Source organism: Balaenoptera ricei, chromosome 19 (assembly GCF_028023285.1).
Source record: "Balaenoptera ricei isolate mBalRic1 chromosome 19, mBalRic1.hap2, whole genome shotgun sequence".
Lineage (NCBI taxonomy): Eukaryota > Metazoa > Chordata > Mammalia > Artiodactyla > Balaenopteridae > Balaenoptera > Balaenoptera ricei.
The window spans coordinates 1977998-2221790 of record NC_082657.1 but is presented as its reverse complement, the minus strand read 5'-3'; the positions used below and the strand labels follow the sequence as shown (position 1 = coordinate 2221790).

Sequence of the window (243793 nt, the reverse complement as noted above, 5' to 3'; positions counted from 1 at the left end):
TGGGGGTATATGTATATGTATAGCTGATTCACTTTGTTATAAAGCAGAAACTAACACACCATTGTAAAGCAATTATACTCCAATAAAGATGTTAAAAAAAAAGAGATTATACAGTATATAGCATTTGGTAATCTCGGTTTTTTTTCACTTAACTACACATACCAGGAACTATTTTTTTTTTGTCATTAAGACTTTTTCTGCAACATATTTTTTTAATGGCTGCCAGTATTGAAACAACACTTTCTAAAAATGTTGACTTTATTTGCTGTATTGTTCTATGAGTATTAAGACATGCATAGATTCAATACCGCCAGCACCACCACAATCAGGATGCAGAATGACTCCACCACCTCCAAATCCCCCCTCATTTCCCCTTTTATAGTCACTTCCTGTCTCTTCCCCTAACCCCTGTCAACAACCAATATGGTTGTCATCTCTGTAATTTCACATCTTCCAGAATATCGTACACGTGTATCAAAGACATCTTGAAGAGGATGGAATGTCCTGGTGGCCGTGGTAACCTGCAGGAGGAAGCTTGACTTAGACAAAGGAATTCAGGAATTGAGAGAAAGAACATACACAGTGCTTTGTTGGGGGGGGGGGGGCAGTTAGGTCCATCCCCTCCCCTGCAGCTCATGTTAGGAATTCCTAACCCTTCCCCCGCAGCTGGGGTGAGAGGTTTGAGGTGAACTTCCCAGCAGACATCTCCCCAGTGACCCCAATTCCATGATTCCGGGGGTGGCTGCTGCTACCCGAGGTCCCACAGACCATGCTCTCTTTACACTATCTGTAATCTCCCTGCACAGACATCTGAGGCAGGATTAGAAGCGGCCAATGTTCTTGGTGTTTTCCACCTTCCCCATTACCTCATCCAGGTGTCTCATTCAGGTGTGTCACCTGAATCCCCAAGACCCCCTTCCCTTGTCTCCTGTCTGCTCCAATCCCCTTCAGTCCCATTCAAGTCTCCATTCAGCAGACAAAAGATATGTTCAGAGGAAATGAAGTTAAGGTACAAGTCAGATTAAACCCCACAGGGGCTTCTTTCTTTGCTCAGAATAAAACTCAAATTCTTCTGTGGCCAGCCAGGCCCTGCTGACTTTAATCTCCCCCTTGGTCACTGGGCTCCAGCCACACCGGCTTCTCTGCCTCTTCAAAGAACCAACCTCAGGACCTCTGCACCTGCTGTTCCTCCCGTCCCTCCTCCCCTGAGTCCTTATGTGGTTCTTTCCTGTCTCCATTCAGGGTTCTGGCCAGAGGTCACCTCCTCAGGGAAGTCCACCCTGACTACCATCCCCAGAGGCCCTACGTGCACACCTCTGCCTTGTTTCCATCACAAACCTGATGCTTCTCTTGTCTGCTTATTTCATTACTGCATGTTCCCCCATCGGAATGTAAACTCCTAGGACGATGGCACAAAGAATGGAGCTAAGTTTCTGGGTTTCTGATGGTGCGTATTTCTCACTGGGAATTGAAAAGATCCAAAGAGAAAAGATAACAACTGTTCCTGATTTCCTATGAAATTATTAAAATATTCTCTTCTTGTTGCTACTTTTATCAGGGAAACAGGAATCCAGTGACAATGAAGATGAGAGGGTCGATGTCTGAGGACAGAAAAAGCAGGTGTGTAGCAGGTATTACTGGAGGTGGCCCAGTTTACCTTTCCTTGGATGTTCGGGGGTAGGATGGGGGGCTGATGCGGGAAACAGGGGCTCAGGACCAGACAGCCGGGAACCCTCCCGTCTCTGAGCCCAGCGTTCTCATCTGTCGGGGGCAGATGCTCCGAGGACCTCGCTGACAGTCAGGACTGCTGGGCACGGTGTGCATATTTCACGCTGCCGGTAGGCACCGTCCGAGGAGATGTGGGGATGTGAAACCCAGCCTAACTCCATCCCCAAGCCACGTCCACACCAGGGCTGCAGGAATCCCACAGAATATTGTGCTGTATATCCAAAGCTCTACAGGCTTCCAAGGTCGTGTGCATGATTATCATAATTTGGGGGAAAAGTCATATTAAACAAAAAACCCTTAAAAATACGAAGTAACAAAAGTATCTCGGTTATTTTCTGTTTCAATTTTAGGGAATGCTTTTGAGTTCATGAAGTGCCTGTGAGGTCGCTAGATGGCGCCCTTGAATCGTAAGAAAGTAAACAGGCTTTTTTTTTTTTTTTTTTAATTAAAAAAATGTTTGTGTGTGTGAAAAATAACGCATGTAGAAAAAGTACACAGGACAAGATTTTACAATGCAACGAATAATATTTAACATATAACCGTACCCCTGTCTAGTAAAATCATACACTTTCTTATGTTCAAAGACTTTTTCTTGATTTCTTTCCTCACTACCCTCTTGCTTCCCCCCAGACATGAGTACAATACTGGTGTCTAACAGTATAATTTGTTTTAGCTGCTGTTGAACTTTATATACGTGGCTTCGTACACTATATGTTTCTGGATATCTCGTTCAACACATTTGTGAGATTTAACTATGTTGTTGCAGGTAGGTGTCATTTGGTCATTTTCATTGCTTTTTTTCCCACCATCATTTAGGTCCATCTTTTTACAATGAAATTTTATCTCAAGAATGTGACATTTTTAATTTATTTTATTTTTTCTTTTCTTTTTTTTCTCATTGCGTTTGTTTTTGGTTAAATTTTTCTCATATTTTGGTGTTAATGGACATTTGTGTGGTTTCTGGTTTGATGCTGCTATAAATATTCTCGTACGTGTCTGGGTGCTCAAGTCCATGCATTACTCCTAAATACACATGTAGGAGTGGAACTGCTTTGTCATAAATTTGTGTGTGTTAACCTTTAGTAGACACTGCCAATTTTATTGCCACAGTCAACCGATTTACACCCCCAGCAGTGGTGAATGAGTATTTCCATCTATTTCCCATTCCAAAACTTGGCAGTAAGCACGATTTGGTGTTAGCTGTATATGAGGTTTGTAGTTGTATCTCATTATGTTTTTCTTTTGCATTTTCCTGATTGCTAACGAGTTTGTGTATTTTTTCATCTATTGAATGGCAGTTCAATATTCTTCTTTCTGATGGGCTAGTTTAAGTTTCTTCCCCACTGTTTTCTTCTGAAGTATTTTCCTCTCTTTTAGCTTTTTTTTTTTTTTTTTTTTTTGGCTTCGCCCCACGGCTTGTGGGATCTTAGTTCCCCGAACAGGGATCGAACCTGGGCTCCCAGCAGTGGAAGCACAGGCTCCTAACCACTGGACAACCAGGGAATTCCCTCTTTTTGCTTTATAGACGTTATTTCTGTGTTCAAGTTATGCGCTCTTTTTCAAATATACGTGTTACAAAGAATTTCCCACACTATAGCTTGACTTTTCAGTCCTTTCACTGTGTGTGTGTGATAGAGTGCTTAGTTTTCATATAATTAAACCAGTTGCGCTTGTTTCCAAGTCTAAACAGACCCCAAAGCAATGTGTCTTCTACCATCTTCTAAGAGTTTTATTGATTTTGAATTTACTTTTCCTTCTTCCTTTAGAACATAATTTTTTTTTTTTGGTCTTTTATCTTTTTAAAAAAACTTTACTGGAGTATAGTTGATTTACAACGTTGTGTTAGTTTCGATATATGTATATTTTAGAGGGCACATAGTTTTAAGAAGAGTTTGAGCTTGAAAAAATTTCACATTCTCTCTCTCTTTTTTTTAATTTAAATTTATTTATTTATTTATTTATTTTTTTTTTTTATTTTTGGCTGCGTTGGGTCTTTGTTGCTGCGCGCAGGCTTTTCTCTGGTTGCGGAGAGCAGGGGCTACACTTTGTTGCGGTGCGCGGGCTTCTCATTGCCGTGGCTTCTCTTGTTGCGGAGCACGGGCTCTAGGCACGAGGGCTTCAGTAGTTGTGGCACACGGGCTTAGTTGCTCCGAGGCATGTGGGCTCTTCCCGGACCAGGGCTTGAACCGGTGTCCCTTGCATTGGCAGGTGGATTCTTAACCACTGTGCCACCAGGGAAGTCCCCTCATGTTCTCTTAGTAGTGGTGAATTGGGCTAAGGCCGTTTATTGAAATGCCTTTACTTTCTTCACTTCTCTGCAATGCCATTTTTTCTTATCAATTAAATAAACATTTGTGTGTTGGCTCAGTTCTTTGCTCTCTTTGCTAGCTCACTGGTCAGATTTCCTTATTGTTAATTTCTGTAGCTTTGAGACAAGCATTGTTTTCCACTAGAGTTGGTCCTTTACCTTCGCATATAAATTTTAGGATTCAGTTTGCTTAGTTTCACACATACACACACTTACACATGCACACACATACCCCTGTGGGATTTTGACTGGGATGACAAAAAATCTACAGACTAATATAGGTAAAAATGAAAAGTGAAAATTACTGACTACTCAAGTTTATAACATGTGCCCATTTATGTAGGTCCTCTTTAATTCTTCTTTTTAATGTCATTTAATTTTCAAGTGAAAATTGTATCTATTTAAGGTATACAGCATGATAATTTTTAAAAGTTTTAAACATTGAAGTATAGTTGATTTACATTATTGTGTTAATTTTGGGGTACAGCAAAGTGATTCAGTTATACACATATGTTTTCAGATTATTTTCCATTATAGGTTATTGCAAGATATTGAATGCAGTTCCCTGTGCTATCCAGTAAATCCTTGTTGCTTATCTATTTTATATATAGTTGTGTATATCTTTTAATACCATACTTCTCATCTATCCCTCCCCCACTTTCCCCTTTGATAACCATATGTTTGTTTCCTATGTCTCTGAGTCTGTTTCTGTTTTGTAAATAAATTCACTTGTATCATTTTTAAGTTTCCACATATAAGTGGTATCATATGATATTTGTCTTTCTCTGTCTGACTTGCTTCACTTAGTATGATCATCTCTAGGTCCATTCATGTTGCTGCAAATGGCATTATTTCATTCTTTTTTATGACTAATATTCTATTGTATATATATGCCACATCTACTTTATCCATTCATCATTGATGGACATTTAGGTTACAGCATGATGAATTGATGTACATATACATAGTAAAATGATTACTATAGTCAACCAAATTAACATATCATCTCCTCACAAATTTACCAGTTTTTTTTTTGTGTGTGATGAGAGTTCCTGAAAACTACTCTCTCAGCAAATATCCAGTATTCAATACAGTAGTCTTAACTACAGTCTACATGCTGTATGCGCAATTTCTAGGCTTACTCATCCTACATAACTGCAACTTTTAACCAACATCTTTCCATTTCCCCACCTCACAGCCCCTGATAACCACCATTCTACTATCTGCTTCCATGTATTCGACTTTTTTAGCTTCCACGTACAAGTGAGATCATGCAATTTTTTTCCAGAAAGCTTTGCCTTTTTTTCTTTGGGGCCAAAAAAGAAACCAACCAACCAACCAACCAAAACCACACAAACAAATCAAAACTCCCGACTTTCTGCAAAGAGGGATTTTGAAAACTAGTAACAGAGTCCAGTCTCCTCTATTTCTTTGGATAGAAGAAGTCCCAAGGACAGCATGTGCTGCCTCAAGGTTACAAGCAGGCTGACCAGCCCTCCTGGTTTGCTCAGCACTGTTTCTGGGATGCAGGACTTTCAGTGCTGAAACCAGGGCAGACTTGGGAAAACCAGAATACATTGCTCACCCTTAACATTGGAGAGACCTTGTTTTCTTTGGCTAACACTCGTTTTTGTCTGAGTTCATCCATGATTATAGGTCTTGTTTATGTTTCCCTCCAACACGGTCACAGAATGGCCATGTCTGCTGGCCGTGTGCTATGACATTCTGGCTGCTCCTCAGGAGGACACCAAGGCCTAGCCGTGACTGCCAGGCCACTCGTACGTGTCAAGGGCTGCTTCTCTCTATCTCAGATTAAAGTCACCTGCAGACTTCTCACTCCAGGTCTGTGAGCCCTTTCTGGGCCACGGCGACTGGATTTCTCTGTCCATTTCACACACAAGAAATGTGACTCTCAGAAAGGCCCCCTAACCAATCCAGGATGTAGCTGCCATGACAACCCTGTGAGTTTTCATCTGGAGTCACCTGCACGGCACAACAGCACAGATTCCGGTGGGAGGGAGGAATCCACTCACACAGACCTTTTCCTCTACGACTCTGAGAGATGCAGAAAATTTTCTTTTTTCCAACGTCCCAGCCCAATCTCTGCTAACGAGCACGATTCCCTGGGTGGTGCACAGGAATCTCCAGAGATGCAGGGGGAAGGGTCTTCAATTACTCAATTCTCCATCCATTCCCACAGGACTTTCAGGAGACTGTGTGGGAGACTGAAGGGGAAAATACAGAGAGAGGGAGATGGGATGCCTTTATTCTCAGGGAGACCGCTTCAGAAAGTGCTGGGGTCCAAGATGTTTCACATGGGCTCCTCAGATTTACTTTCTTATTCTCCCCTAGGTTCCAGAGCAGCCTGACTCCTGTTCGTGTGTGGTCTCCTCATGGAGAGAATGGGTGAAGTTCCTGGATTAGACCCTACTGGATCCAGGTGTGTGGTTGGGTAAGGGAGAAGTGTGGGGAGAGGATGTTTTACCTGATGCAGCTTTATCTATCCAAGCCATACTTCCATCCATCCATGCATCCAACCATCCATCTATCCATCCATCCATCCATCTATCCATCCAACATCCATTCATCCATCCATCTATCCATCCATCCATCTATCCATCCATTCATCCATCCATCATCCATCCATCTATCCATCCATCCATCCATCCATCCATCCATCCATCATGTCCTCTCTGCCTGGTATTCTCTTCCCTCTCCCAGCCATGCTAATAGGGTCACCTTTTCCCCTCCCAACACCCTTCCATCACTTCCTCAGGAAGCATTTCTGTCCTCTCAGATTAAGGCAGAGTCCCTTTTGCTCATGTCAGAAACTCAGATTCCTACAAGTGCTAGGCAGGTACTTAGTGTTCCCACTGTGTTTCCATATCCTAGTACAGGCATGTCCTCTCTCATCCCTTTCAAATTACAGCATTCAATTTGGGTGTCAGGTCAAAGGAGGAGATAAAGGTATACGCATATTTCCTCCCTCATGTTAAAAAAATTGTAGCCTACCCACTGTTCTCTCCCTCACTGTGGCATCCTAATGACTGCCCCCACCAAACTCACTCTTCCATCCATTTCATTAACAATGTATTAGAAATCTATTTCTATAAGTATAAAAAGTTTCCTTGTTCTTTTCATTTCTGCATAGTATTCTGTGTTACGGATGGATCCTAGTTTCTTTACCCAGTCCCATATTTATAGATATTGAGATAGTTTTCCATCTTCTGGAATATAACCTAGTACTTACATTAAAAAAAAATGTTTGAAAATAGTCCTGTTACTCTCTCGTTTTGCACGTGTGATCACATCTGTACGAAAACGTCCTAGAAGTTGCAGAACTTGGTAAAGGATGCAGCTATAGATTGTCAGGGAACGGAGCACAGTGGAACAGATCAAGGTCCGTGGATGCTCCAGGAGCAGTGGGAGACCCTGGACTTGTAAAGGGAAGATTAGAAAAGACTTCAGCATCCAGGATGGACCAGACAGTTTTCTGCCTTACTACTCTCTTCTAATTCAACCCCTCAACACTCCTCTCTACGTGGTGGGGGTGATTCTTCCCATCTCCCAGACGAAGAGCTGAGACCATGAACAGCGAAAGGACTTGGTGATGATGACACCAGTTCTGGAGTGCGGTGACTCTTCCTGTGAGGTAGGTGCCATGTACAGCCCCCCTTAGGGACCCTTTGCTGTAAGATGCTCAAATTCCTCACCAAGCCCCCAAAACCCTGCACTGTCTGGTATCCCTTTATCCTCAGTTCCCATGATATTGCACTGCAGGGTCTGAGGGTTTGATTGTTAATTTATTTACATGCTTATTGTCTATATCCTTGTCTCTACCACTGATTGGAATTATTTAAAGTTTGGACCTTTACTTTTTTATTACTGTCTCTGTACCTAGAATAGACTTATAGGAAATGCATAATAAATATTTGTTGGAGTAATGAGTGAGTGAATGATAGATAGGGCTTGGTCTTTTCCTTTTATTTTTCCTTTATATCTCCACTTCGTTCTTAGAATTATTTTAAAATATCCATCCATATCATTTTACTAAGTAATTTCACTTCCTGATCATTATCTTAAGGAAATAATTTTACAAGTGTGTAAAGATGTATGTATAATAATGATTCACAAAAAATTGTTTATTGTAATTTAAAAATGGAAATAATCTAAAATTTCAAAATTAGGGATTAAATGCATAAACCATGACAAACTTATCAATGCTTTGGAATATAAAATGATTTGAAAGAATTATGGAAAAATGATTCATTTGTCTGAAAACATGTCAGTGCTAACTTCATAAGTGAAGAAAAGCAGTTTACAAAACAGAATGAAATATACATTCCCGTTTTGCTTCTGGTGTGCATTTGTGTGTTTCTAGGTTTTTGTGTATGCCAAGAAATACGTTGCAAAAGAGTTATAGTAAAATATTAACAGTGGCTACATTGGTAATGGACTAACGGGTTTTATTTTATTTTAATCTTTGCAATATTTTTTCTATTTCTGAAAAATTTAAACATGATTAATTGAACATTGAGGATAATGAGTAACATAAAGATTTGCCTTCATTTTTTTTTAAAATTTTTTTATTTATTTATTTTTGGCTGTGTTGGGTCCTCGTTTCTGTGCGAGGGCTCTCCCCAGTTGCGGCAAGCGGGGGCCACTCCCCATCGCGGTGCGCGGGCCTCTCACTATCACGGCCCCCCCCCCCCGTTGCGGAGCGCAGGCTCCAGACGCGCAGGCCCAGCAGTTGTGGCTCACGGGCCCAGCTGCTCCGCGGCACGTGGGATCCTCCCAGACCAGGGCTCGAACCCGTGTCCCCTGCACTAGCAGGCAGACTCTCAACCACTGCGCCACCAGGGAAGCCCAGATTTGCCTTCATTTTGCATCTACAATGTTTCAGCCTCTGTGCTTGTTTCTTTTTTTTTTTTTGAATTTTTGAATTTTATTTATTTTTTTATACAGCAGGTTCTTATTAGTTATCTATTTTATACATATTAGTGTATATATGTCAATCCCAATCTCCCAATTCATCCCACCACCACCCCCCTCCCACTTTCCCCCCTTGGTGTCCATACGTTTGTTCTCTACATCTGTGTCTCTATTTCTGCCCTGCAAACCAGTTCATCCGTACCATTTTTCTAGGTTCCACATATATGGGTTAATATACAATATTTTTCTCTTTCTGACTTACTTCACTCTGTATGTGAGTCTCTAGATCCATCCACGTCTCTACAAATGACCCAATTTTGTTCCTTTTTATGTCTGAGTTATATTCCATTGTATATATGTGCCACATCTTCTTTATCCATTCGTCTGTCGATGGGCATTTAGGTTGCTTCCATGACCTGGCTATTCTAAATAGTGCTGCAATGAACATTGGGGTGCATGTGTCTATTTGAATTGTGGTTTTCTCTGGGTATACGCCCAGTAGTGGGACTGCTGGTTCATATGGTAGTTCTATTTTTAGTTTTTTAAGGAACCTCCATACTCTTCTCCACAGCGGCTGTATCAATTTACATTCCCACCAACAGTGCAAGAGGGTTCCCATTTCTCCACACCCTCTCCAGCATTTGTTGTTTGTAGATTTTCTGATGATGCCCATTCTAACTGGTGTGAGGTGATACCTCATTGTAGTTTTGATTTGCATTTCTCTAATAATTAGTGATGTTGAGCAGCTTTTCATGTGCTTCTTGGCCATCTGTATGTCTTCTTTGGACAAATGTCTATTTAAGTCTTCTGCCCATTTTTGGATTGGGCTGTTTGTTTTTATAATATTGAGCTGCATGAGCTGTTTATATATTTTGGAGATTAATCCTTTGTCTGTTGATGCGTTTGCAAATATTTTCTCCCATTCTGAGGGTTGTCTTTTCATCTTGTCTGTAGTTTCCTTTGCTTTGCAAAAGCTTTTAAGTTTCATTAGGTCCCATTTGTTTATTTTTGTTTTTATTTCCATTACTCTAGGAGGTGGATCAAAAAAGATCTTGCTGTGATTTATGTCAAAGAGTGTTCTTCCTATGTTTTCCTCTAAGAGTTTTATAGTATCTGGTCTTACATTTAGGTCTCTAATCATTTTGAGTTTATATTTGTATATGGTGTTAGGGAGTGTTCTAATTTCATTCTTTTACATGTAGCTGTCCAGTTTTCCCAGCACCACTTATTGAAGAGGCTGTCTTTTCTCCATTGTATATCCTTGCTTCCTTTGTCACAGATTAGTTGACCATAGGTGTGTGGGTTTATCTCTGGGCTTTCTGTCCTGTTCCATTGATCTATATTTCTGTTTCTGTGCCAGTACCATATTGTCTTCATTACTGTAGCTTTGTAGTATCGTATGAAGTCAGGGAGTCTGATTCCTCCGGCTCTGTTTTTTTCCCTCAAGACTGCTTTGGCTATTCAGGGTCTTTTGTGTCTCCATACAAATTTTAAGATTTTTTGTTCTAGTTCTGTAAAAAATGTCACTGGTAATTTGATAGGGACTGCATTGAATCTGTAGATTGCTTTGGGTCATATAGTCATTTCCACAATATTGATTCTTCCAATCCAAGAACATGGTATATCTCTCCATCTGTTTGTGTCATCTTTGATTTCTTTCATCAGTGTCTTACAGTTTTCTGAGTACAGGTCTTTTACCTCCTTAGGTAGGTTTATTCCTAGGTATTTTACTCTTTTTGTTGCAATGGTGAATGGGACTTTTTGCTTAATTTCTCTTTCTGATCTTTCGTTGTTAGTGTATAGGAATGCAAGAGATTTCTGTGCATTAATTTTGTATCCTGCAACTTTACCAAATTCATTGATTAGCTCTAGTAGTTTTCTGGTGGCTGTGCTTGTTACTTCTTAACCATAATTGCTTGTAATCGTTCCAACATTGCTGTGAGGGAGATTCTTTAATGATTCCCATTTTACAGATGAGCTCAGTATTCTGAGTGAGCTTTTCCAAGTTTGCACAGCTACTAAAGGACAGAGCTAGGATTTAAACCTGGGCTATAGTGACAGCTGAGGTCTTATACAACACTATCTCCATTCTGGTTGTGGTTACAGGAATCTAAATATGTTAAAACATATAGAAGTGTAGACCAAGAATATCCGTTTTATGTATATTAATTTGAAACCTAAAAAATTTTAGTTGGTTCATTTAAGGAATTAAATGAGTGAAGTAGGAGGGAAGAAAGCCATCTCTATATCCCACACTTGCTGTTAGATGATGACTCATAAATTCCAATATGGACTCCAGGGAGATCTATCCATAGGTGAATCAGTCTGGAAGGAAAAGTTCTACAGCTTTAGGAAGATGATAAATGGCAGCTGTCCTGGAGACTGTGGTGAGCTAGAGAGAATCCTCATCCGAAGAGGGCAGGTCCACATCCCAATCTCTAGATGATTTTAAATGTTTTCACAGCTAAGAAGTGATCCAATTAAAGCATAGATGAGAGCCAGACTGAACATACTAGTGCTACTCTTCAAATTTGTCTTTAGGCTGCCAATTCCTTGAGAGCAGAGCCTATTTTCCTTGCTCACTATTGTAGTTCCATTGCCTGGGATAGAGTCTGGACTGAGTTAGTAGCTGCTCAAAAATATTTGTTGAATGAGTGAATGACTCTACTAAAGGAAGGATGAATGGGGACTTCCTGGCAGTCCAGTGGTTAAGACTTCGCCTTCCAATGCAGGGGGCACTGGTTCCATCCCTGGTCGGGAAGCTAAGATCCCATATGCCTTGCGGCCAAAAAACCAAAACGTAAAACAGAAGCAATACTGTAACAAATTCAATAACGGCTTTAAAAAAAATGGTTCACATAAAAAAAAAAATACCTGTATTTTTTTTTTAAAAAAAGAAACGATGAATGAATCAAACCATAAATGGATTTACGAATAAATGACTCAAGTAGAAATGCATGAATGAAATAATCCACTAGCCAACATGTAAAAGAGTCAATGAATGATTGACCCAATCCATCCAACAATCCACCAATCCATGAATCAATGAATGATTATATGATAGGATGAGTCAATGAGGGATGCTGAATGGTGGATTATATTAAGCAACATTCCCACCAAGGGACATAGCAATGCAGGGTAAAGGAGTAGTGATCTGAGCAGCAGTGCCAAGGAACCCACTAGAGTTTGTGCCTTGAAAGAGTCAAACCGTACTTATATGAAGCTGTCAGTTTCTGAACGACTCACTCAAGATGACCCATATTTTCCCACCCAGCTAAGTTTCAGAAGGAGCATGGACATCCAGAACAGCACAAAGAAGATTTACTTCATTCTGCTTGGGCTGTCCCAGTACCCACTGGTTCAGACCATGTTCTTCTGCCTGCTCCTCATGTCCTATGTTGTCACCCTTCTTGGGAACAGCCTTATCCTGCTACTACGATCCTCGGCTCTCCATGCCCATGTACTTCTTCCTCAGTAAACTGTCCTTCCTGGACATGTGTTACACCACATCTAGTGTGCCCCAGATGCTGGTCAACTGCTTGGCGACCATCCCTATCATCTTGCTAGGACAGTGCTTGGCCCAGATGGCTGCAGGACAGTACCTGGGTGTTGTGGAGTGTCTCCTGCTGGCTGCCATGGCCTATGATCGCTGTGTGGCCATTGGTGACCCCCTGCACTACTCAGTACGCATGGGGCCCCAACTTCGTAGCCTGTTGGCCGGGACCTCATGGACTTCAGGCTTCCTGTTGACTGTAGTCCCTGTGATAACCATGCCCTTGGAGTTCTGTGCTTGTCAGGTAATCAACCACTTCTCGTGTGAGCTCCTGGCCCTGCTCAAGCTTGCCTGCTCTGACCTGCATTCCTATGCAGGTCATTTCTATGAGTCGCTCCTATGTGGCCATTGGTAGCGGAAGCACGGAGTCTTAACCACTGAACTGCCAGGGAAGTCCCCCAACACGAATTTTTATTACTTAAAATAAAAATGAAAAATATGCTAGTATGGTAGTAAGTCATTCTATAGAAGGTCTTTCTTTGAATTTGTTTTCTCTTATAAAATGCATATTTATTCAATTATAAAGGTAATACAAGCTTATTGCCAAATATTCAAATGTATAAAATAGAAAATATGAGTCCCCTGTGGTCTCATGCCTAAAAACATAGCTAATAACTCTTTGATATATATCTTTTCAGATTCCTTTCTAGGTTATTAGTTATTAACATAAATAACTACTGCAATTAGTCTATTATTATTGTTTTACAAATCTTTGACATACTCTTATACTGCTTCTTTCATTTTTAACTAAACAACCTACCGTCTCCCCATGGCAGTATCTGCAAGTCTGGTTTAATGTCTTTAATGAATGCCTGTTATTTCACACTATGTATATAATGTAACATTTAAATAATTTCATGTTGGTGGACATTTGAGTTATTTGCAAAAATTTCCAATAAAATAATGTTTATTCCAAATCTCACAGTGTTGCAATAAAAATTCTTGTACTTAAATTTTGTATTATACATTTTTTTTACAGTGGGCAAGGAGTAAATTTCCATTTCTTGTATTACTAGAGGGCGTGCACATCTTTTTTGTAGGTTATCAGCCACTTACATGTTTCCTTCAATAGCCTTCCTGTTCATGACCATTTTCCTTTTGGTTTTTCTCTCGGTGGAGGTCTTTATATTTTTCTCCTTTATTTAAAGAAGTCTTTATACGTTATGTTGCAAATATTTTCCTCCGGATTTCTATTTGCCTTTGAAAGCTGTGCACGTGTTTTGGCCACGAAAGTGTTAAAAATCAGGAGCAGGAAATGTCAGTTCTCGCTGAAGAGACTCGGCGCTGGGGGAGGGTTTTCCGCAGCGCTGCGCGGACCTCCTTGTTCCGCAGGCAGTAGACTAGATCAGGCAGCACATGGGCGTGGCCACCGTGTAGATGACGGACAGCAACTTGTTGAGGTCAGTGGGTTCGACACGGCTGGGGCGGTAATACGTGAAGAGAACCACTGAGCAGAAGATGTCCACCACAATCAGGTGGGAGGCGCAGGTGGAGGGTTTTGCTGCCGGCAGCAGCCGAAGGCATTTGGAGCACAGCCCTCCTGATGGCCGCATACGAGGCCAGAGCAACTAGCAGGGTCCCGCAGATGACGATGGCAGAGATGAAGTCGACCAGCTCCGTCAGGGTCACGTGGGTGCAGGACAGGTTGAGCAGAGGGGAGACATCACAGAAAAATTGGTTGAGGACATTGGGGCCACAGTAGGACAGGCTGGCGATGCATGATATCTTGACCACCGAGACCAGCAGCCCACCAAGCCATGAGGACAAAGCTAAACCCAGGCAGATCTGGGGCCTCAGGAGCAGCAGGTAGTGTAGTGGGCGGCAGACGGCCACATAGTGGTCGTAGGTCATGGAGGCCAGGAGGGTGCACTTGGTGCCAGTGAGAGAGATGAATAAAAAAAGCTGTATTATGCAGGCTGTGAAGGGCACAGGGCATGCACTGGACCTCAGCCCCACGAGCAAGCTGGGCATGGTCACTGACATGTAGCACGTCTCCAGGCAGCTCAGGTTGCCCAGGAAGAAGTACATGGGCTTTCAGAGGTCACCAGGACTGCAGACAAGGGAAATGATGAGTGTGTTCTCCAGGAGGGTCAACAGGTAGAGAGTCAGGAAGACGGCAAACAGCACAATGCTTATGCCTTGCCTGGCAGGTAAACCCAGTAGGATAAACTTTTGCACTCTGGACATATTGCCCAAGTCCAGAGAACTCTCCATCTATGTAAGAAAGAAACAGGTTTGTAGAGACCATGATCCATGCAGAAATAAATTGATCAAAGGGGGAGAGCATATACAGTTAGGGCCCCTAGAGCCAATGCTACTTTGCTGTAGGTTGACTCTTGTTCTGAGCGCCAGCAAGGAGCAATTGGGAAATTGCAAAACTGGAAACAGAAAATTTAACACTACTTACTACATCTCTGATCATTGACAAGATACTCAACCTTTATAAGCCTCCATTATCTTATCTGTAAAATGGAGGTGAAATCTATCCCCAGGAGGTCCTTAGTCCTTATGGATATTAAACATGGCAACAGACGAGAAAGTGCTTTATAAAGAGAGTCATGAGTATTCCTTTACTTTTTTTTTTAAATGAATTTATTTATTTTAGGCTGTGTTGGGTCTTCGTTGCGGTGCATGGGCTTCTCTTTGCGGTGGTTTCTCTTTGCGGTGGCTTCTCTTGTTGTGGAGCACCGGCTGTAGGTGCGTGGGCTTCAGTAGTTGTGGCGCATGGGCTCAGTAGTTGTGGAGCACGGGCTTCACTGCTCTGCGGCATGTGGGATCTTCCCGGACCAGGGCTCAAACCCGTGTCCCCTGCATTGGCAGGCTGATTCTTAACCACTGCGCCACCAGGGAAGCCCCATGCACTGCTTTTTGAGCATCCCCTGCCATTCACGAGCTTTTCCGAAGACACAACATGACCAATCTCAAGGCAGTGCCTGTTTTCTTCCTCTGGGTTTCTCAGAGGTCCCTGAGATACAGCTGCTCAGCGCTGCTGCCTTCCTTCTGGTTTAGCTGGCCGCGTTTCTGGGGAGCATCTCCACTGTGGCCGCCGTGACGCTGGACGCCCGCCTGCACACGCCCATGTACTTCTTCCTCAAACACCTCTCCTTGGTGGATATCTGATCCGTGTCCACCACCCTGCCCCAGGCCCTGGTGGCCACCCTGCTGGGCTCGGGGCAGATTTCCCTCCATGCGTGCACGTCCCAACTCTTTGCCTTTGTCTGCCTGGAGTCCACAGAGTGTTTTCTCATCACCTCCATGGCTTATGACCATTGTCTGGCCACCTACAGGCCCCTGGTGTATGGGGCAGCCATGAGGCCCCGGACCTGCGTCTCCGTGGCAGCGGCCTGGGGCAGCGGGCTCCTCTTCTCTGCCTTCCCCTAACCAACACCTTCTCCCTGCTCTTCTGCAGCCTCAATGTGATTGACCACTTCTGTGACATTCCGCCACTCATGAGCCTAGCCTGTGCCAACACAGGTGTCCACAACATCCCGCTGGCTGCGGGATTTGCAGCCAGCGGTTGCGTCATCATCAGCTGCTTCAGCCTCACTGTCCTGTCCTATGTGCGCATCTTGGCCACGGTGGTTCAGATCCGCTCAGCAGCCAGCCCCTGGAAGGCCTTCTCCACGTGTTCCTCCCACCTGGCCACCGTCCTCCTGTTTTACGGTACTGGCAGCTCTGCCTACATGCAGCCCACCGTGCACTATTCCCCGTGGCAAGGGTGCCTGGCTGCCGTCTTCTGCTGCATCCTCATGCCCACCCTAAATCCGCTTATCTACAGCCTGAGGAACAAGGACATGAAGGGGTCCCTGCGGAAGCTGTATCTTCAGGTGCCACCTTAGGACATGGAGTGACCCAGAAATCCAGCCTCACAGGATTTTCCTTGTGGTCATAGTGGAGGTGTTAATGTCTCCAGAGACCACCAGGAACACACTGGGTGGCCCAAAAAGTTGACAACAACGTTGATGACGATTCATGCAGGAAGCCCCAATAGGCAGCTGGATAAAATGGAGACGTGTCCAAGGTGCATTTAATTTAGGCAAATGGTACTGTACATACACAGGGGAAGGTAGAAAGAGGGAGAGAATAATTTAAAATACAGTTGACTTTCGGTATTCACGGGTTCCGCATTTGCGGATTCAACCAACCGTGGATCGTGTACTCTGTTTACAATCCCTGGTTGGCCGAACCCATGAATGCAGAACCTGTGGGTATGGAGGGTGGACTATGGGACTTGAGCATCCATTCTGGTATCCTGGTGGGTACTGAACGACAACTGTAGTGAGGGCTCATTTCATCCCAAAGCCCACCAATGACCCTGTATCCTGGAGTATGAGTCCACTAGGGGACTTTCTGCTCAGCTCATCCATTTCCATGGACCTCCCACAAGTGACCACACCTAGGCCTGCTCAAAATGATTCTAATGCTTAGTGGTACACATTTTCCATCTAATATTTGTCTGAAATGCAAGTCAGTGAGTTCATCAGAAGAAGCAACTATTCTGGAAGAAAAATAGTCCATATCGTACTTGCAGAGATATGGTCTTCATGTGGCTCTTTCCTAAGAGAACATCAGGGATACTTTTTTCTTTCTGTAATGTTTAACTGATAGCACTGTATTGGTTGGGTTTTGGGTTCAGCTGCTTTAACAGACCAAACAACAGTGGCTTAAATAATACAGAAGGGTTTTTTTTTCTCTTTCCTGTAAACGTGGGTGTCTCTACACCACAAAGTCATCCTGAGACCAGGTTCCTCCCGTCTCATTGCTGTACCGTCCCATACAGTCTCCTTATCCATGTGGTAGGAGAAGGCTCACTAGCAACTCATCCACAGCCCAGCTGCAGGAAGGAAGACAGAGGAAGCAGAGGGCAAGGAGAGTGCTTTTCAGATGTGACCTGGAAGTTGCACCCATCACTTCTGCTGACTTCCCATTGGCCAGTGCTTAGTCACATGGCCACTCTGACCTGCAAGGGACGCTGGGAAATGTTGTCTCCAGCTGGGTTGCCATGTGCTCAGATAAAGCTCCAGAAAAAAATGGAGAGAACAATATTTACTATTTTTTAATCACTCCTCCACATCTGATCTCTTGATGAGCCACCATTTAAAAAAATAAATTTGTTTATTTTATTTTTGGCTGCATTGGGTCTTCGTTGCGGCGAGCGGGGGCTGCTCTTCGTTGCCGTGCGCAGGCTTCTCATTGCGGTGGCCTCTCTTGTTGCGGAGCATGGGCTCTAGGTGCACGGGCTTCAGTAGCTGTGGCTCGCAGGCTCTAGAGCGCAGGCTCAGTCATTGTGGCACACGGGCTTAGTTGCTCCGTGGCATGTGGGATCTTCCCGGACCAGGGCTCGAACCCTGTCCCCTGCATTGGCAGGCGGATTCTTAACCACTGCGCCACCAGGGAAGTCCCCAAGCCGCTATTTTTTATTCCACCTATTGTCATGCTTCCAATTCTTCCCTTTTTCCCAGGCCACCTGTACTAGTCACTTTTATACATTATCTCTATCACTCTTTATAAAATTCTCTTCATTTTACACGTGGAAGATGAAATTCAGATAGGATAGGCAATCTACCCAAAGTTCAGAGGGTTGAGAAAGGATCCAATATTTTTGCTCCAGAACCATTTGGGGTTCTACTTTTTTTGGGGGGGGGGGTTCTGCTTTTTAATGATAGAGATTGGATTGTATTTCTCTAGGACTTGAAAAAATCTTACCTTGTTGAGACATTTCTTTGGGAGTTTTTAGGAGAGGGTTGCAGTGCTACCAACATATCCTTGAGGGTTGAAGAGCTCTCCTTTACTTGAGAACATCAACCTCTTGATCAAATGCATAATCCCTGGGAGAGACATAAATTGGCATGTGACCAGCCAGCCACATCAGGCAAGTCTTTGGTGATTCCTGGGGTTGGCAGGCACACACCAGTGAGTCCCATCCTGGTATAACCCCTTCCCCTTGTGTGGGAGGAAACTGTGATTTAACGTTAGCAAATAGAATACAGCAAAGGTGATGGGTGTCACTCCCACGATTACCTGAGATATACTGTCTGAGGCAGAAAACATGTAGGCGCTTGGTGTAACCCCCAGACCCTTGAGTGGCCAACTCCCTATCAGCTCCAAGGTCACCTCATCCGAACGACCTTCTGTGGCCCTGCCATCCAAAGCAGATCCCCTCCGGGTGACTCACCATGCCTGCATCCTGTTTTGTTACCTCCATTGCATTTATCATCCTTCTGAAATTACCTAAGTTATTCAGTTTGTTTGTTCTGCCCCGAATCCCCATCCCCTTCCTTCAGATATAGTCCCCATGAGGGCAGCGCTCTGGTCTCCTCAGTACTGTATCCCCTGTGTGCCGTAGTGTCTGGCACACACTAGGTGTTCAATGTGTATTTTTCTGAACGAATATGAAGCAGAACAGCAAAACACAAAAATCAGAGCTTCTCTGGTGTGAGCTGGAGTCCGGGGGCTGGGATCCCTGAGCCTTGGTGGTTTCCTATCTCCATGGTCATTTCTGCAGCACCAGCCTGGAATCTTTGGGCTCCACAAACCCAGTTCAGACACCCCTTCCTGAATCAGATTAATACCTGCTAGTGAATCTAAACCACCATTCATTGAAAGATACTCCATTATTTTATGTTCCACTAAAGAAGAAAAAGATACTGCCAATCAAACCATGACACCTCATCAATAGAACACATCCTGATCTCCTGTGTTAAAACGTGTTCAGCCTTCAGATCACAGTTCAAGCATCACTTCCTTATCACCCCCTGCTGGCCAACTTAGACCATTTTTCCTTCTATACTCTCATTTCTTCAAAATATGCATTGCAATTTTAATTATTGTGTAATCACTTGTTTAAAATTTGTCCCCGACACTAGAATGAAAGCTGCATGAAGGTAGATATTACTTTGGCTTGTTTACTGTGGTGCTGATAAATCAACTCTCTGGAAAATAAAAATAGCATTTGCCAATTTCCATGGTGTAAACAATCTCACCACAGCTAATGCCAAGCTACTGATAGCTTAATGACTGATTTGCAACATTCTTGAATGTTTAACAATTAGCTCTTGTGAGCTGGTACTAGCATGCTCCAGCACACAGTTGACCCAGACCAGATTCTCCCTGTACATAATAGAAGCTCAATAAACAATTGGTAAGTGAATGGGTAGACTGTCGTTGAATCACATTGAATGGACGTGTAGCAAGTACTTCAGACTTCACACATCTACACAGAGCTCTTCATTAATCCTCCACACCTGCATCTTCCCCAGTTTTCACCCCACTTAGTGGCATTGTCATCCATGAATCAGGACAGAATCCTAGAAGGCATACTGTATGGTCAGGCCACTCAAGGTGGCTGTTTTCTTGCTCTCTCTACATCCCTGCTGGACCAGTGCCTGCATCACCTACACTCACACACATGACTGACTTTCCTACACTTGCCCCAAGCCCCAGCTGGTGATTGTTCTTATCAAAGGGGCCGTGAGGGGCGTGCGGCTCTGCTGGTTTCCCTGGTAACCAATGAGCCCACCTGATGTTAATTCCCCCATAACTGGCAATCTCCCCTTCCTTGCCAGGGAGTGAAGATGCCATATCCTGCCTGCGGTCTGCCACAGACGGTGGGGTGTTGCTTCAGACGTGTTAAGCGCCCCAACCCATTAAACCATTGATGTCTCTGTTGCTGACTTCGGGCTTTCTTCGGTCTTGAGGCCGGGCAAGTCCAGGCCTTGTAGGCCTGTGGGGTGCAGCCCAACAACTGGCAGAGCCAGCCAGCAGACCGAGGAAACTCCTGTGAGCACCAAGATGTCGGGAAATACAGGATGGGAAATGGAAAGTTGTGGCGGCTGTACGCTCGCATGTGGGGCCCAAAGGTTCCAGGGGTGATCCCGAATGTTGCAGGGGAGATCCCGGGGTGGCTGTCCACTAGTATGCGGGACCCTGTGGTGGCTGTTGATAAAAGAAATGTTCACACATTGAGATACAGGGAAGTCATTCAGGCTTATACCTGAGTTAACTTGAATGTTATGCTACTTAAAATAGCCTGTTTGTGGCCTGTCATATATACGTTGTACATCTGCTTTAATTATTTAAGGGCACACTGACCAGAAGTAAAGAATGTCCATGTTAAAAATGAAGATTAAGTGCCTCTCTTCCTTGTCCTCCTTTGATGATAAAAGACTCCCTTCCCAGGTGCCAAGGCCATACTGACTCGGTGTATGTGCTGATCTGTTTTTTTTTCCCTGAAACACTGAAGAAATATAACCCTGACTTGTTTAATGTTCTTTGTTCTGACAATATATAAAACTGTGCTGAAAACTGGAGCAGCTTCTCAAGAGTAATCTTGGAAGATGGCTTTCAGGTTAGCCCTCAGTTTGGCTTATAAAAATAACTCTTTTCTATAATAAATAAAACTTTTCTATTCTTTTATAGATTTTTATTTTCATTAACATTGCTTTGGTGTAGTCAGCAGGATATCAGAAGAACCCACCTGAGGTCACCTGGAGTCTCCTTTAGACCACGCTTGTAACAAGCATGGGCCCCTTGAGCCCCTCTGGCTTCACAGCACCCTTCAGGTGATTTGGTGAGTTTTTCCGGATACCTGGATCTCCTTATTATTAAGTGATGGTCCACGACTTTTATTTGAGCTGTTATCTGAAGACTTGGAGTCTTAAGAGGGTGCCGGTACGTTTCCTAGGCAGAGGACCTGGGGGAAGTCCCAGGCAGGAAGGCCTGGAAGGAATTTTGGAGTGAAATGGGTTGGCTGACTTTTTAAATGTGGCTTAAAATTGGAAATTTAAATTTAGATGTGCACCTTAGAGTAAAATGAAACTAAAAGAAAGCAGGAGATTGTGCTTCTGAAGCCTCCCAGCTCCTGGACAGGCGGCAGCCACCCACTGGAGCTCCGGCTGGCTTCTACAACTGGTATGGGGCCAATACTTAGATACTCACCTAACCCTAAATTGGCCAAGATGAAAATTTTTTTGACATTCCAAAACTGATTTTTGCATGCACAGTTAAACACAGCTGGCTTGATAAAACATCTTTTCAAAATTCTGACCCTCAGAGAGAAAAGTACTCCTAGGAGAAGGCTTGAAGTTGTAACTCTCATCATGTCCTTGAAATGCAAACACAGCCCACGCTGCCTGAGACTACAGCCTTGGCTCAATTAGTAGAAACTAAAACCTTAAAAAAAATGGACTTTTAAAACTCAAGCAGGAAAACTATGAGATCTCTGTGTCTATCTGGATGTATGTATGTTTGTGTATGTTATAAATGTGATCTGTTTCTACCTACAGATGATATTATCAATATGAATTTGTAGAAGAGCTCTACTGACTTAAAAGTAAGCACTTACGAATTAGATATTTTTAAATGTAACAAAAAAGTAATCCAAATGTTTAAAGGATCATGTGATACAGAATTACTCTTTAATAAATGAAAACAAGCCTAAGTTGTTGCTTTGATTAATACAGACATGTCTTTAGGGTCATCAGCATTAATACTTTAATTGTTCCTAGGTTTACTAAAAGTCAGTAAGTTCATGTTATCTTTGTTACAAAATTTGTCGGCAAGAAAATTAACTTGGTATGATGATATTTTCATAGGTAATGAAATAGAGATCAATGGGATTAAAATTTTTACATGAATTCTTTAAAAATGATTGTTTTATGGTATGTCTACCTAAAATTAATTTCTCCAGATGTTTGATAACTTTAAACTTTAGAGTTTTCCTAAACTAAATTAAATGATGGGAATTCATTGAATATCCAGATCATTTCCAGTTAAGATAAAAATACTGAAACATTCATTGCTAAACGTGTCTAAATTTACCTACTTTGTCGTCTTTAGAGAAACACTAAAGATTTTGGATTTATTAAACACACATCTTATACCATATTAAAAAGAGAATGTATATGTATAACTGATTCACTTTGTTATAAAGCAGAAACTCACACACCATTGTAAAGCAATTATACTCCAATAAAGATGTTAAAAAAAAAAAAAGAGAGAAATTATGGGTCGGGGTTGGGGGGGGACTTTCCTGGCAGTCCTTCAGGGGGAGTGGATTCGATCCCTAGTCGGGGAACTAAGATCCTGCAAGCTGCGTGGTGCAGCCAAAAAACAAACAAACAACAACCAAAAAAAAACCCCCACAAAAAACCAACAAAAAATACGCAAACCAAAACAAAACACAAAAAAACAAAACCCACACACCTATAGTCAATGAATCCAAATGGGTCTCTTCACCTGAAAGGCTGAAGTGGGTTGGGTACCATGGCAATGTACCTGTACTTCATGCCTCCTTCAGGGTCCCACCTGGAGGAGACCTGACTATCAGATGGTCTGGGCACCAGCCCTAGACCCAGAGTGGTAGGAGATTCAAAGCTGGGGCCCAGGTGGGCATTTGGCTGACCCTTCTGAGGTGGTGGTATTCATAAGTGTGTGTGTGTGTGTGTGTGTGTGTGTGTGTATGTGTGTGTGTGTGTGTGTGTGTGTGTGTGCACATACTGCTATGCTTCTCTGCATTTTCCTTCAAGAGCATCTGCGGCCCCCAACTGCTGGAAGTGTAGGGTTTGGCTAGCTTGAATGCATGTAGTGGGGCAACACTGAAGTAACCCCATTTCTGGGATGCTGGCTTTTTGAGAATTATAACAAAAAAGAAAAACCCTACACAAAGAAACCTACAACTGCAACAGTATGTAGGAATAACTAAGGGGAACTTACTTTGCTGGCTGATAAAAACGCTTGAGTACATAAAAGAACAATATCATATTCCCGGATGCTAAGTTTAAGTGTAACAATGTTAATTCTTCCTAATTCATTTATAAATTCACTTCAATAATCATCAAAAGGCTGTTTTTAATTGTTAAATTTTCATCTGGAAGAGTAACAAAATTCATTTTTCTCATATAAATATCACACACATAAATAAACTTCTTAAAGGCACAGTGATAGAAAACTCATACGAGGCTATAAAAGTTAAAAAGAATACAGATCTATGATATAACAGGGTGACAAAACAATGAAACAAAGTGGATGATCCAGATACAGAACTGTATTATAAAATAAAATATTATGACTATGTATCATTTACTAAAATTGATGTTGGGGCAATTAACAATGGGGGATAATTTTTATCTTCACATAATACATCAAAGTAAATTCAATAATAGTTAAAGTATATTTTACAAATAATAAAAACTGCAGAAAAAAATACTAATGTTTAGAGAAGGTTAGATTTTTTAGGTTTAAAAAAGATATCAGAATTGAGCTATATAAAAATTGAAACCTTGTCAAAAAAATAATTCAAAGAAAAGGCCAAACTGGGGAAAACATTTATGGCCAAAATGAAGACAAATAATATCTTTATTACATAAAGAGACTTCAAATTGATAGGAAGATATTAAAGCCACATAGACAATGCAAAGAGAAGAAATATAATTGCTTAACAAGCTTAGAGGAAAATGTTCAATGTCCTTAAAAACTAAATAAATGCAATTAAAATTAGATGCCCTTTCCCTTATTAAATTAGCAAAAGTGAAAAGTGATCTTAATACACAATGTTAGCGAGAATGTGTGGAACACACACCATCCATCATGTGTTAATTGCAGCAGTGCAAACTGGTGCTCTTTCAAAGGAATACTTAGACGTGTGTATCAGGAACCTTAAAACAATTATTCCCCTTCTGACACAGTAATCCCCCATTGGCGAAATCTTAAAGAATCCTAAATTTAGAAAAAATATTTTAAGTACCAAAATGTTCATTACAGTATCATTTACAATTATGGAAAATCAGAACTAAATTAAACATTCAAACAACAGAGGGTGTGGGAGGCATGCAGTCTTAGCCAGAGGTAACTCCTGGAGGAGACAGTATGTCTCTCACAAAAAGCAAAGCCCTTACCCTTGACTTGGAACACACTCTTTGTCCCAGGCCTGAGGAATGTAAAAGAGATTAGCAAAGCTATCTCAGGCCAGGAGACCTCAGGGAGCTGAGAGTCCTGGTTGTTCCTTATGGCTGGGGGCTGTGTGTGAGCCTGGTTAAGGGAAGATAATGTTCAAGGATGGTCTTTGTAAACTTGTTGACGTCCATGGTGGTGACTGAACTGAGATGATAAGCAATTCTATGGGTTCACTGTCTAATAATGAGTTCCTCTTCTGTCTATATAAGATTCAGTAGATTCTAAATAAAGCGCCTTGCAACCATCAGTTGTCTTGGTCCTTCTGACCCCATACTCTCGGTGCTATTCAGTCCCTTACCCCTCTCTGTCGGGACCTGGAAGACCCCCTGCGGTGGCTGGACCCTCGCAAGAGGGAGGGCCACACAGATAAAGCTCTGGGTATACTGTGCAGCTATTAACAAAGTGAAAACGACTGACAAGGGGGTGATAGAGCAGTCTGTAAGGTGTACAACAGGGTGGAAAAAATATGCTACTGCACACATGGAATGATCACATCTATTTGAAAACTATGAACACCTTACAGCCACATGCATAAATAGGTGAAAAAGAACAGAGGTACCGTGAGAACTAGACCTCTTCCCCACCACTCCCTAGAGGCAAGCACTTTCATAAATCTGGCAATTATTTTTAAATTATAAGAAAACAAACCAAAACGTTAATGGTGTTCATGGTGTATTGGGGGCACGAGTGGCAGCAAGGCAGAAGGAGTAGGAGATCTACCTTTTTGTAAAATAGAAATTGTTTTTAATGAGCTAAGTATTGCTTTAAAATGAAAAACATGAATCTTTCAGAAATGCATACTTTAAGAAAAGGAGAGAGTTCAGGCAAATCAGAAAGAACAAGCACAAAGACACAATAGCTAAAATGGGCACAAGGCCTAGATTACACACAAAGAACTTTAAAAGCATATGGGCGGGGTGGGGGGCTTCCCTGGTGGCGCAGTGGTTAACAATCCGCCTGCCAAGGCACGGGACACGGGTTTGAGCCCTGGTCCGGGAAGGTCCCACATGCTGCGGTGCAACTAAGCCTGTGCGCCACAACTACTGAGGCTGCGCTCTAAAGCCCGCGACCCACATCTACTGAGCCCATGTGCCACAACTGCTGAAGCCCACATGCCTAGAGCCCGTGCTCTGCAACAAGAGAAGCCACTGCAATGAGAAGCCCACGCACCGCAATGAAGAGCAGCCCCTGCTCGCCGCAACTAGAGAAAGCCCGCGTGCAGCAACGAAGACCCAACGCGGCCAAAATAAAATATAGATAAATAAATTTATATTAAAAAAAATATGGGGGAAGAATTCATTAGTAAGCAAGAAGCACTTTTTTGGCTTATCAAATAGGCAAACTTTTTCATTGGTTTGTTTTAAGTAATAAATATCCAATGCTGGTAAAATTGTTCAAATGCTTATTTATACCAGGCGTAGCAAAGACATTTCTTTGCACGTACAAACTGCTCAGTTTGTTTTACCTGGGTGGTATGCCGAGAACCATTACAAGCCTGTCTTCAGGTTCAGTGGACCCAGAGAGAGCGTGATTGATTAGCAACACCTGTCACTGACTTAGGAGGGAGACGTTTGCCACACCCCTGGGCCCCCCCTAGCTGGGGGATGCGAATGCCCCTCCACAAACAAATTCAGCACCATCTTTCGAGAACCACAGAGATGTTTTTTACGTCTCATCTAGTGATATCACTTTTTGGAAATCTATCTTAAGAAAGCAACTATAAATACAATGCTTTATGCTCTGTTAATCAAACCTTTATATAATTGTCATTTTAAAATTGTCATTACAAAATAGGTGAGAAAAAAAGAACTTCAAATTTGCAATTATATGAAAAACCTTACAGAAAAGCTTGTAAGTACAGAGACTACTGAAACATGATAAAATGTGGTTGTGTCTGATGTGCGGCTGTGGTTTTACAATCCTGTAGTTTACTAATTGTCACTAAGAAAACTCTTAGAACAGCCAATGGTTGCTGAGCGCCTCCTATGTACCAGGCAGTGTTAGGCTCTGTTACATGGGTGAGCTCCCAGCCTTTCAACAGTTCCAGGGGGAGGCACTGTTACCTCAGTTCCTAAGAAAATGAGGTTTAATCAGCTTCTAAGGAAGGGTCTGGATTTGGCTTCAGGTCAGCCTGGCTCTAAAGCCCACCCTCTCCCTTCCCTGCCAAGGGGCTCTTCTACCAGTGAACACAACTACCATCCTGGGCTTGTAGTGACTGAGAGCATCCTTGGGAAGTTTATTAGCCTTCTTTGCTTTCTGAAATTTTATTTAATATGCTAAATACTGCTTATTTAATGAGGAAAATAAACCTAATAGAACTGTTAAAATGAGGGTTTGAACAAACTATTTCATCTGTGGCTCTTTCCAGGCCTGATGTCAGTCCTGTTTTTCCCTAAGATGGGTTCAGAGTGCAAATTCTTCACGGAGAAAGCGAGTGTAGGGGAGAGTTGAATAGTTTAATTGTTCCCAAGAGAAAAAAATCAGCACAACTTTTAGACCTTGAGGGGAGGAGGCCAGGAGTGTTTCCAAAGTCTTCAAGATACACATACCGTTTGGCCTAGAAATTCTACTGCTGGGAATTTCCCCTTGGGAAACAAAACCATATGCAAAGACATCAGAGCAAATTGCTAAGGGAAATTCCAAGACCCAAGAGATAAAGGGAAAGGGTAACTACAGCAGCAATGCACGCATAAGAGATAAATTACAGGTGTACAACATAGTGATTCAATATTCTTATACATTATGAAGTGATCACAATACACCCAGTTACCATCTGCCACCATACAAAGTTGTCATTATATTACTGACTATATTCCCTATTCGTACATTACAATCCTCTGACTTATTTTATTTTTTTGTTTTTTTAAAACATCTTTATTGGAGTATAATTGCTTTACAATGTTGTGTTAGTTTCTGCTGTATAACAAAGTGAATCAGGTATATGTATACCTATATCCCCATATCTCCTCCCTCTTGCATCTCTCTCCCACCCTCCCTATCCCATCCCTCTAGGTGGTCACAAAGCTGATCTCCCTGTGCCATGCGGCTGCTTCCCACTAGCTATCTGTTTTACATTTGGTAGTATATATATGTCAGTGCCACTCTCTCACTTCGTCCCAGCTTACCCTTCCCCCTCTCCGTGTCCTCAAATCCATTCTCTATGTCTGTGTCTTTATTATATGAGGCGATGGGGGCACAGACCAAATAGGTGAAAGAGATTAAGAGGTACAAACTTCCAGCTATAAAATAAGTAAGTCAGGACAGGAATAAAGATGCTGACTTACTTATTTTATAGCTGGAAGTTTGTACCTCTTAATTCCCTTCACCTATTTGGTCTGTCCCCCCATCTCCTCATATAATATAGTATGTTAATTATAACTAAATAAAAATAAATAAATTTTAAAAAGGTTTTCAATGGAATAAAAAAAGAGATAAATTACCGTAACCCCCGTTTCCAACCCTAGAAGTCTAGTGAAATCAATTAGGCCACATCTATGCAACCAAGTACCAGGCAGTCCTAAAAGATGAAACTGAGAGATATATTTATGAATATGGGCAGATGTTCATGATATATTAGTATGAAAACTGCAGCCTTTAAAACAATGTTAGGGAGGGAGACGCAAGAGGGAAGAGATATGGGGATATATGTATATGTATAACTGATTCACTTTTTTATACAGCAGAAACTAACACACCATTGTAAAGCAATTATACTCCAATAAAGATGTTAAAAATAAAATCATTTGAGTAAAAGTACTTAAGCAAGTGAAAAAAAAACAATGTTAATGGTATGACTCTATTTCATAAAAATATATTTTATTTAAAAATCTATATAAACCTATACATAGGAAAAAACATCTGGACAATGTCTACCCCTTTTAGCAGCAAGTCTATTTGAGCTGAGACACAGAAATACAAATATTCCAACAACAACAAAAAAAAACCCCAGAGATGTATTTTCTAATTTTCTTTAACAGATATGTACTACTTGCATAATCATCAAAGCTTAAAACATGAGTGTTTTTTTTTTTTTAACATGAGTGTTTTTAATTAAAAAAAAATTAACCTGAATATAAGAGCAGTGCCCAAATTGTCTGATATATTGCAAATTGGTTGGGAAAAGCAGGGAAGAAGAAAAGCATTATCCTTGGGGGCCCACTAGGACAGCATCAAGAAAAGCAGCAAGGTGAAAGTCAAAGTAACAGGCTGAGACACCTGCCATTGCAGTCAGCTCAAGTTTAGCTTGTAAAATGTGGAGGCAGTGGCTTATGCATATTCTATATGTTCCAAATACTCCAGGGGTGACAGGCAGAGTTAGCTCTCCATATTGTCACCACTGCCCTTTGTGGTATGAAAGAAGCATTAGAACAAAGTCAAGTCTGATGTTCCCTGACTTTCTTGAGAATCCCTGGCTCAGGGACTTCCCTGGTGGTCCAGTGGTTGACTCCTCGCTCCCAATGCAGGGGGCCCAGGTTCCATCCCTGGTTGAACTAGATCCCGCATGCTGCAACTAAGACCTGGTGCAGCTAAATAAATGAATAAATGAATGAATGAATAAATATCAAAAAAAAAAGAATCCCTGGCCCAGGGTCCTCAACAAATGGCCCACACCAGACCCCTCAAGGAGTCTCCACCACCTCTTAATTCAAGTACCTAAAGACCAAGGTGGAGTAATGGAGGGAGGCACATTGAGAAAAGTCTAGAAGAGGTAATGAAGAAGGAACTAAAGCAGCTGGACCATGAGTGATGGTGAAAACTTTGAAACCTCATTGCGTGTGAATGGTGCAGTGGCTTGGAGAATGACTTTAAAAGGCTGGACCTTTGGGAAGAGCCAAAAGCCTGATGGGATATGATATAAAGTACACAAAACCACCTATGAGGTGTTCTTGCCAAAGAAGTTGCAGATGAATCTAATTAAGCCTCCAGAGTTTAGAGCTAACTTCCATTTACAGAAAATATAGAGAGAGGAACAAGCTTAAGGATACTACAGGAAGCAAACAGACACATTTAGAAGGGGGGACATTCCACAGGACAACCAACCCAGTTTCTTCCAGTATTACTTGCATAATCACACAATGCTTTAAAGGAAAAAAAACAAGAGTGCTAGAATGATGGTTGCCAGGGCTGTAAGGAGGGGGAAAGGGGGAGTTACTGTTTAATGGATACAGAGTTTGAGTTTTGCAAGATGAAAAAGTCCTGGGGATCTATTGCACAACAATGTGACTCTACTTAACAGTACTGAACTGGACACTTTAAAATGTTTGAGATGGTTAATTTTAAGTTATGTGTTTCTTACCACAATTAAAAATTTAAGAATTTAAAAATGAGTGCTCCTAAATTAAAAAAAAATTAAACCTGAATATAAGGAGTACCAAGACTGTTAGATATATTAGGAATTGGGTGGAGAGAGGAGGGAAATACATTTCTACATTATTCTTGGGGTGACACAAGGCATTAAAAAAGTGAGAGGAGATTGCTTTAGATTGAGAGAGAATCAAGAGGTCAGACAACCAAATGCATGTTTGGATCCAGATTCAAACAAGCCAACTGTTAAAGGACATCTTGAAAATGATTGGGAAAATCTGATTATGGTCTGGGTAAAATCCTTTGAGTTGATTTAAAATTTTCCTTTTTAGGTAGATGTATTGAAGTTTTTAAAAAAAATAGAGATGACACAATTGAAAGAAAGTGTTAAGCAAATAACAAACCAGGTAGAATATAGATTTAGCAAAAATGGTGAAGGAAGAAATGAAATGACATATTGAGAAGGGTGTGAGTAAACCTATGACTCTGGGGAAAGCAGCAGATTTCACAAGACAGTGATGAGGTAGAAGCTATCATAAAGGCATGGCGTTTTCCTGGAGGTGAAGGGAGAGAAATTAAGCAGGGCGCAAAAGAAGTGTTCAGAAAAGGATGAGAGGAGCCAACTTGAAAGGACTCCCAGTGGCCAGAGCTGGAACAATCTGAACAAAATAAGTAATGGTAGTGTTGAATTACAGCCCATAGAATAAAATAAACACCCATGAATCCATACTGATATATATAAATTACTGAATAAATAAATAGGGAGGACAATTCTTCCTCAAAGGAGAATTCTAATTACTAAATGTAGAAGGAATGAGGAAAATTAAAAATCACCATTACAATACTACACAGTAAAAATGGCTGTAGGTAACATCCACTTGCTAGATGCTAGAATTTAGTAGGTAAAAGTGTGAGGAGAAACTAGATACTTGCATGATCTCAAAGCTTCTCCTGCAAGATATTTATTAATTACAAAGAGAAACAAATAAAGGTTAATTAACATCGTCAACAATAAGACATCTTGACATTATGTCCCTTTGCAGTAGTGGTGGCGGAATCGGAAACCAATTTATAGTGGGTTGGAGGGTGGACTGTGGTGAGAAAACAGGACCAGCCAGTGAGGACTGTTTCATCAAGAACTTGGGAAATGAAGAAGAGGGGATGTGTAGCTCGCACTCATTTGGCTGGTATAGGTTCATGTTTGTTTTTAATTTCATGACTTTGGAGCCACACATCATAGATCAACCTCAAAAATGGCAGGATGAGAAAAAGCAGGGCAGTGAATGACAATAGCAGCAACCCACCCTTCCAGGCAAGGAGTCAAGTTCTGAGACACCGGATCCAACTGGTTCTCATGTGTCTTTGTATCTGACCACCATCCAAGTCAGTGATGGAAAACTTTTACATTATAGCAATATGGTATAAAAGAAATTTTTAGTGCAATTCAGGGCTCATACTTTTAAACAGTGAAGTGTGCCCAGCAAAGAATTAGGATTTTAGGTGAAGCTGGTCGTGCTGATGATGCCAGTGCCCAAGAAAAGCAGAAATACTGTTTTCAAACAGGATTTTTTAAAAGGAAGGAGAGGGGAAAAAAAGAAAAATACGAAACCTCAAACCTCCAAACAACTACAGAAAACTACAAAAATTCTACTTAATTAGTAGCAGATTTACGATCTCCAAGACCAATTATAAGAAAGTGGTTAGCAAAAATATCCTTCCTTGATCAGTGTCTCAAAAATTCATCTAACCCTAAATTGTAAGAGAAATGGCTATCAGAACTTCACCTTAAAAAAGCTTTCTGAACCCCTTATACTACAAGTGTCCCCATCTGATTTAATGTGAAATAGTGTTGGGATTACTAAAAAGGAAGGCGGCTGCAGTCAGTATAGTACTGTACCTTTTCTTCAGAGGGGATATGGCAAGAATAAAACAAACCTGGGTTGAGCATCAAGATATAAAATAAATATCTCATGGAATCTCAAAAGCCAAACTTAACCAAACCACACTGGGGTTCAGTTCTTGCCCCATCACTTACAACCCAGGTCAAATCAAATGACAACTTGGAGTTTCAAGTTTGCTATACCTGTAAAAATGAAATAAATATCCTCATACTAGGTACAATGCAGCATTCCTTAAAAGATCAAATAATACATTTGGCAATGTTTTGTAAATTACCAAGTACTGTGTAAGCATATTACCAATTACTTCAGCTTTGTGGATGAATCAACATAGGTACACCTCAAAAATCTTTTTACCATGCCCTCTGCTGATACATCCCATGTGGTAAAGATACTGTATGTAAACACTTCTGTAGAAATTTAGGCAACAGAGTTCCTGTCTGGAGCCCAACTGCCAGTCGCAAGTTTTTTGTCAGGATGTCAAAATCAAGGTTCTCCATTCTATGGATAACACCAAAGAAGGGCAAAATCTATTAGCTTCTTTCGTATGCAACAAAAATATTCTTTGTAAGGCTTTTTGCCTGGGTGACTGACACATGTGCTGACTCTTCCTTTGCAAAAAGATTGTTCTAACCTCTTGCAACCATTCTGTTTTCTGACCACACCACGATGAATTTTCAAGTCGTTAACAAGGTGTGAGGGCTGGTCGAAGGCCTTCTTATATTCAGAGCACTCAAAGGGTCTCACTCCAGGGGAAAGTCAAAAGTGTTGAGAATGTTCTGAGTGAAGGTTTTTCAACAGTAACTGCGCTCAACCGGTTTCTCTTGAGAATGGAGTTGATAATGTTGAGTGAGGTAGGAGGGTCGGCTGAAACACTTCCCACACAGCTGACACTGGTAAGGCCTCTCTTGAGCATGAATTCTGTAGTGCTGAATGAGATGTGAAGTATGAATGAAGACTCTGCCACAGTCACAACACTGACAGGCTCTCTCTCCGACATAGTCATGTTTCCGCTGATATCGAATTAAATGTGTCTTGTTTCGGGGCAACGCGGGTGGAAGGGCTTTTGCTGCCTCGTGGGCCTTGAGATGTTGAAAAAGATGCACATCCTGGATAAAAGCTTTGCCACACTGGAAACATTCATAGTAGTCCTCCTGACTATGAATTCTTACGCAGCCATTGATATTTGCACGCTGAGTGAAAGACTTTCCACCTTCATTGCATCCAGGGGACTTCTCACATGAATGAGTCTTCTGATGTCTGGTAAGGTGTGACATGAAGAAGAAGGCTTCTCCACACTGTTTACATTCAAAGGGTTTCTTCCCTGTATGGATCTGCTCGTGTCTCTCACGGGCCAACTGGGTACTAAAGCTTCTTTCACAAAATTCACTTCTGTTGTGTTTGTTCTCTTGGACGAAAGGCCTGCTGTCCACCGGCTGGGGACTGGTGCAAATTCCAGGAGGAGTGCGTTCCTGGGGATCCTTCCCTAGAAGACCCTCTGACTGTTTAGTGAGATCTGAGCATCTCTCAAATTGATCACTGTCATGGCTTCTTTCCTGAGCAAGGGTCTTTGGGTCATTCATTTTTACCGGACTCAAAAGTTTCTCCTGGTTGACCTGGTGCAAACCCAATGCATCATCAGGAGAAGACTCTCTTACATAGACACACCAGAAGTTACCTACCTCCAGATCCTGTCTTCCTGCCCCTGAGGATGATTTTTCTATAGGCAGGCTTTGCTCTGGAGTTAGATCTTTGGTTTCAGGTTTTTTCTCCCAATCTAAAAGCAATGTAAAAGTTCCTCTACTATTTTTACTCAGAGAGACACATCATTACAGTAGAAAGAGAAGAAAGAGACCAAACATAGCAGAACAGTTCTTAAAGAGGTTTGAGAGTTTTCTGGGAACCTAAGGAGAGAATGGGAGGATGCAAAGGACAGTAAGCAAGGAAGGGTGAGGATGAGGCAGAAAAGAGACCATCCAGGAGGACGGAATGTTGACAAAGATGCCAGAGACACAGACAGGAGAACAAGGAGGAAACCAGAGAAAGAGCTGGGACTGGGGTTTGTCTGCATCCAGACCATGCTTGGCAAATTACTACTATTCCGAGAAACTAATAGCTGTGGCAATAAAGGGATTCCACTGTCAAGTCAATTTGGGAGATACCATAGGATGCAAGTCAAGCAGCTTTCAATCCTGTAGGACTCTTCAGAACCTTTGATCAGCATCTCAAATTCCAAAGAGGGGAAATATAGTAGGCAGCATTTCTCTAACTGATCTCGTCATGGAACACTTTTTTTTTTTTTTTTTTAGAGAACGCCTATTACCATAGTTCTACAGGACCATTAGGGAAACGCTGGAGTAAACAGGTCAACAACCTCTTGCTCAGAATAAAGCAAAAGGATTCTAACTCTTTTCTTGGCTCCCAATCTCTAATCTTACCCCATTCCCTTCAATTCACCATTTATTAAATGCCTATTTTGAGCAAAGCATTATCCAACCAGATGGTCATAATAAGTCTGTAAAAAGGACCCCAATCAGGCAATAAATGACTACAGGAGAAGAGATGGGGGTGGGGGTTGATTCCATTTAGGAACAGGAAAAACTCAACGGAGGGGATGGCATCAGGGCTCAGTAAGCAGTGAAGGGGGTGGCAAGCTTATGAAACATCCTGAGCAAAGACACTGAACTGTGAAAGTACACAGTCCTGGGGAGCCAGCAACACAGGTTTCTACTTGGAATATCTGTGAGAGATGAGGCTGGGATGTGAATTTTAGGCCAGAGTGGGACGGATTTAAATGTTTTGCTAAAAGTTTGGATTTTCTTTTGAGGGTGGTAAGAAGCTGGTCAAAAGTCTGTGCTTTATAAAGGCAACTCTCTGAGTGGGGCTGGAAAGAGGAGTGGTATCACGCCAAAGTTTTTTGCTTGTCTCAGTTAAAGAGGAAAGACCTCTGATTTCTAGCTGCCAGGGGAAAGGCATGAATGAATGCAGGAGTTGGAACACTAGAGAAAAGGGAAACTGGCCTCCCTGGAGCTGCGCAGGAGAGGAACTCATGCTGCAGGAAGAGATGAGCTTCAGAGAGGAGATGAAAGAAGTACCGAGTGCACGTGATGTGGGGAAGCGGCATGAACCCCTGAGGTGAGAGCACTTACCAACCTTCTCCCTGAGCTGAGAGGGCTTTGGGGAACAGCTCCCAGGCCCCTCCTGGCTGACCAGGGTTGTCTTCCCACGATTCCTGTCTCACTACTCACCCTGACATATCATTGTACTGCTGTCTTCCTCCACTGCACGTGACTCCTCTGCTTCCAGCCCTGAGATAATGTCAGGTTTAGGGAACTGGTACCCTGTTGAAGAAGGAGACTCATAACTTGGGGGTTCTGTCCTGTACCCACAGGAACTCCTAGCCTGGGTTATAAAGACGGTGAGATAATAAGGAAGATGCAAATTTAAACAGAAGAAAAATAAAGGCTGTTTCCAATGATTTTGCCACCAGGGACATATGGCAATGTCTGGAGACAATTTTGGTCATCACAGCTTACCTAGGGAGACCAGGTTCCTATAATTTTCCAGCATCACTTCCCGGTAGAGTTTCCTCTGAGCAGCACTAAGGTAGGTTAATTCCTCTGGACTGAAGTCCACAGCCACATCCTTGAAAGTCACCAGCTCCTAAAATACCAGACACACTCCTAAATGATCGAAATCCAGGAATTATCCCAAGGAGGGGGAAAGGTGCCTGATGAGAGGGGGACTGACCATGAAGCAGATGTTCAGACCAGCAGAAAGCTTCTAATCCAAGTGTTATAATCCACTTAGATTATTTCTAGGGACTTAGAAAGATACCTTTTTTTGTCTTATAGTCTGAGAGAAGTGAGAACATTTCTGAGATAGTTCCTGCTGCTAATTTTGAAAGATTTGGGTTGCAGGAGAAAAATCCTTTTAAATCACTTTATAAAGAAAGAAAAAATGCAAATAATTAAAAGCTAAGCAGTATACCTCAACCTCAGGAATCAGAGACAGTTGGGTTTAGGTTCTGGATCTGGTTCTTTCTAACAAGCTTTATGAGAATGGATAGGTTAAGCCTCAGTGACTCATCCATAAAACACAAAGAGCTCATAAATATGAAGAGATATTCGATCTTATTAATAAATAAGAAAATACATTTCAAAATGACAAAGTATGATTTTATACCCATTCAACTGACAAAAATTAAGAAGTCTGACAATACGAAATATTGTCTAAAATGTGGACCTTTGGGGCCTCTTATAAGATGCTAAGGGAAATGTAAATTAGTAAACCACTTTGGACTCAGAAATTCTGTTCCTAGGTATATTTGCTCATGTGTACTTGGAGATAGATATGTTCATAACATCTGTCTTATAACATCCAAAATATGGAAAAGACCCAAACATTCATTTATAGTAGAAGAAATAAATATATTATGGTATAGTCATACCATGGAATAGTATTCCAGCAATACAAACTAATTAACTACAGTTACATGCAACAATTTTGGTAACCGAAGGGCAAATTTAAAAAGCAGATATTAGAAGACTACATAAGACTATGATACCCATTTTACTGATATACATCTTTTGTGTTTTTATGGAAACATTATGCAGATCAATGAACATATGACTTAAACTAGAGGGCATATACTGGCTGTCCAGCTCCTACAGAGGGATTTATTTGGCTCACATGTGTTTTTTTTAATTCTTTCTTCAAAATTCATATTAGCTGCCAACACCAAAAAATTTGTATATTTCAAATTATTAACTGGATTTTTGGCTTCTCTTTAAAAAAAATCAGAAGATCTGGGGATCTGGACCCACATTCTCACACGGTGCCATCAGCTGAAGCTGAGTCATAGCTGCCCCTTAGGTGGGGCAGGTGCCCCCCCAGTTTGTCATAATACACCCACTTACATATGGTATTCGTTTATATTACCTCAGTAGTCCCTGTGGGCATCTTCACTTGGGATCCTTGACACGGACACTGTTAAGGACAGAGGGCTACTCTCAGGAACAGATCATCTAGGACAGTGTTTCTCAACTTTTTCCCCCCATCTCTCCCTCAAGGAGCATTTTTAGACAATTTTTTTCCTAATCGTCACCCCCTCCCATGAATTTTTTTCTGTTTCTAAAGGAAGTGCAGCATATTAATTTCTTCTAGGTTTCAAAATGTGATTTAAAAAGAACATTAAGGAGCAAATTTAAAAAAAAAACACCTCACAACAGTATCATGTCCCTGTAATAGCTGCCATTTATTTCATATATAAAAAGGAGCATAATAATAGTACAAACCACATGAGGGTGGTTTTGACTAAGCCAAAAGTGGAGATAAAATGGAATATAAAACAACGAAAAATTAATTCAAAAGACAGGAAAAGAGTGACAACGTTGAAGATATAGTATGTGGGGTGGTGATAAGTGTGACACAGAAAAATAAAGCAGGGAAGGGGAATACGAAGAGTCAGAAGAACATTTTTTATACAAAAGCCAGGCAAAGGCTCAGTTAGGTAATGTTTATATAAAGACTTTGAGGAAATGAGGATGTGGTTTAATTAGACGGGGAAGGTCTGGAAATCAGGAAGGTGAGGTCCCCATATTGGAGAACTAAATCAGAAGAAAGCTCGACTCACCTGAGATCTAGCAGATGGCATACTGTCAAACATCGTTGTGTCCTTCTTTTGGTGTTCTTCGGTGTTTCTCTTTTCTGTAAGGACAGAGTCCCGAGCAGGGAAACCTAGAAGGGAGCAGAAATGACCATGGGCTTGAGTCCAGTCTGGCAGCACCCACAGGTGCAGAGAGTAGCCTGCCACCCCCACGCCACCCTGTCCTGCCAAGGGAGGGAGCAGCAGTCCTGGACTTCCTATGACAAGAAAAAGACCACAGAAGTCATTTCTCAGCTCAATATGGCAAGTTCCAGAAAAGAGTTCTGGTTATCTCCCACCTCTAAACCCTTCCATTGCTTCTCAGTGCCTTCCAAATAAAGCAGAAGTTCCTCTTTATTTATATCAGTGGTCCTAGCCTCATCGTCCATTCAGTCACCAGGGAACCTCAGTTTCCCAGTTGTAACATGCAAATGATAAGACCTCTACTTCTAAGGGCTCCTGTAAGGATTAAACGTTACATATGTAAAGCACACAGCATGCATTTTTTAAAAATGGCAACTCTTGGGGCTTCCCTGGTGGCGCAGTGGTTGAGAGTCTGCCTGCCAATGCAGGGGATGCGGGTTCGGGCCCTGGTCTGGGAGGATCCCGCGTGCCGTGGAGCGGCTGGGCCCGTGAGCCACAACTACTGAGCCTGCGCATCTGGAGCCTGTGCTCCGCAACAAGAGAGGCCGCGATAGTGAGAGGCCCGTGCACCGCGATGAAGAGTGGCCCCCACTTGCCGCAACTAGAGAAAAGCCCTCGCACAGAAACGAAGACCCAACACAGCCAAAAATAATCAATAAAAAAAAAAAAAAAAAATGGCAACTCTTATTACTAAGCTTTCCCTACATCTTTTTCACTCACTGATCTAGAATACAACCACCACCTTCCCTAAAGAAACTTGAACCTTGAAGGCCTTCCTTGCCTGCAGTCTCTAAGTGTACCTTTCATTAATGTGTAATTTCTTTCTCATATCCTAGAGAGCGCTTTCCTTTCCCCTGAATTCCAGCTCCATCAAAGGCTGTGCCTTTGGCCAAGTTTAAAACCAACGTGGGACAATATCCCCCATGTCCACTGGAGGCAGTGTAACACCATGATTAAGAGCAGACGCTGGTGCCAGCCTCCCAGCTGAATCCTGACTGCCAATTACTAACCGTGGGACCAGGGACCAGTCAGTCAACGTTTTTGTGCCTCTGTCTCCTCATTTATGGAAGGAGGGTAATACCTCTTTCAAGGGCTATTAAGAGAAGTAAGTGAATATTATAAAATACCTAGAATGTAGTACATTTTAAGTGTCCAACATGTTCACTATTAACATCTTCAAAATTCTTTTAAGGAATTCAGGTGCACAGGACTGATCAGAATCCTTAATTCATGACACATCAGTATTCAGCCATGCATGACCCTCATGTTTATTTCAGATTTATTTGTTTATACTTTTAAATGTAATTAACCCATCCCACTGGTCCACACCCAAGTCTTGTTCCCTTGCCTTTCTCTCCTTGTCTTTCTCTATATACACCCAAACAATACTTTGTTTTTAGTATCAATTTTATTCAAAGGACTATTAGGAGTGAACAGCTTTCTTCTCTCATTATTGAAATGCCCTTAGTTCCAATCTAGTAACTTGAGTTGCTAAGCGACAAGTCAAATTTTAACAGAAGTTAAATTTCCAGGCCTCGTATCTCCCACATTTTATGCCTTTTTTTTTGGTTGTGTGGTCTTTTGTGTTGATACTAAAGTTTAGGCTTAATAAGAAATGTGGAAGGGAGGGGGAACAAAGCTGGAGAGAAGGGGTACTCCTAGAGAAATAATAAATAAGCAAAAGCCAAACCCCTAATTTCTTCCATTTCACACAAGATTAGGCAGATGAGACTGGATTATAAAATTCATTTGTTCAGTCATTCAACAAATCTTTATTAAGCTCCCTATTACATGCCAAGCATACAGCAAATGTTCAATAAATACAGCCAGTTGCATCTTTCCTCTCTCACCTCTCTCCTCACACGCTTGGATCAAGTTTGCCACCAGGTTTCCTGCTTCCTTGCTGCTCTTGGGCTGTTTTGATCTCACCCATGTCTGAACCTCCTCTGGCAGACCATTCAGAAACTGCTCCAGCACCAGTTGCTCCATCACCTGCTCCTTGGTGCGGGTCTCTGGCTGCAGCCATTGCCAGCAGAGCTCCTGGATCTGGCTCACAGCTTGGTGAGGCTCAGTCACTGACAGGTATTGAAAATGCCTAAACTTTTGGTGAGAAACTTTCAGAGCCCCTGGGTTTCTTATGCGGATGGTTTCTGGATTTTTTTCTTGATCACGTAGATGAATGAGCTGGGGATTCCTCAAGATATCCAAAACCTCTGTCATATGCAGCATCTTTACAGCTTGGCCCTTCAAAGGATGAAAATACTCTAAAAGGCAGGCTGCTTCAGAAGACACTGCTGTGGAAGATGGTGTGCAGAGTTGTACCAGATGAAGAAAGGATTCAGAAACCTCAGGACCTGCAGAAATTACATAGAGAGACTCACAAATGGCTTCCACAGTTAGGACTGGACAGTAAAGGTTATTTGAAGCAAAGGAAGTTAGCTCTTTTCACACAAATGTCTAAATGAACATTCACATAGATTTGCACATCTACAGACAGGATGATGCCTCAGTCACAGTACCAGGTCTAGAAGATCCACAGGCACAGGCTAGTAAAATTTCAGAAATGGCAGTGAAGGGAAAAGAGGCTTGAACCCCAAACCACAATGAACTGAACTAACTGATGAATCACAGAAGAATGTCACTTAAAAAAGTGAATTTAAATGAGTTAATACAGAATGAGGAAAGATCCTTACAAAACATATGTCCTACAAAGAACTGGATTCATATGCAAAATATATAAAGAAATCATACAAATCAGTAAGAAAAAGGCAAACAAAACAAGAGCAAAAAAGTTAAAAGATCTGAGCAGGTACTGCATAAAAGAAGACAGCTAAATGGCCGTAAATATACGAAACAGGGCTCAACTTCATTAGTTATCAGAGAAATTTGAATTAAAACCACGATGAGATATCACTACACACCCTCCAGAATATTCAAAATGAAAAAATCAGATGATAGTTAAGTGTTCGAGAGGAGACAGAGCCACAGTAGAATGGTATATTCGTAACAGTGGAATTCTAAACAGAATTGAGAATATGGAGGCATCTTGCTGTTGAGTAAAAGAAACCAGGCTCAAAAAAAGGTCCACATTATATGAGTCCATTTGTACACAGGTCAAGAAGAAGCAAAACAAGTCTAAGGTGTTAGAAGTCAGAATGGTGGTAAAAGTTGGGACTGAGATTCGGGGGGCAGTGGTAATGACTGGGAGGGGACAACATAAGAGGTTTCCGGAAAGCTGGTAATGTTCTATTTTCTTAATCCAGGAGCTCATGACATGGACACAGTGTGTTCGTTTTGTGAAAATTGAGCTATATACTAATGGTTTGTGCCTTTTTCTGTATTATATTTGACTAAAAAAATTTTTAGCTTTGTTATAGTTGTGGGGAAATATCTAGGTTGTAATATTAAGTGAAAAAGCAGGAAACAAACTTGAATATAGAATGTATACTCAACCATATAAAGCACAGGAAAAAAAACTGGAAAGTAAACCAAAATACCACACCAAGGGGGTTATCTATGAGCAGTGAGACTACAAATTATTTTTACTGGTGATTTTATACTTTCTCCCTCAAAACTACTTCCTAATTTCAAGTGTCCTACAATGAACCTTCTATCTTCTATGATCAGGAAAATAAAAAATACTTTTCTTCTATAAAATGTGCACTCTATGAAATCACGAACAAAACTGTCACTTGGGGGAAACATTTCCTTTTTTCTTTTCTCCTCTCCACTAAAAAACATGCATCTGTGATTTATATGACAAGCAGTTTTTCTGTTTGAAGACATTTTGTTTTTCATTATTATAAATCATAATGCATGAACACCACTGAAACTAAGTATTTGTCCACATCTCTGATATTTCCCTTCTAGGACAGATTCCTAAAAGCGAAATTAACTGGACAAAGGGTATGAACTTTTTAAAAAGTTCTTAACACAATCTGCCAAATTTTCCTCCCAAAGGCTTCCACCAATTTCTTCTTCCAATCTCCATATATAAGATTACATACCCACCTTGCAAGTCAATAGGCCAGCTTCATGGGCATGTAACCAGTGCAGTCACACAGAGCCTCAGAAGGGCTCAAGCTTAATTTAATGCTCTCTTGTTGCTGTCTTGAGACTTTCCATATTTTAAACAAGGGGCCCCACTTTTTCATTTTGCACTCCACCCTGCAAATTATGTAACTAGTTCTGCCAGCCAAGAACATTATCATTTCTCAAAATCTGTTGCCAATAAGACAAATGAAAGATATATTTTATCCTTTAATTTTGCATTTCCGTTGATTAATAATAGAGCTTACTACTTTTTTCAGATGTATTGGCCAATTATACATTGCTCCTACCCTTTGCCCTTTTTCCACCAGGGTGTTCCTATTGCTGATTGGTAAAGGCTCCATATAAATAAAGGATATTCACTCGTTGACCTATTTGCTTAAAAAAAAATTCCAACCATGCCACACTTTCTCTTTAGTCTTCATAGAACTTTAATATTTCAAAGTCCAATTTATCACTACCCATTCAGAGATCAGTTAAATATTTAAATATATTTTATTTCTTTATTTAAACATTTCATTTTAATTCTTTAGCTGGAATTTAGTCTGGGATAAGGTATGAGAAGAGTATAATTTTTTTCTAAAAACTTTCCCACCTACCACCAATTATTAAATTTGCTATCGCTTCCTTCTTGGGATGTGTGAGGCCCCCCTGCATTGAATTTCTAGGTCTGCAGCCTCCAGGGAAGGATCCTGAGAAAGGAGTAGTGGAAATGACTGTGAAATCCTGCCAGCCTGCCTCCCAAGACTAGCCAGGTCCAAAGCTAGAACAGAGTCACAATTCTTTCTCCTGGCCCAAAGAGAGAAAGCAAGACCTTGAACAGTCAAGGCTCTCCAGGCTCATGGCTCTGTCTCCTCAGAGGGCACCCTCAGCATCCATCCTTTTCTCTCTTTTACATAAATTCTTGATTCTGCTTCCCTTAAATATTTATCTTTTGGAGCTCAGTCTTATCCTAATCCTACATCCCTTATCATCCAACTTTTAACCACATACCTCAGTAGTTCTTGGCACATTGTTTTTCTTCCTAACAATTTTTTACTCAAACTTTATTTTTTAACTCTTGATACCACTAAAACCATCTGGGCAAAAGGCTCTCTGATGTCAACCAATTAATGACTTTGTTCGGTGCTTTGTAATGCTCATTGGTCTGCTCAAGTTTTCTATTTCTTGAACCCAATTTTTAAAAAATACTTTTCCTGGAAAATCATCCATTTTCTTGAAGTTGAAATATATTAACACATGATTGAGAATATGAAATCTCCTAAGTACACAACTTTATCCTGTCTCTAATCAATGTTGCTTTATTCCTAGTTTGTCTTTTTTGTTAATTACTGCTATTGTTTTTTTCATTATTGCCACTCATCCCAAGTACCAGCTGCTAGTCCCAATGCCATTATTTTTGTTTTCTCATGTATTAGTTTCACTTATCTTTATTATTTTCTCACTCCTGGTTCCTTTAGAGTTTTATCAGTTTGTTTGTGGGACTTTGGGAATCTCCTGAAACAAATGCCTAATTTATTTCATTCTTTCTTGACTACTGAAAGCTGTTAATTTTGGTTATATATCAAAATTTAGGGGATGTCACCACTCCTATTTCAATTATTTTGAAAATAATTCATAATTGCACTTCTGATTTCTCCATTCACCAAAAAGTTCCTTAGAAGAATATAATTTCATTTCCACTTTAAACATTCATTATTAAATATTTACTTGACATATGGGAAGTAAATGGTTTCTTTATTTTGGAACATTAGCCATCTACACAAAATGATGTGGAAACGTGGGTAATTAGTAGCACCTTTCTAAATTTAGCTTTTCTCGGGACTTCCCTGGTGGTGCAGTGATTAAAAATCCACCTGACAGTACAAGGGACATGGATTCCAGCCCTGGTCCGGGAAGATCCCACATGCTGCGGAGCAACTAAGCCTGTGCACCACAACTACTGAGGCTGCGCTCTAGAGCCAACGAGCCACAACTGCTGAGCCTGTGTGCCACAACTACTGAAGCCCGCGCACCTAGAGCCCGTGCTCCGCAAGAAGAGAAGCCACCGCAATGAGAAGCCCGCACACCGCAACCAAGAGTAGCCCCTGCTCGCCACAACTAGAGAAAGCCCACGTGCAGCAAAAAAGACCCAACGCAGCCAAAAATTAATTAATTATAAATAAATAACTAAATAAATAAATTTAGCTTCTCTCATCTGTGAAAATAAGGAAAAAGAAGAAAGACCTTTTTTCTCATGTTGCTGTAAGGTTTAAATAAGGTGGGAGCTGATAATCACGAGGCATACCATCCTGAAGAATCAATTTTTAAGTCTACTATTAAGAAACATGTTTTATAGTAAGACGAAAATAGATGTATTATGTAATTTAATGCAAAAATATTATGAATTTTGAAACGAAACAGGGCAGCAAGTAAATTTCCTGAAAGGAGAAAGGTAATATTTATACTTCCTATCCTTTCTACCCGATTAGCCCCTTCTATCTCACCCCCGCCCCCCCACCCCGTTCTCCAGGGAAGCATGCTAGACAGTAGTGACAAAAGTAGCCAATACGTTAAACACTAAAAAAAAAGCTCAAGAGTTCCTAAAAAAAATGTATGAGAGGTGGTAGGTTGTTTGATTTCTGAGTAGGAAAGAACTTCCAGAGAAACGGGGATGAGAGTGTAGGGAGAAGGGGGCGGAGACGGAGAGATCCCAGGTGGGCAGAGGCTGTGGTGCGAGGAGGAAGCAGGGGCTGAAGGGAGCAAACACAAGAGAGGTGCGAGGCAAGAGAAAGGGAGCAAAGCAAGGCACCGCAGAGCGCAGGGGCAGAGCAGAGCAGGAGTGGGGCAGGCTAAGGAGGAAGCGCAGAAGAGAGCTGCCAGTCTGGGAAAGGAGGGGTGTGCCGGGGCAGGGGCCAGGCGCACAGAAAGAAGGGGCAGGACTCAGGTAAAGGAGCAGCAGAGAAGAGAGGCAGGACTGCGGAGAGCCAGCACAGAGGGGAAGGATACGGAGAGGAGGGTTGGGACACAAGTGGAGGAGAAGGGGGAACAGGGCTGAGGGAGACGGAGACATGGGGCAAGGGGAAGGAACACAGACAGGAGGGGTGGGACTGAGATGGGGGGGGCCGGGGCCAAGGCAGAGGGGACAGACGCAGAGTGGGACTGAGGCAGTGCCGCAGGAGTGGGGCAGTGCTGAGGCAGAGGGAAGGTAAGGGACTGGGAGAGGAGAGGTGGAACCAGAGCATGGGGGAGAAACGCAGAGAGGAAGGGCGGGACAGAGTGGGGGGGCGCAGAATGAAGGAGCTGAGCTGCGGTAGAGAAAGCGGGCGGAGCTGGGAGACAGTCAGGGACAGGGCAGAGGGGCGGGACCAAGGCACGGCCAAGTACGAGAGCTGGGCCTTGAGGGGAGAGGTGGGGGCTTAAGGGGGCGTGGGGTCTGAATGCGGAGCGGAGGGGGCCTACGGGGGGGAGGGAAAGTGATTGGGGGGGTCCTCAAAAGGGAAGGCGGTCCTTTAGGAGGGGGGTCCTCAAGGGGAAGGAGGGTGTTCTGGCCAGGGAAGGGCCGGGGTGGGGTCCTTGAGGAGGAAGGCAGGGGTCCTGGAGGGGGAGGGCTGGGGGGTACTCGAAGGGGAGGGTGGGGGTCCTCAAGAGGGAAGGAGGGGTTCTGGGGGGAGGGCGGGGGAGGGTCCTCAAGGGGGAAGGAGGGTGTTCTGGGGGGGAGACTCGGGGTGGCGTCCTTGAGGAGGAGGGCGGGGGTCCTCAAGGGGGAAGGAGCGTGTTCTGAGGGGAAGGGGGGGGTCCTCGAAGGCGAGGGGTGTCCTGGAGGGGATGCGCGAAGGTCCTCAAGGGGAAAGGAGGGTGTTCCGGGGGGAAGGGCCGGGGTGGGGTCCTTGAGGAGGAGGGCGGGGGTCCTCAAGGGGGAAGGAGCGTGTTCTGAGGGGAAGGGGGGGGTCCTCGAAGGGGAGGGGTGCCCTGGAGGGGATGCGCGAAGGTCCTCAGGGGGAAAGGAGGGTGTTTGGTGGGGGAGGGCGGGGGCGGGCGGATCCGTCCGGCCCGGAAAGCCTTATGGCTGAGGAGGGCGTTAGCAGGAGGCCGAGGTATGAGGGGCAGGGAGGCCGCCGCGTCCTCCTCAGAGCCGACAACCGCCCGCGCGGCCTCCCGCCTCTTCCCCTCAGGGCCGCTACTTAGCGCCTCCTTTCCCGTCGACTTCCCAGTGAAGGGGCCCGGCCGCCCCAGCGTCGCCTCAGGTAGGCCCGCGCCTCCATTGCCCGCGAGCCCTCTCCGCGCCCCCACGTGCCTCCCGCCGTGTCCGGGCCCGGGACACCACGCGCTCACCGTACTCGCCCGACGCCGCCGACGCCTGACTGAATCGCTCCGCCTCGGACTTGGCGCCCAAACCCGTGGCGCATGCGCTGTGTGCGGTCTGCGCGTGCGCCCTGTGGGGCGGCCGGAGGGCTGCGCGGGAAACGCAGGCCGCTTCCGGCAGGTTCCGCTGGGGGGCGCGCGAGAACCAGGCTGGATTGGAGGGGACGGAAGACCTGCTTCCTGTAAATGCTTTAGTAATGTTTTCAATACTTAACACATGGTTTAAGTTTTTTTTTAATTAAATAAGCAGTATGCAGTGGAAAGTCTGCTCACCGTTTGTGTGTGTGTGTGTGTGCACGTGCCACCCACCAATTTTTTTTTAACATCTTTATTGGAGTATAATTGCTTTACAATGGTGTGTTAGTTTCTGCTGTATAACATAGTGAATCAGCTATGCATATACATATATCCCCATATCTCCTCCCTCTTGCGTCTTCCTCCCACCCTCCCTACCCCACCCCTCTAGGTGGTCACAAAGCACCGAGCTGATCTCCCCGTACTATGTGGCTGCTTCCCACTAGCTATCTCTTTTACATGTGGTACCGTATATAAGTCCGTGCCACTCTCTCACTTCGTCCCAGCTTACCCTTCACCCTCCCCGTGTCCTCAAGTCCATTCTCTATGTCTGCATCTTTATTCCTGTCCTGCCCCTAGGTTCTTCAGAACCTTTTTTTTAGATTCCATATATATGTGTTAGCATACGGTATTTGTTTTTCTCTTTCTGACTTACTTCACTATGTAGGACAGACTCTAGGTCCGTCCACCTCACTGCAAATAACTCAATTTCGTTTCTTTTTATGGCTGAGTAATAGTCCATTGTATATATGTGCCACATCTTCTTTATCCATTCATCTGTCAATGGACACTTAGGTTGCTTCCATGTCCTGGCTGTGGTAAATAGACCTTCAATGAACATTGCAGTACATGACTCTTTTTGAGTTATGGTTTTCTCAGGGTATATGCCAAGTAGTGGGATTGCTGGGTCTATGGTAGTTCTATTGTTAGTTTTTTAAGGAACCTCCATACTGTTCTCCATAGTGGCTGTATCAATTTACATTCCCACCAACAGTGCAAGAGTGTTCCCTTTTCTCCACACCCTCTCCAGCATTTATTGTTTGTAGATTTTTTCATGATAGCCATTCTGACTGGTGTGAGGTGATACCTCATTGTAGTTTTGATTTGCATTTCTCTAATGATTAGTGATGTTGAGCATTCTTTCATGTGTTTGCTGGCAATCTGTATAGCTTCTTTGGAAAAATGTCTGTTTAGGTCTTCTGCCCATTTTTGGATTGAGTTGTTTGTTGTTTTGATATTGAGCTGCATGAGCTGCTTGTAAATTTTGGAGATTAATCCTTTGTCAGTTGCTTCATTTGCAAATATTTTCTCCCATTCTGAGGGTTGTCTTTTCGTCTTGTTTATGGTTTCCTTTGCTGTGCAAAAGCTTTTAAGTTTCATTAGGTCCCATTTGTTTATTTTTGTTTTTATTTCCATTACTCTCATAGAGTGTTCTGCCTATGTTTTCCTCTAAGAGTTTTATAGTGTCTGGCCTTACATTTAGGTCTTTAATCCATTTTGAGTTTATTTTTGTGTGTGGTGTTCACCCACCAAATCTTTAATGCCATAAACCACATACACCCAGATAACCAGTGCAATTATTTAAATATTTATGAATAATTATATTGAATAATTATGAAAGCATGCATGTTTTCAGCGTCCTTCCACAATTTCTTTATGTATATATAAGTAGATATATATGTGTATGTATTTGTGCATTATACACACAGATGCGTCTGGTTATCATTGATATATATTATAAACGTGTATCTGTACTATAATATAGGTTCTGTACATATATATCTGTAATACAAATAAATATATTTTAAAATATAAAATATTTTTAAAATATAAATATAATATATATCTTATAAATAAATTTAAAATGTAAAGATATAATACAATGTATAATATGACACTTGCACAATATGATATATACTGTAACATAAAATGTGTACTTAAGTAATATATAATACATCTATCATTATGATACATAGATTCACTATTACGTATAATTATATATTTGTCCAAAAATAATACATATATTTTTATGTTTGCAAAAATACTCATGGTCTTATTTCCTCCCTTTTTTATACAAAAGGTGGCAGACTTTGCACACTATTCTGTGCCTTCATTTTTTACATACCAGTATACCTTGGAGAGCTTTTCATATCAGTACAAAGAGAATTTGCTCACTGTTCTTGAACAGCTGTTTGGATTCTGTTGTATAGTTGTGACTTGATTTATTTAACCCATTCCTGACTACTGGGTGGTTGAGTTGTTTTCAGCCCTTTGCTACCAGTATTCAGTGCATAACTTTGACCTTCAGTGATTCCGCGGTGTGTAAATCTGCTAGGAAGATAAATCCCCTGGAGTGGAATCGCTGAGGCAGAGTGCACATGTGTGTGTCATTTTGATAGAGATTTCTAAATTGCGTTCCATAGACACTGTTGCAGCTTAGACCCCCCCACCAGCCTGTGTGAGCAAGCCTGCATTCTCAGTATTATATGATGCTTTTTCATATTTTCCAAAACCAAGGTTGAGAAACCCAAGGCAGTTCTAGTGTATGTTTCTTTTTTCATGAGCAAGGTAGAACATGTTTTCCTGTGTTTAGGAGCCATTTGTATTTAACTAAAGAATATTTATCGGGCAGGGGCTCAAGGTATGTGGGAAAAGCATACTGAAACGGGCAATAATTATTTTATGCATAATGATGTTCATGGTAGTGATGATAATGATGACATAATGGTTAATATTTCTTGACACAGACCTTGTACCCATCACAAAAATGAACTCAAAATGGATCACACACCTAAACGTAAAACCAAAACTTGAAAACTCCTGGAAGAAAACATAAGAGAAAAACCTATGACCTGAGATTTGGTGATGACTTTTTAGGTATACACGTGCAGACTCTTGCAGAGTCAAGCCTAGTCTCACAAAGTCGGAACACACAAACTCCTGGTGGGGGGATTCCCCAGAGGTGCCCTCCTGTGTATTTTATCTGGAAATCTACAATTCAGAGGTCATTTAAACTCTCTGAGCCTCAGTTTGTCTCTCCAGAGTGAAAGGACAGTAACTTATTAAATATAAGAATCAAATATGATTAAATACATGCGTAGTGGAGGAAAATTTTTTCCTCTACCCTCTTATGGTCCCTGGGTGGGTCTGAAAATTAACTAACAAAGACGATTAACAGGAGAAAAGCTTACAAGTTGTTTTAATATAACTTTTACATGACACAAGAGCCTTCCTAAGGAAATGAAGACCCAAAGAAACAGACCTGAGTATTTTATGCTAGGTTTGATAGGGCGTGGACAGTTGTGGAAGACTATAATAGGTTAAGGAATAGGAGGTCAGTGTAATAACTTGGTGGAAACTTAGCAAGGCCTGTGTGTTAGGATTCTTCTTGGAAGCGTTCCTTTTTCTTTGGAGGTAAGGATACTCCTTTCCTCCTGGTATAGGGAGGGAACGTCTCCCATGAGGGATTTATGACCTGTTTCAGGGAAGAAGGGGAAAGGCGAGCTGAGAGTTAATTTCCTGCTTTGGCTGTTTTCTCAAACCCCTTCGGCTTCAATATGCCAGGTGCCACATTTGGGGGTAGGGTATCCTGAACCAGATCACATGTCAAGTGATTGAAATAGTGTATGAGACCTGTACAGGCAATTTATGGGTTGGCTACAATTTTATTGTTATTAGGGGGTGAGTATCAGGAGACGGCTTCCTTCACCTCCTCGCCGGGGCTTCAGATTCCCTGCATCACTGTCGCTGTCGCTGTCCCCATACCCCCTGGACCCGTGCTCCTCACCAGTCAGGAAGACAGAGCCCTCGCTGTCCCCTCCCTGCTGGACCCTGCGTCCTGCCTTGTCCCTCCGGTCTTCTCTCCTCTAGGTGGCAGGAGGAATCCACGGGAATCAGAGTCGCCTGTGCGCTCAACTGGACCAAGAACTGCTGGCCGTCCTGGGGTGACTCCCTGGTCCTCCACGTGACTACCCGGCGCGCCCGCCACACGGGTCCCGGGTTCCTAGGCAGCGCCCCTTGAGCCCCCCCAGACCCTGAACGCACTTGGCGCGCGCTCTCAGGGAGCCTCCTCCCCTTCCCTCTGCAGCTCCTCAGCGCAATCCCACTGCCGCCCCGACCCGCATCAGCCCTCCAGCCCCGAGCACACGCAGACCCTTCAGAGCTGCGGCGGCGGGACTGCCCTCCCCTGCCGGGTTGTGACTTGGCGCGGGCTTCCCGGGGAACAGGGGCGGGGCGGGCTAGCTCAGTGCTGGTCCCTGGCATCCTGCAGGAGGTCCAGAAAACGTGCCCGGGGACCGCGCAGGACAAAGGCGCGAAAGGAGCCTCTCACGACCACCGCCTCTCCCCTGTCCACATAGATACTCAGGTCGAGTGACTGAAACAGCGCCTGAAACAAAGTATACAAAGTTGTCCTGCTGGCTACAACTTATTGTTACTAGGGTTTGGAAATCTTGGTCCTGCACCTCCTCTTTGACCCCAGCGTCCCTGACTCACTGTCTCTGTTTCTGGGCGTTCCAGCTGGGCCTCAAATAGCCATCCTCCCCAGAGCGCCCCTCTCCCTCGCCCCACCTGGACCCTGCCCTGGACCAGGTCTTCCAGGAGAACGGAAGTGCGAGTTGACAGGGAAGAGCCGCAGGTTATGCTTCCGAGCAGCAGAGACACAACAGCCTGGATGCCCGTGTCACGGGGGGGCGGGGGGGGGGGGTAGGGGGCTGCAGAATCATCAGACACACAGTGACCCCCAGCCACACTGTGGAGTTATTGGGATCGGAGCATGTATAGGTGCAGTTCTCCTAGATGCCGGCCACCAGTTTTCTCTTCTGAAGCGCTGCACCAATTTACCCTTCCACAACAATGCATGAGAGTTCCAGGGGTTCCACAGCCGCACCAACTCTCATATTTCCCCTCTAGTCATTCTGATGGATGTGTACTCGTACCACTGCAATCTGGTTTTGGAAAGCAAAACTTTAAAGGAATTTCTCAAGCTGGATAGGTTATAAATATCAACAAAATTAGAACTTCAGAAGTAGAAGCTGGAGTGAGAAAGAGGTTGTTTGTTTGTTTTTATAATGAATACACCTTGTTACTATTGGGGATTCTTATGAAATGTGTGTATTATCTGAAAGAGAAAACTCTCTATATGTCCTCCTATATTCTTGAGGTGAAGAAGCTGAAGGGTGATAATTTTACTACTCAGAAATGGGTGGATGCTTTCCTAAGTAACAGAGGGCTGTAAACTGGTGATAATCTTAAAAACAGCCAGCACGAAAGAACTGCCATAAATATCTTTTAAACTATGAAGGCACCAATACATGCATACAAGGAGGAAAATGAAAAGATGCTGGCTGAAGCAGCAACAGAAAAACCCTGGAGGAGGGGCACTGCAGATGGAGGAAACAGCCAGTGCCAAGGCCCTGAGTCAGGGTTTCTGTCGCTTGCCGCCCAAGGAGTCTGACACAGAGGATGCAGGACAAGGAAGAAGGGTGGGGATGAGAACGTGAGAGTGGAAGAATCTCTCGGGCTGGAGGAATGGAAAAGCATTTCTGGAAGGAAACTTGTCCTGCAGACTAGTCCCACCTCCCCGGGGGCGTATAGGGAGGGTTTCCCACGGAGATTGCGGTGCTATCTCTCCGGCTCACATGTGGAGGTGTGTCTCACGTTGATTCCACATCACCTCGCTGGGGGGCTCCAGGGACATCTCTCTCCCTGACACCAGGATCATCTCCTTGCTCCAACCTGGTGGTCAACTTTGGTTTGAAAACCTGATGCCCTGCTCCAAAGAAGGAAAGAAGGGTGAGATACCTCCCATCATGCAACCCAGACCAAATGTTTGCAAAGAAAGAAGACCAACCATGTGATTAAAAAAGGACCTCCAGAGAGAACGTGGGGAAACTCCCTCTCCAGCCTCCACATCCACCTTGACCTACCCCCACCTTCCACCCCACCAGCTCAAATTTCTAAGGATGGAGATCCAAGTAGTTCCCAGGCAGCAGAGCCCACCCCATTGAGTACATCAGCCAATCAGCTCATACCTCGTCTCTTTGGCCACTGTAACTGGTTAGCTGTGGTCATGTGATGAAGCCAGGTCCAATCAGATCAGGTCAGACTCCTGGGGGGAATACAAGCACCAAAATAGTCTACCATTCCTGTTGCAAGTGAATTAGAACACTGGTGCTCTTGGGGCTCCTGGAAGCTGTCTTGAGACCAGGAGCAGAGCCAACACCATCAAAACCCCAGTGCTAGAGGCCATTCTGGGCTGGAGCTCATCCGTGTCTTCTGGAAACTTTATAGCCTTTTGGAATCACCAGACCACCAAGCTCTGGCTAGCCCTGTCTGAACTGGGGGAGGCCGTCCTTACCCAGGGAGCTCAGGTTCCCATAGTTGTCGAGTAACACGTCCTTGTACAGGTCCTTCTGAGCCAGCTCCAGTAGGACCTGGGTGAAGGACATGGCCACGTCCTTGAAGATCACTGGTTCCTGTACCGCCAGACAGCATCCTTGTTCACCAAGGGACTGGTCCCCCACGCGGCCCAGGAGAGGACATGGAAATCCACTTGAAGTGGGAATGTGTTCAGAATTGCATTGTGGTAGATTGCAAAAATGGCCAGAGTTTTCCACCCTGCCCCATGTCCATACCATTTGACATTTAAGTGTGCAGTGCCCTCCTGTTCTGAATCTGTGCTTGGCCATGAAAATTGCTTTGGCCAATAGGATCCTGGCAAAATGTGACTTAAGGAGAAGTTTGAAAAGTGCTTGAGAAACTGTTATTGGTTTCTCTCTTGTGCCCTGAACACTGCGTGGGGACGAACATGCCTAGGCAAGCCTGCTGGAGGATGAAAGATACCTAGAGCAGGGCCAGGTCTCCCCAGTCCCCCAAGAGAAGCCAGCCTAGGTGAGCTGAGGACCAGCACCCACCAGGCATCTGGAGGAGCCCAGAAACCTCAGCAGAGCCACCTCCACGACCCCTGTGGCTGTTGCTTCTAAAATTTACCAACTAAAGGATGCTCCCCACTCTCCAGTCCTACCTACAGTTCACCCTGAAAGGAATTCAGAGTGAAGATCCGGGTGAGGCATTCTATGCTCTGGGAAAAGGGGCGGAAATGGCCCTCAGATAGTTAGATATTTTCAGGAGAAAATATTATGAACCAAGATTCTTGCATCTTCCCATACTTAGAAAAGCACTAAAATCATTGACTGAGATGTCTGTTCTTCATGACCAACAGGAACCTTGTGCTGAGGTGTGTGCTTGATTGCATGGACCCCTTCTCCAAAATCACACAGAAACTGACCTCCTACCTACCGTTTGGAACAGTTCCTCAGAGCTCTCTGAGAGGCTATCTCCTGGTTCTAATCCTCAGTAAGTCCCCAAATAAAATTGAAATCCACCCCTCTCATGTTGTGCATTTTTACTTCAGTCGACAACTTCGACTTTGTGGTTGTTGGCATAGACTCTGGAGCCAGCCTCTTTGGGTTTGAATCTTGGCTTGGCTACTTATAATCTGTGTGACCTGAAGCAAGTGACATGAACTCTCTGTGCCTCTGTTCTCTTATCTTGGAAAGATGGATAATAACAGAACCAGCCATATGGTTGTGAGAATTAAGTGGATCAAAATGTGTAAAGACATTAGCTCAGTGCCTACCACATGGTCAGTGCTCGAAGGTTCATCATTCTAAATATTTGTGTAAAAATGGAGGCGATCCCAGTCAATGGGAGGGAGATACAGAATTGAAGAGTACATTTATTCACTCGTGTATTCATCACAGCCTGATGCCAGGGCTAAATTAACATAACAGACCTGGTCAGTGGTGGACATATTATCCATTCTCCTCTGCTGTAATAATAGAAGCTATTAGGTGAGCACAGGACTGCACTTCCCAGCATCTCTTGCAGCTAGATGTGGTCATGTGACTATGTTCTGGCCAATGAGGTTTAAGGAAAAGTGATCTGGGCATCTTGTAGGAGTTGCCCTTTGAAGCCCTAAAGTGTGTCTTCCCCTTCCCTCATCCTCCTCCCCTTCCCCTGAGCCACAATGTGGACGGGATGTGGGGGGTAAGCCCTCTCCAGCCACGTGGCACAGAGCACCAAGGTCAAAGGACCTTGGCTGCCCAACTCCACGGGGATGCAACACCCCAACCCTGGGAGTTTTACACACAGACCACAATCATGAGAGAGACATCAAGTTCGGTTTATTTAAGCAGCTGTATTTCGGGATTTTACATCACAGTAGCCCAGCATGCATGATTCCAGGGTGCTGAGTTAAGAGCAGGAAGCAGAGGGAGCTCAGGTATTAGGAAGCAGTGACAAAGCTGAGACAGCACAGGGGACATTCACACACCTTGATTTCACGAAACTCTAACACAGGCAGAGGCACAAAGGTGCAATTTGGGTCAGGTTTCGAAGGTTCAGGAGGAAACTGGGAATCAGAGTCAGAGTCATCCGGTTCCAAGTAATAGGTGAAGCAAACACTTGGCTGGAAGGAAAGAGAACAGAGAAGAAAGAAGAGAACGTTAGTGTCACACTAGTGACATTTTGGGGTCAGATCATTCTTTCGGGGAAGGGGGCATCCTGTACATTGCAGGATGTTGAGCACCATCAACATCATATATTATATATATTCATATTAGAGAAAAAATGCAAATAGAAAATGTGTTAACAATCGGTGGATTTGGATGACCTTTGTAGTGTTTTTATAAAGTCTTTGATTCTCACATTTCCTAATAAGAAAACCTCTTCAAAAGTCCTCCCCGGGACTGCTGCAGGCACTAACAGGAAAGGTGTTCTTACGATCAGCCTGACCCTGTGCCTCCCCTGACCTCTCCCCGCGGCACCCCTGGTTCCCCATCAGGGCCGCTCCAAACTCCCCTCCCACCTGTTAAGAATCCCAGAGACGGAGCAGACTCCTCATTGGCTAAGGTTGAGTCACGTGCCCAGCCCGGAACCAATCACAGGGAACCCTGGCATTGCCGGCTCTGATTGGTCAGGGGCATACCTGGAGCTGGTCTGAGGATGGGATCAGATCCATCCAAAGGGCATGGAGACAGGTGGTCCCCCCCAAAATCAAGTGTTTTAGCAAAAGAACGAGGAATGGTATCCAGGTGGACAAAGCCACAGCTGCCTGCCTCAGCAGGGACCGTTCCCTAATTCATTCCTTCATTTAATCAGCCCACATGTGTACAGTGCCTACCGCTGGTTACATCTGTTCTAGCCAGGGGGGATATGTCATTGAACAACAGAACATGTTCCTACCCCTTCAGAATGAACAAGCAAATACAAGGTATGCTCTCGGGTAGCAATAATTATCTGACAAATATTCAGCAAGGCAGGGGGTTGGGGCAAAAGTGAGCAAGGGAGGCTTCATGGAGGAGGTGACATTGGAGCAGAGGCAGGAATTAGGAAAGAGAAGGAAGCAGGAAAGAGGGCAGTATCTTCAAGGAAAACCATCCCTCACAGGTTGGGGCCACATCCTCGGGGGGACAAGGGGCACCCAGCCACCCAAGGGTCTCTGCTGGGCAGAGAGGGTGGTGGAAGTATCTGACCTCTCAGAACCCAGGAGCCTCTGGTCAAAGGGAGGAAACAAGCAGGCTTACCATGGGACAGAATGGCAGGACTTTGAATGACAGTCTTCCCTTCATTCCAGTGGACTTCTTCCGCGGCTCACCAGGGTTCTCAGGAAGCAGGGCTGAGAGAGGAGGAAAGAGTCATGAGGCCATCTTGCCCTCTGAGGCTTGAGAAACTCAATAATAATAAGATCTTCATCATGGAACCATTGACAAGAACTAACATGTGTTGAGTACTTGCTATGTGCCAGGTACGCATTTAAGTATTTTACACATCATAGCTAAATTGAGATGGCTGCTATCATCATCCCACTTTAGAGATGAGGAAACCAAGGCACAAAGGTTAGGACACTTGCTGGAGGTTTCACACAGAGCCTGCAGACATGCATTAAATTGCATCCCGAAGGCCCACAGGAAACAGAGAGGGCATGTCAGCAAGTGAAGGGGCTGGGGTAAGACAACAGGGGGCTCTGGAGATGGTGGCAGCCTGGGGAGCCCATGTCCAGGAGGAAGGGACAGCTGATATGCAGCTGTCTGTGGGGCTGCCTCTCCAGAAAGTTGCCTAGTTTCCCCATAGAAGACAGATGTCTTGATTTAGAGTGAAATCTCCTGATATTTCAAAGCTACCAACAAATCCAGATATTTTCTTAGAAACTCCTACAGTCCTGCTGGGAACAGAAATCGGTCTCTCTATGGAGGACCATTCAGTCAACCTGTCAAAATTACAAAATACACCCCTTTGATGCATCCATTTCAATTTTTAAACACATTATCATGGTTATACTCCTCTGTGTGCCATATGGCCCAACTATAATCCTACCTCTACTTGCATATATTGTCATCCTCAAAGATCGGGAATAACCCAAATGGCCACCTGTATGAACCAGGTTAAATAAACTAGAACACAGGACAGACAGACCATGGAATGTCAGGCAGCTGGAACACAAACTGGGCATGTTGTGGAGAAGGTTCCCCAAGATGGACAAGGGACATAGGGCTTAAGGTCAAAGACCCCGAGGTCAGACGCTTCAAGTCCCAGCATGGGCTAATCATCCATCCTTGTCACCCCTCAGATTTCCCATCTGCAAAATGGGGTAATCACTGTCCTTACCTCACAGAGTTGTGAAGCACGAGTGATTGGGTGCTTGGAAAGCATTGGGACGGTGACTGGAAGATACTAAGTGCCAGATCAGAATTAAATGAAACAAGACAAAATGGGAACTGGCAGTGGCATATACAGTACACACAGTACATCAGACATAAATACATAGTAACAGGTACATACACATCCTTGTCTGTATGAGTGAGCATAGAACATTCTGGAAGATTGGACAAGAAGCTGGAAAGTAGCCACCTCTCGTAAGGGAGTAGGTAGCTAAAAAAGTGGCCTGTATCTTGTTTTGTATGATGGTTACACACAGCTATAGATGTGATGAAATACAAGTAAAAACACACATGGATTGTGCCAATATCCATGGGCTAGTTTTGATGTTGTACTATCATCATATAAAATAAAAATACTGGGGGAAATGGGATGAAGTGTCCATGGAACTTCTATGTACTATTACGGCAACTTCTTGTGAATATAAAATTATTGCAAAGTAAGATGTTTCAGAAAGGAAGCATCACAACAAAACCAACAACCCTCACTCATGTGTCCAAGCTACCCGCAGGATCCACAGGCTTCACAGGAATCACCCCACTCCTGCCAACCCTCTCTGCCAACTCCTTGGGTCAGGCCTCCTTCATCTTCCACCTGAATGACCCTGCAGTTCCTGACTTGGCGACTGGATGCAGGGCCAGTCCAGGCAGGTATCTGGGCCACAAAATGGAGCCCAGATTGATTCCAGCTCCCAAGAGACACCGCTGAAGACTCTGAGCAGGGGAGAGACAGGACCCACTGACATGAGGGGATGTCAGGGAGGTTCCATCCTGGGTGCTGCTCAGGGCCCTCCCTTCCCAGGAAGAGCAACTAGGAGATATTTGGGGTTGGGATCAGTCTTCAGGGTCAACCTTTCCTCATCAGCCCTACCCTGGAGACCCTCCCCACTGCCACCTGCACACAGATTTCCACCCCATGTGTGTCTCACCTCCTTTCTCGGGCGGCTTGGTCTGCACCTCCTCCGTTTCCTGGCCCTCGATGGTGCTGAGAGGTAGCATCGTGACACCACAGCTGCTCCCTATGGACAGGAGACCAGAGCAGTCAGTGCCTGGGCTGGGGACCCAGATGGCCCGGGTGTGAACCCCAGCACTGCTCTCAGATGTTGGATGGACTCAGACAGCTCCATCCCCTCCCCAAGTCTCCAGGTCCCCAACATCCAAGGGGAGTGTTGGCAATGCCTGCCTCCTAGAGCTGCTTCCAAGGCCCAGTGTGTGATTTGGGGAGAGCGATTGCCATGGTGCTCCTTTAAGGAAAAGAAGAAATATTATGACACAGAGTGCTGGGAATCATAGGTGAAGGTCAGTCAACTGGGTATCAAAAGGGCCTCTGGAGTCTGGCATACAGCAGGCACTCAATAAGTGCACCTCATGGTCAGCATTCCCAGTGCTGTATTTCAGGGCTGTCCTAAGGCTGTAAGTGATTAACTTGGCAGCTTAACCAAGTGATTCAGACCAGGACATCATTTCCCTGTCCTCGGGGGCCTCTTCTGGTACAGAATGCTTAAGTGACTGACTCTCAGGACTGCTGTGAAGACGAGGGGGCCGGTCCACAGACCCCTCACCACAGCCCCCGGGGAGCGGCCAGCACTGCTGCAACGGTGCCTAGCAGCAGGCTCAGCTGTGGGGTCCTGGGGCCCCGCCTGCACCCCAGCTTTACCCTGGGCGGGACTTGGGCCAGTGTGTCTGGAGGGTGCACTGGGGGTATTCCAACCTGCCAGTCACTAGCTGAGAGATCTCAAGGATCAAGTTTGCCAGATTTAACAACAATATTACAACAAATACACAGCAAACTGAGATTTGAATTTGAGACAGGCAAATCATATTTTAGCATGATAGGTCCCAAACACCTCATGGTAAATGTCTACATAAAAGTCATTTATTTAATATACGAAGTTATGTTTAAGAATACCCAAGTGTCATGAAATATTTGGGACATAATTATACCTAAAGGTAATTCATTATTTGTCTGAAATTCAAATTTAAGTAAGCATCCTGTATTTTACCTGGCAAGCCCCATTTCAGAGGTTCTTTAACCTCTTGTGCTGTCAGCTTTCCTCTCCAGAAAAATGAGTAAACTTAATTATTAAACATGAGGATTAATGAACACACACACATACATACACACTGACAACACACTATCTAGAAAATTAGAGTCAACATCTCTTCCTGTAAACCTTTTTAAGAATCGTAAGATGCAATCACAGACTCTCACTCGTAATCATGCAAATACAAGATGCATCAATTTGTGGGAACACCCAGCCAGACAGACACACACACAATTGTTGGAAACACACATTTTCAGATGAACACTGAGGAAACCAGGGCATGACGACACAAGCACACCTGCAGACACACTCCAGGGAAACTCTGAGACCCCCGCCACTCAGGCGGGCAGGCCTGTTAGTTAGTACTGAATGCCCTCCTCACACAAAGTCCTGGACATACGTGCGCGCGTGCGCGCACACACACACACACACACACACACACACACACCCTCCGGCCACCCACAAACGCAGACCCACAGGCTGAAATCACACATCACCCTCTCCAACATAATTTCCCTCTGCCTACACCCGGGGCCCAAGCTCATTCTCCCCCAGGGCCCATCCGCAGAGGCCGCCGCTCTACGATAAGCGCGCCCAGCCCACCCCCGGCCCCCACCCGCAGCACGCAGGCGCACAGAAGCGCTGGAGACTCAAAACCTGTTTTCCAAGCGCCCTTTTCATCTGCTAACCTGCTTATGCGTCCTTCGTGAACCCCCAACCCATCTGGAGGGACTCCCCGCCCCTCCCGACCGCCCAAACTACCCTCTGGACTCTCCCCCAAATCATTTTCCTATGTTCCATTAAGCGAATTCGTTACCGGACCCCCTGATACCCGAGCGGCCTCTGCGGTGTGCAGAGCAAACCTGTTCCTCCCGCCTCCTCCATCCAACTACAAAGTCCCCCGTCCGCCCCTCCTGCCCCCTAAACCTCAGGACCAGGACCCGGGCGCCTCCCCCACCTGTCCTGGACGGAGTCCCCGCCACCCCTACTACTGACACCCCAGCCTCCTGTGTCCCCTCCACTCTTCCCTCCTCCCAGTGGCCAGAGAAATCCTCGGACCAGGAGTCGCCCCGCGGCTCACGAGGACCTGAGCGTCCCGACCGCCCTCAGGGGAGACGCGGGCTCCTCAAGGGGCCCCACCGCGCGCACCGTCGGGTCTCAGGGGCTCCTAGGCAGCAGCTCCTGCGCCCCACTCCCCAGAATTCACCCGCGCGTCCTCCCTGGGCGCGCCGTCCTCCCCGCGGAGACCCCGCAGCGCCGTCCCGCCGCCCCCCGCCCCGCGCTGCGCCCCCGCCCCATGGCGCAGACCCTTCGGAGCTGCGGCCGCGGGACTGACCTCCGGACCCGGGTTCCGGCGGCGCCGCTGGGCAGGAGCGGGCGGGCTTGCTCAGTGCTTGTCCTTGGCGCCCGCGCAGCGCTGGCTCCGAAGATGTCCAGGGAATCTGTGGACAAACTCGGAGGAATGAACAGAGCTGAGTCGCTAAGCGTCACGCAAAGCACCCCCCGCCATCCCCGGCCCCAAACACAAGTCAGGTGGTTAAAACAGTCTCTGACACCAGCACAGGTTTCAGAGTGTTCCCTTCAGTTTCATTATTGGGGGAGGTCAGGGGCCTCCTCATCCTCATTGGTTAGAGAAACCGATATAAAAGGTCGCCAATGGCACGTTTTAGGTGGAAGAGAATCAGTTGTTCAGGTAATAAGGGTAAGTAGTGTTTCTTAAACTTCTTACTGAAATATGAAGAAACGCACGCCACACACATAGACACACATGTATGTAGCATGTGTGCTGGACCCAAACACAAAATATCTTTTACACTGCATCACAGTCACAGCAGTTTGTTTCCCTCCTTCTTCTAACTATTCTCACACTTTCACCCATATTGATTTCAGTCTGGCATCTATTCAAAGCAAGATCAGTCACCTTTGTTGTCAAGGATGTCATGGCGAATAGTTTAGCCTTTGTGCACCATCAGGTCTGTGTCACAGCTACTGGACTTTGCAGGAAAGCAGCCCAGACTCTGCCTAAGGATGGACGTGGCTGTGCTAATGAGCCCTTATTCACACTACAGGCTGTGGGCTGCATGGCCAGAGTCTGCCCACTCCTGACCCAGAGAATTTTCTGTGCCAGCTCCTGCAGTAGAGGAAGCCAAGCTGCTCTCTGGCAAAAGAGCAGTTTGGGCAGAAATGTGAATAGATACACTTTGTTGTTTTTCTTTTAAAAAAGAAATACTTTATGAAGATATAGATCCTGAGAATCAAAAGAGTGTAATATAAAAATAGCCATTGAGTCTTGATTATGTACAAAATTTGAAATAACAACCTTAAAATAAAAAAGCTCTCACCAAGCCCATATCCTCACTTTCTGGTGGCTACACTGTGTGATAATTCTGATAATATAAGATATCTAACCCAGTCCTGAGACAGAACCTTCTGTGACCATGGCAATGTTCTGTATCTGCAGTGTCCAGTACGGTAGCCACTGGTCACATTTGGCCACTGAAACCTGCCCTGAGTGGCTGAGAAACCGTGTTTTGAATTTTTTTTAAGATTGATTCATTTACATTGAAGTAGCCTCAGGCAGTTAGTTAGTGATTACTGTGTTGCAGAGCAAGAAAATTATACCTGAATTCCTTCTCACATGCAAAACCTCATGTGCATCTAGATGTGATGTCCTGAGAAGGACAGGGCATCACTTAGGTGGTATTGAAGAGATCATAGCTTACCCTGAATCTCATTGGGGGAAAAGGTAAAAAATAACCACATACAACAACGACAAAAAACATTAGTATGAGGCAGGATGTGACTCTGGTCTTCAAAACCACACTATATAAGAGAATATTCTATTTCTAAGGTGATACACACTGAGGAATATATACATATATATATAACACACATATTATATACAAAAAATATACATATTATATTTACAAGAGAAAACATACCAACAGAAAAATATTAACAATTGGTGAATTTGGATGATCTTTGTACTGCTTTGCAAAATCTGTGACTCTTACATTCTTTTGTAATAACATTTCTAGAGAGTCCTCCCTTGGACTGCTGCAGGCACTAATAGGAAACGTGTTCTTGAGAGCATCCTGACCCTGTGCCTCCCCTGACCTCTCCCCGCGGCACCCCTGGTTCCCCATCTGGGCCGCTCCAAACTCCCCTCCCACCTGTTAAGAATCCCAGAGACAGAGCAGCCGCCTCATTGGCCAAGGTTGAGTCACGTGCCCAGCCTGGAACCAATCATAGGGAACCTTGGCATTGCTGGCTCTGATTGGTCAGGGGCATACCTGGAGCTGGTCTGAGGATGGGATCAGATCCATCTGAAGGGCATGGAGACAGGTGGTCCCCCAAGAAAAATAAAGGGTGTTAGTAGGAGAAGGAGGAATGGTGTCCAGGTGGACAAAGCCACAGCTGCCTACGCAGGAGGGACCTTTACGTAATTCATTCCCTCACTTAATCAGCCCATGTGTATACAGTGCCTAAGGCTGGATACATCTGTTCTAGGCCATTGAACAACAGAGGAGGTTGCTGCTCCCCAAGAACCGCTCTAGTAGGGAACACAGATGATGAACACACAGATACAGGTACGCTCTCAGGTAGCAATAATAACGCTGAAGAGATTGACCAAAGCAAGGGGTTAGAGAGAAATGAGGCAAAAGTGAGCAAGAGAGGCTTCATGGAGGAGGTGACATTGGAGCAGAGGCAGGAATTAGGAAAGAAAAGAAGGCAGGAAAGCAGGCAGCATCTTCAAGGAAAACTGTCCCCCACAGGATGGGTCCACATCTGGCATGAGGGAGGGACAAGGGGCACCGAGCCACCCAAGGGTCTCTGCTGGGCGAAGGAAGTTCCTGATCTCTCAGAACTCAGGAGTCTGGTCAAAGGGAGGAAACAAACAGGCTTACCACAGGACAGAACGGCAGGACTCTGAATAACATTGTTCCCTTCATTCTGATGGGCTTCTTTGGTGGATCATCAGGGTTCTCAGAAAGCAGGACTGAGGGAGGAGGAAAGAGGCATGAGGCCATCTTGCCCTCTGAGGCTTGAGAAACTCAATAATAATAAAATCTTCATTATGAAACCATTGGCAAGAGCTAATATGTGTGGAGTAGTTTCCTTGTGCCAGGCACGCATTTAAATATTTTACACATCATAGCTTATTTGGTTGTTCATAATATCTCTCTGAGATGGCTACTCTCATCATCCCACTTTAGAGATGAGGAAACCAAAGCACAGAGAAGTTAGGACACTTGCTGGAGGTTGCACAGCAGTGCCTGCAGACATGCATTAAATTGCAGCCCAAAGGTCCACAGGGAACAGACAGGGAATGCCAGTGAGTGAAGGGGCTGGGGGAAGACAACAGGGGTGTCCAGGCCACAAAAAGGAGCCCAAATTCATTCAGCTCCCAGGAGATCCCTGCAGCCTCTGAGCAGGGCAGTGACAGGATGCACTGACATCAGGTGATGTCAGGGAGTTCCATCCTGGGTTTCCTTCAAGGCACCCCCTCCCCAGGAAGAGCCAGTGGGAGATACTTGGGGTTGGGATCAGTCAGTCTTCAGGGTCAATACTTCCCCATCAGCCTTACCCTGGAGGCTCTCCCCATTCCCACCTGCCCACAGTTTTCCACCCCATGTGTGTCTCACCTCCTTTCTCCGGCGGCTTGGTCTGCACCTCCTCCGTTTCCTGGCCCTCGATGGTGCTGAGAGGTAGCATCGTGACACCACAGGTGCTCCCTATGGACAGGAGACCAGAGCAGTCAGTGCCTGAGCTGGGGACCCAGATGGCCCGGGTGTGAACCCCAGCACTGCTCTCAGGTGTCGGAGGGACTCAGACGGCTCCCCAAGTCTTGAGATCCCCAACATCCAAGGGGAGTGTTGGCAATGCCTCCCTCTAGTGTTCTTCCAAGGCCCAGAGCATGATCTGGGGAGAGCATTTGGCATGGCACCTGGCAAGGGCAAGGGCAGGAGTCATGGGTCTGGTGTTTATGCCCCTTTAAGAAAAACAAGAAATATTATGACACGAAGTGCTGGGACCCTGAAGGTGAATGTCAGTTAACTGGATATCAAAAGGGCCTCTGGTGTCTGGCATATACAGCAGGCACTGGGCCTCTGGTGTCTGGCATATACAGCAGGCACTGGGCCTCTGGTGTCTGGCATACAGTAGGCACTAAATAAGCACACTCATGGCCAGCATTCCCAGTGCTGTATTTCAGCCCGGTCCTAAGGCTACACTGCAGCTTGACCAAATGGTTCAGACCAGGACCTCTCTTCCCTGTCCTCGGGGGCCTCTTCTGGTACAGGATGCTCAAGTGATTGCCCCTCAGGACTGCTGTGAAGACGAGGGGGCCGGTCCACAGACCCCTCACCACAGCCCCCGGGGAGCGGCCAGCACTGCTGCAACGGTGCCTAGCAGCAGGCTCAGCTGTGGGGTCCTGGAGCCCCGCCTGCACCCCAGCTTTACCCTGGGCGGGACTTGGGCCAGTGTGTCTGGAGGGTGCACTGAGCGGTTCCAGCCTGCCGGTCACTAGCCGAGAGATCTCAAGGATCAAGCTCGCCAGATTTAACAACAACAAGATTACAAGAAATACACAGCAAACTGAGATTTGAATTTCAGATACACAAAACATTTTTTAGTATAAGTATGTTCAAACACTGCATGGGTCATGTCTACATAAAAATCATTTTTTATTTAGTTTTCTAAATTATGTTTAAGTATAGGCAAGTCCCATGAAATATTTGGGACATGCTTATACCCAAAGGTAATTCATTATTTGTCTAAAGTTCAAATTTAAGAAACCATCCTGTATTTTACCTGGCAAGCCCCGATTCTGGGGTTATTTAACCTCTTGTGCTGTCAGTTTTCCCCTCCATGAAAATGAAGACTATAAATGATTAAACATGAGGATTAAATATGATTAAATACGCACATACACTCAGAACATATTATCTGGTAACTTAGAGTCAACACCTCTCCCTCTAAGCCTTTTTAAGAAGCATGAGACCCATCACAGACCCTCACACATAATCGTGCAAATACAAGGTGCGTCAAAGAGCGGGAACACCTGGCCTGATAAACACACACACAATTGTTAGAGACACACATTTTCAGATGAGCGCTGGGGAAACCAGGGCATGACCACGCAAGCACACCTGCAGACACGCTCCAGGGCAACTCAGAGACCCCCGCCTCCTCCGTGGGCAGGCGTGCTTGTCAGTACTGAATGCCCTCCTCACAGGCAGTCCTGGACATGCACACACACACACACACACACACACACTCGGGGCACACACAACTGCAGACGCAGAAGCTGAAAATACACGTCACCCTCTCCAACACAATTTCCCTCTGGCTGACACCCAGGGCCCACCCCCAGTTTCACCCAGGGTCCATCCCCCCGAGGCTGCCCCTCAAAGATGCGCGCCCCAAACAGGCTCCCTGCCCCCACCCGCAGCACGCAGGCGCACAGAAGCGCTGGCGGCTCAAAAGCTGTTTTCCAAAGGCCCTTCTCATCTGCAAACCTCTTATGCGTCTCAGCGAACCCCCCAACACAACCGGAGGGGCTCCCCCCGCTCCTCATCCCTCAAACTACCCTCTGGACCCCCTGCAGTCTCATTTTCCGATTCTCTACTTGGCCGGTTCGCTACCTGACCCCCCGATACCCGAGCGGCCTCTCCGGTGTGCAGAGCAAACCTGTTCCTCCCGCCTCCTCCATCCAACTACAAAGTCCCCCGTCCGCCCCTCCTGCCCCCTAAACCTCAGGACCAGGACCCGGGCGCCTCCCCCACCTGTCCTGGACGGAGTCCCCGCCACCCCTACTACTGACACCCCAGCCTCCTGTGTCCCCTCCACTCTTCCCTCCTCCCAGTGGCCAGAGAAATCCTCGGACCAGGAGTCGCCCCGCGGCTCACGAGGACCTGAGCGTCCCGACCGCCCTCAGGGGAGACGCGGGCTCCTCAAGGGGCCCCACCGCGCGCACCGTCGGGTCTCAGGGGCTCCTAGGCAGCAGCTCCTGCGCCCCACTCCCCAGAATTCACCCGCGCGTCCTCCCTGGGCGCGCCGTCCTCCCCGCGGAGACCCCGCAGCGCCGTCCCGCCGCCCCCCGCCCCGCGCTGCGCCCCCGCCCCATGGCGCAGACCCTTCGGAGCTGCGGCCGCGGGACTGACCTCCGGACCCGGGTTCCGGCGGCGCCGCTGGGCAGGAGCGGGCGGGCTTGCTCAGTGCTTGTCCTTGGCGCCCGCGCAGCGCTGGCTCCGGAGATGCCCGGGGACGCGGTGGACAAACTCGCGCGAATGAACAGGGCTGAGCTGCTCGGCGACACGCACACCCCCCAACCCCCGCCCGCGAACACAAGTCAGGTGGTTAAAACTGTCTCTGACACCAGCACAGGCGTCAGAGTGTTCGCTGCGATTCCGTTGTTAGTGGGGAGGGTCGGGGGCCTCTTCGCCTCGTTCGTTAGGGAAAGCAATTTAGGAGGTCGCCCTGGGCAGGTTTTCAGTGGTTGAGAATTACTTGTGCAGGTAATAAGAGTACGTAGTATTTCTAAACTTGTTCTTCGAATATGAGCAAACACACGCCACACACGGAGGAACACAGGTATGTAGCATGTGCCCTGGACTCAGACACAAAATATCTTTTACACTGTGCATCACAGTTGCAATAGTTCACGATTTTCCCTCCTTTTTCTAACCATTCTCACACCTTCACCCGTATTGATTTCAGTTTGGCATCTATTCGAAGCAAGGTCAGTCACCTTTCTTGTCAAGGATGTCATGGCAAATACTTTAGAATTCTGGGCCATCGGGTCTGTGTAGCAGCTACTCCGCTTTGCATGAAAGCAGCCCAGACGTTAGGTAAAGAATGGGTGTACTTGCGGCAATGAGCCCTTATTTACACAACAGGCTGTGGGCTGGATGACCAGAGTCTGCCCATCCCTGACCTAGAGAATTTTTTTGTGCCAGACCCTGGAGTAGATAAAGCCAAGAAGTTCCTGTAAAAAGTGTTGTTTGGACAGAAATGTGAACATATATACTTTTAAAAAAAAAGAAATATTTTATGAAAATTTGAATCCTGTGAATTGAAAGAGTGTAATATAAAAATAAGAATAGATTCTTGATGTATGTGCAAAATTTGAAATAACAACCTTTAAAAACACCTCTCATAAGCCTCGGGTTTCTCTCCTACAAATTGGGGATCATATTAGTTCCTATTTCATAGGACTCTGGTGTAGGTTACATAAGATCTTCTATGCTCAGCACCATACCTGACAGGTGGAAAGTGCCCAGGAAATGTTAGCATTTATCTACATTATCAGTAACCGACTGGTTAATCTGCCCCAGGCAGAGGGGTTGTCCTGCGGGCAGGGCACTGGCCACGCTGAGACTCAAACTGCCCAGAAGACCGTGCATGGAGCCAGGAGTCTCCAAGAGCCATTGATAAGATGTTCCATCTGGCTGTGCTTCTTCAGTGTCTCACAGCACCAAGCCCACATCCTCACCTTCTGGGGGCTACGCTTTGTGATAATTCTGATAGCCTACGAGATTTAAAGCAGTCCTGAGACAGACCATTCTATGACTTTGGAAATTTTCTGCATCTGCACTGTCCAGTGCAGTAGCCACTGGCCACGTTTGGCCACGGAAGCGTTCGTGGAGCAGCCGAGAAACTCTGTTTTGAATGTTATACAAGATTGATTCGTTTACACTGAAGTAGCCTCATGCAGCTAGTTAGTGATTACTGTGTTGGAGAGCAAGAAAATTATACCTGAATTCCTTCTCAAATGCAATTCTCTGTAATGATACTATTGACATTGACATTTGGGGCCGGAACATTCTCTGTGCAGGGGGTTTCCTGGTGCATTGCACCATGTTTAGAGGATCCTTGGTCTCTATCGATTACAACCTAGTAGCAACACCAATTTTGGACAACCAGAAATATCCCCAAACTTGCAGGGAAATTCCAGGAGGGGGCGGTGGAGTATCACCCCAAATGAGAACGTCTGGTCTACCAGAAAACTTCTGAGGAGAAGTGAAGGAAATCTCCACCCACATAGGTTCCCTCATTTTACCTGCACTGGGGGTTGTGCGTGCATTCCAGCTAAAGGTCTTTTCACACCGGGAGAGTTTACAGTCTTTTCCAACATGAATTTTCTGGTGGGGCGTCAGGGAGGAGACCTGCCCGAAGGACCCCACCTTTGGTGCATGCACACGGCTTCCCTGCGGTGTGGAATTTCCCGTGATTATTAAGAGTCGAGCCTTCAGTGAAAGCTTTCCCACACTCAGGACACCTGTAGGCTTTCTATCTGGGAAGCATGCTCTGATGTCTCTGAACACTTGACTCACACAGGAAGTCTTTCCTCATCCCTCACACTGATAACATATCCTCCCAGAGACTTTTCTGACTCTTGAGAAGGGCCACCTGGCAGGTGGAGGCTCTCCCACATTCCTGGCTTCCTTCCCAGGTGCCTGGCTGGTGAATCCTCTTGTGTTCTGACAGGTGGGAGTTGATGCAACTTGCGGATATGATCACAATCCTGCCTTGTGTTAGGTTGCAAACATGGCCCCAGTTTTTTACCCTCCCCCATGTCCAAACCTGTTGCCCCCTAAGTGTGTAGTGCCCTCCTCTTCTGAATTTGCACTTGGCCATGGAATTGCTTTGGCCAAAGGGATGCTGGCAAAATGTGATTCAAGCAGAAGCTTGAAAAGTATTTGTGAAACTGGTATTTGTTTCTCTCTTGTGCCTCTACCACCGCCATGAAGATGAACATGCCCAGGCAAGCCTGCTGGAGCATGAAGGATACCTGGAGTAGGGCCAGGTCTCCCCAGTGCCCCAAGAGAAGCCAGCCTAGGTGAGCTGAAGACCAGCGTCCACCAGGCATCTGGAGGAGCCCAGAAACCTCAGCAGAGCCACCTCCACGACCCCTTGTGGCTGTTGCTCCTGAAGTTTGCCAACTAAAGGATGTTGCCCACCATTCCGTACCACCTACAGTTCACCCTGAAAGGAATTTCAGGGTTAAGACCCGGGTGAGGCACTCTGAGTGGCAGAAAGTTCCCTCTGAATGCAGCTTTTTTGGCCCTTTCCTGTTTGTCCATTTCTGTTCCCCTCTAACCTTAAAAGAACCTAATTATAGGAATGAGATCACTAAGCAATTGAAACCAACTCCTGACTTATGCTCTCCTGAATGCACATCATGCCTTGTCTAACCTGTCGATTCTTTTCCTAGATGAAAAGAAGTATGACTAGCTCTCTACCCCCAATAGTGCCCCTAAGCAATCCTGCAGGCAGATCACGTGGGCAAGATAACATCTGAAGAGAGACTCAGCTAGTTCTGCATGCAATGGAGAATGATGCAGAACCCAACCTCCTGCCTCGATGATTCACTGAGATTCCTCCATTTTTTCCTTTTAAAGCTGTCAAGGCTGAACAGAATCTTTGGAGTTGGTCCCTGGACATGAGTCCACCATCTCCCCAGATTGTCGGCTTTCCTGATTAAAGCACCTTTCCTTTCTATTGACACTTGCCTCTTTAATTATTAGCTTATGAGCGGCAAGTGGCCAAACCTGGGTTTGGTTACACCTCAGACATTAGATATGTTCAGGAGAAAATAATATAACCCAAGATTCTTTGATTCTCCCATACTTAGAAAAGCACTAAACACATTAACTGATATGTCCGTTCGTCCCAACCAACAGTAGCCGTGTAATGAGGTGTGTACTTGACTGCAAGGACCCCTTCTCCAAAATCACACAGAAACTGACCTCCTACCTACCTTTTGGAGCAGTTCCTCAGAGCTCTCTGAGAGGCTGCTTCCTGGGCTATAGTCCTCAGTAAGTCCCCAAATAAACTGAAACTCACAGCTCTCACATTGTGCATTTTTACTTCAATCGACAATTTCTGTGGATTTTGTTGTTGTTGTAGTTAAGTGGCATTACTGTGTCTAAACATAAGTGCTACATGCATATCCCAAGTATTTATGCAATATCTGAAGAGGTAAGTGAATGGATGCTATGAATCTTGGAAGGTATGAATGTTGGAAGATGCTCTTCCACTCACACTTGTGTGACCATCTGGGAAAGTCCCAGTGTCCACATGTGTGAGGTTATTACCATGATGGTTAAGGGCATAGACTCTGGAGCCAGCCTGCCTGGGTTTGAATCCTGGCTTGGCTACTTATGATCTGTGTGACCCGAAGCAAGTGACATGAACTCTCTGTGCCTCTGTTCTCTTATCTTGGAAAGATGGATAATAACAGAACCAGCCATATGGTTGTGAGAATTAAGTGGATCAAAATGTGTAAAGACATTAGCTCAGTGCCTACCACATGGTCAGTGCTCGAAGGTTCATCATTCTAAATATTTGTGTAAAAATGGAGGCGATCCTAGTCAATGGGAGAGAGATACAGAATTGAAGAATACATTTATTCACTCATGTATTCATCACAGCCTGGTGCCGGGGCTAAATTAACATAACAGACCTGGTCAGTGGTGGACACAATATCCATTCTCCTCTGCTGTAATAATAGAAGCTATTAGGTGAGCACAGGACTACACTTTCCAGCATCTCTTGCAGCTAGATGTGGTCATGTGACTATGTTCTGGCCAATGAGGTTTAAGGAAAAGTGATCTGGGCATCTTGTAGGAGTTGCCCTTTGAAGGACTAAAGTGTGTCTTCCCCTTCCCTCATCCTCCTCCCCTTCCCCTGAGCCACAATGTGGACGGGATGTGGGGGGTGAGCACTCTCCAGCCACGTGGCACAGAGCACCAAGGTCAAAGGACCTTGGCTGCCCAACTCGACCGGTGGGGTTTTACACACAGACCACAGCTATGAGAGAGACATCAAGTTCGGTTTATTTAAGCAGCTGTATTTGGGGATTTTACATCACAGTAGCCCAGCATGCATGATTCCAGGGTGCTGAGTCAACAGCAGGAAGCAGAGGGAGCTCAGGTATTAGGAAGCAGTGACAAAGCTGAGACAGCACAGGGGACATTCACACACCTTGATTTCACGAAATTCTAACACAGGCAGAGGCACAAAGGTGCAATTTGGGTCAGGTTTCGAAGGTTCAGGAGGAAACTGGGAATCAGAGTCAGAGTCATCCGGTTCCAAGTAATAGGTGAAGCAAACACTTGGCTGGAAGGACAGAGAACAGAGAAGAAAGAAGAGAACGTTAGTGTCACACTAGTGACATTTTGGGGTCAGATCATTCTTTCGGGGAAGGGGGGCATCCTGTACATTGCAGGATGTTAAGCATCTTCTCTGGCCTCTACCCACCAGGTGCCAGCAGCACCATCCCTTTAGCTGTGACAAAGAAAAATTTTCCAGACACTGAAGGTGTCCCATGGGGGATAAACTGCCTGTGGTTGAGAATAGCTGCTTCACCCCATACTTCTGTTCTTGTGGTTGGGGACAGGTAGGGAACTTCTACCGCCCATGGGCATGTGGCCCAGGTTGAGAGTTTTAGGGTTCTCATCTCCTAAGCTGATGATTGGTTCATTGGTGAGCACAGGACCCGAAATGAACCAATCAGAATGCTCTCTGTTTCTAGATTATTTGGTTCATCTACAGTGTCTCCCCACTGATATCTCATTAGTTAGTTGCATGGGGAAAACAAAAATCAGAAAGTATTCAGTGGAGAAAAGGGACAAGCATCTCAGCTGAGTGGATCAAAATTCGTATCACCAACGATGGCAGACAGACCTAGGGTGCATCTAGATGTGATGTCCTGAGAAGGACAGGGCATCACTTAGGTGATATTCCAGAGATCATAGCTTATCCTGAATGTCATTAGGGGGACAGAGTAAAAGACAAACAAGCAAAGAAATGAAACGAAACAGAACCAAAAAAGCAATCAACATTGTACGAGGTGTGACTTTGACCTTCAGACTCATCAGTGTCATAAGAGGCAAAGAAAGACGGAGGGGATTTTCCAGCTTAAAGAGGCTAAAGATACATTACTAAGCACTATACCTGTCCTTACACAGGACCTTGCGTAGGAGGAAAAAGAACACCAAGCAGACAGTATGTAGTAAATTAACAAACCTGGAATATGGACAGCAGATGTGACAAAAGTGTGTATCAGGGTTAAAAGCCCAGAGGTGAAAACATGCCAACAGTTGGATAAGAGAATATTCTATTTCTAAGGTGATACACAGGGGAGAAGAGTTTTATATATATATATTCCTATAGGAATATATATGAATATATATAATATGAGAAAACATGATAACAATCGGTGAATTTGGATGATCTTTGTACTGTTTTTTTTTTAAATCTTTGATTGTCATATTCTTTTCTAATAAGAAGATTTTTTAAAGAGTCCTCCCTGGCACTGCTGCAGGCTCTAATAGGAAAGGCGTTCTTGCGAGCATCCTGACCCTGTGCTTCCCCTGACCTCTCCCCGTGGCACCCCTGGTTCCCCATCAGGGCCGCTCCAAGCTCCGCTCCTGCCTGTTAAGAATCCCAGAGACAGAGCACATGCCTTATTGGCCAAGGTTGAGTCAACGTGCCCAGCCGGGAACCAATCATGGGGAACCTTGGCATTGCCGGCTCTGATTGGTCAGGGGCGTACCTGGAGCCGGTCTGAGGATGGGATCAAATCCATCCAAGATGCACAGAGACAGGCGGTCCCTCAAGAAAAATCAAGGGTGTTAGCAGAAGGAGGAGGAATGGTATCCAGGTGGACAAAGCCACAGCTGCCTGCCTCAGCAGGGACCGTTCCCTAATTCATTCCTCCATTTAATCAGCCCACCTGCGTACAGTGCCTACCGCTGGTCACATCTGTTCTATGCACAGGGATATGTCATTGAACAACAGAGCAGGTTCCTGCCCCCGCCCCCCCCCCCCCACAGAACTACTCTAGTAGGGAAGACAGATGATGAACACACAGATAGAAGGTATGCTCTCAGGTAGCAATAATTACTCTGAAAAAAATTCAGCAAGGCAGGGGGTTAGATCCAGATGGGGAGGAAGTGTCCAAGGGAGGCTTCATGGAGGAGGTGACATTGGAGCAGAGGCAGGGATTAGGAAAGAGAAGGAGGCAGGAAAGAGGGCAGCATCCTCAAGGAAAACCATCCCCCAGAGGATGGGGCCACATCCTTGGGGGAACAGGGGCACCCAGCCACCCAAGCGTCTCTGCTGGGCAGAGAGGCTGGCAGATGTGCCTGAGCTCTCAGAATCCAGGGGCTTCTGGTTGGAGGGAGGAAACAGGAAGGCTTACCATGGGACAGATCGGCAGGACTCTGAATGACAGTCTTCCCTTCATTCCAGTGGACTTCTTTCGTGGCTCATCAGGGTTCTCAGAAAGCAGGGCTGAGAGAGGAGGAAAGAGTCATGAGGCCATTTTGCCCTCTGAGGCTTGAGAAACTCAATAATAATAAGATCTTCATCATAAAATCATTGACAAGAACTAACATATGTTAAGTACTTGCTATGTGTCAGGCACTCTTTTACGTATTTTACACATCATAGCTTAATTGATTGTTCATAATAACTCTCTGAGATGGGTACTATATTAATCCAACATTAGAGAGGAAATGAAGGCACAGAGAGGTTAGGACACTTGCTGGAGGTTGCACAGCAGTGCCTGCAGACATGCATTAAATTGCATCCCGAAGGCCCACAGGGAACAGAGAGGGAATGTCAGTGAGTGAAGGGGCTGGGGTAAGACAACAGGGGGCTCTGGAGATGGTGGCAGCCTGGGGAGCCCGTGTCCAGGAGGAAGGGATAGCTGATATGCTGCTGCCTGTGGGGATGCCTCTCCAGAAAGTTGTCTAGTTTCCCCACAGAAGACAGATGTCTTGATTTAGAGTGAAATCTCCTGATATTTCAAAGCAACCAACAAATCCAGATATTTTCTTAGTAACTCCTACACTCCTGCTGGGGATGGAAATCCGCCTCTCTATGGAGGACCATTCAGTCAAAGTCACCAAATTACAAATGCACATCCTCCTCTGATGCAGCCATTCCCCCTTTTAGACATATTGTCCTGGATATACTCCCCTGTGTGCAATATGACCCAACTATAAGCTTATTTCTACTTGCATTTATTGTTTTCCTCAAAGACTGGGAATAACCCGAACGGCCACCTGCAGGAACCAGGTTAAATAAACTACAGTACAGGACAGATAGACCATGGAATGCCAGGCAGCTGGAACACAAACTTGTCATCTTGTGGGGAAGAGTCCCCAAGATGGACAGGGGACACAGGGCTTAAGGTCAAAGACCCCGAGGCCAGACGCTTCAAATCCCAGCATGAGCTAATCATTCATCCTTGTCACCCCTCAGATTTCCCATCTGCAAAATGGGGCAATCACTGTCCTTACCTCACAGAGTTGTGAAGCACGAGTGATTGGGTGCTTGGAAAGCATTGGGATGGTGACTGGAAGATACTAAGTGCCAGATCAGAATTAAATGAAACAAGACAAAATGGGAACTGGCAGTGGCGTATACAGTACACACAGTACATCAGACATAAGTACATAGTAACAGGTACATACACATCCTTGTCTGTATGCGTGAGCATAGAACATTCTGAAAGATTGGACAAGAAGCTGGAAAGTAGCCACCTCTCGTAAGGGAGTAGGTAGCTAAAAAAGTGGCCTGTATCTTGTTTTGTATGATGGTTACACACAGCTATAGATGTGATGAAATACAAGTAAAAACACACATGGATTGTGCCAATATCCATGGGCTAGTTTTGATGCTGTAGTATCATCATATAAAATAAAAATACTGGGGGAAATGGGATGAAGTGTCCATGGAACTTCTATGTACTATTATGGCAACTTCTTGTGAATATAAAATTATTGCAAAGTAAGATGTTTCAGAAAGGAAACGTGACAACAGACCCAGCATCCCTCACTCATGAGGCCAAGCCACCAGCAGGCTCCACAACCTACCCCACTCCTGCCCATCCCCTCAGCTAAATCCTTGGGTCAGGCCTCCATCATATCCCAAACAAATGACCTGGTAGTCCCTAGACCTGGCAACTGGATGCAGGGCCAGTCCAGGCAGGTGACCAGATCACAGAGAGGAGCCTAGATTGATTCCAGCTCCCAGGAGACCCAGGAGACACCCCTGCAGGCTCTGAGCAGGGGAGAGACAGGACCCACTGACATGAGGGGATGTCGGGGATGTTCCATCCTGGGTGCCCCTCAGGGCCCTCCCTTCCCAGGAAGAGCCAGTGGGAGATATTTGGGGTTGGGATCAGGCTTCAGGGTCAACCCTTCCTCATCAGCCGTGCCCTGCAGACCCTCCCCACTGCCACCTGCACACAGTTTTCCACTCCGTGTGTGTCTCACCTCCTTTCTCCGGCGGCTTGGTCTGCACCTCCTCCGTTTCCTGGCCCTCGATGGTGCTGAGAGGTAGCATCGTGACACCACAGCTGCTCCCTATGGACAGGAGACCAGAGCAGTCAGTGCCTGGGCTGGGGACCCAGATGGCCCGGGTGTGAACCCCAGCACTGCTCTCAGATGTTGGATGGACTCAGACAGCTCCATCCCCTCCCCAAGTCTCCAGGTCCCCAACATCCAAGGGGAGTGTTGGCAATGCCTGCCTCCTAGAGCTGCTTCCAAGGCCCAGTGTGTGATTTGGGGAGAGCGATTGCCATGGTGCTCCTTTAAGGAAAAGAAGAAATATTATGACACAGAGTGCTGGGAATCATAGGTGAAGGTCAGTCAACTGGGTATCAAAAGGGCCTCTGGAGTCTGGCATACAGCAGGCACTCAATAAGTGCACCTCATGGTCAGCATTCCCAGTGCTGTATTTCAGGGCTGTCCTAAGGCTACATTGCAGCTTGACCAAGTGGTTCAGACCAGGACCTCACTTCCCTGGCCTTGGGACCCATTCTGGTACAGGATGCTTAAGTGATTGCCTCTCAGGACTGCTGTGAAGACGAGGGGGCCGGTCCACAGACCCCTCACCACAGCCCCCGGGGAGCGGCCAGCACTGCTGCAACGGTGCCTAGCAGCAGGCTCAGCTGTGGGGTCCTGGGGCCCCGCCTGCACCCCAGCTTTACCCTGGGCGGGACTTGGGCCAGTGTGTCTGGAAGGGGTGGGCTGTGGGGGGTTCCAGGCTGCCAGTCACTAGTTAAGAGATTTCAAGGATTAGCTTTGCCAGATTTAACAAAACGACTTTACAACAAATACACAGCAAACTGAGATTTGAATTTCAGATACACAAATCATTTTTTAGTATAAGCATATCCGAACACTGCCTGGGGCATGTCTACATAAAAAGTCATTTTTTACTTAGTTTTCTAAATTATGTTTAAGTATAGGCAAGTCCCATGAAATATTTGGAACATACTTATACTAAAAGGTAATTCATTATTTGTCTTAAATTCAAATTGAAGTAAGCATCCTGTATTTTACCTGGCAAGCCCCGATTCAGGGGTTTTTTAACCTCGTGTGCTGTCAGCTTTCCCGTCCATGAAAATGAGGAAAATAAATGATTAAACATGAGGATTAAATATGATTAAATACACACACACACACTCAGGACACACTATCTGGTAACTTAGAGTCAAACCTCTTCTTCGAAGCCTTTTTAAGATGCTTAAGAACCATCACAGACTGTCACCCATAATCGTGCAAATATAAGGGGCATCATATAGTGGGACCAGCCGGCCAGGTACACACACACAGAAACGCACATTTTCAGATGAACACTGAGGAAACCAGGGCATAACGACACACCGACATCTGCAGACACATCCAGGGAAATCTGAGACCCTCACTACTCAAGCAGGCAGACCTGCTCGTCAGTACTGAACGCCCCATTCACAGGCAATCCTGCACATGCACACACACACACACACACACACACACACACACTCGGGAGACACAAAACTGCAGATGCACCAGCTGAAATTACACATCACCCTCCCACACAATTTCCCTCTGGCTGACAATCAGGGCCCAACCCCCCGAGGCTGCCCCTCAAAGATGCGCGCCCCAAACAGGTTTCCTGCCCCGACCCGCAGCACGCAGGCGCACAGAGGCGCTGGAGGCTCAAAAGCTGTTCTCCAAGCGCCCTTCTCATCTGCAAATCTTCTTATTCGTTCTTAGTGAACCCCCAAACCTTTCCGGAGGGGCTCCCCGCTCCTCCTCACCCCTAAAAGGCATGCTCTATGGACTCCCCCCAAAGTCATGTTCCTATGTTTTTATTCGGCCAGTGAGATAACCGAACCCCTGACACCTAACTGGCCTCTCAGGTGTGCAGACCAACCCCCATACCTCCCGCCTCCTCCATCCAACTACAAAGTCCCCCGTCCGCCCCTCCTGCCCCCTAAACCTCAGGACCAGGACCCGGGCGCCTCCCCCACCTGTCCTGGACGGAGTCCCCGCCACCCCTACTACTGACACCCCAGCCTCCTGTGTCCCCTCCACTCTTCCCTCCTCCCAGTGGCCAGAGAAATCCTCGGACCAGGAGTCGCCCCGCGGCTCACGAGGACCTGAGCGTCCCGACCGCCCTCAGGGGAGACGCGGGCTCCTCAAGGGGCCCCACCGCGCGCACCGTCGGGTCTCAGGGGCTCCTAGACAGCAGCTCCTGCGCCCCACTCCCCAGAATTCACCCGCGCGTCCTCCCTGGGCGCGCCGCTCTCCCCGCGGAGACCCCGCAGCGCCGTCCCGCCGCCCCCCGCCCCGCGCTGCGCCCCCGCCCCATGGCGCAGACCCTTCGGAGCTGCGGCCGCGGGACTGACCTCCGGACCCGGGTTCCGGCGGCGCCGCTGGGCAGGAGCGGGCGGGCTTGCTCAGTGCTTGTCCTTGGCGCCCGGGTAGCGCTGGCTCCGAAGATGTCCAGGGAATCTGTGGACAGACTCGGAGGAATGAACAGAGCTGAGTCGCTAAGCGTCACGCAAAGCACCCCCCGCCATCCCCGGCCCCAAACACAAGTCAGGTGGTTAAAACAGTCTCTGACACCAGCACAGGTATCTGAGTGTTGGCTGTAATTTTAGTTTTAGGGGGGACGGTCGGGGGCCTCATTCATTAGAGGAACCAATTTAGGAGGTCGCCATGGGCAGGTTTTGACAGAATGAGAATCAGTTATGCAGGTAATAAGGGTAAGTACTGTTTCTAAACGTCTTATTTGAATATGAGGAAATATATGCCGCACACACCTAGAAAGACATGTATGTAGCATGTACACTGGACCCAAACACGAAATATCTTTTATATACTGTATCACACTCACAGTAGTTCAAGAGTTTCCCTCCTTTTTCTAAACATTCTCACACTTTCACCCGTATTGATTTCAGCCTGGCATCTATTCAAAGCAAGATCAGTTACCTTTGTCGTCAAGGATGTCATGGCGAATAGTTTACCCTATCTGGACCATACAGGCTGTGTCACAGCTACTGGACTTTGCAGGAAAGCAGCCCAGACTCTACCTAAGGATGGACGTGGCTGTGCTAATGAGCCCTTATTCACACTACAGGCTGTGGGCTGCATGGCCAGAGTCTGCCCACTCCTGACCCAGAGAATTTTCTGTGCCAGCTCCTGCAGTAGAGGAAGCCAAGCTGCTCTCTGGCAAAAGGGCAGTTTGGGCAGAAATGTGAACAGATACACTTTGTTGTTTTTCTTTTAAAAAAGAAATACTTTATGAAGATATGGATCCTGAGAGTCGAAAGAGTGTAATATAAAAATAGCCATTGAGTCTTGATTATGTACAAAATTTGAAATAACAACCTTATAAAAGCTCTCATGAGCCTTGGGTTTCTCTCCTATACATTGGGGATCATATTAGTTCCTATTTCTTGGACTCTGGTGAAGGTTACACGAGATCATCTATATAAAGTGTTCAGCTCCATACCTGACAGGTGCAAAGTGCCCAGGAAATGTTAGCATTTATCCAACATTATCAGTAACCGACTGGTTAATCTGCCCCAGGCAGAGGGGGTTGTCCTGCGGGCAGGGCACTGGCCACCCTGAGACTCAAACTGCCCAGAGGACCGTGCATGGAGCCAAGAGTCTCCAAGAGCCATTGACAAGATGCTCCATCTGGCTGTGCTTCTTCAGTGTCTCACAGCACCAAGCCCACATCCTCACTTTCTGGGGGCTATGCTCTGTGATAATTCTGATAACTTAAGAGATCTAACCCAGTCCTGAGACAGACCCTTCTGTGACCATGGAAATATTCTGTATCTGCACTGTCCAGTGAGGTAGGCACTGGCCACATCTGGCCACTTAAACCTGCCCTGAGCGGCTGAGAAACCGTGTTTTGAATTTTTTTTAAGATTGATTCATTTACATTGAAGTAGCCTCATACAGTTAGTTAGTGATTACTGTGTTGCAGAGCAAGAAAATTATACCTGAATTCCTTCTCACATGCAAAACCTCATGTGCATCTAGATGTGATGTCCTGAGAAGGACAGGGCATCACTTAGGTGGTATTGAAGACATCATAGCTTACCCTGAATCTCATTAGGGGGAAAGGGTCAAAACAACAACAGAAACAACAAAGTAAAAAGCCATCAATATGGGGGCAGGGTGTGACTCTGGTCTTCAAAATCGTCAGTGTTATAAGAGGCAAAGAAGGGCTGAGGGGATTTTCCAGCTTAAAGAGACTAAAGACATTACTAAGAAACCTAGAGGAGACCTTTTGTTAAGAGGAAAAAGAACGTCAAAAAGACATTAGGTATTAAACTAACAAACCAGGAATATGGACATTAGATTAGATGAAAGTGCATGTAAGAGTTAAAAGCCCAAAGGTTACAGCAGTCTCACACTTACCAAAGAGAATATTCTATTTCTAAGGCCATGCATACTGAGGAATACATATGTATATTATATATAATGTATATTATATATATATGAGAAAACATGCAAATAGAAAAAGTGTTAACAACTGGTGAATTTGGATGATCTTTGTACTGCTTTGTAAAATCTGTGACTCTTAAATTTTTTTTCTAATAAGATTTCTAGAGAGTCCTCCCTGGGACTGCTGCAGGCTCTAATAGGAAAGGCGTTCTTGAGAGCATCCTGACCCTGTGCCTCCCCTGACCTCTCCCCGCGGCACCCCTGGTTCCCCATCAGGGCCGCTCCAAAAACTCCCCTCCCACCTGTTAAGAATCCCAGAGACAGAGCAGATGCCTCAGTGGCTAAGGTTGAGTCACCTGCCCAGCCTGGAACCAATCATAGGGAACCTTGGCATTGCTGCCTCTGATTGGTCAGGGGCATACCTGGAGCTGGTCTGAGGATGGGATCAGATCCATCCGAAGGGCATGGAGACAGGTGGTCCCCCAAGAAAAACCAAGGGTGTTAGTAGGAGAAGGAGGAATGGTATCCAGGTGGACAAAGCCACAGCTGCCTGCCTCAGCAGGGACCGTTCCCTAATTCATTCCTCCATTTAATCAGCTCATGTGTATACAGTGCTTACCGCTGGTTACATCTGTTCTACACACAGGGGTATGTCATTGAAGAACAGAGGAGTTTCCTGCCCCCAAGAACTACTCTAGTAGGGGAGACAGATGATGAACACACAGATACAGGTACGCTCTCAGGTAGCAATAATTACTCTGGAAAAACTTCAGCAAGGCAAGGGGGTTGGAGAGAAATGGAGAAAAAGCGAGCAAGGGAAGCTTCATGGAGGAGGTGACATTGGAGCAGAGGCAGGAAGTAGGAAAGAAAAGAAGGCAGGAAAGAGGGCAGCATCTTCAAGGAAAACTATCCCCCACAAGATGGGGCCACATCCGGGATGAAAGATGGACAAAGGGGCACCCAGCCACCCAAGGGTCTCTGCTGGGCAGAGATGGTGGTGGATGTACCTGACTTCTCAGAACCCAGGGGCCTCTGGCCAAAGGGAGGAAACAAGCAGACTTACCACAGGACAGAACGGCAGGACTCTGAATAACATTGTTCCCTTCATTCTGATGGGCTTCTTTGGTGGATCATCAGGGTTCTCTGAAAGCAGGGCTGAGGGAGGAGGAAAGAGGCATGAGGCCATCTTGCCCTCTGAGGCTTGAGAAACTCAATAATAATAAAATCTTCATCATGGAACCACTGACAAGAGCTAATATATGTGGAGTACTTGCTTTGTGCCAGGCATGCATTTAAGTATTTTACACGTATTATCTTTCTTGATTCTTCATAATAACTCTCTGAAATGGCTACTCTCATCATCCCACTTTAGAGATGAGGAAACCAAGGCACAGAGAGGTTAGGACACTTGCTGGAGGTTGCACAGCAGCACCTGCAGACATGCCTTAAATTGCATCCTGAAGACCCACAGGGAACAGACTGGGAATGTCAGTGAGTGAAGGGGCTGGGGGAAGACAACAGGGGTGTCCAGGCCACAGAAAGGAGCCTAAATTCATTCAGCTCTCAGGAGATCTCTGACGGGTCTGAGCAGGGCAGTGACAGGACCTACTGACATGAGGTGATGTCTCGGGGTTCCATCCTGGGAGCCCTTCAGGGCACTCCCTTCCCAGGAAGAGCCAGTGGGAGATACTTGGGGTTGGGATCAGTCTTCAGGGTCAATACTTCCCCATTAGCCTTACCCTGGAGACCCTCCCCACTCCCAACTGCCCAGTTTTCCACCCCATGTGTGTCTCACCTCCTTTCTCCGGCGGCTTGGTCTGCACCTCCTCCGTTTCCTGGCCCTCGATGGTGCTGAGAGGTAGCATCGTGACACCACAGCTGCTCCCTATGGACAGGAGACCAGAGCAGTCAGTGCCTGGGCTGGGGACCCAGATGGCCCGGGTGTGAACCCCAGCACTGCTCTCAGGTGTCGGATGGACTCAGACAGCTCTATCTCCTCCCCAAGTCTCCAGGCTCCCAACATCCAAGGGGAGTGTTGGCAATGCCTGCCTCCTAGAGTGGCTTCCAAGGCCCAGTGCGTGATTTGGGGAGAGCGAGTGCCATGGCACCTGGCAAGGGCAAGGGCAGGGGTCATGGGTCTGGGGTTTATGACCATTTAAACAATGAAGAAATATTACCTTTTTTAAAAAAACTTTTTATTTTATATTGGAGTATAGCTGATTAACAATGCGATAGTTTCAGGTGCACGGCAAAGGGACTCAGCCATACATATACATGTATCCATTCTCCCCCAAGCTCCCCTCCCATCCAGGCTGCCACACAACATTGAGCAGAGTTCCCTGTGCTATACAGTAGGTCTTTGTTGGTTATCCATTTTAAATATGGCAGTGTGTACATGTCAATTCCAAACCCACCAACTATCCCTTCCCCATTGGTAACCATAAGTTCGTTCTCTAAGTCTGTGAATCTGTTTCTGTTTTGTAGATAAGTAAAACTGAAGAAATATTATGCCACAAAAAGCTGGGACCCTGAAGGTGAATGTCAGTTAACTGAGTATCAAAAGGGCCTCTGGTGTCTGGCATACAGCAGACACTCAGTAGGTGCACCTCATGGCCATCATTCCTAGTGCGATATTTCAGCCCTGTCCTAAGGCTACAAGGCAGCTTGACCAAATGGTTCAGACCAGGACCTTGCTTCCCTGGCCTCAGGGGCCCCATTCTGGTACAAGATGCTTAAGTCTTAAGTCTTAAGACTGACTCTCAGGACTGCTGTGAAGACGAGGGGGCCGGTCCACAGACCCCTCACCACAGTCCCCGGGGAGGGGCCAGCACTGCTGCAACGGTGCCTAGCAGCAGGCTCAGCTGTGGGGTCCTGGGGCCCCGCCTGCACCCCAGCTTTACCCTGGGCAGGACTTGGGCCAGTGTGCCTGGAGGGTGCACTGAGGGGTTCCAGCCTGCCGGTCACTGGCCGAGAGATCTCAAGGATCAGATTTGCCAGATTTAATAGCAACAAGATTACAAGAAATACACAGAAAACTGAGATTTGAATTTGAGATAGACAAATCATTTTTTACCATAAGTATGTTCAAACACTGCATGGGTCATGTCTACATAAAAATCATTTTTTATTTATTTTGATAAACTATGTTTAAGTATAGGTAAGTCCCATGAAATATTCAGGACATACTTATACTAAAAGGTAATTCATTATTTATCTGAAATTCAAATTTAAGCAGGTGTCCTGTATTTTACCTGCAATCCCTGATTCAGGGGTTATTTAACCTCTTGTGCTGTCAGCTTTCCCCTCATGAAAATGAGGACTATAAATACTAAACCTGAGGATTAAATATGATTAAATACACAGCCACACTCAGAACACACTGTCTGGTAACTTAGATTCAAACCTCTCCCTCTAAGCCTTTTTAAAGAATAAGACCCATCACAGACTCTCACACATAATCGTGCAAATACAAGGTGCGTCAAAGGGCGGGAACACTCGGTCAGATAGACACACACACAATTGTAAGAGACACACATTTTCAGATGAACACTGTGGAAACCAGGGCATAATGACACAAACACATCTGCAGACACACTCCAGGGAAACTCAGAGACCCCCGCCTCCCCCGTGGGCAGGCGTGCTTGTCAGTACTGAATGCCCTCCTCACAGGCAGTCCTGGACATGCACACACACACACACACACACACACACACACTCGGGGCACACACAACTGCAGACGCAGAAGCTGAAAATACACGTCACCCTCTCCAACACAGTTTCCCTCTGGCTGACACCCAGGGCCCACCCCCAGTTTCACCCAGGGCCCACCCCCCCCGAGGCCGCCCCTCAAAGATGCGCGCCCCAAACAGGCTCCCTGCCCCCACCCGCAGCACGCAGGCGCACAGAAGCGCTGGCGGCTCAAAAGCTGTTTTCCAAAGGCCCTTCTCATCTGCAAACCTCTTATGCGTCTCAGCGAACCCCCCAACACAACCGGAGGGGCTCCCCCCGCTCCTCATCCCTCAAACTACCCTCTGGACCCCCTGCAGTCTCATTTTCCGATTCTCTACTTGGCCGGTTCGCTACCTGACCCCCCGATACCCGAGCGGCCTCTCCGGTGTGCAGAGCAAACCTGTTCCTCCCGCCTCCTCCATCCAACTACAAAGTCCCCCGTCCGCCCCTCCTGCCCCCTAAACCTCAGGACCAGGACCCGGGCGCCTCCCCCACCTGTCCTGGACGGAGTCCCCGCCACCCCTACTACTGACACCCCAGCCTCCTGTGTCCCCTCCACTCTTCCCTCCTCCCAGTGGCCAGAGAAATCCTCGGACCAGGAGTCGCCCCGCGGCTCACGAGGACCTGAGCGTCCCGACCGCCCTCAGGGGAGACGCGGGCTCCTCAAGGGGCCCCACCGCGCGCACCGTCGGGTCTCAGGGGCTCCTAGGCAGCAGCTCCTGCGCCCCACTCCCCAGAATTCACCCGCGCGTCCTCCCTGGGCGCGCCGTCCTCCCCGCGGAGACCCCGCAGCGCCGTCCCGCCGCCCCCCGCCCCGCGCTGCGCCCCCGCCCCATGGCGCAGACCCTTCGGAGCTGCGGCCGCGGGACTGACCTCCGGACCCGGGTTCCGGCGGCGCCGCTGGGCAGGAGCGGGCGGGCTTGCTCAGTGCTTGTCCTTGGCGCCCGCGCAGCGCTGGCTCCGGAGATGCCCGGGGACGCGGTGGACAAACTCGCGCGAATGAACAGGGCTGAGCTGCTCGGCGACACGCACACCCCCCAACCCCCGCCCGCGAACACAAGTCAGGTGGTTAAAACTGTCTCTGACACTAGCACAGGCGTCAGAGTGTTCGCTGCGATTCCGTTGTTAGTGGGGAGGGTCGGGGGCCTCTTCGCCTCGTTCGTTAGGGAAAGCAATTTAGGAGGTCGCCCTGGGCAGGTTTTCAGTGGTTGAGAATTACTTGTGCAGGTAATAAGAGTACGTAGTATTTCTAAACTTGTTCTTCGAATATGAGCAAACACACGCCACACACGGAGGAACACAGGTATGTAGCATGTGCCCTGGACTCAGACACAAAATATCTTTTACACTGTGCATCACAGTTGCAATAGTTCACGATTTTCCCTCCTTTTTCTAACCATTCTCACACCTTCACCCGTATTGATTTCAGTTTGGCATCTATTCGAAGCAAGGTCAGTCACCTTTCTTGTCAAGGATGTCATGGCAAATACTTTAGAATTCTGGGCCATCGGGTCTGTGTAGCAGCTACTCTGCTTTGCATGAAAGCAGCCCAGACGTTAGGTAAGGAATGGGTGTACTTGTGGCAACGAGCCCTTATTTACACAACAGGCTGTGGGCTGGATGACCAGAGTCTGCCCACCCCTGACCTAGAGAATTTTCTGTACCAGACCCTGGAGTAGATAAAGCCAAGCTGCTCTCTGGCAAAAGAGCAGTTTGGGCAGAAAACTGAACGGGCATGACTTTAAAGAAAAGAAATATTTTATGAAAATAATATTGAAAAAATATTGAATCCTGTGGATTGAAAGAGCATAGTATACAAATAGGCACATAGTCTTGAATTTGGTAGAAAATTTTAAATGATAATGCTTTGAAAAAGCTCATGAGAGCCTCGCTTTTATCTCCTATAAAATGAGGATCATATTAGTTCCTATTTCCTAGGACTCTGGTGAAGAGTAAGTGAGATCATCTATGTAAAGTGCTCAGCTCCATACCTGACAGGTGGAAAGTGCCCAGGAAATGTTAGCATTTATCTACATTATCAGTAACCGACTGGTTAATCTGCCCCAGGCAGAGGGGTTGTCCTGCGGGCAGGGCACTGGCCACCCTGAGACTCAAACTGCCCAGAGGACCGTGCATGGAGCCAAGAGTCTCCAAGAGCCATTGATAAGATGTTCCATCTGGCTGTGCTTCTTCAGTCTCTCACAGCACCAAGCCCACATCCTCACCTCCTGGGGGATACACTTTGTGATAATTCTGATAGCCTACGAGATCTAAAGCAGTCCTAAGACAGACCCTTCTGTGCCCATGGAAATGTTCTGTATCTGCAGTATCCAGTATGGTAGCCCCTGGCCACATGTGGCCACTGAAACTTGCCTGGAGCAGCTGAGAAACTCTGTTCTGAATTTTATTTATGTTTGACTCCTTTATGTTGAAGTAGCCATATGAAGTTCATGGTTACTTTGCTGGGGGCAAGAAAATTAAACTGAATTCCTTCTCAAATGCAGTTTCCCATAGTATCGCTATTGACATTTGGGGCCAGAACATTCCTTGTGCAGGGGGTGTGCCTGTGCATTGGAGGAGGTGTAGAGGATCCTTGGCCCCTGCCCATTAGAGCCTAGTAGCACCACCAAGTTGGACCAACCATAATATCCCTACATTGTGGAGAAGGTTCAGGAGGGGCAGTGGAGTATCACCCCAAATGAGAACGTCTGGTCTACCAGAAAACTTCTGAGCAGAACTGAAGGAAATCTCCACTCACATAGGTTCCCTCATTTTACCTGCACTGGGGGATTTTGCGTGCATTCCAGCTAAAGGCCCTTTCACACTGGAAGAGTTTACAGTCTTTTCCAACATGAATTTTCTGGTGGGGCGTCAGGGAGGAGACCTGCCCGAAGGACCCCACCTTTGGTGCATGCACACGGCTTCCCTGCAGTGTGGAATTTCCCGTGATTATTAACAGTTGGGCCTTCGGTGAAAGCTTTCCCACACTCAGGACACCTGTAGGCTTTCTATCTGGGAAGCATGCTCTGATGTCTCTGAACACTTGACTTACACAGGAAGTCTTTCCTCATCCCTCACACTGATAACATATCCTCCCAGAGACTTTTCTGACTCTTGAGAAGGGCCACCTGGCAGGTGGAGGCTCTCCCACATTCCTGGCTTCCCTCCCAGGTGCCTGGCTGGTGAATCCTCTTGTGTTCTGACAGGTGAGAGTCGACGCATGTTGCGGATATGATCACAATCCTGCCTTGTGTTAGGTTGCAAACATGGCCCCAGTTTTCCACCCTCCCCCATGTTCATACCCTTAGTCCTAAGTGTGCAGTGCCCTCTTCTTCTGAATCTGTGTACTTGGCCATGGAACTTGCTTTGGCCAAAGGAATGCTGGTAAAATGTGATTTAACCAGAAGCTTGAAAAGTGCTTATGAAACTGGCATTTGTTTCTCTCTTGTGTCTTTACCCCTGCCATGAGGATGAACATGACCAAGCAAGCCTGCTGGAGGATGAAAGATACTTGGAGTAGGGCCAGGTCTCCCCAGTGCCCCAAGAGAAGCCAGCCTAGGTGAGCTGAAGACCAGCGTCCACCAGGCATCTGGAGGAGCCCAGAAACCTCAGCAGAGCCACCTCCACGACCCCTTGTGGCTGTTGCTCCTGAAGTTTGCCAACTAAAGGATGTTGCCCACCATTCTGTACCACCTACAGTTCACCCTGAAAGGAAGTCAGGGTTAAGACCCGGGTGAGGCACTCTATGCTCTGGGGAAAGTGGCAGAAATGGCCCTCAGATAATTAGGTATTTTCAGAAAAAAAATTACTATGAACCAAGATTCTTGCATCTTCCCATACTTAGAGAAGCACTAAAATCATTGACTGAGACATCTGTTCTTCATGACCAACAGGAACCTTGTGCTGAGGTGTGTGCTTGACTGCAAGGACCCCTTCTCCAAAATCACACAGAAACTGACCTCCTACCTACCGTTTGGAGCAGTTCCTCAGAGCTCCCTGAGAGGCTCTCTCCTGGGCTATAGTCCTTAGTAAGTCCCCAAATACTGAAACTCACAGCTCTCACATTGTGCATTTTTACTTCAATCGACAATTTCTGTGGATTTTGTTGTTGTTGTAGTTAAGTGGCATTACTGTGTCTAAAGATAAGTGTTACATGCATATTCCAAGTATTTACGCAATATCTGAAGAGGTAAGTGAATGGATGCTATGAATCTTGGAAGGTATGAATGTTGGAAGATGCTCTTCCACTCACAGTTGTGTGACCATCTGGGAAAGTCCCAGTGTCCACATGTGTGAGGTTATTACCATGATGGTTAAGGGCATAGACTCTGGAGCCAGCCTGTCTGGGTTTGAATCTTGGCTTGGCTACTTATGATCTGTGTGACCTGAAGCAAATGACATGAACTCTCTGTGCCTCTGTTCTCTTATCTTGGAAAGATGGATAATAACAGAACCAGCCATATGGCTGTGAAAATTAAGTGGACCAAAATGTGTAAAGACACTAGCTCAGTGCTTACCACATGGTCAGTGCTCAAGAAATGTTCATCATTCTAAATATTTGTGTAAAAATGGAGGAGATCCTAGTCAATGGGAGAGAGATACAGAATTGAAGAATACATGTATTCACTCATGTACTCATTACAGCCTGATTCTGGGGCTAAATTAACATAACAGACCTGGTCAGTGGGGACACAATAGCCATTCCCCTTTGCTATAATACTAGAAGCTATTAGGTGAGCACAGGATTGCCCAGCTAAGGACTGCACTTCCCAGCATCTCTTGCAGCTAGATGTGGTCATGTGACTATGCTCTGGCCAATGAGGTTTGAGGAAAAGTGATCTGGGCATCTTGTAGGAGTTGCCCTTTGAAGGACTAAAGTGTGTCTTCCCCTTCCCTCTCCCCTTCCCCCTTCCCCTGAGCCAGAATGTGGCCTGGGTGTGGGGGGGTGAGCCTTCTCCAGCCAGGTGGCACAGAGCACCAAAGTCAAAGGACCCTGGCTGCCCAAATCCACCAGTTTGTAACACTTCCCCCTGGAAGTTTACACACGATCACCAACAGAGAGAAATCAACTTTGGCATATTTAAGCAGCTGTATTTTGGAGTTTTACACCAGAGTAGCCCAGGAAGTGTGTTTTGGGAGCACGGGGTCTAGGGCGGGAAGCAGAGGGACCTCAGGTATTAGGAAAGGTAGAGAATGCTGAGGCAGCACAGGGGACATTCCCACGCCTGGATCTCCTGATACTTTGCACGAGGCTTCGAAGGGGAGGTGCACTTTGAGCCAGGTTTCGAAGTTTCAGGAGAAGATTGGGATTCAAAGTCAGAGTCATTCGATTCCATGTAAAAGGTGAAGCAAACACTTGGCTGGAAGGACAGAGAACAGAGACGAAGGAAGAGAATGTTAGTGCCTAGGTAGTGTCCAGTCACCTTTAGTTTGGGGGCTGAGCACGTGCACTCAGGGGCAGCCCACCTGGGGTTGAATTCCTACTTGGCCACGTACAGCCGGGGATCCTGGGGCAAGCGACCTGACCTTCCCTGGACTCAGTTTACATTTCTGTATAATGGAATATAAATAACTGCTCTCTCATAGGGGAGTGTGAGGTATGAACAAGGTAATCCTAGAAAAGGATCTTTAAATTTAACAATGTTTGCCACTTACTGAGAGCTGGAAACCCGTTAGCTGTGACAACGTTTGCTTTGCTGCTTTCTTAAAACCATCTGCTTTGCTAAAAAAATTAAACACTTCCTTTCAATATAAAGCATCTCCCACGGTGCTGGCAGTATGTAGCTGCAGTAATTTCTGAGAGGACTATTATTTCTACCCAGTGGTTATTGAGTATTTACTCTGCTGCATGAATGACATGTCAGGTCCCATTTAATCCTCATGAGGTGGCTTTTGTTCTTATTTCTCCATCCTACAGATGAGGTAACGGAGGTGGGGAGGGACCAGTAAGTTTTCTCACTCTTTATGATCAGACATAGAGGTGGGGGATATGAGGCAGTCAGGATTAGAAGTGAGTATATAACCTCCTCAGGGGACAGAAATCTCCCATCATTTATGTGACAGATACTTATATCCCAGGCACTGTTGTACGCACAGCACAAATGTGAACTCACTTAATCCTCGTAGTAACCCTGTGAGGGGGGTGTTCCTACTGCCCTATTTCACAGATGAGGAAACCGAGGCTCAGAGAAGTTCAGGAACTGGTCCCGGGTCCCACAGCTGGTAGTGGCTGAGGCCTGATTTGAACCCAGCACTGAGACTCTGGAGTCTGGGCTCTCAGCTTCACCAGGCTGGCATTCCCAGCTGGGAGGCTTCGGGTGCACAGGAAGGCTTTCCCTCCACTCAGTGTCCTCACCTGTGCAGAATCGTCCTTTCCCCTATTTCCGGGTTACCTACCCTCCATACTAGTGACGCTATGGGTCCAGATCCTTCTTGCAGGGGTCGGGGGGGGGGGACGTCCTGGACATTGCAGGATGTTGAGCAGTATCCCTGGTCTCTACCCACTAGATGCCATCAGCATCACCCCTTCAAATTGTGACAAACAAAAATGTTTCCAGACACTGAAGGTGTCCCCTGGGGAACACATTGCCTCTGGTTGAGAATCACTGCTGCATCCCATACTTCTGTTCTCGGGGTTGGCGAAAGGTAGGGACCTTCTACCCCTCACACTCCCATGGGCATGTGACCCAGGCTGGGGCAATTGGGGTCCTGCATCTCCTCAGCTGATGCTTGGTTCAGTGGTGAGCACAGGACCCGAAAGGACCAATCAGAATGGTCTCTTCTTCTAGGTTATTTGATTCATCTACAAGTGTCTCTCCAATGATTTCTTATTAGTTAGTTACCTGGAGAAATAAGAAAATCAGAAATTATTCAGTGGAGAAATGGGACAAGCATCTTGGCTGAATGGATCAAAATTCATATCACCAGTGATGGCAGACAGACCTAGGGTGCATCTAGATGTGATGTCATGAGAATGATGCGGCATCACTTAGGTGGTATTCCAGAGATCATAGCTACCCTGAATCTCATTCATGGGGAAATGGTAAAAAATAAACCCAATAAACCATGAATATGGAGCTGGGTGTGACTCTGGACTTCAAAATCTTCAGTGTCATAAGAGGCAAAGAAAGGCTGAGGAGATTTTCTAGCTTAAAGAGTAGTAAAGATACATTACTAAGCACAATACCTGGCCCTAGACCAGACCTTGTGTAGGAGGAAGAAGAACACCAAGCAGACAGCATGTAGCAAATTATCAAAACTGGAATATGCACAGGGATAAGATGAAAGTGTGTATCAGGGTTGAATGCGCGAAAATAGAAAATAGAAAAAGTGCTAAAAATTGGTGAATTTGGATGATCTTTGTACTGCTTTGCAAAATCTGTGACTCTTACATTCTTTTCTAATAACATTTCTAGAGAGTCCTCCCTGGGACTGCTGCAGGCACTAATAGGAAACGTGTTCTTGCAAGCATCCTGACCCTGTGCCTCCCCTGACCTCTCCCCGGGGCCCCCCTGGTTCCCCATCAGGGCCGCTCCAAGCTCCGCTCCTGCCTGATAAGAATCCCAGAGACAGAGCAGCTGCCTCATTGGCTAAGGTTGAGTCACGTGGCCTGCCCGGAACCCATCACGGGGAACCTTGGCATTGCTGGCTCTGATTGGTCAGGGGCATACCTGGAGCTGGTCTGAGGATGGGATCAGATCCATCCGAAGGGCATGGAGACAGGTGGTCCCCCAAGAAAAACCAAGGGTGTTAGTAGGAGAAGGAGGAATGGTATCCAGGTGGACAAAGCCACAGCTGCCTATGCAGGAGGGACCCTTACGTAATTCATTCCCTCACTTAATCAGCCCATGTGTATACAGTGCCTAAGGCTGGTTACATCTGTTCTAGGCAGGGGGATATGCCACTGAACAACAGAGGAGGTTCCTGCCCCCAAGAACCACTTTAGTAGGGAACACAGATGATGAACACACAGATACAGGTACGCTCTCAGGTAGCAATAATAATGCTGAAGAAATTGAGCAAAGCAAGGGGTTAGAGAGAAATGAGGCAAAAGTGAGCAAGGGAGGCTTCATGGAGGAGGTGACATTGGAGCAGAGGCAGGAATTAGGAAAGAAAAGAAGGCAGGAAAGAGGGCAGCATCTCCAAGAAAACCATCCCCCAGAGCTGGGGCTACATCCTCAAGGGTACAAGGGGCACCGAGCCATCCAAGGGTCTCTGCTGGGCAGAGAGGGTGGCAGATGTGCCTGAGCTCAGACCCAAGGGCCTCTGGTCAAAGGGAGGAAACAAGCAGGCTTACCATGGGACAGATCGGCACCCGTCTGGCTGACACTCTTGCATTCTTTCTGGGGGGCTTCCTTGGCGCCTCACCAGGGTTCTCAGAAGGCAGGGCTGAGGGAGGAGGAAAGACTCATGAGGCCATCTTGCCCTCTGTGGCTTGAGAAATGCAGTAATAATAAGATCTTCGTCGTGAAACCATTGACAAGAGCTAATAAGTGTGGCGTACTCGCTATGTGTGAAGCATGCTTTTAAGTATTTTACACGGATTATCTTATTTGGTTCTTCATAATAAGTCTCTGAGATGGGTACTATATTAATCCAACATTAGAGAGGAAACGAAGGCACAGAGAGGTTAGGACACTTGCTGGAGGTTGCACAGCAGTGCCTGCAGACATGCATTAAATTGCATCCCGAAGGCCCACAGGGAACAGAGAGGGCATGTCAGTGAGTGAAGGGGCTGGGGTAAGACAACAGGGGGCTCTGGAGATAGTGGCACCCTGGGGAGCCCGTGTCCAGGAGGAAGGGACAGCTGATATACAGCTGCCTGTGGGGATGCCTCTGCAGGAAATAGTCAGGTATTTTCTGTCTCCTGTATGATTGTTACAGGCCACTACACATGTGAAAAAATACATGGAAAAATACACTTGGATTGTACCAATATCCATGGGCTAGTTTTGATGTTGTACTATCATCATGTAAGATAGAACTACTGGGGGTAGTTCAGGGCCCTCCCTCCCCAAGAGGAGCCAGTGGGAGATATTTGGGGTTGGGATCAGTCTTCAGGGTCAACCCTTCCTCATCAGCCGTGCCCTGGAGGCCCTCCCCACTGCCACCTGCACACAGTTTTCCACCCCATGTGTGTCTCACCTCCTTTCTCCGGCGGCTTGGTCTGCACCTCTTCCGTTTCCTGGCCCTCGATGGTGCTGAGAGGTAGCATCGTGACACCACAGCTGCTCCCTATGGACAGGAGACCAGAGCAGTCAGTGCCTGGGCTGGGGACCCAGATGGCCCGGGTGTGAACCCCAGCACTGCTCTCAGGTGTCGGATGGACTCAGGCAGCTCCATCCCCTCCCCAAGTCTCCAGGTCCCCAACATCCAAGGGGAGTGTTGGCAATGCCTCCCTCCTAGAGTGGCTTCCAAGGCCCAGTGTGTGATTTGGGGAGAGCATTTGGCATGGCACCTGGCAAGGGCAAGGGCAGGGATCATGGTTGTGGGGTTTATGCCCCTTTAAGAATAGAAAAATTATGACACGAAGTGCTGGGACCCTGGAGGTGAATGTCAGTTAACTGAGTATCAAAAGGGCCTCTGGAGTCTGGCATACAGCAAGCACTAAATAAGTGTGCTCATGGCCAGCATTCCCAGTGCTGTATTTCAGCCCGGTCCTAAGGCTACACTGCAGCTTGACCAAATGGTTCAGACCAGGACCTCTCTTCCCTGTCCTCGGGGGCCTCTTCTGGTACAGGATGCTTAAGTGATTGCCCCTCAGGACTGCTGTGAAGACGAGGGGGCCGGTCCACAGACCCCTCACCACAGCCCCCGGGGAGCGGCCAGCACTGCTGCAACGGTGCCTAGCAGCAGGCTCAGCTGTGGGGTCCTGGGGCCCCGCCTGCACCCCAGCTTTACCCTGGGCGGGACTTGGGCCAGTGTGTCTGGAGGGTGCACTGAGGGGTTCCAGCCTGCCGGTCACTAGCCGAGAGATCTCAAGGATCAAGCTCGCCAGATTTAACAACAACAAGATTACAAGAAATACACAGCAAACTGAGATTTGAATTTCAGATACACAAATCGTTTTTTAGTATAAGTAGCTCCCAAACACTGCATGGGACGTGTCTACATAAAAAATCACCCTTTATTTATTTTGCCAAGTTATGTTTAAGTATAGGCAAGAAATATCTGGGACATAGTTACACTGAAAGGTAATTCTTTGTCTGAAATTCAAATTTAAGTATGCGCTCTGTATTTTACCTAACAAGCCCCGATTCAGCGGGTATTTAACCTCTTGTGCTGTCAGGTTTCCCCTCCGTAAAAATAAGGACAATGAATGATTAAACATGAGGGTTGAATATGATTAAGCACATGTCAGGTATTGAGAACACAGCCTGACACAGAGTCAGGCAGTTTATGTGTTGGATCCAACTCTCTTGTTATTGGTGGGGGGGCGGGCGGTTAGGAGGCCTCTTCCTCCACCTCCTCTGCCGCCCCCACCTTCCCTGCCTCACTGTCCCTGCTGCCAGGACCTTCCAACCTGGCCTCTGACCTCTGATCTCCCGCAGCGCCCCTCCCCCACCCGTGCAGGCCCTGGTTCTGGGCCAGGTCTTCCAGGGAAGACAGAACCTCATGGAAGAAGATCCCCATGTCACAGAGCTTCATGCTTCAGAGCAGCTGAGGCACAAGGGCCTGGCTGCCCGTTCAAGTGTGGCTGGGGAGTTAGGGCTGGCCCGGCAGGACCATCAGACACACGATGACCCCCCCCAGGAACTTCGTGATCCCCCATCAGGGACTCACAAGCACACTCCAACACCCCGTGATGTTCTTTGAAAACCTCTGAGACACCCTTTGAGCCCACAGACCTATTTGTAAAAATTGAGACCCACCAGTAGATACACACATACACACACACATGCTTGGGACACACACAACGGCAGATGCACAACCTGAAAATACAAGTCACCCTCTCCAACACAATTCCCCTCTGGCTGACACCCTGGGCCCACGCTACTCTCACGCAGATGCCCCTCTAAGCCACCAGGACGCTCCCAGCCCACACCTGCAGCCAGACATGAGCCCCCAGAATCACTGGAAGCTCAAAAACCCTTCTGCAATCACCTTATTCATCAACGAATCATCATATGTGTCCTCAGTGGACCCCCAAACGCCTCCACAATGCTCCCTGCCCCAAGTTGTCCCCAAAACTCCCCTCTGGATTCCCCCCAGATAATTTTCCTATGTTCTCTTCGGCCAATTCTGTACCTGGCCCCCCTGACCCCCCCGACTTTTCCAGTGTCCTTACAGCACCCCCCCCCATACCTCCCACCTCCTCCAACCAACTGCGAAGTCCCCCGTCCGCCCCTCCTGCCTCCTAACACCTCAGGACCAGGACCCGGGCGCCTCCTCCACCTGTCCTGGACGGAGTCCCCGCCACCCCTACTACTGACACCCCAGCCTCCTCTGTCCCCTCCAGCTAGTGGCCAGAGAAATCATAGGACCCTGACTTCCCCCGAGGCTCAAAGGGGGTGAGGACTCGGGTTGCCCTCAGGGGAGACGCCGGTTCCTGAAGGGGCCCCACCGTGGGCACCATCGGGCCTCAGGGGCTCCTAGAAAGCAGCTCCTGCGCCCCATTTCCCTGAACGCACCCGCACATCCTGGCCTGGTGCCCCGCCCTCCCCGCGGAGACCCCGCAGCGCCATCTCGCCGCCCACCGCCACCGCACCCCGCCCCTCGCTGCGCCCCCACCCTGATGGGGCCGACCCTTCAGAGCTGCGGCCGTGGGACTGACCTCCGGACCCGGGTCTATCTGCGCCCCTTGGCAGGAGCGGGAGGGCTTGCTCAGTGCTTGTCCTTGGCGCCCGAGCAGGGCTGGCTCCGGAGATGCCCGGGGAATCTGTGGACAAACTCACGTGAATGAACGGGGCCGAGTTGCTCAGCGACACGCACAAACCCCCCACCCCCGCCCCCGAACACAAGTCAGGTGGTTAAAACAGTCTCCGACACCAGCACAGGCGTCAGAGTGTTGGCTGCAATTGTATTTTTAGGGGGGAGGGTCAGGGGGCCTCTTCCTCCACGAAGGCCCCCCAGCCTGCCAGCATCACTATCCTTGTTACTGAGGGGTTCCTGCTGGGCCTCAGAATCCGTCCCCTCCCCCAGCGCTCCTCCCCCACTGCCCAGCCCAGGCCTTCCTAGGAAAGGCACAGAGGCTCATGCTTCAGAGGCACTGGGGCCTGGGGACCCCTTGGGGGTGTTTGGGGGACACGGTGGGTCCTGCAGGATCATCAGGTACACAATGAATCCCTCCCACGAGGTGACCTCCTGCCCAGGACTCACACTCCTACTTACTCACAGTGGGATACTTTCAGAATCTCAGAGACACCACTTTGGCCTCAGTGTCCTGCTTGTACAATCTAAGACCCACTTGTAGATCCTCAAATACACGCAAATGGGCAGTAACACATCCTGAGGTTCAGTAACACTCAGGCATGTGCACGCACACACACACACACACACACACACAAATGTGCAGATACACACAGCTTCAAATACTGGGCACACCAGGCACACACACACGGCAGGACACACACATCTGCACACTTAAAACTCAAAGGGCACCCTATGGGATATTCATACCACCTCTGCCTGACACCCCAGGGTCCACCCTCAGTCTCACCTGGGGACCCATCCTCCAGAGGCCTCCCCCTCTCAGATGCCCCCTATCACTCCGCTTTGGACGCCCCCCAGCTCCTACTCATAATGGCTCACATTAAACCTCAGAATCACTCCTTCAGCCTTGTAAGCTTGAAAACATTGAGACCTACCAGCAGATCAGACAAATATGCAGAAATCCATCCGAAAGCTCAGCAACACCCAGTCGTGCACACACACAGACACACACACACACACACACACTGCAGACACACACCCACACTGCAGTCACAGACATTCCTAGAAAATCAGAGACACCCCCTCAGCTTGCAGGCCTTTTAGAAACAATACGACCCACTGTGCACAGATCCACACACACAAACGTGCAGATTCAGATTCACAGAGCTCGAGACAGCAGACACCCCAGGCAGACATAGACATACAGACACACAGACACACACACACACACACACACACACACACACACTAACTTGTGGAAACACATATTTTCAAACAAATACTTTGGAAAGCAGGGCATAAAGACACAAACACATCTGCAGACACATCTGAAAACTCAAAATCACCCTCCAGACACATGATCCCCTCTGGCTGACACCCAGGACCGAGCCTAGGTCTCACCCAGGGCCCATACCCCAGAGGCTGCCCCTCCAAGATGCACGCCCCCGGCAAGCTCCCGGCCACCACCCTCAGGCAGGCACGGGCGCGCAAAATCGCTGGAGGCTCGAAAACCCTTTTCCAAGCGCCCCTCTCACAAGCTTCCTCTGGCTCCCCCAAAAGCCTCCGGAGGGGCTTCACGACCCTCCCCACTCCCCAAATGCCCTCTGGACTCCCCCCACCCAAGTCATTTTCCTACGTTCTATTCGGTCAATTCGGTAACTAGCCCCCGATCCCCAACTGATCTCTCCAGTGTCCCACCCCCATACCTGCCGCCTCCTCCATCAAACTACGAAGTCCCCAGATCTGACCCTCCTACCTCCTAAAATCTCGGGACCGGGACCCCGTTCCTCCTCCACCTGACCTGGAAGGAGACCCAGCCATCCCCTGACCCGGACAGCCCAGTCTTCCTCGGTCCCCTCCAGTCTTCTCTCCTCTCAGTGGCCCGAGAAATCCTCGGACCAGGAGTCGCCCCGAGGCTCAGAAGGGAGTGAGGACTCTGGCCGCCCTCAGGGGAGACGCGGGCTCCTCAAGGGGCTCCACAGCGCGCACACCATCCGGTCTCAGGGGCTCCTAGGCAGCAGCTCCTGCGCCCCATTGCCCAGAACGCACCCGCGCATCCTGGCTGGGCGCCCCCGCCCTCCCCGCGGAGACCCCGCAGCGCCGTCCCGCCGCCCGCCGCCCCCCGCCCCCTACTGCGCACTCGCACTGATGGCGCAGACCCTTCAGGGCTGCGGCGGCGGGACTGCCCTCCCCTCCCGGGTTGTGACTTGGCGCGGGCTTCCCGGGGGGCAGGGGCGGGGCGGGCTAGCTCAGTGCTGGTCCCTGGCATCCTGCAGGGGGTCCAGAAAACGTGCCCGGGGACGCGCAAGACAAAAGCGCGAAAGGAGCCGCTCACGACCACCGCCCCTCTCCTGTCCACATAGATACTCAGGTCGAGTGACTGAAACAGTGCCTGAAACAAAGTATAATGTTGTCAGGGTTTAAGGACTGGAAATCCCCGTCCTGCACCTCCTCTCTGACCCAAGCTTCCCTCCATCACTGTCTCTGTTGCTGGGCTTTCCAACTGGGCCTCAGATAGCCGTCCTCCCCCCAGCGCCCCTCCCCCACGAGTCTAGCCCTCTGTCCTGGACCAGGTCTTCCAGGAGAAGGGAGGTGCGGGTTGACAGGGAAGAGCCGCAAGTTATGCTTCTGAGCAGCAGAGACGCAAGGGCCTGGATGCTTGGGTCGGGGGAAGCGGTTACTGGGGGCTGGGGGCTGGTCCTGCAGAACCATCAGAAGCACAGTGACCCCCAGGCAAGCGGTGACCCCTCTCCCAGACGCCCACACACTCACTGCTACTCACAATGGCATACCTTCAAAACCCCCGAGATATCGCCTCAGCCTCCCAGGCCTGCTGGTAACAACTGAGACCCACTTGCGGATGGGCACACAGGTGCAGAAACACAGCCCACCTGGGCTGTCTGGTAAGGATGGTCCTTACCCTTATGCCTCACTGGCCAGGCCTTAATCAAACAGAATACCAGCACAATAGGTGAGAAATGCTGTCCTTCGTTCAGGTAGCAATATCCCAGCTGAGATTCAGGGTTCTAATGTCCTGGAAGAAAGGGGAAATGGATGTAGGGGAACTTTGGTTTCTGCAAGGGTGGTGAAAACTTCCAACAGGATAAAATATATGAAAAGAGTATGTCTCCTTCCCCTCCAGCTCTCCCCACCGTGTTCCCTCCTTAGACTAATCCCCACTGGCATTAATGGATTTCTTATCTATGCTTTCAGAGATAAATATTTATTCATTTATTTGTATGCTTAATTATATGTTAATTTATAGGTTTAATTATACATGTATATGCATGTGTGTATATAAACAAATATATTTCATCTGCCACTAGCCACCTGTTTCTTTTTTTACATAAACGACATCCTACTATACACACTCTTGCTTTTGTTTTCTTTTTTTAGCTAACGAATATATTTTGGAAATCTTGCCATATCAGTCCATACAGAACTGCCTCATTCTTTTTTTTTTTTTTAAATTATTGAGCACCCCAAATCACTTTTTTAAAATTTATTTTTATTTATTTATGGCTGTGTTGGGTCTTCGTTTCCGCACGAGGGCTTTCTCTAGTTGTGGCAAGCGGGGGCCACTCCTCATCGCGGTGCGCGGGCCTCTCACTATCGCGGCCTCTCTTGTTGTGGAGCACAGGCTCCAGACGCGCAGGCTCAGTAATTGTGGCTCACGGGTCCAGTTGCTCCGCGGCATGTGGGATCCTCCCAGACCAGGGCTCGAACCTGTGTCCCCTGCATCGGTAGGCAGACTCTCAACCACTGCGCCACCAGGGAAGCCCTGCCTCATTCTTTCTGATGGTGGTAGACTATTCCCCTGAATGACTTGACCATGATTTGTTTAACCAAGTCTCCTAATACTGGATAGTTGGGTGGCTTCTGTTTTTTTCTTACTACTAACATTACTGGAATGACCTTCCTTGAAAATGTGTCATTGCACACAATTGGAAGCTTCTCAGGACAGGTTTTAGAACTGAAAGAATTGCATCAGAGCATATGTGCATTTCAAATTTGGGGACAGCTATTGCCAAAGTGCTCTACGCAAAGAGTGCCAGATGAGAACCCAACTAACAAGGCATTTGGAGAGGCCAAGTCAGTATACGAACACATTTTTTATTATTATTTTTTTGAACACATTTTTTAATCTTTACCAACTGCTGGGTGAAAACATGGTTAGAAGCAGTTTCATTTCTTTACTATGAATTATCTTTTCATATACCTCACCAATTTTTGATTGGGTCATTGGTCTTTTTCTTATCTATTTGTAAGTGTTCTTTACATATTAAGGATATTGATCTTTCCTCTGTAATGTGTACTGAATGTACTTTTGATCCATTTCTTATTCAAATTTTGACTTTATTTATGGTGTCAGTAAAAGAGTTTGGAATAAATGAATGAATAACTTAATTGACTATCAAGTTTCAAGCTTGACCTGCAGATCAGAACGCACTGGGCAGTGGCAGATTCCTGGACAATAGGGAATGGGTGAATATTAAGGTAATTTGAAAAACCAGACAGACACGAAGGTCAATTAAATATTTGTAGATTAAATGCACACTCCCTGCGCTTGCTAAGGCTTATTTGGCTATAATTCAACTTAACACGTCCAAAATTAAATGAACCCTTATCATCCTACTTCTGTCCCTCCCAAGTCATCCTCAACTTGGAACCCAGCACCTCCAGTGGCTCAAGCCAGAATTCATGAAGTCATTCAAGACGCCCCCCAACAAGGACTTCCCTGGTGGTCCAGTGGTTAAGCCTCTGCGCTCCCAATGCAGGGGGCATGGATTCGACCCTGCATGCTGCATAGTGTGGCCAAAAGGAAAATAAAAGGACGCCCACCACTCCTTGGTCTCCACATCCAATCCCTAGCACACCCTTTGGCTCAATCTTATTTATGTATCCTGAAGCTATTCAGAAGCAGCAGTCAGTTACCTTTTTCTGTCAAAGGTCTCATAGCAAATATTTTAGCCTTCCTGAACCAATAAGTCTCTGTCGCAGCTAAAAGACTTTGCATGAAAGCAGCCCAGACTGTAACCAAGGAATGGACATGGCTGTGCCAGCGAGCCCTTCTTTATACAACAGGCTGTGGGCTGGATGGCCAGAGTCTGCCCACCCTTGACCAAGAGAATTTTCTGTGCCAGCTCCTGCAGTAGATAAAGCCAAGCTGCTCCTGGAAAAGGGGCAGTTTGAGCAGAAATGAAAACAGCTATACTTTATTTTTTAAAGATATAGTTTGTGAAATTTTGAATCCCATGAAGTTGGAAAAGTGTAATATAAAAAATAGCCATAGAATCTTGATTTATGTTCAAAAACTGAAATAATAATCTTTTTAAAAAAGCTCTCATGAGCCTTGTTCTTCTCTCCTACAAATTGGGGATCATATTAGTTCCTATTTCATAGAACTCTGGTGAAGGGTAAATGAGATCATCTATGTAAAGTGCTCAGCACCATACCTGACAGGTGGAAAGTGCCCAGGAAATGTTAGCATTTATCCAACATTATCAGTAACCGACTGGTTAATCTGCCCCAGGCAGAGGGGTTGTCCTGCGGGCAGGGCACTGGCCACCCTGAGACTCAAACTGCCCAGAGGAACGTGCATGGAGCCAAGGGTCTCCAAGAGCCATTGACAGGATGCTCTGGCTGTGCTTCTTCAGTCTCTCACAGCACCAAGCCCACATCCTCACTTTCTGGGGGCTACGGTGTGTAATAATTCTGATAATGTAAGAGATCTAAAGCAGTCCTGAGACAGACCGTTCTGTGACCATGGCAATGTTCTGTATCTGCAGTGTCCAGTACAGAAGCCTCTGGCCACATTTGGCCACTGACATGTGCCTGGCGGGGCTGAGAAACTGTTTTGAACTTTATGTTTAATTTGTTTACATTGAAATGTCTTTTTGACAGATACAGATTTCTGATAACTTTCGAATCATACCACTGAACTGGGTAAGAAATTAAAGAATTCAAATGGAAAACCTGATGACTTCATCAATTGTTAACACAAGATTAAGATCAACAAGGATTAGTTCCACAGGACTCAGTGACGGGATGAATATGTTTTTAATTTTTATGGCTTTTTGTCTGAAATATCACTGGCTTTTCATCTTTGTTTTCTAGACATAAGGAAGCATTTCACTTTCAACTAATTATGACAGCAATTTGGTAAATTACACCTTTGTAAGCAGAATTGAAACATTTATATTTTCTCTCTACCTGATCCTTCCAGAATTTGGAAACTCTTAGTGTTCTTATTTTTATGACAACATAGTTATTTGCATAAGTTCAATAAGAATCTATTCTCCTTATAACAGGACATAAATGGAAACACTCGTTTTATTACCATTGCTTTGACTGGCGTGTCATATTTAAGAATATACACAGAATCAGATATGACTAGACAGCTTTAAAGAACCAAGGTGAACTTCATGGAGCCATAAAGCCCCTTGGAAAAATAACCTGGCACCTTGCTTCAGAGTTCCCAGCAACACTACCAGGTCAATAAGGAAGGATACCTCCTGGTGGGCGGAGGAATCTCAAGACACGTTGGAGACCTTGAGAAGAGAGGAAACCACCCAAATCTGTAGATATCGCAGGTGGAATAGGACTCGTCTATGGAGAGGACTGCTGACCTCAATCTCATCTCACAACGATGCTCAAACACAGGAAAAGTTATATTCAGACCAGGACAAAAAGAAGATGGCATCAGAAGTAGACAGTTAACCCAAGATGCCAGACCTGACCCGTATGATTATTTATACTGTTTTTTGATTGTGAGGACTTTTGCATGTGAATGAAATGTTTTGCTATCATTAGCACAATCCTATGCAGAGTTTAAAGATTATTCCAGTTGTTGGGTTTATGGTCAGTTACCTACGTCCAGTACTACTGGGTTATCTTGGTGGATTTCTCCTCTGCAAGACTCTAATTGGATAGCCCTTAAGAAATTTATTCTAGAAGAAAGAAGTTATACTTCTGTTGAGCCCATTATTTTTTTTCTTATTGAAGTATAGTTGATATATATTAGTTTTGGGTGAATAACATAGTGATTTGATATTTTTATAGATTATTCTCCATTTAAAGTTATTACAAAGTAATGGCTATATTTCCCTGTGCTGTACAATACATCCTTGTTGCTTATTTATTTTATATATGGTAATTTGTATCTCTTAACCCCCTACCCTTATCTTGCCCCTCCTCCCCTCCCCAGTGGTAAACACTAGTTTATTTTCTACATCTGTGAGTCTGTTCCTGTTTTGTTATGTTCATTTGTTTGTTTTATTGTTTAGGTGCCACATATAAGTAATAGTATGGAGTATTTGTCTTTCTCTGTCTGACTTATTTCACTAAGGCTAATATCTTCCAGGTCTATCCACGTTGTTGCAAATGGCAGAATTTCATTCTTTTTTATGACTGAGTAGTATTCCATTGTGTGTGTGTGTGTGTGTGTGTGTGTGTGTGTGTAAGATGTTATATGTGTATAATATCTTTATCCATTCATGTGGGGTTGGACACTTAGGTCACTTCCATATCTTGGCAATTGTAAATAATGCTGCAATGAACACTGGGGTACATGTATCTTTTCAAATTAGTGTTTTCTTTTTTTGTATATACATATATATATATATATATATATCCCCATGAGTGGGATTGCAGGATCATATGGTAGCTCTATTCTTAGTTTTTTAAGGAACCTCCATACTGTTTTCCACAGTGGCTGCACCAGTTTACATTCCCACTAAGAGCACAGGAGGGTTCCCTTTTCTCCACACTTATTATTATTTATAATAATAAGCATTTATTATTTATAGAGTTTTTGATGATGGTCATTCTGACTGGTGTGAGGTGATACCTCATTGTAGTTTTGACTTACATTTCTCTAATAATTAGCGATACTGAGCATCTTTTCGTGTGCCTGTTGGCCTTCTGTATGTCTTCTTTGGGGAAATGTCTATTTAGGTCTTTTGCTCTTTTTTTCATTGGGTTGTTTGTTTGTTTTTGATATTGAGTTGTATGAGCTCCTTGTATATTTTAGAAATTAAGCCCTTGTCCATCACATCATTCGCAAATATTTTCTCCCATTCAGTAGGTTGTGTCCTTATTTTGTTGATGGTTTCCTTTGCTGTGCAAAAGTTTTTAAGTTTAATATGGTCCCATTTGTTTATTTTTGCTTTTATTTCTTCTGCTTTGGGAGACTGATCCAAAAAAACTGTTGCTCTGATTTATGTCAAAGAGTGTTCTGCCTTGTCCTCTTGCAGAAGTTTATGGTTTTGGGTCTTACACTTGGGTCCTTAATCCATTTTGAGTTTATTTTTGTATATGGTGTAAGAAAATGTTCTAATTTTACTCTTTCACATGTAGTGTGCAAATTTCCCACCACCAATTATTGAAGAGACTTTCTGTTCCCCATTGCATGTTCTTGCCCTTTTATGGTCATAGATTAATTGACCATACGTGTGTGGGTTTATTTGTGGGCTCTTTATTCTGTCCCATTGATCTATGTGTATGTTTTTGTGCCAGTATTATGCTGTTTTGATTACTGTAGCTTTGTAGTATAGTCTAATGTCAGTGAGCATTATTACTCCAGCTCTATTCTCTTCCCTTAAGCTTGCTTTGGCAATTCAGATCTTTCGTGGTTCCATATGAATTTTAGTATTTGTTTTAGTTCTGTGAAAAAACATCCTTGGTATTTTGATAGGGATTGCATTAAATCTCTAGTTTGCTTTGTTTAGTATGGACATTTAACAATATTAATACTTCCAATGATGAACGTGGGGTATCTTTCCATTTCTTTTTATCATCTTCAATTCCTTTATCGATGTTTTATAGTTTTCAGAGTATAGGTTTTTAAGCTCTTTGGTTAATTTTATTCCAAGGTATTCTATTCTTTTTAATGCCATTTTAAACAGGATTGCTTTCTTGTTTCTCTTTGTGATAGTTCATTACCATTGTATAAAAATCAACAGATTTTTGTATATTAATCTTGTAACCTTCAACTTCACTGAATCCATTTATTGGTTCTAATAGCTTTTTTAATTTATTTTTTTATTGAAGTATAGTTGATTTACAATGTTGTGTTAATTTTTGCTGTACAGTAAAGTGACTCAGTTATACACACACACACACACACACACACACACACACACACACACATATATATATATATATATATGTTCTTTTTAAAATTCTTTTCCATTATGGTTTACCCCAGGATATTGAATATAGTTCCCTGTGCTATAGAGTAGGACCTTGTTGTAATTCTAATAGCTTTGGTGGAGACTTTAGTGTTTTCTGTATATAGTATCACATCATCTGCAAATGGTGACAGCTTTACTTCTTCACTTCTAATTTGGATGCCTTTTATTTCCTTCTCTTGTCTGACTGCTGTGGTTAGGACTTCCAATACTATGTAAAATAGCAGTCATGAGGGTGGGCATTCTTGTCTTCTTCTTGATTTTACAGGAAACGCTTTCAGCTTTCACCGTCTAGTATGATGTTCCCTGTGGGTTTGTCATAAATGTCCTTTTATCAGTTGAGGTATGTTCCCTCTATACCCACTTTCATCAGAGTTTTCATCATGAACAGAGGTTGAACTTTGCCAAACGCTTTTTCGGTGTCTATTAGATGATCACGTGACCTTTAGACTTCCTTTTTTTAATGTGGTGTATCACATTGATTGATTTGCAGATATTGAACTATCCTCGAATCCCTGGAATAAAACCCACTTGATCCTGGTGTATGATACTTTTTATAAATTATCATATTCAATTTGCTAATATTTTGTTGAGGATTTTTACACCTTTATTCATTGGTCTGTAATTTTCTTTTTTGTAGTGTCTTTGCTTTATTTGGGCCACTACTCATATTACAAGATGGGACCCCCTCACTTAGCCAATCAAACTACTTTCTCTGACCATAGCCATAAAAATGAATCATATTTCATACAGATGGCCAACAGGCACATGAAAAGATGCTAAACATTGCTAATTAGTAAAGAAATGCAAATAAAAACTACAATGAGGTACCACCTCTCACTGGTCAGAATGACCATCATTAAAAAGTCTACAAATAACAAATGCTGGAGAGGGTGTGGAGAAAAGGGAACCCTCCTACACTGTTGGTGGGAATGTAAATGGGTGCAGCCACTATGGAGAATAGTATGGAGGTTCCTCAAAAAACTAAAAATAGAGTTGCCATATGATCCTGCAATCCCACTCCTGGGCATATAGCTGGACAAAACTATAATTCAAAAAGATACATGCACCCCAATGTTCATAGCAGCACTATTCACAATAGCCAAGACATGGAAACAATCTAAATGTCCATCGACAGATGAATGGATAAAGAAGATGTGGTACTTGTATGCAATGGAGTACTACTCAGCCATGAAAACGAACGACATAATGCCATTTGCAGCAACATGGGTGGACCTAGAGATTATCAAAGTAAGTGAAGTAAGTCAGAAGAGAAAGACAAATACCATATGATATCACTATATGTGGAGTCTAAAATATGACGCAAATGAACTTATCTATGAAACAGACTCACAGACATAGAGAACAGACTTGTGGTTGCCAAAGGTGGGGGGTTGGGGGAGGGATGGATTGGGAGTTTTGGATTAGAAGATGCAAGTTATTATATATAGGATGAATAAACAACAAGGTCCTACTGTATAGCACAGGAAACTATATTCAATATCCTCTGATAGGGCTTCCCTGGTGGCGTAGTGGTTAAGAATCCTCCTGCCAGTGCAGGGGACATGGGTTCCAGCCCTGGTCGGGGAAGATCCCACATGCCACGGAGCAACTAAGCCCACATGCCTCAACTACTGAAGCCCGCACGCCTAGAGCCCGTGCTCCGCAACAAGAGAAGCCACTGCAATGAGAAGGTCGCGCACTGCAGTGAAGAGTAGCTCCCTCTCGCCACAAGTAAAGAAAGCCCGCGTGCAGCAACGAGGACCCAACGCAGCCAAAAATAAATAAATAAATAAAAATATCCTCTGATAAACCATAATGGAAAAGAATATGAAAAAGTATGTATGTATACGTGTAACTGAATCACTTTGCTGTACAGCAGAAATTAACACATTGTAAATCAACTATACTTTAATAAAATAAATTTTTTAAATGAATCATCTTTAAAAGTTACTCAAGCTCAATCAGAGCAATGAGGGAAATTTCAGTCAAGGAATATAACTTTCTGGTTTTTAGGAGGGACTGTCCCTCAGTTACAGGATGAATTTATATTGCAAATATCAGGGTATGGTCATTGAAATTTAAGGGTTTCCCTTATGTGGAGGAAAATTAAATCATACTAAGGATAATCAGTCTAATGACTACAGGGAATTGGGCTGGGTGCTTTATGAACAATGCTAATATATCATTTCTCTTAAAGTTAGTGATTGGTATGTAATAGACAGGGACAAACGACCTGGGATATACTGGGCTGCACCTAATGAAATTTCTTGTCTTAAACACTTACTTATGACGCTACTAGCTATATTGCTTGTATTCTGCCTATTTACAATATTGTTATTTCTTGCATTAAGAATTGTGTGACTGGGACTTCCCTGGTGGTCCAGTGGGTAAGACTCCACGCTTCCAATGCAGGAGGCCCGGGTTTGATCCCTCGTCGGGGAACTAGATCCCGCATGCATGCCACAACTAAGAAGCCTGCATGCTGCAACAAAGATCCCATGTGCCACAGCTAAGACCTGACGCAGCCAAAATAAATAAATAAATATTTTAAAAAATAAAAAAGAATTGTGTGACTGAGCCTCCAATAAATATAATGATGCCTAGGCGACTTGAAACAACTGATCAAATATATAGTTCTACGTGAGATCAATGATCGTAATAGTGTAATTCTAGATATGGGAAGAAGCAACAAGAGGGAATCATTTCCTGGACCATGAGGGATTAGTAAGATAGGTGGTCCAGAGACATGTAAGGCTACCATTAACAGGGCATAGTCCAACAATAACACATTGAATGGCCTATCAGTTAAATACTCGCCTGAGCTAGCAACAAACCTTACTAGCGCCGAGGGAGAAATTGGCTATAAAATGCCTCCCAAACCTTGGTTGAATTTATGGCCAAGAGGAGGGCACTGCCAACAAAAGAAGTTTCCCCACCACCCACTTCTACAAAAATGAAGTCATTAGCCACTGCATTTGACACCAACAATACATCCGGAAAGTAATTAAGAGTGAAGATCAGGCTGAGGTACTCTATGCTCTGGGAAAACCGGCAGAAAGGCTTTCAGATAGTTAGATATTTTCAGGAGAAAATTTTAAAAACCACTATTCTTGTATCTTCTCATACTTAGACAAGCGCTAAAATCATAAGTGACGTATGTGTTCCTTGTGACTAACAGTACCCTTCTACCAAGCTGTGTGCTTCATTGCACATACACGTTCTCCAAAATCACATAGAACCTGACTTCCTACCTACCTTTTGGATCAGTTCCTCAGAGCTCTCTGAGAGGCTGTCTCCTGGGCTATAGTCCTCAGTAAACCCCAAACAAAATGGAAACTCACAGCCCTCACATTGTACATTTTCACTTCAGTCGACAATTTCTGTGGATTTTGTTGTTGTTGTAGTTAAGTGGCATTATTGTGTCTAAAGATAAGTGTTACATGCATATTCCAAGTATTTATGCAATATCTGAAGAGGTAAGTGAATGGATGCTATGAATCTTGGAAGGTATGAATGTTGGAAGATGCTCTTCCACTCACAGTTGTGTGACCATCTGGGAAAGTCCCAGTGTCCACATGTGTGAGGTTATTACCATGATGGTTAAGGGCATAGACTCTGGAGCCAGCCTGCCTGGGTTTGAATCTTGGCTTGGCTACTTATGATCTGTGTGACCTGAAGCAAGTGACATGAACTCTCTGTGCCTCTGTTCTCTTGTCTTGGAAAGAGAGATAACAGAACCTGTCACGTGGTTGTGAGGATTAAGGGAATCAAAAACTGTAAAGAAATTAGCTCAGTGCTTACCACATGGTCAGTGCTCAAGAAACATTCCTTTTTTTTTTTTTTTGGCCATGCCATGCGGCATGGGGGATCTTAGTTCCCTGACCAGGGGTCAAACCCATTGCATCTATGTTGGGAGCTTGGAGTTTTAATCAGGGAAGTCCCGAAACATTCCTTATTCTAAATATTTGTGTAAAAATGGAGGAGATCCTAGTCAATGGGAGAGAGATACAGAACTGAAGAATACACTTACTCACTCATGTATTCATTACAGTCTCGTGCTGAGGATAAATTAACTTAACAGACCCAGTCAGTAGGGACACAATAGCCATTCCCCTTTGCTATAATAATAGAAGCAATTAGGTGAGCACAGGATTGCCCAGCTAAGGACTACACTTCCCAGCATCTCTCGCAGCTAGATGTGGTCATGTGACTATGCTCTGGCCAATGAGGTTTGAGGAAAAGTGATCTGGGCATCTTGTAGGAGTTGCCCTTTGAAGGACTAAAGTGTGTCTTCCCCTTCCCTCATCCTCCTCCCCTTCCCCTGAGCCACAGTGTGGATGGGATGTGGGGGGGTGAGCCCTCTCCAGCCACGTGGCACAGAGCACCAAGGTCAAAGGACCCTGGCTGCCCAAATCCAAGGAGTGTCTACACCTTCGACCCGAGAGGTTAACACACAGACCACCAACATGGAGGACAAATCAATTTCGGTATATTTAAGCAGCTGTATTTTGGAATTTTACATCACAGTAGCCCAGCATGCATGTTTTGGGAGCGCGGGGTCTAGAGCGGGAAGCAGAGGGTCCTCGGGTATTAGGAAAGGCAGAGGATGCTGAGGCAGCACAGGGGACATTCCCACGCCTGGATCTCCTCGTACTCTGCACCAGGCTTGGAAGGGGAGGTGCAGTTCGAGCCAGGTTTCGAAGGTTCAGGAGGAAATTGGGAATCAGAGTCAGAGTCATCCGTTTCCAAGTAATAGGCGAAGCAAACAGTTGGCTTAAAGGAACGAGAACACAGAAGAAAGAGGAGAACGTTAGTGCCCTGGCTAGCGTCCGCTCTCCCAGGTGTGAGGGCTGAGCACGTACACTCAGGGGTAGCCCACTTGGGGCTGAATTCCAACTTGGCTACAAACAGCTGGGGATCCTGGGGCAAGCGACCTGACCTTCCCTGGCCTCAGTTTACACTTCTGTATAATGAAGTATAAATAAGTGCTTTCTCAAAGGGGGTGGGTGTGAGGATTGAACAGGATAATCCAAGAAAAGGATCTTTAGCAATGTTTGCTGCTTCGTGAGAGGGTTTTTCTTCTACTCAGTGCCCTCATCTTTGCAAAACAGCTCTTCCCCAGAATGTCCTTAGTGTGGGTTTCCCAACATCCACGCTGAGGACATTTCGGGGCAGGATCTTCCTTTGCAGCGTGTGCTGTGCATTGCAGGATGTCGAGCGGCATCCCTGGCCTCTACCTGCTGTACACCAGCAGCATCGCCCCTTCAGCTGTGACAACTAAAGATGTTTCCAGACATTGAAGGTGTCTGCAGGGGGACAAATCGCCTCTGGTTGAGAATCACTTCCTCATCCATACTTCTGTTCTCTGAGTTTGGGGAAAGGTAAGGACCTTCTACCCCATACGCTCCCATGGTCATGTGACCCAGGCTGGGGCAATTAGGGTCCTGCATCCCCTCAGCGGATGATTGGTTCAGTGGTGGGCAAAGTACCCAAAATGGGCCAAACAGAATGCTCTCCACTTCTAAGATTTTTGCTTCATGAAAAATGTGTCCCAACTGATCTCTTATTAGCTAGCTGCATGGAGAAAACAAAATCAGAAAGTATTCAGTAGAGAAATTGGACAAGCATTTCTTCCGAGTACATCAGCAATGATGGCAGACAGACCTCGTGTGCATCTAGATGTGATGTCTAGAAAAGGACAGGGCATCACTTAGGTGGTATTCCAGAGATCATAGCTACCCTGAATCTCATTCACGGGGAAATGGTTAAAAAATAAATAAATAAACAAACAAACAAATAAATAAAACAATATGGGGTGTGGTGACTCTGGTCTTCAAAGTTGTCATAGGCAAAGAAAAGCTGAGGAGATTTTCCAGATTAAAGAGGACTAAAGATACATTACTAAGCACAATACCTGGACCAGAATGGACCTTGTGCTGTGGGGAAAAGAACGAAAAAAAAAAAGGTAGTATGTAGCTAATTCACAAAACAGGAATATGGACATAGATTCGATGAAAGTGTGCATAAGGGTAAAAGCCTGAATGTTACAACAGTCCCACACTTATGTAAGAGTATATTCTATATCTAAGGTGATAGACTGCGGAACGTATATATAAATATATATATTAGAGAGAACATGAAAATAAAAAATATTAACAATTGGTGAATTTGGATGATCTTTGTACTGCTTTGCAAAATCTGTGACTCTTACATTCTTTTCTAATAACATTTCTAGAGAGTCCTCCCTGGGACTGCTGCAGGCACTAATAGGAAGGGTGCTCCTGAGAGCATCCTGACCCTGTGCCTCCCCTGACCTCTCCCCGCGGCACCCCTGGCTCCCCATCAGGGCCGCCCCAAGCGCCGCTCCTGCCTGTTAAGAATCCCAGAGATAGAGCAGACGCCTCATTGGCTAAGGTTGAGTCACCTGCCCAGCCTGGAACCAATCATAGGGAACCTTGGCATTGCTGGCTCTGATTGGTCAGGGGCATACCTGGAGCTGGTCTGAGGATGGGATCAGATCCATCCGAAGGGCACGGAGACAGGTGGTCCCCCAAGAAAAACCAAGGGTGTTAGTAGGAGAAGGAGGAATGGTATCCAGGTGGACAAAGCCACAGCTGCCTACGCAGGAGAGACCCTTACGTAATTCATTCCCTCACTTAATCAGCCCATGTGTATACAGTGTCTAACGCTGGTTACATCTGTTCTAGGCAGGGGGATATGCCATTGAACAACAGAGGAGGTTGCTGCTCCCCAAGAACCGCTCTAGTAGGGAACACAGATGATGAACACACAGATACAGGTATGCTCTCAGGTAGCAATAATAACGCTGAAGAAATTGAGCAAAGCAAGGGGTTAGAGAGAAATGAGGCAAAAGTGAGCAAGGGAGGCTTCATGGAGGAGGTGATATTGGAGCAGAGGCAGGAATTAGGAAAGAAAAGAAGGCAGGAAAGAGGGCAGCATCTCCAAGAAAACCATCCCCCAGAGCTGGGGCTACATCCTCAAGGGTACAAGGGGCACCGAGCCACCCAAGGGTCTCTGCTGGGCAGAGGGGGTGGTGGATGTGCCTTTCCTCTCAGAACCCAGGGGACTCTGGTCAAGCGAGGAAACAAGCAGACTTACCAAGGGACAGATCGGCAGGAGTTTGGCTGACATCCTTCCCTCCTTTTTGGAGGGATTGTTCAGCAGATCATCAGGGTTCTCAGAAGGCAGGGCTGAGGGAGGAGGAAAGAGGCATGAGGCCATCTTGCCCTCTGAGGCTTGAGAAACAATAACAACAAAATCTTCATCATGAACCCTTGACAAGAGCTAATATGTGCGGAGTACTTGCTATGTGCCAGGCATGATTTTAAGCATTTTACAAGTATTAGCTTGTTTGGTTGTTCATTATAACTCCCTGAAATAACTACTATTATCATCTCATTTTACAGATGAGGAAACTGAGGCACAGAAAGGTTAGGGAGGTTGAACAGCAGTGCCTGCAGAAATGCATTAAATTGCATCCTGAAGTCTCACAGGGAACAGACAGCGAATGTCAGTGAGTAAAGGGGCTGGGGTAAGACAACAGGGGTGTCCAGGCCACAAAAAGAAGCTCCAATTCATTCAGCTCCCAGGAGACACCGCTGTAGGCTCTGAACAGAGGAGAGACAGGACGCACTGACATGAGGGCATGTCAGGGAGGTTCTATCCTGGGTGCCCCTCAGGGCCCTCCCTCCCCAAGAGGAGCCAGTGGGAGATATTTGGGGTTGGGATCAGTCTTCAGGGTCAACCCTTCCTCATCAGCCGTGCCCTGGAGGCCCTCCCCACCGCCACCTGCACACAGTTTTCCACCCCATGTGTGTCTCACCTCCTTTCTCCGGCGGCTTGGTCTGCACCTCCTCCGTTTCCTGGCCCTCGATGGTGCTGAGAGGTAGCATCGTGACACCACAGCTGCTCCCTATGGACAGGAGACCAGAGCAGTCAGTGCCTGGGCTGGGGACCCAGATGGCCCGGGTGTGAACCCCAGCACCGCTCTCAGGTGTCAGATGGACTCAGGCAGCTCCATCCCCTCCCCAAGTCTCCAGGCCCCCAACATCCAAGGGGAAGTGTTGGCAATGCCTGCCTCCTAGAGTGGCTTCCAAGGCCCAGTGTGTGATCTGGGGAGAGCATTTGGCACGGCACCTGCGAAGGACAAGACCACGGTTAATGATGCCTGGGTCTCATGTCTCTTTAAGAAAAGAATAGAAATATTATGACACAAAGTGCTGGGGCCTGAAGGTGCAGCTCAGTTAACTTTATATCAAAAGGGCCTGTGGTGTCTGGCATACAGTAGGCACTAAATAAGTGCGCTCATGGCCAGCATTCCCAGTGCTGTATTTCAGCTGGTCCTAAGGCTACACTGCAGCTTGACCAAATGGTTCAGACCAGGACCTCTCTTCCCTGTCCTCGGGGGCCTCTTCTGGTACAGGATGCTTAAGTGATTGCCCCTCAGGACTACTGTGAAGACGAGGGGGCCGGTCCACAGACCCCTCACCACAGCCCCCGGGGAGCGGCCAGCACTGCTGCAACGGTGCCTAGCAGCAGGCTCAGCTGTGGGGTCCTGGGGCCCCGCCTGCACCCCAGCTTTACCCTGGGCGGGACTTGGGCCAGTGTGTCTGGAGGGTGCACTGAGGGGTTCCAGCCTGCCGGTCACTAGCCGAGAGATCTCAAGGATCAAGCTCGCCAGATTTAACAACAACAAGATTACAAGAAATACACAGCAAACTGAGATTTGAATTTCAGATACACAAATCGTTTTTTAGTATAAGTAGCTCCCAAACACTGCATGGGACGTGTCTACATAAAAAATCACCCTTTATTTATTTTGCCAAGTTATGTTTAAGTATAGGCAAGAAATATCTGGGACATAGTTACACTGAAAGGTAATTCTTTGTCTGAAATTCAAATTTAAGTATGCATCCTGTATTTTACCTAACAAGCCCCGATTCAGCGGGTATTTAACCTCTTGTGCTGTCAGGTTTCCCCTCCATAAAAACAAGGACAATGAATGATTAAACATGAGGGTTGAATATGGTTAAACACATGTCAGGTATTGAGAACACAGCCTGACACAGAGTCAGGCAGTTCATGTGTTGGATCCAACTCTCTTGTTATTGGTGGGGGGGCGGGCGGTTAGGAGGCCTCTTCCTCCGCCTCCTCTGCCGCCCCCACCTTCCCTGCCTCACTGTCCCTGCTGCCAGGACCTTCCAACCTGGCCTCTGACCTCTGATCTCCCGTAGCACCCCTCCCCCACCCGTGCAGGCCCTGGTTCTGGGCCAGGTCATCCAGGGAAGACAGAACCTCATGGAAGAAGATCCCCATGTCACAGAGCTTCATGCTTCAGAGCAGCTGAGGCACAAGGGCCTGGCTGCCCGTTCAAGTGTGGCTGGGGAGTTAGGGCTGGCCCGGCAGGACCATCAGACACACGATGACCCCCCAGGAACTTGGTGATCCCCCATCAGGGACTCACACGCACACTCCAACACCCCAAGATGTTCTTTGAAAACCTCTGAGATGCCCTTTGAGCCCACAGACCTATTTGTAAAAATTGAGACCCACCAGTAGATACACACACACACACACACACACACACACACACACACACACACGCTTGGGATACACACAAAGGCAGATGCACAACCTGAAAATACAAGTCACCCTCTCCAACACAATTCCCCTCTGGCGGGCACCAAGGGCCGACCCCCAGTCTCACCCATGGCCCATCCCCCAGAGGCTGCCCCTCTACGATGCACGCCCCTGGCAAGCTCCCAGCCCCCACCCGCAGCCAAGCAAGTGCAGGCGCACAATCACTGGAGCCTGCACAGCCCTTTGCCAAGTGTCCGTCTCTTAAGTAAATCTTCATAAGCTTCCTCAGGCGCCCCCCCAAAGCCTCCAGGAGGGGCTCCACGCCCCCCGAATGGCCCTCTGGATGTTCTTTTAGGCCAATTCCGTACCTGGCCCCCTGATCCCGAAAACACCTCTCCCAAAGTATCCCCTCCCCCCATACCCCGGCCTCCTCCATCCAACTACAAAGTCCCCCGTCGGCCCCTCCTGCCCCCTAACACCTCAGGACCAGGACCCGGGCGCCTCCCCCACCTGTCCTGGACGGAGTCCCCGCCACCCCTACTACTGACACCCCAGCCTCCTCTGTCCCCTCCACTCTTCCCTCCTCCCAGTGGCCAGAGAAATCCTCGGACCTGGAGTCGCCCCGCGGCTCACGAGGACCTGAGCGTCCCGACCGCCCTCAGGGGAGACGCGGGTTCCTCAAGGGGCCCCACCGCGCGCACCATCGGGTCTCAGGGGCTCCTAGACAGCAGCTCCTGCGCCCCATTGCCGCGAACGCACCCGCACATCCCCGAGGAGACTCTGCAGCGCGATCCCGCGCCGCCTTGGCCCCAAACTGTCCCCGCCCTGATGACAGGGACCCTTCAGAGCTGTGGCCTTGGGACTGACCTCCCGACCTCGGTTCCGGCTGGGCCGCTGGGCAGGAGCGGGCGGGCTTGCTCAGTGCTTGTCCTTGGCGTCCGCGCAGCGCTGGCTCCAGAGATGCCCGAGGAGGCGGTGGACAAACTTGCGCGAATGAATGGGAATGAGTTGCTCAGCGACACGCACAAACCCCCCACCCCCGCCCCCGAACACAAGTCAGGTGGTTAAAACAGTCTCCGACACCAGCACAGGCGTCAGAGTGTTGGCTGCAATTGTATTTTTAGGGGGGAGGGTCAGGGGGCCTCTTCCTCCACGAAGGCCCCCCAGCCTGCCAGCATCACTATCCTTGTTACTGAGGGGTTCCTGCTGGGCCTCAGAATCCGTCCCCTCCCCCAGCGCTCCTCCCCCACTGCCCAGCCCAGGCCTTCCTAGGAAAGGCACAGAGGCTCATGCTTCAGAGGCACTGGGGCCTGGGGACCCCTTGGGGGTGTTTGGGGGACACGGTGGGTCCTGCAGGATCATCAGGTACACAATGAATCCCTCCCACGAGGTGACCTCCTGCCCAGGACTCACACTCCTGCTCACAGTGGGATACTTTCAGAATCTCAGAGACACCACTTTGGCCTCAGTGTCCTGCTTGTACAATCTAAGACCCACGTGTAGATTCTCAAATACACACAAATGGGCAGTAACACATCCTGAGTTTCAGTAACACTCAGGCATGTGCACGCACACACACACACACACACAAATGTGCAGATACACACAGCTTCAAATACTGGGCACACCAGGCACACACACACGGCAGGACACACACATCTGCACACTTAAAACTCAAAGGGCACCCTATGGGATACTCAGACCACCTCTGCCTGACACCCCAGGGTCCACCCTCAGTCTCACCTGGGGACCCATCCCCCCAGAGGCCTCCCCCTCTCAGATGCCGCCTATCACTCCGTTTTGGACGCCCCCCAGCTCCTACTCACAATGGCTCACATTAAACCTCAGAATCACTCCTTCAGCCTTGTAAGCTTGAAAACATTGAGACCTCCTAGCAGATCAGACAGACAAATATGCAGAAATCCATCCACAGAAATACAGGCATGCAGACACACAGACACAGACACACACACACCTGGAAAATCGGAGTCACCCCCTCAGCCTTGCAAGCCTTTTAAAAACAATAAAACCCACTTGCTCCCCACTTACAAATGTGCAGATTCAGATCCACACAACTTCAAACCACAGGTAACCCACGCAGACACACCCACACAGACACACTCACAGTTTTCAGATAAACACGTTGGACACTGGGGCATAAAGACACAAACACACCTGCGGCCACATCTCAAAACTCAAAATCACCCTCCAGACACATGATTCCCTCTGGCTGACCCCCAGGACAGACCCAGGTCCCGCTGCCCAGAAGCTGCCCCCTTTCACACGTGCGGGCCAGTCATGCTCCCAGCGCCCCCCGACAGCCGGGCACTTACGCACATAACCACTGTTGGCTCAAAAGCCGTTTTCCAAAAGCCCTTCTCATTCCCAAAACTTCATACGCGTCCTCCGAGAACCCTCTTTCCGCAGCTCCAACGCCCCCCAAACTGCTTCAGGTATTCCCTCCAAATCATTCATCCATGCCCCCAGCCGGCCAAGTTCGTAACTGGCTCCCTTAACTCCCAACTGACCCCTCCAGGGTCCTGGAGGCCCCTGAATAACCGCCTGCCACCGCCATCAGATTAGCATGCCCCTCACATAGTGAAGACATGAGCTCCCCAAATTCAGACACACAATCAGACTCTGCTGCAATCACACACCCGCACAGAGACACACACACACCTAAGTACCCATCGACTCCACCTGTCAGACAAAAATGCACACCCTTGGGCACAACTCCGCAGAGTCAGATGCAGACTCACACAGACGCCTCACAAAGTCAGAATTCGTGCTGTGTGGAATCCCATTAAAATCTCCCGCCCTGGGACGGACAGACAAGGCCACACACTCCCCGGACCCCAGCAGAGCCACACTCCCACCCTGACACAGTCACCTGCTGGCGAGCCAGTCACTCACTCACACCCACGCCCAGACCCTTCACCCTCGGAGACACAACAGGTCAGGAAGGGGCGGCCGAGGACCCTCCCGCTGTCACCCCCATTAGCGCGCAGCCGAGCCACCCCCGCTTCCTCCACTGGCAGATACAGAGCCCTCCCCCCAACACACACACACACACACACACACACACACACACACACACACACACACACTGTCCCTCTCCCAAGCCACCTCCCATCCTCTCCTGCCGAAAACTCACCGCTCGGCGCACTCTCTGCCTTCCCTCCGAGCCGAATGCGGGTGGGCGGAATTCAAACCTGGACCAAAGCGCTCTGAGAGCCGCCCACCGAACTACCTGTCCCAGAAGGCACCGCGCCTCGCCGCGCTAGCCGCTCCGTGTCGGCTAAGGAGCTCGAGCCTGGGTGGCGCTCGAGGACCTCTGGGAAATGTAGTCCCGAGACCGAAGGGGGCGGTCCAGGGACGCCAGAGTGGCGGAGGTGGGAGCAAGAGGTGGTATGCCTCACTCCTTTCATCCCAGCCCTGGGTTCCTGCAGATGGAGGGAGCATGGGGGGCAGGGGGGCTTCACGCTCTGCACCTCATCCCCTTACCAGGAGGCAAAGTATTAAATAGCATAGAGGTCCCTGGAGACCCTGCCTCAAAACTTCCAGCACCCCTCGGCAGCCTTGTGCAGCCAAGAGCTATGTGCATCCAATGAAAAGCAAAAAACAAAAAAACTGCATTCAACAAGATCACAAGTTTATGCTCATTTTATATGAGTAATTTAAAAAATAGATTTAAAATAGTACTTTTAAAATAGATTGTCGTTTCTGATGGAGAAATTTGAACATGGGGTATTTGGAGATATTAAGAAATTATTTTAAGTGTAATAGTGGTATTGGGACTAGTTTTTTTAAAGAGTCATTATCTTTGGTGGATATGTACTGGGATTCAAGGATGGTTTAACATATGCAAATCAATAAATGATACGACACTAATAGACAAGATAAAAACCACATTATCATCTCAATAGATGCAGAAAAACCCTTGGACAAAGTTCGACATCCTTTCATGATGGATAAATAAAAATTCCCAACAAATTGGCTATAGAAGGAATGTACCTCAACTTAATACAGGCCATATATGATAAGCCCACAGCTAACATCATATCAATGGTGAAAGGTTGGAAGCTTTTCCTCTAAGATCAGGAACAAGACATGGATGCTCACTCTCATCAATCCTATTCTACAAAGTACTAGAAGCACTAGCCAGAGCAATTAGACTAGAAAAAGAAATAAAAGGCATTCAAATCAGAAAGGAAGAAGTAAAATTGTCTCTGTTTGTAGATGATATTCAAACAAAAATCCTAAAGACTCCACCCCTACAAAAGACTCCACCAAAAATCAGAACTAATACACAAATTCAATAAAGTTGCAGGATACAAAATCAACACTCAAAAATCAATAGCATTTTCATATACGAACAGCAAACTATCTGAAAAACAAATTATGAAACAATTCTAATACCATCAAAAAGAATAAAATACTAATAAATTTAACCAAAGAGGCGAAAGATCTGTACACTGAAAAATATAAAACATTGATGAAAGGAATCAAAGACACAAATAAATGGGAAGATATACGATGTTCATGGATTGGAAGAATTAATATTGTTTACATTTCTATTCTACCCAAAACAATCTTCAGATTCAATACAATCCCTATCAAAATTCCATGGCATTTTAACAGAAATAGAAAAAAAAAATCCTAAAATTCAGATGGAACTACAAAAGACCTGACTAGCCCATACAATCTTGAGCAAGAAAAACAATGCTGGAAGCATCACATTTCTTGATTTAAAAAATACATTACAAATCTACAGCAATAAAACCAGTATGGTACTGGAATAAGAACAGACATAGAGCAATGGAACAGGATACAGAGCCAGAAATAAATGCATGCATCTTCAGTCAACTGATTTTCAACCAAGGTGCTAAGAACACACAATGGGGCATAGATACTCTCTTCAATTAATTGTGCTGGAATACTCAGTTTTGGATATAATTGCATACCCAAATGCAAAAGAATGAAATTGAACCTTTATTTCACACCATATACAAAAACCAATTCAAAATGGATTAAACACTTAAACATTAGACCTGAAACCATGAAATTACTAGAGGAAAACATATCAGGAAAGCTCCTTGACATTGGTCTTGGCAATTGTTTTATTGGATATGACACCAAAAGCACAGGCAACAAAAGCAAAAGTAGACAAATGGGATTGCATCAAACTAAAAAGCTGTATAGCAAAGGAAACAATCAGGAGAGTGATGAGAACTCACTCTTGGAATGAGTGGAATGGGAGAAAATATTTGCAAACTATACATCTGATAAGGGGTTAATATCAAAAGTGTATAAGGAACTCATACAGCTCAATGGCAAAAAATAAACAACTGAATTAAAAAATGAGCAGAGGATCTGAATATACATTCTCCAAAGAAGACATACAAATAGCCAACAGATATATCAAACAGTGCTCAACATCATTAAATATCAGGTAAATGCAAATCAAAACAAAAATGAGACAGCACTGCATACCTGTTAGGATGGCTATTATCAAAAAGACAAAAGATAACTAGTGTTGGTGAGGATGTGAGAAAAAGGAACTCTTATTCTGTTGGTGGCAATGCAAATTGATACAGCTACTATGGAAAATAATATGGGGATAAATACTACATGATCTCACTTATATGTGGAATCTAAGAAAGTCAAACTCTTAGAAACAGAGAGTAGAATAGTGGTTGCAGTGTCTGGGAGGTGTGGAAAATGAAGGGATGTTGGCCAAACGGTATAAAGTTTTAGTTATGCAGGATGAATAAGTTCTGGAGTGCTAATGTACAGCTTGGTGACTTTAGTTAATAACACTGTATTATATACTTGAAATTTGCTAAGAGAGTAGATATCTTACCAAGAAAAAGGGGGGATAACCATGTGTGGTGAAGGATATATTATTTATCTTGATTGTGATAATCATTTCACAATGTATATGGCTATCAAAACATCATACTGTAAACCTTAAATATATACAATGTTTATTTGTCAATTGTCTCTATTAAGCTGGAAAAAATAAAAACAAACAAACAAAAGAAACTAATTCAGTGGGTATCTGGGGATGTAGCTGTGGTAATAATAGCAAAAATAACTGTCATTTATGGAAGAGTAACCAGGGTAATGCATTTCTCATTTGAATCATGAAAACAACCTCATTTTACAAATGAGAAAACTGAGGTCAGGATGTATAAAATATGTGCCCAAGGCAACATTTGGCCAGTGGGCAAAGCTGGGATCTGATCCCAGGGAATCTAGATCCAGAGCCTAATTAGCTGACTGCTCATTTAACTGACATTTATTGAGTACATACTATGCTAGGCACCAGTCTAGGCGCTGAGGAAACAGCGAATCAAATAGACATAAATCTCTGACCTTGTGGCATTTCCTTCCTAATGGAAAAGAGAGACAATGAAAAATAAGTAGGGTAGGTGGTGAATCAGATAGTGGAAAATAGTGCTATGGAGAAAAATCAAACAGGGGGTGTGTTTGAGAAGTGCTGAAATTTCAGGGTGGCCAAGGAAGGTATCCCCCAAAGATGACATTTGAGCAAAACTCTGAAGGATCCCAAGAAACAAGACTTATTGATATCTGGAGGAGACGTGTTCCAGGCAGAGGGAACAGCCAATGCAAAGAGATGAGATGACGACATGAGTAATGTGTCTAAGAATAGCAAGGAGGACAGTGGCTGGAACCCAGGGCAGAAAACATTTGACCCTAGGAAGTCTTTTGGGGGTTTGGTCTGAGAGGGCTCCTCCACCACTTCTCCAGATCTGGCAGGCTCAGTGGAGGTGGGCAACCCTTCAGGTCCAGGCTAGAGTCACTCAGACCCAGAGAGGTCTGTGCCACTCACCCAGGAGGACTCTGCCCAGAGTAGGGGTGGGGAGCGATTCCTGTTTCCTCTCTCAGGGGTCGATTGGATGGTAGTTGCAGGCCACTGGGACTCCTTGACCCTGGTTGTTTGAGAGGGTGAACAGAAAGGAAAACCTGGGCTCACTGTGTCACCAGCCCTAACCCCCACCATGCCCAGAAAACCCCCTTTCTGGGTGTGGGGGATGTGATTGGAGATGTGTCCCCAGGTAGGTTTAATGCTCTGCTGTGTATGTCTGAAATTCTTCATAATTTCTGAACATGAGATTCCATGTTTTAATTTGGTAGTGGGTCCCCCAAATTATGCAGCTGGTCCAGGATAGATATTATTATTATTTCTGTTTTGCTGGAAATGAAAGTACAGAGCTGGTAAGGAGCAGCTAGAAAATACGAAGCTGGGATATGAACCAAGACTCAGCCTGGCTCAAGTGTGGGTGCTCTTCACCCCTGGTCTAGGTGATATTTGCCCTTAGGAGACCCATTCAGAAGGAGAGCTCCTCCCCTTCTCACTCCAGAAAACAAAGCAGGCAACATCCTGTCCCTTACCTCTTTCCAAATTAAGGAAAGGGGGTGGTTAGGTAGAATAATAGCTCCCCAAAGAGGTCCATATCCTAATCCCCAGAATTTGTGAATATGTTACCTTCCATGGCAAAAAGGACTTTTACTTCTTTCCAATTTGGATTCCTTTATTTCTTTTTCTTGCCTGATTGCTCTATCTAGGACTTCCAGTAGGATGTTGAATAGAGTGGTGAAAGTGGGAATCCTTGTCTTGTTCCTGATTTTAAAGCAAAAACTTTCAGCTTTTCACTGTTGAGTATGGTGTTAATTGTTGACTTGTCATATTTGGCCTTTATTATGTTGAGATTGAACTATCCTTGCAACCTAGGAATAAATCCCACCTGATCATGGTGAATGATTTTTTTTTTTTTTTTTTGGCTGTGCCACGTGGTTTGCAGGATTTCAGCTCCCAGACCAGGGACTGAACCTGGGCCCCAGCAGTGAAAATACCAAGTCTCAACCACTGGATGGTCAGGGAATTCCCTGTATGATCCTTTTAATGTGCTATTGAATTCAGTGTGCTAGCGTTTTGTTGAGAATTTTTGTATCTATATTCATCAGGGATATTGGCCTGTAGTTTTCTTATAGTGTCCTTGTCTGACTTTGGTATTAGGTTAATTCTGACCTTATAAAATGAGTTTGGAAGTGTTCTTTCCAGTTATAATTTTTGGGACAGTTTGAAGATTGATGTTAATTCCTTGCTAAATGTTTCATAGAATTCACCAGTGAAGCCATCTGATTCTGGACTTTCCTTTGTTGGAAGGTTTTTTATTATTGATTTGATCTCCTTATTCATTATTGGACATTTCAGGTTTTCTGTTTCATCGTAATTCAGTCTTGGAAGGTTGTATGTTCCCCTGAACGTATTTGTTTTTTCTAGGTTGTCCAATTTGCTAGCATATAATTGTTCCATGGTGGGTTTTATGATACATATGTTTTTTGCATTTCTGTGGTATCAGTTGTAATGTCACCTATTTTATTTATAATTTTATTTATTTGAGTTTTCTCTTTATTCTTAGTCTAGCTAAAGGTTTGTCAGCTTTTAAAAATCTTAAAAAAAAAAGCTCTTAGTTTCATTGATCTTTTCTATTGTTGTGTATTGTGTTTGGAAAAGATACTTGATATGGTTTCCATCTTCCTAAATTTGTTAAGCCTGTTTTGTGGCCTAACATATGATCTATCCTGGAGAATGTTTTGTGTGTGCTTGAGAAGAAGGTGTATTTTGCTGCTGCTGGATGGCATGTTCTATATGTCTCTAGGCCTATTTGGATAGTGTTGATCCAATCTGCTGTTTATTTTCTATCTGGATGATCTATCCATTATTGAAAATGGGGTATTGAAGTCCCCTACTATTATTGTATTGCTACCCATCTCTCCCTTCAGCTCTGTTAATATTTGCTTTGTGTATTTAGGGACTCTGATGTTGGGTACATATATAATTATTATATCCTCTGTATGATTTGACCCCTTTATCATTATATAATGACTTTCTTGTGACAGTTTTTGACTTAAAGTCTACTTTGTCTGATATAGGAATAGCCACCGCTGTTCTCTTTTGGTTACCATTTCATTTACATGAAATATCATTTTCCAATCCTTCACTCTCAGCATATATGTGTCCTTAAAGCTAAAATGAGTCTCTTGTAGGCAATATGTATTTGGATCATGTTTTGTTTTGTTTTCTACCCATTCAGTCACTCTGTGTCTTTTGAATGAGGAATTTAATCCATTTACATTTAAAGTAATTATTGATAAATTAGGACGTATTATTGCCATTTTGGTAAATGTTTTTTGACTTTTTCAGTAGTTTCTTTGTTTTTCTCTTGCTGTCTTCCTTTGTGATTTGATGATTTTATGGAATGGTCTGTTTTGATTTCCTTTTTCTTTATATTTTGTGTATCTACTAATTTTATTTGTGTTTATCCTGAGGCTCACATAGAAATCCTATAGCTTTGACAATCTATTTTAAACGGATAACTTCAACTGAACACAAAAACTTTATACTTACACTTCCTCCACCACCCCCACACACTTTGTTATTGATATCACCATTTACATCTTTTTATATTGTGTATCCATTAATAATTTATTGTAGTTATAGCTATTTTTAATGCTTTGTCTTTAAACTTTTATACAAGAATTGAAAGTTATTTGTGCACCATCATAACAGTATTAGAGTATTCTGTATTTAACTATATACTCACCTTTACCAGTGAGTTTTATTTTCATATGCTTTCATGCTGCTAATTAGTGTCTTTTCATTTCAGCATGAAGAGCTCTTTTTGGCATTTTTTGTAAGGTAGGTCTAGTGGTGATGAACTCTCAGCTCTTGTTTGTCTGGGAAAACCTTTATCTTCCTTCATCTCTGAAGGAAAACTTTGCCAGGTATAGTATTCTTGGTTGGCAGTTTTCCTCTTTCAGCACTTTTGAATATATCATCCCATTATCTCCTGGCCTGCAAAGTTTCTGCAAAGAAAGCTGCTGACAGTCTTACCAGGGTTATCTTGTTTGTGGTCAGTCTTGCTGCTTTCAAAATTCTCTTTGTCTTTGACTTCTGAGAATTTGATTATTTTGTGTCTTGATGTAGAACTTTTAAAAATCAACCTATTTGGGATTCTTTGACTCCATGAATCTGGATGTTCATTTGTTTCGCCAGAATTGGGAAATTTTCAGCCATTATTTCTTTAAATAGGTTTTCTTCTCTCTCTCTCTCTCTCTCTTCTCCTTCTGAGACTCCCATAATGTGTATATTTCTTTGCTTTATGAAGTCCTATAAGTCCTTTATGATTTCTTCATTCTTTTTCATTCTTTCTGCTTCTCTGACTGGATAATTTTTAAAAACTGAAGTATAGTTGATTTACAGTATTATATTAGCTTCAGGTGTACAACATAGTTATTCAATGTTTTTATAGATTATACTCCACTTAAAGATATTAGAAAATAATGGCTGGGACTTCCCTAGTGGTGCAGTGGTTAAGAATCTGCCTGCTAATGCAGGGGACACTGGCTCCAATGCTGGTCCCAGAAGATCCCACATGCTGTGGAGCAACTAAGCCCATGAGCCACAACTAATGAGCTCATGTGCCACAACTACTGAAGCGCACACAATACCTACCAATAGCCTAGGGCCTGTGCTCCACAACTAGAGAAGCCACCACAATGAGAAGTCCGTGCACCACAATGAAGAGTAGCCCCGGCTCGCCACCATTAGAGAAAGTCCAAACTCAGTAACGAAGACCCAACACAGCCAAAAATAAATAAATAAATAAATAAATAAATTTATATATAAAAAAAGAAAATAATGGCTATATTTCCCCATGCTGTACAATATATCCTTATTGCTTATTTTATACATAGTAGTTTTTATCTCTTAATCCCATACCCACATCTCACCCCCTCCCCCATTCCCCTCCCCACTGGTAACCACTAGTTTGTTCTCTATATCTGTGAATCTGTTTCTTTTGTTATATACGTTCATTTGTTTTATTTTTAAGATTCCACATGTAAGTGATAACATAGAGTATCTGTCTTTTTCTGTCTGACTTATTTCACTAAACATAATACTCTCTAGGTTCATCCACATTGTTGCAAATGGCGGAATTTCATTCTTTTTTTATGGTTGAGTGGTATTCCACTGTATATATATATATCACATCTTCTTCGTCCATTCATCCGTTGATGGGTACTCAGGTCACTTCCATATCTTGGTTATTGTAAATAATGCTGCTATGAACATTGGGGTGCATGTATCTTTTTGAATTAGAGTCTTCGTGTTTTTCCAGATGTATACCCAGGAGTGGAATTGCTGGATCATATGGTTGTTCTATTTTTGATTTTTTGAGGAGTCTCCATACTGTTTTCCATAGTGGCTGCACCAATTTACAATCCCACAAACAGTGTACTAGGGTTTCCTTTTCTTCACATCCTCACCAACATTTGTGATGATAGCCATTTTGACAATTGTGAGGTGATATCTCTTTGTGGCTTTGATTTGCATTTCTTTGATGATTAGTGACGTTAAGGATTTTTTCATGTGCCTGTTGGCCATCTGTATGTATGTCTTCTTTGGAAAAATGTCTATTCAGGTATTTTGCCCATTCTTAAATTGGGTTCTTTGTTTTTTGTTTTTGTTTTTGTTTGATGTTGAGTTGTATGAGCTGTTTATATACACTGGATATTAACCTCTTATCAGTCATATTGTTTGCAAATATTTTCTCCCATTCAGTAGGTTGTCTTTTCATTTTGTCAATGGTTTTCTTTGCTGTGCAAAGTATTTGAAGTTTAATTAGGTCTCATTTGTTTATTTTTGCTTTTGTTTCCTTTGCCTTCGGAGACAGATCCAAAAAAATATTGCCATGATTTATGTCAAAGAGTGTTCTTCTTATGTTTTCTTCTAGGAGTTTTATGGTTTCCAGTTTTACATTTAGGTCTTTAATCCACTTTGAGTTGATTTTTGTATATGGTGTTAGAGAATGTTCTAATTTCATTCTTTTACATGTAGCTGTCCCGTTTTCCCAGCAGCATTTATTGATGCTCCATTGTGTATTCTTGCCTCCTTTATCATGGTTTAATTGACCATAGTGTGTGGGTTTATTTCTGGATTCTCTGTTCTGTTCCATTGATCTCTGTGTCTGTTTCTGTGCCAGTACCATGCTGTTTTGATGACTGTAGCTTTGTTTACTGAAAATTTTGAATCACTTGCCCCTAAGTATGCTAATTCTTTCTTCTCCTTGATTAAGTCTGCTTTTGAACCCCACTAATTAATTTTTCAGTTCAGTTATTGTATTCTTCAGCTCCAGTGTTTCTACTTGGTTCTTTTGCTCGTTTGTTTCTCTTTGTTGATATTCTCATTATGTTCACATATAATTTCCTTGGTTTCATTTGGTTGTCTACCCACGTTCTCTGGTAACTCACTGAGCTTTTTAAAGATGATTATTTTTAATTCTTTGTAAGACAGTTCACAGATTTCCATTTCTACCATGTTGGCTACTGGAGATTTGTTTTCTTACTTTGATTGTGCTGTGTTTTCTTGATTATTCATGTTCCTTGTAGGTTTGCTTTGTTCTGTACATTTGAACAAGCAGCTACCTCTCCCAGTCTTTATGGGCTGGATTTGACTTAGAGAGATCTTCACCAGCTAGCAATTCTCAACTTGAGGCAAGAGAGAAGCCAACTCTTCAGGGAGCCCTAGTTGAGTCTCCAGATATATGACTATAATGCATGAGTGACCATAGACAAGACAGCAGAAGATCCTAGCTGGGTCCAATCCAGTCTGCAGAACTGTGAGCAAATGTATGATTGTTGGTTGTTATTTTAAGTCACTAAGTTTTGGAATTGTTACATGACAAGAGATAATCAAAATAAGCAGTGACCGACCATATTTCTACTTGTTAATTAGGGCCAACCTCAGTTATCATCATAATCTTCTTTTTGCCTATTTGTCTAGTGGTCGGAGAGGGAACCCCAGAAGGCTAGGGGACAGTCTAGCTCCAGTTATATGGAACTACTGTGTCTCCAGCTGTATAAGTTCCCTTGGGTAGTAAGAGTTCTAAATCAACAGACTCCCTGAAACAAGAATTTGGAGAGTGGGTAATGAGATTCAATGGAAGGAAGTGCACCTCTGTTTTCAATTCTTTGTTCCTGGACTTTTGTCTTCCAACTACGGACAGTAGGTTTGGGGCATATATCACATTTGGCAAAACAGCTTTCCAAAGTCAGATGGTGGTTTCTCTCATCAAAGACCATGGCTTAGTTTTCCTTAGGATATACCTAGGATGTTTTTTAGGGATTATACAGGTGTGTGGGATATAAATCATGGGAAGAGAATTCCTTGGTTAACAGCAAGGTATTGAGGTTCCATTAATGTCTCCAATTCTTCACTCCTCTCTGTCATGTGGCTTTAATTCCTTTCCTAAAGGTGGAGTATATTCCCCACCCCAAGTGACTTGCTTTGGCCAACAGAATGAGGTGAAAGTGACAGTATACTAGTTCCAAGTCTAGGCTTCAAGAGGCCTTGGGTATTTTCACCTGTTCTCTTGCATTTTGCCACCACCATAAGGAGGTGGTCCACTAGTCTCAGGAGGATGGGAGTTGTTTGAGTCTCCCAACCCCAGCTATAACTAGCCGACGTCAGCTGACAGCCAGCCAATCCCCAGGCACGTGAACAAGCCCAGCCAAGGTAAGCAGAGCCATCTCACCGATCCTGAGCTGATCCTAAGTGTGTGAGAAATAAACATTTACTGTGTGTCATCGAGGTTTTGTGGTTGCTTGTTCTGAGCATCATTCTGATGGATGACTGCTACATATGGTACCTAAGTGGTGTATGAAACACACAGTAAGCCCACAGATGTTGAGAAGAGGCTGGTGGGGAGGGAAAGGAAAATCTAAATCCAGAACACATCACTGTTCCATTGAGGATGAAACATTGCCCTCTCTGCGATGAAAGGGGCTTGGTGTGGTCAACCTACCCCCAAGATGTCTGGCTGTTTGGAGGGTGGACATAGTACCAGTCCTGGCTTCATCCTCACTCGTGCCTTCCCAGGGGAGGAGTGAGTTAAACCAAGTGAAGAATTAGGAAGGTACAACTAGGAGATGCAGAGCCCAGTTCTCAGGAGCTGGCTTGCCTGCAGACAGCATGTCACATCTTAATTGCTGTTCACCTTGCAATGCTCCCAACCCCAAGGATGAGTGTTTGTTTAGATGCAACATCCACTGGTCCTTGGAAGGTTTGTTTATCAACAAATGGATTATCTCTGTAAGGCACAGGTGTTATGTTTAACAGAGTCCTTCCTCAAGGGTCCCTGGACTCTAGTGACATTGTCTGTCTATAAACAGACTCAAGGACGTTGTGACTCCAGTATGGTGGCCCTAGTCAGCCTCTTTTGGACTTAGACTTTGGCTTATTTTGCTATATAAATCCTTTGCAGGGGCATCACATCCATGAATCTGTGTCAGGACTCCCATCCCCCCCAAGATCTGATTACACCAGCCAGGCTTCCTCTGAGAAGTGGCCCCCTTTTCAGTATTCAGGTTCTTCCCATTGCCAAGAACATCAGAGAGCATTTCAACGGCTGCCCCTCCCTCGGGCAGCCCCCTCGACTTCCTCTGTGTGGGATGGAAGTGGTGAATGAGGAGTGTTTTCAAGGGTTTGGAGCTTCAGGGTGGTCTCACTGTTTCCGAGTCTCCTAGACCCACCATTCCGATTGCCAGGATCGTGTTTCCCTAGGGCTGCCCCACCTTTTCACATTGGGAATAGGGCAAGGCTATGGGTTTAACTGACCAAAGTCAGAGCCCTGCAGGTTAAAGGTGTTTGTAGAAACCCACCTGTACCTCTGATCTCGACACTCTTCATAGTCTTCTTTTTTTTTAATTGGAGTAAAATTGCTTTACAGTATTGTTAGTTTCTGCTGTAGAACAAAGTGAATCAGCTATATGTATACATATATCCCCTCTGTCTTGAGCCTCCCACCACCCTAACCACCCCCCAATCCCACCTCTCTAGGTCACCACAGAACACAGAGCTGAGCTCCCTGACGACATCCTTCATAGTCTTTGGATTTGTCTGTGACAGCTGCTATCAAGCCCTTCACCCCAGGAAGCAGATGACTCCAGATGACCGACCATGGGCAGTACTTAAATATTTTACTGCCACATGCCTTGGTCTTTGAGTTTCCCATTCCAAGGCCCAATACTGAATGTTTCCAAGTATCCCAATTTCCCTCAGGGTTTATTATCTCCAACCCATTCTCTGTATCCATTTCTGTATCAGTTAGGACTCTTTTGGGTTATAAATAACTAACTATGGCCAAGTAAAGCAAGTAAGGAATAGCCTGGAAGGATAATGGGTACTCAGAGAATCAAAGGAAGAACTAAACAATCAGGCCTCAGGAAGGACAGTTACCAGAACAGCTCTTGGCTATCTCTGTAGGAGGAACTCATGTATGGTCAGGGCTGCCATTGGGATGACTTGTGTGTGCACTTCTGCTCAGAGAGCCTGATTGGCACAGGGCTCAGCCTTTGAACAGGGAAGGGGCAGGGCACTGTGGCATTCCCACAAGACTCGGTGGTTCCCAGAAAGGGGAAAGGATTTGGGGCTGCTGAAAACAGCAGAACACTACACCAATAACAAAGCCAGCTCAAGCGCAAGGAGGATTATTGTAATGAGGCAGGAGTTCTTAGGGAACCCAAAGGTAGGCAGTTCAGCCAGGATCCCCAAGGCACTGGGGTGGGTGAAGCACCAGGAACCAAGCTTCCCTCTGGCACGTGGCCTTGTTCACCAGCACACCCAGCCCCAGCCTGTGTGACCACCCAGGTGGCCCTCAGTCCAAGTCTGACTGGACACGGGGAACCCATGGGCACCAATCAGCTGAGGCCAGGGAAGGGTCAAACCTCAGGAAATAAACATGGCAGGGGCATAGTTACCCCTGCAAAGTGAGGTGCGGGTGGAGAAAAGAATTCCCTAAGTGCCCGTCAAGCAACCCCAACGACCCTCACTTCCTTCCCTTCCTAGACTTCCTTTCGTAGTCTTAAAAGAGAATTGACCCTCGCACCCTGACCGACGCTGGTGCCCCTTACCGTAGAAGGATCACTGACACTGTGACCACCCTTGAGTCAGTCAGGCACCACCAGGGGTAACCATCTAACCTCACGGAAGAGTGAGGGACGGACACTTTAAAGAGACTCCAAACCATAACAGCAACATGTTTTCTATGTTACGGGGTCATTCTTGTTTGTGTTTGAGAGAATATTATATTTAAATGAGATTAACATTTTAAACGCAGACTCAAGTAACTGAAACATACTTGTTGCGGTTATTATCAAGTTTAAAACACTATTGGAATATACGTTTTAATTTTATTCATGCAGTTAGAAATGTGCGATCGTGTAGTACTAAAAGATCCCTTAGAAGTAACTCTTGAAATATGCAATAATTAAAACTGGAATAAGATTTGTAAACTAACCCTAAAGGCCTAAGGAGACGCTAAGTTTTTGGATTTTTAACCACCCCAAACACTCAAAATGGACAAAAGAAGAGACTGAGAAGTATCTTATTTTTAACTTTTATTTTTATTGTTGACACTATTACAGATAGATAGAACGACCACAACCATATTAACAAACCAAAAACCTGTGCACAGAAACAAGATGAAGAAAATATATGAAGATGTTAACCACAGTCTTTGGATGATGATAATATGGGCGAGTTTCTCTTCTACACTTCTGTAACTTCCAAGTCTCTGTAATGAACACACACCGTGTTTATAATGGACATACACGTAATAAAGGTAGGTTCCCAAAACACTGTGAGAAAGCCTGTCCCAGGAAACCGAGACAAAATACTTAACTGTAATCCCACAATGACCACACACCATTTCCTCACTGCTTTGTGTGTCTCTTCCCATCTTTGACCCTCTGCATACTCATCACAAACACCGCAGTCATCAGACTGTGCACAGGTCAAGGTGTCAACAGCAATGGTTGTTGGGTGTCGGGAATATGGGTGAATTTCTTTTCTTTTGCTTTGCTGAATCTCCCCGAAGTCTGCCATGAGTATGTACTATATATGTAATGGAAAAATACATACGTAAGATTTAGTACCAAAACACCAAAGATCATTCAAGGAATTTGAGACAAAATGTTTAACCATAATCCCACAACTACAACACTCTTTTAATTATTTTCCATATTTTTTTCATTTTAGACTTTATGCACACATACTCAACACTGTCATGATCACAAGCTTGTGCACTGACATGAGATGGAGAAAATAGATATGGGGATATCTATTTGACATGAGATGGAGAAAACAGATATGGGGATATGGGCGACTTTTCTAATTTATTTTGTATTTTCCAATTATTCCTCTGGGTACGTATTATGCTTGTAATGGAAACAAACATAATAAACTTTGTTATCAGGACACTACTATAGGGAACATCTGAAAACATTAAGATGAAAGTGTTTAACCATAATTCCACAAAGGTAACAGTTATTCTGAGTACACATTTTGACACAGTTATAATCATAAACCTGTGCACAGAAACAAGGATGAACAATATAGTGAGGAGTATATCTGTCTTTGGATGGGGGGTATATGGATTTTTTTTTTTCCTTCACTTTTCTGTATTTTCCAAGTGCCTGATAATGAGTTCAAATTATGTTCACAATGGAAACGTGATTATAAACTTTTTAGTAACACTACGATGAAGAACATTCAAGGAATTTAAGAAAATAATGCTCGACTATAAGCCTACACCACCACCACCACAACAGCTTTTGACTATAAGCATACATTTTTAAACAGTTATAACTGTAGTATAAATATAATTCTGTGTCCTGTTTTTTCCACTTAGTATCCCGTAAATATATTTCCATGTTGCTACATAACTCTCCATGATTATCATCTTTAAACAGCTGCATTAGGAGTCCACCGACAAGTTCCCTTAATTGTCCTCCTATTTTTGGCATTAAGTTGTTCCTAATGTTTTACTAACCAAAGGCCAGAACGGACACCCTGACATTTGGCAAGTCGCTTTCTGAAGGGTTCTACCAGTTAATACTGCCAACACTGATGAACGCGGGTTCACCCCACCCACGCTGACGCCGGCCCCCACCTCAGGGGTCCTCCTCTGAGGCCGTGCCCCACTGTCCCTCAGCTCTCCCAGGTGTCCAACCTCGGGCCTTCTTATGCAGCTGGCCCTCGCCTACACCATGCCGTCGAAACGGCCCCTTCTTCTCAGAGGCCCAGGATATCCTGCTCATTCATTCTGCCCATCCTGGCCTTCCCATCCCTGCTCCTGATGTTGCTTCCGTCTGCTTCCTCATCCTCCTAGGTCTGGTGACGGTATCAGGACTCCCTTCTTTGGCTTACTCCTTTCTGCTTCCTGCTTTCACCCTACCAACCTCCTTCGACTTTGGAATTCCTTCCAGCTGCGATACGCTCTCCCCGAGCCCTAACCGTGCGGACCTAGGAGAGGGAGATTTAGACACATTTCCCCAGCAGGTACTTTAACTTTGCTCGCCCAAATAATCTAGCTCTTATCTTCTGCTCCCTTAATCTACCAGATCCTCTTTTAAACATTTTTTTTAAATTTTAAATTTTTTTTTTTTTCCAGCCAACTCAAAGCCAGAAAGATTTCTTAATAGTCATTATGCGAGGGGCAGGGAAGCAAAGGGAGCACAGGTGGTCCACAGAACAGGACACAGGAAACCTCGAGCTGGGAGGTCGACTTGTGATCACACGGGAAACCGAGGCGACTAGACAGACATGACACTCTGAAGGATAGGTGACAACTGCTTATTTAGGGGGCCACTCTTTAAGAGGAAGGGACAGATGGCAACGAAACAAATTAAGGCTGCTGGGGAACCTGAGTCCATGTTAAGCTTGAGTTGACTGTAAAGAAAGCTTTTTTTTTAAAATGCAAGTTAGACACGGGGTTGAGGGTCAGACAGGTAAAGACGAGAATTAAGTTTCACGCTAGAAAGCTCTAAGGATACTCGCCCCTGGGCGCCCAGGGTGCAAAAACTGAGTTGTAGCGGCACACACGGACGAAGCCCTGTTGCTACTTGTCGCTTAAGGCAGGGAGCGCGCAAAGGGAGTGATGAGGCGGCAGCCCTGTCCTAACTTACATGAGAGCCCCCGCGGTTCTCAACCTCGTCAGGCACGCGCGCGATCTAGGCATGGCTGCAACCACTCTTGAAAGGCAAAGACGCAAGATGCACAGGGAGAAGCCTCAGCTTTTGTGAATTCGCTATCCAACAGACATCAAGTTGGTTTACGAACAAATAACAAAACTTGTAACTATTTTTTGCATGAGAACCACTGCAAAGTACAAGGTGGCAACCAATCAATTTGGGGTTACAAAAGGCCAATCCACGTATCGTAAAGGCTTACACAGCATTAGGTTCCAAAGTGTTAGTGTAGACGAAATGGCTGAAAAGGAAGCTCCAAGTACTTCCCCTTTCAAACAGCAAAGCGGAAAAGACATTTTATCTTTCATGCCTACACCTTTACAGGAATATTTAAGAGTAAGGAACAACACAGTCAATTACTCAAAAAAATATGGATGGGATTCAAATAACGCACAATAAATCTTTCTAAGGATCTAAGATGCTTACAAATATATTCTAATTTGTTGCTCTCTTCCTCCTCCAAAAAAAAAAAGAAAAAAAATCAAAGAGTACCAGGTCAGGAAGGTACCGCTGCAAGTGTACTGTAACTGGATACCGTATTAAGTCCAAATATGAACACTGTTTGCTATGATTCGCTATTTTACATACATCTCAGGAAACACTCATTATATATAGGTTCCAGGAGTGTCATTTACAGATGGAGGCGACTTCTGTAGCCTTGAAAGCCCCTCCAGTTTTCCGTCAACGCAATTACTCGGGTGGAAGGTAAGATGTGCGCTATGGCTTTCCCACATGCATACGCCGATGTCTGATGGGGAAGAGCTACGTCCGAAGGAGTCTCCACCTTCAGTTTCTTTCCAGGCTGAGCTGTCTGATGTTCAAAGTCAGGTGTGTACACGCCCAGGGAAGCCTCCTTCCGACATCATCATGGGTTGGTTCCAATTCTCTGTGGTTTAGTAAGGGTCCAGTCCTAGTGAAGGTTTTCCAACCTTGACACCCGAGTCCTCAGCCGGTGTGGGTGTTCTGGTGCCTGGCCAGGGACAGGCGGTCGGTGAAGACCTGCCCACAGACGTCACACTTGAAGTACTTGTCATCAGCCCTGCCGCTGTCACTGCTGCTGGTGCTGGCGTGCTCGGTGTAGCGGGAGCTCTCCCCGTAGACGCTTCCGGCCTCGAATATTATCACCCTGGCATGCGTTTTCAGGTGCTCACCGTAGGCCGAGTTGGAGGTGAAGGTCTCTCCGCACTCCCTGCAGTCGTAGTAGGGCTCTTCCACTTGGATCTCCTGGTCGTCACCTTCCTCTTCTGGGTCCTCGACCCCCGCCCCGTCCGGCTCATCCGCGTCTCCCTCTGGCTCTTCGGCTCTTTCCTCTGGGTCTTCGATCCCCGCCCCATCCGGTTCATCGGCCTCCCCGCTGGGCTGCTCGGCTTCCCCGCTGGGCTCGGCCGCCTCCCCCTCCGGCCCCTCGGCCTCCCCGCTGGGCTCCGCGGCCTCCACGTTGGGCTCGGCGGCCTCCACCTCTGGCTCGGCGGCCTCCACCTCTGGCTCTGCGGCCTCCACGTTTGATCCCTGGATCCGCAGAACTTCCCGCGGAACGAGGACGTTGGCTTCAACTTCCTGGGCGGCTGCTGCTGCTTCCTCTTCCTCGAGGTGCAGCTTCTGATGCTTCGTGAGGACTGTGTTGTGGATGAAGGACTTCCCACAGTCCTTGCACTCATAGAAGGGTGAATCCCTCTTGGGGGGCTCAGTGAGGAAGGAGGTGTGGACGAAGGTGGCCCCATAGTCATAGGGCTCATCCTTCTCGTGAATTCTCACGTGCTCCCGAAGGTCTGCCTGGCTGAGGAAGGATTCTCCACAGGTCTTACACTCGTAGTGCTTGTCCTTGGCCTGGTCTCTCTGAAGGTCTGTGGGGGCCGAGCCTGGGCTGACCGCACCTGTGCTTCCCTGGCCCTGCTCTAGCAGGTCGTCTCCAGCGTGGACTCTCATGTGTTCGTTAAGGACAGAGCCGTGGATGAAGTCTCGTCCGCACACTTGGCATTGCAGGGCCGTCCCAGCAGGAGGACTCTTCTGTGGGGCCCGAGGCCGCTGTGGGCTAATGACCAAGGGCTGCATAAAGGGCTCATCATACCTCCTGTGGCCGTAAAACTGGTCTTGCTCATGGATTTTCTGATGCTCGAAAAGGAATGAGCTATGAACGAAAGATTCCCCACATGCCGGGCACTCATAAAGCTGCTCTCCAATGTAATCTTTCTGATACTCACTGACAGAATGGGTGTGCATCACAGAATGCGCGTACTCGCGGCTGTCGATGAGGTACTCTCTGCCGTGAACCTTCTGGTGGTCCTTGAGGTCTGCGCGATCCACGAAGCCCAGCCCGCAGTCCTTACACCCATAGATGGTGTCTTCAGGCTCATCCGGCTCGTCTAGCCCTTCCTGCCGAGGCTCTTCCTGTCGAGGTCCATCAAGGCCCACACCCTGAATCACAGAGTCTCCAAACAGCTCCCCACCATGGAATTTCTCTCGGGCATAGATTTTCTGATGTATGCCAAGGCCTTCAACAGTGGCAAAACACTCCCCACACTCCTTACATTCATTGCGGATTGGCTGCTCAGCGTAACTGGTCTGAGCTGGTGGTTCAGCGTAACTGGTCTGAGCTGGTGCTTCAGGGTAACTGGTCTGAGCTGGTGGTTCAGCGTAACTGGTCTGAGCTGGTGGTTCAGCGTAACTGGTCTGAGCTGGTGCTTCAGGGTAACTGGTCTGAGCTGGTGGTTCAGCGTAACTGGTCTGAGCTGGTGGTTCAGCGTAACTGGTCTGAGCTGGTGCTTCAGGGTAACTGGTCTGAGCTGGTGGTTCAGCGTAACCGGTCTGAGCTGGTGCTTCAGCGTAACTGGTCTGAGCTGGTGCTTCAGGGCAACCGGTCTGAGCTGGTGCTTCAGCGTAACTGGTCTGAGCTGGTGCTTCAGGGTTACTGGTCTGAGCTGGTGGTTCAGCGTAACTGGTCTGAGCTGGTGGTTCAGGGTAACTGGTCTGAGCTGGTGGTTCAGCGTAACTGGTCTGAGCTGGTGGTTCAGGGTAACTGGTCTCAGCTGGTGGTCCTGCATAAGCTGTCTGCACTGACTGGTCCGCGTAACTGCTCTGAGCTGGCTCTTCAGCGCGACTCATCTGTGCGGACTGGCCCGCGTAACTGGTCTGAGGATCCGCGGAGGCTAAGCTGCGAATGACAGATCGCATGTAGCTTTCACTTCCAGAGGGCGTCTTTCTATCGTGAACCTTCTGATGCTCAGTGAGGTCGGAGCTATGAACAAAGGACTCTCCACACTCCGGACATTTGTAAAACTTCTCTCTCGGGCGAAACGTTTGAGGTTCCCCAAAACGCAGGGCGTGGATCACAGAGGTCTCGTAAACCCCGCGCTCGATGTTCTTCTTCTTAGCACGGGCCTTCTGATGCTCGCGCACATCGGACTTGGGCACACACGGTTCACCACCCTTCTTCCATCCACTGGGGCCCTCCCCAGCGAGACTGTCCTGAGGCACGGTGGGGGGCGCGCTGTGGACAACAGAGCCCTTGAAGGCGTTGTTCTTGCCCCCTGCGCAGGGGCTCTCTCGGGCGGGGGTCTTCTGCGGCTGGCCACGAGGGTCTGAGCGGTAAGCGGAGCACTCCCGCTGCTCGTCACAGCCAAGGAGCTCACTTCCACCATGACCATGGGGAGGCTTGAAAGCGGCTAGGCTGTGGATGACGGACCTCTCATACCCCTTTCTTTCAGAGCTACTCTCCCCAGCGTGGACTTTCCGATGTTCGGTGGCACCCGAGCTCTGTACGGTCGCCTCTGCGATCACTCTCGGTTTGCTGTGACTTTTCTGAGCCCCAGGGAAGGCTGAGCTGTGAATGAAAGGCCTCTCATAGGGGTTCCTCTCGCAGGACAGGGCTTCCCGGCTGTCATCAGGATTGGAGCTGACAGTGAATGCCTTCTCGTCCTCCTCGTCCTCCGGTGGCCTTGTTATAGTGTGACTCTTCTGAGATTCGGGGAAGGACACACTGTGAATGACAGACTTCTCGTACCCCCGGCCTTCAAAGAGGTTCTTCCGAGAATGAATTTTCTGATGCTCGATGAGGTCTGAGTTTTGCCTAAAGGCATCCCCACCATCTTTGAAGTCGTAGGGCTTCTCTGCTGGGTAGGTTTTCTGGCGTCTTTTAAGGGACTGACCAGGAATGAAGGTTTCCTCACACACTTTGCCCTTGTTTTCAAATGGGTTTCCTCGGGTGTGGACCTTGTGGTGCTCTTTCAGGGATGCGCTGTGATGGAAGGTCTCCCCGCACACCTTGCACTCGTACATTTTCTCTTTCCCATACATCTTCTGAAAGTCGTTAAGTGTTGGGCTGGGTCTGAAGGCTTCCCCACGCTCGTTATCTTTGTCATCTCGGCCATGGGTTTTCTGGTGCTCAATCAGAGCGGAACTATGAAGGAAGGTCTCCTTGCACACCTTGCACTCGTAGAATTTATCTTTCCCGTATATCTTCTGGAGCTCACTGAAGGTTGGGCTGGGCATGAAGGGCTCCTCGCACTCCTCGTCCTTACACCTCGCAAGGCAATCTCTAGCGTGAGCTTTCCGATGCTCGGCCAGGGCGGCGCTCTTACTGAAGGGTTCCCCACACTCCTTACATTCAAAGCGTTTCCCTCCGGTCTGCCTTTTCTGAACCTCACTGACGGCCACACTATGAAGAAAGGACTCGCCGTACTCGTACAGGTTCTCCCTGGTGTGCGTGATCTGATGCTCCACAAACCCTGAAATCACGCTGAAGGACCTCCCGCACTCATCACACACATAGGGCGTCGCCCCAAAGTCGAAGGGCTGCGACTGGGGGACGGGCGGCGCGCTAAGGCTGCTCCCACTCGCGGCCTTCCTCACCTCGCTGCGCTCAAAGGGCCGCTTCCTTGCACCACCTCTCCGACCGTGCGCGGAGCCCTTCCCGTCTGTGTCAAAATGATAGCGCCTTTTTCTCTCAAGAACTCTCTTTCTGGAAACAAGGTTTGAGTTCAGATTAAAGCCTCCCCCCCCCAAGGCATTCCCTTCGTGGCCCCTCTCCTGAATCACCGACTCCCTCTTGTTGAATGGAACTTCCTTCCAGGCACTGTCTGGCCTCCTGGGGAACCTCTGCAGCCGATCGCTAGGTTCCCTTGCCCTTCCCGATTTGGAGTTGCGCGAAACGTCCTTGATGAACTTTTCCATTATCACCCCGTGGGAAGATTCATCTTCACAGATCCCCCGCCGATGGGCTGACTTTTTGGTTTCAGGCATAGTTTTCAGACCTGAAAAGAAATCCCAAATGTAAGTGCTCCCTCGTCCCTGTACTTGTGCAAAGTAACACTGGGACCTCCGTGATGGTGGTGTGAAGACAAACTGTAAAATGCTTGTATTTCTGTGCATCAATTGTGTATCATCATGTAACAGTGTGTACGGACGGCTGCCATCTCACTGGTGCAAGCGCCACTCCGCAGGGCCTCGCGCGCTCACCTCGACTGGTGCTCGGGTAGGCACTTCTCTTGGACCTTGACGAGTGGCCCTGGGTCATGTGCGAGTGGCCGTCGTCCTCGGCAAGCTGAACCCCTGTCCAGAGGAAGAACACAACATCTCACACTCGAGTTGGGGACCAAGACTCATCACTATCAATGATGTCTGTCTTTCTCTCGGCCACGAAGTGTGAATGGGCCCATATCCAAGCCCTGTCATGTCTTCTACTTGCAGTCTCATTTCCTTAGTATTCATTCCTTAGCCTCTGCTGGTCTGAACTTTAGTTAATTCTCCTGACTCCACCTAGAAGTTTGCACAAAGACCTCCGAGTGCCTTCTAAATTCAGTGCGTTCTTTTCAGTCTTCCCCTTCTCGTAACCACCTCCTCAGTCCTGACATCCTTTCACTGGGCTTCCTGGCTCTCCTCCTACTCGTGCCTGTTTTCCCCACTTGTTCTCCAAACACGGGAGCTCCTCAAGGCTCCACTGCCCACACAACACTCCTGCAGAGCCAACCGCCTACTAGGACCTGAGCCAGATGTCTTCCAGGGGAATCCAAACTGGAACTTGGGACCCCATTCGAAATATTTAAGTTTCCAGGGTCAGCACCCTTGGGGGCAAGAGTCGTCTCCTGGGCTCCCTGACCCCACACCATACACTCTTCCCCCAAAGCCAGAGGATTGGTAAAACACAGCCTCATCGTTTACGCCTCTGCTGGCAGCCGCTCAAGGGCCTCCGACCCCCCGAGTCCACACACGCTGCGGACCCCGACTCCCTGCGGCAGCCTGCGGGGCCGGGCCGGGGGCGCAGCGCTCACCCAGCGAGAGCAGCTTCCGGTAGTTCTCCATGTTGTCCTGAACCGGGTTCTGGGGCTTCCGGTCCTCAGTGAGGGCCACCACATCCTGGTACGACACTGCATCCTGCAACAGCAAATGCACACCTCTCCTCAGGGGAGCTCACCCCCGTGGGCGACAAGGACAGGACGACGCTGGCGGCACGGCAGCCACACACGCGCGCGCACACGGTGTGCAGCAAGTGCCCACACCACTCGGGGTTCCGAATGACCCAAGTCAGGTTCTACCAGGGACCTACTTGGCACCTACCTTGGTGCTACACTCTGAGGAAGCTCCCAAAGACGGAGGACACATATTCCTTGCCCTCGTGCAGCTTATCATTTGTTTGGAGAGAAACAATCAGAGAACAGTAAACAATAAAGTGGGGTGCAGAGAGTCAGTGCTAAGCGGCTTTAGCAGGGGGACAGCTCAGGGTGGGCTGGGACGGTGAGCAAAGACCGCAGAGGCCGTGGGTGGGGTGCTAAGTGGTGGTGGGACTCCGGCCCGGATGGGGGTGGGGTGGGAAGCTTCAACAGGCTCAGTGTCAACCGCACACAGCGTTTCCAGACACCTGGTCAGCAGAGTGACCAGCCTCCATCCCCAGGCCCGCTGTGTCCTGTGTCCACCTCCGCCGTACACTGTGGCTACTCCGTGGGCCCTTCTAGGTATGGACAAGTTCCGAAGAACCCGGGGGTGACCTTAAGCACGGAGCACCTTCCTCTCCCAGCTGCCTCCTCTGCTTCGATGCACACTCCCCTGCAAAGCATCTTAGGAGTCCCCACATCACGCGGGAAAGCCTCCCGCACAGGACCTCACAGGACCTCTTCTCACTGCCGCACTAGAACGTCACTAGTTTCGGGGAGTCGTGGTCCCAGGGAGCCTGGAGACAGACTCAAGGAGCAAGGTGGAGCCGTGGGAAGCCCTCAGGCTGTGGGGCCAGAGAAGATTCCAGGGTCAAAGGAGCTTATGCACCGTTTACGACCGAGCAACCCTGGGAGCAGACGTCTTTCCAAACCTCAGGTCCTTCATCTATGAAACGGAGAGAAGGGCATCAGCCTGCCCTGTAGCACTGTGGGAGTGGATGTCCTGCGATGTGATTTGTTGTTTAAGCATGGAGAAAAATGGTGTAAAGGAAATGTAAATTGTTGTCACTACTGAACTATTATGTAAAGATATTTTGATATTAAATTTGCTACAGTTCTGGGAAGTGGCACAGATATCACAGCCATGCGCAAATGCAGCAAAAAAAAAAAAAAAAAAAAGACAATCAGGTGCATCGCCTACTGAAAAAGATAAACAGGCACAGGCACTGGGGTTTAAGAGGAAAGCCTCATTTGTAATACAACTGCCAATGTGCAGTGATTAGAAAGCAAAAAACCACCACCAAAACTAAGCAGAACTTCAAAAATGAAAACTCTTACAAGGCCAGGGCTGACGATTTTTAGGACAACACACTACAAAAGATCAGGAAGCACTCACTGCAAAACCGCCTGGTCCCACCACCGGCCAGAAAGCTAGACTGCACCCTTTCTGGTGGGAGCCCATCTCCTCCCGTCAGTCTCCTCCCGTCAGAGGGCGGCTCCCCAGAGCGGGCACCCCGCTGTGCTCGGGGGCGACAGTGCCTCCATCCTAAGGCCTCAGCCCTGGATTATTGCAACGCAGGAAAAGCCCGCTGGGAGCACAGATGTATTTGCGGTGGGAGAGGGAGGGAACCAGAACTCCTAACTTGGGGGCTGCCAGAGAGCAGATGAGGTCAAGAACCCGGGGGACTGTGGGTGCCAGAAGGACACCATCCCTGGTGCTAACAGACCCCAAAGGGCAATGGCAAAAGGGGAGGGGCATTTTTCATATCTTTCTCTCCGTGTGCCTAATCTGAGTAACATAAATGTAACATATGTTAAATTTTGGACTACGTTGTCGCTAGGAAAGAAAAATGCTGCTTTGACTTAAATTAAGTTGACCTATTCAAGTGGGTAGCCCTAAGCAGTTGTTTTCTTTGCATCTGTGATCAACCACGGATCTAAGGTGGCACAAGCCGCCACCACGCTCCCCGTGACAGATGCTGTCCAGAGAACAGCACCCACACTGCTGCATCCTCACATGACCTACACACACGAACAATGCATGCTGAAGGAAGATGAGAACGTTGTTTGTTATTTCTATGACACCAAGGTAGGAGGAACCAGTGGCTCCCAGACCTCTGGACCACACACAGGGGACCAACGCTTTCCAGTAGCGAGGACGGGCATTTGAAAAGCAAAATAAGACAATCTCACTGCCAATCTGCTATCACCTTCATTTCATAAGAGTACTTTAACACCCCCAAATAAGGACACCCGCAGTTCCTGTTTTCCCTGAAGATGAGTGAACGCTTGGTCCCAGGCTCACAGAGCAGTTAACTGGAAACCACTGACGTTCATCACTTCGTGGGGGCAAATGCACACTAAAAAGGTTTCTTCTTCAAAGTTTCTACAATTTAATGTTTTTATCTGGATTCCTAAAATTCGGTCAATTTGGTTTCTCCAAGTAAGAAACCAAAATTAGTGACAAACTAAGTGTGTCCCACACACAGGGGCCTCTCCCTGGGACAAGGTCATAAGGCACATCTGGAGCACCGGGGTCACCTCCGACCCTGCCCACCCTCCACATCCCCTCCCCCGTCGGTACTGCTGCCGCAGAAGCTCTGCTTTCAGTAACGGGATGCCATCCCTCTCCTTCTCACACACCTGCGCATTCTGGCTTGCCTCCAGGACACAGGACAAATGACAAGGGTTTTCCGGGTAGAATTCAGAGCCCTCTGTCACCTGACCCCACCTTTCAAACCCCACCCCAGGGAGCACCGTTACCGCATCTCGGGGCACTGGGGAGAGACTGCACCTCTGCCCTTGCATTCCACACACTCTGGCTTTCATCTGGTGCCGCTTCGGGGCTTGCGCCGGGCTCTCCTGAACACCTGGGATCCCCCGCCCCAGGCGGCACCTGGCCAGCTGCTTCTGTCCCTGTGACAGTCCGCTACCCTGGCTCCTCCTTAAGAGCGAGCTGGATGCCAGCGTCAGGCACAGCACCTCTCTCTACAGAGACTCCCCGCATGCTTGCTGAACACCCTCCTGTTACGAGACAGGAGGCTCCCAGGACGGGCCCCGCCTGGTCACCCCCGCGCGCCCAGGGCCGCGGGCCCCGCCCCTTCCTCCACGCTGCCATGTCACACGTGACCCTCTCTCTCAAGGCCATTGATGCCCACAGCGCCTCCCTCGTGCCAGGCATCGCGCTGCGCACTCTGTACCTACGTGTGACTCTCACCCATTCCTCACAACAGCCCGCCCACTTCACAGACGAGGAAACCAAGGCTTGGCTTCGCTAATGGTCTGAGGCTGCACAGCTAGCAGGTGACAGGGCCGGGCTCCAGACCCAGCTCTTCCCGGCCCCGGGGCCCTCTGCTCTCCCCCCTAGTCTGCTCCGTGGAGGTGCAACCTTCCTGGCTCCCTACTGAGGACGAGAAACCCCTGCCGGGTCGATGGGCTTCCCTGGCCCAGGAGGAGCAGCCGCTGCGGCCGGCCCACCACATGGCACCAACGCTGCGCGGAGAAGCGCTCCTCTGACCCCGTGGATGAACGAGAAAACAGGCAGCAGTTCCCCAGCCACCAGTCACCCCTGGGAACAGGCCAGGCTCCTGGGGAGTCGCTGGGGCTCTCCCCAACCCAGGCAGGATTCTAGTGGGCAGATAACTCAGCCTCTCGGAAAAGAAAGGCCTCTCTGCCATGAAATGAAGACAGCCTTCCCAGAATGAGAGGAGACCTCAGCCTACCTGCGACCTCGTCTCGTAATCCATCACAGAGCCCCGACGTTTGTGCTCTCTTTCCTTTGCAAAAGCCACTTTCTCCATCAGAGGAAGGGAAAGATCCCGCTGCTGAAACCCTGCAAGACAAGAGGCGTCATGCCGGAACAAGGCACCGTCAACCCGCCACGCGCACGGGGGAGCAGTCGGAGGAGGACCTACTGCTCCTGGGGCTCCGGGCGTACGGCCAGCGGGCGCGGGACTCCAGGTCCCTGCTTCTGCCCCTGCGCTGCTCCCGCTCCCGGGCTCGCTCCCAGTCTCCGTCCCAGTCCTGGGCCCAGTCCCGGCCACCTGAGGAAGCAGACATTTCAGGAGCTGACCACGTGCCCGGACACGTGTGCGCTCACACGCCTTTGGAAGGGATGCTAGGAGACGGATCCCAAACCGGGGTCCCAAGTGCAACCCGACACCCGGGCCCCGGACCACTGTTTCTGGGGGCCTCGCCTAGGTGGGCCTGGTCTCAGTCAGGGCCAACGCTGAGCTGAGGGGCTGGCTCCCCCTTCAGGCTCTCCTGGTCTCCCAGCTCCCACGTGGTCAGGTCCACGTTCGGAAGAACGGACTGCAGGCCCTCCACCGCCTCGCTTACCCCGGTCAGTCTTAACGTGCACGTAACTTTACCCCAAAGAAATGAAACACCCACCTGCCCCAAAAGCAACGCTCCTTCAAAAAGTTCACCGAAGAACCTTTAACAAATAAAACAGCTTTGGAGGCAAAGGGGTGATGAACTCTGCCCCTCCTGGGAGGCTGTGGACACAACCTGAAACAGCCTACTGCAAATTTCACACAGCTTTAAACGTTTTCTCTCATCGTTAAGAGAAACAGTTATATTTCACTCCACACACGTGTCTGCTTTGATGTAAGAACGACTCCTTCCATCCTCACTTGAGTTCCTTCCCCCTCTGACCTCTGAGCAGCAGCCCTGCCCCAGGGCAGTCCTGCGCGGCCTGGACGGCGCAGCGACCGGGCTACTCACCGCAGCAGGCGGCGTGGGGCGGCGGGGACTCTGCTGCCTTCCGGCTCATGCTGCCTTCGCTGTGGGCGTCACTGCTGCTGTCGTCTGAGAGGGCACCACACATGACTTAAGGTCTCAGCCGTGCTCGCCGGTCCCCTCTAAGTAGCCCCCCCCAGGTGGCCCCCGCCCCTTGCTGCAGCGGTCAGACCCTCTCGCCCCTCCCTTCCGCCCCTGCTGGGCAGGAATGAGGCTGTGACCCTCCCGATGGCAGTGGCAAGTACGACCTGCTGGGGTGCCCCCTGCCCCCGCCCCGGTTCCACAGAGGGGAGCCTGGGCCGGGTCGCGGTGTGTGCAGGCTCCCTTCCTATCGGAGGCCCACGGTCTCCTTCCCTCTCGCATCCTAACCAGGAGGGAGTCTGCTCCCCGGGGACACGGGGCACCGGCCCTCATTAGGCTGTCACAGCTGGGGAGGGAGGTCCAACTGGCACGTCGTGGGCAGCAAGGCCGGGAGGCCACCTATGTCCTATGGCAGGGCAGTCCCCCACCCCCCGCGAAGAGGATGATCGGCCTGGAACATCAGGGGCGCTGTGCGGGGCACCCCAGGGAGCTCCGCCTTCCTCTTCCGCTCACCTTCCGGTTCGTACATCTCCTTGTAATCTTCCAGCAGAGTAACGAGCTTCTCGCAGTTGTCCGGCTTTTTTGCACGCACCCAAGGCTTGATCTTTTCTGGAAGGATGGTCAGGTACTGCTCGAGGACCAAGAGCTCGATAATCTCCTCCTTGGTGCGAGTCTCCGGCTGCAACCAATCGAGGCAGAGGTTTCGGAGTTTGAGCAGGGTCTTCCGAGGCCCGACAAATTCCACGTAGAGGAAGTTCCGAAACCTCTGATGAAAGAATTCAGAGTCAGTGGCGGCTTCTCCTATGGCGGCATCCGGCTCCTGAGACAAGTCACTGTCTAGCTCACACAGATTTGGGGCCCAAGACCTCTTGGGTTTGGTGGCAGACAAGTACTTTGGAGGCAGCATCTCTCTAAGGACAATTTTCACTGGAGGAACCCAACATGAGTCAACAGGAAAGACGCGGCAGCCTGGGACAGTCAGTACTCAGGGACCTGCGGATCGTAAGGAGACATACACATGTCCCAGAAGTCGAGGACCAGGCAGCAGTGTGGGGCTGCCCGACAAGGGCACCAACAATGCTTTGTGAACAGGCCAAGGGCAGAAGAGAGGCACCAAACCCCAACACACAGACACATGCACAGGCAGGCGTTCCAAGCACCACGCACACCCGTGTGAGGCGTGAGCTCTGCTACTAACCGGCTCTGACCCCCGGCCACTCGGTCCCTGTCCTGCAGTCTGTCCCCTTATCTCCAAAATGGGACCAACAGAGCTACAGCCCTTCTACAACTGTGAGGCTTTAAGAAGCCAATACCCCTGAAAGGCCTAAGCACCCAGCACACGGCACACGGGGATGCCCCAGGTGCTGGCCATTACTAAAAAGGGAGGTCGATATTTTTTCTTAGCAAAAACGGGAAGGGGGTCGTGAGGGGCTCAATCCTGCCATTTCTGAGCATTTCTTCCCCTAACGTGGCTGTTAAAACAGCATACAACACGTGAAAGGTAGAAGACCACATAAAAATGTTAAAAGTGCTCAGCTCTGGGTAATGCGAATGCAAGTGCTCTTAATAATTTCTCTGAACCCGTGCTGCTGTTAAGTTAAAATTCAATGAAATTAAAAGTTCAGCTCCTCTGTCACACCAGCTACATTCCAAGCGCCAGTGGCTACCCTACGGCACAACACGGAACATCTCCCTCGTGGGGGAAAGTTCTATTGGCCAGAGTGGCTGGACAGCGCCTGAGTTTGCAGGAAAGCTCAGGACTCCTGCGGCAGCAGTGCCCACCCTTCTGAGGAGTGTCTGCCCCACAGCCCAGCCCTGGGCTCGTGCTAACACCACTGCCTCTGGGAGCCTTCCTGAGACTCACTTCCTCTACTAGTGTTCCAAGCACTTGCTGCATTTACTCTTAAATATTTGAGCTCACTTGCCTATGCCCCCACTGTAAACTCTGGTAAAGGGATGAGAGACGAACTTTTCCATCACTGGAAAAGTCAGGTATCGACACTGATAGAGCAGGTTGAAAATAATGTACGCAAACCCATTTTAAAATTGGTTTTAGACACAGGCATGCATTCTTATTACAGGCCTGCAGACGCACAGTGCAGTTTCTGGGTTAAGCTCTGCGGCACTGTTTCCAAAAGAACACCCTGGCATGTCACTTACCCTCACCTGCCCACTCTTCTACCAGCCCCTTGCCGGTATTCCCGACAAACAGGCATGGGGAGCGCTGGGAGGTATCTGCGGAGCTCTCTTACAGGGCTGCCTATCACAGAGGGGGATGGTTAAATGAAGTACCCGTGAGTCCACAGAAACCCTACACAGGTGATGAACACCTAGGATTCACACCAATGGCGAGAATGTGATCAAGCGACCATCAGGCTTCTTCACACCCCTGCACACCCTCCTGCTTTGATCAATCTTGTCAAGTATCTAGCCTGCCTCCACAGAACCAGCTTTCTACTCTGATAATCCTCTGTATCATTTATTTCCTTACTTGTCTGTATTTTAGTATCTGCCCCCTCCCTTCTTAAGAAAACTTTTTAGACCAAGTATAAAAGCTGATTTTCCATCTTCCTTTTGTTCTCACGTGACCAACTAAGGCTATACGTTTCCCTTCACCTGAACCGTTTTAGCTGCATGTGGTTCCTATTAGGTAGCCTTGTTATTAGTGGTCAGCCACAACTGGAGCAAGAAAGTAGGCAATACAGGAAGGAAATTTAGGTTTGGGTGAATTAACTTACCTGACAGTTTTGTACTTCTGGCTTTACTTCCAGAGAAGAACAAAACCACATGCAGCAAAAATTCTTTTTTGTTTTAAAAGGAAAAACCAATAAGTTAAAAAAAATTTTTTTTTTTAATGTCTAAAGAGAAAACAACAGTTGTTTCAATTATTCAGTCTCAAAGTAGCCTTCATCATTTGGGCATGATTCAGTGCAGGGGACTCTCTCCAGGCAATGGTGGGCTCCGCTCCGCCCCGTGGAAACTGCCCTCCCACTCTCTCTGCAGCGTCCCCTGGAGCTTCAGAACCAACCACACAGATGCACCTCCATTCGGAGACCCTGGAGACCCTGCCACTCCCGCCCTGCCTGCCCTGCTCTCCTCGATGACAGACAGGACACTAGGTAACACCCTGCTGGGCAGCGGAAAGAAAGGGCAAGCGTCCGGGCTCTGGAGAGCTGGTGAGACAGCTGGGACGAGAGAACACAGTCGAGTTCACCCAGCAACTGGCGAAGAGGGACTGCCGTGACAAGAGCAGGGCCCTCAAAAGCCAGCAGGCCTGTGCGGGACAGAGGGGCGGGCAGGGAGCCCAAGCCTGCTCTGGGGCATCCACTTCCAGAGAGAACTCCGGTCCCCTAGGTGACAGCAGCCCCACCTCTCAGAGGCCACACGACACCCTCGGGTATGTAAATCACCTGTTTGGGAATAGGATCCTTTCTGGAACTTCAGAACAAGTGTTCTTATCCACAGGAACAGAGTCAAAATGCCAGGGACCTGCAGACATTTTAAAGAAATACATGGACAAATAAACGTGGAAGAAATGTAAAGAGTGTCAGAGAATTCACTCTCCAAACGGCTGTGGACTGAGAGAGCATTGGGGGTGAGGCCTTATATACCATATTCAAGAAAAGGCCCATTCCCATGTCATATAAACCAACCAGAGACAGGAAGCAGAAAGCTTTCAAATTTTCTTTATGAAACCAGAATAATTAAAACATCTAAGACACAGAGAGCACTAGCAAACTGCAGACCAAACTCACTTACAAAAGCAGACATAACAGTCTCAACACTATGACTAACGAACATCATTCTACAGAGTTTCAGCCAATTACAAGAAAATCTGAGGCATGAACAAAGATATAAAATTATCACTCTGTTATGTAAGACCGTCCAACTCAAATACTGCAAATCAGTGGAAACAGACCTTATAATAGGAATAATAATTTAGTAAGAAACCCATTTATACCAGACTCCCTAAATATGTACTGACAATAACCAATTTGAGAAAATGGGAAGAACTCCATTGTAAAAATACAAAAGATTTAATAGAAGAAGACAGCACCCATAGGAACAAACTTATACATGATATAGCAATAGAAAAAGCAATAACCAGAGAGACACAGGATAATCATGGGAGATACATGGATCTAGCATATGAAAGCTCTAAATACCCCCCCAAATTAACCTATACTACCTAGTGGAATTTCAAAGAATATAAATGTTGGGGAACTTGACAATGGTTCTAAAGTTGACCTGGAAGAATTTCACTTGGATCGATATTTTGAAAGTTCATACATCAAAAGGCCAACAAACCACACACAAAAAAGAAGTATCTTAATATAATCTCAGGGTTAAGAAAGTTCTTTTCTAGTATGATGCCTAAAGGCAGAAAGAGGACATAAAAGTAACAAATGATGTTCCTGTCTATACCACCAAAGCCAAAGCAATAATTTAACCACCTAATAAAACACCAAAAAAGACAAAAAGACGGATTCACTTAAGAATTGTAATATAAGTTTACTGTATGTACACAACTGAGTATGTAGAACTCTATGAAAGTGGCACTAAAAAATAGTAAGGAATGTATATAGATTACTTCAATAAATAATAACGGTAATAGGAGATCTAGCCAATCATTCACTTGCGGAAAAAGGTCATAACATATATGAAAATGCTAAAACTAAAATCAAAATAAAATAAATAAAAGATTAATTTTTATAATTCTGTAGCAGGGACGGGATCTTCTAACCTGACAATAAAATTCGAAAACAGGGACAACTTTGACTTTGTATACATACTTCTCTAATCACATTAATTTTTCTTCCCACTAGGCATGTGTTTGAAGCATAAAGCACCAGTAGGTAAAAACTATACTTAAGAACTGTAGGCTTAAAAAGTTTGATAAGGAAGCAACAATTTTGCTAAGAAAATATAAATATTTGGCAAACCTGACTCAGGAAGCAGAGGAAAATCTAGGGAAGAAATTTAAAAAGATGAAATGATCAAAGGAGCAACTTCCCATAAAATTTCCATGAGCGAAGTATTTACCATGTTATAAAAACCCTTTCAGAGCACAGAAAAGAGATGGAGGACTTCCTGCTCATTGATAATATGACCATGTGAACACCCATAAATATCCTGTCACAAGGTAGATGCCAACTTCTATGCTGAAAATTCACCTATTCCTTTTCTCAAGAAATTCAGGACTAGAGTCAACAAATGTGATCTTTGTTAAACGTGCTCAAGATTTTCTGACCAGGCCAACGAAACAGCCCTTGGTCATCAAGGGCGTTGAAAAAGAAAAGATTTTTAATAGAAAAACCTGAAAAACAGTTGGACCTTACCTACTCCTTCCCACAATGGCAGAGGAAATTCATTTGAGAGTAAGAAAGGGCCTTGGGAACAGAATAATCATAAAGATAGATAACATATATGTCGTGTGAAGAAAAAACTGGCATATACATATCCTGCAAATTTTATAAAGGGCAAATCGGTTACTTATCAAAATTAAAAAATGTAATATCCTGTCCTATTAATTCTACTTCTATGAATCTATCCCAGAGATATCTAATGACATATGTGCAAGAATATATTCATTGAAGTACTGTTATGACAATGGACAAAATATGGTATGTTTATATTATGATTATGAAACCTTTTAAAATAATGAGGCAATTGTAAATAAATGGGTATGAGACGACCTCTAAGGTAGTTAAGTGCAAAATGGGACACACCAATGTGCATAGCATTCTAAGGAACTATAAAAACAGATGTCATTTACTTAGACGATTTCTGGAAGGACACAGAAGAGACTATTAATAGTGATTAATAGTGATTGCCCCTGGGGAAGGGAACTGGGGGCCAGGGAAAGAAGGGCGACTTAACTTTTTCGTTGTATATTCCCCTTTTGTTTTTTGTTTTTATTTATTTATTTTTATCATGACATGTATTACCTAGTCAAAAAAATAAATTCACAAAACAAAACAATAAACAAAAGCACTAGTGGAGGCCTTTCGAGACTGTGCTGCCCACTGAGTGGGTGCTGGCAGCACGACCACCTTAACGCTGAGGGGTCTCCCTCGCTCCCTGCCCACCACCCCGCCCCACCCCACCCCCACCCTGGTCTGAGTCCAAGGTCACACCCTAAACTGGCCGTTTGCAGACGATATGATAGGCAATTTAGAAAACCCCAAAGAATCAACTTTGAAACTCCTCAGACCCAAGAAGTACTTAGGGAAACTGCAGCTCCAAGCTGAAATAGCCCTCACAACTCTAGCAACTATTAGTACATAAATGCAATGCCATTCCCTATCCTGGCGATTCCACTTCTGAACTCGAACTGACAGACCTATGTGCCCATGAGCAGAGAGACACAGTTCACAAGGGTGTTCAGAGAAGCACTGCTTACAACAGTAAAGAACAGGGACAGGCAGAAAGCTCGAGCAGATTCAATGGCAGAGACCACTGACTGCTACGCAACAGAGGCGAAAATAAAACCGGTACACATTTCCCACACTATAAAAACCAATCAAAATAAAAGCAAACCAGAAAAGGAGGGGGAAAAATATTTTGCAACATAGATGACAGTTAATAGGTCTTAGAAAGCAGTGAGAAAAAAGTAAGTGGCTCAACATGAAAATAAAGAACATTAATACACAGTTCATAAAATTAGTGATAAGAGCCAATATCTACATCAGAAATCAAAGAAATGTAAAATATCATAGTGAACACTTTTTACGCTTACCAAATGGGAAACTATTTCAAAATAAAGATCAGTGTTGGTGGGAAGCCGGCTGGTACAAGTGTGAATCCTATTTCTGGATATCATTTTGGCATATATCTAAAAAACATTAACAATGCCTATTCCTTTTGAAACAGCAAGTCTCCACTTAAGGACAAAGACAGTCAAGTAGATAAAAATATAAGTTAAAAAAAAAAAAAAGCTACAAAGTCAGCTGCCCACCACCACTAAGTCCTTGTACGTACATCTACTCTCAAATATGTTGTAGCAGTGATGGCAGGTGACATCACGTCACCCAAGGAGCACATCTGGGAACGTGCTATTATGCAATGGCGGTCCTAACACAGGGCAGATCCCTGCACAGCAACCAGAGGCAAAGCAGGGAAAGGAAACACTGGTCAACGTTCTCCTACAGGGTTACCTGACTGCAGGTGGCCCCTCAGGAGGAGCCGAGTGACCCAGCCCTCAGCCCCGACTCACCCTGTCCTCCGCTGGCAGCCCAAAGGGCACCCAGGAGTGAGGCCAGGTGCTGAGTTAGCACCTGCCAGGGCCCCATACTCACCTCACCCTTGGGAAGACCCAGGGGAACTCCTGTGACAGCGACTCTGGCCAATCGAAAGCATAACTGCTCTGCCCACTTCGCCCCCACTTCCCCAGTCCAGCTTCTGCCTCCATGGCAACAGCCATGCCTACCACTGAAGAGGACAGAAGATATGTGTCGGGGGTGGCCGAGAGGAAGAAAGCATCAGGGAAGAGTCATCCACGGGCTTGCCTGGCACGACCAAAGGCAGTGTTGAGGCTGAGGGGGGACGCCTGTCCAAGGACGGCCCAGAAAGGCCATCACAGAATCAAGATGTGCTGGGGGACGCACAGCCCAACAGAGAAAGGGAGCACCTGTACTTACGCCAGGCCGCAAAGTCCCTGAGGCAAGGACTACGTCGCCTTTCTCATCACTGTATTGTTACCTTCACAGGACTGGCACGTAGAGGGTGTTCCAATAAACTGTGTGTTTGGGTTTTTTTCTACTTAGATGCAAAAACATTTAAATCCAATCTAGAAAAGTCTAAATAGTAGCCCTTGACCATGAAAGGCTATTCCAGGAATACAAGGATGATATCCCAATAGGGTAGGCTGTTATATAAGGGATTAGAGGGGGAGGGGATTCCTCGAGCACTGTTGCACGTTACAGAGCATCTGCAAACCTCAACCTTTCCTTGTATGTCCCTCGCAAAGAGTAAGACTAGGAGACCATCCAAACACAATAAAGACTTATCTCAAGTGCAAGCAAGCATTAAACACTAAAGGTAGGGAAGCCCTCCACCATACCCACCATTCAGTACTATTTTGGAAGTCCTAGCTAATGCAACTGATTAAAAAAGAAGTGAAAGGTATAGATGTGGAAAAAGCATTATTTTGAATTCAAAACCTTGTCAGTTAATACAGCAAGAAAAAAAATTCCAGGAATAGCGAAATAAATAAACCAATTCTCATTAATAAATTCAGTGAAGTATTTGCAACTCCAAATAAAATTTTTTTAATGTACAGAAGGACACAGAGCAGGTCCTAAATAAATGAAGACATATGTTTTTGCACAGGACCATGAAAATTGTTGTCAATTCTCCCTTGAGTATAGGTTAAAATCCAACAAAATGTGGGAGCTTTGACAAACTGAGAATCCAGTTTCGCCAGAAGACTAAATGTACAGAAATATCAAGACAATTCTGAACAAGAAGGTATGTGTGCAGCAAGGGTGGGGGATTGTCTGTAAAGTGACCCAAACATATGAGAACATAAAGTATTCTTTCCAACACAAGGATGGGGGTGCCATGACAAATACACTGATGGAACATAATACACTCCAGAATCTGACTCGTGTGAAAGTATATACACATGTGGGAATTTAGTTTATAGTAAAGGAAGACTTTTAAATCAAGAAAAGTTATTAACTGTTTAAATACTAACTAGGAACTTCCTTAGGAGTAAATGATAAAGGGTCATTTTAAGGAAAGTGGCAAGAAGAGACAGCCAACACTTCCATTTCTGACCAGCTATTCGAGTACGGATTTCTAAGAAGGTTGGAGCAGGCCTCTGTCTGACATTAGGAAAGACCAATAACATCAGTGCCGGTGTCTGGCCTCTCCTCCAAGAAATTCGGTATTTCATCTCTAGAAGGCAAAGGCCACTAAGGCCAATGACAAACATACTTTGTTCTCAGAAAAATAAATCATTGCCCTCAAAAGACAGCATTCCTCCAAAATTTCATCATGCAAGAAGAAATGAAAACAGATAAAATCTTTAAGAAAATGTCATGTAACATTAAGTCATGTTGCCAAGAAACTTTGTAGCTTTATTTTCTGATTACAAACATACAAGACAGTACAACATTCAAACATTACAGATTATCCAACGTAGAAACTGCAAGCCACATCCATTGATCACATTTGTTCCTATACTAAACCTTTTAAAGTCTGTACATATAACATCTTTTTACCAAAATGAGATCATACCAGGAGTTCTGTGTGTATTTTTAAACCCAGTAATTTTTGATAGACATCTTTCCAACCAGTACATATAGATTTATATCATTCTTTCTAAAGGCCACAGTCTTCCATTCTACGGATATACCAGTTTATTTACATTTGATGGAAATGACCAATGTAAAAAATGTTTAAAGCATTAAATGAAAATACAAGGGCATAAAATTATACAGCATGTGTGGCATTCTTACTGCAAATATACTCATTTATATGTACACAGAAAACAATGAGGAAGTCCACACAACGGAATAAAATGAAGTTTTAGAAAGCAAAGCTGCAGATGGAGATGTATTTATACAGAAGTTATTGTAGATGTTGTTAAATAGCTGCACAGTATTACGTTCACACACACAGAAACACGCATATAATGGAGACTGTAAACGTGATGGGCACGTGATATGAGCTCGCCAGATGGCACGCCACGCACTCCCCCACAACCAAATATTACTGCCTAACACCCCACATACTTCACTCTGGTAGCCTGAGTTTGAAGTATTAGTGAATTGGGCATGATCTCATTTACGTAAAAAAAAACACACAAAAAACAAAAAACTACATAGGTACTTAAACGTATGGAAGTACATACAAAACCAAACTGGAAGAAAACTTCCATAAAAACTTGTATGAAGACCATGCGTAAAGCGGGGAAAACCGAAAAAATAAATGATTAATAAAAGATACTTCATTTTGCATTTCAACTTAGAATGTCATTTTAAGTTCACCATCAGAAAAAAAAAACTGAATATAAATTTGGAAGTTCAGCTGCTGTCTGTCCGTCCTCTTCTCTGTGCCAGTCACCGCGCATCTGCACCCCCGCCCCTGCGTGGCTCCCCCTCTCCGACCACTCACAGTGCTCCCGTGGAGTCCTCCACTCCCCACACACAGCCTTTGGGCCAGAGCACCACTGCAGGGGCGCCACACCTAGACCCCGACCTCACTGCCAGCTGTCCTCTCGGTCTCACTGTTCACACGCAATTCTGGCCACGTGGCAAACCCATCAGCTTTGTGTCCGGGCCTGGAGGTGGGCTCTCACACACCCTAGTTACTGAAGCTCCCACATCTCCCTCCACACTGTCTCTGCAGCACGAGTCCCAGCGTGAGTCAAGTAGTAGCCAAGGGCAGGATTTTAAAAGTCAAATGTCTGACCACGTTCAGAGGACGGGGACGCACAGGGACCCAGCCTGACTCTGGTCATAGGGGCCAAGGGAGGCCACCAACTCCAAGGAGAGGGAAGGAGAGGAGACAAACAAGGACAGTTGGTCAGAAAAAGGTCTCACCCTCCACACCCGGCAGAGGGGCTTACGGGGTTCCAGCTGTTCTTCAACCTCCAAAGACCTGTTCTTCAATACACGGGACGTCTAAGCATGAAACGTGTGCGTCGTAAGCACTGCATGCAGCTAGTTTCGGGCAAGAGCTAGCCTCCAACCACAGGGCAGTGGTCCCGCCTGCTGGACGAGTGCTGCCACTGTGGTCCGTGTGGAGGTGTTCATGCCATTCTGAGTATTTTACAGCCCTTTACTTCTATTTCATAAAAATGCATAGAAAACAAAAGCACGGTCTCACAATTAATTCATCTGAAACGAAGATGGAAGTCATCAGGCACCCCTGCCACAAGTGGGGGGGGGGTCTTTGGCCTCAATCGAAGGATCAGTGGGTCAAGTGTTCAACTGAACTGGGAGGAACTAGTGGTGGCTGGAAATGTGGCTGGATGTGTGAGGAGAGGTAAAGAAACTCTGTGGCCCCCTGTGTGACCTCAGGTTCCCCAGATCCCACCAGGAGTGAGAGAAGCTCATGGTCTCTTCTCCAAGCCCGTTTCTACTTACTTAATTTGGTGCCTCATCACGGTGCACCTAGATTCAGCCCCTCTCTCATTCTACCTACCTCATTAAAGGGGGCTGGAATTGAGAACTTTAAAGTCACGAACCGAGGAAGTTACTTTCTTCGCTTCTCAGGGACAGCAGGGTGTGCGGTCTCTTCTCTGCTCGTTTGCTCCTTTCTCCTGCCTCTTTCTGCAGACCGACATTCTCTCCTTCAGCACCATGTGGAGGAAAGTGCTGTCCCAGCCTGGGCCCGCCTCACCTCCCGGCTCAGGTACCCAACACTGGCAGCTGGGCCAGCCCGTGCCTCTGCTCACCCCCCACGCCGACATTACGAGTGCACACTACAGCTCGATGCCTTCTAGGGTGTGGTTCTCAAGCCTGGGGTGCCTGGGAGAAATGCACCAGCCTTTCCGGGGTGGGTATTTAGGAGGTCTGTGGCTCCCCAGGAAACAGCCATCCAGGAAGCACGCCAGGAGCCGTACTTTGAGAACCACTGCTCTAGGCTGATGCGTCCAGTCTGGTCCAGTCAACCATGAACAGGTACATGTGGACAACAGAGGCTGTTTGGGTAACAATTTCACAGGGGGATGTGAGCATGAAGTAAACCACCACTACCCCTACCATACCAGCCGTGACTCCACCCTCGGGACTCCCAGGTGGCTCCTCGCAGACAATCGCCACGCCGCCCTGGGCTTGCCTCCATTATATAAACTGAGCACTTACCACTCTGCAGCAAAAGTTCCTTATTGCTGTCCATTCTGGAGGAATTTCCCCAAAAATTTCAAAGAAGAGGAAACAGTAACTAAGAGTTTAGTTTTATGGTCAGCCCCCAAATGATTCAAGAAAAAGAGTTACTTTAAAGAGATAAAACCTCTTCTGTGCCAGTAGGACATATCCGACCAATATTTACATCAGTAACTGGCTGATCAGATTTTTTTTTTTTAAAGGGGTGAGGGCATGAAAAGGCAGACCACAAAGCATGGTTCATTTAACCATCTATAGGAGAGCGCATGCTACTCTGGTCAGACCTAATGTGAATGGAGACTGGGGAGGGCGGGGGCTGCAGCAAAGGGGCTTCTGGTGTCCTGGTGACCCTAGCAAGAGCTTCACTGCAACCAGATGGTATCCCCAGGCGACCTCACAGGCCAGGGCTCCCAGAGCTTTTCCACATCCTCTCATTCTGATTCTATACTCACCAAGTGAGCTCTCACTATGGCTTCCTTTCCCATGTAGGTCTGCCTACAGGGAGAGAATGTGCTGGTCATGCGTACTTTTGAATATCTGGGTTCCGGAGGCAGTGCTCTCCCACCATAAATCTATTACCAAAATTGAGAAAACAGGAACGTCGTATTTGGTCACACTATTTTCTGACATAAACCAATAATTCATTATGGCTTAGCTTCGTTAACGTTGATCTACTGATGTAACATGAGTCCTCAGATGAAGTAGGGCCTCTGAGTCTCCAAAGACTTGAGCGCCAGACACTGGACCGCTGTCTGGAGCATTCACCAAGGCCAGAAAAAACCAACCCACCCCCGGGGGCTCATTGGGACAGCATGTTAGTCTTTCCCTGGGTGGTAATATGCCATCAGCATGGCCACCAATCTTGGTAAGCATGTTTTCCTACTCTCCACTTAATTGGAGTTCTCATTCAATAGAGACTGAGACCAGGGATTATGTCACTCACTTTCGGAGACCCGAAGTCCAGCATGATCATGTCCCAGATTAGGCACAGTATCAATGCTTGCTGACGGAATGAGCAATATTTGGCTATTTTGCTCACTTCCCCCCATGATATGATTCACTGAGTATGGTCTGAATCAGTCGGCAAACCGTGAACAAAGAGTACAAGCCCTACTGAGTCCCTTTCTTCAGTACCTCTCTCAGATCCATCCAATTCATTTATCCCTCTTCTGTGACCCTAACCCAAGCCACCATCTCTCACCCAGATCCGAGGTGGTCTTCCTGGACCCACTGTTTCTACCCTCCCCTTCTGAACCCTGCAACCAGATGATATTTTTAAAACACAAATCTGATTATCATGGTGCTGCCATGGTTAGGTACCTCCGTGGCTTCCCATGGTGCTTCAGATCAAGCCCAATTACCTACCATGGATTGCAAAGTCTTTCACAGTGCAGCCCCACTTTACCTTTTTCTCACCTCAAACACCACTCTTTTCTTTCCTTTGTTCTAGGCTTCTAGCCTAGACTAGATCCTGGACTCCTAGCTCCCTTAAGACTGCTCTTCTCACGACATACTACCATCCACCACGCTTCAGGGCTCAGCCTTAATGTCCCTCGCTTTCTCAGGGAGACCCTACATGGCCTCTCCCAGATTTAGTTAACTGCCTGAAGTGAACGTTCTCTTTCAAAGGCATGAATCACACAATTATTTTTTCAATGTCTTTCATTACCCAAAAGACTATGAGCTCCAGGAAAACACTTCCTTTTCCACTTGGGGCCATGTTTGATAGATGAATCAATGAATTTCTCATGTTTCTTTATTCACCCAATAAGAAAAAAAGGGCACGCCTGAAGGAGTAGCTGAATGTTGCGAAGACCAAGGAGAATTTGGTGAACACATGATCTACCAGAAGAGCCTGTGCATTCTCAGAGCACACAGGGTGCTCGTGTGGCCATACGGAACACGTGTACAGTAGGAAAGTGTCAGGTTGAGGAAGGATGTGCTCACTCCAAGGATGGGTGTGGCACTGTGAGGAGGGAATTCAGCTCACCTGGACACCGCCACCTAGCGTTTGGATCTAGTCCCTCTTCCTCTTGCAAGTCGTCTCAGAGGAGGGTAAAGCTGGGGAAGGAAAAGAAAATGTGAGACACTGAACTTACTTCCCAATTACTGAATTTCCCAGGCTGGAAATGACCCCACACAGCTGCATCTTTACCTCCTACAGTGGTAGAGGTAAAATGAGACCAAGAAGAACAGCTTTTCCTCCCAGGGTGGAAGGACCCTTGGCATTGCTCACTGGGGTGTATGTTGTACCCTGGCTATAATCATAGCTGTTTTCCAGTGAGGTTATGTCAGTCGTGTGCAAGCCAATCTCTGAGTGTCTCAGAAACTTCTCTAATAAGCAGAGCAAAACAGTAAAGACTTGGGATTGAGAAATCCTATTTAAGACCCCAATCTCCCACTTATTAGCTATGCTGCAATGGCCATCCCTCTAAAGGCAAGGGACACACACTGCAAGTACAAATTGGAGGGAAAAAATGGCTAAGAAGGTAGTATTATTTACTGCTAATTACGTGCCTCATACAGTGCTTATTAGCACCTTACTTTTAGCATCTCTGTTAATTCCCACCACAACATTATTTTCTACTTATTTCACACACAAAAAAGCAGAGGCTCAGAGAACTCAACCTCAGAACTCATGGCAATTACAGATCAACTAACGTCATTTTGGAAAACAGTACATCTACAGACATTTTTCATGGAAACCTTGTGGAATAATGATATAGGCACCCCTTAGAAAGGTGAGTAAAACTCCAGTTCTGCCATGCGATAGCCAGTGATGAAATGCCAGAAATTTTACTGTGCTGTACCCCTAAGTAGCATGAAAGACTAGCTTATATTACAATCTTAATGCTATTAGCATCAACATTACCAGTAGATAATGGTATCATTATTTAACCTTACACAATAGTTGAGGTTGTCAACATGATCCCCGTGGACAACACTACGTTTCAAGTCCCACTGTGCCTCAAAGCATACGTTCAATCAATCAGAGGCCCCTAGGGGACGCACCTTCAAGACTATGGCTCTGGTTTATGTTAACGCTATCAGTCATGAGCGGATATATAACTAGGTCCCGCCCACAAACAAGGAATCCAGGGCTGCTCCCTCTCGCCCCGCCCCTCCCCGTTGGGGCCACCCCTCCCAGCCCCGTCCCACCTGCCAGACCCTCCTCCGTCCCATCATTTCTCACGCCACGCCTCCCTCATAACCATCTGCGCTCCGCATTCTCCAGGCTGTCTACGGGCTTGGGGCCTTTTCCTTCACGTCACCTCCCACCGCCCTCACAGCCTGCCACCCTCTCCTCCGCCTTCTCACTTAGATCCCCCCCTTCCCCAAATCTATTAAAATTCCCACTTTCCTATGTGACCCCCGGCCATGCGCAGTTAAAACCCATCCCACAGTTCCAGGGACAAAGCTCTGCACGCCCTCCAAGGAACACGGTGCCGTCGCGCGGCCGCCAAGATGTGCCGCAGCGGCAAGCAGCGGTCCACCTGGAGCCTGTGCAGCAGAGACGGCGGGGTGGGTTCCGTCTCCCAGGACGCCATACACAGCCTGCCCCGCAGTCCTACTGGCACTCAATAGGGTGCATGCGCAGCAAGCAAAGGACGCAGGGCTCCGCAGCCCCGGCCTCAGGCCCGCCCCCTGTAGCCGGCCCAGTGTCAGTCAAGATGGCTCCTGCGCAGTAGGCCTCGGCCACCACCTGTCGGCAGGCAGAGCACTAGGTGGGCAAGGGTCTGCAGCCCCTCCCTCTGGCTGCCCCTGTAGTACCACCGTTATTCAAGATGGCGCCTGCACAGTAAGCTTCAGCTACCACCCCTAGGCCAAAGTACACAGCGCTACATGGGAAATGGTCTGCAGTCCCCCGTTAGTCACACAAAGCATAAAAGCCCCTCCCTTGGGCCCACCCCAGCAGACAGCCCCGCTGTCATTCAAGACGGCGCCTCCACAGTAAGCCTCGCTCGCCACCTGTCAGTCAACAAACAGCACTAGAGCGGACACGGCTCTGCAGCCCACCCTCGGCCCGCCCCCTGCAGCCCACCCTCGGCCCGCCCCCTGCAGCCCCACAGTCGTTCAAGATGGCGCCTGCGCAGTAAGCCTTGGTGCCACCTGACGGCCAACAAACAGCGCTAGAGTGGGCAGGGCTCTGCAGCCCCTCCCCCGGCCCGCCCCCTGCAGCTCCGCCCTCATTCATTACAGCGCCTGCACAATAAGCCTCGGCGCCACCTGTCGGCCAACAAGCACAGGATCAGAGTGGGCAGGACTCTGCAGCGCTGTCGGTCCTCAAAGACGGCCCGCGGCCCCACCCCCTCAGCCCAGTTGACAGGGCACCTGCGAAACACGGCTGCGCGGCACCCCCCGCTCCAGCCCACCCCCCCAGCCAAAAGATGCTGCCAGAAACATCCCAAGGTGAAAGCACTCCAGGAAGGCAACGACAGGGGAAGGGGTGATGCTCTGCAACCCCCAAACCAACCAAAGAGAAACAGCGGGCACAATGACAGCCCGTAGCCCTGTCCCTCAGGACAGACAGCTCTCCAGCAACAACAGTGTCGGCAAACTCTGGGCCACATGGACCCAGCCGATGAAACAGCCCCCCAGTCACCAGCCGTCGCCCAATCTCGTCAGACCTCAAAACCTACGCTAGTCAGGGTGGCACGTCGCGGCAAGCGTCCGCGGCAAGCGTCCGCAGCAAGCATCGGCAGCCAGGCCCGTGACCAGCAAAGAAAGTGTGAGGTAGCTTGACCCCCGCAGCCTTCAATCACGGCAAAGAACAGAGGCACCGCTGCCCTCAGTCCCGCCCCTGCGGCCAGCCAGCCGACACCAGGCCGCGCATGCGCAGCGAGCCTCAGCCGCCCCCATCAAAGATGGCGCCGAGGTAGGCGGGGCTCAACCAGTCGATCTCTTCTGAGACCTGCAGTCAAGACAGCCCTTGGCCCCACCCCAGCCCGCACCAACCAATCAGAACAACGCCTGCGCAGCCACTCTTATCCGACAATCAAACGTGACGCCAGGGTGGGCGGGCCCGCAGTCTGTCACCGCCCAGAGAAAAACATCCCGCAGGCACGACGGCCCTCGGCCCCGCCCCTCAGCTCCTCCCACCGCCACTGCGGCAAGCAAGCCCCGCCCCCAAAGACCGGCAAGGATGCAGGACGGCCGGAGGGGACCTGGCCAATCTGGGACCCTGTAGGATGGGGTGTCCTCTGCAGCCCCCCGACCAAGCCGAGGAAACGGGAGGGCGGGGCGCGGGGGGGGGCGGCGCGCTGAGCCTTCCCTCGCTCGTTAGGGATAGCCTGCCACTTCTCCGGCACCCACCCCAGCGGACTGCGCTGACAGGAGCCCGCGGCCTTCCCGCCCCCTGCCCAGGACGGCCAGCCATCCCTGTCCCCCACTACGCCCAGGAAAGGTGGCACGGGAGCCCCCACCGCAGACTCCGGCCGGCAGCGCGAAATGGCGCTGCTGCGGCAAGCGCGGCAGCCCCCGCCCGCTGATCAGGGTCCCGAACCTGCGGCGTCCCATCCCCGCGCACCGTCCAGATGCGGAGGTGCGGGCTGAGGCGGCCGGACTCACCTCGCTACACCGCACCTCAAGGCACCGCCCCGCCCCAGGCCAACAGGTCGGCCACGGCGCAGCCCGCGCACAGTCTAGTGCCCCCACACGGCCCCGGGCACCCGGCGGCGCCACCAGCCCACGGTGGACATGTCCACTCTTCCGCTCCGGCCTCGTCCTCCCGTGGCTCCCGGCGTCTGCACCGAGCCCCGGCCCGCGACTCCTTGTCAGGCTCTCCGCAGAGGCGGGGCCCCGGCGCGGGCAAATCAGCGGCAGCGCTACGCGCCCTGGGCCCCTCGCCACGCCCCCAAGCCCTGCCAATCAGGCCGCGGTTGCCGTGGCGACGGCTTGGCGCGAAGGCAGGAGGCTGACGTCAACGGAGCCAACGCTAGGGGCCCTGAGGAAGGGTCTGGAAAAGGGGGAGGGGGAGTGGGTGTGCGACCCCCAAACAAAGAAGGGGGGGTGACGCGGAGAAAGGCCCGCTAACGACTCCCAAACGCAAAACCTCTGAAGAAAAAGAAAAAAAAAACCCCCATACATTTGTCTAAGAAAATGAAAATCCGGCGGACAAAAATATGTATGTTGAAGTTAAAGACAAACGAGAAAGTGGGAGACGAGACTTTTCCGCTTGGGACACATGAAAGACACGGGGCTAACTCCCTAATAAACGAAGACCTCTTGGAAATCAATACGGTAAAGACCAAACCAAGCCAGAAAAATGGGCAAAAAGGGAGGAAACTGGCAATTCACAGGAAAATACAAATGGCTGACAGACCTACGGGACAAAACTCACGACCTGACTCCCAAAGAAACGTAAAAGCGAGAGCCCGGACCAGCACAGTTTAGCGGACGCTCTCCTGAGGCGGCCTCGCGCGCCGCCGCCTGGGACAGGCTGGGTCAGTTCCCCCCGTGGTCCACCCAGACCGTCGGCCGTGCGGGGCACACAGACGCGTGAGGAAACCCGTGTGCGGCGGGAAACGACGAGGTAGCGCCGCTCGGGACGAACGAGGGCCGAGGACTCAACAGAGTTATTCAAGCACTCAAGTGGCCGAAGTTTGTAGACACGACCCGGTAAGTGTTTTCATTTGTTCGTTAAGGATGAACACACACGCAGGTAAAACCTCTGGGAAAGCGTACAAGACACTGTTAGCCGGTTACCTCTAGGGAAAAGGGATGAGGGGAAGGAAGATGGAGGAGGGATTTTTCCCGTCTCCAGTCCATGCTGTTGGAATCTCCTGGCCAGAAATATGCATTTCTTTCCCAGTAGTAGAATCAATGAATTACAAAAAGCTCACTGATGCACCCTTTGATCCAACCATTCCACTCTCCAGGAGCTAAGGGAAACGAACTAAGCTAAGAGGTACGAAAGATTATATGCAGGCATATTCACGTAGCATCATTTTTTATTAGAAAAATGTACTCTGTGGAAGAATTAAATTGTATTCTGGCAAAGCCATACACTGCAATTTTATGTGGCCAATTAAAATGTAAGATTTTAATTTTAAAGGAAAAGATTCATAAGATACAGTTATTTACAAAAAGCAGGTTACCTAAGCACAAAGAACATGATACCCAAATTAAAATTTTATACTTAATAAGTATAAATATTTATAAATCAGTGGTTGCTGGGTACATTAAGAACTACTGGCTTTTGGGGTGGGGGATGTTTGAAACTCCCCAAGTCTTCAGCAGCCTCTTCTCACCCAGCAGTGCCACATAAACATAAAATCTGAATGAAAACATCGTGTTTGCTCTGTACCTTTGAAAAGTATTCCCCAGGAGCTTCTATAGAAATTCTAGAGGCACCACTAGAAGTGAATGTGGTACTACCCTTAGGTCAGAGGTTTTCAAATCTGGCCACACATTAGGATCCCCTGGGGGAGCTGTCAAACATTGCAGGTGCCCAGGGTCCCAGAGAGGTGTTTGTTTTGGAGCTCCTCAGGGGATCCTAAAGTCTGGTTATGGTTTAGGAGGTGATTTTAATGCAATCTAGGGACCCCATCCCCTCTCTCCTTCTCAAAGACCTCTATCTGCAACACAGATTTTTCTCTGGATCCCAGGTCGTTCATTCCCATCAGATACCACATGCTCTCAGAGCTTCTCCAGCTACTACCCCTTTTCTCAGCACTCCCTCCCTCTGCCCACCAAAAAAGCCCTCTTGACAGAGTGGTCTTCTGTCACCGACTCAACAGCCTTACCGCACATTCTCTCCCCCTGGCATGCCACACGGGCTTCCATCCTTTCCACACCCCTGAAACTGCTTGGCAATTTCAGCAGTTCTCCATGTGGCTAGGAAACTTGTTCTTAATCTCACTTGATCTTTCAGTAACACTCAACATCCTCATTAAAACAAACAATGATAACAAAAACTATCTTATTTTCAGAGACACTATACTGCCCTGGTTTTCCCCCCATGTCCTCTTAGCTGGCTTCTGCTTTGTTCAACCTCCCAAGGCTCAGAACTCAGTCACTAGCCTTCTCCATCAACGTCTACTCCCTAGGTAGCAGTCTCACCTAGCCGTATGGTTTAAATAGCACCTGCATGCCAACAGCTCCCTCTGCCCCAGAACTCTCCACAGAAGCCCAGTCTCATATATCCAACTATCTGCTTAACAGCCGACTGTTCTACCAGGATGCCTAATAGGCAACTCAAAACATTGAAAACAAATAGTAATTTCCCTTTTCCCCGTTTCCATAAACAGCACCAGTTGCAGTAGCCAAAAATCTCGCAATTGTTCTCGATTCCCCTTTCCCTTACCATCAACATCCAATTCGTCAGCAAGTCCTGCTGACTCTACATCCAAGATACATCCCAAATTTGTCCCGTTTTTCCTCTGCATCATAGTCCTAATTACCATGATTTCCCCTAGATATTAGCCCACTCATTTGACTCCCTGCTTCCATTCCAAACCCTTCCCTCCAATATTCTCTAGACAGCATCCAGGGTGATCTTCTTTAACTGAGAATAAGACATCGTGTTGCAGCTTGAATTACCTCCTGTTCCCTACCCCAGTCACACTTCAATATAAGTCTAAAATCCATATAAGGTTAAAAGGCGTCAATATCTTTTGTCATGGAAGAATGTTAAATATTTGTGCTGTAAAATTTAATAATCTTTTCCTTCAGATTTCTGCTTTTTATACCTTAAGAAATCCCTCTCCACATTGAAGTCATAAAGATATTATAATAGCCTTAAGTTTTAGTTTTTAGGTTTAGTTTTATGTATGTTCTGTGGTATGGATCTAATTTTTCTCCTGACATAATGTCCTGTTTCTGTATAAGTGGACCTGTTCCTAAACTCTCCAGTCTGTCCCACTGGCCCATCTGTTTATCTGTATGCATTTACACATCATATTAATTATTGGAGCTTTACAGTATCTTGATATCTGGAAGGACAATTGCCCCAGCTTGTTTTTCAAAAGTGTCTTTGGCTATTCTTAGCCCTCGACTGACATTTTACTAAATCCATAGAGAAATTTAAAGAGAACCGAAAACGTTTTATCAAGACCTCCCATCTTTGCCTATGGTCTGTGCTACCCATTTATTCATGTCATCTACAGCCATCAACAGTACATTGTAATTTTTTTCCCTTTAAGATCTTATTTGACTTTAGGAGGTCTTTCTTCCTATTACTTACCTAACTGGTTATTTTGGGGTTACAACAGTAGTATAGCTTTTAAAAAATAACTTATTTACAGAAAAGGTGCAAAGATAGTGTAAACATTCCTTACCCAGTTTCTCCTGATGTTAACATCTTACCTAACTTTGGTACGTTGTCAAAATGAAGAAATTACCATTAGTACAAAGCTAGTAATTAAATTACAAACTTTCCATAAATGTCTTCCTTCTGTCCCAGGATCCCATCTAGAACGCCACATTACATTTAGTTGTTATGTCTCCTTAGACAACTCCAGGCTGTGACAGCTCCTCAGTATTTCCTTGTTTTTCATAACTTTAGCAGTTTTGAGGAGTACTAGTCAGGTTTTTGTACGAAATCTCTCAATTTGAGTTTGTCTAATATTTTCTCATGATTTGTCTTGGGTTATGAGTTTCTGAGAATTATCTGCTCTTGCCTTTTATATGCTGATTTTTTTAATCCAGTGAATTTGCTGACCTCTCCTTGTTAGTTCTAATAGTTTCTCTCAGATTTTCCTGGATTTTTTTAAATGTTAAACTGTTTATTAATGACAATTTTTAATTTTTATTGACAATTATATCTCATTTCTATCATAATGCGTTCTGGGGTGATATGGAATAAGTCTTGTTCTAGACTTGAAAGGGGATACTTTTCTTTCAGTATCAAGTAAAAATGTTCACAATAAGCTTTTTTGTAGAGCCTCTTTGTTGGGGGTTAAGGAAATTCCCTTTAGTTCTAGTTTTCTAAAAATTTTATCATGAATAAGTTTAATTTTTATAGAATGACTTTATTATCTATTGGGAAGATTATACTTTATTTTATATAATCTGTTAATGTGGAGAATTAAGGTAAATTTTCTGATGTTGAAACATGTTGCGTTCCTAATCCCTACTTAATCATGATTATGAAGGTCTGATTTATATACACATACAGGAGGATACTACTGGGTTATATTTTACTTTTGTTTTTGCACCTAAGTTCTTACTTTATTATACTTGTTTCGTTTTGGTATCAAGGTTACACTAGCCTTATAAAATTATTTGGATTATTACCTTGCTGCTTATATTCTCTGCAACAGTTCATAAAAAATAGAGATTCTCTGATTTTTGAAAGTTTAATATAACTCACTATAAAGTTGTCTAAATCTGATGTCTTTTTGCATGGAATGTTTTTTACTTAGTTTCCTTAGCTTTGTACTTATATTTCTGCTTTGTCTTGAGTCAATTTTAGTCATTTATATTTTCCAAGAAAATTGTCCACCTCACTTAAACTTACTAGCACATAATTATTCACAGTATTCTTTTGATTTTTAATCTAGTCTTCATTGGTAATTAATAATTTGTCCTCTTTTCTGTTACTAATATCATTTAATCTATTCTTGTTTTTATCATCAGTTTCACTAAAGATTTGACAATTTTATGTCTTTTAAAGTGCTTTTGGTCTTTTGACCATATTCTTTCTTCTTTTCCATTTAATTAATTTCTGTTATTTTATTATTTCCTTCCTTCTACCTATTTGAGTTTCTTTTCCTAGCAACTTAAGTTACATATTTAACTCATTTACCTTTAACCTTTCTTAATTTTTAACAGGTACATTTAAGGCTGTAACATTCCCTTCAAGTTCCACTTGAACTGCATTCCATGTATTTCATTGTTGTTTGGTACTATATTCCATTGTTTCAATTAGATCTCCTCTTAGTCACATTAAGGAATATGTTTAGGTTTTCAAGTTCTTTAAAAATCTTTTGATTACAGATTTCTAACTTAACTGCATTATAGCCAAATGATATGGCCTATATGTTATTACTGGATATTTGTTAAAATTTCCTTTGTGATCTTAGGATGTAATCAATTTTTAATTATTCAGTGTATTAGAAAAGAATAAGCATTCTCTAACTATCAGGTACCAATTTCTATTTATGTTCATAGGAGCAAGCTTTCTTTGTGTTTACATTTTCAGTATTCTTATTAATCTTCTGTCTACTTGATGTATCAGTTCTAAATAATTATAATAAAATCTCCCTTTATGCCTATGGTTTCATCCATTGCTCCTGGTAATTCTTTTAGCTTTTGCTTTATATATTTCAAGGCCATGTTTTTAGGTAGGAACAAGTCCATGATTTCCTCTAAATCAGATATCAAAGAAATTAATCTAGAAGTCTGCCTTTAATAGGGGAGTTAATTGATCACATTTAAAATTTCTGATATATTTGCTTGTTAAATGTGCCTTTTCCTTTGCTTCTTATTTTCTCCTTTCCTGCCTTCTACTAAGTTGATCAAGTTTTCTTTACTTCTCTTTTTTCCCTTTGCTAATTTGCAAGCTTTGAATTATATTTCAGTTGTTTTATTGTCTATCTTTAAATTCCTAATGTATATACAAGTACATATTTTTAAACAGAGTATAAAATAATAAAGGATCCTGGCATATCTTAGCAATTCATTGAATTCCCTATTCCCACTTTCCTGGTTATTGTCTAGAATTTTAGCTATACATTTTTAAAACAACTAAAAGCACAATTTTTACAGTCAATGATTAATTATATTTATTGATATTTTGATAATTTATTCTTGTTTCTTGAATTTTACTCCTTCCCTCTAGGTTCTTTTTTTTCTCATTGTAATAAATCCTTAAATAAGCCTTTCAGGCAGTCTATTTGTATTTCTAACGATGGCTTTAAAAGATATTTTTTGAATGACGGTTTACCTAGGTATGGAATTCTAAAGTGACCCTTATCTTCTCTCTTTATTTTGAAGATATTATTCTATTGTCTTCAACATTTAACATTGCTGATGAGGTGTGCTATAATCTAAATGTTCCTAACATTGGTTATTCCCTCCGTAGCTTTTCAAAAGGTGTTACATATGGATTTATTTTTGTTTACCCTGCTCAGGAGTTGTGTGACCAATGAAGGTCTTTCTTCCATTCTGGAGAATTCTTGGCCAATATATTCTGTCATTCCAACTCCATTCTATTCTTCTCAACCTATTAGAGTATATTGGCCCTTCTTAATCTATCCTCCATTTATCTTCTCTATTTTTCATATTCTTTTCTGGGTTGTTTTCTGAGTAACTCCTCTTTCTAACTGCATCCAATGTACTGTTTCCCTTGATGTGTTTTACAATGGCTATTTTTTTTTCATGTCTAAGATTTTTAATCAGTACTTTTTTATATCCACCTTTCTCAAATGGATGAACATTTTATGAATACTGTTCTTTATCTTTCAAGAATCTTAAAGTCAAACTAAAACTGTTAGAATGGCATTTTGTCAGGAATGAATTCATATCCTGACTGACTTTGTTGTCTTATTTATTATAAGTTTTCCTATGTTTAACTGAGTGCTTTGCAATTTTAATTTCTAAGTGTTTCTCCTATGGGATATCTCCCCCCCACCCCACCCATCTCTTCCCTCCATATCTAGCCTTTTTTTTTTTTTTTTTTTTTTTTGGTAGTGTCTGCTTTGCCCCTGAGAAACCTAGTCGTGAGACAAGTCTTATATCATCAACTGGGGGCTCTGTGCCATGTGATAAAGGGGTAATATTAGTCACTGAGCAAAATTTAAGCTTAGACTGGGTCCACTCTGCATGGCCATGTTTTTATCTCCTGCCACTGCTCATAATATAAGCTGGAGCCCTGAGTAACTATTACTGGCTTTTTGCAGTCTCATTTCATGTCAGGAGAATATCACCCCAGCCCCTTTGACACAATGAGCCTGGGACCTCAATATGCACAGGGTGCTTCTGGACCTCATTAATCCACAGCAGTCAAACTGTTAACTACCTCTGCCTATTTAAAGATCAGAAGTCCAGCAGGTTCATGTCTTTAACCCCACAAATCCTTGTTTTTCTGTTCAGTTTTTGATCCATACAGATGTTGGATATATCTAGATCATTACAAGTTTATATTTAAAAGAGGGTGGTTTGAAGTGTGAATACAGAACTCACAGCACCATCTCAATCAAAAATATTATCTTCTAAATTGTCTATAGCAGTAGTTCTCGCTTCTTTCCCAAGTGTACAATGGAGTTTTCCTGGGGCTATATGACATGTGGTATCATGACAGAGTGAATGCTGAAGCAGTTGAGAATCTAGCTGTTTTCATTTAAGCCAGATGTTAAAGAGATTTGCAAAGATGTAAAACTATGCCACTCTTCTCAGTAATCTTTTGTTTGGGGAATTATGTCTTTTTTTAATTTAAAAAATGTTGCTTCTATTAACATGTAATGGACTACCTACTTTTAAATTAATTAATATACATTTTAAATTCTGTTTTAATTTCTAAAACTGTGTATATTGATAGGTATAATCCACATAAACAAAAGTTCTTTGGAGTCCTCAATCATTTTCAAGAGTGTAAATGGGTCTTGAGACAAAAAAGTTTGAGAACCTCTGGTCTACAATAAATCTGTAATAGATTGGGCTACTATCTGGGTGGTATGATCCCATGGATTAGCACAGAGCTTAATACATGTAAGTCTCTCAGTGAATGCTTATTCATCCATTCTTTCAACAAATATTTGACTACCTACTACATATAAGGACCAGTGCTAGGCCAGGTTCTTGGCTCATTGCAAATAAAATTGAAATAGCCCTTGCCCTAATTCATTTATTTGATATATATGTCTTTGAGCTTCAGTCTAGCTGGGAAGATACATACATTAAGTTGACAAAATACACCTTTAAAAATTGCGGTGTGGACTTTGAAGAAAAAACCAGGATGCTGAAATGAGGTGGGGAGGGGGAGGGTGATATATGGTGGTTAGATAGAGCAGTCAGGGAAGGCTTCTCTGAGGACAAGAAGCTAAAACTAAATTGTGAGAAAGAGCCAGCCCTGGGAAGAGCAAGGGGAAGAACATTCTAGACAGATAAAATAGCAATATACAAAGACCATAAAGGAAAAAAATGGAAAAGACACCAGAATGGCTGGAGGATAGCAAGAATGGGGTAGAAGGGCATAAAATGAGGTTTTACAGGTATGCAAAAACCAGTTCTTTAGGAACTGTAGGCCAAGATAAAGATCTTGAATTTAATCCTAAATGTGATAAGGAGCCATTAAAGACTTTTAAATAAGGTCTGACATAATCCACTGAGAGATGATTCACGTAGCTGTGTGGAAAACTAGAGGACTAGAGATAGGAAAGAGAGGAAGCAGGAGGACCAGTCAGGAGGCAGCTGTCCAGGCAGGATGGCAGTGCTCTGAGCTAGCACGGTGGCAGTGGAGACAAGGAGAAGTGAACAAATACAAGACACAAGAGAGACCAAAACTGCTGATAACTTGTGTATGTGTGGCAAAGGAAAAAAGTATCGCAAATGATTCCTACATTTCTGGTTGAGTGACTGGGTAGATGCAAGTGTTATTTAGTGAGTCTCTGAGTCTCAGGTTTGGGCAGGGGAAGAGCAGAAAACCCAGAGCTCTCTTTTGGATATGTTATATTTGAAATGCTTATGTTCAAGCAAGTGCAGATGTTGAGTGGGTATTCGGGAGAGGTCTGCTAGAGCTCTAACTCTGGAAGTTTTCCGCACAGAGCTGCTTTGTTGCATGAATAGTCAGGTTAAGATAAACACTACTTTACAAAATAAATTAAAAAATCAGTTCTTCAGTATTTAGTACTCTCGCGTACACATTCAGTGCTGGATAGGTAATTACCTTAGTATACAAATTTGTACAGTTCCTCAGTAATGCAAATCTAACCAATTTTTTTAAGAGTAAACTTACTTTTATTTGTTAACCCTCTCAAGGAATTTCAAGATAACAGAAAACCAAACATTCACATTAAAGGCAACCAACTATTTCACAAAAACTGCTTCTAAATTCAAATATTAAACAAACAGTTAATTACACATAAGACTAAAGATAGGCAAAGGAGAACCCTGTCACAAGTCTGATGTTAGAAAAGAAAAATGCTATGTCAAGTCTGGCAGATGGGGTTAAGGTGCAGAACTACAAGAGTTCCTGTATGCCAGGAAGGCTCATCTACACAAAATTCTGCTCACATGTCCCTGTCCAAGAGGACACTAGGCACCTTCTCTCACAGGAAGCAAAATCACTCAGAAGTCAAGTTATCACATGCTAATCAAAATACTTATTTAAAAAATACAGGGTTATTCACACACTTTTTTCTCACATTGGTTTGCCAACCAGAAAGCTCTAATCCTGAACTGGCAAAATGGCAGACACTCATTTATTCAACCATTCAATAAACAGGTATTATCAAATACATCCAGACACTAGGGATAAAATGATAAAGGAGATGCAGTCGCTGCTTTCATGGGGTATATGGTTCATGGATGACACCAAACAATTATAAATAGCCACACAAATGAGTGACAAGCAGTAAATGTGATGAAGATACACTGTGCTAGAAGCATGTATAATGAGGGAATCTGATCTGGACCAGGTGCTGAAGAAGGACATTCCACGCCTCATTAACAGTACGTACAAAGGTTAGGAGGCAGAGAGGAGTATGGAGAACCATGCAGCTAGAATACAGACTGGCTTAAGACAAAGGATGGAGCAAGAAGTCCGACCTTGCAAAGCCCTGTAGGCCATTTAAGGACTGGAGATCCCTGACAATCACAACCTTTGGCATGCCACAGGAATTCCCCGCAGGGGTGACCAGCCAGCACTCAAATCTCACACATGTCTCCTGAAAAGTGGCATGATTTCCACACATACTCACATGTCAACACCTCAGAACGTGATTAGAATGTTATGGAGAGGTGATCTGGCTTCCACAATGCAGATCATCAGGCCAGGAGAGAACATGAACTCTTCTCTGGTTCGTTTTGCCAAAGGCCCCTCAAATATAAATCTAAGGAGAACAGGAAAAAAGACAATCATTGAGATTAAAGTAAAACATGAATCAGAAAGCAGAAAAAGAGCTGGAGATAAGAGATACATATTTTATAAATTATACATATATATACATATATGTAGAATACATATATATTCAATAGCCATAAAAAAGAATGAGAAATATCTTATGGAATGATTTCCAAGATACATTGTTAAGTGAAAGCCAAGGTGCTGAACCTTGAACACAGTATGCTTCATTTGTTAAACAAAAAGGCAAACGCAATATATACATATTTGCTTCCATATGCGTGAAATACCTTTGGAAAGATAATTCACAAAATTAGTGATGCTGGTTATCTGCAGGGAGGGAAACTGGTGGCTGAGAGAAGGGATATGGGAAGCAAATTTTCAGTGTATACCCTTTTCTCCTTTTTGAATTTTGAGCCACACAAATAAATTACCTATTAAAAGTTAAAGCAAACACATTAATATTAACTTGATTAATATTAGTCAAGGTTCTAGACTAACGCATATGAAGATTTTAATGAAAATGAACACTGTCAAGGAAAATAAAAATTACCAAAACCGACTAGCAAAGGAATAGGAAAAAAAAAAGTAGGAAAAACCTTACAAAGAATTCCTATGTACTAAGACTCTCTAGAACATTTTAATAGCCTAGCACAGGGATTTTCAACCCCACAGGCTCTATGAGAGTAAAAACTAATATTTACTGAGCACTTCCTGTATGCAAGATACAGCATCAAGCATTATATGTATTTGCAGCTCCTCATAAAATACCTCTGAGATACGTGACCTCATGACCTGTTTTACATGTAAGGAAACTGAAGGTCCTGGAGTCTCACTCAAACCTGCATACCTAGCAAACGACTCCAGAGTCAGGCTCTTCAACCACTGTGCTAACATAATTTTATGCCAACAAATTGGAAAAACCTTAAAGAAACGTATCACTTTCTAGGGAAGCAGAAATTACTTGAAATCTCAGTTTGACTGGAAATGTCCTTCAGATGCCCAAGGAGCAAATTATTCTTAGTCTGTACAGATTGTTCCAGAGCATTTAAAAAGACAGAAGGCTTGCCAGTTTATTCAACTAAATTAGGAGTGGCCTTCAAGAACAAAGTTCTTACAATGAAATAGCTCTCTTGTATGAGGCATTTGCTCTATGTCAGGCTTTGGGTTAAGTTCTTTAAAAATGATCCGGGTGCTGCCTGGAAAACAGTCTGGCGGTTCCTTAAAAGGTTAAACAGTTACCACAAGACCCAGAAATTCCTTTTCTGGGTGAAATGAAAACGTATGTCCACATAACAACTTGTACGTGAATGTTCACAGCAGCATTATCATAAGAGCCAAAAAGTGGAAACAACTCAAATGCCCATCATTTGATGGACCCATTGTTTGATAAATGGATAAATAAAATGTAGTATATCCATACAACAGATAATTTGGCAATAAAAAAGAATGAAGTACTGATACATGCTACAGCACTGATGAACTTTGAAAACATTACGCTAAGTGAAAGGAGCCAGTAATAAAAGCCCACAATATTGTGTGATTCCATTTATGTGAAATGTCCAGAATAGGCAATGACAAAGTAGATTAATAGTTGCCTAGGACTGGGGCAGAAGGGAATGGAGAGTGAGGGTTTCTTTTTAGGGTAATGAAAATGTTTAAAAATTGATTGTGGTTATGGTTGCACAACTCTGTGAATATATTAAACACCACTGAATTATACACTTCAAAAGGGTGAATTGTATGGTATGTGAATTAATTACACCTAGATAAAATTGTTATTTAAAATTATGCATCTGGGTAAATTCTCCCAATAATCTTAATGAAACTAGAACTAATATACTTGTTTTATGGATGAGAAATCTGCATCTCGGAGAGGATGTCATTTACTCAAGGTCGTAATCTAACTGGTTGAGAAAGCCAAGATTCACACCTAGGTCTTTCTGTCTACAATGCCTACTATTCCCAACACAATCCTAATGCAAATACAGTGAAAATCTTCAAAAAATGGCCCCCTTTTTTGTGAAGACATAAACTGATGGCTAACAGGTTCACAAGGGCAATCTCCTAAGAACAAAAAAAATTCCTATATTATTAAGCATTCCAAACCTACAGTAAGAGAGAAGGCTGCCCATTTAAAAACCTGGCAAATGGTTTTCCATCTCAAATGGATTTTACTTTAAGAGTGCCCTGGAGGACAGTAAAAGTAATAGCTACCATTTATTAAACTTTTACAATGGGCAAGGCCTGGCACCAGGCACTTTATGTGCGTTAGTATGTTTAATCTTTGTAACAACTCTATGAGGTAGATACTATTATTATCCAAGTCTCATAGATCAGAAGTGAGCATTGGGAGGTTAGTATCTTGTCCCAGGTTACATGCTAGTAGTTGGTAGAGTCAGGAATCAAACCCAAATCTGTTAGACGCCTGAGCTCTCACTACCACTGGATACATTTCTAGGCTATTAAATTTGAAAGCCATAATGAAATGGATCATTCTTGAGAGAAAGGCAGATAATAAAAACTTGGCAAATATCAAGGGAGTGCTTTCTTTAAAAAGTGCTCTAAGCCCTTGCCATTTACCGGCAACTTTCTTTTCATTTCCAAGAAACAAATCCTATGCTTTATAAGTTGTACCACTCCAGGGAAGAGAGACAAAAGTCTTTCATTTTAACAACATAGCACAGGAGTTTTAACCCCAAATATGTCTTATTGTGAAATAGTGACAGCTAATTATTAATTGAAAATTTATATGTGCCAGAAATTTTTCTAAGCAGTTTATGAAGTGTTAGCTTACTTAATCTTCAAGACAATTGTGTGAAGTAGGTACTATTATAATCCCTATTTTAGGGATGAGTTAAGGGAGGCATAGAGGTTGGGTGACCAGCCCAAAGTCACATGGCTAATAAATGGCCAGGATTTAAACCCAAGTCATCTAGCTCCACCCTCTAGCACTTATTCTATTTGACTGATTCTCAAAAACGAATGTGAGATAGCTAATATTTGATTCACTAGACACCCAACATTATGCAAGGCCTTTCACATGTATTGTATCAACTTAACAACCTGAGGAGGTAGGTATGTTAGCATAATACCTGTCTGCAAGATGAGGAACACGAGGCTTAGAATGCCGGTTAACTTGCCCAAACACAACCAATTAATACATATCAGAACCAAGTCTTTCTCACTCCGTATCATACCACTAGTCACTGTGTCATGAAATTCTGTGGGGCCAGCAGACTACAGCCTTCAGGCCAGATCTGGCCCCGCTGTTTCTGTACAGTCCACACACAAAATAGTTGAATTAAAAAGCGGTTAAGTGATGGGAAAAAAATCAAAATAATACTTTGTGACACATGAAAATTATATGAAATCCAAATTTCAACGTCCATAAATACAGTTTTATTGGACACAGCCACATCCGTGTTTATATACTGTCTACAGCTGCTTTCACGCTACAGTGGCTCCGCTAAGTAATTCTGAAAAATACCACATATCTCACAAAGCCTAAGTATTTACTGTTTGGCCCTTTACAGAAAAGGTTTACGGACACCCATTCTTTAGTATTAAATTTAAAACTCTTAGTGAAATGGAGGGGGAGTATGTAAAAAGTACTCCCCAAAAGGAAGAAAAAGCATGGCTTTAAAGGGTGACTGGAGTAGGATTGGAAACTTCCAACTTTCAAGGAACAAATTTCTCTGTTCCATAACGTGTTCCAAGGCCTAAAAAACAGTGGAGGGCTTCCCAGTTCCTTTGAATTAACTGGTTCACAGAGGTTTACAATCCCTAAGCTGTTTTAATTGGAAAGAACTTTGCATAATGAAAATAACAACAGCTGATAGTTATAGAACTATCCCTACGATTCCAGGTGCTGTACTAAATAAAAGATTTCCATTTAATCCTCCAACAACCAGGGAAGGTAGGGTGCCATTGTTATCCAATTCTGTGGATGAACTGGAGCCTCAGGAGGTTAAGCACATTGCCCAAGGAACTAAAGCTGATAAGAGCTCAGGCCTCTAACCCTGGCTTCTGCCTTCAGAGACTACACTCTTAACAAGACACCACTTAATTTTAACCTAATAAATCTGCAAATATTGAGGAAATGCACAATTTCCTGAGAAAATATAAAGTACCAAAACTATCAAAATACCATTGGGGGGGTATATATAAACTTCCTACCAACTCCCAGGGAGCAAATAATTATGTGCCACAAATTGATCTGAGGGTGTGGAGAGAAGGGAGCCCTCTTACACTGTTGGTGGGAATGTAAATTGGTACAGCCGCTGTGGAGAACGTATGGAGGTTCCTTAAAAAACTAAAAATAGAGCTACCGTATGATCCTACAACCCCACTTCTGGGCATATATCAGGAGAAAAACATGGCCTGAAAGTATACATGCTCCCCAATGTTCACTGCAGCGCTACTTACAATAGCCAGGACATGGAAGCAACCTGAGTGTCCATCAACAGAGGAATGGATAAAGAAGATGTGGTACATATATACAACAGAATATTACTCAGCCATTAAAAAATAAAATGCCATTTGCAGCAACATGGATGAACCTAGAGATTGTCATACTGAGTGAAGTAAGTCAGAGAAAGACAAATATGTATAATGGAATCTTAAAAAAAAAAAAGATACAAACTGATCTACAAAACAGAAACAGACTCACCGACTTAGAGAACGAATTTACGGTGGAGAGGGAAGAATTGTTACGGAGTTTGGGATTAACATATACACACTACTGTATTTAAAATGGATAACCAACAAGGACCTACTGTATACCACAGGAAACTATGCTCAATATTATGTAACAACCGATTCTTATCGAAGGCCATTTCCTAGACTCAGTGCTACGCGTCTCACAAGCTTCCTCTTATTCAAGTCAATGGTAATCACTGGAAATCCCAAATTCAGAGAAAATACTGCGGTGTAACAGACTTAGGGAGGCGGGCCCCGGACTTCAGCAGCTGCTCGTGTACGGTTTCTCGCTGTTTAAAAGACCCGGGGGCGAGGCTGGAGGTCTTCGTTGGGCCCAGCCGAGAAGCAGCCCCGCAGAACGGAGAGGGTTGACGGAACCGAGGTCGTGCGGTCACCGGGGAGCGCATTTCCGACGGCCTGAGTCCAGCACGAGGCCTGACGGGGACGCCAGGAAAGTTGCCGCAAAAGAGGGGAAGCCCACGTCCCGAGAGGCCCCACGACGCGAGCTCACCGACTTCGCAGGCCCGAACGCCCAGGACGGGGCCCTATCACTTCCCACGGCGGCTCGAGATGGTGCCGAGGGCCCGAGGCCCTCTGCGCCTGCGCCCTGGGCCGGCCTTTCTGTTGGGCCCACGCCAGAGCGTCGGAGTTTCCGGGGTTCTCCTATGGCTGTGGACTAGTTGCCCAGTCCCTCGGTAGAGAACGGTCAGTAGAACTATGACCGCCAGCCACTACTGTCTTAGAGTCGCAGGTCTCTAAGTCGAGCCCTGCTCACGGATGAGGACCGTGCTAGGACCCAGGAACGGGCGTTTTCTTGGTCAATGAGTACGAACTTTGTGCGCAGACGCGCCCGCGCCGTTGGGGCCCCCTACGCAAGGGCGCCTGGGAAACCGTCAGTAAAACGAGATGAGTCTTGCCTTCAAGGAGCTCACGGAGGAAGCGGAAGCAGATAAAAAGCAACGGGCGAATGTAGGGTATCCGTTAGCTATACTCAAGCGTCTGTTATAGAGCTTGGTGAGATGTGTTTTCAGACACATTACTTTCATATCTTGATCTAGGCAGTGGATTAATCTTTTAAAAATAAATTTCAATTTTAGAATTCCATGAGATCATATTTTGAATAGTTTCATTATGTTCTGGGGAAAAGAGAAATTGCATGATAGAATGAAAACTGAGAGGGCAGGCACTTGTCAGTACGAGTATCCACTGCACCTAAACGGTGCCTGGGACAGAATGGATGCTCAGTGAATAGTTCTCAGATCACACAAGTCTTTAAAAGGGCGTGCTGCACCGAAAGTTAGAGTTCCGGGTAAGTGAGCCATCCGCTAGATTGGCTGATAAAACCACGTTTTCATTCGTCACAAAGTAGCCTAGTGTGAGAAGTAGGGTTGCTTGATTTAGCAAATAAAAGTACAGGATAACCCAGTTAAATTTGAATTTCAGATAAACAACATATAATTTTTTAGCCTTAGTATGTCCCATACTGGATTTCCTATATTTTATCTGGCACCCTAGCGAGAAGGCAACGTGTTAAGGTGGGGAGAGAAGATGATTTCATTCCTCTTAGAGAACTGGAGAAGGGGGAAAAAGGCGCATCTGGAATTTATAAACAAATGCCTACAATTATGAAGCACGACTGAAGACCGTGCTTGAGAAACTTTGATATAAAAGTGCCTAGCCCTGTGCTAAAGATTGTATTTACATTATCTTAATTGAAATGTCCCATGCAGTAGGATAATTATTATTTTTATTTTACAAATGAAGAAAGAGGTTGCTTGTCCAAGTTCCCACATTTTCATTCAGTCACCCCAAAAATAGTTATTGAGAATATTTTTGTGTGCTGGTCTGGTATTTTTATTCCACACACAGTCTTTGAAAATTTCAGTCTCTGCTCACTCCTTAGGCTCCCCCGCTTACCCACTCCAGCTGCAGTTTCCATGGTAACAGACTGAACCTGCCTCTATAGCTAACTGGAGATGAGAGCTCTTGAAGGGGAACAAGCCGGAACCACTGACGTCAACCTAACCTGGCTGGGGGTTGCGGAGGACTTCCTGAAGCCCTAAAGCCGCCTCCTTCAGTGGTTTATGAAATATATATGTATGTGTTAAAATCTGTCCTTGGATGGGGTCTCTGCAGAAAAACAAAAAGTTGGCTATGCGAACCTCTGCAGACTCCACAGAGTCATAGGTTTTCAGTTCAGAAGCTGCTGCAAGCAACAGGGAGATTAACATTTCGCATGTTTAACACTTATTAGTTCATTTAGTCTATTGGTTGATCATTTAGTCTGATCAACCAATAACGATCAGAAGGGACCTGGTTTTCTATGTGTCAAACAGTGCTAGATCCTGAAGATACAATCGCTATCAAAACACTTACGGGCTTCCCTGGTGGCGCAGTGGTTGAGAATCTGCCTGCCAATGCAGGGGACACGGGTTCGAGCCCTGGTCCGGGAAGATTCCACATGCCGCAGAGCAACTAAGCCTGTGTGCCACGACTACTGAGCCCACACGCCACAGCTACTGAAACCCACGTGTCTAGAGCCCGAGCTCCACAACAAGAGAAGCCACCGCAATGAGAAGCCCTCACAGTGCAACTAGAGAAAGCCCGCGCGCAGCAACGAAGACACAATGCAGCCAAAAAAAATAAAATTAAAAAAAAAAAAAGAATAAGGCCACATAGTAATTTTGGCCCTTGTGATAAAAAAAAAAAAATTGAAGTATAGTTGATGTACAAAATTATATGTTACAAGTGTACAATATAGTTATTCACAATTTTAAAAGGTTATACTCCATTTATAGTTATTATAAAGCATTGGCTATATTCCCTGTGTTGTACAGTATATCCTGGTAGCTTAGTTTATGTGTAATAGTCTGTACCTCTTAATCCTCTACCCCTATATTTGCCCCTTCCCCCTTCCCTCTCCCCTCTGGTAACCACTAGTTTGTTGTCTATGAGTCTGCTTCTTATTTGCTCTATTCACTAGTTTGTTATACTTTTTAGATTCCACATATAAGTGATATTATACAGTATTTGTCTTTCTCTGTCTGATTTATTTCACTTAGCATAATACCCTGCAAGTCCGTCCATGTTGTTGCAAATGGCAAAATTTCATTCTTTTTTATGGCTGAGAGTATCCTACTGTATGTATGTACCACATCTTCTTTATCCATTCATTTGTTGATGGACACTAAGGTTGTTTCCATATCTTGGTTATTCTAAATAGTGCTGCTGTGGACATTGGGATACATGTATCTTTTCAAATTAGTGTTTTCATTTTTTTCAGATATGTACACCTGAGGAGTGGAATTCCTGGGTCAAATGGTAGTTCTACTTTTAGTTTTTTGAGAAACCTCTGTACTGTTTTCCACAGTAGCTGTACCAATTTACATTTCCACCAACAGTATACAGGGTTCCCTTTTTCCCATATCCTCACCAACCTTTGTTATTTGTGTTCTTTTGTTATTTATTTGTTTCTTTTGTTATTTTATTATTTGTTCATTCATCACTATATTCTGAGAGCCCATTATGTGTGAGACATATTAGAATCTGGGGGATACAGAGTGAATTTAAAAAGCAAAACAAAATGCTGTGCTGCATGGAAACAAACCTGGTAGGATTGAGGTCAGGTATTAAACAGATAATCACAAACATGGCAAATATTTACTAAGTACCTACTATGGTGCCAGGCACTGTTTTAGGCAAAGTGACTATAGCAATGAACAAAATAGACTTGGTATCTGTTCTCATGGAGTTTACATTATGGTAGGAAGAGGGAAATGTATGTAAATGAATCAATTAGTGTTCTTTTTCTTTCAGTTACAACATACAGGATATTCAACTCAAATTGACTTAAATAAAAAGGAGAATTTATTGGCCTAATTAGATGAAAATGCCAGAGGTATAGGTGGTGTCATCTATTTAGAAACATAATTTATATCATTGCAGATTCTATGCTTTTTTTGCCCAATACTCCCTCCCCCAGCTTCTTGCCACAGAAGCCCTCTGTTTCTACGGAGAACTGGTTATTGTTTGACCCAGGCCTGGTCACTCTATTCTATTGCTGTGACCACTGTGATTGGCTCAGGGATGAGCACATGACTCCAGGTGAGCCATTCAGAGACTCACCTGGAACTTTTCCCTGAGGGCTATAATGAATGACATTCTCTTTGCTGGGGTGCTAAACTGGTCTTGTCTGCCTATTAGGGAAAAAAGCAAGAGAGTTAGGGTGCCCCCCCACTCTCTCTTCTGATGCTTAGAGGAGATAATGCCTGTAATGGACTTAGTGCAAAGTAAGCTCTCAATAAATGTCAGTCAGTGTTGTGAGTGAGTTACAAAGAGAGCATGAGAAGAAATTCTTTGTAGGGACTGGAAGATTGTGGGTTTGTTGACCACCTCAAAATAAAGTAAATCAGGAGGTTTCTTGGAGAGCATAGAATGAAACAAATGTAGAGGTGCTGTACAGAGGAATATTTCCTCCAGGCCATGACGAGGTTTTATGAGCCGTCCAGGATTCACTGCAGAACACAGGTGCCTGGAAGCAAAATGCTTGGACCAACCCATTCAAACTTTGACTGATACTGTCTTAGTCCATCAAGGCTGCTATAACAAAAATACCACAAACTGGATGGCTTGTAAACAACAAACCCTTACTTCTCACAGTTCTGGAGGCTGGGAAGTCTAAGATCACGGTGCAAGCAGATTTGGTGTCTACTGAGGGCCCATCTTTTAGCTGTTTCCTCACATGGCCAAAGGGTTAAGGGATCTCTGTGGGGCCTCTTTTATAAGGGCACTAATCCCATTTATGAGGGCTCTGACTCTCATGACCTATCACCTCCAAAAGGTCCCTTCTAATACCGTCACCTTGCGGGTTAGGGTTTCAACATATGAATTTTGTGGGAGACAAACATTCAATCCATAGCAGACATCTTCCCTGGATAAGATTCTACAGAAGAAAAGATACATAAGACTTGATCCCAGCCATTAAAGATTTTACACTGAATAGGGTAACAGAGAAGGCAAGAACCAGTAACAATGCAGGTCCTCTGAGCTTCTACAGCAGCCTCCATTTATAAGGCTGGAGGAAGATGGGGCAAGCCCCATCTGCACATTTATTTACATAAGAAATATTTTTTACCATATGTAATATGCCGGGCATTGTGCTAGGTGCTGGAAATTTTGTTTTGAACTAACTTGATGTCTTTTTCTTATTGGAACCTATAATCTAGTGGTCAGCAAACTTTCAGCGAAAAAAAATACAAATACAAAAAACCCAGATAAATATTTTAGGCTTTGTGGACCATACAGTCTCTGTTTTAACTATACAACTCTGACATTTTGTGCAAAATCTACCACAGACAATGTGTATGTAAATGAACGTGACTGTTTTCCATTTTATTAGGGACACTGAAATTTCAATTCCACATGATTTTCCCATGTCACAAAATATTCTTCTTTTGATTTGTTCTCAACCATTTAAAAATATTAAAACCATTCTTCACTCATGGGCCATACAAAAACAGGCAGTGGGCTGGATTTGACCCATAGGCCATTAGTTTGCTACCTGCTGGCCTCATGGGAAACACAGTTAACAGACAAATAAATCATCAATTAATTACGTTGTTGCAAATTTCTCTTGCCTTTCTGGGTTCACCACTCCCTTCATGAAGTATCTGGTATTTCCTGTATGGAGGGATAAATGGACGGATGGACAGACATTGTGTATAAACTGAGTATTATAAATACTCAGTTTTGAGCACACACAGTCTTATGTCTTACTGGGTTGGTTCCTGCCTTCTGGATGTGCCCCCTTGCTGAATGTCTGCATCACCAGCCTGAGAAATTCATGACCTGAAGAATGTACTATTAGGGAATTCTCTGGTGGTCCAGTGGTTATGACTCTGTGCTCCCACTGCAGGGGGCACGGGTTAGATCCCTGGTCGGGGAACTAAGATCCCGCATGCCACGTGGTGCAGAATAAAAAAAAAAAAAGTACTATTACTGGGCAAGAGTGAAGGAGAAAACAATGAAATAATGAATGATTCAAGAAGGACCTTTGTCTCAGGATGTTAGATAACTTCTGTGGTTTCGATAATGTCTTGTTCATTGAGATTCCTCCTCCCAACTAGATGGTAAAAACCTTAATGTTGAGTTCATCACAGCTCCATCCTGGACCGGCTCTTCTCCATCCACACTAGTTCCCTGGGAAATCTTACATACCCATACGGCTTCAAGGGCCACCTGCCTTTCACATCTCTATCCTCAACCACAAACTCTCTTCTGGGCTCCTAAACTGTATATCCACTTCTGACCTGGGCATTCTTCCGAGGTGGATCTGATATCTCAGACTCAAGAAAAATTCAAAATTGATCTCATCAAGCCCATCCCGCCTACTGCACCCCTCCCCAAATCCACTTTTTCCAATTTTCTCAAGCTCACAAAATGGTGCCACCAGCTGTAAAGACCAGGAATCTGGATGGTATCCTTGACTCTCCTCTCTTCCTCAACTCCAGCATCAAATCCATCCGTCCTGTCTCCAACATGCACCTTCAGCTTCCCCTCCTCCTTCCTAAATCACCCTTGATTCCTGCCACTTCTGTTTCATCCACTCCCACCTCCCTGGTCGATTCCTCATTTCTCTTGCGTAGGCAAGTGTCTTAGTTCTCCAGGGCTGCCATTAAAAAATGTGCCCTAAACTGAGTGGCTTAAACAAAAGAAATTTATTCTCTCTCCGTTCTGGAGGCCAGGAGTCTGAGACCAGGATGTTGGCATTTGGTTTCCTCTGAGGGCTGTAAAGGAGACTGTTCGTGCCAGTCTCCTAACTTCTGGTTCTTTGCTGGAAATTCTTGGCATCCCCTGTAGAACACCAATGCATGCTTGTACGTGCGTCACCCAGATCTCTGTCTTCATGTTCACAAGGCATTCTCTCTGTGTGCAGGTGTCTCTGTGTCCAAATTTCTCCTTTTTATAAGGACATCAGTCATATTGGATTAGGGGCCCACTCTCCTCCAGTGTGACTCAACTTATTACATCTGCAACAACCCTATTTTCAATAAGGTCCTATTTTGAGGTGCTGGGGGTTAGGACTTCAACATAGGAATTGGCGGTGGGGGGCACATAATTCAACCCATAACAGCCAATGTACCAGCCCCTCTGCTGGTCTCCCTTCCTTCCATTCATTCCCCAACCTGGGCAAGAATGAACTTTATAAAATGCAGCAACTTTATAAAAAGGAGCCTGCTGGAGTCTTATTCTTACGTGTCTCCTTTCTCCTCCCCTCCCTCTTCCTTCTCAAGGACCCAGTTCTCCTTTGAGAGGGGGGCGCAGGGGAAGGGGGGAGGATATGGCCCCCATGTACCCCCAACACTTTCTCTCTCAGGCATGGCCAGTGTAGAGAGTCCAGTGGTTACCCCCCAAAGATACATCCTTGTCCAAATCCCTGGAACTTGTGAATGTTAACCTTTTTTGGAAAAAGGGTCATTGCTGATGTAATTAAGTTAAAGATGTTGACACGAGGTCATTCTGGATTGCCTGAGTGGACCCTAAATCCAAAGGCAAAGGTCCTTATGAGAGTGAGACAGAGAGAGATGAGATAGACAGAAGGGGAAGCGATGGGGAGGAGGAGGAAGGGTGCCCTCAGTGGGCAATCGGATGGGGGCAAGACTCTTACCCTCCCCTGATTCAGACCTTTGGAAATGGTCCATCCATCCAGTTATGGATGAGAAGGGGAAATACTTGGTTGGCTTCCCTGCCCTGACCAGGGCGCGATGCTTCACTCTGGCTCAGATGGGAAGAGGAACGTAGCAGCTGGTGGGCTCTGCACACATATCTGAATCACGGAGAGGGCTCCCAGCTGCCTGGGAGGGTCTGCACTCACCCTACAACTATCCCGGTACCCAAGGGGGCAGGGCATCAATTAGCAAAGGGGAAATAGCAGGACGGGTCATGAGCGAGATCATGAAAGGAAGGAAGGAAACATTATATTTTAATACCCTCAATGCATATTTTTTTATGCTTTTCGGACAATTTTCATTTTACACTGGGTCCCACGAACTGTGTAGCCAGCCCTGCTTTCAGGAGGTAACCTCTTTCCTCCCAGAGGGTGGACACAATTGGCTCTACCTCCTTCTAGAATTTCTCTGCCCAGAAAGGCACATTTAGACACGATCTTGGTCCTACAGGGGACCCGCCCTCCACAGACACTGTACGGCAGTTCTCCTCAGGGGCCAAGGCAGGAATGTGGGTGATGTCCTTGTCAGTCTCCCCTCCACACCTGGCATATACCATCACCCGACAGCCCCGCCAGTTCTGCCTCCTGAAATAGCTCTTTCCTCAGACCTGATCTCATTGTTTCCAATACAGTAAAGGCCACCACTGCATTAGCTTGGGTCCCTGAAATCACATCCTATCTCCCTGGCATTTTACCCCCTAGAATCCATTCTCCATAGCCTTTTTAAACAAATCGAAGTATAGTTGATTTATAATATTGTGTTAGTTTCAGGTATACAGCAAAGTGATTCAGTTATATTTTTTTCAGGTCCTTTTCCATTATAGGTTATTACAAGATATTGAATATAGTTCCCTGTGCTATATAGTAGGTCCTTGTTGCTTATCTATTTTATACTAATATATAGTAGTGTGTGTCTGTTAACCCCATACTCCTCATTTACCCCTCCCCTTTCCTCTTTGGTAACCATATGTTTGTTTTCTATGTCTGTGAGACTGTTTCTGTTTTGTAAATAAATTCATTTGTATTGTTGTTTAGATTCCACATAGAAGTTATATAATATTTGTCTTTTCTGACTTACTTCACTCAGTATAGTAATCTCTAGGTTCACCCATGTTGCTGCAAATGGCATTATTTTGTTCTTTTTTATGGTTGAGTAGTATTCCATTGTATATATGTACCACATCTTCTTTATCCACTCCTCTGTCGATGGGCATTTAGGTTGCTTCCATGTCTTGGAAACAGTGCTGCAGTGAACATTGGGGTGCATGTATCTTTTTGCATTAGAGTTTTGTCCAGATGTATGCCCAGAAGTGGGATTGCAGGATCATATGGTAACTCTATTTTTAGTTTTTTAAGGAACCTCCATACTGTTCTCCATAGTGGCTACACCGATTTACATTCCCACCATCAGTGTAGGAGAGGGCCCTTTTCTCCACATCCTCGCCAGCATTTATTATTTGTAGACTTTTTGATGATGGCCATTCTGACTGGTGTGAGGTGATACCTCACTGTAGTTTTGATTTGCATTTCTCTAATAATTAGTGATGTTGAACATCTTTTCATGTGCTTTTTGTTACGTGTTCTTTGGAGAAATCTGTATGTCTTCTTTGGAGAAATGTCTATTTAAGTCTTCCACACATTTTTTGATTGGGTTTTTTGTTTTTTGATAGTGTATATTTTGGAAAGTAAGCCCTTGTCAGTGGCATCATTTGCAAATATTTTCTCCCAGTTTGTAGGTTATTTTTTGTTTTGTTTATGGTTTCCTTTGCTGTGCAAAAGCTTATAAGTTTGATTAGGTCCCATTTGCTTATTTTTGCTTTTATTTCTTTTGCCTTGGGAGACTGATCTAAGAAAATATTGTTACAATTTATGTCAGAGAATGTTTTGCCTAGGTTCTCCATAGCCTTTTTAAAATGAAAATCTGACTGTGTTTTCTTCTACCTAAAATCCTCCAAAAGATTCCTATAGTTCTTGAACTGAAAACTCAACTCCTCACCAAGGCTTGCATGGAGCAGAGACTCCAAGTTCTGTTTGGAAGATCCATGGGGTGGCAACTGGCTTAAAAATAGGTGAACACAGGGTGTGCCTGAATGCTACTGGAAGCTACACTTGCATCCCCTTATGAATGACTACATCTTATTACCATTCCAAAAAATAGACAATGTTCATCAATACGTACTTACGTTTTGGGGTGTGTGTGTGTGTGTGCATGCGTGTGTGACACAGAGAGAGAGAGAGAGAGTATAGACACAGTGAGCTGACAAACAATAACACTGGAAATATTCCCATTCTCTTATGGTTACATTCAGGATATATTTTGGAATTTAGTTCCAAACGGCAATAACCAGGCCCTTCCTCTGTGCTGGTCATGGTCAAAGAGCTGCAGGACACTGAGCTGTTTTATTAGAACATGAAGGGAAAAGACTATCAGCCCCTGAAAATAGGAATAAAACTGGTGAAAAGTAGGATCCAAGGATAACCAGTGAGACACACTGCTCTGGACGATCCAGTGATATGCCTGGGTCCCCTTGCTGGGCTCCTCCCTCTTTCGTTGCACCCCCTCGCCCTCCCCAGGAGAAGTCCTCTCCCTGGGGGCATGCTCTTCAAATACAATCCGGTCAATCCAGGGTCCACACACCCCTAACTGCTCCCTTGTCTGCCTCTCACACCCTGGGCTACCTTCCTCTGCTCTCATCACCCCAGAGCCAGGTACCAGAGGACTGGGGACGTCCCCTGGGGCTCAGAACCCGCTGAAGTCATTCCAACTAGCCACTCCTAAGCTGGCTTCCTCTAGTCGCCCACTACCCCCCCCCACCCCCCCGCCATCCGCCCGCCCTCGGAAACCACAGCAAAGGCTCTTGCTCACGGTCTCCCCTCGCTCCCTCCGCCTCCTGGGCGACCTCGGTGCTTCCCTGTGTGGCCTGCCATGGCCCGGTGTGCCCCCTCCTCTTGGGATCTGTGAGTCACAAACTATCTTTTTTTTTTTTTTGTAATTGAAGTATAGTTGATTTACAATGTTGTATTAGTTTCTGGTGTACAGCAAAGTGATTCAGATATACATATAGATATATTCTTTTATAGATTCTTTTCCATTATAGTTTATTACAAGGTATTGAATATAGTCCCCTTTGCTATACAGTAGGACTTTGTTGTTTATCTGTTTTATACATAGTAGTGTGTACCTGTTAATCCCAAACTCCTAATTTATCCCTCCCCCTGCCCTTTCCCCTTTGGTAACCATACGTTTGTTTTCTATTTCTGTGAGTCTGTTTCTGACAAACTATCTTTTTTTTTTAAATTAATTTTTATTGGGGTATAGTTGCTTTACAATCTTGTGTTAGTTTCTGCTGTACAGCAAAGTGAATCAGCTATATGTATACACATATCCCCTCTTTTTTGGATTTCCTTCCCATTTAGGTCACCACAGAGCACTGAGTAGAGTTCCCTGTGCTCTACAGTAGGTTCTCATTAATGACAAGTCATCTTCTGACCCGTTGGCCTTCACATACCTCAGATTTTCTATTAATACACCATATTTTAGGACACACTCTCTCACCAGTTCCTTCTAAACAGGCTTCCACCCACCCCCACGCCCCTGCAACTGCTCTGCTCAAAATTCACCATTGTAGTCAGATCCAGCTGTCACTGTCTGTCCTCCGTTATGTGGTTTCATCACAGCCGTCAACACCGTCGGCCTCTTCCTCCTCCTTAAAAACACTTTCTTCCCTTGCCTTCTTTGAACCTCTGTTCTCCTGGCTTCCTGGCCCTGCCTTCTCCTTCAAGCTCCTCCTCTTCTGCTTTTAGGTATAGAAACTGAAGATGTGCACTTTTTTTTTTTTTTTTTGGCCACACCTCTCGGCTTGTGGGATCTTAGTTCCCCGACGGGGGATTGAACCACTGGACCGCCAGGGAATTCCCAAGATGTGCACGTCTTCACCAGGCCGCTCTCACTCAAGGAGCCTAGATGCACACCGGAAGACACACTGACCAGGGAATGATCATAATTTCCAACATGTACTGAGTGCCTACTCTTTGCCAGTCACCGGCATGCATTTAGATGAGCAATTCAGATCACATTCCTGTTTTCAGGGAGCTGACGGCCTTGTGGGCCACCGTCATCCAGCAAGCAAGCAGCATGTAAGAAAGTTCCCACAAGCTTCAAAAAAAGACAGACTGGTTCCCCAGCCAGGGAAGAGCAAGCCGCCATCAGAATCCGTTTTAAACCCATTCGACTGATCCATGGCAACTTGCCTCAGCGAACGTGATTTTGTGAGCCAAACAATACGTGTCACCACCGTGCTCTGGAAAGTCAGCCAGGGAAAGAGTCTATCAAGGACGGACTCACTCTGATAAACACGCCTCTGGGTGCCAACCAATCAACATGGGTCTCACTTGAGGGACCACAGTCCTACAGACAACGTGAAGCTGTTTATGCCTCCAAAGGCCCGCCAACCTCCGAACGCCGAACCCTGCATGAAATCAGTCCATTCTGTGCAGAGAGACTGCCTGACTATCACAGCTCTCCCTTATTATGGTGAAAAATAAACTTGGCACTGTCCTTTCATTTCAGATGTTAAGTCGTATTAGTCTGCTAGGGCTGCTGTAACAAAGCAGCACAGACTAGGGGGGCTTAAACAACAGAAGTGTATTGTCTCATGATTCTGGAGACTGGAAGTCCGAGATCAAGGTGTCAGCAGCGTTGGTGTCTCCTGAGGCCTCTCTCCTTGGCGTGTAGACAGCCGCCTTCTCCCTGTGTCCTCACACGGTCTTCCCCCTGTGCGTCCCTATTCACTCTTCTTATAAGGACATTGATCAACGGATTAGGGCCCACCCTAATGACCTCATTTTACCTTAATATCTCTTTAAAGGCCCTAAATCCAAATTCAGTTACCTTCTGAGGTGATGGGGGTTAGAACTTCAGTGCATGAATTTGGGGGGATTAGAATTCAGCCCATAACAGAGTCGTAGTCTCATTGTATTTTGACAGAGTAAACGCACAACTACATACATGGTAACAGGTGATTTCTGCATTTCTAAGCTCTCTGTGCTTTCCGGGGACATGTTTCTTTCCTCCAGTGGGAGATACGAAGTCCTTCTTATCCCTGGTTTTTGGACGCATGCCATGAGTTCTCCATAGGAGCCAAATGCGTTTCCCATAAATTCTCTCTCTCCTGGAATGCGCACTGGTTGCCTGCCTGCCCCTCCCACCTGGGTCAGCTTCAGCTTGGGGAATCTAATGTTCCTTGAGCAAAAGTAGAGTGGAGAATAGTGAAGGTATGGATCCATCACACTCTAGCCTCTGCCTCTAGGTGTTAATTAGCCCCAGAGGGTTGGGGTCACTTCTCCCTACGTGTCCTGTCCTCCCAGTTGGAAAGTAAAGACCCATGCGGCGAATTCCACAGGGCTGGAACCAGCACCCTGCACTTCGCACCAGTTAAGGGCCCAGGCTGGGGTTAGGCGAGTCTCCCGAAGTTTAAGGAGGCACCAAAAAAAAAACCTCAGTAATCAACATGTATAATATTTTAGATTCCACATATAAGCAATATTATAGACTCACAGATGTAGAGAACAAAATTATGGATACCAAGTATCCAAGGGGAGGGGTGGATGGGACAAACTGGGAGATTGGGATTGACATATATAAAATATGTCATATATTTTATATATATATGTCATAAAATATGACATATATAAAATTGATAACTAATGAGAACCTGCTGTATAGCACAGGGAACTCCACTCAATGCTCTGTGGTGACCTAAATGGGAAGGAAACCTAAAAAGGAGGGGATATATGTACACGTATAACTGATTCACTTTGCTGTACAGCAGAAACTAACACAACATTGTAAAGCAACTATATACTCCAATAAAAATTAAAAAAAATTTTTTAAAGATATACAATATTTTAATACAATGTTTTTTTAGATTGCAAAACAATCCATGATGAACGATTCACGCTGGGATTCCCAGGCATTTCAGGCCCGGGTAGGGCAGCAGCAGGAACCCTGGCCTCTCTGTGACCCAGCAAACGGGGAGGCAGCCCAGCCCACACTTACAGGAGAGATTTGTTCTTGCCCATTTCCGATCTTCTGCCCAAATCTGTCTCCTGGGGCCCCAGTCCTTTTTCAAGAGGGGAGCTTAGGAGAATGAGAGAAGCAGAAATGCCCCCCGTGCTGCTCCCAGACTTATCCTAGACAAGCTGGCATTCCTCCCCTGGAAGGAATTGATCTCTTGTTCTCAGGGAGCAAGGCCTTTGGCTGGTCATTAACCTCCAAAGTCTCTGGGAATCCAAGCCCCACCGACACATCTCTTGGGGAAGGGAAATACCTATCACAGGCAGAAGCATGGATGTCAACACAAGCCTCTCCTGGCCACAGTCTCCATATACAGTAAGTCCCCTGCATACGAACCTTCAAGTTGCGAACCTTCAAAGATGCGAACGTGCGTTCGCGTGTCCAATCACGTAAGTTAGTTCACGTGTCTGGCGTACATTGTCATGTGCATGCATCCTCTACAAGTGGTTGCGGTCTTGTGTACTTTACTGTACAGTACTGTATAGAGTACAGTAGTACAGTATCTTTATTTCAAGCCCAGGTTGTTCGAAGCAAGCAGTGGTGATGTAGCTGGTACTGCTAAGAAGAGATTCACAACGCAGGAAATGGCAAGGGGGTTTTCTTTATTTGAGGAGGCAATGTTAGTTTTTGAGGCACAGGACCCAAATGTAGAACAGTACACGAAGGTTGCAGCAGCTGTTCAGAATGCAATCCAGTGCTTCCATGTCATCTATGACAAGAAAAAAAGAACTACTACCTAGACATCACTGGATCGTTTTTTCAAGTGGGTAGATAGAACTGAACCCAGCAAGGAACCAGAACCTGTGCCATCAACGTCAGGCGTGAGTGAAATTGCAGCTTGCCCTCTGTCTCCTATTGCTGACGATCCTTCAGCTCTGCCATCTCCCACCTCCTCTCCCTCCTCCAGTCAGTAACTCTTCTTGCCTATTCACTTGATGCCAGCCCCTGTGTGCCAGCTATTGTACTGGACTACTGTACTTTTCAAGGCACTGTACATTAAAAATGTTTATTTTTTGTGTTTTTTAAAAATTTATTTATTTATTTTTAGCTGCATTGGGTCTTCGTTGCTGCGCATGGGCTTTCTCTAGTTGCAGTGAGCAGGGGCTACTCTTCATTGTGGTGCACGGTGGCTTCTCTTGTTGTAGAGCACAGGCTCTAGGTGCGTGGGCTTCAGTAGTTGTGGCACGTGGGCTCAGTAGTTGTGGCTCGCAGGCTCTAGAGCGCAGGCTCAGTAGTTGTGGCGCATGGGCTTAGTTGCTCCGTGGCATGTGGCATCTTCCTGGACCAGGGCTTGAACCTGTGTCCCCTGCATTGGCAGGTGGATTCTTAACCACTGTGCCACCAGGGAAGTCCTGTGTTTGTTTTTTATGTATTATTTGCATGAAAAGTATTATAAACCTATTACAGTACAGTACTATAGAGCCGATTGTGTTAGCGGGGTACCTAGGCTAACTTCGTAGCTTGGACTCTAGGTGGGCTTTCAGCTCACGAATCAGGGGAAATTCCATGCAAAGCTGTTGGCCTGAAATTTTCACCTGCACACTGGGCCTTGTGTGAGTGTTGTAGTGAGATTTCCAGGCATAAATTTCCCTCCTCACTGCCGTCTTTTTTCTATCCCCACCATCAAAATCTATCCCAAATCTCTCCACTTCTCTCTATCCCCATCGTACTGCTCTGGAGCCGGCTGCCATCTGTCTCTCGACGAGGGCAGTAAATTTCTATCATGGCATCCTCTCTCACTCCCGCACAACCGTTCTCCGAACAGCCATCAGACAAACGTGAAAACACAAGTCGTGTCTCTCCTAGCTTAAAACCCTTCCTCGGCAAACTACCGCCCCAAGCACCTCACACCATCGGGATGGCTACGCTCCGAAAAAGAAAAGGAAAAAGAAAAGGCAATAACAAATGTGGACAAGGATGTGGGGAAATTGGAACCCTTGTAGAGGGTACAGATACTGCACGATTCCACTTATATTAGGTTCATAGAGTCGTCAAATTCTTGGAGACAAAGTAGAATGGGGGTTGCCAGGGGCTGGGGGAGAGGAGGATGGGGAGTTAGTGTTTAATGGGGACAGAGTTTCAGTTTTGCAAGATGAAAACAGCTCTGGAGATGGATGGTAGTGACGGTTGCACATTATGAGTGTATTCAATACCGCTGAACTGTATGCTTAAAAATGATTAACATGGTTAGTTTTACGTTATGTGTATTTTACTACAATTTTCTTCTTTTTTGGCTGTGCTGCGCGGCTTGCGGGATCTTAGTTCCCCGACTAGGGATTGAACCTGCGCCTTCAGCAGTGAAAGTGCAGAATCCTAACCACTGGACCGCCAGGGAAGTCCCAATTTTTTAAAGAAAAAAAAAAAAGATGTCAGGCAAGGCTTCAGTCATCTGAAGGCTTGACTAGTGGAGAGCCACTTCCAGGGTGGAGGCTGGCTTACCACGACCAGTAACGGTGAAGGAAGAGTGTAGAAGTGGATTCTTCCCCAGAGCCTCCAGAGGAGAGCTCAGCCCAGCCCACAGCTTTATTTCAGCCTCGTGAGACCCTAAACAGAGACCCAGTTGAGCCTGCTTGGACTTCTGACCTACAGAATGGTTAGGTGATAAATGGGCACCTTCTCCAGCCACCAAGTTTGCAGTAGTTTGTTACAGAGCAATAAAACACTAACAGTTATTGTCAGAATGGACCGTGGAATTTAAGTTAGACCAGGAGGGGCTGAAGTCGGCTGTAGTGAACTGAATGTGCCAATAAGTCACAGAATTGTGTGGGGGGTGGGAGGAGGGAAGACCTAAAGGGACCGGGGCCAGCGATGAGAGCAAAGATGAGTTAATATGGAGATTTCAGACATGCAGTTTCCGATGATGGCAAAGTCTACGTACATAGGTAGATAAATAGGCAGATAGATAGGCAGATAGACAGACAGACAGACAGACACATAGGCAGGTATGCATAGAAAAACTAATGGAATAAATATCCCCAAACCTTAAGAGTCATTATTATCTCTGTGTTGCCTGATGATGGAGAATTTTTTTAACTTCTGTCAAGAATCTTCAACTATTTTCCCATTGACCAAATATTATAATTCTACTCCTGGGGATTCTCTGTAAGAAAGGAAGTGGCAGGGCACAAAACAATGCATGTACAAGGATTTTCACTCCTTTTTTTTTTTTTTTTTTACATTTATGAAAAAATGGAAATGACTGGAAAGTCCAATTATTTCTGAATGGCAAATGCATTTTAGTATATCCATAGGATGAAGATGTAAGCTGTCATTACAAGTCATGTCTCTAAAAAGTGTTTACTGAGAGGAGGGACAGGGCTTGTGAGATAATCTTAGATGAAAAAAAGCAGAACGTAAACTCCACAAAAGCAGGGAATTTCGTTTGTTTTTTTCGCTTTTGTATCCCTGGTACCTACAACGATGTTTTGCACGTAATAGGCACTCAGCTAAAAACTGTTGGATGAGGGAATGAATGGTACCTCACAATTTCATTAAAAGTAGTTTTCACGAGTATATCTGCATTGAAAAAAACGGGTGAAAATACTCTAAAATGTTTCCAGGGACTTCCCTAGCGGTCCAGTGGTTAAGACTTTGCCTTCCAATGCAGGGGGTGCAGGTTCGATCCCTGGTCGGGGAGCTAAGATACCACATGCCTCGCAGCCGAAAAACCAAAACATAAAACAGAAGCAATATTGTAACGCATTCAAAAAAGACTTTAAAAAAATGGTCCACATCCAAAAAAAAAAATCTGTAAAAACAATAAAATGTTTCTGGGGTTCATCTCTCGTCGGTCTGCTTGTAGGTGATTTTCATTTTTTTCCCTTTAATATATTTTTTCTATAATTTCTTTTCTTTGCATTTTTATTTTATTAGTCTTTTCTCTCTCTCTCTTTTTTTTAACTTAAGTAGCGTTGCTTTACAATGTTGTGTTAGTTTCAGGTGTACAGCAAAGTGATTCAGTAGTACGTATACAAATACATATAGATACATATTCTTTTTCAGATTCCTTTCCCTTATAGATTATTGGAAGGTATTGAGTATGTAATTTCTTAAGTAGCCACAATATCCCTTTCGACGCGAGAAGAACTAAACAATCTTCTCCAAAAGAGAGAACCAGGGGACAGGCCAGGCCAGACGACCGATCCCTTCCACCGCCAGACAGCTGTGTCCGATGAAGTCTGGGCTCCACGGCCCCAGCTCTCCCTGCCCCTTCCTGCCTTCAGCCCTCTCCACCCCCACAGCCTTCATCTGATCCACGGACACACCTGTGGGCCCAGCAAGTGGGGAAACACGCGGCCGGCCCTCCCTGGGGAGATCCCTGCCCAGCACCTGCTATCCTTTTCGGCCTAAGCGTGCTCCCATTTTTAGGGAGGGGGGCTACCGGTCAGCCACACGGTGTGCCAGGCGGGAACCTGGGTGCCTTCAACGGCTTCTCCAGCCCCATGCCTTGCGCGTTAGTTAAGTCGCATCCAGCGGTCCATCTAGATGCCTTTCGAGCCATCCCTCTTCCTCCTGAGTCCCTGGCCACATCTTTGGCCTGGGCAGTCTCCCTATGTCTCCCTGGATTTTGCAAAGAGCTCCGAACCCGTCTTCCCCGCTCTGATGGCTTCGGATGCACTCCGGGCTTGCAGTCAGAGGGGTCTTCGCCAGAGGAAAACCTAACTACAGCACCCTCCCTGCTAAAAACCAGCTGGCGCCCCTTAGGATGAAGACCGCACCCCTTAGCGTTTGTTGGAAGTTCCCGTAGACCCAGCCTCTGCCCCACCAACCTTGCTTTTCTTGCAGCTCTTCCCAGCCAAGGGGTTTCACCGCTCTGGGCCCCTGTGGAATGGGTGTCATAACAGTTCCTACCTCAAAAGAGATCATATATTGGGAGTTCTTGGCAGATGCTGGGTACACAGGGAGAGCCAAGGAAGCAGGACTCTTTCCAAGACCCTTTCTAGGCACAGCTATTACCTCCGAAGACCTTCCTGAGTGCCAGACACTGTGCCGGGGCAAGAGGAACGTGCAAAACAGACTGAGTGTCTATCTAGCATTCCCGCCTCTGGGTCTGCACCCCAAAGAACTGAAAGCAGGATCTCAAAGAGATGGTTTTTTAAAATATTTATTTATTTTTAAAATTTTTAATTTATTTTCCTTATTTTCTTGGCTGTGTCGGGTGTTAGTTGCGGCATGCGAGATCTTTCTGTTGAGGTATGCGGCCTCTCTCGTTGAGGCACACGAACTCAACAGTTGTGGCACGCGGGCTTCATTCCCCGGCAGCATGTGGGATCTTACTTCCCCGACCAGGGGTCGAACCCGCGTCCCCTGCATTGGAAAGCGGATTCTTTACCACTGCACCACCAGGGAAGAGATATCCCTCAAAGAGATATTTGTGCAGTCACGTTCCTAGAAGCGTTATTCACAATAGCCAGGAGGTAGAAGCAACCCAAATGTCCCCTGATGAATGAATAGATAAACAAAATATGGTCCATCCATACAAAGGAATGATTCAGCCTTAAAAAGGAAGAAAATTTGGACACCTGCTGCAACACGGATGAACCTTGAGGACATGATGCTATGCGAAATACGGCAGTCACGAAAAGACAAGGACTGTACGATTCCACTTATATGAGGTGCCTGGAATAGCGACAGAAAGTAAAACAGTGGTTAACAGGAGCTGGGGGAAGGGGGAACGGGAGTTATTGTTTAACTGGTGCAGAATTTCAGATTTTCAAGATGAAATAGTTCTGAAGGGTTGGGGTGGGGGATAGCCTGGGAGTTTGGGATTGACAGGTACACACTGCTATATTTAAAATGGATAACCAGCAAGGACCTACTGTATAGCACAGGGAACTCTGCTCAGTACTCTGTAATAACCTAAGTGTGAAAAGAACTTGAAAAAGAATAGATACATGTCTGTGTATAATTGAATCACTTTGCTGTACACCTGAGACTAACACAATATGGTTAATCAACTGTGCTCCAATATAAAATAAAAAATTTTTTAAAGTTCTTGAGATCTGTTTCACAATGTGAATATACTTAACATTATGGAACTGTACACTTAAAAATGGTTAAGATCAACACAACATTGTAAATCAACTATACTTCAATTTTTTTTAATGTTACAAAATGGTGAAGATGGTTAAGTTTTATGTTGTGTGCTGTTTTTTTTTTCACCACAATAACACAAAATGAATGGAGATCATAGAACAGGGTAACCGTCTGGTTCCTTGGGAATTTCTGCATAGGACAGGCTTCCGATGGGTGGGGAAGAGGGATCTTGAAGCAGGTTTGTGGACGATTTTATAAATAACCTAGAAAAGACATCAGTCATCCCATCAAAGAATGGGTGCTAATTGTGGTGGTGGGGCCACCTATGGGGTAACAGACAACTTTGGAGGGTGTAAGGGGCTCTTCTAGCTGGAATTCTCAGAAAAGGCCCCTCTAAAGAGGTGACATTGAAGCTCAAGCCTCAGTGAGAAGTCAGGTGAAGACCTGTGGGAATAATGTACCCAGAAGAGGAAGAGCAAGTGTGAAGACCCCGGAGAGAACAATGTTGAAGGGATAGAAAGGCTGAATAATACCCCACTGTGTGGATAGACCATATCTGTTTTTGTTGTTTATCCATTCTACATTGATGGACACTTAGGTTGCTTCCACCTCTCGGCTACTGTGAATAGTGCTGCTATGAACACTGGTGTGCAAATATCTCTTTGAGACCCAGCTTTCAATTCTTTTGGATAAACCCAGAAGTGGGATTACTGGATCATATGGGAGTTCTATTTTTAATTTTTTGAGGAATCTCCATACTGTTTTCCACAGCAGTGGCACCATTTTATAATCCCACCAACAGCGTATAAGCCTTCCAATTTCTCCACATCCTTGGCAATATTCGTTACTTTCCCTTTCTTTCTTTCTTTCTTTCTTTCCCTTTGGTAACAGCCATCCTAATGAGTGTGAAATGGTATCTCATTGTGGCTTTGAGTTGCATTTCTCTGATGATTAATGATGTTGAGCATCTTTTTATGTACTTTTTGGCCATTTGTTTATCATCTTTGGAGAAATGTCTATGCAAGTCCTTTGCCCCCATTTTTTTGTTCCTCAAAAGCAACGATTTATTTAGAATAAAACAAAAGCAACTCAGTTGTGAGCGCATGTTTGAGTGACAGCTACTTTAAAGCTGTGTGCGCCATAAAAAGTGTTTTTCTTTTCCTTTGCCCATTTTTAAATCGCGATTATTTGTTTTTTGTTGTTGAGTTTAGGAGTTCTTTATATGTTTTGAATATTAGCCCCTTATATATCATTTGCAAATATTTTCTCCCATTCCATAGGCCGCCCTTTCGCTTTGTTGATGGTTTCCTGTGATGCACAAAAGTTTTTAAGTTACCTATAGTCCTACTTTGTCTACTTTTTGCCTTTGTTGCCTGTGGTTTTGGCGTCGTGTCCAAGAAATTGTCACCCATCTCCATTCATTTAAAAAATTACCTTGACTTTGTTGGAGCCCCCACTCCCTACTCCACCCCCTCCAGGGGAAAAGGAACATCTTCCTGAGCTCCTGTGACTCCCCAGAATTTAGCACAGTGCCTGGGACTTAGGCATGCAGAATACTTGTTGGATGAGTGAATGCTCCATTGTTGGTGTCTGATAGAATTTTATTTATAGTTCACATCTGACTGTCGCAGGCAAGGTCTCAGAATTCCTCTGGTTGGCACCACGGAGGGAGAACAGGGGCTTCCAGAGGGGACCCACCTGTCACTGTCCTGATATCTGGCATCTAAGGGACGGACCCTAGCTCCTGGGGCCCCAGAGGGCTCTGCACCAGGGCTGGAAACTGGAAGCCTTCTTGCCCTTCGGTTTGCAGGGTGAATGGGCTGAGACCCTTCTGCCCCCACCCCCAACTCCCCTCGTCTGGTTTGCAGGAACCCGAGGCCTCGTGGGGGCTTAGGGAAGGCTGAAGCTGAGTGGGGCTGCAAGGGAGGGAGGATGGCCGAAGCTTCCATTGTTGCCTGACTCCTTCTAACGGTCTCTGGAGACAAGCTTTATTGGGTCACCTGCCCCAGAAGGGGATGGGAGTAGAGGCAGGGGCTCTGTCTACCATTCCTGGTCATGCAAACATTTACAGGGCCTGTGCTTACCCCCTTCCTGGATATGGAAACATTAATAGGGTCAAGGCACCCTCCACTCCTGGATATGCAAGGAGTAACACTTTCTTTCCCTTCCTTGCCAGATTGTATTCCCTAGACCTCACTGGTGTAGAAATTCCATCCCTTTTTATGGCTGAGTAATATTCCATTGTATATATGCATTTGCATTGTATACGTGCAACCTAGAGACTGTCATACAGAATGAAGTAAGTCAGAAAGAGAAAAACAAACATCGTACATTCACGCATATATGTGGAATCTGGAAAAATGGTGCAGATGAACCTATTTGCAAAGCAGAAATAGAGACACAGACGTAGAGAACAAAAGTATGGACAGCAAGGGGGGAAGTGGGGTGTGGGATGAACTAGGAGATTGGGATCGACATATAAACACTATTCATACTATGTGTAAAATAGATAACTAATGAGAACCTACCGTATAGCAGAGGGAATTCTACTTGATGCTCTGTGGTGACCTAAATGGGAAGGAAATCCAAAAAAGAGGGGATATATGTGTACGTATAACTGATTCACTTTGCTGTACAGTAGAAACTAACACAACATTGTAAAGCAACTATACTCCAATAAAAATTTTTTAAAAATTGAAATCTGAAAAAAAGAAAGTCTGTACCTCAGGTGTTGGGCTGGGGGCTCAGGCAGCGCCCCTCCGCAGAGGTGGGAGATGGAGGGGAAAAGACAAGACAACAAGCCTTCTGGCCCCTCCAAGGGCCTCCAGACCCAGCCAGAGGGATTAAGGAGAGGAGGCTTCTGGCGCCCCGCGGTCTGGCGCAGCTGCCTGGGAGTGTCCCGGGAAAGACGGAGGGGGCCCAGGGCTGGAGGCTCCCAGAGGAATTGGGGACCTTAAGGTCAGTAGAGCCGTGGCCTTCAAATTAGGTCACTTGTAACCCCAGAGGCATGCACGCCCTCCAAGCGGAGAAGAAAGGCTGAAGAGAGGTGGATTGTTGAAGAGGAGCGGTTTCCACAGTGAATTAGTTAGAGCTCCCTGTGCTATACAGTATGTTCCCATCAGTTGTCTATTTTATACATAGTATCAGTACTGTATATGTGTCAATCCCAGTCTCCCATTTCCTCCCACCCCACCCCTTTCCCCCTTGGTATCCATACATTTGTCCTCTACGTCTGTGTCTCTATGTCTGCTTTGCAAGTAAGATCATCTATACCACTTTTCTAGATTCCACATGTAAACGATATTATACGGTAGCTGCTTTTCTCTTTCTGAATGGGAGGGAAGTCCAAAAGGGAGGGGATATCTGTGTGTATGGCTAATTCATTTTGTTGTGCAGTGGAGGCTAACACAACATTGTAAAGCAACCATACTCCAATAAAAGATTAATTTAAAAAAAAATGAGAGAGAAGCAGTTTCCCAGAGAGGCGCCCCAGGGTTCTCCTTTCACCGTGCCTCTTCTACCACTTTGCACATAAAAGGCTCCCCATCCCAATCTCTCCGAGGCGCTTTGTCCTGGGGCTTAAGAAAACCCTCGGGGTCCCCAGGCCAAGAGACCAGTAGAAATACTGTTTAAGGCAGGAGGGAGTAAAAATGCCAGAATTAAGGTTAATGCATCAAGCCAAAGGCATATATTGGAAATAACGCAGCGTCTTCCATTTTCCCGGGCGTCTAGGAGAAAGCCTTCTGTTAGCTTTTGCTGGAAGATGATTGCATATTGTAGCCCCATCTCCCAGATTCCAAATAAATATCCAAGACCCTGTTAATCATTTCCCCGCCAGTTTATTCCTACCAAGCACTATTCCACAGGGTCAGCTGAAATGAGGACCTTGTTGTGGATTCTACAGCAGGTGATGGGCAGTCTACAATAAGCTCATCATGTATTGTTAGTGTTATTACATAATTATATGTTAATGTCAGGGTATTCATATATAATCATGTATATGATTATTATGTATAACATTGTATTATATATTTAATTCTATGTTATATATAAGATTATTATAATAATAATATCATACAATAGGTGAGGGACATAGTCCTTTTGTAAGCCCTGCACTTTGCCAATACCTCTCTTTCTGAATTTCATTGAATACTGTTTCATTCTAGCAATAAGTAACATTCACCAAAGATAGGTACCAAAGGGGGCTTCCCTGGCGGTCCAGTGGTTAGGACTCCACGCGTCCACTGCAGGGGGCACAGGTTCGATCCCTGGTAGGGGAACTAAGGTCCCACATGCCGAGCAGCATGGCCAAAAAATAAACTAGAAAAAAAAAATGGTTTTTAAAATAAAAATAAAAACGATAAGTACCAAAGTAAGCATTCTCACAATGTGTTTTCACAATAATCCTTGGGAGGGATGCCTTCAGAGATCCCTTTTTTCCATGTAGGGAAAGTGAGTCCTGAAGGGAGGGGGTAGTTTGTCCACTAGCTTGTACACAGCAGGGCCGGGTGGTCTGGGAGGGAGAGCCCTGGTTCCCGGCCCCTGCACAGTGCTTGCTTCCTTGTTCCTGGAAGCCCAGCACTGAAGGTGTGGCAACGGCTCCTTACCCACTGTTTGAGTCAAGAGGGGACTGCACACTCTTCCAACACCGCCTTCGTACCTGCGTCTGGGCCCCGGCAGCCCTCCTTCCACTGGTGCTGTGCTCCTCTCCAGGGCCACCATGTCCCCGTGGACCCCAGCCTCCTCTCTGTTCAAGGGCATCCTTCTCGCACTCTCCCCCTCTCCTGCATCACTGAGACTTCCTCCTCTCCTGGACCATTCCCGTCAGCCCACAGACACGCTGTAATAGTAGACCCCAGCCCACAAAGCCCACCTTGACCCCACACCCCTGTTCAGCTGCTGCGCCGTTGCTCTGCCCTCCCTTTGAGCTAGCTCCGCAGTCCCTCTCTGCCTCCAAATCCCCCTCTCCGCCTTCACCCCATTCCGATCCTTCATCTCTACTGTCCTACCGAAAGGCCTCCCGCAATCTCCATGTTCACAGACCCAACTGTTGAGTCTCACCTCCCATAAGCACCTGACAGTTTATCACTCCTTCCTTCTCGACGGAGTCAAGAGGCAGCACTGAACCAGCCCCACCAGACCTCTGCCCAACTCAAACTAGTTTAGGCAAAGGGGGGAATTTCTTGGCTCCGGTAACCATATCCCGGGGAGAGAAGGTAGGGGTGCAGCTGTCCTCGGGGTGATGGAAAGCAGCCAGCAGCTGTCTCTCTACCACTTGAGTCTGCGTGCTGTCATGCAAGGCTTCCCCATGAGGTCACAACGGTGCTACTCCTTGGTCATCCATCTGCGAGGACCAGCCTTGCTTCCCTGGTCCCCAGAAGAAAGTTTTTAACCCTCCCAAGGCTTGGGCCACACGCTCACCCTGTGTCCAGGGCACACAGAACACTGCAATAGGCCTCCTTTGGTGGGTAGAGGAAGAGCAGTCCCCAGAATAAGAAACAGGGTTAGAACCCCCAATGAGACAGGGAGTGCTACATAGGTCAACCCATTCACACCCACTTCGGACACCGAATCTCATTTGTGGGGGTCTCAGGACCACCTTCCTGGAGGGGTAACGTATGTGATGAGGATTCAAAGCTGAGCAGGAACTTGTTGAAAAGAGGGGAACAGGGGAATGAGCGTCGGGGTTGAAGCCGAATCTGGCCTCTGTACCCTGACACCAAATTGATTCTCGGAGACGGAGTTTTGCGTGAAGTAGAAAAGAATAGCTTTATTGCTTTGCCAGGCAAAGCGGGCAAAATGCGGGCGGGCTCATGCCCTCAAAACTGTGTGTCCTGACCTGGAGGGGGTAATGAGGAGTCTTACAGCAATGGTTCAAGGAGGGCGTGATCAGCTCGTGGGCCTTCTTCTGATTGGTTGGTGGGGAGGTAAGTGGCAGGCAGAGTCATCAACATACAGGTTCCAACTGCTCTGGGGTCTCCGTGCTTGTGGGCAGCATGCCATCATTAATCGTTTAACTTCTCCCACCTGGAGGGGGTTTCAGTATCTGCAACACAGCTCAAAGATATTGTTAGGTGTGTCCCTTGAGGGGGAACCAGGACCCTGCCCCCAAGGCTGCTCCTCCCTTGTCTCACATCAACTCCCTTCCCTTATTAGCGACTGTTTGAACCTGCCTGTTGGAACTCAGGGAAGGTCATGGAGGCTGAATGAAGCCCATTTCCTGTAATCAAGAAATGGGAGACACAGAAAGGCTTTTGTGTCCAGGAGCCCCACAGGGTCCTGCTCGGGTATCAGGGTTGAGAGTGCAGAAGTCTAGGGATGAGAGGGAAGTCGAGGGAAGTAGGGCCGTTTATTCTAACTAGGGTGTGGCAGTGGCAGTGGTGGGGAAGGTGAAACATGACTGCAGAGGAGACTGCAGGAGAGCCTCATGGGGCCTGAACTTGACCTCAGAGATGCTGGTGTGCTCGGCATGGGTGCAGTGAGTATAAGGTTTGCTCACCCAGTACTCACTCTTTTACCAATAAAGCCCTCTTCCTTTAGGAAGCCTTCTCTCCAGCCCCTTCAGCCTACGGGGCTTATGTGGGGCTGGCTTCTCTCCTCCACACCTGTGGCCTCTACCTGGTCAACAGAAACCACTGTAATTGTCCCCAGGATGCTCATGTGACTCCACCTGGGCAAGGAGACACAGCCCTAGGATTTCTGTGGAAGGGTTGGGGATGATTCCTGCTGGGGAAATCAGAGCCTAGAGATGGGGGGGGGATGGATCTCTGACGAACGTTTTTGAGGACCTGCGTCCACCTAGGCATGAAACCAGCTACTCCTGGGCTCTTCAGTAAACAACTCTTATTTTCGTTCCTTTGTCTTTGCGTTAACATTTAGCATTTCTGTCTCCTGTCACTGAAGAAACGTTTCTAAGCAGGAGAGTAGCTGAGTTTCAGGAGGATGTCCTTCTTTTTTTTTTTTTTTTTAAGATTTTTTTTTTTGATGTGCATCTTTTTTTAAAAATTTTAAACAGAGGACACTTTTTCAATTTTTTATTTTAATTAATTTATTTTTGGCTGCATTGGGTCTTCGTTGCTGTGCGCGGGCTTCCTCTAGTTGCGGTCAGTGGGGGGGCTACTCTTCGTTACGACGCGCGGGCTTCTCATTGCGGTGGCTTCTCTTGTTGTGGAGCATGGGCTCTAGGCACACGGGCTCAGTAGTTGTGGCACACGGGCTTAGTTGCTCCGTGGTATGTGGGATCTTCCCCGACCAGGGCTTGAACCCGTGTCCCCTGCATTGGCAGGCAGATTCTTAACCACTGTGCCACCAGGGATGTCCCTGGACCATTTTTAAAGTCTTTATTGAACTTGTTGCAATATTGCTCCTGTTTTATGATTTGGTTTTTTGTCCATGAGGCATGTGGGATCTTAGCTCCCCAACCAGGGATGGAACCTGCACCCCCTGCATTGGAAGGTGAAGTCTTAGCCACTGGACCACCAGGGAAGTCCTGGGATGTCCTTCTTGAGATGGGGGAGTGGATGGAAGGAGCAAGCAGTGGAGAATTAATGGTGGGGTGGACTAGGGTTCTGTAACTCAGGAGGTGTATCAGTGTGAGAGCTGGGAAATGGATGCAGAAGAATGGAAAATATGAGACAGATGGGAGACACAGTTATGGGGTGGACTCCAAGGGACATGGCAACTCTGAATATGGGGGATGGAGAAGAGGGAAGAGTCGGGGTTGACTTTAATGTTTTGAAACTGAGTGGTGACAAGGGCTTGGGATAAGGGTTACCTGTCGCGTGGATTTCAGATGTAAGTGAAGGGAAAATGAACTCAAATTGGCTTAAACAAAATAAGTGGGAATGTACTGGCTAAACATCTGTGAAGCCCAAGGTGCTTTCAGGTACAGTTGGATCCAGCATTTCAAACGATGTCATCAAGATGCAGTCTTTATGTCTTGGTCCATGGGGTCTGCTCTTCCCTGATCCAGCTTCCTTCTGACATAGGCCCTCCCTCTAAGGTGGCAAGGATGGGTACCAGCAGCTCCAGGCATGGGCCTTACCAGCTGAACATCCCCAGTGAATCAGTGCCTCTATCCTGTTAGTTCTGCTAAAGTTCCAGGCCCATCCCTGAGTCAATCCCTAAGATGCGGACTGGCCAGACCTGGGACATACATCCGTCCATTCCCGGTTCAGGAAATGATGTCATCTCCACTCAGACTGCAAGGGCGGAGAGCGGGGGTGGTCTGGCTCCCCAGGCAAAGCATTATGATCAGAATGAAGGGGGAGTGGACGTCGGCTGGGGGAACCAACAGGTGCCCACCTTGATGAGTATGAGATGGTCTTCTGAGTAACACAGCTGTGGTGATGGCGGTGGTGGTGGTTTTTATTCTGGGATCTACAGAATGTGTGTGGAGGGTTCAGGAAGCCCAGTGGCATGGAGGGTCTGGGGCGGAGGGTTAGGGTTAGGAAGCCTGGATTTAGCAGCTATTTTATTTTTTATTTATTTATTTATTGGAGTGTAGTTCCTTTAAACTGCTGTGTCAAGTTCTGCTCTACAGCAAAGTGAATCTAGTTATACGTACACATATATCTCTTCTTTTTTAGATTCCCTTTCCATTTAGGTCACCACAGAGTATTAAGTAGAGTTCCCTGTGCTGTATGGTAGGTAGGTACTCATTAGTTATCTAGTTTATACATAGTAATGTGTATATGTCATTCCCAATCTCCCAACTGATCTCAACCCCCCCAACCCTTCTCCTTTGGTATCTATACATTTGTTCTCTATGTCTGTGTCTCTATTTCTGCTTTGCAGATAAGATCATCTATACCATTTTTCTAGGTTCCACATATAAGTGATATTATACAATATTTGTTTTTCTCTTTCTGACTTACTTCACTCTTTGTGACAGTCTCTACAAATGACACAGTTTCATTCCTTTTTGTGCCTGAATAGTATTCCATTGTGTATATGTACCACATCTTCTTTATCCATAGCTCTCTTGATGACATTTCGGTTGATTCCATGTCCTGGCTATTGTAAATAGTGCTGCAATGAACACTGGGGTGCATGGATCTTTTTGAATTATGGTTTTCTCTGGGTATATGTTGAGGAGTGGGATTCCTGGGTCATAGGGTAGTTCTATTTTTAGTTTTTTAAGGAACCTCCATACTGTTCTCCATAGTGGCTGCACCAGTTTACATTCCCACCTTCCCACCAACAGTGTAGGAGGGTTCATTTTCTCCACACCCTCTCCAGCATTTATTGTTTGTAGATTTTTCGAGGATGGTCATTCTGACCAGCGTGAGGCGATACCTCACTGTAGACTTGATTTGCATTTCTCTAATAATTAGTGATGTTGAGCAGCTTTTCATGTGTTTGTTGGCCATCTAGCTGCTATTTTAGATGGAGGAGTTGGGGGAAGCCTCTTCGAAGAAACGCTATTTAACCCGAGCCCCATGAGGTGAGCAGGAGCCAGCCCTGATGGGGGCGGGGGAGGCTTGGAGGTGGGAATTATGTTGGAAAGATCAAGGAACAGAAGGAAAACCAGGGAGGCCAGAGTGTGGCGAGCAGAGGGGACCTGGGAGGCCGGACCCCGTGGGTTGGGTAAATTCCTTGTTGAACACTTTCCGGGAAGCCATGGCAAAGTCATAAGCAGGTTCAGTGGGGCACAGTGTCACCAAGGAGGGCAGACCCATTGTAAGTGTTTTGAAGAGATGTGACTGAAGGAAGAGAAACAGGGAATTTCGATACTACCTTCCCACTCTTTTGAGGCCGTTCTCATGCAGTTCAACACAACCCAACCAAGACTGGTGTTATTGCCCTCATTTTGCTGACAAGACCCCTCTGTTGGAGGAGTTAAACCAGCATCCCTAAGCCCTACATCTGAGTAGAAAGACCCTCATCTGGAAACCGGGTCCAGGAAGTGCCCGGTGGGTTACAAATCTCAAGGATTCTACGTAGCCGTCGATCATGTCGGGTCCCGCTGAGCCCATTTTGCAACGAAGGAAACCAAAGGTCCTGGAAGTCCCGTCACCCGGCCGGGGCTACCTGGGCCCGGGATGGCCCTCAGTTCGAGCTCCCCAAGAAGAAGGGGTGAAACCCTTCAGCCTATTTGTTGCTGGAACCTCAGGTTGCATCCCGCAACGCGGTGCTCCTTCTGGGAGACTCACAATGCGCTTGCTGTTCCGTCGATGTCAAGTTCCTGATGGAAGAGAGACTTGCACCCCCCAGCTTCACGGCTGTTTGACGCATCTCGCTCCTGAGATCCCGTTTTGGCTAGTTTTTACCCCGATGTTCCAGCGCGGCCATTTTGTCCCATTCTGTCTCTGATGTTGAAAGTTTAATCCTTTAAACAAGTTGGTTTGCGTAGAAGGGAAATTGGAGGGAAGACTGAAGGGAAATGGACACAGTTAGGGACAACACCTAAGTGTTAAGATGAAGCCATGGGAAGAAAATTATTAATAGAGAAAAGGCCAGGAAGGTTTGGAGAAGAGGCACCACTTCTTGGGTGATGAGGGACTGCAAGTCGAAATAATGCAACGCTGGGTTTAACTTGCAGACTCACCAAAACACGAGAATATCGGCAAAGGCCAGGGTTGGGGAGGGCGAGAGTGAGTTTGTACTCTCACACTCGGCGGGCGGGCGAGAGTTTCGAGGGCGTGACCTCTTGGAGGGCGATTTTGTAGGAGGCAAAACTCCTCGTTTTGAATAGGCATCACCCAGACACAGAAAACGTACTTCCAGTAACTAACCCTACAGAAGGACTCACAGAAGTGCACATTCTATTGGAAAATATTGTAGATACTCTGTCCATCAATACAGGAAGGGTAAAACCGGTGGTCTCGCGTCCATTCTGTGGAGTCGTAAGCTACTGTCCAGAGGTTGATGCAGTGGGACATTTGGGGGTAGAAAGTCGCCTGGGACATGCTGAGGGGTCACAAAGAGGAAAGACCATCAGGTCAGTAACAGTACATAGAGTCTGAACTTGATCCTATTGAAAAATGTGTGTATATTTTTCTATATGTATTTATATTTTTGTATGCACAAAGAAACCTCTGGAAGGAAAAACAAAACATTAATAGTGGTTACGACTGTGGGGTAAAGACTGTCCAGGACAGACTGTTGGTTCAAAAAACCAAGAAGGGCAAGTTGCCGCACAAAGTGTAGAATATGATCCCATTCCCATAGAAACGAAACTGTGTGTATGTGTGTACACGTGTGCACACAGACACATACACAGGCACATATGCATCTTTTGTACCAAAAAATTTCAAGAGGGAAAAAACAAGAAAACGTCAGTAGTTATTGGCCCTGTGGAAGTGGAAGGGATTTTTACAATTTTTCTTTCTACATTTCTGATATAGTTTGAGGTTTCTCAAAGACTGCATATTATATTTTTAATTTTTAAAAAATCTTTAAAAATACCTTTAAGAAACTGTCATAATCATTCCACCCCAACATAAGTATTTTTTAGCAATTTTCTACATGAATCTCTTTCCCCCTCTACACACACACACATACACACACACCTATGATATATATAAGAATTTATATATGATAAATACATAATTAATAATAAATATATAAATTGTTATATACTAAAATTTCTATATTATGTGTATGTACATAATATATATATATCTCCATATATATATACATGTATAATGTCTGATAGAGATACACATGTGTATAATGTTGGAGAGATGGTGGTAGATATATAAAATATTAATATTGGACCTATAGATTGTCATACTGAATGACGTGTCTTTCTCAGACAAAGACAATTATCATATGATATCGCTTATATGTGGAATTTAAAAAAATGGTACAAATGAACTTATTTACAAAACAGAAGTAGAGTTACAGATGTAGAAAACAAACTTATGGTTACCGGGGGGAAAAGGGGGAAGGGATAAATTGGGACATTGGGATTGACATATACACACTACTATATTTAAATGGATAACTAATAAGGACCTACTGTCTAGCACAGGGAATTCTACTCAATACTCTGTCAAAACCTGTATGGGAAAAGAATCTAAAAAAGAGTGAATATATGTATGTGTATAACTGATTTACTTTGCTGTACAGCTGAAACTAACCCAACATTGTAAATCAACTCTACTCCAATAAAAAGGAAAAAAAAAGAAAGAAAGAAAAGTGAATATTTTTGAAGGCTTACTATGTGCCAGGCTCTCTGTGGATGGGCTGCCGTGAGTACCAGATAGGAGAGTGGGTTGATGATGGGAAGTGGAGGTCCAGGAAGGCTTTGGGGAGCTATTGGCTGCTCCAGCTACCCAGGAACCAGGGGTGTGTAGGTTAGCGTGGGCCGCGGGCAGCGAGGGTGGGGAGACGTGGATAGATCCAAGAGAGATGCAGACTTCAAGTGAGGACACAGCCCTGAAGAGGACGAGCTGAATGGGGGCAGGGGGAGAGGGACATTTCAAGCCAGAAGCAAAGGGACTGGATGAGGGGGGGAGGGGGGAGGGGGAGGGAGGGGCCAGGGATGAGCCTGTGATTGACAGAAACATGGGAGAGGCTGCCCCCTGGGTGGGGACGGAGGGAGGGGGGGCTGATGTTGGTCTGGTGTCTGCCAAGTACAATACTTGGGCAACCAAGCCAGCAGTTGAGAAGGAAACAGTATGGCGGGTCCTCAGAAACTCAGACGTAGAATTAACCTCTGATCCCCAAAGTTCCACTTTGGGGATACACCGAAAAGAATGGGAAACACAGCTGTACAACAGATAGAACCTTGTTAAGAGGGTATATCTTAAGAGTTCTCATCACAGGGAGAAAAATTCTTTAATTTTTTTCTTTTTTTTTCTTTATATTGTATCTCCAGGAGATGATGGATGTTAGCTGAACCTATTGAGATAATCGCTCTACGGTAGTATACGTAATCAAATCATCATGCTGTATGCCTCAAACTTATACAGTGATGTAGACAATTATTTCTCAATAAAACTGAAAAAAAAAAAACCCAAAACCCAACCAAACCAGAACAAACAAACAAACAAACAAAGAAGGGGAAGCAGGAATTCAACGAAAAATCCGTGCACCCCTGCTCAAAGCAGCATTATTTGCAGTAGGCAAAATGTGGAAGCCACCCAAGTGTCCATGGAGGGGTGAATGGGTACAAGGAATGCGGTGTGTGCATACGATGGAATATTACTCAGCCTTTATCTTTTTAAAATTAATTTTATTGGGGTATAATTGCTTTACAATGTTGCATAGTTTCTACCATACAGCAAAATGAATCAGCTATACATATAACCCCTCTTTTTTGGATTTCCTTCCCATTTAGGTCACCACAGTGCTTAAGTAGAGTTCCCTGTGCTCTACAGTAGGTTCTCATTAGCTATCTATTATTCAGCCTTTAAAAGGAAGGAATTCTGACACAGTACAACACGGGTGACCCTCGAGGACATTCTACCTAGTAAAGGAAGCCACTCGCAAAAGACTAATGCTGTAGAATTCCATTTCTCTTTTTAATATTTATTTATTTAGTTGGTTGCATCTATGTTGCGACAGACGGGCACCTTAGTTGCGGCAGGCATGTGGGAATCTAGTTCCCTGACCAGGGATCAAACCTGGGCCCCCTGCATTGGGAGTGCGGAGTCTTACCCACTGTGCCACCAGGGAAGTCCCTGTAGGATTCCATTTCTATGAGATGTCTAGAGTAGTCAGATACAGAGGCAGCAAATAGAGTGGTGGGTGCCAGGGGCTGGACGGAGCGGGGGAACGGGAGTTAGTGTTCAGCAAGTTTTGGAGGTTCAATTTCGCAAGATGAAAAGAGCTCTGGTGATGGCTGCACAACAGTGTGAATGTTCTGAATGCCTCAGAACTCTACACTTAAAAGTGGTTAAGATGGTAAATTCTGTTTGGTTTTGGTTTTGGTTTTGGTTTGTTTTGTTTTGTTTTTAAAGATTTATTTATTTTATTGATTGAGTGATTCATTGCTATGTTGGGTCTTCATTTCTGTGCGAGGGCTTTCTCTAGTTGTGGCAAGCGGGGGCCACTCTTCATCGCGGTGCGCAGGCCTCTCACTATCGTGGCCTCTCTTGTTGCGGAGCACAGGCTCCAGACGCGCAGGCTCAGTAGTTGTGGCTCACGGGCCCAGTTGCTCCGCGGCATGTGGGATCTTCCCAGACCAGGGCTCGAACCCGTGTCCCCCGCATTGGCAGGCAGATTCTCAACCACTGCACCACCAGGGAAGCCCTGTTTTGTTTTTTGAAGATGGTAAATTGTGTGTTATGTGTATTTTACCACAATTAAAATTAAAGAAGAAAAAAAAAAGAGGAAGGCAGTCTGGCCATGAGTGGAGGTTGGGGGTTATTTGATTGTGTCCTGTGATGGGGAACAGCAGAGCACAAGGAGAAGAACGCTGAGAATACTCCGCGTAGGAACTAAAAACTCGAGGGCATGCAAGGCCAGCAGCTGTCTCTGAGGTGATCCCAGGGGCCCGAGGGTTGGAGAAGAGGCAGTGGGGATTTCCACTGGATAGACCACTCCAGGGTGTGTGACCATGAACCCTCCTCATTTTGTAAAGACAGATTTATGCGATAAAATGGACATACAGTAGACTGTGCATAGTGAATGTGTATAATTTAGTACGTTTTGACATGTACGTCTCTCTACATATAGGTATACAAAAACCTTCACCAAAGTCAAGATGGAACACACCTGTCAACCTCAAATTATCTTTTTTCCCCTTTGCAGTCTCCCCTTGTGTGTCCCCACCCCTCCTGCCTAAGAAACCACCAAAGTATACTTTGTGCCACTATATTTAGTTTGCCTCTTCAGTTTTACCGACATCAAAGCATATAGCATGTACTTTTTTCTTGTCCGGCCTTTTAAACTCAATGTAATTATTTTGAGGTAATTATACTTTGATGCAGGTGTCAGTAATTCATTTCTTTTTTAGTAATATTTTATTTTTAAATCTTTTTATTGAAGTACAGTTGGTATACAATATTATATAGTTACAGTTGGTATACAATATTATATAGTTACAGGTTACAATATTATATAGTAACAGGTGTGCAATATAGAGATTCACAATTTTTAAAGTTGATACTCCACTTATAGTTATTATAAAATGTTGGCTAGATTCCCTGTGTTGTACAGTGTATCCTTGTAGCTCATTTTATTTTTTCTTAACCATTTTTAAAAATTGAAGTATAGTTAATTTGCACTGTTGTGTTAGTTTCAGGTGTACAGCAAAGTGATTCAGTTATATATATGTATATATATTTTTCAGATTCTTTTCCATTATAGGTTGTTACAAGATATTGAATATAGTTCCCTGTGCTATACAGTAGGACCTTGTTGTTTATTTTATATATGGTAGTGTGTATATGCTAATCCCAAACTACTAATTTATCTCTCCCTCTCCCCCGCCATCCCCTTTGGTAACCATAAGTTTGTTTTCTATGTCTATATCTATTTCTGTTTTATAAATAAGTTCACTTGTATCATTTTTTTAGGTTCCACATGTAAGTGATATCATAAGATATTTATCTTTCTCTCTCTGACTTACTTCACTTACTGTGATAATCTCTAGGTCCTTGTAGCTTATTTATTTATTTTTTTGGCCAAGCCCCAAGACATGCGGGATCTTAATTCCCCAACCAGGGATCAAACCCGTACCCCCTGCAGTGGAAGTGCAGAGTCTTAACCACTGGACCGTCAGGGAAGTCCCTCTTGTAGCTTATTTTATACCTAATAGTTTGTACCTCTTAATCCCCTACCCCCATGTTACCCCTCCTCCTTCCCTCTCCCCACTGAATAATTCAATTCTCTTCATTGCTGTGTGGTATTCCACTGTGTGGCTGTACCACAATTTGTGTATCCATTTACCTGTTGATGGACGTTTGTGTTGCTGCTGGTGTGTGGCTACTACAGACAAAGCTACTATGAACATTCACGTACAAGTCTTTGTATGAACATAAGTGTCATTTTCTCTTGACTAAGTATCTGGGAGTGGGACAGGTGGCTTATGTTTATGTTTACATCCTTTTTTATGGTTCATGGGACCCTGATTCAGTTTGGGTGGCAACGTACTGAATCATTTTTTAGGATAGGTATGTCCCAAATAATGCGTGCATTTGTTGTTTATCTGAAATTCAAATTGAACTGGTATCCTCCATTCTTATCTTCTCCATCTGGCAATTCCGTCCCTCTCTCACTTCTTGGAGGTCTCTGCTCCAACCCTGGTCATCTCCCCCAAGAGTTCTTCACTGACTGCTTTCCCACCCTGCACTCAGATGGCAGCCCCTGCACCCTCCTGTAGCATCTTATCCCGCGGGTTTTGTTTCATGCCCTCCTCACAGCCTGGCCCTGTACATCCAACAACCAAATGAATTGGTTTGCTCACTATCCGTCTCCCCAGTGACAGCATCAGCAACACAAAGTTAGGGCTCTTGACTACTCGTCCACTATTTTATCCCCAGTACTCAGAATAGCATCTGGCACGCAGTCCACATGCAAATACCATGCTGAATCCATCTCAACCCATCTTCCTTTTGCTTCACCAAAGCCCACAGACCCTGCCGGTAGTTTTAAACTAAGAACAACCGAAATCTGCCAAAATCATGTGCACACACATGTATCCGGGCAGCTGCGTCCAAGGACATGGTTAACTGCTAAGCCCCCCTGGATCTATGCATTTACTCAGTCAGCACATTCTGTTCCCGGGAAAGCAGCTAGAAGCCTGATGATGTTACGTAACCCTCACCACACCCCATGTGAAACAAGTCCTGTAATCATTTCGGGTTAGAGATGCAGGATTTGAAGCTCAGAGCTGTTAAGGGCAGATCAAAGTTGGATGTGAGGCTGGCCCTGTTTTATGGAGTGGGTGGTAACCAGGACCCCAAATAGGGATCAAGAGGAGAAGTCTATTTGTGGGTGGAGGGATGCAGGCAGTGACCTGAGTGTAAGAGGTCTGAGAGCCTCAGGCGGTGGCATTTGGGAGCTGGGTCTGAGGAGGGAGATCTGGGCTGAAGTTGGAATACACTGCCGGTGGCTGGACTGTGGCCTGAGCTGAGTTATCTGTGGAGAAAGGTTATTGAGGAAGGTGGATGAAGACCCTGCACTTCCTCTGTGCTTGAGTTCTGTTGGGAGCAATGGTCAGTTCAGCCCTATCTCAACTGCACACATGAGAAAAACCTACCACAATGACCTAAATGAGTCAGGGCTTTATTTTTCTTCCCCAACTCAGGATGGACTGTTATGGCTCAATAACTTCACCAAAGACCCAGTTTCCTACTCTCTTTCTTCCTCACCTTTCATAGTGTAAGGCTGTCTTCCTCAAGGTCACAAGACGGCTGCTGCACTTCCAGGCATCACACCCATGTTCCAGGCAGAAAGTCAGAGGGAAGGCCAAATGCCTCCTCCTCATGAAGCTCTGCCTTTTATTGGAGAAGGAATGCCAAGAGGATTTTTGTCCTTGTCTCATTGGCCAGAACTGGCTCATCTGTTCATGCATGTGCATGGGATTTCTGGGGAGGTGGGTATTTGTAACTGAACACATTGCCATGCTGAGCAAAATCAGAGATTTAATTTTTTTAAAAAAGAGCAAAATGGGTGTGGAGTAGGCAACCAGAGTGCCTGGCATAGTCAGTGATTAAGTGGGGAGAGAATATAGAAAAGAGAGGGGTATGAACAGGGTCACAGAAGCCAGGAGAATATTTAGGAGCAGGGCTGAAGACTTTTTCACCTTAGGCGTCAAGATCTGGAGAAGAGTGGAGAAGGGAATTCATTAAAGTACCGCTCTTCTTTATCAAATGCTTATTACGGTTCAGACACTGTACCAAGCCCTTTTCCTAACTGCTCTTCTTAAACCCTCACCACTAGCCACTGATGTCGACATCCTCACCCCCTTTTTACCGATGACAGAATGAAGTCTTACCAGAGTTAACCAATTCTTGTCCTTGTTACAATTTCTTTTTATAATTTTTTTTTTTTTTTTTTGGCCATGCAGCATGCGGGGTCTTAGTTCCCCGACCAGGGATGAAACCCATGCCCCCTGCAGTGGAAACGCGGAGACAGCCAGGGAATTCCGGTTACAATTTCTTGAAACCTTTCACTTATTTATTTGGTTACGTAGTAAACATACTTGATACAAAGATCCAAAAAGGAGAAAAGACTACCCTTTCAAGAGTGAATTTTCCTTCCCATCCCTGGGTCTCACCTACCTGGTCCTCTTCCCTAGAGACAACCACTGTCAACAATCACGGTCCATCTTTGTAATTCACAGATCCTATTGTTTGCAAATTCGCCTGCTCCCTAAAATGTATTATAACCCCAAATCAACGCTCACCGAGGTTTCACGGACTTATGCCAAGTGGCGAAAAAATTTAAGCAACTCCTTATGAGGTTCTGCCTTCTTGTTTCAGCTTTCGTGCTGTAAACAGGTGTCTTTTTAGCAGTCTGTTTAGCGCCACCTATGAGAGCGGCTGACTTCCCCACACTCTGGCCAACACAGCACGTGATCAAGTTTTTTTTCTTGGTCTAACTGGTGAGTGGGAGATGGTACGTGAAGGTTTTACTCTGGGTTTCTTTTACCGTGGCTGAGGCTGACCATCTTGTCACACATAGAAGAGCCATTCGTGATTCTTTTTCTGTGGACGGTTGGCGTTTACATTTACTTGAATGAGCCGTTGTTCGCTATCCATCCCGCCATTTGGATTTAGACTCCAGGAGGACAGGGGCCATGCGTGGTGCCGCCTCGCCGTGGCCCCCTGGCATCTAGCACAGAGCTGGGTGGTACCACGGGCAAACCTCACAGCTGGTAAATTGCAGTGCTGGGAGTGGGACCCAGGTAGCTTGACCCTCAGATGGCCGGCTGCCTTTGGTATCGCGAACCCACTGCCAGGCACAAGGTCCTGGGTGGTTTGTATCAAACATCCCATCGGTCTCTCACTGCCTTCGTGTGGGTCATTTCCGCACCTCACCGACGACAAGACCAGGGCTCTGAGAATACCAAGGGGTGTCAGCCTCCATGTCACATGCCTCCCGAGCAGAGGGAAAGGATGGGTGGGTTGGAAAGTTGGTGCAAACCGAGACAGCGCAGTTTGATTTCTAACACATGGGCCAGTTTCCAGAGGCAAGTTCAGCTCATCAACCTATCATGGGATTTTCCTCCAGGCTGAAAAGCCAGGTTGGAGTCCAAGAAATATATACATTGCCACGTAATTAAGCAAGGGAACTGCGTTCTAGGAGCCTCAGCGCCCTGTGGTCAGTGTTAGGAAGACATGCACTTCCTGACAGTAAACAGATTTAAATACACCCTCTGTTTTGCAGTTATTTCCCTGGACCTGTTTTTAGTTAGTTTCTCCAATTTTCAGGTTCTGACAACCTTGTTTTCTTTTTCTTTCTTTTTTTTTTTTAAATGATGTAAAACAGTATTTGCTTTTATTTTTTTCATGTGCCAGGTTTGATTCTTTTAATTTACATACCTTCATTTGTTCCATAAAAGTAAAAAGCAAGCCTTCTTTCTGGTTGTTTGTTTTGTCATCATTCATAATGAGTAAGAATTTACAGAATCAGTATTTGGTTTGGTCCTCTAACTGGGAGAAGGTCATTTTTAAAAAATATTAACATTATATCAATTTACTATCATTTTATTATATTATTTTAAATTAAAATAACAGACTTTCTTCTTGAAAAGTGAAAATTACCCATTCCCCATAGCATGTTCCACAGACTAAAGGGCAAATATCCAATTAAGGTCATTTTTTTGATAGGTAGACATGGGAAATAAAATTGATATGCAGGAGATGGGTAAATGTGATAATGTGGTCTTAAAAGTCTGAACTTTGGACAATTCCATTTACGTCTCTTCTTGGGACAGCAGCAAGTCCCTTTGGACAAATTCTTATGGGAGGGCATTTATTACAGTATCTGTTGTTGGCGTTTGTAGTTTATCCCCACGATTTGACACTTTGGGGCAGAAAATAGCGAGGTGTCAGAAGCCTCTTCTTATTCATACTGTGAACTCTCGGGTGTGTGCTAACAAATTCCCAATGAAGATGGAATACATTAGCTCAGTCTTGGGATACCATTCAAAGCGGCTTTCTAAAACTCAAAATGTTGATGTTTAAAAGTTGCTCTTTTATTGTTTTTATTTTTAATTATAAAAGTATTAGGTAAACAACAAAGTCCTACTGTATAGCACAGGGAATTGTATTCAATTGTATTCAATATCCTGGGATAAATCACAATGGAGAAAAATACAAAAAAGAATGTATACATATGTGTAACTGAATCACTTTGCTGTACAGCCGAAATGAACACAACATTGTAAATCAACTATACTTCAAAAAAAAAAAAAAGTTTTAGGTGTTTTTCATATAAAGAAAATGAATTCCCCTTTAATGTTCCAAGGTAATGTTAGGAGACTTCCTGTATGTTTTTCTTTCTTTCTGCCTCTACATCTGCCTCCTGGACTGGTGTGGTCTTTCTTTCTTTCTTTCTTCCTTCCTTTCTTCCTTCCTTTCTTTCTTTCTTTCTTTTCTTTCTTTTCTTTCTTTCTTTCTTTCTTTTCTCTTTATTGGAGTATAATTGCTTTACAATGGTGTTTTAGTTTCCACTTTATAACAAAGTGAATCAGCTATACATATACATATATCCCCATATCTCTTCCCTCTTGCGTCTCCCTCCCTCCCGCCCTCCCTATCCCACCCCTCTAGGTGGTCACAAAGCACCGAGCTGATCTCCCTGTGCTATGCGGCTGCTTCCCACTGGCTATCGGTTTTATATTTGGTACTGTATATATGTACATGCCACTCTCTCACTTTGTCCCAGCTTACCCTTCCCCCTCCCCGTGTCCTCAAGTCCGTTCTCTAGTAGGTCTGTGTCTTTATTCCTGTCCTGCCCCTAGGTTCTTCCTGACCATTTTTTTTTTTTTTTAGATTCCATATATATGTGTTAACATACGGTATTTGTTTTTCTCTTTCTGACTTACTTCACTCTGTATGACAGACTCTAGGTCCTTCCACCTCACTACAACTAACTCAATTTTGTTTCTTTTTATGGCTGAGTAATATTCCATTGTATACATGTGCCACATCTTCTTTCTCCATTCATCTGTTGATGGACACTTAGGTTGTTTCCATGTCCTGGGTATTGTAATAGAGCTGCAATGAACATTGTGGTACATGACTCATTTTGAACTATGGTTTTCTCAGGGTATATGCCCAGTAGTGGGATTGCTGGGTCGTATGGTAGTTCTATTTTTAATTTTTTAAGGAACCGCCATACTGTTTTCCATTGTGGCTGTATCAATTTACATTCCCACCAACAGTGCAAGAGGGTTCCCTTTCTAATTATTTACTTAAAACTGCTCCAAAGCCTGTTTCTAGCTTTGCACACCCCTTGCAGGTCCCTACATGCTGTTATGAGCCTGTGTCGTTTTATAGGGAACCATGGCCAGGTTTCCTTTAACCTTCTTCATTTACGCTATCAGACAATTCTTTTTTTTAATTTAATTTTTTTAAATTAATTTAATTTTTAAAAATTAATTAATTTAATTTTTAAAAATTTAATTTTTAATTAAAAATTTAATTTAATTTTTAAAAATTTATTTTACTGAAGAATGAAATGATGCCATTTGCAGTGACATGGACGGACCTATAGAGCATCATACTAAGTGAAGTGAGTCAGACAGTTCTTATTACATGCCTACTATGTTCCAGGCCAGTGCTTCCTAAATTTCCAGACAATTACATCCACTGAGTGTCAATCCTGACCCGCTGAATCCATTCCATCCTCACTCACCCACTTGGAAATGTCTACGGGGGGGACTGGATCGCAACGCACATCAGCATCTGAGGTCTGTTATAACTCAGTGCCCCAACCAAAACGTTTCATGAAACCCTTCTTTTGGGGAAAGCAATGCCTCCCCGAATTAACTTACAGAATGCCTGTTTGCTGAAAGCCTGTTCTCCAAGCGATCAAAATTTTAAAACATCCTAATTTGGTGTTTTTTCCCAGGATTTTTCTTAGCAAGCCAATCTGAAACATTTCACTTATTGGAATCAATCTCACTTAACAAATATTTGTGGGCATTTACTATCAGGTGCATTTCTAAGTGTTGAGATTAAAATAGTAAGACAGCAGACGTTCCCGTCCTTATGGAGCTCCCAGCCCAGTAGAGGAAACAGGCAAGAAGCGCATGCATAAATATGGAGTACATGAGTGGTGTAGGTACTACATTAGGTGGTCATGAAAACATGTAGTGTGAGGTAGTGGGGAAAGGCAGACAATAAATAGTATAAAGTAACAAAACAGATGATGTAGCATAACATAATGATATATGATGTAATGTCATATGTAACAATATAGTATATAATAATTCAATGCAGGAGACTTCCCTAGCGGTCCAGTGGTTAAGACTCCACACTTCCAATACAGGGGCCGAGGGTTTGATCCCTGGTTGGGGAACTAAGATCCCACAGGCTGCTCAGCCAAAAATAAACAAATAAATAAATAATAATTCTTCAATGCATAATGTAATATAATGTAATTCGTAATATAGTATAATATGCTACAACGGAATATGTTTTATGTAATGTTGTAATATATACTGATACAATGTATAAGGTAGCAGAATATGAAGTAATATGATATATGTAATATAATAATGTAATACGATACAATGCAATAACATAGTATATAATAATGTAACAGCGTGACGTAATACGCCAGATATCCAGAGAAGTAAAGCAGGCTGAGGCGTAGAGAGTGAGGTGCAGCACCATTTACGCGCGCGGCCAGGCGGCAACTGAGCTGAGACCTTTCGGGTGTGGTTCAGCCGCGAGACGAGCAAAGGGAACAGCAGGTACGGAGGCTCTACACGGAGACTTCTGAGAGATGGGAGGGAGTCCAGTGCCGCGGGAGTGGAGTGAACGAGGTGGATGGTCAGGGAGCAGCCCCAGACCCCCTGGGGCCTCGGGGGCACATGGGAGGGGTCTGGATCGTACCCTGAGCAGGCAGAGCTCGGATCCTGGTCTGAGCGCTGTGAGAACCTTCCAATGGTGTAACTCAGGGTGGGGATGCCTTACTTGCCTTTCGAGAAGGCAGTTCTGGCTGCAGTGCGGAGGGTCACTTGCCGGGGAGAGGATGCAAGTGTGCGAGCAGTTGTGAGGCTCCTGCAGTGGCCCAGGGGAGAGGTGGTGGCCCCTTGGGCTGGGATGGCAGCTCCTCCTTGGAGGAGGTGAGCGCTGGTTGGAACCCAGATGTTTTGAAAGGAAAAGCCAACAAGACGGGCTATCGGTTGCCCTTGGGGGTGTGAAGGAAAGAAGACAAGTCAGCGATGACTCCTGGGCAGGAGACCCAACAACGGGATGAGTGGGGTTGCTATTTACTAGGCTGGGAAGATCGGGGGGAAGAGCAGGGTGGGTTAGTCAGCTTGGCTGCGGTAACGAGATACCCCAGGCTGGGGGGCTCAAACCACAGACATTGATTTCTCACAGTCGTGGAGGCTGGGAGGCCAAGATCAAGGTGGCAGCAGATGCAGTTCATCCGGGAGCTCTCTTCCTGGCTTGCAGACGGCTGCCTTCTTGCTGTGTCCTCCCGTGGAGAGAGCGAGCGAGCCCTGGCGCCTCTCTGTCTTCTTGTGAGGACAGTAATCCCATCGGGAGGACCCCAGCCTCACGACCGCGTCTAACCCTAATTACTTCCCAGAGGCCACACCTCCCAACACTGCCACACAGGGGCTTAGGGCTTCAACCGGCGAATTTGGGAGGGGTGGGGGGCACACAAACATTGAGTCCACAGCGCAGGGCTGGGAGGAGGTCAAGAGCCCCGTTTTGATTATATCCGTGTTGAGGTGTCTATGAGATACCCAAGTGGACATCGTAAGTGATGATGAGGTGGTTGTGAGAGTGTGGACCTCAGCGGAGGGCTGGGATCAGGAGGCAAGTTTGCGAGTGTTCGTTTCCTAGGGCAACAAGCTACCTCACACTTGATGCCTTGAAACAACAGAAATGCATTTTCTCAGAATTCCGAGACCAGAAGCGCCAGATCAAGGTGTCGGCAGGGGCGCTGGGTCCTTCTGGAGGCTCCACCTGGTGCCTCTCTCTTAACTTCTGGCGTTTGCCCCCACACTGTTCTACCCGTGGGCTTGTAGCTGCACCACTCCAGTCCCTGCCTCGGTCACCGCAAGGCACTCATCTCTGTGTGTCCTGGGTCTGTGTGTCCCCTTTTCTTACAAGGACACCCGTTATTGGAGTTAGGGGCCCACCCTACTCCAGGACGACCTCATCTGAACTAATCACATCTGCAGAGACCCTGTTTCCAAATAAGGTCACGTTCTGAGGTTCAAGCTGGACATGAGTTTGGGGGCGGGGGGAGGACCCTACTCAGCTCAGTACGGTGAGTAACGGGCACAGGCTTAATACTGGAAATGACTGGCCTGGGGAGACCACCCAGTGAGTGGGGGTAGGTAGAGAAAAGATTAGAGGATGAAGCCCACACACCCCTACAGGTTGAGGGGATGAACAGGACGAGAGCGGGTGAAGAAGACAAGCAGCAGAGAGGCGCCCCTTGTCTCGGGGGGAAGCTGGAGACGGCAGAGTAGGGAACCCAGGGAGGGGGACGGTTCCACATCATCACGCGTGGTCATGGGATTGGATGGGATAAAGATGGAGAACCAACACTGGTTTCGGGCAACTGGAGGGTCCTGGTGAATTTGACAAGAGTGGGTCACGTAGGCTGGAGGAAAGAGCCTCGTACCAGTGGGTTCAGGAGAGAATGTGCAGGCAGGAGTGGAAAGATGCTTTGGGGTCAGGGGGATGGGGCAGAAGCCAGAGAGGGGTTCGGGGTCTAGAGAGCACTTGTTTTTTAAGACGGGAGCTATCACATCATGTCTGCATGCTAGTGGAAATGACCTAGTGCAGAGGAGGACAGGGCACGGTCCATACAGAAGAGAAAAGATGTGGAAGCAACGACCCCAAGCAAAGGCGACAAGCAAAGGATGCAACATTTCGGGGAGGCGGGGGTTGGGGGGGTGGGGCGGGGTGGTAGCTGGAAAGGGAGTTTGCTAAGTCGGTGATCTGCAGAATTATGCATTCACTGTCAACTAATTTCTATTAAATATTTATGAACATGACACCGAACTGTACCACACCGCATGAGTCAACCTCAAGGGTAATTTTTTTTTTTTCCTTTGCTGTTTCGGTTTCACTTCGGTCGAAACTAATTTCGGTTTTGCGCTAGTTTTTGTTTCACTTGGGCAAGGTTTATCTCAGCCTCGTAGCCTGATCTGCAGATCCAGCTCAGTCACCCATCAGATGCGGGCGTGATTCTCATTTGAGCCACAGAACCCCTCTCAAATGTTTAAAACATGTCAAAAAGTTATGTGATCGTGCTGGGTAAAACATCTGTACATTAAGAGAGTTTCAAACGGCAAAGACAGTCACAAAAATAAGTTGGATGATAGAAACCTGTTCTCTCCTTTATAACACCCTTGACATCCCAGACCCACAGAATACTCTTGGTTGAATCACAGAGATTCTTATTTTAAGATATAAAAATCCTCAGAACACACTAAACTTTCATTTGGCCACGGCGAAACAGCTGTAGCCAATGTAAATCTGAACTCAAACTCCACTATCCTAAAAACGAAACTAAAACCTCAAATCATTCAAAGGTCACAGCCATCCCCAGAAGCTCTCTTCCAAGTGGGATTGCTGTACTGTCAGAAAGAGTTCAAAGAAACACACTTTTTGTTGTTGTCGTTAAGTAGATAAAGCTGATAAATTTGGCCATTTTAGGGAATTAGCCATGCAGCAAAAATGGTCATTTGGAGAACTGATTTTCAGTCAGTCTGAAACGTGAGATCTGGTAGAGTAAAAATAGCATGTCCCATAGCTGGGCTTTAGTTTTATAATTGCCTTTAAAACGTCCAGATGCATCTTCTCATACATTCTTCTCTATGTGTGATGTATTTCACTGTAAGATAAGGAAAGAAATTCCCATGGCTCATAAGGAACGGAAACGGGATTTGAATTCAAGTTGTTTGGGAAGAAGCTGGTGGGCGTCGAAACAGGAGATTTAGAATTAAAAAAAAAAAAAAACATCTCCTTACCAGATGCTATCTCAGCCATGGAATCCTGCCCCAGGGTACAGGCAAGTTTTCATTCCAACAATACACAGTGCAGCGAAGTCAGGCAAAGGAATGAAGTTCTTGAACACACAGCCCTGTGCGTCCCCCTTTGCCCTGCAGCAAACAGACTTAATACATCATCGGTTTGCCGACACTAGCCATGCAACCTTTTTTTTTTTCTTTCAGCTTTTTTCTTTGTAATTTTTGAAAAGCTTTTCTTTTCTTTCTTTCTTTTTTTAAAACAGAAACTTGTGTTTGTTTTTGTTTACTCATGGGCTACCTACAGTCGTTCTCAAATTAATTGATAGACCCTTGTGTGTTGCATAAAAGGAAAAGCATCACGTTTTGTTTCTTCTGGTTCTCCTTACAAAGGTTAAGAACTTTCTAAACAGAATTTGATTTTGTTCTTTAATAGGGAGGTGTTTCGTCTTACAGGATGGACACCTGAAAAAAAGACAGCTAATACACAAGAGTTGGTAAAATTTGATTATTGATTCTTAAAATCTGATAAGTAGAAAACCATCTGATAACTCCAGTTCTGTCCCTCTGTTTAGGACTTCTGATAGTGTGTGTGTATATATATATATATCCCATTGATTTTTTGGCTTTTATAAACCGTTCAAATATTTGGGGACCTATTTTTTTGTATCTAGAAACAGGAAGAACTTTCAAGACTCCCCATGTCCGTGCCATGGGGCCCCCTGTGAATTGTACTAGCAAATTCCAAATGAAGGTATGGAGAAAACACCAGAAGAAAGTAGCTCAGCCTTTTTTATTCAAAGGCAATTAATTGGCTCTATGTGTAAATACATTTATTCTAGACTTCCGTGCTTCCGCTTTTAATTTCGGAATAAACGCGAGCTTGCTGTAACAGAACAACAAAATAGAGGTGTCTGAAAACCATGCTGTATCCCTGCCCCCTCCACCACCATGCCCTGATGTAACAGTATGAAAAATGTTTTGCATTTCCTTTTTCTTCCTGTCGAATCACACACCAGCCTCATTTTATGGTCAGTTTTATTCCAGTTCTTTGCCGACACCTAATCTTATACGGATCAAAACTAATAAGTTTTTTTTTGTTTTTTTGGTAAATAATCACTGTCTGCCCAGCATAAAAGTTTTCCATGTTAAATGCTTCCTTCCAGGTTTTAATTTGTATCTTCACATGGTTACAGTAACTGCTGACATTTACAGAGTGATTATCATGAAGCAGGCACCGTGCTAAACTCTAACAGGCGTTCTTTTATTTATTCTTCCAAAAAAAAATGGCTGGAGGTACATTTACTCTCCTTTCATAGACGAAGAAGCTGAGATTCTGAGGCACGAAATGACTTAACCCAGTCACACAGCTAAAATACAGCAGAGTTGAGATTCAAGCCCTGGTTTGCCTGTAGGGACACAAAATGGAGTGTTTTGGCTGTGCTGTTTCAGTTTGTTTCGACTTTTGTGTTTCTTAATAATACCTCATAAGCATGTTTCCATTTTTTAAATACTCCGTTAATTGCTTCATGAAAACAAGTATTGATTGGGAATTCCCTGGCAGCCCAGTGGTTAGGACTCTTGAGCTTTCCCTGCCGAGGGCCTGGGTTCAATCCCTGGTCGGGGAACTTAGATCCCACAAGCCGCGTCGTGAGGCCAAAAAAAAAAAGTATTGACTACAGGACTACTCTCTGCTAGGTATGAGATCTAATCAACACAATGGCTACGTGGCTATTGAGGGGACCCGAATACGCCACCCCAAAACATGCCTCTTTGGCACATGGATTGTTCTGAGTTTAAAGCCCTTGAGAAACAGCAGAGGCAGGAAAAGCTCCTAAATCAGGGCATGAGTTTTCCTGTCTCCCTCTGCATAGCTCATATTAAGATGTCTCCCTCCTGATAGCTCTTATCAACGGAGAAGGCTTCAACCTAAATCTACATAACCTAATAAGGACCTACTGTCTAGCTCAGGGAACTCTACTCAGTACTCTGTAATGGTCTATATGGGAAAAGAATCTAAAAAAGAGTGAATATATGTATAACTGATCCCCTTTGCTGTACACCTGAAACTAACACAATATTGTAAATCAACTATACTCCAATAAAAATTAATTAAAGAAAAAAATCTACGTAACAACCTTACTAAACAACCCTTGTCTGCAATACTTTCCCTGGTCACCTTGGCCATAACTTGTTCCGCCCCACCCCGGGACCCCCGCCAGAAGGCCCAAACCTCTTTTCCTTTGTTGGTATTTAAACCCAGGTTCTAACCCTCCTCTGGGTTACCCATCCATTCCCGGGTGTTTCTATGTGTACGTGCAAGATGCACCGCTCTTAAACGTCTGTTTGTTTTCCTCTTGTTAACCTGCCTTTGGCCAGTCTCATTTACAAGGCCCCAGCTGTAGGTGGGAACCTAAGGCGGGTGGCAGAAGGATTTTTCCCTCCCCTACACTATAGAGCGTAGGCCCCTCTGATTTTGGACACTCAGTATTCTCAGTGCTCTGGGGGTGCACCATCCAACACGGCAACCACGTGCCCCGCGTGGTTCTTGGGCACTTGACCTGTGGATTATCAGACCTGAAATAGGCTCCACCGTAAGTACAAAATGCACATTAGATCCAAAGACGTATCATGACAAAAATAATGTAAGGTACCTCAGAAATGTCTTTTATAGTGATGACATATTGAAATGATACTCCTTTGGAGACGTTGGGTGAAATAAAATGTATTCGTTAAATTAATCTGACCTGTTTACCTTTATATACATACATATTTTCTCGGCTGCACTGCGTGGCATGCGGGATCTTAGTTCCCTGAACAGGGATGGAACCCATGCCCCCTGCAGTGGAAGTGCAGAGTCTTAACCACTGGACCACAGGGGAATTCCCTACTTTTACTTTTTTAAAAAATGTAACTACTAGAAAATTTAAAATTTAGATGTGGGGTTGGCATTATATTTCTTTTGGAAAGCCCTGCTCTGACTTCTGACTTCTGTTACATTTTTCTCCTCAGAAAAAAAAAATCCTGTGGAGTTTTTTTGTTTTGGGGGGCGTTTTTTGCTATGGGGGGATATCGCTATAGAATTGGGATTTTCTCTAAAGAGTTAGAGGAAATAGCCCACCAATTTGTAACACTCACCACAGTGTGTGAGAAGTCCAGGTTCACAGCCTTCTTGCCTACGTAAGGTTTCCTACTGTTTTCCCTACTGTTTTATGGGTTTGAAGTACTTCCGGGGGGGAAATAGAGTTGATGTCCGTGGGAGAACAATTCAGTGGTTTTTAGTAGATTCACAGAGCTGTGCAGCCATCACCAGAATCCGTTTTTTAAAAATTTTTTAATTTTTATTTTTGGCCGCTCCACGCGGCTTGTGGAATCTTAGCTCCCAGACCAGGGACTGAACCCGGGCCCTCAGCAATGAAAGTGCCAAGTCCTAATCACTGGACCACCAGGGAACTCCCACCAGAATGCATTTTAGAACACTGTCATTGCTAAAAAGAGAAACTCCATACCTTTAGCTGTCACCGCTTATCCTTCTATACCCTCCCGCCCTCGGCAGCCACTAATCCACTTTCTGTCTCTGTAGGTTGGCCAGTTCTGGACCTTTCATACAAATGGTTTCATATAATATGGCATCCTTTGGGACTGGCTTCTTTTCGGACTTAGTGTGATGCTTTTGAGGTTCATCCACGTTGTAACGTGTGTCACAGCTTCATTACTTTTTATGGCTGAATAGTATCCCATTGTGTGGATAGACCACATGTTGTTCATGCATTCATCCGTTGATGGACATATGGGTCGTTTCCACCTTTTGGTTACCGTGGATAATGCTGCCGCGAGTGTGCGTGGACCAATTTTTTGTTTGAACACCCGTTTTCAATTATTTTGGGTGTTTACCTTTTAGTGAGAGAGAGAAATGAGGAACACACACACACGCCTTGTCTGTGAAAACTAGGACCCGAAAATTAATTGGGTTAGGTTCTGAGAGGTAATACCCGTGCGTGCCCCAGTTTATTTGCTAACTGAGTACCTACTTTGTACTGGCTGTGGATACAACAGTGAACAAGACAGAGAAGGGCCCCAGCCCCACAAAGCAGACCTTTCAATGGAGAAGGTCAAGGATAACGGGGTAGTCGTGAGGAATGTGATTTAAGACACTGAAGAGAACGGTAAAGGAAATGACACAGTGGCTGAGGGGGGTGGCGGGGGGGAGCATGGGGGTGGGGTCAGGGATGGTCTCTCTGGGCTGTGACTGACCTCTGGGGTGAGGATTGAGTGCTGAGAAGGAGGCAGGGATGTGTGTGTGTGTCTGTGTGTCACTGTGTGTGTGTCTGTGTGTGTTTCTGTGTGTCTCTGTGTGTGTGTCTCTGTGTGTGTCTGTGTGTCTCTGTTTGTGTTTGCATGTCTGTGTCTGTGTGTGTGTGTCCATGTCTGTGTGTGTTTGTGTGTGTGTCTCTGTGTGTGTTTGCATGTCCGTGTCTGTGTGTGTCTCTGTGTGTGTTTGCATGTCCGTGTCTGTGTGTGTGTCTGTGTGTGTGTCTGTGTCTCTGTGTGTGTTTGCGTGTCCCTGTCTGTGTGTGTTTGTGTGTGTGTGTGTGTGCGTCTCTGTTGCGTCTGCATGTCCGTGTCTGTGTGTGTCTCTCTGTGTGTTTGTGTGTCCGTGTCTGTGTGTGTTTGTGTGTGTGTGTGTGTGTGTGCGTCTCTGTTGCGTCTGCATGTCCGTGTCTGTGTGTGTGTCTGTGTGTGTTTGCATGTCCCTGTCTGTGTGTGTTTGTGTGTGTGTGTGTGTGCGTCTCTGTTGCGTCTGCATGTCCATGTCTGTGTGTGTTTGTGTGTGTGTCTCTGTGTGTGTTTGCATGTCCGTGTCTGTGTGTGTCTCTGTGTGTGTTTGTGTGTCCGTGTCTGTGTGTGTTTGTGTGTGTGTGTGTGTCTGCATGTCCGTGTCTGTGTCTGTGTGCGTCTCTGTTGTGTCTGCATGTCTGTGTCTGCGTGTGCTCTGGGGGAGAGCACTTCGCAGGTGTGTCACGCAGGGCCCTGGAGGCCTCGGGGAAGAGGATGCTCTCAGCCCTATGAGAAGCAATGGGGACCTCCTGGTCCAGCTTCCCTTCAGAAGCCCACTGCTCCCGTGGCTGGGGTACAGGGGAGGGCAGAAGAGGGGCTGCTGTCACCTTCAGGAGAAGAGAGGCTGGCGTCTGCGAGGATGAGGAGCCGACAGATCCCGGTGAGCTGAGGACAGGGGAGCGGCAGGCCCCGAGCCCTCGTGCCTTCGGGGCGTGGAGCTGTGGAGGGGCTTAGCGGCGCTCCCTGAGGCTATGTCCTCGCCCCAGCTGCTGCCCCTCCCTCTCTGGGCTGGCGGGGAGGTGGGCAGGGGCACTGAGCGGGCTAAGCTGGGGAGGAGAGAGGAGGCCTGTGAAAACAAGCCTCGCCTGGCACAGCCGTCCTACTCCACCAGCCATCTGCACCCTCCCCAGCCCCCACCCGCACCCCGGCGTTCCGCCCGTCTCAGTGCAGCAGGGGTCCCCAAAGCTGCCGGCTGGAACCTCACGCTGCACGGCCCTGGTCAGGTCTGAGTGTTACTTGGGGCCGCTGTGACTCCCACCTGGAAAACAGCTTTGCCCCTGGAGGGCCTCTGGCTCTGCCTTCCCATCTCTGCCCCCCTTGTAGCCACTCATGGGCAACTCACCAGGACAAGCTCTCCCACCACCCGCCCTGCCCCGCCCATTCCCTCCTGCTTGATATCCCAACCCCCAGCAGCCCCTGTTGCCAAATCCAGCTGCAAGTTCCCTGCCCTCGTCCTACTCAGCTTCTCAGTGTTGGAAAAACCTCACCACCCGCCGTGGTTAGAGAACTCTTTCCATCTTTCCATCTTTCTTCTGTGACCCCTTCCTCATCATCCTCCCAACTCCTTGTGTAACCTAAAGTGGCGTCAGGCTGCTCGCTGCTCAAAAGCCAATAAAGAGGCCAGGTTGGTGGAAAGGAAATTTGCTTTATTCCGGATGCTGGTTTGTTTCCATTTTCTTTGAGGCAAATTCTCGGAATGGCAGCTTATGTCATGGCTACAGTCTGGTCATCATATAATTAACTTCTTCTACCTGGTGGGGTTTCAGTATCTATAAGACAGCTCACAGGATATGGCTCAGAATATTGTCTATAGCCCTTGAGGAGGAACTAAAGGTCCTTGACTTTGCTTAATGACTATTATTATTTGGTCTCCGTCTGTTTTCCTCAGTTTCTTCATTTTCTCACTTCTCTGATTAAACTTATTCTTTGGCTTAAGTGTTTTCACACGCAAAAGGCAGGCTGAGGACACTGGGGGATGGGAAGGTCCATAGGGTCCTGCTCCGTTTCACTTGGACCTCCTTGCTCATGGACCTGGGCTGGTTCCTTCTGCTTGACCTGACCTCTCTGAAGGGCTGTGTCCTGGGCCCTCCACATCCTCTCCTCATGGGATTTCATTTGGCCCTGCGGCTCTGTGTGCCACCCATATGCCCCGTCTCCCCATTTTGACATCCTACATGCTCCCCCATCTCACCTATCCACCCACCGACTTGACATCCTGATTTCTGTCAAGTGTGTGAAGCTGCAGTGGCCAGCCTCCAAGGTGGTCCCCGAATAGCCTTGCCCTCTGCATTCCTGTGCTCATGTGGTCTCCTCCTCCCTGACCTTTGGGACCGTGGGATCCCGTGAAAGCGATGGTGCATGACTTCTGGGGCTGGGACGTAAAGTGCTCGGCCACATCTGCTTTGGTTTCCTGGAGCACTTGCTCTGGAGGAAGCCGGCCGCCATGTCATGAGGACACTTAAACGCAGATCCAGGAAGAAGCCCAGGTGGACAGGAGCGGAGCTTTCCCTCCCAGAGTGAGCGCTACCTTGCCAGGGGGCAAGCCACCTTGGAAGCAGATCCCCCAGCCCGTCAAGCCGTCTGATAACCGCAGTCTCACGAGACATCTTTGACCGACCCACAGAAACTGTAAAAGACGACAAATGATTATTGTTCCAAACCACCAAGCTTTGGGGAATTAGTTTTGCTGCAATGCGTAGCTAATACATAGACCTACCACTCGTAAAGTGGAACTCTTGCATCCTCACCACCCCCCAACCAAAATTGCAAATCCACCCCACATCCACATCAAAGTGCATCTGATTTCTCTGCCATAAACCTGGTTTCTCCAGTCAAGAACCATGATTAATTCTTTTTTTTAAATTAATTTTTATTGGAGTATAGTTGCTTTACAATGTTAGTTTCTACTGTACAGCAAAGTGAATCAGCTATACATATACATATATCCCCTCTTTTTTGGATTTCCTTCCCATTTAGGTCACCACAGAGTACTGAGTCCTTGTTGGTTATCCATTTTAAGTATATCAGTGTATACATTTCAGTCCCAAACTCCCTAACTATCCCTTCTCCCTACCTTTCCCCTGTGGTAGTCGTAAGTTGGTTCTCTTAAGTCCATGAGTCTGTTTCTCTTTTGTAAATAAGTTCATTTGTATCATTTCTTTTTAGATTCCCTGTATAAGCGATACATGATATTTGTCTTTCTCTGTCTGACTTACTTCACTCAGTATGACAATCTCTAGGTCCATCCATGTTGCTGCAAATGGCATTATTTCATTCCTTTTATGGCTGAGTAATATTCCATTGTATATATGTACCACGTCTTCTTTATCCATTCTTCTGTCGATGGACATTTAGGTTGCTTCCATGTCTTGGCTATTGTAAACAGCACTGCAGTGAACAATGGGGTGCATGTATCCTTTTGGACGTGTTTTTCTCCGGATATATGCCCAGGAGTGGGATTGCTGGATCATATGGTAACTCTGTTTTTAGTTTTTTTGAGAAACCTCCATACTGTTCTCCACAGTGGCTGTACCAGTTTACATTCCCACCAACAGTGTAAGAGGGTTCCCTTTTCTCCACACCCTCTCCAGCATTTGTTGTTTGTGGATTTTTTCATGATGGCCATTCAGACTGGTGTGAGGTTTTGATTTGCATTTCTCTAATAATTAGCGATGTTGAGCATCTTGTCATGTGGACCACACATCTGGATGGGGAGAATGTTACGATCACACTGCAGTGGATCCTGTAGGCTGGGAGATATTGTGGTGTTATTTTTTGTAAAACAAAAAATTGTTTTACATTTTTGTCAAACACAGACTGTCGTGACCCTCATGTCTTCTGGCTCTCTCCCTCTCTCACGGAAGTACAGCTACACGGGTCCTCTTTTTCATTTCCTTAAACGCCCAGTACTCTTTGCTCCCTCCAGCCCTTTGCTCCTGTCCCTTCTGCCTGGAGCGCTTTTCTCCAACACTCAGAACGCCTACCAGCCCCTCATCCTCCTCCGATTTTCATCCCATCAGAGCAGCTTTGCCTGACCGCCAAGGTCGGGCCTCTAACTTCCTGAGATGATCTTTCTCACATACTGATCTGTTTCTGGCATAATACTCACCACAACTTGAAACCATTTTATCTATTATTTACCCTTATTATCTCAAACACACAGAAGAAATACAGAGAATGACATAACGAATGTAACACCCAGATTTATCAAAACTTTACATTTCCCCATCTTTGTTTCTGAATATTTTTAAAAGAGAAATTGGACCCAGGGACTTCCCCCCGGCTGTCCAGCGGTTAGCATTCCGCGAGTCCGCTGCAGGGGGCGCGGGTTCGATCCCTGGCTGGGGAACTAAGATCCTGCATGCTGAGCGGCCAAAACACAAATTAAGTAAATAAATAAATAAATAAAAGTTCTTACTATAAAAAAAAGTGAGGTCTTGCTAATTCACTAATTAAACAAAATTTCAAAAAAAAAAAAAAGAAATTTGACACAAATGTAGTTGAGGGTCCTTGAGCTCCCCTGGAAATCTACCCACCTCCCTCCACCAGCCATATTTGGAAACTGCCGTTCCCGTGCATGCTTTTAGATCCTTCCTACGTAAATAAGTATTGTTGCTGAAAATGATAAATGGTAATTTACCATGTCCCACACTTGTGTGCATGGCCTTGCTCTGCAGCTAGGTCCTAACGCTCTTCCTTTTTATTTAATTTTTTTTATTGGGGTGTAGTTGCTTTACAATATTGTGTTAGTTTCTACTGTACCGCCAAGTGAATCAGATATACGAATACATATATCCCCTCTTTTTTAGATTTCCTTCTCATTTAGGTCACCACAGAGCACTGAGTAGAATTCCCTGTGCTCTACAATAGGTTCTCATTAGTGATCTATTTTATACATGGTATCGGTAGTGTGTATATGTCGATCCCAATCTCCCAATTTCTTCCCTTTTATTTTATTTTATTTTTAAAATAAATTTATTTATTTATTTATTTTGGGCTGTGTTGGGTCTTCGTTGCTGTGCGCAGGCTTTCTCTAGTTGCGGCGAGTGGGGGCTACTCTTTGTTACGGTACGCGGGATTGCAGTGGCTTCTCTTGTTGCGGAGCACGGGCTCTAGGCATGCGGGCTCAGTAGTTGTGGCGCACGGGCTTCGTTGTTCCACGGCATGTGGGATCTTCCCAGACAGGGCTCGAACCCGTGTCCCCTGCATTGGCAGGCGGTTTCTTAACCACTGTGACACCAGGGAAACCCCCTTTTATTTTTAAGATGACGTTATGTTGTGTAGCTCTTATCCCTTCACTGAAGGTGAATCACAACATGACAGTGTATGGATTTACCCTCTTATATACGCCCAGTTTCCTCATGAAGACATTTAGATTGGTTCTAGGTTTCAGTATTGCAAATGAGGATGCACGTCCCCAGGCTGCACCTGTCACACAGGTGACACTCAAATAAGATTTATCAAATTCGGGTACGTTGCAATGAACACTCTTCTCCGTGTTACCTTGCCCAAATGGGGGGAGTTTCTCTAGGGAATGGTCTCAGCGTGGAATTGCTGATGGGGGTTGGGAATGCACTCTTTTTTTTATTGTTGTCTTTATTTTTTAATTCAAGTACAGTTGATTTACAATGTTGTGTTAGTTTCAGGTATACAGCAAAGTGATTTAGTTATTTACATATATATATAAATATATATATATTCTTTTTCAGATTCTTTTCCCATATAGGTTATTACAAAATATTGAGTATAGTTCCACGTGCTATATAGAGTAGGTCCTTGTGGATTATCTATTTTATATATAGTAGTGTGTATCTGTTAATCCCAAACTCCTAATTTATCCCTCCCCCCCTCCACCTTTCCCCTTTTGGTAATGGTAAGTTTGTTTTCTAGGTCTGTGAGTCTATTTCTCTTTTGGAAGTAAGTTCATTTGTATCATTTTTTTAGATTCCATGTGTAAGTGATATCATATGATATTTGTCTCCGTCTGACCTACTTCACTTAGCATGATAATCTCTAGATCCATCCATGTTGCTGCAAATGGTGTTATTTCATTCTTTTTTATGGCTGAGTAGTATTCTATCGTGTATACATGTACCACATCTTCTTTATCCATTCTTCTGTTGATGGGCACTTAGTTCGCTTCCATGTCCTGGCTATTGTGAATAGTGCTGCTGTGAACACTGGGGTCCGTGTAGGAATGCACTCTTTCACCTTTCTAGATACTGTCAAAGTGCATTGTCAAGTGGTAGTTTCTTTGTGCCTGTTTCTCCCACTAAAATGGAAGTTTCTGGAACACAGGAAACTTGTCTTTCTTCCCACCCCCACCCCCCGCTGTATTCGTCTGTTTCACAGAGTTCTTGGTGCACAGAGCTGCTCAATAATACTTGTAATCCTGTGCTGTCCAATATGGGAGCCACCAGCCACATGTGGCCAGTGAGCCCTGGAAATGTGGCCAGTGCCACGTGTTAAAATGACCATACCTTGAATAGGTTGGTTTAAATGAAATAAACCATTAAATTTATTTTTACCTGTTTCTTTTTACATTTTTAAATGTGACGACTGGAAAAATTTAAATTATGTATGTAGCTTGCACTACATTTCTATTGGACAGCTCTAGATTATGTATAAGCGAATGAATAAAAGAAAGAATGGATGGATGAATGTACGATTTTGACTTGAAATTGGGATTAGGGTCTGTATTGCTGGTTCTCAAGCAAGGGAGACTTTGCTTCTCTAGAGGACACCTGGCAATGTCTGGAGACGTTTTTCTTGTCACAACTGGGGAGGTGGGTGCCACTAGCATCTACTGGGTGAGACCAGGGATGCTGTTAAACAGCCTATAATGCACAGGACAGCCCTCCCCCACAAAGAATCATCTGGCAGTCAAGGTCAATAGCATGCACGCTGAGAAACTGCTCTGTGTAAACGCTTATATCCTGATTTTTCTCCCATTAAATATATCATGATACTAAATGTTCTTCAAAAACAAAGTTTATTTTTAAAGGAAGGCACTTACTTTTTCTGACAGTAAAACACTACCTCGTCTTCACACTTAGTGTTCTTGTGCATGGTTATATATTCTTTTTGCCCCCAGTTTTCTTGACCTCATGTTGCATCAGTGCCCTACAGACATGTCATACTGTAAATATTCTTGTAGTCCAGAAGTGGGCTTGTATGTGTTCAGTTCTGCCTGTCCTTAACTCTGATACTTATTGTTCTATGTTCTCCAGAAAGGCTTGTGCCAACCACACACATACCCACCAGTAGCCTAAGGCTTTTTCTGTTTCTCCACATCTCAGCAACCCTGGATGTTGCTGCTTTTTTCATCTTTCTCAGTCTGATGGGAGTAAACAACATCTCATTTTGGTTTAGATGTCCAGTTTTGGGTCCCAAGTAAGGAGGTGTTTTTCAACATTTGACTTTTCTTCCCTCCTTCCTTCTCCTTCTCCTCCTCCTTTTTCTCCTTCTTCTCCATCTCCTTCTCCTTCTCTTCCTTCTCCTTCTTCTCCTTCTCCATCTCTTTCTTCTTCTCTTTCTCTCCCTTCATATCCTTTGCCTACATTTCTTCTATTTTGAGGTTCTTTTTCCCCCGTTTTTGACCTCTTCACACTCTGAGCTCCTTGTGCCTGTATAGATATGCTTTGAATATATATTTTGTGACATTTTTGCTCAGTTGTTCATTAAGTCTTATTCATGATGGAGTTTCCCATTTCTAATTTTTCAGTTCGGGGAGACAGACTTATTAATATTTTCTTTTATATTCGCTGGCTTCTTTGTTAAGTTTAATGGGACGTTCCCCCATCCCACAATTATAAGAATACCTATTCACCTACGTTATCTCATGGTGAGGTGAGCAAAGGAGCTCTTTACCTGCTCCAAACACTTCCTTCCATCCTCAGCATAGACATACACGCCATGTCCTTCAAGAACCAGTTGCTAGGGCTCCCCTGGTGGCGCAGTGGTTTAGAATCTGCCTGCCAATGCAGGGGACACGGGTTCGAGCCCTGGTCTGGGAAGATCCCACATGCTGCGGAGCAACTAGGCCCGTGAGCCACAACTACTGAGCCTGCGCGTCTGGAGCCTGTGCTCCACAACAAGAGAGGCCGCGATAGTGAGAGGCCCGCGCACCGCGATGAAGAGTGGCCCCCGCTTGCCGCAACTAGAGAAAGCCCTTGCACAGAAACGAAGACCCAACACAGCCAAAAATAAATAAATAAAAGAGAAATTCTTAAAAAAAAAAAAAAAAAGAACCAGTTGCTAAAAGCAAGATCTGGGGGCTTCCCTGGTGGCGCAGTGGTTAGGAATCCGCCTACCAATGCAGGGGACACGGGTTCGAGCACTGGTCCGGGAAGATCCCACATGCCACAGAGCAACGAAGCCCGTGCCCCGCAACTACTGAGCCCGCGTGCCGCAACTACTGAAGCCCTCACCTTTAGAGCCCATGCTCCACAACAAGAAAAGCCACTGCAACGGGAAGACTGTGCACCGCAACGAAGAGTAGCCCCGCTCGCCGCAACTAGAGAAAGCCTGCACGCGGCAATGAAGACCCAACACAGTCATAAATAAATAAATAAATAAATAAATAAATAAATAAATAAATAAATAAAACCAAGATCTGGACTAAAAACTGAACACAAAAGGGGGTTCCGTGGGAGGTCACGATTTCTCAGAAAAAGCAAACCATCTCTGAACACTAGCCGTTAGGATGTCAGCTTGGTCCCAGTTGCCAAATAAAACGCCAGGGCAGCCACCCACCATGGAATTTCCCCTGATTAATGACCTACAAATGCCAGGCTCAAGTCCAAGCTCCATATACATCGACATCCAACTCAGGACAGGAACCGTTTTCCCAGAAACAGCACAAATGCCCAGTATTCTGGAGACGTCCGTTTCTAAACCATAAAAATACTTAACATTAGCCATCTGTTTATAGATTATATCCCTGGGTCATGTTCATAACTGGGTTTTCTCTGGCCTTCTGGGATGAAAAATCTCGTGTCCTTGTTTTGAGATGAGTTGAGTGTTTCTTCCAAATGCCCATGATGGCCCATGGTCCACTGTTTTCCTTATGGAGGATGGTTTTAAATGTTGGCACATAACGGCAATCTACTTCCAGGTGTGTTTGTTGAGCTAAGGTACATAAACATTGGGATAGTAACTCTAACAGTGTGTACATTTTCACTCCTATTCCTCTGCACCTAACTTTATAAATCCCTAAATACATGCATTCAAAGGAGTTGTTTGCTTTCTTTCCAAGGACCGTCTTGTGTAACAGCGAACATCATTGTGCAAACACCCCTGCAAGGCAGGTCCCTGAGCGCCCCCAACCTCCAATCTTGCCCCCCTTAAGCCCCTTCTGTGTGGAAATTCCAGAGTTCCCTCTATTTGTAGTTCCTCGTAAAGAGCTGGGTGTGCATCTGAAGAGCAATGGCATCTGTTGAGGTGTTCTTATGTGGGGACATGATCCGATTTTCCTTTGACACATCTACTCTTTTTTTTTTGACATTTGATTCTCCAGTTTATTATAATTTAATGATATAATTTAATCTCATTGAAGAACCTGTTATTTTTTTTCTATTATTTTTAAAATTCTTTTCCCATTTAGGTTATTACAGAATATTGAGCAGAGTTCCCTGTGCTATACAGTAGGCCCTTGTTGGTTATCTATTTTAAATACAGTATTCTATACATGTCAGTCCCAAACTCCAACTTCTCCAAAGAAGACGTGCAGATGGCCAAGAGGCACATGAAAAGATGTTCCACATCGCTAATTATTAGAGAAATGCAAATCAAAACTACAACAAGATGTCACCTCACACCAGTCAGAATGACCATGATCAAAAAAATCTACAGGGCTTCCCTGGTGGCGCAGTGGTTGAGAATCTGCCTGCCAATGCAGGGGACACGGGTTCGAGCCCTGGTCTGGGAAGATCCCACATGCCACGGAGCAACTGGGCCCATGAGCCACAATTACTGAGCCTGCGCGTCTGGAGCCTGTGCTCTGCAACAAGAGAGGCCGCGATGGTGAGAGGCCCGCGCACCACGATGAAGAGTGGTCCCCACTTGCCGCAACTAGAGAAAGCCCTCGCATAGAAACGAAGACTCAACACAGTCATAAATAAATAAATAAATAAATAAATAAAAGAACGTGAATTTCTTTAAAAAAAAAAAAAAAAGCAAACTGGGCTATTCATTAAAAAAAAAAAAATCTACAAACAATAAATGCTGGAGAGGGTGTGGAGAAAAAGGAACCCTCCTACACTGTTGGTGGGAATGTAAATTGGTAACAGCCACTATGGAGAACAGTATGGAAGTTCCTTAAAAAACTAAAATTAGAACTACCATATAATCCAGCAGTCTGACTCCTGGGCATATATCCTGAGAAAAACATAATCCGAAAGGATACACGCACCCCAATGTTCATTGTTGCACTATTTACAATAGCCAGGACATGGATGCAAGCTAAGTGTCCATTGATGTATCTACTCTGATGCTTGTGAGGAACATAAACTGAAGACCAGGGATGGTGGATGCAGGAAACCAATGAAGAGATGGTTGGGGACGCAGGAGAGAGAGGACGGAGGTGTGGCTGAGATGGGACCATCGGGAAGATGGAAAGATGTGTCCATGGTGAGGTTGTACTGGAACACGGCCACACCCATCTATAACTATCATCCACGGCTGCTTTCATGCCCCAGTGGCAGAGGTGAGTGGTAGTTGAGTCAGAGACCATATGGCCCCAAAGCCTGAAATATTTACTATGTGACACTTTGCAGGAAATGTTGCCCCAGCCCACGAGTAGAGTCTAATGATTCAGAACTGTGCGTGGACCCAGCTTTGAGGAAAATTCCACAGAGCCCCTTCCCACATAGCTAGTACCCCCAAATTCCTCTAAAGAGAGGATCTGGGGTCCCTATAGCTTGGACACTGTTCTGAGGAGGGTGGAGTTTATCCTAAGAGCAACAGGAATCAGCTGAAAGGTCCAGCGGGTGGTGGTTTGGCCAGATTTTCTTTGAGAAGGAAGAATAGTTAGGGTTGTTTCTGCAGTCGCTTAATGGAGAGATAAATAGGGTGGGCTGGTGAAAACCCTATTTCTGAGGCAGAGTCAGCAAGATTTGGGGAGCATTTGGCTTCAGGGCTGTGAAGAGGGGAAGCTAACATTGATGTTCCTGTTTTTTCTGAGGACACATGAGGGACAGTTCTCAGGCAAGGTGGGTGAAATAAAATATATTACTAGGACTTCCCTGGTGGTGCAGTGGTTAAGAATCCGCCTGCCAATGCAGGGGACATGGGTTTGAGCCCTGGTCCAGGAAGATCCCACATGCCGTGGAGCAACTAAGCCCATGCACCACAGCTACTGAGCCTGCACTCTAGAGCCTGCGAGCCACAACTACTGAAGCCCCAGTGCCTAGAGCATGTGTTCTGCAACAAGAGAAGCCACCGCAATGAGAAGCCCACGCACTGCAACAAAGAGTAGTGCCCGCTCGCTGCAACTAGAGAAAGCCCGTGTGCAGCAATGAAGACCCAACGCAGCCAAAAGTAAAATATAAATAAATAAATAAATTTATATTAAAAAAATATATTACTAGCATTCATTTTAACTTTCTTTTTTTTTTCCTCAAAAACATGGGTACTAGAAAATTTGAACTTATATACACAGCTTGAATTATATTTCTATTAGACAGCACGGGTCTAAGGAGAATCATGACCTGACTTTCTGATCCGCTGGGTTTTTTGTAAATGATGCGCCCAAGTGTGAAATGTGTGGAGTTTGAAGTTGTGTTTTATAATTCTATGGAGGTGGAATTCACATACCATGAAATTAACTATTTTAAAGAGAACCATTCAGTGGTACCTGGTGCTTTCACAATGTTGTACAACCACCACCTCTATCTACAACCAAGATATTTACCCCAAAAGGAAACCCTGAACCCACTAAGCAGTCATTCCCCGTCCCCCCCACTTGAGGAGCTTAGCAGGAGGTTTGGGATGGAAAGAAATTGGAGGCATCAGTAAGCAGATGTGAGTGTGGCAGGGAGAGTGCAGAGAGTGAATATCCCTGGGCTTAATGTGGACAGAATTCCAGAGACCGGAGAACTCCATGTTAAGGTCTTTCATTAATAATGGGATAATAACAGGGAAAATATTACCAACCCCGATAGGTGTCCATCAGTAGTACAGACCAGTGGTTCTCAAGCTTGAGGGAGCATCAGACGTACTGGTGGGTCCATGAAAGTCCAAGGAGGGGCCCCCCAAATTGGATTTCTAACAAGTTCCTAGAGGCTGCTGCTGCTGGTGGCCCAGGGGGCTATGCTCCATTGTATAGATAGATGACAGTTGGCCCATATTTCACTCATCCTCCCTATTTATCCCTCCATCCTCCCCATTCATCGCCCACCTTTGCCCCAGGAGAAATAAATTCTCCAAATCATGCTTTTCTCACGTGGCTAGGATTTTTTAGTCGACAAGAAACTGCTCTGAGGGAATTCCCTGGCGGTCCAGTGGTCAGGACTCAGCACTTCCACTGCAGGGGGCGAGGGTTTGATCCCAGGTCGGGGAACTAAGATTCTGCAAGCCGCATGGCTCACCCAAAAAAACAAAAAACAAAACAAAAAAAAAAAACCCCAAAAAAAGCAAAAAAAAGAAACTGCTCTGAAAAAAAAGAAATGATCATTATGCTATGTGATAGAGGTGTTAGTTAACAGGACAGTGGTGATCCTATTGTAATCTATAAACGTATCAAATCGAAATGTTGCATGCCTTAAACCTACACAGTGTTACATTTCAATTCTATCTCAATGAAAATTAAAAAAAAAAATTTAAGTCAAAAAAACAAAAAGAAGCTGCTCTGGAATCCAGAAGCTTGGTCTCGAATGAAATCGGTTCTGCAGAGGGAGTCTGGGAGGATCCACAGCTTGGGGGATGGTGAGTATCAGGCCTCCGGAACTCTTCCCCACCCCCCCACCAGGCAATTTCATTAGCCGGAGCTCTGCTTTGTTCTCTCTGCGTACCTGCAATTACAGCGGCAGGCTTATCGGTTGCCATGGAAACTGCCGGCTGGGTTGGGAGGGGAGAGAGCGGTGGAACAGGCAGAGAGCTTCCGAGGCTGGAATTTTCCAGGCTCTAGAGGTAAACATGTACGGGTTTAAGAAAAACGCCAGCATGTAGTTGTCACGTCTATATGCTTCTTGAGAGAGGGAACAACAAATCTAATTACGCTAGTAGAAAAAAACTCTCCACGGAAGGTTAGAAATCCCCGGAGTGGACATCAGATTGAAGCAGACATTCGCTCCTTAAAGCTGCCCTTGTTAATTGAATTACGGCTGGTAGAACTCTAAACAATAACCGAGAGCTGTAAACACTCAAAGAAAGAAGATCGATGGATGGACCTAGAGATGATCATACTGAGTGAAGTAAGCCAGATGGAGAAAGACAAATATATGATATCGCTTATATGTAGACTCAATAAAATGATACAAATGAACTTATTTACAAAACAGAAATAGACCCACAGACATAGAAAACAAACTGATGGTTACCAAAGGGGAAAGGGGGTGAGAGGGATAAATTAGGAGGTTGGGATTAACATATACACCCTAATATATAAAACAGATAATCAACAAGGTCCTACTATACAGCACAGAGAACTTTACTCAATATTTTGTAATAACCTATAAGAGAAAAGAATCAAAAAAGAATATATATATATATATACATATAAATATATACACACACATATATATGTATAACTGAATCACTTTGCTGTACACCTGAAACTAACACAACATTGTAAATCAACTCTACTTCAATTTAAAAAAGAAAAAGAAGAAAAGGGGGGGGGGGACAAAGAAAGAAGATTGTTTCAAACAAGTGCAATGGGGAAAGTGTCATCGGGAAAGGTGATTGACAGCTGCCATCAGTGGCATCATGGCATCGTCTTGGGACTTATTTTCCTTATGCAGTAATCATGTTCCTGAGGTGTATTCATGTGGAATCTTGGAGCTTTAGTTCATTCATTCAAATGGCTGTATAGTATGTGAATACACGTTGTTTTGTTTTATATATCCATTCTTTTCTTGGCACAAGTCTTTGTCAGATAAACAACTGTTGCAATGTTCATTCTGTCATTTTTCTCATTACTCACATGTGGAGAGTTTCTCCAGGATGTTTGTCCGGGAAGGGAATTAGTGACTAATGGGAAATTCATCGTTTCAACCTATCTATACAGTACCAAACTGCTGTCCCGTTGGGTAGTTTGTTTTCTGTTTCTCCCATTAAAAGGAAGCCCCAAGAGTGCAGAGACTTTTTGGTCTTTGGTCTCCATCACGTTCCTGTGATCTTTCAGAATACCAGGTACATAGTAAATACTCAGTACAGTTTCTAGACAAATGGTGAATATGTAAATAATGAATGTGTGAATTATTTTTTGCCCAAAATTGGGATATGTGAGTTTTAATTTTTTTCATATAACATGCTCTCATGATATTAAATAGTCTTGAAAAAGTTGTTTTTAAAGAGCTTACTCCAGACATCCTTGGGGATATGTTATATGTACTTGTTTTTAATTTTTTGCATTCAGAGTCAATGCCGTCATAACCCCCATGTGGCTGGGTGCTTTTGTGGGGATTTAGATGAGCAGGAACAGATTCCCACAAGTGGAATTACTGGATCAAGGGATATGTGCATTTTAAACTTGTATAATTCTTGCCAAAATGTCTGCTGGGAAGGATGAACTAACCTGCTCTCTCCCAAGGCCACCCTGTGAAGATGTCCGTTCCTTCCTTCTCTTGTCATCCTTGGGTGGTATCAATCCTTTCATCTTTATCTGCCTGATAAGGAAGAAAATGATGTCTCATTTTGGTTTCAACGTCTGGATTTGGGGACATAAGAGAGGTGTTATCGAACATTCGACCCGGAGTAGATCCAGGCTTCGTGGGGTCTGAAGTTTGACAATTTTGGGGGTGGGGAGGCTCTTTGAGGAACAGAATACAAAAATGACAAATACGAAAACTTGGTACACAAGTGAAAATGTACTCAGGATGAGTATAGAAACAACAAAACCACTCAACATGCAACGAAATGGCTCAAATACCATAATGTTATCACAAAGTCAAAAGTGACATAAAATGTTTTATTAATTAACTGCCTGACACACTTCTGGAAGGCTTTTCTCCTAGGTGTTTTGTTTGTTTGTTTGTTTTGGCTACATACTTGTCCATTACCTATTCTTATGAAAATAATTTTGCTCTAGAGTGGTTAAACAAAAGAGACAGCGGCTGTATGATCCCACTTATATGAGGTCCCTAGAGCCGTCAAATTCAGAGACAGGAAGAAGAATGGTGGTTACTAAGGGGTGGAAGTAAGGGGGAATGGGGAGTTGGTGTCTAAAGGATACAGAGTTTTTGTTTTGCAAGATGAGAAAGTTCTGGAGGTTGGCTGCACAACAATGTGAATGTACCTTAACACTGCACAACTGTACACTAAAAAGTGGCTAAAATGGTTAACCTTATGTGATGTGTATTCTACCACAATTTAAAAAATTTTTAAGTGGGATGAACCCCAAAAAGAAAATACATAACAGTTGCAACACATGGAGACAGCCAGCAACCTCAGACCCTGTAAAAGCAGAGCTTTCTCTGCGGAGATTAAAGGGAATGAGTGGCATAGGATACATTCCTGCAGATTTGCAGATTTATCAGTGTTTGTAAAGGGAGTTGCTGCTTTCTGCTTTCAAATTTCCGAACAGCTGCAACTGTCACATACCGACCAAGAATGTTGTTCGCGGTGGATCACAGCCGCTCAGAACTTGTTTGACTTTGTTGAGTAACGTCTCAAAGAGATGGCTTGCAGCAGGCAGAAACGCTCCCCCCAAAGTGTCTCATAGGTCTCCCCGTGATAACAAACCCAAGTCATCAACGTCTGAACAGTCCCCACTACATTCGGTGCAGAATCGTAAAAGTATAGTCGTTATTTGGCATCTGGCCTGGAGCGTTTGATTTGCTGCTTTGTTTTGTAAACATTTTCCCCATTATTTAAATTAATCCTTTATATAGAGTTCTGTTTAAATAAGGCACATTTGTTTTCTCACTTTGATTTCCGCCCCCCCCCCAAAGTGCACAAGATGAGTATAATAATAACTCCCATGAAATTCATTTAAAGAGTTATTTGAAAAGTAAATATTCCTTCTTGTCTGGTCTAGTGCATTTGTGTTTGAATAATGTATCATCTGAGTAAACACAGCCTTCTGTGCTCTATGTAAAGTCTTTGTCACGTTGCTGGGCTTGCGATATATTTACCTCGTTTGAAAACCCATTTGATGCAAGTAATGCTGTTCTGGTTGAAAACCATTTACAAACAAAACGATATGCAAACTTTAGTGTTCAGAAAAGCTAGCCTGGATCTCATAATAGACTACGTATTGTCACTGCATATTCAGTGGATTCTTTGTAACTATTACTGAGGTCATGCTTTGGGGGAAAAACACCCAAAACCAGTTTTTCAACCATGTTGAACCGAATATCGCTCATTACAGCGGGTCATAATGAAAGCTCATGGTCCTTATTAAAATCAGCAAATTTTATTGAAGTGAAAATCCTGCCGACCTCTTTGCCCATTTTTTGGTGACCCACAAATTATGGTTTTTTATTTGCTATTATTTCCATTTTTCCTTCTGCTTTTAATTTCCTGTTTGGAAGAGTCCTGGGTTCTTGTAATGAGGAAAAAAATGCCTTCTGCAGTTGTTTTCATTACTTCTATCTTTTTGGCTGTCATAACTCTGTTTCTTATCACTATGATTTTTGTCTAACAGCGTTTTTAGTTATCTTCATATTTTGAAGCCCCTGCCAGACTTCTT

At 45.5% G+C, this 243793-nt stretch overlaps 4 protein-coding genes and 1 pseudogene across 4 annotated transcripts; 1 reads left to right on the top strand and 4 right to left on the bottom strand.

Moving 5' to 3' along the window:
• Positions 1-13763: 13763 nt before the first annotated feature.
• On the bottom strand, positions 13764-14735 carry LOC132353892 (olfactory receptor 6Z7-like). The gene is given in 3 exon segments (XM_059905384.1): positions 13764-13871; positions 13874-14015; positions 14017-14735. Coding segments are annotated over 3 exon segments (969 nt in total).
• A 642-nt stretch (positions 14736-15377) lies between these two features.
• On the top strand, positions 15378-16360 carry LOC132353890 (olfactory receptor 5AR1-like; annotated as a pseudogene).
• Positions 16361-32469: 16109 nt separating this feature from the next.
• Positions 32470-161755, bottom strand: ZIM2 (zinc finger imprinted 2). The gene is given in 14 exon segments (XM_059904439.1): positions 32470-33328; positions 34920-35016; positions 35212-35382; positions 37313-37414; positions 138422-138514; positions 139234-139336; positions 143055-143164; positions 143247-143375; positions 144058-144141; positions 144667-145146; positions 146314-146409; positions 147564-147642; positions 157981-158051; positions 161559-161755. Coding segments are annotated over 10 exon segments (2142 nt in total). The 5' UTR covers positions 145061-145146; positions 146314-146409; positions 147564-147642; positions 157981-158051; positions 161559-161755.
• On the bottom strand, positions 54223-63414 carry LOC132352845 (uncharacterized). The gene is made up of 6 exons (XM_059903534.1): positions 63345-63414; positions 62607-62698; positions 59993-60140; positions 57583-57672; positions 55523-55614; positions 54223-54405 (listed from the first exon to the last, which is right to left on the bottom strand). Exons 1-6 carry the CDS (start codon positions 63412-63414, stop codon positions 54223-54225), a joined length of 675 nt encoding a protein of 224 aa, XP_059759517.1.
• LOC132352846 (uncharacterized) lies at positions 70642-81316 on the bottom strand. Its single transcript, XM_059903535.1, has 6 exons — positions 81247-81316; positions 80515-80606; positions 77354-77501; positions 74994-75083; positions 72911-73002; positions 70642-70824 (listed from the first exon to the last, which is right to left on the bottom strand). Exons 1-6 carry the CDS (start codon positions 81314-81316, stop codon positions 70642-70644), a joined length of 675 nt encoding a protein of 224 aa, XP_059759518.1.
• Positions 161756-243793: the final 82038 nt, after the last annotated feature.

Bases quoted from the DNA above. Each gene is read 5' to 3' on its own strand.
- LOC132352845 (XM_059903534.1), bottom strand. From the start codon at position 63,414: ATGCTACCTCTCAGCACCATCGAGGGCCAGGAAACGGAGGAGGTGCAG. The intron at 62,699-63,344 runs GTGAGACACACA...CTCCTCCCTCAG, and splicing joins CAAGCCGCCGGAGAAAGGAG to TCCTGCTTTCTGAGAACCCT. The intron at 57,673-59,992 runs GCGGGGGCGCAG...TCCTGTCCATAG, and splicing joins CGAAGGGTCTGCGCCATGGG to GGAGCAGCTGTGGTGTCACG.
- LOC132352846 (XM_059903535.1), bottom strand. From the start codon at position 81,316: ATGCTACCTCTCAGCACCATCGAGGGCCAGGAAACGGAGGAGGTGCAG. The intron at 77,502-80,514 runs GTAAGTCTGCTT...GTCTGTCCACAG, and splicing joins TCCTGCCGTTCTGTCCTGTG to ATTCCCTGGACATCTTCGGA. The intron at 75,084-77,353 runs GCGGGGGCGCAG...TCCTGTCCATAG, and splicing joins CGAAGGGTCTGCGCCATGGG to GGAGCAGCTGTGGTGTCACG.